The 218,548-nt window shown below is 39.9% G+C and overlaps 4 protein-coding genes and 3 long non-coding RNA genes across 16 annotated transcripts; 5 read left to right on the forward strand and 2 right to left on the reverse strand.

Annotated features, from left to right (window-relative positions):
* The first annotated feature begins 14,563 nt into the window (after positions 1 to 14,563).
* Positions 14,564 to 28,880, forward strand: LOC101741386 (peptidyl-prolyl cis-trans isomerase G). 2 transcript variants are annotated; one of them, XM_038011818.2, is made up of 18 exons: positions 14,564 to 14,936; positions 15,653 to 15,758; positions 18,526 to 18,613; positions 19,042 to 19,071; positions 20,982 to 21,121; positions 21,645 to 21,762; positions 21,849 to 21,989; positions 22,229 to 22,301; positions 23,412 to 23,519; positions 24,689 to 24,761; positions 25,118 to 25,201; positions 25,554 to 25,616; positions 25,699 to 25,810; positions 25,903 to 26,073; positions 26,625 to 26,846; positions 27,118 to 27,202; positions 27,281 to 27,374; positions 27,458 to 28,880. In XM_038011818.2, exons 1-18 carry the CDS (start codon positions 14,742 to 14,744, stop codon positions 27,544 to 27,546), a joined length of 1,992 nt encoding a protein of 663 aa, XP_037867746.1. In that variant the 5' UTR covers positions 14,564 to 14,741; the 3' UTR covers positions 27,547 to 28,880. The 2 variants fall into 2 exon arrangements, with proteins under 2 accessions (XP_037867746.1, XP_037867747.1); XM_038011819.2 differs by having other exon boundaries at positions 21,852 to 21,989.
* A 9,063-nt stretch (positions 28,881 to 37,943) lies between these two features.
* Positions 37,944 to 40,043, forward strand: LOC134198996 (uncharacterized). The gene is made up of 2 exons (XR_009973309.1): positions 37,944 to 38,663; positions 38,748 to 40,043. It is a non-coding gene; the product is annotated as an uncharacterized LOC134198996 (long non-coding RNA).
* LOC110386668 (uncharacterized) lies at positions 39,613 to 42,438 on the reverse strand. Of its 3 annotated transcripts, none has more exons than XR_005244803.2 (5): positions 42,213 to 42,438; positions 41,824 to 42,072; positions 41,482 to 41,668; positions 41,040 to 41,171; positions 39,613 to 40,962 (listed from the first exon to the last, which is right to left on the reverse strand). It is a non-coding gene; the product is annotated as an uncharacterized LOC110386668 (long non-coding RNA). The 3 variants fall into 3 exon arrangements; XR_005244804.2 differs by having other exon boundaries at positions 39,613 to 40,707; positions 42,213 to 42,406; XR_005244805.2 differs by having other exon boundaries at positions 39,613 to 40,834; positions 42,213 to 42,406.
* A 2,918-nt stretch (positions 42,439 to 45,356) lies between these two features.
* On the forward strand, positions 45,357 to 153,865 carry LOC101744081 (protogenin B). Of its 4 annotated transcripts, none has more exons than XM_038011828.2 (24): positions 45,357 to 45,517; positions 109,677 to 109,836; positions 111,072 to 111,196; positions 120,275 to 120,419; positions 120,898 to 120,969; positions 121,800 to 121,986; positions 122,851 to 122,991; positions 127,220 to 127,384; positions 127,626 to 127,698; positions 127,951 to 128,142; positions 128,599 to 128,684; positions 129,500 to 129,581; positions 129,954 to 130,124; positions 130,506 to 130,614; positions 134,996 to 135,154; positions 136,078 to 136,211; positions 136,962 to 137,128; positions 139,009 to 139,108; positions 139,912 to 140,060; positions 140,956 to 141,076; positions 141,269 to 141,365; positions 141,826 to 141,898; positions 143,860 to 143,952; positions 145,484 to 153,865. In XM_038011828.2, the coding sequence occupies exons 1-24, from the start codon at positions 45,460 to 45,462 to the stop codon at positions 145,724 to 145,726; spliced, it is 3,102 nt and encodes a 1,033-aa protein (XP_037867756.2). In that variant the 5' UTR covers positions 45,357 to 45,459; the 3' UTR covers positions 145,727 to 153,865. The 4 variants fall into 4 exon arrangements, with proteins under 4 accessions (XP_037867756.2, XP_037867757.2, XP_037867758.2 ...); XM_038011829.2 differs by having other exon boundaries at positions 141,826 to 141,883; XM_038011830.2 differs by lacking the exon at positions 134,996 to 135,154.
* LOC134199015 (uncharacterized) lies at positions 65,467 to 67,135 on the reverse strand. The gene is made up of 2 exons (XR_009973330.1): positions 66,740 to 67,135; positions 65,467 to 66,568 (listed from the first exon to the last, which is right to left on the reverse strand). It is a non-coding gene; the product is annotated as an uncharacterized LOC134199015 (long non-coding RNA).
* A 3,672-nt stretch (positions 153,866 to 157,537) lies between the features above and the next one.
* Positions 157,538 to 179,007, forward strand: LOC101743935 (probable RNA-directed DNA polymerase from transposon BS). Of its 3 annotated transcripts, none has more exons than XM_062668915.1 (11): positions 157,553 to 157,711; positions 159,382 to 159,543; positions 159,995 to 160,157; positions 160,916 to 161,037; positions 170,363 to 170,595; positions 171,566 to 171,666; positions 174,444 to 174,497; positions 175,410 to 175,557; positions 176,297 to 176,574; positions 177,400 to 177,527; positions 178,595 to 179,007. In XM_062668915.1, the coding sequence occupies exons 1-11, from the start codon at positions 157,600 to 157,602 to the stop codon at positions 178,606 to 178,608; spliced, it is 1,515 nt and encodes a 504-aa protein (XP_062524899.1). In that variant the 5' UTR covers positions 157,553 to 157,599; the 3' UTR covers positions 178,609 to 179,007. The 3 variants fall into 3 exon arrangements, with proteins under 3 accessions (XP_062524898.1, XP_062524899.1, XP_037867726.2); XM_038011798.2 differs by having other exon boundaries at positions 178,923 to 179,007; XM_062668914.1 differs by lacking the exons at positions 174,444 to 174,497; positions 175,410 to 175,557; positions 176,297 to 176,574; positions 177,400 to 177,527; positions 178,595 to 179,007 and having other exon boundaries at positions 157,538 to 157,711; positions 171,566 to 174,437.
* A 5,845-nt stretch (positions 179,008 to 184,852) lies between these two features.
* LOC101741156 (synaptic vesicle 2-related protein) lies at positions 184,853 to 215,746 on the forward strand. 2 transcript variants are annotated; one of them, XM_021348278.3, is made up of 10 exons: positions 184,853 to 184,999; positions 201,427 to 201,588; positions 201,673 to 201,835; positions 203,468 to 203,589; positions 205,524 to 205,759; positions 207,478 to 207,632; positions 208,599 to 208,737; positions 210,124 to 210,401; positions 212,566 to 212,693; positions 215,551 to 215,746. In XM_021348278.3, the coding sequence occupies exons 1-10, from the start codon at positions 184,978 to 184,980 to the stop codon at positions 215,610 to 215,612; spliced, it is 1,467 nt and encodes a 488-aa protein (XP_021203953.1). In that variant the 5' UTR covers positions 184,853 to 184,977; the 3' UTR covers positions 215,613 to 215,746. The 2 variants fall into 2 exon arrangements, with proteins under 2 accessions (XP_021203953.1, XP_004926607.1); XM_004926550.4 differs by lacking the exon at positions 184,853 to 184,999 and adding an exon at positions 191,607 to 192,541.
* The last annotated feature ends 2,802 nt before the right edge of the window (positions 215,747 to 218,548 follow it).

The raw sequence follows: 218,548 nt of genomic DNA on the forward strand, positions 1-218,548 counted from the left end.
AAGTCTTAATGTTTGGTCGTCTTATTGTATACGTTTAAATAAAAAAAATACCCTAAACTGAAAAAATAAAGCAACTGCAAATCATAACCATACTCACACCAAAAAGTTCCCAAACAAGAGATGTATCTAACTGTTGTTAAGATTTTAATTAAATTTAATATATCCCTATTTAGCACTGGCAAAAAAATCTAAGAACATCGCCAGAATATCACAAAATAATATCAAAAAAGATAGAAAAACTGCAACTGCTTGACAGACAAGAGGAATATGCCAGGCTCGTATTTTTTTAAACTACCTAATCACCAGTAAATTTTCTTGAAATATACTGCAAAACTTAAACTGAATAAGTGGTGAGCAAGCTCACAAGACTGAGAGGCGTTGCTGGAATCCTACCAAATGCCAGGCGATAATTGTTGGTAGCCATCGAAATATGAGTAAGATCAGTAATTTTAAGCTGCCGCCTGTTGTTTTCAATGACATAATCATCCCCTTTAGCCGAAACGTGAAAAATCTTGGATTACACATTGACACTACACTTGGTTGGAGAGCGCAAATAACATCCATTAGTCAAAAAGTCATTAGGACCTTGCGATCTCTCTATCGGCTAAAAAATATGCTACCATCGAATGTAAAGGCCATGCTTGTGCAGACTTTAATTTTCCCTATGGTAGACTACGGTGATGTGTGCTACTATGACCTGAATGCAGATCTCCTCAACAAACTAGACCGCCTTCTCAATTGCATTCGATTCGTTTTCAATCTTAAAAAATATGACCATGTGTCCGCGCACCGAACTCGTCTGAAATGGTTACCGATCCGTCAGCGTAGAGAGGAGAGAGCGCTTACTACCTTGTTTTCTCTTTTGGACTCTGCCTCCTCACCCTCTTACTTAAAATCGCATTTTAGATACTTGAACGCAAGCCATGAGAAAATTCTACGTTCTTCACATAATCGTCTCTTACAATGTCCTATCCATCGCTCAGATTTTTTACATTCTTCTTTCTTTGTACAGTCCATAATATTATGGAATTCGCTTCCTAAAGAAATCAGGATGATCAGCAATCGCTTTACTTTTAAACTCAAAGTTCGCGAACACATCCACAAAAAACTGGAAGAATCATCTCCAAACTAGTTTATTTCATTTTTCAATTATTATTATTATATTATATATATATTTACTTTTAGCCACTCTTAACTATAATACTAAATTGTGTATTTTCATGTGTATTTATATATTATTACTTTACATCTATATTATTGTTTGTAATTATGTGTATGTATGTATTTTACTATTTTATACATAGGTATATTGAATTGTAGTATGTGTATTCTATAATACTGAGATGTTATTTTAAGGAAGATTTTTGTTTTGAGTTTGTTCTTTTTTTTTGTTTTGTTGTTGTTGTTTGTTATTCTTTTGTCAATGCACCTACCATGCATTATCTCTGCACCACCCTATGGTCGACTGGAAGAGAATGCCCATGGCATTAAGTCCGCCTGTGTACAAGTTTTGTTTTGTGCATAAAGTATAAATAAATAAAAATAAATAAATAATATCCAGGGCCGGATTTAAACTTAATGCCGCTCCTGGACATAAGAAAAAAATCCACCCCAATACTGGAATATTACTTAAACTTATATTTTATATATTATGTTACGGAAATGTGCACATTTGGCAAAAAGTTAGGTATATGTGAACTGAATATAATGTATATGTACATTTCCCGGCAAATGTGTACTCTTGCCTTCACGTTTTGATAAATGTATACTCATAACTTCATATTTTAAGAAAAGTTGGAACACAAATAAATTAATAATGTTGTTGCAGTAAAAAATATTTATTTAAATAAACATAATACAAAAGGCTATAGTAACGAAAATTATTTTAATTAAAAAAATGTAAATGACAAACAAAACATACTTTTTTTTGCATATTATATAATATGTCGTAGGTTAGGTTAGAATGTATATTTTTTTTATAGTTGTGCGTATTCTTTTATCTATTCTAGCACTTGCGATTTCGTATTTTGTATGCCGCATGGCACATTCACCAAAACGGCATGGTCATTGTGAATTCAATGTACATTTCCCTTCTTCGAAATTGAAAATGTGTACATTATATATAGTAAGGAATACCCTACTAAAAAGATATAAAACCAGCGTGTAGCTCCGTCACCCGCGCATTTGTCGGTTGACATTCGTCGAGAGAACATCGTTCAAAGACTAAGTATTAATTTAGGGAACACGAATTTTATAATAATGTTGAGGGTACAGTGCCTATAAATTAGCAACGCCTTTGCTCGAAACATTCCATCTGGCGCTCTTCGCCGATGACACCGCCATCTACTACTCGTGTAGGAAGAAGGCGTTGCTTCATCGACGACTTCAGACCGCAGCTACCACCATGGGACAGTGGTTCCGGAAGTGGCGCATCGACATCAACCCCACGAAAAGCACAGCGGTGCTCTTCAAAAGGGGTCGCCCTCCGAACACCATGCTGAGCATCCCTCTCCCAACTAGGCGCGTCAACACCTCCGCTTCCGCCATTCGCCCAATCACGATGTTCGACCAGCCCATACCGTGGGCCCCGAAGGTCAAATATTTAGGCGTCACCCTCGACAGTAGGATGACATTACGCCCTCACATCAAGACGGTACGCGACCGTGCCGCCTTCGTTCTAGGACGTCTCTACCCGATGTTATGCAAGCGAAGTAAAATGTCCCTTAAAAATAAGGTGACACTCTACAGAACTTGCATACGCCCCGTCATGACCTATGCAAGTGTAGTGTTCGCTCACGCGGCCCGCACTCACTTAAAATCCTTTCAAATTATTCAATCCCGTTTTTGCAGGATAGTCGTCGGAGCCCCGTGGTTCGTCAGGAACGTCGACCTCCACGACGACCTGGACTTCGTGTTAGCAACGTCATCAGGTTTGAGCCCCGTGAGCTCACCTACAAACGTTAGGGTTACGCTGAAATAGCCTCGCAAGGCTCTCAGCTTAGGTAGGAAAAAAAAAATATCGAAACATTCATTCGATCGGCGGCGTTCGTGAGAGAAGGTAGTCATGAACATGGTGTGCGTGAGTCATTGTTTTAAGTCTCTGTAAATGTGTGCTAATTGTTATTTTTTTTAAATGGTTTTTCTTCTGAATCCTAAATATATATGTTGGAGTATTTCCACTTTCGGGTAGCGACATGGTCAGCGGGTGGTCTTCGTAAGTCAATAAAACCAGAAATGTAAACTCAGAGCGTATATTACGCAGGAGCGTTCTGTCTGATACGGTGACTCGCTCGCTTCTGAGCTAAGTTTTTTTTTTTTTTTTTTTTTTTTCCCTACCTAAGCTGATAGCCTTGAGAGGCTATGTCAGCGTAACCCTAACTTTAGTAGGTGAGCTCACGGGGCTCAAACCTGACGATGTTGCTAACACGAACCCTAGCAAGAGTCGTGCTTCGCAGAATCTACCACCGGATCGGAAACGCGACCCACTGAGAAGATCCGGCGAGAAACTCAGTGGGCTGTGTCTGAGAGTTAGTTTACTCGTCGAGCCCTTCGTCGCAAGCGACGGGTTCGACGAGAACGGTGACCAGTGCTTGAAGTACCTAAAAGCACCGTTAGTGGATCGGGAGGATCCGAAATGACGTGTTTTGGGCGACGTCGACTGCTTTCCATTCTGTCCGCAGGATCGGGAATGTAGTTACCGGCGGCCACGATGAGAGGGTTCTCGTGTCGTGCCGCTTTATCGAAGTGGCGCATGGACGCCGACTGCAGATACTTACTGATGGACTCTAAGTCCAGGTCGTCATGGAGGTCGACATTCCTGACGAACCACGGGGCTCCGACGGCTATCCTGCAAAAACGGGATTGGATTATTTGAAATGAGCTAAGGATTTTTTTTTTTTTTTTTTTTTTTTTTTTCCTACCTAAGCTGAGAGCCTTGAGAGGCTATGTCAGCGTAACCCTAACTTTTGTAGGTGAGCTCACGGGGCTCAAACCTGATGACGTTGCTAACACGAACCCTAGCAAGAGTCGTGCTTCGCAGAATCTACCACCGGATCGGAAACGCGACCCACTGAGAAGATCCGGCGAGAAACTCAGTGGGCTGTGTCTGGGAGTTAATTTACTCGTCGAGCCCTTCGTCGCAAGCGACGGGTTCGACGAGAACGGTGACCGGACTAAGGATTGTACAGCAGTTCTTTTTATAGTCAGCAAGTGTGCCGGCAACTCCCGCCATCAAAGGGTGCCGCTGCGGTATGTGATCCAAGCCGCCCGCCGCGAACGTTGAAGTGCACCGGCGACCCGCACCATCAAAGGGTGCCGCTGCAGTGTGTGTTCCAAGCCGACCGCCACGAACGTTGCAAGTGTACCGGTGACCGGAGCCGTCAAAGGGTGCCGGTGCGCTCTGTGATCCAAGCCGCCTGCCGTCGACCGTTGCAAGTGTGCCGGCGGCGCTCGCTGACAAAGGGTGCGGATGCTCTTTGTGATCTAAGCCGCGCGCCGACACGGCCATTCTGCAATTGACGCGTCTCTGCGGCATTAGTCCTGTAATGATAAATTACTTGAATCTTGGTAGTGGTACTTAAGTTGGGTATCGACACCATCTGGCCTTGGTGGCGGAATGGCGGCAAAGGCTTCTGCGCCCTACCGCCGGCCTCGCAACCGTCGAGGCGATACGGCCAGTACTCGACGACTGGCTCGGGAGAAGGCACGGATCCCTGTCGTTTAGGGTAACACAGGTGCTGTCGGGGCACGGTTGCTTCGGCAAGTACCTGTGCCGCATAGACAGGGAGCCGGACGCTCGGTGCCACCACTGCGTCCACTGCGGGGAGGACACGGCGGAACACACGCTCGCCGAGTGTGTAGCTTGGGAGGAGCAGCGCCGTGTCCTCACAAATGAAGTAGGAAGCGATCTGTCGCTGCCGGCCGTAGTGCGGAGGATGGTCGGCAGCGCAGAGTCGTGGGACGCGGTGGTGTCCTTCTGCGAGGACGTGATGTCGCAGAAGGAAACTGCAGAACGGGAGAGGGAGATCTCGACTCCCTTCCCCGGCCGCAGAAGGCGCACCGGGCGTAGGACAAGGGCGGACAACGCCCTTTTCCGCCCCCCATGAATGGGTCCAGGGGCGAGGGACTTGGGAAAGCCCTCGCCCCCTATTCGATGGAACTGAGACGGAGGCGCGTGCGGGTGTCGGCGCGTGCCTCTGAGGCGATGCACGGAGTAGCTGAACGCCTCACTACCCCGTGCAGGAGACGAGGCTTGGACAGACCGGGCCAGCACTGGTGTGGGGCTGCGGAAGAATCTGGATTCCCGCGGCCCTGCGTGCACGTGTGGGTGGACACCGGGGTGGTTTTAGCCGGTAGGAGTCCGGCACGCCCCTCCGCTTTTCCCCAGGCGGAGGTAGTCCATGAGGATTTCCCCCCGAAAAAAAGGGTATCGACACCATACATTGTAACAACTAAGCTTGCACGCTAGTGTTCAAAGTATGGCCTCAACACCATTGATAATTTTGCAACAACCAAGCCTCCACGCTGGTGTTCAAACTTAGGCCTACACGGCATCAATAACCAAGCCCAAGTGCTGGTGTTCAGACTTAGGCCTACACGCCATTACTCATATTGCAACAACCAAGCCTACACGCTGGTGTTCAAACTCTGGCCTACACGCCATCAACAACCAAGCCTCCACGCTGGTGTTCAAACTTAGGCCTACACGCCATTACTCATATTGCAACATCCAGGCCTACACACTGATGTTTAAAGTCTAGCCTACACGGCATCAACAACCAAGCCCAAGCGCTGGTGTTCAGACTTAGGCCTACACGCCATTACTCATATTGCAACAACCAAGCCTACACGCTGGTGTTCAAACTCTGGCTTACATGTCATCATTAATATTGGAACAACCAAGCCTCTTCGCTGGTGTTCAAAGTTAGGCACACAAAGAGAAGCCTCATTCCAAAAATTGTATCTCATTGATCTCTTCTAATGGAAATTCATACGCCGACACGGCAATCTCATTCTGTTTTCCATAGTTTGGAGCTGCTTGTAATTTTCATGGGCTACTTTTGGGTCCACGTTCTGTGATTTTCTTGACCTCGTATCGGTCATTAGGAAGGACCTTCTTTATCTCGTAACCCCCGAACTTTTTGACTTACTTTGGTTCCCAACCGGAAGGGTTAAATCGTATTGACCCTAGTCAATTCCTTTCATTTTTGCTTTAATGCTATCAAATTTAGCTTTAGTTTTCTCTGCCCGTTCGGTCATCCTTTCAGACACTATTTTACGGAAAATTTAGGATTAACTCTCATTTTCTTCATCAATAATTGAAATTAGCTCCATTCCATAGGTGCTTTCCCAGTTGCTTTGGACAGGTACTGTACAGTTAATAGCAAGTTGTGTTCCCAGTGATCCTGCTGAATATTACTAATGACAGTGAGTCCATCTTTAACGACGCGGAAAATTCTTTTGGCTTGCCTTAGGGGCTATTTCAGCGTAACCCTAACGTTTGTAGGTGAGCTCACGGGGCTCAAACCTGATGACGTTGCTAACACGAACCCTAGCAAGAGCCGTGCTTCGCAGAATCTACCACCGGATCGGAAACGCGACCCACTGAGAAGATCCGGCGAGAAACTCAGTGGGCTGTGTCTGAGAGTTAATTTACTCGTCGAGCCCTTCGTCGCAAGCGACGGGTTCGACGAGAACGGTGACCGGTGCTTGAAGTACCTAAAAGCACCGTTAGTGGATCGGGAGGATCCGAGATGACGTGCTGAGCTCGAGAGACAACAACGAAGCGTTTTTATAGCAAGGTATCGTGGTGGGACGATGTTGTTTACGATTCTTATTTTGCACGTGTTGTTTTCGATGACTGCTTGCACGTGTTTTTTGTCGTCCCATCTTTATTAGTCATGAACTAATGGCTTATAAAAACACGCGCCTATATATAAAGCTGAAGAGTTTGTTTGAATGCGCTAATCGCAGGAACTACTAGTCCGATTTGAAAAATTCTTTCAGTGTTAGATAACCCATTTATCGCGGAAGGCTACGTAACACCACGCCAAGATCAATACAAGCGGAGCACCAATAAAGAATGTTTCAAAATCAGGGTTTTTTTCCCTTTTGACAGGTTGCGCTGCGTGCGCTGCAGAAACGATCAAAGTTTCGCTAAAATAATGTATGAGAGAATTGTTCCCCTTTAAAATATCTAAAAAAAAGTCCGGGACAGCGTATGTCTATATGTTAAGGTTGGCTCACTATACCGTTTTTTATGCTTACCAAATTTGTTCTAAAATAAAGCATTATTTGCGAACTATTACACGCGAACGAAGTCGCGGGCAAAAGCTAGTAGTTTATATATTTTATTTTTCAAAATTAAAATAACTAATTTATTGCGGAAACTTTATCTTATGTCAAAAACCTACAAAAATTTTTTTTTTTTTCTTCTAACAATTATAAATTTGGACTGAGGGTGACTTATAATTATATTACACAAAAAAAAACTAATTAAATTTCTTGAATTACAGAAAATAGAAAAATCGTTTATTAATTTATTTTCCAAGGAAATAAATTGATTAAATCATTTAAAGTAATTATTCATTTTTACCAAAAGTGCTAAAATTATAATTCAAAAATAATGGATGAATTGATTTTCTTGAATTATCATTATCATTAAAAAGAAAATTAATAATTATTAGAATAATTTAATTATATTGAGCAATCTTGATAAGAGTTAAAAAAATGTTTACATTCAAAATTTTGCCGTCCTAAAAAATTTGCAGCTGTGGACACTTGCCCCAGCTGCCCCTAGTGTAAATCCACCACTGCTAATATCTGCTTAATATATATAGTATTAGTGTGACCATCAATACTGTGATATACAAAATATAATATTATAGACAATTGGCGGGAAGGCAAGGTGCAAAGTTGTGTGAAATGTTTTTGTAATAAGAGAAAACCTTTAATGAATATAAGGTTTTAATAAGCTAAAATTAGAGATCACACGCGTTTCGATTATTTTTAGTGTTTTTCCCGTTTTTTCTGTGTTTTTAAGAATTGTGTTGCCCTATTTTTGTTGGTGGTGGATTAGTTTAAGTTTCATTTAACTGGTAAGTGTATTTTTTATGTCAATGTCGTCCTCGGTGGGCGAAAATGTCCCGCCGGACAGAGGGAGGTCTTCTTTAGATTCAGAGATGGACGATCTTTCTCTAATACTTAATTCTCCTGTAAAAGCTTCACAAAAACGCCCTGCGGAAGACGTATTAAGCGTCCCAGAAAAAAGATCAGCTCCACATTTACCGGCAGCTGCCTCTAATCAACATACCTACACCCGGCCAGGTTTTGATAACAATTCAGTTCTTAATTACTCTGAAACTGACTCTGGCCCTTTTGTTGTCCATGTATCTCGTTCAGATGGTGACTTTGCCCCAGTTTCGAACCACACCCGTACCCTTAAAATTGCTCAAATTATTTACAATGGTAAGATCTCAGGGATAGATGAAATTAAAAACATGGGTAGAAATAGGGCTGCTATTATTTTTAAAACATATAACGAAGCGAATTCATTTTTAACAAACCCATTACTTTCATCTAACAAATTGTCAGCAATTATTCCACGCTTTCAAGTTACCAGGATGGGTGTCGTGAGACAAATTCCTGTAGAGTGGTCTCTTGAGGACCTAGTCTCATGGATTGAGTGTCGGTCTGTTTCAACCACCGTCATTAAAGCCAGAAGAATGAATAAGAAAAAGAAAATAGATGGAAAAACAGTATGGGAACCGACGGGTACAGTTGTCCTCTCTTTTCTTGGGCAAGTTCTTCCTAAACATGTATATTGTTGCAGCGTTTCCCTCCCTGTAAACATATATACTCTTCCCACTATTCAGTGTTTAAAGTGTTGTCGTTTTGGGCACATTCGTGATCAATGTCGATCGCAAGCCCGCTGCTCTCGATGCGCAGGCCCCCATGAAGGTAATTCTTGTAGTGTTTCAGAAAATAACATAACCTGCTTGTTCTGCTCTGGTTGTCATCCCGCCTCTGACCCGAAATGCCCCGAACATGCCCGTCAAAGATCAATTAAGATGGTTATGTCTGAAGAAAATATTAGTTATATTGAGGCAGCTCGCAGATTTCCTTCAGTCCGCACCTCCTATGCCGATGTTGCCAATTCTTCTCTTCCCCAAAAACCTATCTTCCTGAGCCGATCAGCTCCATCTTCGAATACCCTCCCGTCTTCCTCCCCCTCATCTTCTCGTCATACTCCGTCAACTTCATACAAAAAAACTGTTTTTATTGAAAAATCGTCTAAACCAATACTTTCCAAGGCTTATGATCGTCATGCTCACAATGATATTATTAGCCCTCCTAACTCTTGTTTACCCAATGGTTGTGCTCTTAGCACTCCCACCCCCTGTGCCCCTGCTACAAATGATAATCTCGCGGAATTAATGTCAATGCTGCTTCTAAATATTTTATCAAAATTCAATGATATACTACCGAACAACGTCTTGATTCAGATTCACGCTTTAATCTCTAGTCTCGTCAACTCTCAACCAAAGCATAATGACGAAGGTCCTACAATGGAACTGTCGTAGTATCAGAAATAAAAAACAAGAAATAATTTATCTATCTAATCAATATAACCCTGTCCTCTTTGCTGTTGCGGAGTCATGGTTGAGACCGGATACTCTGCTTAGGGTGCCCGGGTTCTCGTGTCTCCGCGATGACAGAGACGACGGCTGGGCAGGAACTGCTATCTTGGTCAGAAGAAATATATCTTTTTCTCGCATTACCCTTCCTCCTCATTCCTCAGCAATTAACATTGTGGCAGTTCGCTGCTTTAACATCACAGTGGTCTCAGTGTACATCCCTCACCCTAACAGTAACCTTATTCTAGAATTTTCGACACTCTTAACCTCTCTTCCATGTCCTCTCTTAGTCTTAGGAGATTTTAATATACGCCATACAATGTGGGGTTCTGAGTTATGTGACTCAAATTCCTCATTATTTCTTGATAAACTTGATGAATTAAATTTGTGTCTACTTAATGATGGAACTCCCACCCGTAGAGTATCCCCATCCCAAAGTCCAAGTGCCCCAGACCTGTCCTTGTCCTCTCCCTCTTTAGTTAACTCGATTTCTTGGTCTGTTCTGTCCAACTCCCATGGCAGTGATCATCTTCCAATATTACTAACTCTAGCCGATTCTTCCATCCCATCTTCAATTCCATATGAACCCCTTTTGAAATTCAGATTTAACAAGGCCGACTGGCAAAAGTATTCATCTTTAGTTCAAAATAATCTTGAATCTCTTCCTGATGCAAATGATGAAAATACTCTATTTTTGTACCTAGAATTTTGTTCCATTTTATCCTCCGCTGCCGAACTAACCATTCCCTTAAAGAATTCAGCTTCAAATAAAATTCCCTCACCAGCATGGTGGGATGCTGAATGCTCCCAAATAGTCCAAAAACGCAAGGAGGCTGAGTCTGAATTTTCTAAAATTCTCTCTTTAGAGAATTTCCTAGAATTTCAGAAAATTTCGGCCATCTCTAAAAGATTTTTGCGACAAAAGAAATCTCTTGCTTGGCGTAATTTTTGCGAGTCTCTCTCCCCAAGAACTCCTGCCTCCTTGATATGGAAAAAAATAAAAGCATTTCGTAAATCACAATCTGATAATAATATTAATTCTAATTCCTTGTCTTGGCTTCCTGATTTTATCTCCAAACTCTGCCCACCCTTTGTGCCTTTTAAACCTTGTCCCTTAATTCCCTCCTCCGCCTCTAATGACCCCATGAATTCCAGCTTCTCATTTGCAGAACTATGCTGTGTTCTTGACAACCTCCGAGATTCAGCCCCAGGTATAGATGGCTTCCCGTACTCTTTTATAAAAAAATTATCTGACTCTTCTAAAAAAATCTTTCTAAACCTTTTAAATCATATATTTCTCTCCAGTTCTATTCCAGCCTCATGGAAAACTCAATTGATAATCCCAATTCTAAAACCAGGCAAGGATCCAGCTCAATCTTGTTCATATAGACCTATTGCTCTCTCGAGTGTGCTAGCTAAAATTATGGAACATTTGATAAAAAATCGTCTAGAATGGATAGTTGAAAACAGGTCTATTCTCCCTAATAGTCAGTTTGGCTTTAGACGAGGTTACGGAACATTGGACAGCCTGAGCCTCCTCACTTCAGATATTCGTGTTGCATTCTCTCAAAATCGTCATGTTATAGCAGTTTTTCTAGATATTTCCTCTGCATACGACAATGTCGACCTTCATTTACTTAGACAAAAACTTATTAACCTGAATATGCCTCCTAGAATTGTGAATTTTATCTTCAATTTGTTTTATGACAGATCTATTATAGTTCGCATCTTAGGTGAAAATTCTTCTCATCGAACCTGGAAAGGTCTACCTCAGGGTTCTGTTCTCAGTCCTCTGCTTTATAATATTTACACTGCTATTTTAGATACTACTGTGAACCGTTTTTGCCGTATCCTCCAATATGCTGACGATATTGCCCTCTATACCATATCTAATTCTTTCTCACAAGCTTGTAATTGTCTAAATTCTGCTTTGTTTAACCTGAATTCTTGGTTGAATGATCACTGCTTATCCCTGTCCATCCCTAAATGTTCTGCGGTTGCTTTCTCCCGTAAGAGAGTTATCCCTGAAATAAATATTGAAATTTGTAACCAATCTATTCCAGTCTTGAGTAAAGTTAAGTTTTTGGGCATTCTCTTGGATTCTAAACTCTCCGGTGTTCACCATTTAAACTATATCTGCAATAAAGTTGAGAAGAGCATCAATGTTCTACGCGCACTCTCCGGTGTTAAGTGGGGTTCACATCCTTACAGCCAGAAGCTTCTTTATAATGCTTTAATTAGAAGTCACTTTGACTATGGTTGCTTTGTTTTGGAGCCTTGTAATAAAATGGCACTTACAAAACTAAATCGTATTCAATCAAAATGCCTCAGAATCATCTCTGGCGCCATGAAATCTTCCCCTATAAATGCCCTACAAGTTGAATGTTTTGAACCTCCTTTAGCCTTGCGTAGACAGTTTCTAGCTGATAGATTTTTCTACAAAGTAATTTCTCTCTCAAACCACCCCCTTTTAGCTCTACTTTCCCAACTTGCTCAACTGACCGAAACCTCTAGATACTGGCGTCATAAATCTGTACCTCCTCTTGTCAACTCGTATAAGAAACTGCAAAATTTAGCTTCTCCAATTTTTCAATATGATAAATTCCCCCTCTTTCTTTTCTCTTTTGACTGTCTTTTATTTCGTCCCACTACCTTCTTGAATATTGGGATCCATAAAGACTCCCCAGTAGCAAATTTACAATTTCAGAACATAGTACAACTACAATGGCCTAATCATTATCACCTATTCACTGATGCATCTAAACTATCCCAAAATGGTCCTGTAGGTGCTGCGGTATGGATCCCCAAGTTTAAAATCTCCCTAAAATACAAACTCCCTCAGACTTCCTCTGTGTACTCTGGTGAAGCTGTTGCTCTTTTAGAAGCAGCTCTTTTTATTAAAACCCGCGGTCTAAGTAAATCGGTAATTTTTTCGGACTCCTTAAGTTGTCTTCAAGACATAACTAAATTTCCATCGCATTCAAAAGTCAATTTTGAAATTATATTAAAAATTAAAGAAACTCTTTTTCAATGTCACTGCTCCGGACTTGATGTCACTCTCGTCTGGATCCCAAGTCATAGCGGAATTTGTGGGAATGAGCTTGCTGACTCCTGTGCCAAGGAGGCTGTTGTTATGGGCTGTAACAAGTATAACAAAATTTTTACTCGAGATTTACATTCTCTGGCAAAATCTGATATGCTTCAATCTTGGAATGAAAGCTGGCAGATTTCTCGTCAGTCAGTAGGTAAGCATTATGGTAACTTGCAACCGACCCTGCCCTCTAAGCCTTGGTTTTCCTCCCACTGCCATCTTCCTAAAAAAATTGTCTCAGCTATAATCCGTCTTAGACTTGGCCATGTTTGCTCCCCTGTTTTTCTTGCCAAAATTAGAGTCCGTGACCATTCTCTTTGTGAGTGTGGATTAGATGAGGGTACCCTGGATCACATTTTCTTCGACTGCCCCAATATCGTATCCCCTCTTTATGATATCCTTCCCAATGACATTCCCCGACCTATTAATATTAATTGTTTATTAACTTTAGTCTATTCTAAACATGTAAATATTCTGTGTAAATTTTTATCTGCTAATAATATTTATCTCTAAAGTAGTTAGTCTAACATATATTTGTTTGTGCTGTTCTTAAAACCACAGATTCGCGTATGGAAAAACCGACCAAATTTACTTGTATTTAGATTTAGTAATTTTTTCCCTCTCTAAGCACCTGTTATTTTTGTAAATACTTTGACATTGGCAAAATCAATGCCAAAGGCGTTGGAGCCAAATTATCTAAAAGAAGAAGAAGAAGAAGCTAAAATTAACAGTAATATTTGTTTTGGTTGCATTAGATACATTGACAAATAACCATACTTCAGTGCTAATAACTAATAAAACAGATTGACAATGACATCAACTTAAGACTGATAATTTCAAGTAAAATGTTTACATCAGTTTATTTTTTTAATTTAGTGTTTCTTAGGGTTTAAATATATAAGAACCGTGGTTTATTTGTTGTTTAGTGTCAGTGAAAGTGCACAAATGTGGGAAAATGAAAAAATATTGAATAATTTTGCCGAGACTTTATTTTTTAAAGAGAATTCATTTTATTTTTTAGTCCCATTTCATATTACTTCATGTAATTTAAAGCCATTTTTTATAATATTAATCAACTTCATTTCATTTCACTTCGTACTCTCATTTGCAGACTTAATGACTACATTAATCAAATTAATTATCAATCAAATTACTTTTTGATAGGTGGATTAGCGGCAATAGCAATTAATTAAAACGTAAATAAGAAACATTGTGTTTTCTTGTATAAGAGAAAATGTATTTCAGAATGACACCGCACATCAAAAGTAAAAGAACTTAATTCAAATTCAAATGCAGTGCATCATAGACAATTATACGTGGACAGCATCACGACCTTCCAACACTTTTCAATCTAATTTCTAAAATCTATTACACATTCTAATAAATGTGTAATAACGGTGGTTTATTAACCGTTTAATATCTGTGAAAGTGCACAAATGTGGGAAAATGAAACAAAGTCGGTGGATGTAACTTCTCGGGATCCTCCAAAAAGTCCACTGAAAAAATCTCAGTAAATGATCACTATTTTACTGAGATTATATTTCATCCCATATCATCTCATTTCATTTAATTTCATCCCAGTTAATTAAAGCCTTAAATTAATCATCTTCATTTCATTTCACTCCATATTATCATTTTTCATATAAAGAAGAATATATATTAAAATAAGACATGAATTAAAGGTCTTAGTTACCAGGTCATAAAATCTCTTAAAAAAATACACATAGTTAGGTATTAGCATGGAGCATGGAGTTAATAAGTACCTACGCATGGAGTAAGTACCTAACTCTATGGGTATTAGCTATAATATTTTGTCTGTGGTGCAATATACCATCATAGAGTGTATAATCTATGATCATAGATTAAACACTCAATGTGCCATAAGCCATTGGTTAAATTTAATGCAACATACATACGTTTAATCAATTCGGCATTGTTTATAGTGTTCATACAATTAATTTTCATAAAATTAACTTTCTGTGAATTTGTGAAGACCTTTAAAGTGGATTTTAATCATGACGGTAGACGGTGAGGATAAGAAACCGAGAGATCGTGTGTTCATGGATATTTCGATCGGCGGTATGCCATCCGGTCGAATAGTGTTCGAGCTGTTCAATGAGGTGGCTCCGAAGACCGCGGAGAACTTCCGGGCTTTATGCACTGGAGAGATGGGCATTGGAAAAAATACTGGCAAACCACTCACTTATAAGGTGACCGAAAACTACACTATTGTTTTTCTAATATTGATTATTGTAATGTTTTAACTCAATCTAAGAGGTAATTCTAGGTAGAACATTCATGCAAATTTACAGGAGTTAGATAACGGTGACCTATAGCGACTTGAATAATTAAAAAGAAGTGTTGCAAAATGATATGTACATAGCGGCTGAGTCTAGATTAAAAACATACAATTTGTATGAAAGTCTCAAGTATATCAGGTGTCATGGAACAGTTCCTATAAAGCATGACAGGTGGAAATGCTGGTCGTTTCTCACACAGTAATATTACAATAATCACAAAAGTAATTATTAACGTTTCAATAAAAAATACTAATAACTAAATCAATTAGATAAAAACTTATCCTTAATTTTATGTTGATTTAGTAGATTATTTCTTCTTATGCTATGTTAAAAATTGTCACACTGTAGTGTGAAGAAAATTGTAGAACACCTGCAAGTGGCAAGAACTAAAGGGAGGAGGTTAAGGAGCTTGCTAGACCATTTACACTGATTTAAATTTTTTATCTGTGAGCTTCTAAGAGAGCTTGAAAAAAGTAAAGTCACTGAACTGTTTTCAGTCTATATTGATTGCAGTGTTCTTGTAAATTTGATTCTGCTATTTATCAGCAGCATTCCGCATATTTATTGTATTCTAAATTACTGTTATTTAGTTGAATTTAGCAATCAAAATTAATATTGTTCTTCAGGGCATGGTGTTTCATAGAGTAGTCAAAGACTTCATGATACAAGGAGGAGATTTCACAAATGCCAATGGAACTGGAGGAGAGTCTATTTACGGTGGTACTTTTGAAGGTAACTCAACTTTATTAATCCATGTAAAACCAGATCACATCATCATCATCATCATCAACAGCCCACAGTCATCCACTGCTGGACATAGGCCTCTCCCAATCCACACTAGGAGTGGGTGATATAAATCGTATATAGATTCAATATCTATATATCGCAGCAATATCGTTGAATCCGATATCGCCCCGCACGAAATCTATATATCGATATCAGCCGATACACGATATTGCTCGATGTGATGCGCATCGCCATATCGGACCGATTCGTGAATCGAAATCTATAAAACGATATCAGCCGATACACGATATTGCTCGATGTGATGCGCATCGGCATATCGTACCGATTCGTGAATATCAGCAATATTCGTTTGGTTCGTATCGAATCGGCCAGAGTGAGTGAGCGGACGATATCCCTATCGTGCGCTCACTCACATATGATGAATGAAACAGAAACAGGCATTATCCATACAATTATAAACCTTATATTTAAGTCCATACGTCTGTAGATTATTCTTAGAGTATCAGCAGGATACAATTTAGGAAAAAAGTTTCAACTTTCGACCCTAATTAGAATGCAGTATAGCCTATTTGCACCGTTGAATTTAATTTCACGCGCTTTGACCTTGAACTAAAATTTTTGGACAAGTGTTTATAAATACTTAAAAGTTTTTTGTATTTGATTTTTAAAGTACACATTTTTCTATTTTTAGTTAAATCCAAATAATTGAGTTTATTTGTTGTGTTTGTATTAAACTTTTGAAAGTTTAGAAACTTTTATTTTAACATAAACTTAGTAAATAATAAAATTTCTGAATTAATTTTGTAGTGTATGATGTATAAATATTATCAAATGAACTTCTAAATACGTCTCCGATATTTTCTCGAGACTTCATCTAGGCAATACTCACGTTAGGTACCTTAGGCGCGAACGAAATCGCGAATGTTACCTAAAATATATGTATTTAGTATTATGAAATATTCTACCTAATCTACACTCTTTTGGTATATTTTGTAATTTTAAATTAAGACACAAAATACTAAAAACTGAAAATAATGTAGCCGGTCCTAAGCCTGGTAAAAGCATGAAGGAAAGTTTTTTTGATATTTTTATTTTCATGTTCTTTTTATTACTTTAAAATCATATTATTATTATAAATTGATATCAGAAAACCAACCGTATAACGTTGACTTGAATCTATATCTACTACAATACTATATCATCGTATCGTTTCAAATCTCAAATATCATGAATCGAGAAAATCTACTAGCATCCATCAATATATAGATTCAGAAAATATATAGATTCAATATCCGATATTGATCCTCGATATATAGATACGATTCGATACGCGGCAAAACCGATATTACCCATTCCTAATCCACACCACTGAGCACACCCTGCTTTAATTTTTTTTAATTGTTTGAAAAACATTTTTTTCTTGAAACTATTTAAATGAATAGCTATTAAACCTCTGGACTGCTAACAATAACTGTGCCAAATTTCATCACAATTAGCAACAGTTTAGAAATGCATAGAGGACAAACTGACTCAGTGGTGCAGTGGTTAAAATCTGACTGATGAGTTGAGGGTAATGGGTTTGATTTGCACATAGGGCAAATTTGCAAATAGGCAAACATTTGTGTGATGAACAGGTTTGTTTGCTCTTTGTGTAGGTGTTTATTATCTATATGTTAAAATTGTTGGATAATTTTTATAAGTCCAACATTTCAACAAGTTACGAAATGTTTATTACTGTTTTCTGGAAAATTAATGAACAAATTACCCTATTGTTCTACTATAAATATGAATTACTTTTGTCCCACAACACATTTTGGCTCGTGCAGTCGAACGGGGCAGAGCTCTCTGTTGCTATAGTTGTGCACCTCAAATGTAATAAATAAAATTCATTGAAAAATTGAGTCTTAATTACTGTCACTGTCACAAGACATGATAATGATGATGTCATCATTTTAAAAACGTCATAATACCAGCTTAATCCGTCATATTATATTTAAACATATATAAATATCTTATGTCAATCTCTGGTATCCTAAACACAGGGAATCCTATTATTCGGCTGGATGACTGCATTATTTGTTCCCAGTAATTATTATATTATTATTATATGAACATACATTTAAATACTCATTTCAATTTACATAGATAAATGCTGCACAGTAAATGAATTCAAGGCCTAGCTAGTTTTAAGCTTTGCAGCAGAAATAGGCAGATAGTATGGTATAGTTGGGAAATAACATTGACATCATGATATCAGTGGGTTTTGGAAACCGTCTAATACCAATGTCATGCAGTCATGTGCTCATTGTTACTTAACGAAAAGTAAAAAAGATAAACCATAAAAATACATAAAAAATGGGTTGCATGTAATGTAGAGCTTTGAGATTTCTTAACAAATATAGATAGATGTATGGGATATCAAACAATTTCTTTTTTGGCAGGACAGTTATGTTCTTAGATTTAATATAAACATTGTAAAGTTTTTAATTAAAATATTTTTCTCAAATAATAATATAAATAAATTTAAAAGAAATAAATCTTCATATCACCATGGGTCGAAATAAATTAATAAAATTTGATAATTTGTTCTATATGTTAAGAAAAATTCAAAACAAACTTCCAGGAGGAAGTCTCAGTCAAAGGAAATTATACAAACTATATAATTCCCTTTGAGTAAGACTTAAATATTAACTACAGGAAAACTTAAAAACTTTGATTTAAAATTAATGGCAAAAAAATGTTTACATTTTAGATGAGACATTTGAGCTGAAACATGATAGGCCATTGTTATTGTCAATGGCAAACAGAGGAAAGGATACCAATGGGTCACAGTTTTTTATGTAAGTTGTGGAGAGGAGTGGGTAAGACAGTTACAAGCAACAAAATTAAATTCACAGTAAGAATGTAAACAAAAACTAATTTTTAAAACTATTAGTATTATTTATTACCTCAGTTATGTGATAGGTTGCAAGGGTGTTAATGAAAACAAAGGTCACACAGTTTGGCTGGGATTACAAATAATAATATATTTTGCACTTTTTTCATGTCAACATGCAGCAGTCATCACGATCATATAAATATTTGTATTACCTGCAAAGATAGCCGTCTGGCCCGTCTGGTGGGAAGTCGGCGCCGTCTCTCATGGACATCAGCAATGAAGGCTATAGACCGGTCAGGTGGCTCTCTGCGAGGAGTCTGCGCGGGCCAGCCAGCGGCGCCGCGGCGGTGGGGCGCCGCCGCCATTGTTGTTCTGTTCTGTGTGTTGTAGAACAACACAGCCGGCGCCGCATCTCGACAAGTGAGTATCCACAACCGACTCGCAGCTCTGTTGGTCTAGATCAGAGGTTGGCAACCTTTTGAGTCACAAGAGTCAAAAATTACAAATCTCAAAGGTTTTAAAGAGCCACAAAAAAATTTCTTGCCAACAATAAATAGTACTTGCATAAATAAATTTCATAAGAAAAATATATATTTATTCTTATATAAGTAGTGTTTTTTTACCACAAATTAGATTATATAAATGGCATTATTAGATAATCACTTATTATTTAAGCAAATAATAAAAACAAACATTTACTTACAACAATGGGCTAACAGATAGAAATAGTGCCCAATCCTCGTCAGTCGATTCAGAACAATTTTTAAACGTTATTTTTTGGTAAAATAAATAATATTTGCGTATGGAACTAAAGAGCCAGCTTCATATCCAAAGAGCCGCATGTGGTCCGAAGGCCGAGGTTGCCGACCCCTGGTGCAGATTGTTTCCGAATGGGGAGTTTTCCTAATGAAATATTGTTTTTTTTTTTGTCAACTTTCTTTTGTTGACTGTTGACATCCTCTTACAACACAATTAATTACTAAACTAATCAATTCTCCCCTTTTTTTCGAAAATTACTAATTCGTAGTCGGAACTCAGTTTCAACGCTTTCCATAGTCAGATTTAATCTTCACATTTTTTGTCGAGTTTTGGGAATACGGCAGAAATGGTGCAGCCGCAGGGGTCCACTGGAACCAGTTAAATTTTGAAAGTGATTGTAGGAATATACGACAAAGGGAAGATCTTCCACCGAGCGGATGATATTGCTCGGTAGACCGACGGTCCTAATGTTGTTGTTCGGAACTTGTATATATGCGCTTTATCTTGAAAATGTCGTAAGCGAGATTCAGGCATCTGTCAATTATCTTGCGTTGTATGATGGCTACCCGCCACATCACTCCCCTCCGAGACTAGAGGTCGTGTCATATATTTTAGTTATCGTTGTCCGTGCTGAGATTAGCTTGCAAGTGCCAGTGCTGCTCGAAGTTTGCGGTGAGTCGAAACTGAGCTTGAATGCTGCGTGATTGTCGCCAGTGCTGCTCGAAGTCTGCGGTGAGTCGAGACTGAGCTTGAATGCTGTGCGATGAGGCAGTGTAGGTGCGTGCCGTAGGGCCAGGAAGCGCGGTGAGTCGGCTGCGATGCTGGCTTGCTGTGGGACGACTGTCGATGACTTGCTTTTATCTGCGAGAATGCGGGGATTGTGGTAGCCGAAGTTCTTGATGCGCTGATGATGAATCACGTCGGGGTCACCAGTTGTAGAAATATACGACAAAGGGAAGATCTTCCACCGAGCGGATGATATTGCTCGGTAGACCGACGGTCCTAATGTTGTTGTTCGGAACTTGTATATATGCGCTTTATCTTGAAAATGTCGTAAGCGAGATTCAGGCATCTGTCAATTATCTTGCGTTGTATGATGGCTACCCGCCACAGTGATCTATGAGAAAAAAAAGGTTGGGAACCTCTGGTCTAGATTGACCAATATTTAAATCAACCGTTTAAGGAAATTTTATAAAAAAAATGGTTACAAAAATGTCCACTCGCATATTAATGTAAATCCAAATTCAATTAGAAGAGTTGGGTTCGTTGGCCGGTGCTCGCGCCCACACTACCATCGAAGTCTCAATTGTTGTGATCACTTCTCACTCCGTTACATATACCTGTGGCAAGCTATCAACTAAACCGCCACCGACAATAGCGCTCCTGTAAATTATACAAGGTATAAATTAGTAAGAAAAAATGTATTCAAAACTATGTACGTCGTTAATTGAAAGAATGCAAGCTGCCGCACAGAGTCGGTGGAGTTGCGGCTCTACGCAAGCTCTCTGCAAGCTCTCTGGGCTATGAAGTGTATCCGAGGACAAGACTAGTAAGAGAGCGTCGGTTGTCAGTGTGCACGTAGTGTTCGGGTCGGTGGTGGGGGGCGCGGCGCTGGTGCGGCAGCTGGAGGCGCTGTCCGTGGACCGCAACGCGCGCCCGCTGCAGGACGTGCTCGTCGTCAACTGCGGAGAGCTCGTCAAGATCAAGACCGGTACGTTCCGTCCTTGACCACTTACAGTACATCTTGGAGACTTCACTAATGTAATGTTCACGATTGACTTCCGTGGTGAAGGAATAAACATTGTGTAGTAAAAATCAAACTCACAAAATTATAATTAGCGTAATTACTGGTGGTAGGACTTCTTGTGTATCCGGGTAGGTTGCAGGATGGGGCAGCGGCTGTAAAAACTCAGACTTAAGGTCAGAGCTCATTAGAGTCGCCCGGCACTCACTCCGCACCGCCCCGCCTCGCGCGCGTAGCATTCTTTATGTGGACCTGTATGGGGACACCGCAGCGCCACCGCAGCGCCACAGGAGCGCCACCGGACTGCGCACTGCCTACGTCCGCATAAAATGAGCTCTGACCTTTAGAACTCATGCCTCAAAATGAGGGGCGGTATTAACTTGGTTGATGTTTATGGGCTCCGGTGACCACTTAACACCGGGTGAGTCGTGAGCTCGTCCATACAACTGAGCATTAAAAAATCATTCTATGTAAATATTCTTATCAACAGTAAAAAAGCGAAAACAAGAGATGGAAAAAGACGAGAGCGAAGCCGAGTCTGACCCGTCGCAGAAGAAAGATAAGAAGAAGAAAAAAGAAAAAAAGGAGAAAAAGAAAGAAAAAAAGAGGTATTATATTGTATTCAGGCGGCTATAACACAAGTACAAAGTGCGGCCGACGGCTCTGTACCATCTCGTGCGCCTTGTGACGTCAGCAGGGAGGAGCCCGGCCACCCGCTGGCGCTCAGCACGCCGCTCGACCCGCGCGAGATCCCCGCCGTGCCCCCGCACAGCTTCCTGCTGCGGCCCGAGGGCGCCACCCGCCGCGACCCCGCCCGCGACCCCGCTCGGGACAGGTGCCAGACAATTCACTTCACGCCACGTCATGTTCACATATTTTTTAAACTTAACTATAAAGCATAAATTAATTAGAATGAGAACAACTAACACATAAAAATACTTTTATTTAATTTCGTCTCTGTTTAAATTTTACAAAACTTGCACAATTTTATTGCGGAGGGGTGAGACCCCCCCCCCCCCCCCAAGTACAAATGTAGTGCAAGGAGGTCGCTTACTGACTTGTGTTGTGGTCCAGAGGCCGGTACCGCGAGAGGGACCGGAACGTGTACACCCGCAGCGGGAGGATCATCAAGGGGAGAGGAGTCTTTGTAAGTACGCTCCACCGGCTCCGCGCCCCCGCGGGCCCGCACCCGGGTGTGATGGGGGAGCAAGTATGAAATTGCCGTTCTACTGTAATAGGTACTTCGAATTGACACAGAACCTTCATGGTTTGATATTTCGAGTGCAACTTTTTTCAAACGGTACCTATGAGGTTCTTCTTTTAAAAAATGTGCAACATTCGATTATCGACTTTCAGTTGTTTGTTGTATTCAGCTCAGACAAGAAAGATACGATACTTCGAAAATTCGAGTGATTTTTGAATACGAGATCCGACGCGGAACTAACGCTGCAGAAACAGCTCGTTTCCTATTAGATGGCAGCAATGTATAGATAATTATAGTAGATATTTTATTTAAATAAATATGTTAAATGAAAAAAAAAAACCAATATAATTTTTTCTGTACAAATCTACAATTTCATACTTTAGCCCCTAATATTAAGTCCTTACATATCAAATTAGCGTTTTGTCGTACTGACCACTTTGATCTGAAACATCTCCCCTTTGTTTAAGAATTACAAATTCAAATTTATAAATTCATTTAGTTGCTACATATGAATTTTGAAAACAGTCATTTGTTTTTTCCTCATTATTTTTTCCTTTGGCGTCGCTTATTACCGCACCATGAACAACATGAAGTATCGGTATAGTTACGAGTACGCAGTGCTGCAGACACAGCTCGAAGGATGAATGATGTGTCCGGCGTTGGAGCCGCAAAAGAAGCGCGGTACATTTTTAGTTTCAACGTTTTCGTTCTGGAAATTTCGATATTCAGAACCAACCCCATAGACGGTCGGAGTCCAATGTGGAAAATGAAGAATTATGGATTATTGTGGAAGCAAATCCATCACAAAGCACTTCAGAGATAACTGCAGGCTTCGGGGTAAATGATAAAACTGTATTAATCCATTTGAAGCAAATGCCTACCTATGAGATGGCAAAAGTGCATAGATAACAACGGTACATATTTTGATTAATTAAATTTATTTTACAAAAAAAAATTGACTTTATATTCCTTCGGTACAAAACGCCAATTTCATATGTAAGGAGCTAATATAAGTGTAGCCCCCGGCGGCTCAGGACGCGGTCTCTGTTGCAGCGGTACCGCACGCCGTCCCGCTCCCGCTCCCGCTCCCGCTCGCGCTCGGGCACGCCGCCGCACTGGCGCCAGGCGCAGCGCCGCATCATCAAGCTGTCCGAGTTCGAGGTGAGCAGAGGCGTCCACACCACACTTAATAAACTTATTCAATTATGTATCTTATTAGCATTCGCAAGTCGTCGTGGCCTAAAGGATAACACGTCCGGTGCATTCGTGTTGAAGCGATGCACCGGTGTTCGAATCCCGCAGGCGGGTACCAATTTTTCTGATGAAATACGTACTCAGCAATAAATGTTTACAATTGACTTCCACTGTGAAGGAATAACATCATGTAATAAAAATCAAACCCGCTAAATTATAATTTGCGTAATTACTGGCGGTAGGACCTCTTGTGAGTCCGCACGGGTAGGTACCACAACCCTGCCTGTTTCTACCGTGAAGCAGTAATGCGTTTCTGTTTGAAGGGCGGGGCAGTCGCTGTAACTATACTGAGACCTTAGAACTTATATCTCGAGGTGGGTGGCGCATTTACGTTGTAGATGTCTATGGGCTCCGGTAACCACTTAACACCAGGTGGGCTGTGACCTCATCCAGTCATTTAAGCAATAAATAAATAAAAAACAATGTATAATACAAGTTCGAAGGAGACGTGAGCGTGCCTGTGATTTAAACTTTACTTAATATGGTAAATAAAAAATAAAAAAATTCATAAAATCGTATTCTGATTCATTATATTATCATTTTGTCTGTTTCAAGGTTGAAATATATATTTTTTGTAACTTCTGAAAGGCTATATAGACAATATTTGGTCAGACAATATTCAAATAAATCTCATTTACATGTTATACATATTTAGCTCTCGAAACCCCATTATAATGGAAATAAATAAAGATGCTGGATTGCTCTGCGGAATTGTTTGAGATGATCCCACCATCTCGTTTGTACCATCGCAGCGCCCGCCACCGGAGTAGAGTTCATCCATACTATTTAGAACCACTGCGTTTATCCACAGTGCGAGATCTTTTCTGCCACGTACCATCCGACTATGGAATGAGCTCCCCTCCACGGTGTTTCCCGAGCGCTATGACATGTCCTTCTTCAAACGAGGCTTGTGGAGAGTACTTAACAGTAGGCAGCGGTATGAGTGCGTAAATCAACCGCGACCATTCACGTCCACGTTACGCTCAGACTGGCAACGATGAGCGCTCGTGAGTCTACGTAATGTAACGCCACGTGCGCGTGCGCCGGCGCAATTAATGATTGCAATTGTGTGTCAGCGCGCCGAGGGGGAGCGAGCCCAGCGCGAGCAGCGCGCGGCGCGCCGGGAGCGGCCCGCCCGCGCCGACACCGGTGCGTGTTCACTCTGTTTATTTACAAATCATGCCTTTTATATAATCTATGCTTGACTTCAATTTCACAAGTCAGACGAGTCTTGTTACTTTAAATATTGACAGAGAAATAAAAATAACTTACCATCAAAACATGATCTCCTGCGGTCCCCTTTCTTGATGAACGCATCACGTGACCACCGCTGGAGACCGCTCGAGACGTAGACTTCAACCCTCATGATACACTCTCTAATCTAATGATTCTCTATCACATTATTTGTGTTGCCCATTTAATAGTTAATTAGTATAGTCGGTGTTCTCGTGTGGGACTCCTGGGACTGCACGACGCTAACTTTGTATTTAATGTTCGTGGCACAGAGGAGGGCGGCACCCCCGAGCGCCCCGCCCCCCACCCCGCGCCCCACCCCGCGCCCCACCCCGCGCCCAAGGGAGGAGCCGCCGGTCAGTTGCATATCATTCTACATTTCTTTCTACCCAACTAATTTGCTTTTGTTTATATATTAATAAATTATAGTCATTCGTATTTCAAAAAAGACAAACTAAATAAAATATATGAATACTGAAATTATTATAAGTAATTTATTTATTTAAGGATTACCAACAGGGTTTACATTAAGACATAAAATAACATTGACATGTATAGAACAATTGCTAACTGCAATTCTAATTAGAGGCAATCACAGCATGCATTACATTAATATATCGACAGAGATTTAACAATAATAATAATAAAAAAATATTGGAATTATTATATGGTAAAACAAATATAGTTAATTGAATGTGTCATGTGCAGACGCGAGCGGCGAGCGCGTGGACTACAACGCGCTGGACTTCGAAGCGGACACCGAGCACGACGGTCAGTGCCGCCGCCCCTACTCCGCGCCCCCCCGCTACCCCCCACCCACACAACATCTAATGTTACGATTTCTCGTGAGCAGATGAACATAACTTCCGGAAACGCAAAAATGAAGGCTCCCCGACGAGGACGTCCTCCCGGGCAGAGAAACTCGCCCTGGCGCTCGGAGTCAACCCCAAGCACGGGGAGGACAGGTCGGTAGCCCTTCTGTCACCTCAAGAACTATATATACCGGGATCTAGTGGGACGAGGGCAAGAAACAAAAAATAACATGAATGTTTTCCAGCCGCGACAGCTACCGCCCCCCGCGCGACGCCCGGCGCGACCTCCCCCCGCGCCTCCCCTCCGCCGTGACCCCCGCGCCCCCCGCCGCGCCCCCGGACCCCGCCGCGCCCTACGACCCCGTCACGCTGCTGCGCTACTCGCTGCACAGGGACAGGAAGGCAACCGACACCAGGTCATTATTTATCATAACTTTGTGACAGTATTTTGAAGCGGAGTACGGGAGGAACTGTGCTGCGACCTCGGCGCTCAGACAGCAGCTCTCGGCGCGGACCGAGCGTCGGACGAGAAGCCAGGGGAGTCGTTTAGTGGGGGACCTTTATCTGGGCAGTCTCAAGTACATCACGCGCCCCCCTCCGCTGTAATAATGTTCACGTCTTGTCGACGTGCCGCGGGCCTGAGATGCTGACGGGCATGTACCGGCGAGAGCTCCCACGGGAAGGTGGCCCCGCCCTGTCTATTTCTACCGCGAATTGATCATTGTTCGCTATTTGACGAGTGAGCCAGTCGCTACACCGGACAACGAGCCGTCCGGGACAGCGCACGCTACGGCAAAATCAACTTTAAATAAATAAATAATAAAATAAAGAAGTAAAGTTCTATTTTTGAGAGACCTTCAACGGTTTGTTTAAATTGAATCTATTACAATATGCTTGTGTTTTTTAAATCGAAAATTAAAATACGGTAGTTAATTTATTATTATTATAATAAAGTTACAATTTATAGGAAAGAAGAGCTCGAGCGAGCTGAGCGCCGCGACAAGGACGACAAAACTGACCGCCACAAGAGCGACAGAGACGACAAGCATCGCAAGCGTTCCGAGTCCAGGGGACGCGACCGCAGGCCGAGCGACGCGGACCGGCGCAGGACCCCCGACCGGGAACACAGGGGCCGGGGGGACAGGGACAGGGCGCGGGACCGGAGGCGGCGGTCGCGCTCCGACGACAGGTTCGGTACTACGAGTCAGGTTGCAAGCATCCCGCACAGCGACGGCAGCGCGCCGCCCGGGCCGGCCACAGCACCCAGTGCCGACTGCGCCGCACTGCTCTTATTCAAATATAAGCGACCTAAATCCTTATAGTTATTATCATTTACATTTAGCTTAGAGAACGACTGTCGTGGCGTGGCTTGTCGTGTCGCGGCGTGGCGTTACGTCGCCGGTCCTTCGTGCTACATTACGTACCTGTCACTTGACTGCTGATGACTCCGTATGTTTCAGGTCCAGCTCCCCCCGACAGCGCCATCGCAAGAGGTCCAGAGAGGCGCCCGGCTCCGACGCCGCCCGCCCGGACGACAAGCGGAAGGTGAGTACCGTCCCGGCGGGGGGGGACAGGGGGGCGGGGGCCGCAGTGCTGTCTCACGGTGACCGTTGCTCCCCGCAGGAGGACGAGCGGAACGAGGCGCGCAAGGAGCTCATGGAGATCGTCCGTCTCATCAAGTCTCGACAAAAGAACAGGGAGAACAAGGCGTCCGCAGGTACGGGCCCGCTCCTCCACGCTGGTATTCGTTAAATAAGTAGAATCTATAAACATTAACATATTAAATGTTTTGATTTCTAGTGAGTAAAGACAAGGAAGCCGGCGAGTCTTCCGGCTCGGAGCCCGAGGCGTCGCCCCGCGCCCCCGCCCGCGCCCCGCCCCGCGTGTAGCTGCACCAACACGTCACTCTACATAAATATGGCCGATGCAATATACAAAAGTTATATCAATGAGGCGCCAGATCCTAACACCAATTCAATAAATTCACTGACAAGTAATCGGTTAAACAAGGTTCCGTAACAAATGATCACGTTGCCGGAGCGCCGCCCGCCCGCGCCGCCGCGCAACCTCGCAACCTCATGTCGCGTCGCGTCGTGCCGCATCGTGCCGCGTGGTGCTGCGTCGTGCCGCGTCGTGCCGCGTGGTGCCGCATCGTGCCGCGTGGTGCCGCGTCGTGTCGCGTAATGCTGCGTCGTGCCGCATCGTGCCGCGTGGTGCTGCGTCGTGCCGCGTCGTGCCGCGTGGTGCCGCGAGATGCCGCGTCGTGCCGCGTGGTGCTGCGTCGTGCCGCGTCGTGCTGTCGCGTTAAATTTTAAAATATTTGTTGTTGTTATGACTCGTCGTTTCACAATTTTATCAATATACACTTTGTAACTTTACCCGATTTAATTACCACTTGGTAATTAAATCGTTTTTCCTCGTGCATTTCAATCGAAGTTTGCGTGCCAATTTATAAGTATAATTATTATTCACCTATTTGTTTAACATAAGCTCCTGCAACCCGGGTATACCATATTTTGGTTAAGTTAAAAATTGTGCATGATAGGTTGGAGTGCGCTGCGGTAAACTTCAGTTCAAATAATTTCCCCGTAAAACGAGTGACGTCATTGTATAAGACTCCAGTTCCTTCGAGAACATTGTTTGTTAATTAAATCATTTTATTAAGTAATTCGCGTTAAGAATGCTGTTAATGAAGTGCTGACCAATAAACTAAGAACAGCTTTCAATTTTGTTCATTTATCGGTAGGATTAAACTAAAATCGTGGTGGAACTCCGAGAGCACGCTTCCGTTTTTTTTAAATATCCATAATGAATTCAAAATAATGTATGTTTGTGTTGAATGTTTTATGACAATAGTTAAAGTTAGTTTGGTGACATTTAATACATAGTTCTGTGTGACCTTAGTGTGACTAATTATAGATACATGCATGTGTTAACTGAACTCACGCGACAGAAGTGAAACTTCTCTACGAAGGCCGAGCCCCGCGGCGCTCCACAACACACATTTGCGCGGCACACGATAGTAAAGCGGATGTCCCCCCCCCCCGTCTGTACGTGCAGTCGAGAAGTGTCACTTCACATAGTCCGCGGCGGCGGGGGGAATGTTCATGAAAGGTTGAACGGTTGCTCTGTGCTCAGTTTAACATTGGTGAGTGTCGAGTGTATCGGAGCGCCCTCCCGCGGAGCTCGCTGTCCTGTTCAATAAACTTGATGAACTCTGAAACGTGTTTAATTTATACTCGTGACCCCGGGCGACCCCGGCCGCGGGCTCGTCCTCTGCCTCGTGCTTATCCTTAAGCTACACTTTTAAAACGAAGACATCACATTGAAGTCAATAAATTACAGAAAGAAATCTCTTCATTCACAAGTAAGATTATAAATAAATTTGTAATTAGATTTTCCTCATAAGTTTTTAAGAAATTGCTGGGAATAATTACTGAGAGATCAATTATTTTTTGGTCGGAGGTGCTAAATGTGTGCTAGGATGCTATTGTTGCGTTTGAACCTGAGGAGATACTAAGGTCCACAGTCGCGTGTCCACTGACAAGTGAGTGCCGCGGCGGGCGGCGCGGGGCTCGTACCGTGAATGTCTTTTCTTTTTCCCTACCTACACTGATAGCCTTGAGAGGCTATTTCAGCTTCTCCTTGACGTATAGGTGAGCTCACAGGACTCAAACCGGAGTGTTACTAACACTGGGCCTAGCAAGAGCAGTGCTTCGCAGAATCTACCACCGGAGAGAATGTCGCTGTTGCATACTCCCATTAAAAGATCCACTTCCTTTTTTACATCGTCAATGTAAGTCGTCGTGGCCTAAAGCATAAGACGTCCGTCCGGTGCATTCGTATCGACCGATGCACCGGTGTTCGAATCCCGCAGGCGGGTACCAATTTTTCTAATGAAATACGTACTTAACAAAATGTCATCAATTAACTTCCACGGTGAAGGAATAACATCGTGTAATAAAAATCAAATCCGCAAAAATTGTAATTTGCGTAATTACTGGTGGTAGGTCCTCTTGTGAGTCCGCACGGGTATATACCACTACCCCGCCTATTTCTGCAAGCAGTAATGCGTTTCGGTTTGAAGGATGGGGCAGCCGTTGTAACTATACTGAAACCTTACAACCAGAGACGTCTTAAACTAGGCAGGGACCCTTGGGCACACAAGAATTTGAGGCCCTTTTGGAAAGTAAAAAAAGCGAATTATAATAACATTTTTTTACTGAGTACGAGGGCGGCACTGAAAATTTCGGGAATTAACGAAGTGACACAACATTACTATTTAAAAATGTATTTATTGCTTTTCGAAGTATTCTCCGAGAAATTTGACACATTTTTCCATACGATGGAACCAATCATTGAAAAAACCATTCCATTCGGAAGTTGGGGTCTCCAAAATGGCCGTTTTGTAGGCGTCGACAGCTTCTTCAGGTGATGAAAATCTCTGTCCACGCAATTTATTCTTTATTTTAGGGAAAGTATAGAAATCATTAGGGCTTAGGTCGGGGCTGTACGGCGGATGGTCTAATAATTCTATGTGTTCTTGCTCTAAAAACTCTTGTTCTGTGCGCGGTGTGAGAACTCGCATTGTCGTGATGGAGGATGATGCGGCGGTTGCAGTTCTCTTTACGGAGTTCAGAAACGACCTGTGGCAAACAAATGCTAGCATACCATTTTGCATTAACCGTTCTTTGACCCTCAAGAGGAATAGTCGTAACATGGCCGGTTTTGGAGACAAACGTGGCCACCATTTTTTTGCAACACTCCGTAAACGAACAATTTTTGTTAGCTTTAACTCATTTTCGAACACCCAAACTCGTGACTGGTTTTTTGTTTCGGGTTCGTACGCGTATATCCAGGATTCGTCACCTGATACAATGTTGTATACAGCATTTGAGGATCCTGCGTGGAATCTTTCGAGAGTTCTGACGCACCAAGTAACGCGAGCCGCTTTTTGCTCTTCACAGAGCGAACGCGATATCCATCGGGAAAACAACTTTTTTACACCTAATTGTTCATGCAAGATTATTTGTATTTGACTCATGCCAATGTCTAAAGTTGCCTGAATTTCGCAGTATGTCACATGTCGATCTTCCTTAATCAGCTTACACACAGCATCAACGTTTTCTTGGGTGACTGCAGTTTTTGGACGACCTTGACGGGGATCATCACTGAGCTTGACACGTCCACGTTGAAACTCAGCAAACCAGCGATAAATTGTGGTTTTGGATGGGGCTTCATCACCAAATGCAGAAATCATCCGGTCAACACACTGTTTTTGTGTTAAACCACTTCGAAAGTCATAATAAATCATCGCTCTTGAATTTTCTCGAGTCAATTCCATTTTCTCAACGACTAAACAAGTTTGACAAAACCTCGTGAGAAGACAGAGAATCTTTTTTTAAATAAATAAATGGTATTCGAGGTTTTAAACCAAGGAGTTTTCAATTAAAATGATTTTAATATGACAGGAACAGTGGAAATATTCCATTCCCGATACTTTTAATGCAGCCTATTATGACCATTTATTATAGGTAATCAAATACAGTATGATATAATATTATGTCATTAATGATATTAGAATGCTGCTGGTTTTTTGTCGATAACGGTTTCTTTTGGGATTTCTGTTGAGCAAAATCTTTTATTATAGGCATAGTATATGCCTTGTAAATACCTTCTGATTACTGATTTGTGAAAAAAGTGTAATGTACCTGACAAAAATGTTTTGAGAATAAACGTGTGACAGAAATTGTCGGTCTTTCGGGGCCCCCTGAGAATGGGGGCCCTGGGCACGGGCCCCGTGTGCCCTTATGGTAGAGACGGTATTGCTTACAACTTATATCTCAAGGTGGGTGGCGCATTTACGTTGTAGATGTTTTTTTTTTTCCTACCTAAGCTGATAGCCTTGAGAGGCTATATCAGCGTCGCCTTAACTAGTAGGTGAGCTCACGGGGCTCAAGCCTGATGACGTTGCTAACACGAACCCTAGCAAGAGCCGTGTTTCGCAGAATCTACCACCGGATCGGAAACGCGACCCACTGAGAAGATCCGGCGAGAAATTCAGTGGGCTGTGTCTGAGGGTTAATTTACTCGTCGAGCCCTTCGTCGTAAGCGACGGGTTCAACAAGAACGATGACTGGTGCTTGAGGTACCTAAAAGCACCGTTAATAGATCCGGAGGGTCGGGGACCCTTCGGTCCACAGGATCGGGTATGTAATTACCGGCGGCCACGAGAAGAGAGTTCTCATGTCGCGCCGCTTTATCGAAGTGCGTTGTAGATGTCTATGGGCTCCAGTAACCACTTAACACCAGGTGGGCTGTGAGCTCGTCCACCAACCTAAGCAATAAAAAAAAATAACATTCATTCATTTTAGGTATAGTCAAAATTCTCCAAGGTATCAAGGCTTGTATTTGTAAGTAATATTTATGATTATAAACTACATGCAATGTACAAGAGAATGTATGTATAGAAATATTTCCACCAAACTGATATGATACTACAACATATAAAGGACGACATAACGGCAGTTGAGTCCGACGAACATAGTTATGTTAGCGTCGCCGCACATGCACAAAACGCCGCCACCGGCATATTTCCCGCAATTTTCATACATTTTACATGTAGCCTTGGCGGCCACCGGCGCCAACCGTATTCGCCGAGTCCACAGACTCGTTCTACGATATAGATAATAAAAATACTCCAAATTTTACAATCCGTTTCTTAATGTTAGAGTGGGATCACCGTCGTCCCTGAGCGCTGTGAGGCACACAACGTTCCTATCGAAACCATTTAATATGAATAACAATAATTAAATTAATTACTATATCAAATACTAGCTTATAATTCGGGCGTCAAGAAAACTGATGAACAATATGATGTTGTTTTCTGTTGACGTCAGTGGTGTAGGGTGGGCAGCTTATGGTCTCCGGAACAGCTCGACGCGCCGACCATAGGGAATAATAATACACTGAAGCTGACCAGGTTCACTCAGAGAGGTCAAATCCAGGCACGATAAAATTAATTAAAAAGTCAAGCTCCAACAGCCTCTCAGAATTAAATAATCTGGATTAGTCGTTCGGAATGAGTAGGGTATATTTTATGGTACACACAGAGGGCACATACAGATGATACGTACAGTGTGTTCAACTAGCAATTGGCTATTGCATAATACACAATACATTTTTCCTACAATATATGTACTTACTACATTTTAAAACAGATTATATAGCAATAAAAACCTTCCGCATTTAGTAGGAAGCAATAATGCAATTTTGGAGGAAGCTAGCACGAGAAAGAGATATATAATTTTCCCTAAGTCTTGCTCCAGCACTCCAACAAAAGTGGAGGTCGCGCGAAGAATGGACGGATTAGGATACCGAATTAAAATAATAGTCAAAATACAGATTAGTGCTCAACATTTTTATCTTGAACAAATTTTCCTTTTTTAAGTTGCTGGTTACTTCAAACTTAGTAATTAGAAGTTTAGCTTGCCAATTTAGATGTAAATATAACTTTTTGTTGAAGTCAATATTGTATACTTATATTTTAATAGTAATTGCAAATTTCGATCCCTGAAGTCATGAGTGTCCTTCAATGTCTTCAGGGATTACATCCAGGTCTCTATTGTGGTTTCTTTGGTTTTCGCTATTTGTAGACAAAATAAAATACATCTACGTCGTAATCTCGCGTTTTTTACTGTCAATGTATTATTTCTGAGGCTTCGAATACTTAAAAGTCTTCTTGGTCACGATCGACTGAAGTGTTACAATCAATTAGGATACCTTCGGCCCACTTTTATCTCGAAACCTTAATAATAAACTTCTGGCTAAAGTTACAATGTAAGTTGTTCTTCGATTGGCCCAGGACCCACTTGCAAGCGTCATTTACTGTTTTGTGAAAACCGAGCATGCGTCCTGTAATATTTTGGGTTCTCCTGACACAGAAAATGGCTTCATGATTGACGAAGAAGCGAGTAAAACTGGAATAGGTGTATTGTCTCAACGAAGAAGAGATCACTGTGTAACAACAAGAGAGCTACTTGCTGCGGTAAAGTTATTGCAGAATTTTAGTAAATACAGAGGTAGTTGTTAGGACGAAGTTTTCATTTGAGGATTAAACATGTCGCGTTAAAGTAGCCTCTGCAATTTAAGTACCCGAAATATCAAGCAGCAAGATTGATAAGTGCTACAGGAATTCGATTTCGTTATTGAGCATCGCAGTGGAAGATCTCACACAGACCCACTGTCAAAAAGATCTTGCGTTGAGAACTGTGAGCACTGCGTTAGATTGAAGACTGTGCCCGTGCGGATGTAGGAGAACGGACCTTAGCGGTGAATGGAAGGGAGCCTTAAAGTAAGCTCAGAAAAATAATGCGGATATCAAACGAATCCTCGAGTGGCTTAAAACTAATGTACGTGAGCGATGTTGCAGCTGTGAGCTCAACTACAAAAGATTGAGCACAGTGCAACAGTTTGGTCATCCAAGAGGCAAACGTAGAAAAGGTACACTGAAATTGTACAAAGTACGGGGCAACTCCGTGGGAACGAATCGCACTGGGCGTCGCCGGCCCTTTAAACGGAAGTAAATATACTTTCAGTGTTCTTTTTAATACTGGGTTAAAACTTAATTTAAATATCATCACTCTCTCTGGAGAATAATGAATGCATAGGCATAGGCATGCTTTAAGCCCCGACACTTACACTGCCATAATAATAAACACAAAATAGTTCGACAAATTATGGCAAAATAAATAACAATAAAAGAAACAATTGTGTAAGTTTTGATTTCGATTAAAGATTGAAGTGTAAATTAACGAAGGGTGCAAAAGAAAACTTTTTGGCGCAATCGAAGCTTGTTGCCAAGTTTTCTCAGTTAAAATGACACACGGACGTCGGCAAATACACAAATTTAAATTTTTAGCGGCGCATGGGCATTTACGAAGATGTCGTTTATACTTTGTTTTCAAAGTTAATTATATATAATAATAAACTGAATTAAAGAAAAAAAAACCCGAATAACATTCAAGGTAATGTTTTACTGAAGGCTTAACTTACCCCGATTGACTGTATTGGGAGACATTTGAATATTGTGCTAACTACCAGCCAGTCTTCTTCTTCTTCTCGCATCGGTTTTCTCAATGCTGAGGGTTGTCACCACCTCCTCGCAACAAGAGTTTATTGTGAATCACTACGCCATTTGTTCCTATCTGCCGCCGAGTGTAGAGCATCGTGAACTGAGGTGTCGAGAATAGTGTGGATCAGTGTGCTTGGTGCGAGTTTCTTAGCGTTCTCCATAGCGTAAAAGTTAAGCCAATTTTGTATACAGTTGGAACAGCGCCCCTAGCGGCAAACGTACGCAAACGATCCCATTCCATACAAATATGAGCTAACTTTTACGATATCGAGAACGTTAAAAAACTCGCACTAAGCACACTGGTCAGTCTAACGTGTCGGGCCTCTACCTCGTGGTCTTTTTCCGTCCACTTTGCCAGTGACCATTAGCTTCTTCCAGTTGCCGTCATCGTTTCTGGCAATGTGGACAAAGTATTCCAGAACTCTACGTAAGCAGATGGTAGAAAGCTTCGTCTCTAGTTCTTGGAGGATCGATACGTTGGTGCGACGTGCTTTCAAGGGATTTCCTAGCATCTTTCACCAGCACCACATCTCAAATGCATCAATACGGTCGGGATCGGCTTTCTTCGGGGTCCAGGTCTTTGCGCCCTGAAGAAAGCCGATCTAACAGCCAGTAGCTAGCAATATTGAAAACAGCCATTTTTCCATTCAAATTATTTCTAGACTGTTACATTTCATTTAACACAGAACGAACTAACGGTATCTGGAGATCTGGCAGTTTGTTTAACTTGGGTTTTCATGTGGGTTGATTTCACAACAAGAGGATCCCGAGTGTTAGATAGGCGCTAACCATCTTCTGCTTTAAAGTTGGGAGGTTTTTATTTCATTACAATGGTCTGGCGCACCGTACGTCCAATTAATTTGTGATCTTTAGTACTTATATCTGTTATTTAGTAAAACCTTCTAGAACAGTTAGCGCCTCTGTCCAGAACGTATCGACAGACTGCAGACTCGTGCACCCGGTTGTTCTCATCATCCGCATTCTGTCCTCTGGCCTCTGTATGAGGGCCCACAGTTACAGTCCAGCTTGGAGACACCTGGATCCTGCAAAGGGATGCTGGACTCAACAGATCTTAGTTTCTTATGTGGTCTATAAAATGATAATATAGACGCACGTCTAAGATTCTGCCGTCCTTGTCTGTACCGCCCTTGGTGTACGGCCGGAACACAGGCCGTTCCGCTGTGGCTTGGTTTGGTTGGTGGTGACGACGACGTGGAAACTTCAGGTTGTTCACGATTAACACGTGCTTCACACGCTGAAGTTCACCTTGACTCTCATACAACTGAGACATAAATATGGATTATTATTATATGGATTATTATCTGAAATAAAGAATTAAAAAAAAAAACAAAAAAAAAAGCGCACGTTACAAGGTAGGTGGCAACATCCACGGTGTGAGCTCTATGGGTTCCGGTGACCACTTAGCAATAGGTTGTGACCTTGTTAACTTTTCTATGTAATAAAATAAACAACGCGCAAAGGAGCTAAGTTATCCTTAATTACATTCGCGACGACCGCGACAACGACCTCGCAGGCGGATCGTGTGATGATTGCCGCAGATTTAATGAAAACGACGGTGTCAAGCCACTCGGGCTTGCAACATGCCTTTCCGCCAGTGCTCAACATAGGAATTATCAGCCAGATAGGTATAATAAAGGGTAGATATTTGTTGACACTGGAGAAGCAGTAAGAATAGCTCGAGTAAGGCGAGGCGAGTACCTTATGATGTTAAGCTCGACTAATATTTACGTGTTATAAGTACCGCTGTCAACCGCGGCGTGGGCCCGCTGTCAGTACCGGCGCGTGCTTGGACAATCAAGTACCAGGAAACGTTTCGGCACAACAATGCAATATATAAAAGTCAAGTGTTGTTACAATGTCACATGTCTGTGCACGGCAGACGGTAAAAAATCCACTGAGTAGTATTACCCTACGAGAGCTCAGACAATGAGAACGGTTTAAAAATTCGACAATGATACAAAGTCATGCACGCACGTAAGGCCAATATCATAACAAAACGAGTCGCAGATAGCCGCGGCACCCGAGACGCGATCCCACGCACCGCGCCCACCGAGCTGCAACTCTGACACAACTTACTACGCACGGCCCCCTGATCACGTAAAAATTTGCGACAGCCACAATTTTGCAGATGTTGTGCAGACGCGTCGCGACCGATCGCAAAACGTCAAATTATTTCGTATCACGTACCGCGATTGTTCGCTTACCGCTTACTGCAGTTTTCTGTCATACAACTAGCGCCAGTCGCAATCGGGTAGCAATAATTGGCACTAAAAAGCCACATTACTTTTTTTTTTTGCTGAACAAACCGGCAAATGAATTTATAAAAGCGCGTTACATATAAACATTTCAAAATGTTTAAGTGGAATTCACGTTTGAAACGCCAAGTGAGAGCTGCTAATTCTGTTCTTTTCGATGAAGCCTTACTAAAAATAAGTGATCTAATAATAATTTTTGCTTTATTTTGAATAATAGCTATAAAAATGTAATTGTGTCATGTCAAACACTGATAACATTTTTTTTGTAATCGTTTGATAATTTGTAATCAAATAGTTGTTTACGTTACGAACCTATTTTAAAAAAGAATGGATCAAAATTATAGCCTAATTTATTGGAGTTTACTCCTTTAGAATCGATTTACATATATAGGCCCGGGGTATGAAAATTATGGGGACCAAAATCGTACTAGCATGTCACACGAAATGCGTTATGCGCCTGCGCCGGCAGTCCGCCACAAAGCCTCGTACTGATCGCGCGTTTCTCTCATTATTGTATTTTCATATATTTGTTAGTCGTTTGTTTTGTGTCTCGTTAATTTGTTAATAATCTGTAGTGTATCGTGTTGTCGTAATATAGAACTATTTCTCGTATTGTTTCGTTTAATTTTTTATATCCAGTAAACTCCAGTCGTGCGTCGGAGCGGACACACACACTTTTTTAATTTCATTATCAATTAAGTAAGTACATAAGCTCACAACCCATCTAGTGTTAAGTGGTATAGACCTCACAACGTGAATGCCGCCCCCACCTTTAGAAACGAGGTCTGAGTTTCAACTGTATACCAAAACGGCTGCCCCATTCTTCAAATTGCAACGCATTACTGCTTCGCGGTCGAAATGGGCGGAATGGTGGTCTTGCGGGTTAATCAAACGCCCTACCACCAACGATTTCTTAAAGAATATTTGCTAATTTGATTTTAAATAAAAGATGAATGAATCCTTAATCATGGAAGTCTTCCATGTATATATGTCAAATACGTGTTTCATTGGATTTATTGATATCTGCCTGCGGGAATCTAACACTGGTGCAGTCGCATCTTTATTAGAAAGTCGGCCGTCTCTACTGCACTGCTTAGGCCACGACGATTTCAAATTAAATAGTAAATTCTAGAATAAATGAGTTAGTTTTATGGTTTTATCAATAATAACGTGTACAACAGATCCATCTCACGCCGACATGAGGCCAACAACGCTAGAACAACCAGTCGATGATATTCTAGGCCTCGCCTAGAATATGCTGCTATTCTTTATCAAGTAATAGATAGTGGATTTGTTTGACTTGGCAAGAGTAGGCTTTGATTTGAATACCAGAAATATAGTGCACTCTTTCACAGCTTGAAGGGAAATAAAAGCTGTGCAGACTATTCAAAATAATGTTCACCCAAGGTCATGGGCAATATGACGTGAATAGGAAACTGCATGTCAGACATTAACTTAATGTTCTATATTATTTTTAAACAAATGAATCTAATATTTTAAGACAATAAATAAATATTTATTTTTATAATTAGCCCAGTTTTTCGTCGACGAAGCCATCTTAAGAGAAGCTTCATTGCAAATATCAGGCCGATATTTAGTAAGTTATTTTTATTCAATAACCAGGTACTCTTTGCACTCACTCACTGCAGTAAGAATGTTAATCAATCATTATATTATCTAGACTATAGGGGACAACAAACAAGAGTAGACACATCGTGAGCTGTAGTTGTAGAAAGAGGAGAAAATGGAAACTAAGGCGAACCACTGGCTCATGCAGCTTTCATTTGAGCAGAGGCTGCTCGTACGCAGGCAGAGGCTGCGCATCTTCCAGCTGAGATATATGTATCTCAGTTTAAAAAATTCAAGGAATTGACCAATATCGGCAAAAACCTTGTTTAAAATAATAAGATCAATTTTGTTTTAATTTTAGCTGAGTCCGTAATAGTTTATATTACCATAAAAATGAAATAGCGCTTGTTACAATAGTCAAGCAAATCCAAATATATGTTTTACTTTATGCTGGTACTACAGTAAATTTTATGACACTAATGAGTATATTTTACGCTAATAAAACTACTCTCAACTTAGCATTTCAAAATGACTATTTATTTTTTTATTGCTAAGATGGGTGGACGAGCTTACAGCCCACCTGGTGTTAAGTGGTTACTGGAGCCCATAGCCATCTACAACGTAAATGCGCCACCCACCTTGAGATATAAGTTCTAAGGTCTCAGTATAGTTACAACGGCTGCTCTACCCTTCAAAACGAAACGCATTACTGCTTCACGGTGCGGACTCACAAGTGGTCCTACCACCAGTAGAATTCCAGTATTTAGCTTCATCGTATATTTTGTATTCACAGTATTTGGCATGTTCTGCTTCTAGTTTATAGGGTTATAGAGCTATCACCTTGCTATCATCCTACTTACCTCAGCCCCAAGTTCAGTTATGTTTCTTTGAAGTTATCGGCAGTCGATATTATATTTCAATTGTGGCTTCAATTTCATGCGGCAAGAAGTTGGACATGTATTACAAACAAACTACGATTTCCTAATTTAAGAATTATTATTCAAATAAAACAAAATTACACAAAAAAAATAATTATCAAACTTATCTAACGGCCGTCTGGTGTAGTGGTAAGTGACATGGTCGCTACACAAGGGGGTCGCGGGTTCGAATCCCGCCAAGGGAAGATATTTGTATGATAAATATAAATGTATTTTCCAGGGTTATGGATATATATTAAATATGTGTATAATAAAAATCTTACATCTATTTCCGTTATCTGGTACCTGTAACACAAGTTCTTTACGAACTTACCACGGGACCAGTTAACGTGGCGTGATTGTTAGTAAATATTTATATTTATATTATTATTATTATCACAATGAACAAAAATCAGTGGTGGTTGATCCACATTTTGTCTAAATTATGAATTATGTTTTTCATTTTGTAAGTAATATTCATGTAAGTATCCAACAAAATCTAGAAGAATTATGAATTACTAGTCGATTTGTTATTCATTCTATTATATTATTAAAACAGCAGTATATACAATAATATATATAACATAAAGATAAAATGATACAGAACAAATTGAGCACGACAGATTAAAACATTGTCTTAATAAAACAACCTCACAATTTTGCTTTCAAATAGTTATGAATCCATCCTTTACCATAAAAACAAAAATTTTAAGGAAATATGTATATTTCCACTAAGCACAATTAAAAAATTATAGGCAGAAATAATTAGGCTATTCTTGCCCTCTCAGTTCACATAATTAAGAACAGCAGTTTTAAAAATATCTACATAAAATTACTAGAATACAGAGGTTGGACTAAATTTAATGTCTGTTCTCCACAATCCAATTGAACCACCCTTGAATGTTGACATGGTGCTAAGTGCTGTGTTTCCTCTTCTCTCCCAAAAAATACAATGTTATGAATTTGATAAGAAACATCAATTTCAGCATCTTCGTCAGAGAGTTGGGGCACTGGAAACCCATGTGTTTACCATGTTATGCAATACAAGCTAACAATTATGGTCTTGGCCATCATATGATGATCATAATGCAGTACTCTATGTACCAACAAGCATCTCCAACTGGCTTTCAATACTCACAATGGTCAACAGTGTTCCTGGTATGACAATAAACATTACTATAGTACTATATATTAACGGCCTTCGCAGTTTTAAATATACTTTTAGATTGAGTATTATTTTGTAGTCAGGTTACTGAGACAGAGCTCATGATGTTTTACTTGCCTAAAAACCAAACTTTTTCACTATTATGGTGCAGGTCCTGCATAGGCATATTCAGTTGTGTTAAGCCATACAAATGTATCATGAAATGTTACATCAATACTTAAAATGTTAAGATCACTATCACAGATCTGAAAAATTTAATTCTTTAGATAAGTACTATCAAATGTTTGTTATTGTGAATGATAGGCTTCAGCAAAATACTTACTATTTGCACATTCTTGAAATGATAATGCTTGCGGTTCTAAAACCTTTCTTCATATACAGAAGATCTGATAAGTGCAAATGAGTGCCATCTATACACCCCGAAACCCCAGGAAAGCCAAATTTATTGTAAAACCTATAATGAAAAGAAATTTATTTACTATTATATTATGTTTTCAATCACAAAATTATTATTGTTCAAATATCTATGTACTATAAAAATAAGACAAATTTTGAATTTAAAAAAAATTATGTAGGAAAGATTAATGGTGGCCTGAAGGCCTTTCCAGTTTCACCAGGACTTGACATTTCTCAGAACTCTGTTTAAAATATAGCTATAGTTATAAAGCTTCAAGAATATAACTGATCTATATGATTGACTCGTGGAAATTGTAAAATCAGTGGAACTCTTGTGCTCTATACTATAAGATAATTATTTAACTTACCCATTTATAATAACTTGTGACCCATTGTACTGTTTGCAGAAACTTTAAATGTTTCAATAAAACTGGAAGATTGTTTAATGCCATAGCCACTTCCCTAATGGCATTGGATTTACTACAGTTTAACTCAAAATGCAAAAAGCTCATTCCCACAGGTTTCTGGTATGAAATTTTGCAATGCTGTTAACACCTGTATAAACAAGTTATTTAAAACATTTAGTTAAGAATAAATCTGAAATCAAAAAAACAATGCTACTTTTGAAGACAAGATTTTGTGAATCTTTTATTTTCTTCATTATTTACACATATTAATATGTTAAATTGAATATATATATATATAAGTACCTTGCATTTTACTTTCTATTCTTGTTCGTCTTGATGATCTAGGTTATTAACGGCTTTAATTCAGAGCACAATTGTAAATATTGATGTTTCGAAATTCTGTAATGTGTTCTGAACAAACTTTCCGATAGATTAAAGGGTCAGGCTTAATCACGAAGACAGCGTCGCAAACGCACTGATTCGTATGTATCCGACCTAATTTCCTTAGACTCCAAACCCCTTTATTATTTGAGCTCTGTCCATAGTACATACCTAGAAGAAATATTAATTTGTAAAAAATAAACTTCATAACCTCAACATTATTAATGTACTTAAATTGCCCAGCGTGGTATTTAATGTTAATACTATGGAAAACACAAACACAAATAAAGATCTAAACCAATTACACTTACCTAAATCAAGTTAATTAATTTAATTTCACAAATTTTACACTTGCAGATAGTTAGCAACAATTCAGCACCAGATACAAAAGGTGTCGCAAATTTGACAAACGAAATTGCTAAATATCTGCTGTTGTGTGGCAGACAAAAGCATCCGTAATACCGACTTTAAGCCAGTTGTTGTTAGTTGTATGGAAAAGAATGCACTAGTTTCACAAATCGCTCTGCAGAGGCAGCACTAGTGATGGTCCGCGATCTGCTTTTTTGTTGTAAGTCCGTAATACGAAATGGACAGTTGACAGCAACATTTGCACAATATTTGTCTTCTGCATGGAGTTAATAAGTACCTACAACTGGAGTGCTGTCTGATGCCGAGAAATCGGTCTCGAAAGAGAATACTTTTTGGTCGCGGTGTCCTTGTCTAATGTGGTGACCATATAAAATTTATTTATAGGATAAAATTATACACATGCATCAGTTTTGAATTTACCTTAAGTAATTCTGTGTAACCCTATGTAAATACAAAACACGTGCTTGCAACGTTTTATTTATGTAAATTCAATTCTAAACATTGCTTCGTCGTCATGGTGCCTTTTTTCGACGGTTTTTTTTGGAAGTTGCTGCGTTGTCGAAAATCTAGCACTGAGTTTTATTACAAACATCATTACCTCAGTGCTATTACTTAAACTTCCTCAAACTCATGTTTAACGTCCGAATACTCAACCGCGACTTAAATATTATGTTGAACTTAATTACGCAATTCCTACTTTAGTGTACTGGCTAAGTGGGACGTGCAAATTAATATTTGACACACTGAGTGAGACACTGCAACACACATGGTCTGCGCGTATCGGGTGCTCTTTTCCTACATTCACATCTTCAATTGATTTAAAATTACTTGTATTTTTACTTCTGTGCTATTTTCATGACACGTGTATATTAAGTCTACTAGTTACATTTTAGGAAATAAAACACAATGGGTAATAAAATGAAATGAACTGAAATTCATTTATTTGTTATATGTAGACAATTAAATAACTCTTAAATGACAAGTCAATACACATAACACAATACACATAGTACTTGATCTCTATTTACAAAATATTGGTTATATTATTATTATTAAGTTCAGTAAATTTTCTGTAATCTTATAATATAACATATCCTCTATTTTATTTTTAAGTAAATTCTTTTTTTTCAACGAAATACATAATTTATTTTAATCAATATCTAAGTGGACCATGAGTATCATTAAAATTTCGCAATTTAAATTTCAATTCAATTAAAAATCGCCATTTTTCTCTAATAAATCTAAAATCGACTTTATATTTACAATCACTATTTCACGACTTTTAAGTTTTTGTTTCAATACCTTAACATCTTGTCGTAATTTTGCTTTTCTCGGGGTATTTTTTATTTCTTGCGTTTGAGTACTTGATTCTTCTTGTTTGACCTTTTTAAAGGACATTTTCCAGAAATTCCAACGTCATATTTACTAGAAGATCTTCCTCGTTCGCTTAACGTCAGGCAAATGATATACATGCTTGCGTGCGACGCTATTCAATACAATAAAAAAAGTTCAAGAAATACCACGTGATGGCTCTTATAATATGAAAAATACATTGCAAAATTATAGTTTTCACGATTGTTTTTTCAAATTTAGTATATGACATAGATTAAGTACAATTTACAAGACAAATGGTATTAAATATTATAATGAGAAAAAATATCTCACATTTTAAAAATATATGCTCACACTAGTAAAAATTTATCAATGAATCTGACATATGGAAGGATATTCCACAAACTGGAGAGGATTCTCGCTTAAAACCACTTATATTAAAAGTGTTCACCATGATTACACGGAAACTTTCACGATTTTCGAAAAAAAAAACAAGCCACAAGCTGTATCAGTGCCATTTTAACTTCGCACTACAAACGTAAATAGACGCCATTTTTCTTTTAATCCATTCATAGCTCTTTTTCGGTGATGCCAACAATTAATCTGGCTTCCCACCAAATTCAACATGAAAACCATCAGAAATCTACGTACCTACCATTAAATTTTCCATTAAACAGAGTTCTTATTAATATAGAAAAATATTTTTTTTGTTAATGAGCTTTATTAATATATGATGTTCTATTAAAAATCAATATATATCATATAATCAATACTTCTTATATAATTTATTTTAATAAATTGTCATCATCAGAAACTAAATTCACCATAACTTTGTACGTTTATGTTGAACCAATTTAATTTTTGACGTTGATGGAAATTCTAAATTGTCGCAATATTTTCTAGTTAAGTTTAAGTCACATCGTTTAAATAATATGTATTTAGATATATTATTGTCATAAAATGTTTAAAATCCTGTAAAGTGGATTGATTTTAACCTTTTTAATAATTTTCAACAACGCCCAAGCTACTAAAAAATCCACTAACCACTAAAAGCCATTTTTGATAACTAAGACGGGGGTCCAAATTCCGAGATTTTATGGAAAATCCTCTAAGCTAGCAACACTGCTTTTTGTTTGTAAAATGTGCGAGAGGGACACCACCACTTAATAATCATTCTCTTTTCAGACCGTTTTTCCTTACATCTTTTGCTATTTAAAAATAAACTTTAAGCCATAGAGATAAAGTATATTTTTAGTTTTTATGTCAAACGAAGTAAGCACTCCAGTTAGAATAGTAACTCTATGGTCTTCTGCTAATTGTCTGCGAAATACGTGATACAGCTGCGGGTCACAGCCGGCTGTGTAATTATTCATTCATTGATCGTTCTGTGCAACGTTCGCGCCCTGATCCTTAAGACTGAGATAGGAATAAGGAATACTTTATAATTATTTCAGGCTTTTATCAACATAGATAACCAACAGACTTCCATTAAGTTTGAATATGTATAAAATTCACTCATCACATTACAAGAGTCAAACTGAATTCTTCTAATTTAAAACTCAGTTAAGTTTCGAAACACGGTAACTGACAAAAAACTAGAATGTCGGTCGGTCGTAGGTCGCGGTGCATCTTGATTCCTGTTTGTGATGCAGCGCGCGTGCTTGTAAGCGGAAGTATAGTGGTATTATCGATTTGCTTATGACAGAAAATGCGTTGAATGGAGAAGGTGGTCGCGCGGGCGAGGCGGCGGGGCGGGGCGCGCTCGGCAGTGCGCCGGAGGAAGCGGGCTGCGTCACACGTCCTCTCGCAGCCCGCTAATCGAGATATTCCGAGTTTCGTGCAAATGCTAGTGTTTTTATGGCGGTCACATTATTGCGAGTGTTGGTGCTGGGTGTTATCGCGGCAGCGGCCGACGGTTTGTTGTTTTTCGTGTTTCGTAATGTGGTTCAGGCAGTCCACGTGCTCGGCCCGGGAGCTAGCCGTGTTTACAGTGCTCCACGCATGCGCCTGGCTTGTTTGCGCCGGCCACCGGGTCACCGGCCTAACCTAGCCTGTCCCCATACTCTATAGCTATGTTTTGGTCCTTCAAGTAAGTCTAGATGTAGAGCTAGAGAGGCACGCGAGGAGCGACGGCACGGCACGCACGGTAAGGTGATCGATCCTGTTTGGAAACTATGTTGTTTGTCCTTCGTAGCCGCGCTATGATTTGTGTTTACACACCGTCTCGTTAGCGTCGTCCTCTCGTAACATTCTTTGCTTGCTTACGATTTGCATACTGCGTATTTAGTTCACTAGATGTCTTGTTTCAAAACAAGAAAAAATAAATCTGTATGTTTCTAATATACGGTCAGTTGACCTTACCAATACAATCCAATTAGTTAGAACGAAGTTAGATCGAACTGCCTTGATTTCGAAGTTCGTTGTGCTTCGTAAGTTAAAAACAATATAATTGGTCCGTCACTGGCACGTCACTGGGTCAGGTATCCAACGATCCAATTACGAACTTCAACGGAGAACGTCGGACTTTTTTTATTTTCTCACAGTTTTGATCATAATCCGGTCTCCGAGGCGCCATGGGGCCCTCGCTTTGATATGAAACAAAACATCGTTATCGGTAAAGTTATTAGTTAACGCCGCACCGGTGGCTTGTATAGAGAGACGTTAATTAACGTGTAGCGATGTGTTGTACGTACGTACGCACGCACGTCGTGAGACCGCGTTACTCGGAAGATGCGTCCAAATATTATTGTTATCCCCATTACGAATATCACTAATTTATATAACATTCAGTAATTTTTTATTGCTACTTACTATAATTTTGTAGTTGCCTATCGTGTCTTAACTATTATTTGATTGATAAATAAATTACGCGCTTTTTAGTTAATCAGCTTAAAATTCATATAATTCGTGTTAATGCTTTTAGGAAAAGGCTTTGTTTCAAGTTAAGGTTTTAGAATTCGGTAACCAGAGCGTTGTGCGTTTATAATTGAAATATTTGACAAACATAAACTTACTACTTCCATCTCGAAGCGATATGACCTGTTTTATACTACAATTGAAAGTGAACCATTGAAATTTTACATAAACAAGAAATGTTTAGAAATATCATCTTATGAGTGTCCAATTAGAATCTTATTAGCCACAGATTCGATCACAAGCACGCATCACCTGATGTTATATTATTTATCACTTCCAATTATAGAGACGGCCGACAAGTAGCAAGTACAATTCATAGACAAATCTACAAATTACTTACACACATCGTTTACAGATTGTTCGCAGTGAGCAGTCATGAGCCACGAATTTTCTATTCGTTATTTTACTTACGATTAGTGCTCTGAACATTCAAACCATCCCTAAGAGTAAGTCATCGGTAAACGACATGGACAATTTGAGGCCACAAACGACTTTCGAAGATAAAATATCTTGGCTGTGACGTCATACCCATAACTCAAGCTTTCCTTATTGCTGTACGACTCTCAATGTTATCAGAGTAATGTGTTGCGGACGTGGAGCTTATATTTCATTAGTTGTATTGTTTATTCATACATATGAAATATGTATTAATAAGGGTAGTAGTTTCTCGGGTGTACGCAACTTAAACAACTTTTAAGGTTTCATTTCGTATTAATGTATTTATAACAATAATACATGTCGTACTGAAATAGAAGTAGATAACAGAAATAGCATTTGCGTTAAGGCGCAGCGCAGCTAGCTACAGTTGCACTAGTAACGTGCTCGTCATTGCCGTACACATAACAAGTACAACAGTTTCGTTCGCTGCGAAACAGCGGCTGTTCCGTGGTGCTGACCAGGGGCGTGTTTACTTTGTAGTACTAAGGACCCACCATGAGGTCATCTCGATGCTCTAGCCGGGTCACCACGGTCGTCCTCGTTGCTTGTTGTGTCTCATATCCTCTTCGCCACGTACTGTTCGGCTCTAGAACGAACTTTCCATCACCTCTTTCTCAGAAGGACATAGTATAAGTACAAAGAAAAAACCGGAAAAGAGTCTTAGTTAACTGCATCTCAACAACAACAGTCGTTGTCGTTGAATATCAGTGATCATCCACCGTCAGATGGGCCCAAGACCTGTCTGCCTTTGAGGTCGAAAACAGAAGCAGAATAAAGTAAGAATATTTATGTAGAGCCTAGTGATAGGAAGTAGAGTGTTAGAGTAGGTAGAGCAAGCCGGAATCGTACGCCCGTTTCTTTAGAATAGTTTCAACCCTCATTAATATCATGTAATATCTACTAAGTATAGAAAGACTTTAAGTTTTCTTATTTTAAAATGTTTTATGAAAACTGAGTGAACTTTGGTAATCTAAATAATTGGGTACTCTACAAAGCTCTATCTAAAAATGTAGCGATATTGTTTCTCTAATCCGTAAACTAGATAAAAGACGGAGGATTTGTCTTAATCTTGAAACTTTGTTTCAAATCGCCTTTGACAAAGTTAGTTTGACATTAACGCTGAGTTTGTATTATATTATTTACCTGACAGGAACAGAATTTTCTTTTCAGAATTCTTTCAGAATGAAATTCTTTTACATCAGATCAATTACACAATTAAGGTTTAAACTATTTCTTTAATACGAATTGTTTTGTTTCGAATTAAGATTTAGTTTAGAGAAATATCAAGATTGTAAAACTTGATACTAACATATGCGAGAAGGAAATATGTATAGTTAGGAACAACGGGCTCCAACATTCTGCCGGTGCCGTCAGCGTCAGCGGCACTGTACGATAGTAATGTTCCTGTTAAATTCCCACGATTTAAACTTAAATGTTTTAAGCTGTAATTAGTTCTAATGTATTTTAGGTACATACAGCCGTTTTTAGTAAAATATTTAATTTAATTTTTGATCTAAATTATCAAGTAGAGACCTCAAGTAACAAGGCAAAATCATCTCACGGATCTGCCTGTATTCTGGGGATTTTTTACATTGGGTGGATAAACCATCAGACGCTGCTCATCTTGAACCACGAGGGGAAGTCTGTCCTGATAGTAACACATAACAACCTCCCTACCTATGCTAATAGCCTTGAGAGACTACTTTAGCTTCTCCTAGACGTGTAGGTGAGCTCACGGGGCTCAAACCGGAGTGTTGCTAACATTGGCCCTAGCAGGAGCAGTGCATCGCAGAATCTACCACCGGATCGGAATCGCGACCCACTGAGAAGATCCGGCGAGAAACTCAGTGGGCTGTGTCTGTGGGTTAATAATAACACACGGCTCACTCAGTACCTAATATTCTAAAAGTTCTGCGAGTATTTAACCGGGAACTAGATTCCTTTTTGTGATGTTTTTATATCGGCAGCAATTAACATTGTCGGATTTTCATTTGATTGCACTAAAAGCCTAAAATTAGGTTATAGATGTCCTTGCAAATTGGCGCACAGTACTTTGAGACGTTAGTTGTGGGACGCGGAAGGAGAGCGCGCGGCGCGACCCGTCACTCCGGACGATTCTGGCGATTCTGGCATTTGTCGATTATATTTTTTAAAACGTAAATAAATTCGCCAACTTTATAGTTCTATGTTTCCGGTACTTCGAGCTGAAGACGAATTATTGATTCCCGCCATAAAATGGTCCAAATATTGAATTAACCGACAATTATCTATTTCTTTTACTTCAATAGTGTTTATTATCTTATTCGATTTATGTTTTTTAAGAAACTTTAAACATTTCTTTGAACTGACAATAATGTCGTATAATGTCAGATACAACAATGTTAATGGCTTTCTATTTATCGTCTCGGATGTGTCACATAATATGTAGGTACTACACTATCGCTTGATCGGAGATCGTTTTATTTTGTCGGATATGTGCATAACAGATTCCAAAGTCCAAAAAATACTGCGGGTCGTGCCACATCCGACCAAGTGCAGAAATTGTAGTTTGAACGCTTTGGATAAGAAATTTTGATCTAAAAAATGAACCCTGAAAATCGCCAGAAAACTTAAGTCAACAATGACGAATTAAATTCTACAGTGGGAATTAGCGCAACTTAACCTACCGCTGAGCTAGCACCAGCTTTCAACGTTAGCATCAAAACAATATTGGTATATTTGCGCCAAATTGGCAACGTAATTAAACTGGACAAGTGGATACCGCGCAAACTGAATGATGCCTGAGTGACGAACGCGTTATGTTGCTTAACGGACACAGAAACGAAGGGATTTTGAACCGTATAGTCACTTCCGATGAAAAACGCATTTTATTTAATAATCATAAACGGTCATCATGTTGGTTAGACCCCGGGCTCAGCGCCGCTCAGCACCTACACAATGCACGAAACGAAAACTTATCTCTAAAAAAGTAATGGTTACTGTTTAGTGGTCTAGTGCATCGCACGGGTCTTGCTCTGTTGAGCTCCTACTGACTACTCCTACTAAAGTTACATATCAAAGATAACGAAATATGTCATTTCTTTTGAAAGTTGTAACATCGCAACGGTGGCGCCTCTTGTAAAGGCTGACCCACCTCGAGATATGAGTTATAAGGTCTCCGTTTTAACATTACAACGGCTGCCCCGCCCTTCAAGCCGAAACGCAAGAGTGTTCCCAGAGCGAGAGGACAATATGTCTTACTTTAACAAGGCTCAAGGAGAGAATGACATAGAAGGAAGCAGTAGTCAGCAGTACGGCTCTGTTCAGCACCTGACGCTGTCCATGGGCGATGAAGACAGTATCACGTCAGTTGGCCCGCGAGTTCGCCTCCTCTCGGACACTCGAATCTTTGTTTGAAATTTATTGTAATGAATAATACATAAGGTGATGGCTGCGTTACGTCGTGAGCCCGTGCGCAGGCGTGGCCGCGCGGATTTCAATACAATAACAATTTACAAATACTATCTTGAGCGAATAATACGTTTAAGATACTATAATTGTTATTGTCATTTTAATTGCTGTAATTAACCTTTTAAATGAAATAATTAGCGGTTTTATTGCTATCAAAGTTCAAGAGCTTATCTAAAGTTCATAATGTGGCGCGGTACAATGTAGAATTAAATTTAATTCAATTACATGTTGTCCTTAATTACTTATAATAAATGTATGTGATAATCTACAATGAAATATTTTAAATTTACCGAAACACTTCACTACCAAAAATCGTACCTGAGTTATTTCGAAGAGCGTGCGTATATTTATTTACATTAATCTTTAAAATCTGAATTTTATCAATCAACAGCACCGTCCGTCGATGTTTCTATAAACCAGTTCGTACATTTTTCCCGCGTTCGTACGTCGACAGGGGCGTAATCAGGAACGCGTAAGAGAGGGCAGTTACCCCCCCTTTCTCAATTTAGCTGCTGCTACGCCAGAGTATCTTGCGTCCTCCTCTTACACTCAAATAGATACCTAGAGAAGTTAAAAACACTTGCGGCTTGATCTCGTATTTATCATACTTTATTATTTTTCAGACGTTCCGAATAGCTTTTCTTAATTATTAGCGGTTTGACAATTAATAAAATACTGAACTGTGTTCGCGAATTATTTACTAGTGTTTAGCAATTTATCCTTAAACGAAGAACTGTTAACAACATCTTAACGAAGTCAAAGTTCGAAGGCAGTCCGACACGACATGTCGGCTGTGAACATATTTCTCTATGCCAAGGGTTGCCGCATTTCTGTAGTTGACCTGATTGTTAGTAGTTATCACTACCCATGGAAATCATTAGTTCCAGGGCAGAATCTTTGCTGCTGTATTGGGACTTTAATATTTCACGGCGAGCGCAGCAAATGTAACAGCAAAATGGGCCTTGCGCAATGGACGCCTCAGACACTCAGACTCATAGTCGTATGCGTAGTTCATCGCCAAGAAACAAGATTTATGGAACATTTATTGATTGTTGGGCGTATTGTAAGTCTATACGGATGTGCACAACCCCCTCCCTCAGCTGCGAAGCAGAAATGCGTTTCGTCTTGAAGGGTCGGCACCGCCATTATACGTACTGTACAACTGACACTTACACTTCATGTTTCAAGATCGGTCGTGGAATACACATTGTGGTAGCCACTAAACATCAGGTAGACCGTGAACTCGTTTAACTGTATAGGTTATATTAAAAAAAAAAACCATTACGACCTTAGTACGTCCGTGGTTGTTGTAATTTCAGATCTAAGTATTCGCCGTTGTAACATACACTGTTATCGCGCCTAAAACAGATATGTTTTCATAATAAATCGTATTTTTAAACGGATAATAGTTTTAAAAAGGTTTTTTTACTTTTTGTTTTTCATATAGGAATTCCAAGGTTTCCTATAGAGCGAGTATCCGCGGTTTATCTACGTAATCACCACCCGATATAGTTGACAAATATTCTATAATCGCCAATAGATTTAAATGAAACAAGTCCTCTCAGTGCTCTTCAGATCGCCTGGCGGTGCTCAAAGTCAGTAGGAGTCGCACTCACAGACCGAAATCACTTTGCGGATCCACCATTAACTAATAATAACTTAATAACGGTGGATAAGTCAGCCGAATATAATTTTTAATTACTAACATGCTTCACGCACTCTCACCCTCACAAATGTATGTATGTATGTATAATAGTTACATAAATACATGTGTAGTAGAGGTATGTAGAGTCAACAGGAGTAAAGAGTTCGTTGAAGTCGAGAACAGCTTGGGATTGCACGTCGAGGAACGTTCCTGCTGTTATCAACTCAACTCGCTGGCTTGTACAGTTTCCCAGGTGTCGGTTGGCAGCCGCGGTTGCAGTTTGTAACCGTGCGATGGTTTGTTTACTTCTGACATTAGTTGAGAAAGAATCCTTCCGATTTTAGATCCTAAAATTAGCTACGAGATCACATGCGTTATGGATTTAGCGCGTAAACACCGTAATGTTGTTGTCTTTTTAAAACACAATTTAATTATTACAGATTAGTTTACAGCCCTCGTGATTGTTTATTGTTTACACACTTAAAGCTATTGTTAGGGGTTAGAATATGAATATACATTATACAGTCAACAACCCCAAACTGGTATTTTCTTCTCTGTGCTAAGTTCTGGAAACCTGTACGAGAGACAAGAACAAGTGGCTTGACAGTTGGAATGCTAAAAGTAACAAAGATACCAACCCTTACCGAGCATAGAACTGCGCTCTGTGGTCATTTGGCAATTTGACAATACTTAAGGACTTCGTACTTTATTTAATTCATCTCTGTCGATAAAGTAAAGCACATAACATTAATTTTATCTCAATTTAACTTCACGATCGTATACACACTAGAAAATAACTCAAAATGATTGCCGTTTGAAATAAACCCTACAAAGCACAAACACGAGGATTGAATTTTCAGATAATTTGGATAAATTTTCAATAAATAAGGTACAAGAGACGTTATCTCAGAAGGGACAATGAGAAACAACTCGAATAATACATTTTGAAGATCAAAGCACGAAATAAACAGCAAGAGCTTCGGGAATATCGGTCTGGAATAAGCAACGCTTATCGAGTCTTGGCCTCGCTTTATCGAGCATCTCGTGCTTTTCATACTCGACTCTACGGGTTGCCAATCTTTTAATGTAGGGGGGGGGACTAGGGGCTTAGGTAAACCACCTGAAATATATTTAACTCTTCTAGCGGATAACGTAAATAAGTTATCTTGCCCAGTAGTATCTGACTTTAAATATGTATTACAGCGTTCACCAAATTTGGAACATAATTATCTTAATGTCCTCTTTGAATTTTAGTCTCCAGAGATGTGAATCAAGGTGAGTTCATCATCAAGGCGAGAAAGGTTTCGGATGACTTTCCCGGCGCTTAAAATCGATGTCTTATACACAATTTTGTTCGCAATCATCTATAATCGTAAGGGCTGGATAAAGTACACAAAGAAACGGGTAGATCACGACTTTCTGGTGTTGGATAGTCTTCATTCAGTAGTGGAACACCATGGGCACATATAATTGTTGTGAACTTACAGTAGGTACGCGATATAAGTTTGGACGAACTCATTTGGCTCAAACTTGAGCCAGTTTATAGCCACAATCAGTGGTCTGAAATTTTCATTTTATGATGTACTTAATGAGTTTTCTCTGTCGGACACTCTGGCTTCGCTATTTACCTCCAATCCTTTTTATTGCGGTAGCAAACAGTTAGTGATAGTTGTGCTAGTGTGCTAGTGAGAGTGAAATTCCATTTTGATTCAGTAGTGACATTTCGGCACAACGCGCAGACCAAGTTCCAAAGTCGATTAGGTCTTTATCTAAAACTCTCATTTTAATTGTAAAACAGACAAAAAGGGGTTCCATTCCACATGATATATTTTGTAATAATGTTCGGGCAGATCTGAAGTACATAGATTATCTGGTTCATTTGACGCGATCACTGAAGCAAATCCGTGCTCTGTGAGGCGTAGCGGCCGCTATCGTTGTTGGCACTTGTAATGTCAGTACACTCCACTGTACTGTTTCATGTACATAGATGCTTCTTGTTTACCTAACATTGACTGAAGAGTATGCTCACGATATTTAGGAATGTTGTATGGTAAACTCGAACTAAAAATTTACCCGTATTTGGGTGAGTCAAAAATTGTGAATTAAAAAGAAGGTCAACATTCAATATGTATAACATGCCTCATAAAATCTAAGCTGAATGAGCTATTTGACAAATGATGCCTGGTACAGCGGACCAAATCAAACAACAGCAAAGACAGGAGCGTAGTTATTTCTAAAATATTTTCTTACTTTTTTCGAAGGAGGTATGTGCTTCTTCGAATCATCATCACAAAAAGTCATAGCGATTGGGAAACACCGTGAAGGATAGTTTATTCCAGAACCGGATGTCACGTGGTGACCATGATCTCCGGCTAACATTTGAGTCGGTAACATTTGAGTCGTCGGTCTGCCAGATCTTTCTTTCATCATCGAAAAATGGTTTTAGGCCGTGAGGATTAACTGATAGTTATTTGGGTTGCGGATGTTGTGATGATAAAAAGGAGAAAATGCTTCTTCTACAATAATAATTATTCAGAGCACTGGTTACGGAACGTACGCTATTGAACACTGAGACAGCGGAGTCGGAGGGTCTTTGACTTGAACCAGAAGTTCCAACTGTCCTAGCTATTTAATTTAGTATTTAGCTTAGGACGAGCACCAGAAAAACCATCGCAATAATGTTCTTCTAACGATAAAAAAGTTTTTCTCTAATGAACATGATTTTATATATGATTTCATTCTTACCTCATAGGGTGGTGTAATTCCCTCTAACACGTGTCGCGTGTTTGTTGCGGTACTACAGAGTAGAATGCTCCAAATATCAACACGTGCCCTTGACATTAACCCAAAGAGCAGGTAGGACGTTTCTTCGGGACCATCTTTTATGAACAAATCTATTGTGTATATGTTATCTGATTTGTGACAGACTATTATCGTCATAGTGTCTGCCGATTATGCAGGATGTCTTATCATAACGAATAAGCGTTTTTTTCCGAGGGAGTGCTACAATGATAGATCAAAACCGGTACAAATATTATACACTCTACATTACTTTACCCGTTGCTTGCGACGAAGGGCTCGATGAGTGAATTAGCCCATAGACATAGCCCACTGAGTTTCTCGCCAAGTCTTCTCAGTGGGTCGCGTTTCCGATCCTGTGGTAGATTCTGCGAAGCACTGCTCTTGCTAGGGCCAGTTTCAGCAACACTTCCGGTTTGAGCCCCGTGAGCTCACCTACACGTCAAGGAGAAGCTGAAATAGCCTCTCAAGGCTATCAATCAGCATAGGCAGGAAAAAAAAGTACATTACAATATTTTCCTAGCTAAATAGTCAAAAACAAAATCTTCAATAATTTCAGCCCGTCCTTCGGAGAACATTGTCAGTGTTCAATTGATAAGGACCACTCAGTGATGTAACAGAATCATCACCGGGTGCATTTATCGTATAAATTGCTGTAACTCAATAGTGTTCTGCAGCATTTTTAAGAAGACACCCTTTGTATTGAAAACTTATACCAATTCAACTTATTAATGTTCATCAAGTTGACAGAAGTTAAATTCCCAGGTGCGCTTTTATGAAATTTTAAAATGTAATTGTGTTAGCTCTCTATGTCAACGGGACAACTTTTTATTTAGATGCAAATAAAACCTTTGTATAAATTTTCATTGGATTGAGTTTAAAATAAGTAATTATGTTTAAATATTATGGGTCTTATATTATCTTACTCTCTTGTATTTTTGTCGAACATTTTTTATAGATACATGGTGATACCTTTCATTGTTTCCTATGTTAGGACCACGAGCACACCGAGAGAACCGCCTTTCCCACTGAAACGCCATGCTGTGGGACACTCAGTCACTTCGCTATAACAAGTTTTTGCTCACACGCGCATGACTCATACTTACGCTAAGAATTTAATTAAAAAATGCTAAAAGTTTGAGAATAATATTCAACTATAATTCTTAATAAATTACACTGGTCAACGCTAGTCTTACCACAAGATATCTGCTAGCTAATACCTCTTTAGACCCTACCCTCATTTGGTAAATAGGCAGTAGTTTTGTTTCGGTTGAACTCAGACTTATAATAGTACTCAATAAATAACATATATACAGAAATATATGCTACGACGACAAACGCAAAATCGGGAATAAATAGCATATTAATTAATTACATATTTTGGGTTTTATTTCAATTATCTGAATTTTAAGAATACTTAAATTGAGTTTGTGTGAATATACCAAGAAAGTTTAAAGACGACCCTAATTCATTTTGTTATGTTTATGGTGGAATTTACAAAAATTAAAGATGAGCTTTCACAAAAGTTGCATTTGAGAGCTATCTATCACCAGTATTTTGGCTTCACTGTGGCTCGTCAAGACTAATTGAGGATCCCTCATATTTGTTTTCAAATATTTATCTCTGGTAGAGTCCTCTGGGTTACGTCTTCTGCCATTGGTTTATTAATTTTTTTGATTAAGACGATGCATCACAATATAAGCGTATTTTTGTATCTAAGAGAAAATTTTCCTGAAGTAAGTGATGCGAAGGCAAAAGAGGGTCTTTTCGTTGGACCTCAAACTAGGAAGTTAATTAAAAATCCAGTGTTTGAACACAATAGAATGATCTCAAAAAACGAGCATGGATGTCTTTTTATAGTGTTGCTGCAAATTTTCTTGGTTACCATAAGAGTGGAAGCCACAAAAGTGGAGAGTTTGTTACCGAGCTATTATGGCTTATTAAGCATTGACTTGCAACATGTCACTGAAAATTCACTTTTTAGATACACACCTAGATTTTTACTTTGAGAATGATGAGCTTGGAGCTTGGAGAGACGTTCCATCGTGACATTGCAGAGGTGGCAAAGCGCTATAAGGGCTAAAAGAACCTAAAGTAAGGCCAAGTACTGCTGGACAGTGAAAAAGGAGCAACCAGGAGCTAAATATGCTAGAAAATCTTAAAACATAATTTATTCTTACTTTTTTCTTATCAGTTGGGTTTGTTTATATATTAAAACAAACCTTAACCAATAGATTTTTTTAATTACTTATTTTACTAACAGTCGGTCATTAAAGTAAGAAACGTAAGTGAAGCAGAAGCGCCACGACAAAGTTACAAATTTGTTGCCAAGTCTAATTAGTCGAAATTTAACTTAAATATTTTTGTCACACAGCGTTTTGCAAAGTCGATGCTCTAATCCTGCAAGCAGGTACCATTTATTCTATTTACGGCACCATCCTCTATTTACGACCCTCCCTATTTCTGCCGCGAAGCAGTAATGCGTCTCAGTTTGACTTAGACTCATGTCTCAAAGCGAGTCGAGACATTCACATAGTGAGCTCTATGGGCTCCGGTAAGCATTTAACACTGGGCGAGTCATGAGTTCGTTTATCCATCTATCCATAAAATAAAAAATGAAAATAACATAGAAGCTAAAAACCCATTACGCTTACCATTTACCTATATGACAAATTCCACATATTTTTTATTGCTCTATCTCCTCAAAACATGGGTAATACAATTTTGCCAAAATAAATTGAGATACTGCGTACTAGAGACCTGTTAAATGTATATTTAAGAAACGAACTATAAACGTTGCGGTTCGGGACTAATATAATTAATGTTTATATAAAAGTTTGACAATAGCTGTGAGGAATGTTTTAATGTTGTGGGTACAAAAAAATCGTGAGTCTCACGAAAACTAGGAGAACAAAATTTAACGAACTCACAGTTGAGTACTCAGTGAGTATCCGAACGTGTGGTATATTTATTTGAACATCTCACGACGAACCGTTCGTTGCGTAATTATTATTGTCGGTTAAGGCGAGATTTACCTATATCTGGTTAGGCAACACTGATTGATGAGCGCTGATATGTCCTTCTTGAACGAGGTTTGCGGAGAGTGCGTAGCGCTAGACAGCGGCCTAGCTCTGCCCCTGGGATTGCTGATGTCCATGAGCGACACATGTCCACAACCACTATGTTTGTATTCGAAGCTATGCGCGTCCACTTTCGTCCCCTTGCGTAATCGTCTTGAACTAGATTAGGTCGGCTCCGCTTATCCGTTTGGTTTGATTTAGTTCACGACCAGTCGCCAGTCTGGCGACAACTTGCCTTGTAATGCCAAGCTCAAACGAAGTGTAGATACTAATGCTATGGATTGCTACCATTGCCATCTGTATGGTTTCATCAACCTTCGGGCGGACTACATCCGCAGTTTGTTCTAATTGTGATTTTACTAATTCTTCAGTAAAGGTACCTTACACCGCACATTAGTTATATCTCAACACAATGCAGACTCAAAAATATAGAAAATAGAAGCCTTTTCTTTTTCGTTTTTTTTTCTTAACGTCGTCCACAAATTTATAAATTCGTTATGAAGTCGGCGAGACATAAATTACCCCCATCATACTTATCTCGACCTTGTATCTGATTATCTTCATCTATAAATAAGGACTCTTTACACAAATTACAGTGATAAATTCCCTTTTCAATTTTCAAGAGTCTATGAATGTGTGAGTCTAGTAAGCGTCCTTCATTTAAATTAAAAATCATGTTTCAGTCAGCCACAATCACGAAATTGTGTTCAGGAAAGCGTTCGAAATTGTTAAGTAAATGAAATAGCTGCGAAGCTAATCCGTTAATATGTTCTTTGATAAAAATATTCTATTTCTATTCAGTTTCATTTGAAGATGTCGATCAAGTTTCTAATGAGCTTTGTATTCTTGGCGCTGTGCCGTGTCTTCCCTTCGAACAAAATGAAGGTACTTATGGTAAGCATTCGCTGTTTGACTTGGAGGATTACGCGTGGCGATGCGATCTCCACTCCAAAGAAGAGCCGCGTCTCTGCGCGACGGAAATTCTAGTGCGGGCTCCGATTTCGGCGAGCCGTGCCCGAGGCGTGGTGTTGCCGCCTGGCGGACACCGCCTACGAGCGACGAGCAGTCGAAGTGATCCGCCCGGTCCTCTCGGACTAAGTGAATCGCGACCGAGAACGTCTCATCTTCCGGGTGACGCAGCTACTCACGGGATACGGCTGTTCCATTACTAGCACCTCGTCGCCCAGAGGGACCGGACGCCCGAGTGCTATGGCTGCAGTGGCTGCGACGAGGACGCAGCGGAGCACACGCTCGCGTACTACCGCTTTCGCAGATCATTGTCGCGGAGATAGGACCGGACCTGATCGACGAGTCAGGCACCTGCAAGAAGGCAGTCTGCTCTCGGTGATGGTCACGGGGTGATCTGCAGGAGTTTGAAGCTGCTCCGAAGGCTACCATCACTCTAGCGCGCTGGCACAAGAGTATGGGACGTCGCGTCGGCGGCTGCGGTCGCCGTTGTTGCAGGACATATCGTGGAAGAGCAACCCGCAGAAGGAAGGTCGACAGTATATCGCGTTACGACCCGGCAGGCTGGCTCGGACACAGCTGACGGACCGCCGTACCGTGAAGCAGTAATGCGTTTGAAGGGTGGGGCAGCCGTAGTACTCTAGAAGTTATATGTATTTAGAACTAACATCTCAAGGTACCTATGTGACGGGATTTACGTTGTAGATACTGTAAAAAAAAACAATTTCTATAAATACATGTTTGCGCGTACCTGGGCCCATTTTACTTACTTATTGTGGGTCACAAACAGGCATTAACGTGATTTAAAAATCAAACGACGGTTTGATTCCTTATCTTTTTGACACAGTCAGTGCGGTTTGCCTTCCGGTATTATCAGTATTACACAGTCAAATTACAACGCACTGAATTCATTGTTTTTCCTGTGTACCTATTAATACCTACTAATAATTAAATCTGGAGGATGTACATTGCGTACAGTTAAAATAACGAAATGAAGATCGTGCTGTGGCGTCTTTAACTATAAATCCATTAGAATTAAATGATACGCAGCTTAAAAAATGGCTGTACTGAAATTAATAGTTTGCTGTTATAACTGTACGCGTCAACAGTGGCTTTTTGATGAAAATATTGACTTATGTTCACAATTGGCCCCGGAAGGCGGTGTCGCGAACAGAGTCCTTCATGACGAAGATCATATCACGGTTACCTATACTCGTAGGAAGCATTGACAAGCATCCATTACAGTCAACAATACACTGTCAACTGGGTGTCAATCGAACTCTAAAGGTACGTGCGACCGTCACGTATGTACATACATAGCATTATTTATAAAGATATAATGCCGAAGCGTGCGCGGTCCAACAATAAATTAATATGTGCCCATTGTTTAGTCGTTTACTTGTCCATTCATCATACAATTTCCCACTCGGATCCGCCGAGGCAGCGGCTTGTATCGCAACTAGATGTGGCGTGCTTTACTCGTTCAAGGTCGACGGTAATGGAGCACAGCTTTTTGTAATACGGCCGTTTTGAGGTTAGTCACGGGGGCGGAAATCGATGTTCTAGAAGACAAGCAGCCGGATAGTTTAGGCAAGATGCCGGACTATTGCAAGTTCTCTTTGCCTACCACAAGTTCCGGTGTAATGTCTTTGCTGTTCTTTTTACTTCTTTAATAATTTTACTAGGCTTTCTCTAGGATGGGCTTAAGTTATTAGGTCTCCTTTGGAAGCGCTGAGGCTGCTGTTAGCAAATGCCATTCCTCCTGGTTGAGCCTTTGCTCGGCCTCCTGTCCTGGTGAAACTGGAAAAGCCATCGGGACACTAGTAATCCTTCCTATGATAATTTTTTTTAATTTTGAATAATTAATAAACATTCCAGAATAATATTCTACAAGTCTACAAAGTAATTTTGTATATGCTGAATTTTTATGCCAAGTTATCTCATAATTTGAATCTTAATGTAGGTAGGTACTATAAATCTCTTCAATGGCATTTGTGACACGCAAATCGTAAATCTAAAATAAAGAAGTATATGTAACTACATCTTTACACAATTTGCTTAAAAAAATCTGAACAGAAAAAAAATCTTGTTGATTTAACAACAGAAGCCTCTTGATAACAAACATATTATATCTATGACATTATATAAACACACAGGTACTTATATAATTGATTGTACAGTATAGACTTTTCCAATACCTACAAATCGATACTCCAACAAAAAATATACGTGATGCACATACGTGGGTTTTCTCCAACGTATTTGACGAATTATGTCAGCTCATCGCGCCAGAGAGCACTGACCGAGAAACATAGGTAACCTAGATATTTAGCTCTTGAAGGTTACGCGGGAATAATTGTGCAGTGTAATTACATACATTGACCGGATTTGTGGCAGTAAAAATAATATTTATTTGTGAAATTATGTTTTCATTTATGTTACAACAAAATAAGTTATTTATACCTAGAATAAAAACTTTCAAACAGCAAAAGTTACAAAACATTGAATGTTTTCTTCAGTTAAAAAAACAGGCAATGGGATCCACAAATTTGCTGTTTATGTATTTTCAAACATTAATCATAATTAAAGATATAAACGGTAGGGGCAGTAGTCGTAGTGAGTAGTGTAGCGTAGAGCGCGGCCGGCCGGCAGGCTCGCGCGGCGGGCCCCTGACCTTGCCGCGCCCCCCGCGGGCCCCGCGCGCGCCCCCCGCGGCCTCCGCGCGTACACCGCCTCGCGATTCACGTCTCACTCGAATCATTACGCTTTCTATAATTAGTATTTTTGTAGGCGTACAGCATCATAATATCGTAATTTTTTTCTCGCTACGTTGACGCTGACGGACAAGCGGTTTTACACGCAACCGTCGCTTATCCATCCCGGGAGATGAAAGTATTATGACGACGTCGCGACGTGATACCTACGCGCTGCGTAAACAGGGATACAGGGATGTTGCATGTCGGGGCGGCATCTAAGTTCGAAACTGAAGTTCGTTTGCCCATAAACATCACCAACGTAAATGTCACTTCTTCACAATCTTTGAGATATAAGTTCGAAGTCTTATCTTTACATTACAACTGCCCCACCCTTTAAACCGAAACGCGTTACTGCTTCACGGCAGAAATAGACAGGGTACCTACCCGTGCGGACTCACAGGATGTCCTACCACCAGTAATTACGCAATTTAAAAAAAAATCGCGATGATTTTTATTACACGATGTTATTCGTTTACCCGGATAATCATTCGTGAACATGAGTTAAATTCGTATTTTTATTAGAAAATCGGTACCTGTTTGCGGGATTCGAACACCGGCACAGTCGTATCGCTCGATACGAATGCACCGGACTTCTTATCCTCTAGGTCCGATGACAACGATCACATCAATTCAGACCCACCTACTTGATGTTATTACTTCTTGTCTTCTTCATTGCCTATGATACGATTGGAACATGAACCGTACGCAGTAACATACAGTCAAAGATTCATATAAAATAATACATTAGGAAATTCTAAATAGAAATTTAAAGCAGGTCTGATTGACTTCTGAATACAATTAAAGATAAGTTAGCTCCGCTTTCCACTTCACAGATATAAACTGTTGCAATATTGCAATATCCAAAGCTCTTCTGCTTAACTTCTTGTTTATTTATTAACGTGTAAGAGTCTGCGTCGCGCTCATATAAAATCAATTAGTTGACAAGGAAATTCTGAATATCGCATCAACTGCATTCAAATAGTTTGTTAAGGATATTCGTAGGTAAAATGCGAAGGAAGCAGAACGTTTTCGACCACAAGGAGAATTGAAACTTATTTGATGATGTAAGAAGGTCGGTTGTACGGTGCAGTCGTGTCAGCCGACCAGCGTGCTGGTGTCACTCCTGACCTGCGACAACCGGCCAGTGTGTGACTAACGAGTCGACGTACCAGACAAATGCAGACGTGCAATAATCTTTTAAGCTGTTTTAAGTCACAAAGAATACCGTTGCTGTCTGTCCTTATATAATGTAGGTCACTCTTATTACCCTCGTAGACGCGAACACGACTGGTGGTAAGGGGCTACCAATCATTGACCCTCGCAATGCCAATACCACTGCCAGTCGTAAACGGTAATGGTCACTGGTCTAACTGTCCACTCTGGACGAGGTAAAGACTTGGTGCCCCCGTGACCTCCACCAGGGACATAACGCCAACAAAGATCGTGACGTCCGAAGATAGTAGTGATGCTAGCGGGTAGTAGCTACCTTAGTTTCTTTTGTTAACTGAAAACGGCGTATTTAAATTAGTTTAATGCAAACCTCGTTCCAGTTTTGCTAGCGCATGGACTGAGCGCGCTCCAGATGACGATGCGGCCCAAATGTGTCATACAATGTGCACGCGGTGAACTGACAAGAGGTCCTACCACCAGTAATTACGCAAATTATAATTTTGCGGGTTTGATTTTTGTTACACGATGTTATTTCTTCACCGTGGAAGTCAATCGTGAATATTTGTTAAGTACGTATTTCACTAGAAAAGTCGGTACCCGCCTGCGGGATTCGAACACCGGTGCATCACTGGATATGAATGCACCGGACGTCTTATCCTTTAGGCCACGACGACTTCAACTGACTGGCTACCGTCACAAGCAATATATGTAAAAAGGATTACATTTGTTGTTGACATTTTGAGTGTCACTTCAATTATACGGGTAAACTATATGCTAAAATAGCAAACAAGTATTTTAGATCTCGGTACGGACTCAAAAGCTACAATAGATAAAGATTAAATTTACAATTCTTAAATGATTTTTTTAACAATGCACTGAAAAAGTGGTGCTTCGTGTTCAACCTCGAACCTGCAAACCTCTTTCACGAGGGACACGTATGATGCTGGTACAGGTATGGTACGATAATGTGTGAGTGTGGATATTGAATGAAACTCTTTTGTATTAAAAGCAGAAACATATTTGTTCCATAATATGTAGTATATTGTACTTGAAGTATATAGCGAGCTACTTATACTGGGAGGCGTACCTGTGGGAGCCTGACCTGCACAATCGAGCAAGTATTGGGTACTGAGCTGAGGGGAGTCACCCTCCTTGCAAGGACAAGCGATTCGGATATTTTTGGGGCCCTAATCTCGCTCAAGGACGAATTATTAATATCGAGAGATGTTGTTGGAATCATTTGGGTTTTCATATCAATTTTGTTACGTGATTTGAGACAAAATTATTGTTAAACTTGTTTTGTAGTTAAAATGTATTGTGTTTTTTGCGAAGCGTATACTGGAATTTGTATTAAAAACACAAGTAATGCAATACAATATTAAGGCCGACATTGAGAGCAGCGATGCTGAAACTTCAATCCTTTAAAGCTCGGCCGCACACTGTGTGGTGCTTCTATCGGGAAACGTTGCGCAACCGTTTTGCACTTGGCGTATCCCCCATACCCTTGCTAATTTAATTGAGTCTAAGTCGTTCATGTTCCAACAAAAACTAGGACAAACCCGTACTGCAAGGACCGGTTCATTGTTCTCCTCCTTCCGCTCAGACTACAATATCGACTCATAGTTTTGAATTTTTTAATAAACGGATGTCCATTTCTGAGCTCTCCAATCAACATTAAAAGTATATAGTGTTTAATTTAATATATTGGTCACAATCGAATCTTAAACTAGTAGAACAATTTAATGCCTCTACATGCAATTTCAGCTATAATAATTGAATGCTGTTGAATTCTGAACATGAATATTTTCGTTTTCATTAGATTTATCTAATATACAGGGTGTCCCGCAAAGCGTATGCTCATGTAAAAAACTCATGTAAAATTAAACTGCAAAACTTATTACAGCGAATATTATTCATTTCAGTTTTATTTGCAAAGGCAAAAGAATTGCTCTTACTAGGGTTTGTGTTAGCAGCGTCGTCAGGCTTGAGCCCCGTGAGCTCATCTACTGGTTAGGTTACGCTGACATATCATCTACTTGTTAGGTTACGGATCGTTTGGAACCTTTGGGTCTGCGGAGGGACTTCGGTTCCCTCTGTATTTTGTACCGAATGTTCCATGGGGAGTGCTCTGAGGAATTGTTCGAGATGATACCGGCGTCTCGTTTTTACCATCGCACCGCCCGTCACCGGAGTAGAGTTCATCCATACTACCTGGAGCCACTGCGGTCATCGACAGTGCGTTTCCAGAGGTCTTTTTTGCCACGTACCATCCGGCTATGGAATGAGCTCCCCTCCACGGTGTTTCCCGAGCGCTATGACATGTCCTTCTTTAAAAGAGGCTTGTGGAGAGTATTAAGCGATAGGCAGCGGCTTGGCTCTGCCCCTGGCATTGCTGAAGTCCATGGGCGACGGTAACCACTCACCATCAGGTGGGCCGTACGCTCGTCTGCCTACAAGGGCAATAAAAAATAAATAAATAAAACCTAGCCTCTTAAGGCTATCAGTGTAGTTGGAAAAAAACATCCCGCGACGTTTTGAGTTCTTCAAACTCTATTAGGCCACCACATTATAACGTTTGCTGTATTTCTTTAGATTTACGGAAGAAATCGGAAGTTGCTGGGATTTTTACAAAAAAATACATTGATTCATTTTTACAATTATTTTTACACTTTTTGTGTCAAACTTGATTTACGAACATAAATCTCTTTGAGACAAAAGTGATTCAAGTTATCACTTATGTAACCTCGACCTAGAATATACAGATTATTGATCATGTGCCAAAGAGGGCTTTATGAAAGCGATATCATAGTGACAGTGCCTATTTGGCGGAGAAAAATGTATGCAGTGTGCGTACTCAATTCGTACGATCAATATTAATACGATTACTTCCTGGTGTGAGCCCGCACGGGTAGGTACCATCGCTCTATCTATTTCTACGGAGAAGCAGTAATGCGTTTCGCTTTGAAGGATGGAGCAGAGGTTGTACCTACTGTAGAACTGAGACTCAGAACCCAATGTCTCAAGGTGGGAGGTGGCATTTACATTTTACATGTCTATGAGCTCCGTTTGCTATTTATCACTAGGTGGGCCATGACTTCGTCCCCCATCTAAGAAATAAAAAAAATCTCATCTTTTTATATGTGGCAAGCCTTATTTTTATTACGAATCATGCACTGTACCTTACGTAAAACATATTTCAAGGTCTGGCAGAAGAACAGTTGGTTAGTTGTGTTCACTCGTCGTTAAGTACTTATGTACTTAACCATTTACTTGGGAACGACCTTTTTCGTCGAATTTATTATTCTACTAGACCTCTACCTACAGTTTCCGGCTTGATATACCCTTGTGGGACACCCTGTATAAAGCCACTGTTTTATATATGACCTTTGATTTGAAGGAATCATTAAATTAGAGAAAAGGAAGTTATAAAATACCACTGAATCCCGGTCACGCTCGCTAGTTCTATGAAAAATAACGATTTCTTCAAACTACTCGTGCGCCACCTGTCGTGCTTCGTCCGTACTACGAGAGACACTTTCCCTGATGTACTACCATACCAAGTCATCATAATTTCATAAGGGCTTTTCGAAGGTTGTTTTTTCTTTTATAGTTTGAAACACGCAAAGTTCTCCGTATGCTCTTCCTCGTTCTGTCCACACGCTCCAGGACTGGGTAGACCCCTTCGGTATTTGTATTTGTTGGTCCAGATTGTGGCAGTCTAGATCGGCAGCCAATGCTTGTTCTATCTAGATTAAAAACATTTTAATTTAATGGAAAAAATGTAATTGTAACTGTATTATTATTCACTTATAGAGAACAGTTATGTATTGAATTGAACCAGTTTTACAACTTTTACTGCAGATGCAAGTGCACCTGCTTTTGAACCCTTGGAATGTGAGCTCCGACTTTGAACTTACCACTCTACATTTCAGTTAATGTGAACAAATGTGGATTCACTTATTCTTGGCAGGAGACATGTGCTTGAAGTCTCAATTTCTTTAATCCAAGTCCGAATGTAACAATACTCTTCGAAGTAGACTCGCACGCAACCTTGTAAGGATAAACACACATTCGATACTGCTGTGTCAAACGCTTCAATACACACGACGTATGTACATCTGTATACCAAACGTTTTGCGTTTATAATATTTGTTCAAGGATAAACCTGCGACACGGTTAAGAATTAACCTCGATTCACCTTTTTATCGATATGATAGTGATGTTTGTTATTGTTCTTATCGATAAATTTAATGGGAGCATTGTATTTTGGCAGTCAGCCAGCTCTCGCCTCTCCTTTCACTTTGGAAGCCCACTGCGTGCTCTCAATGCGAAAGATTCGAGATAGAATGTGTAAGTTTTCAGTTTTATAAAAAACGAAGATTCAGATAGTGAACATTCCCGACAGGATAACAGCAGGCAGGTCAACCTTTTAGCAAGCAGTCTATGACTGCAACTAAAATTAAGATTAGTTAGCCGTTATCAAAAACGGCTTACACTCGATTCAGTTTGAAGGACAATAATAATAGTGACGTGCAGTATATTTTTAAAAATCGATATATCTTTATCGATATTTCGCATTAGTTCTACTGTAGGTACAAAATTATCCTTCGTCATTTATATGTAAAATTATAATTTTTATTCAGATAATAAAAAATCAGGAATGTGACAAATTTTAAACAGCTAAGCGTGTTTTTAAATTCAGTAAATTAGTGTTATTTCTAAAAGCTGTAACTTATTAAACGCTAAACTTATTCTAACAGTTTCTGAATGGGCAGAGTTATGATTGAACTATATATAGAGTTAAATATAGTGAGCAAAATCTGAATGTATAATATATCGTGAGCATGGTTGGGAGTACCCACATTTGGTGTTAATTAGCCATAGTCGCTCCTAAATCGTCTTGAATCACAGTTCGGTTTCGCCTCGGGTCTCGCCAACAATGAAACTGCGCATCACAAATATCGTTTCATTATAAAGAACCTTGAGATTGAGTTCCTCAAGAAATTTAATTAATGACGATTCGTTATACCATACAACGCAAACGATAAGGTTTCTCTATTGGATTGTGTACTGTATTGTTACTATATTATGTAGCTATTTCAATTTAATACTTCGAATGCCAGGAACGCTGTTAACTTAGTCCGTACCATCGCCCACCTTCAAGTATTTTTTTAATTTATTGCCCTTGTAGGCAGACGAACATACGGCCCACCCGATGGTGAGTGGTTACCGTCGCCCATGGACATCAGCAATGCCATGGGCAGTGCCAAGCCTCTGCCGCCTCTTAAGTACTCTCCACAAGCCTCGTTTGAAGATGGACATCTCATGGCGCTCGGGAAACACCGTGGAGGGGAGCTCATTCCAAAGCCGAAGGGTACGTGGAAAAAAAGATCTCTGGAAATGCACTGTGGATGAACGCAGTGGTTCCAGGTAGTATGGGTGACCCTTTTAGTTAGTCACCGTACAGCAGCACGAACTGTGGCCGACTTCACTTTTTTCCTTGCTTCCTGTGCTTTTCGTGGGGTTGATGTAAACGCGCCACTTCCGGAACCACTGTCTCATGGTGGCTACTGCGATTTGGAATCGCCGATGCAATAGCGACTTTTCCTACGCGAGTAGTAGATAGCCGTGTCATCCGCGAAGAGTGCTAGATGGGTTACCGCAGACCGGGGCGACTTCATTAACAACACACTGCTGACAGGATCTTGCCGCGAACACTAGTTAACACGTAGCCGCGTCACGTGATATCATCTCGCATGGGGCCCTGCAAGATTCCATTCAACCTCAAATTGGATATATGGTTTGCAAAAATATATACGTAATATCGACAGCGGTCGTCCCATCACTAAAGGCCAGACGGTCTAACTGGTATTCGGTCATGGGGCCGGAATTATTTCGGAAATCTGGTTAGACTAGTCGCCCGAATGATTCTTTGTCCACCCATGAATGACACCGCCGAATGGCGTAATGTTTTTGTCGCTTCTGTGAGAACAGCCGCTGACACAACTCCGATCCGTTGACTCTTGTCCAACTCTCGTTTTGTAGGTCAGGTATCTATGTACCCCTCGTTTTTCATCATAATATCAATTCAGGTGAATTTGTTTGTGGTATATAAAAATAAAAGGGCATCTTTCATACGTACAATATGTAATTAAGTACATAGTGTTAATGAATAATAAAAGCAAAATAAGAAAATTGAAATGATAACGCTACATAATCTGTTCATTATCTATAACTGTTCTGAAATATGTATGTACATATTATAATAAAAGTAAGTTCTTAATTATGCCGTTAATTTTCAACGTCTAAATGAGACGTTTAAAATGGATGCGCATCGCATTTAGAGCGAGACGATATTTAATTATAAAATAGATTCCCGTAATTCTTGGTACGTGTGAAAAGTGATTGTTACAAAACATAATGTCTATTTTCACAAGATGTTTTTAAAAACTTTTATACACGATTTGTGTAGATTTTGGAAACCCGAAGCGCGTGGCGGCCCCGGTCGACGAACTCTGCGCCATAGAACAAATATAACAGATGTTGACTATCAAACCCTGTGACTCTCAGAAGACAATCTACAAAACAACAATAACACTTAGAATTCCTTGAAACTTATTAAGCGAGGACTTTCAGACCATAATAGAATTTTTACATCACGATTTAAAACATTTTGCCTTTTTGATGTGAATACCTTGAGTACGAAGAATTAAACATAGTTACCAGCCTGTTGGCAATATGTGGTAATTGTTAAGGTCATGTGTACATAGATGGGCAATGATTCTGTCTGAAGAAGACAGTTACTTTTTTCAGTGTGAACTCATAAAAAACAAAAAGAATCCGAAAATGTATAATAATTCTCACATTTGCGTCAATGTAATTTTTTTTTATTGTAAATGAACAAAAAAAAATGTTTTCTATCAAGTAGTATCTACTAAAAATAATTGTATTTTATAATGTTTAGTTAATGAAGTATACAAGTAACAAAATATGCAAATGGATTTAAAAATTACGTCTATCTAGATGGTTTAATTTATTAAAATGATGTTTATATAATTACGTTTTATGTTATTCATTTAATGATTATACGAGTCCAGTACGTCGGGAACTGAATGAAGCTGTACGCTGTACTCTGCGTGTGTTTAGTACGCAGCCACGTGCGGGAAGCGACACAACTGAAAAAATGTAGTTTATTAATTTAATTTAATCATTAAAGACTATACGCAATGAATTCCTGAGAATATGGAAGTGAGATATGATTTTTTTTAAAGTCATTTTCAGTACCTTGCAAATTTATTTTGGCGGTAGCCAGCAACTTATCAGTACCTATTGTTGCTCTAGTGATGGTGACAGTTGACTTGATGGTGAAACTTACCGAATATTATGATAAAAATATCGTGTGTCGAAAAAAATTTCTAGAATATTATATTGTGTAGAAAGCTGGTACTACTTTGAATATTTCAATGGTGCCCAGCTGCAGAGAGTACAGTGAGATCATCCAAATTAATCACATAAGGGATCATATATTCACTGCGGTTTAGTATATACGTAATAGTATAGTATAGTAACAAAAGTTGCCAGTCCCTGACTGATGCCGGTAAAGAATACGAAACGTTTGAAATTGCAAAATTAGCTTAAACAGGCTTTTGTTGTTGCCCTCGATCAGCGGCCGTAGTGCCCCACGAGTGTAGACGATTACGGATGATGTCGATACTATCAGGAGCTGTCCAGCTGAAAACTGTCATACAGTATCTTATTTCTACTTGGGTAAATATGAATTTAATTTGTGCTAAAACTCTACGAAAGGACGTTTCTGAGATGAGATATCTGGTAAAAAAAATCGGTGGCGAAAAACCTATGATGTATGCGTTTTCTTCTATCTAACATTACAATCGGGTCTATGGTTTTTAATCTATGTCCTTAAAACGACGGTCGTTAATGAAGTAATTTTTTTTTCTGGTGTCTTACGCACGAGTGTTAGATCGTATGACCTTGTATAAAGCAAGCTAGACGAATTTAGGCGTTGTGTGGCACGTAATCGTTTCAGTGTATTTTTAATTCGGTTGTCTTACGAGGCTCTCTAGGGTGTAGGGCCCGACTGTTCGCCGCTCGTACTCCCTCACCGACAAGCCGCTCGCTTACTTCATAGTGTTCTAATTGTTTAAATAACGATAGTGACTATGCCGCAGTGCTGCAGGTTACCAGTCATACGATGAACCACTTTTAAATTCATACTTTTCTAGTTAAATTTTCCCCTAATTCGTAGCTTGTAAAATGTGGGGTATGTTGAAAATCCGTGTTTTTGGAAGTTCATTACCGGATCGTCGCTAAAAATGGCCGACGGCATTCAGTCTGGTGTTTGGCGCTTACAGAGGTTACATCTTAGATATACGCACGTTCCTTGTCAGTAGCTCTATAATGAACGTCCTTCTAATCATCACGTCACCGATATCTTCCATCCTCCACGAGTGCACTAATTGGTCACTCCTCAACTTTCCTGTTTTATTAATGATGTTTAATTGGTAAAGTGCAAGTGCTGTTAATTAGTGAAGTAGGGCAGTCACCAGCGCGGCGCACTGCTGACGTCACGCGCTGCTCGATGACACGCGGTCGGTGTGAAGTGTTACTGACCGGCTGATATATAGATGTTTCCTAAATATTGCTTGTAACATGACGGTGCGATGTTAGCAGTGACTGAAGTATCTTACATAAATAAGCGCAACGGGCAGTCTTCAACGAGGAGAAGAAACAATATTTCTGTTAAAGTACTCGTAGATACGAACCCCCGGGGCCTCCGCTCAAAGAAAGAAAGAAAGAAATCATTTATTCGCCAAGCATAGCGAAAATTATGTAGGTATTACATAAGTTAAAAGCAGCGTGTATGCTTTGTCAGTATTTGACATGCGAATTTTAGTGCAGTGCAAGATATTATTATAATATTAAATAAATTACCATTCATATATGAATCTAACCTATAGTTTATTGTATAAAGTGTTAATTGCAGACAGACAGACAGACGTCAGATGTTCTTAGTGAAGTCTGAACAGCGCCCGACCTCGTCGGTTCGTTTGTGAATTCTGAAATATTCTAACATAATTATAATATAATTGTAAATGTTGACCGACCTTCAGTTCTTTTTGAATGATTTTAACTACTACGCAGTGAAAAAATATTTATGAATCTGATTCCAACGTGTCTCTCTCGGTGTTGACGTTAGGTGATCGTCCAAGCGCATGGAAGACCGCCTTATTAAATGTCAACTTCAGATTGTATTTGGAAAAGTGCCATCATTTCGAGCCGGTGTAGTTTGTTGCTTGGGGAGGAGCAGACACACGGAAAGGACGGATAAAAGGACGAATTGTATTAGAAATCTCTTTAATTATAAACCCATCAAGTTATAGTAGGAAAGGCTAGTCCGAAACTCAATATATTTACAGAGAACAATGTTTGAAAACAAGAAACTACCAGACTGTTGTCAACTTGTTAGCAAATATTAACACAAAATCGATCCGACTACGATTTACACAATACGACATTACGATACGATTAATTTGATTCAAGGTGGGTTGTGACATTTACGTTGTTGATGTCTTTCGGCTACGGTAACCACTTAACACCAGGTAGGCTGTGATCTCGTTCATATATATAAGCAATAAAAAAAAAAACTAATGCCCGTCTCCGACATGTACATATTTATTAAAGTATATTGTTTGTATGTAGTGTTTATTTTCGTTTTTATACCAAATTAAGAGATTATCGATTTTAGACTGTCATTATCAAGTTTAACATCACATCCACCACACATTAATTACACGGCAAACTTCAAACTAATAAAACTCAGTACAAAATTCGATAGCCTTAGAAAAAGTATCGTAACATATAAAGTAGTAATTGCTTGAACGTACGTATCCACAAATTCTCTCCGAAGCCAAAACTGTTACTGTATTTAATTAGATTCCTTGGAAACGTACAGCAATAGGGATCTCGTGTGAGAATCATTAGTTCCGCGTCGGTTCACTGCTAAGGGTTCGTGTGATGTGTTCTATCGCTAACCTCGACACGACTATTTAAATATCACGAACCTGTTTGAGTAATTCGCTACTCCTCGAACCAATACATCGGCCGGCTGAGTTTCTTACCGGATCTTCTCAGCGGGTTGCGATTTCAATCTGGCAGAAGACATATTCGTGAAGCAGCTGCATTTGAGCTGTTAGGTCTCATTCGGAGGCGCCACGACAGCTGTTAGTAGATACCACCCCTCCTGGCTGAACCCATGCTCTTTCACCTGTTCTAGTGAAATTAGAAAGCCTCCGGGCCACCAATAATCCTTCCTCCTAAAAACAAGGTAATTCGTTGACCATTTTCTTTTCGTTGAGATGGGAGCCCGAGATCTCTGTCCAACTGGTAATCTGCACTTATCGACACTGACAGGGTAACAACTCGTATGCGGCGCCCACCTTGAGACTTGTGGTGCAATAATTCAATTATTATAATCCTTCAAATAGGGACGCTTTATTGCTCTGCTCCAGAAATTACATAAACCTCATTATTACTACTTATTACATACTAAGCGTAATTAATTTTATTTCCATATCTCGCGCTCTTGTCGCGGCCGTCACTCATTATTTTAAAACCGATACCCATCGTTTGACAACCGTGTGCCACATGCACACAGACTAAAGGACATAAACTCTATGCAGATTCTTGTTTTTATTGGAAAATGTTTGCTCTCAGCCGTGGTAAAAGGACAGGCAAGTCCCTCCCACTTCCGCGCTCACTTCGAGAAGTTAGGCCCTCGGCTGATGGCGACGGCTGGCTCGTTGAGCCGGCTCTTGCCAAACGTTGGGGGGCCCGACGCAGTAGTACGTCGTCTCTACGTGGGGGTGGTGCGGTCCATGGCACTATATGGGGCCCCCGTGTGGTGCCGCGCCCTGACTCGCAGGAACATCGCGGCCCTGCGACGCCCGCAGCGTGCAATCGCGGTCAGGGCGATCCGTGGATACCGCACCGTCTCCTTCGAGGCGGCGTGCGTTCTCGCCGGGACGCCTCCCTGGGACCTGGAGGCGGAGGCGCTCGCCGCCGATTACGCGTGGCGATGTGACCTTCGCGACAGGGGGGAACCACGTCCCGGAGAAGGAGCGATTAGAGCGCGGAGGCTCCAATCTCGGCGGTCTGTGCTGGAGGCGTGGTCTCGCCGCTTGGCGAACCCGTCGGCCGGTCTCCGGACCGTCGAGGCGGTGCGCCCGGTCCTCGCGGAATGGGCGAACCGTGACCAAGGGCGTCTCACCTTCCGGTTGACGCAGATGCTTACCGGCCATGGGTGTTTTGGCCGGTACCTGCATCGCATCGCCCGGAGGGAACCGACGATGGAGTGTCACCACTGTGACTGCGACGAGGACACGGTCGAGCATACGCTCGCATATTGCCCCGCATGGCTGGAGCAACGCCGTGTCCTTGTCTCGCAAATAGGACCGGACTTATCGCTGCCGACCGTCGTGGCCACGATGCTCGGCAGCGATGAGTCCTGGAAGGCGATGCTCGACTTCTGCGAGTACACCATCTCGCAGAAGGAGGCGGCGGAACGAGAGAGGGAGAGCTCATCCCTCTCCGCACCTATCCGTCGCCGCCGAGCCGGGGGCCGGAGAAGGGCCTTTGCCCGACTCCGGCCCCTGTAGATGGCGGCTTCCCCCCGGTGAAGGTCAAGGGGCGACCTGAGGGGGAGAGGCCGCGCGGCGCGCTACCAGCACTCTAGCGCGCTGCCAAGGAGTTACGAAAGAGCGACCGGTTGGCGGTGTATCGCGTCCCGACCCGGCAGGCTGGTTCTGGTCCAGCGGGGTATTCCGGGACACCAGCGGCACTGTCTGGGCGGCCTGACGGGCTGCCGTACCGAGACGGCTGACGTTTCAGAGCCTTCGATTCGCCTCGAAGGCTCCGTCGGCTGGGCGTCCTTGGGGTGAGCCGCGCCGTCTGGTTGTAGTGTTGACCGCGGTAACCCCCCTACCTCATCCGGGTTCTGACCTCAGAGAGGATCGGACGTCGGGTGTAAGAGTGCAGGGGAGTCGTTTAGTGGGTGGGTCCTAAAATCCTTGGGCCCGCGATCTGCTCTCAACACCTGCAGATCGTTGAGTCTCACATACCCCGCGCGCCCCTTTTGCGCGGGGACCTCGTAGGAGGTTCGGCCCTCTACCCGAAAAAAAAAAAAAAAAAAGGCAAGTCCCTCCCAGCGCTTGTAGAAGCAGTCATCGCTTGTAGAAGTCCGTAGTGCGGGTTGATTGCTTCTGCCATCGTAATCCATCGTAATAAAGAAATCGACTGATAACGCCCCGAGGCCCCAATATTCAAGGTTTTTCACGAAACTACGTTTTATTTAAAGTATTCTGTATAATGCACGTCGCTATTTGACTATTCATTGTTATAATAGCGAATATAGGTCCCTAGAAGCGACTCACGAAGGGAAGTGCACACAGAAATGAATATTTTAAAGGAAGCGTGGGCGTGCACTGGGAATATCAAATTTATTTTGATTAGTTCCATTATCAACGACAAATAATGCAGTAGCATGGTGGAATATCTGGCGTTTCAGTGCAATTGAAACAGTCAGGAACATTTAGGAATAATCGCAGTTCAATTTTGATGGTGACCTCGTATGCACAGAAGATGAGGTAATATGAAAATGGTGTTTTGATAGAGGCGCCACCACGAAGTAACTGACCTCGAGAGCTCTCGCTATTAGTTATAAGGTTGTTAGGTTTCTTCTCCATCGAAACTACGACTTCATAAGCTCTAGATCCACCTGTATAGCCTTGATTTGTCTGTGAGTCGATGATGGTGTTCTATAATGCACTAGATGATGACCGAGCTTTGCTCGGTTTTTTTTTGATAACGCCATCTTGTTGTATCTTTAAAGCGGTTAGTTGCCCTCAATTAAGAAAAATAGTATTATTATTCGCCAATAGATGTCGGGAAGAGTTGATTATTGAAAACATGAATGAAACAACATTTTCTGGAAATAAATCGTAGCTAGATCGATTTATCGCCCCCGAAATCCCCCCTATACTAAATTTTATGAAAATCGTTGGAGCCGTTTCCGAGGTTCAGATTATATAAGTATATATTAATATACAAGAATTGCTCGTTTAAAGGTATAAGATATATTATCAAATGCTTATATGAGACGCGTACCGCTAAAACGTATGACCGCGTAGTCCACTGCTACAAATGACTACGAGAATACCACCAAGTATGACAATATCCTTCTCCTTGAGCTGTTGTGCTATTCTGCGTAGTAATGTGTTTGTGAAAGTCATAAAATTTCGCAAAAACATCTTGTGTACCCTATGTGCGTTAGACGCACCTGTCGGAATAATAAAAACACATATATTTCGCGTTTAGCATTTGAGACCATTTTTAGTAGGTTTAGTTATTTTTGCGTCATGCTCAAACGAACAAACAGATAGTCAAAAATGTTAAACCGGTCATTTGGGTTAGCTGTAGGTAGTACAAGTGATACATATGTAGGTACTCAGTATCGTGACGTAATCGTTTTTTGTAAGTGTCTTTAATGTGCAGACACACGTCTGGTACTGTTATATAACAGGACATATTCTTTGGATAGTTCGTGAATATTTGCGTGACACATGGCTTTTAGTGCCGTTGGGGTGTGGATCGATGGGGGAGGGTGGGTTGGTAGGGTTGGAAAGGGAGCTTTTGAGTCCAAGGGCTGAACGTGATTGATACTAAATGCTTTGTATGTTTTAGTTCCGCTTTATGGTTTGTTCAGATAGTAGAGACTGTTTAGAATTATGTTTTTCTCACACTGGTCTCCTTTTGTTTTGTTCCTACCTATGCTGGTAGCCTTGAGAGACTATTTTAGCTTTTCCTTGACGTATAGGTGAGCTCACAGAGCTCAAGCCGGGAGTGTTGCTATCATTGGCCCTAGCAAGGGTAGTACTTTGCAGAATCTACCACCGGATCTGAAACGTGACCCACTAAGAAGATCCGGCGAGAAACTCAGTGTGCTGTGTCTATGGGTTAATTTACTCGTCGAGCCCTTCATCGCAAGCGACGTGTTCGACGACGACTGTGACCGGTGCTTGAGGCACCTAAAAGCACTGTTAATAGATCCGGAGGGTCGGGGACCATTCGGTCCACAGGATCGGGTATGTAATTACCGGCGGCCACAACAAGAGGGTTTTCATGTCGTGTCAACATCTCAAAGTGGCGCAGTGATCTCTGAAAACGGCTCCGAGTGTGTACCCGTTACCGCCTACATGGCGTCAACCCTTTTGGATGCTATAAAGTCTCAGTTACGATGAATGAAAGACTCTCCCGTCCTACAAACCCATCATTGCTTCCTACTGAAGTAGGTCGACTAGCGACATCGGCTGGTGTGTTCTCAACGAAGTCCACATATAATAAATACCATCTATACGAGCAATTCATCCACCGACTGCGGGAAAATAGTTTTATTTTTTAGTTACAATAGATTATTCATCTCAGTACCTCAGTGCAATGAGTACAGTGGGGGTCAATGCCCTAGCGACGTACTTTCACTAGCCTATCTAGTTTTCTAGACTTAAAGCGTATTAATATTCTACAACAAGCAAGCCTTATTGGCGAGCCCTTACGATTCTATTTTGATTAAAATATTTGCTTTAAGATTATGTTAATGTTAATCGTGTAATTTTTCGGAAAAGTATTTTATTTGTTTATTTTATTTGTGATTTTTTTTATTTTTAATGAGAAATATTTTGTCCATTATTCAGTGTCTTGTCAGTCTTGGTTTGTGAATTATATCGTCTACACTTATTGTCAATGTAAATACTTCTTCACTTCAACAATATTGTGTGTCACACCCAGCATGCTTCTTGCGGTTCCTCTCAGGCAAGATCTCACCTTCACAAATAGGTTCCGAGTCGGCGTCGAGGTGTGACATCCACACGCGCGGCATAATGGGAACACTCATCGTTTAAACACTTTTTTCTTATCACTGTCAACGTTTTGCATTCGGGAAGTGTTTAATTTTACGTATCTCTTGAGGAGACCTAACTTTTCAAAAGGGACCATCGTCGTACACCGGCATACAAAAGTGGTACAAAAATAACTTATTTCTAAGTTTCAACACTACACTAAGATATATCTAAGAGGACAATAATAAAATCAAACTCAAGTACTAATTTGTGGTCACTCTAGGGTTCCCTTATTCGTCTTCGGTTCCATCATTAGATCACTTAGAGAGCATTGTGATTTTATTGTACTGTCTTTCAAAAAATTTCACACAATAGGGATGATTCGTGTTTGATTCTCAATCATTATTTTAGATATTACGGGATGTAGCTATCAAAATCAGTTCAATGTTTTAGATCAACAATATGTTTGATCCCGCACAAACTCAACATGATTTGGCTGAACTTAACTTCATTGATTCCATTTGGGGCCAAAACAAGCAACTGGTTAAATATAGATCATAAATTAATACACAACAATTAAATTAACGTCATGAGTGTTTTAAATGACAGAATGTTTATAAATAATGAATATTTCGCAAATAAAGTGATCGAGAGATCGTTTCAATTTAACTGTAATGTCTTGTGTCTATTATAAATTACGCAGAGCTGGATAATTGATCTGTGTACAGTACAGTGTACTTAATATATAATAATATAAACAGTCAAGTCAATAGTCGTGAGTAGGTTGGAGGCTTGGGACGCGGCGCAGGTGAAAGGCGCTATTAGTCGGCGTGCTAGGAATGTGAAACTGTTACTGGAATAAGCTGCGGTTCGATTCCCAGGCATCGGAAGGTAGCTGGACTAAATCGTGACTTTTCTAGATAACAGATCGCAAAGTTATTCAGGCCTGCACGACGTATCTCAGTTCATATGCTATAGATGGAGCATTAGATTATTTAATGGACAAATAGCTGGATTCGTGATTTGTACTCTTGTTTCAAAGAACCGTAGTTTTGGAACTGGGTGCAAAGGAGTTATACTATATATTCAACTCGCGTTACACTGTTATTAGCAATGCTAACAACACTTTTTAAAGGAATTAGTAGCTCTGTCGAGAAGCAGCTTAGCGTTCCGGTCACAAGGGCGGACTTAGCGTAATTCTAAAGAAATTTCGCCTTCATGTTGTCATGAACTGGTCTATGATATTTATTCAGTGGATTCCGATGGGCTCTCTCTCCTAGGCCCCTAACTCTACATGAACCGGCAGCTTGTTTGCCGGTCCACGTCTCCACAATTCAAAACGATTTTCCTGCGACCGTAGTGAAAAGTTATAAATAAAAAGTTGATACGTTTGCGGGCGCTAACTGCGTCTTGCCACTATAACTATGCTGCTATAAATATCAAATTTAAAATAAGAATCTGAATATCTAATAATAGATCGAAGCGATTCAACAAACTGTTCAAATATTTTTTAACGTCGAACAAAAGCTGCGAGCGTTATGACAAGCTGAGCGGTTTCCTTTAACTCGTAACTGCTGCTTTAGACGTACAACGAATTGTTTACGAACAGGCATGAACTCTGGACAAACTGGTTTCAATTATTTCAAAATTAAGAAGTATAAGAAAAAATTACTCAGGAATTATTATTACTCGAATGAACCCATATTTGTCGATGTATAGTTGTTATACGAAGACCTCGTGGTCTAAAGGATAGAGTAGCTGGGGCTCAAATCTCGCAGGTACCAATTTTTATGAAAACTGTTCTTAACTCGTGGTCACGAATTACTTCCACGATTAAGGAACAAAATAGTGTAATAAAAATATAGTCTGCACTAATCACAATGTGGGTAATTACAAGGTCTAGTTTAGTACATAAGTTCACATGAAGATAACGTTTTAAAAAAAAATTGATGGCTGGCCACTAGAATATTAAATCCTGATCGTTAGGCAGCGGCTGGGCTGTGTGTGGCCCTGGTATTGTTGACTCAGGAGCGTAGGTAAACACTTATCATCAGATGGTCGTGTGTTCGTCAGTCTACAATGACAAAAAAATGGTGTCCGTATTACTTTATTGTGAAAAATATTATTTGAATACTTTTTTTTTCTCCTTGCAGGCAGACGGGCATACGGCCCACTTGATGCTAAGTGGTTACCGTCGCTCATGGCCGGCAGCAATGCCAAGGGCAGAGTCAAGCTGCTGCCTACCTGTTAATACTCTCCACAAGCCTAGTTTGTGGATAGTCATTAATTATGTGAGATAATATGAAGGAAATTTTGAAGCTTAATCAAAATATTTAGTTTAGCCTAAATGAATGAACATACATTTGTTCAATAACTCGATCTTTTTCTATTTTCGCGATGACCGAGGGAGTTGGCTTATAGCCGACAAAATGTTTATGGGATATCAGATTTTAGTCGATCATCGGCTTAGGTGAGGTATGCTAATCAACTGTGTAAAAGGTACAAGAAAACATCGAAAGAGTTAATTGGAATACCTGTGTGGATAACGTAATAAAATCGTGTAATCTTCGATATATAATTTAATGGCCATGTCTGATCGATAACAACTCTGCGTGGAGAGCGGGTGGACTTACAAGCTCGTTACAGCTTTATTTGTAATGTTATGGTGGATCAGGACCGCCGATGATGTCCAAACACGACATCCTTATACGTGTGTATGATTAAAAATACTTACGGTTGGATACGATCACGGATAACAGCAGGATTCGAATTCTTCGTGGCCTAAAGGATAAGACGTTCAGTGCATTCGTATGTAGCGATGCACCGGTGTTCGAATCCCACAGGCAGGTACCAATATTTCCACTTAACTTACTCAACAAATGTGCACAATTGACTTCCACGGTGAAGGAATAACATCGTGTAATAAAAATGAAACCCGCAAAATTATAATTTATGTAATTGCTGTTGGCAGGACGTCTTGGTGAGTCCACACGGGTACGTACCACAGTCCTGCCTATTTTTGTCGTGAAGCAGTAATGCGTTTCCCTCAGTCTTGGTGCGGTCACCTTGCTGTAGATTGAGATGAGTTCATATTTAAGGGTTGTTTCTGTTAAAGTTGTAGGTTCTGTGGCTTAAGAGTTTTGGGTTGTTCCAGTTTCCTTCCCCAACGTACCTTGCATGGTGGTAGGTCAACGCTATACAAGCTTAGATCTTCGCCTGTCCATACTTCTTCATGGGTATACGAAAATCGTGAAACAGACTGATTTTAAAGTTGTGGTTGAGAATGAAATCATACGTAACTTTTTAAAGGATGCGATAGTCGTATCCCCAATGCAATCGAGACTTCAACCTAAAGCCTCAAGCTGAGCGTCAACATTAACATTGTGTTCAATGAAGTCCCGTAACGTCAAGTACGTCGTGTGGCAAAAGGCAATCGTTAAAGACACGTTTATTTGATATGAAGGACCCTAGAAATTTGAATTCCATCTTCGGACGATTTAACACGCGTCCCCTCGTTACCGAGAACATTATAATTTGCATATTAACGTTCGTTTAGTACTTATAGCACTACATAAAAACGTATTAAGCCATCCCCTTCGTTGTTTCGGAATGCGGGGGTGTGCTCTTGATAATTTGAACATAAACATTTGTTATGTTACGAGAAGGCTTCTAGAATAGAGACCGAACCACGTGGCTTACGTGGCTTAGGGTTAAATCAAGCACCACCATCGTTCCATCTATTTGTGCCGCAAAGCAATCATGCGTCCCGATTCAACAGTAAGAACAAATTGAGACTTCGTCCATCGCAGTGATTATTAGATACCAGAGGCGCACGCACGGTCGTGTAGGAGATACATACAACGAAGCAAAACGGCATCCTTGACGAAGGCCACAGGAACGCTCAGATCATTCGGCTAAACTATCAGGGGGAAATATTTACTTAGTATTCCAGTAAAATATTTATATTTAATTTAACGGTAGGCAGCGGCTTGGCTCTGCCTCTTTCATTACTGACGTCCATGAGCGACGGTAACCACTTACCATCAGGTGGGTCGTATGGTCGTCTGCCTGCTCAGACAATAAAAAAAATGTTTTAATTTCTTAAATTATATCAAATATCGGTTGGTTGTCGTGGCGGTGGAGGACCTTCACCTGTAGGTATAAAGTAACTTGAATTATTTTAAATCAGTGTTGTCAAATCTCCAAACCTTAAGGTACTCCAAGTGCGTCAGGTCTGCTCCGCAACCAACAACCTTACAAACAAGCCGACAGCTCATGAAGCACTCAGAATCATACAAAAAGCTCCGCTAGTTTTTTTCGTCAACAACAGGTATCCGTCCATTCATAAACAAAACGTTCGTTGTAAAAATATTAAATGTTTCCAATTAACTCACACAAATTATCAAACTATCCTGTTCTATCTAGTAAAACAATCATTCGATAAAAATAAAACTATTAGAAAACGCTGGGAAACTTTTTTGTGAGCTCACGGCGGCAACGTGCACGTGGCTTCACCTCCAGCCCTGCTCGAAGCTGGCGGCCATCAATTTGTGATATTAAATTAAATCAAATCAAATAAAAAAAGTTTTATTCAACATAAATGAAAGTACATACTTGTTGAACGTCAAAAGAACTACCGCCAATTCACAAAAACTAGCCTCCGTCCTGAGAAGAACTGGCTAGAAACTCAGCGGGCATCTCTTTTTTTTTTTAAATATCAGATTATTAAGTATCAGATGGACTATATTATGCTCATTTGCTTATCTACAACACAGAGGCATTCGATCATATAGACAAGTCATTGATAAAAAGCGCGCGAAAATAGTCTGAAGTGAATAATTTAGACTTGGGGCGATCACACTGCACTGGAGGCTCTCGCGTCACCCCGCTCCCCCCTGCCCCGGAAATACCTCCCCCTCTCCGACACCAAGCAAGCAACGGAAACATTCGCATGCCTACATTATTACACATTCTGTCGCTACAGCGGATCTCTGTTCATTAATCTTCACAAGTTGTTGTTTCGTTAATAATATCACAATCGGAGAATAAACACGATTTTGTATTAAAAGCTTGATTAACGTATGTTTTTTATTGCTTATTTATTTATTCATAACTTTATATACTTAGTACAGTTAGTTTATTTATTAGTTTAGTTTGTTTATTTAGTAGTTAGTTAGTTTATTTATTTATAACTTTATAAACGTAGACACTATAAAGGCGGACTTAATGCCATCGGCATTCTCTGACAGCCTACCTTAGGGGAGTGAAGAGATCGGGAACCACCCTACTCTGACCGAGTTTTGACCCCGGACGGAGATCGGACGTCGGGTGTAAGAGTGCAGGGGAGTCGTTTAGTGGGTGGGCCCTATCCTTGGGCCCGCGGTCTGCTTTCAACCCCTGCAGACCGTTAAGTCTCACATACCCCGCGCGCCCCATAGCGCGGGGACCTCGTAGGAGGTTCGGCCCCTGGCCCGAAAAAAAAAAAAAAAGGGGTGTGAAGAGATGAACCTTGGTAGGTGTAGTGTTATAGTGATATTAGGTACTTAAACATATATGTTATATGTGTGGACGAGCTCACAGCCCACCTGGTGTTAAGTGGTTGTTGGAGCCCATAGACATCTACAGCGTAAATGCCGCCACCCACCTAGAGATATTAGTTCTAAGGTCTCAGCATAGCTACAACGGCTGCCCCACCCTTCAAACTACCCTTCAAATAATGTGAAACATTGAATAAAATTGTTATTTCGGGTTTGTTCACAGTCTTCAGCGTTCATAATTTTCGTAACCTTATAATAGTTTTTAATTAATTTACTTTACGAAGAAACTTATTAAAAAAAATAGTATGAATATTTAAGTAACAATTTATTCAAACTAATATTCACAAGCTATCGGATTTTGCTCTCAGATTTCTCACATTATTTAATTGAATTCTTAGTATGTGAGTCATGCGCGTGTGAGCAAAAACTTGTTACAGTGAAGTGTATCAAAGTGTCCCACAGCATGGCGCCCTGCTAGGAGGACGGCTCCGTCGGTTGAGTAAACTAACCCATAGACACAGCCCACTGAGAAACTCAGCCCACTGAGAAACTCAGTTTCCGATCCGGTAGAAGATTAGTAGATTCTGCGAAGCACTGCTCTTGCTAGGGCCAGTGTTTGCAGGGCAGTGTTTACACCTCCAGGTTTGAGCCCCGAAAGCTCACCTATGCGCTAAGGTAACGCTTATATAACCTCTCAAAGCCTATCAGCATAGGTATATGGCAGAGTAATGATGTAGAAGTCCCGGGGGGTCATACTCCCTTTTTTTTTTTCCTACCTAAGCTGGTAGCCTGGAGCGGCTATTCCAGCGTAACCGTAACTAATAGGTGAGCTCACGGGGCTTAAACCTGACGACGATGTTAACACGAACCCTAGCAAGAGTCGTGCTTCGCAGAATCTACCACCGGATCGGAAACGCGACCCACTGAGAAGATCCGGCGAGAAACTCAGTGGGCTGTGTCTGAGAGTTAATTTACTCGTCGAGCCCTTCGTCGCAAGCGACGGGTTCGACGGGAACGGTGACCTGTGCTTGAAGTACCTAGAAGCACCGTTAGTGGATCGGGAGGATCCGAGATGACGTGTTTTGGGCGACGTCGACTGCTTTCCATTCTGTCCGCAGGATCGGGAATGTAGTTACCGGCGGCCACGATGAGAGGGTTCTCGTGTCGTGCCGCTTTATCGAAGTGGGTCATACTCCCACATCTTCTATAAAGCATCCGCACAGGCGATTGTCATAAGTGAGGTCCTTAGAGTATATAACACTTCTAGATTAGTCCTGGACACTTACCTAGGTCGTAGAAGTTGATGATTAACAAAAAAAGTCCTTTGTGTAATCTATAAGTGATCAATGCGTACGTGAAAAGAAAGCACATCACAAAGTAGCATTGATTGATGTCCCGTTGCTTATTATGGCGTTGACTAATGATCGCGGCTCGGCTCTGTTTGTGCGCAGTGTACAGCCCGCGCTGAGGTTGGAATTGATGAATTGGTTACCGCGTACACTGGACGGGGGGGTATTTCATCAAATCCACGATACGGTTTGTGGGTCATTAATTCGGGTGCCGCGTTCAATGTTTTGGTAGCATCCAACTCTTTAGTATATAATATATGAAGTCTAATATATTATGTTAACTCTGAAACTCTCGTCGTTATCGATGAGGACGGTGACTTGTGCTTGAAGAGCTTAAATGCATCGAGAGCAGGTCCGGGAGATCCGACAAGACATTTTTAGTGATGGCGGCTTTGCGTTATCCCGTCGTCTGGATCGGATATTTAATGTTGCACCACTTTTTAAAGTAGTCCGGTGCGATGGGGGGGGGGGAGGGGGTAAGCGCGCACGGGTTTGTCTCACGTTCCTTGTTTGTGCTGTAGAGCGTGCCTTACCATTCACGGGGAAATACAGACGTTTTTAAAATTAATTTAAGACATGTTTCAATTTAGGTCGTTGTTGTGCTGATGAAAGGACATTGCGTTGGTTAGAACCGCTATCATAAATATCGTTATAAATTGTTATCCTTATAGCAACGTATTTGCAACGGCAACCCTGCACCCGGGTCACCGAACCCAATGTAACGACCCCGCCCTTTGCTTCCCCTAACTGTCGGTCGTCACGCGAACTGATAAACGTAGCGTTTCAACGCAAAGCCTTAATGTCAGCTGGTAAATTGTTTTAACTGAATTTTTACGAAGTGCGGACTCACAGCTGGTCTTGACACGTTACCGGCGCACATAGACATCACGTGAACGTCACTGCTCACCTTGAGGTATGAGATCGAAGCCTCAATTACATCGCAATACTTCTGTCTACTTCACCTATAATCGGAAAGGGAAAATACCACGAAAACTCGCTTGTAAAAAGTCGTGTGCAAAGTTACTTATCGTTACATTGTAGATGTGTTTTATTTGTTTTAGAATCATACAAAAATCTAGACAATTTTATCTAATTTGATTCATAAATAAATATTGAATATTAAATGACGCAACTTTAAAAAAAGTTTCATCATGTTTATGTATATTTTAAAACATCGTCAAACATGAATTATGTAGTTGTATGAAAATTTTCAATTACTTCTTTGAGGTTGTTAAAGTATTCGTCTTATTTTGGTAAATAGCTGTGACAAAATTGTGCATAAGATTAATTTATTTGTGAACATGATGACAATAGTTTGTGTGGATCTCAAAAATGCGAGTATGAGGCACATCTAAACCGATATACATATGTCTCCTAGTTGGGGCTAGTATGAGGAGCCGCGCTCGGAGTAATGTTGGTAAACATCGAGACTGCAGACCTGTGAGGACACTAATGGAGTTCATTGTGAGGTTGGTTTTGATGTCAATTTTATACGAGATTCTATCTCGACTCCGATAAAAGAATAATGCTGATTATATCGAAGGCGGAACTACGGATTGCCCGTAAAGTCATAATGGCGGTTATAAAACGGAGATTCGCTGTAAAAGTACATCGGGCGGATTCCGAGGTCATCCCTCTACACGCACTTCGGTACTTCGAAACTGATCAATTCATTTATTAATCAAATACATAATTACTGTGGCCTCCGTCAACTGACTTGCCTAACGCATTCGAGTGCAAGTGCACACAAGTTACAAATATTGTTTAAAAATAATACGAATTTCATGTGTGCTCTCGGCATTGCTGATTATACATGGACGACAAACATTTCTTACTATCAAGTTGGCGGTCTGCTCGTCTGTCTACAATAAAAATAGAAGAGAACGCCCAGCGGCAGATATAGCGCAGACTAGCGCAGCCTATAGTCGTGGCGACGTCAAATGTAAAGAACTGTAATTAAAACATCGTTGTCTTGACCCGGTACTGTAACTCTATCCGGTATTCATAGGGTCACATCCAGTATTTGTTTAAAGAAATTGAGCTCCCAATAACTTTGTTTGTCCTACCTAAGCTAGCCTACAAAAGGCTATGCTAACAAGTAGGTGAGCTTACGGGGCTCAAATCTGACGACGTTGCTAACCCTAACCCTAGCAAGAGCAGTGCTTCGCTGAATCTACCGGTGGTTCGAAATCGCGACCCACTGAGAAGATCCGGCGAGAAATTTAGTGGGCTGTGTGGTGGATTAATTTGCTCGTCGAATCCTTCGTCGCAAGCGACGATGACGTCACTGCGCTATAAAACGCTCCCATTGTAGTTGCGTGACGAGAGTGAGACGACAATAGTAATAAAGGCTCTCATAACATAATCACATCATCATAGTTTCGGAATGGTAGATTGTTGTCAACGTATTGCAGTTCATTGTTACTGTAAGACTAGAAACTAAGCCAGATTGTCTTTTGAACCACCAACTGATTATATGCAATGTTAGAGATACCAAATAATTATCAGAGACCGGTCACTTGATTACACAGTGGTGGTAAGAATTTACTGGTGGTAGGACCTCTTGTGAGTCCGCGCGGCTAGGTACTACCGCCCTGCCTATTTCTGCCGTGAAGCAGTAATGCGTTTCGGTTTGAAGGGTGGGGCAGCCGTTGTAACTATACTGAGACCTTAGAACTTATATCTCAAGGTGCGTGGCGCATTTACGTTGTAGATGTCTATGTGCTCCAGTAACCACTTAAAACCAGGTGGGCTGTGAGCTCGTCCAACCATCTAAGCAATAAAAAAAAAAACGAAAAAAGGCAAGTATTCACGGATATTCAGAAATACCAACAATAGGTGCATTAGGTACCTACATTACAGTATGAATATGAGTGTGAGAGACTGCATTTAAAAAATATTGTTACTTGTAATATCCTGTTTTATCAACAGATGTCTCTTTTATTGCTTAGACAGCGAACGAGCTCACGGCCTGTCTAGTGTTAAGTTGTTACAGGATACCTTAGACAATAGAGTGTTTAGACCTTAGTCGATGGTAAAATAATTAAGACAATTATAATTTATTTAATTTTTATTCCCGATGCTTTTTCATGATACGAATAGATCGGTCGTGATTTCTTCCACATCACGACGAGTTCATTTCTGTGTTCACTTCAGTTAAATGTCTAGTTCTGACCATACGTTTCCATGGTGGCGAGCGAAATGGCCCAGTGGAATTTCATACTATTGTGCGGAGTAACGTGTGGATGAGTCTAAAAGGAAAGTCGTATCACGAATAATTATTTATTGTGACTATTATTCTAGCTATGGGAAAGCTAAAGCAGAAGTACGGATATTACCAGTTTGTAGATTTCTTGTCTCGTCTTGGTTAAAAAAGTATCATTTAAAACTAGCCATCAATCATTGATATGCTAGTTGCGTTCCAACTGGCGGAGGTTTCCCGTGAGGTATGCCGTGTGATCACCGTCAGAGGTGCATTCTCACGTTGCACCACATCGTCATAGGATATGCAGAATTGTTCAGAGAACTGGTCGGACCTAGGCCCGCCTAGAATACTGACTCGTAAATAAACTACATTATAAGAGAGGAACTTGGTGCGACTTCCGCTGTAAGAACAATGGACCGCGTGGTTTGAATTCTGCTTACATATTTGTACAGGGCTGGACTCAAGGTTCATTTAAATAATGTAATATGTGGTTGAAGTCACTACTGTCACGTGCATTTTGTGGTCGCAGGTTCGAGACTGAGCACTATGTACCTCATTTTCAATTTTCGACCTTGTGAGTCAAGGTCAACGATTATATCGTGTTGTATAGCGAATGCCGCCGTTCAAACTGAAACGCCTGATTGTTTAGCTGTAAAAATATGTAAGACGCGGCGAGGTCCCCGTATGACTTCACAATATACCCCAACACTTAAGATAATATTCAGATAACGCTGAAAGCTTTAAATAGTTTTTTGTTCATTGATTGTGAATACATATTGCTTACATCTTATCCGTGTTTTCCTGATCCGACCCTGTACAATGGTTTCGCATAAAGCTTACACCGCAATATGACTTAATGAGTTCCGATATCATTTCCAAGCGCATTCGGAAGATTTTGTATCATTTAAATGATTTAGTTTTGAATGTAACGATCGTTCCGTTTTACGAGGACTACGTGCGCTGTGTGGAATTTATTAAGAAGCCGTTTGCAAACAAAATTAGCCTTCGCCAAATGCATATTTAAGTACTTCGTTTTGAAATTTAAATCCGATCGTCACTTGTCAATTTCATATGTACTTCTCATGTGAACATGTGACATGTTTCAAGTTCCGGCCGTACATCAAGGGAGATACAGACAAGGACCGCAGCATCTTTAGACGTGCGCCTATACAATAATTTTATAGACATACACAAGAAACTAAGATCTGTTGAGTGCAGCATACCTCTGAATGATCCAGGTGTCTCCAAGCTGGACTGTGACTGTGGCCCTCGTACAGAGGCCAAATTAGGGCAAAATGCGGATGATGAGAACAACCGGGTGCACGAGTCTGCAGTCTGTCGACATGCTCTGGACAGAGGCGCCAACCGTTCTAGAAGATTTCACTAAATAACAGATATTCACTAAGATAACAAATTAATTGGACGTACGGTGCGCCAGACCATTGTAATGAAATAAAAACCTCCCAACTTTAAAGCAGAAGATGGTTGGCGCCTATCTAACACTCGGGATCCTCTTGTTGTGAAATCAACCCCATGAAAACCCAAGTCAAACAAACTGCCAGATCTCAAGATACCGTTAGTTCGTTCTGTGTTAAATGAAATGTAAAAGTCTAGAAATAATTTGTCGATAAACATAGATGGTAATTAGCACAATATTCAGATGTCGAAGAATAACACCTTAATCGCCCGTGTGACCACGGAAACTGTAAACTATTCGAAATTTTGCAAATGCTCATATAATAAACTCGTACATATAATGATGGCAAAAAAAAACGTGTGATTAAACCGTAAAAGCACTTTTAATTGCATCTACGACTCGCAAAAACCGAATAAACGAGTATGTACGCTTCGGTGCATGTCTCTCGTTGAAAAATGAAAAAGTAGTACATAGTTACTTCGTTAACCGAATCCACATCCTACTGATTTATTTTCCACAGCTTTAATTAATCTATGTAATATATGACGGCGCCAGGGATGGCTGAGCGGTAGTTCAGTCAACCCTCGTATTCGGTAGAACTCAGTTTATTACAATAAAAGTCAATAAAACCATTTGAATAATAATTATTGAAACTCTCAACAAATAATTTTCGCAATGACAGGGTAAACCGGTAGTTTCGTTTCAACTGACCGACTGACAGACTGATACTGACTGACTGAGACGACTCTTTTTTTTTTCTATCTAGGCTTGAGAGGTTATTTCAGCATAACCTTAACTAGTAGGTGAGCTCACGGGGCTCAAACCTGACTACGTTGCTAACACGAACCCTAGCAAGAGCCGTGCTTCACATCGGATCGGAAACGCGACCCACTGAGAAGATCCGGCGAGAAACTCAGTGGGCTGTGTCTGTGGGTTAATTTACTCGCCGAGCCCTTCGTCGCAAGCGACGGGTTCGACGAGAACGATGACCGGGCGAGGACTCTATCCACGTACCGCCATTTTATACTCTTGTCTACCCTACATCTTTGTGATATTTATCAAAACAACATTTTATCATTTAAAATCATAATCAAAACATCGTCTTAATATATTTATACATATATTTATAAGTATATATATTTACAAAATGAAACCAGAAACTCGCCTAATGCGTCCGCCTTCAGTCCCGGGCAGGTTTGGTTTCCAAGGTAATTATGTAGCATGCTAAATCTCATATGACAGTCGTATTTCTATTTTGAGGGACACCGCCGCGGTGCTCAAGGGTGGACCCTCACCAGTTCTGGTTTACGAAGCGTCAAGCTCCCGCCACTGCAGGATCGGTTGAAACGACAAGCAATTGTAAAAGTTACTAAGTTATTATGTTGTTTTGTTACAGATATTTCGGAATCAATTCAATTTTTCGAGAAAACCGTGTAAAAAGTTAATATTATATTTATTATGTCCGAGTGGTCGCAGACACGTCGTCATGAATTTTAAGTCTCGTATAATCCGCTCGATTGTGTTCAAAATAACAAAGAAATGTTCGCGCAATATTCCAAGATTATCCCATTCACGATGCTGTCAATGAGTGTAGTTTGGTTTTCAGATGTTCATAAAATATACGGACTGATCAAGACCTCACGAATTGGGAGAGAGCCGTTTCAAATAACGAAAGTAATGAAATTGTTCTAAGAATTTCGGGAGTTTTGGATATGAACAAGAGTGCTTTGTGCTGTGTTTTGGCTGTAGACTCCTAAGTTTCCGATTCATTAGTGGTTTATACCATATAATAACTATAAATTGAACATCCCCATATTAAGATGTCCCCTATATTATGTGTGCTGAAAACACATACAAGACATGACATAACAAATACACCCGGACCGATTGAAGAATCTTTTACTGAATCCGGTCGGGAACCCAACCCGTATTCCATTCTGTCGGAGAATCATTATGCATTTGAAAAACAAGGCGGTGATAGATGGACAGAGCTCACGGCCCTCCAAGTTGCAGGCAGTAACAGGTTCTGCCGATGTCACAATACAGATGTTTCCGATATTTGATCAGATATATTATTCTTTAAGCAAACATTGTAACAGTAAATCGTTTCTGAAAACAGCGTCGAATTTAGTTGAACAAAGATATAGCAACTATCAGCTCCTGAGGTTGTCAGGACAGTGCGCGCGGACATCTCGCTACAATGGAGGTGATGTCATAAGTTGTTTGTTATTTAGTTGTATGTTGTTAACTTAAAGCTTCTGAATTATTTGAGACGTCGAAAATTTAAAAAACGACGCGAATGTTCTCGTCCTTCCGGTGGAAAGTTTAATTGCAATAGATTAACTACCTTCGAACCGAAACGCGTTATTGTTTAACCGCAGAAATATCACCACACGATCGTTTTAGAATCTCTGGGCGGAGGGATTTCGGTTCGCTCTGTATTTTGTACAGTATGTTCCATGGGGAGTGCTCTGAGGAATTGTTCGAGATGATACCGGCATCTCGTTTTTACCATCGCACCGCCCGCCACCGGAGTAGAGTTCATCCATACTACCTAGAGCCACTACGTTCATCCACAGTGCGTTTCCAGAGGTATTTTTTGCCACGTATCATCCGACTATGGAATGAGTTCCCTCCACGGTGTTTCCCGAGCGCTATGACATGTCCTTCTTCAAACGAGGCTTGTGGAGAGTATTAAGTGGTAGGCAGCGGCTTGGCTCTGCCCCTGGCATTACTGAAGTCCATGGGCCACGGTAACCACTCACCATCAGATGGGCCGTGTGCTAGTCTGCCTACAAGGGCAATAAAAAAAAAATACGCCACCACTCTCAAGGTAAATATAAAATAGCAAATCACGCATAGATTGTCAACTACGGCGTATGAATGTTATTGAATTGCATAGAGTTCAGACAGCCTTGGTGGAGGTCGTTCACGCTGGCCGTACACGGCACGACACACGTACTGTACCGTCTCACGCGTAATGTGTGCACTACTTAATGCAAGAGGCTTGCGATGCATGCGCCCGGCCTGCCTATGAATTCTCATGTGATCACTCGCACCTTAAAATGGCGCTAGACTAATAAACAAGAGGTCTCCTACGAGCCCGGTCATCGTTCTCGTCGAACCCGTCGCTTGCGGCGAAGGGTTCGGCGAGTAAATTGCTAGGGTTAGTAACGTCGTCAGGTTTGAGCCCCGTGAGCTCACCTACTTTTTAGGGCTACGCTGACATAGGTTCTCAAGGCTATCAGCTTAGATAGAAAAAAAAGGTCTCCTACCGTCTGACGCAACACGTTGCAACGCGTTGTCTTATATGCTAGGTGCATGGTCGAATTCGCGTTGTGGATGTTGCTCCGGTGACCACTCAACACTAAAGGGGTCGTGAGTTAGTTCACATATACACAATAACGAACGTAATATTGTGCTGTTTTGAGGTTCCATGGCCAGGAGAATCTTAAAAATTGGATCTAGTCCACCTGTCTGTCAGCAGGCCTGTCGTAATTCAGAGAACCTGTGAGCTCGTCAGCTCATAAACGCTAAATAATGAAGTAAAAGTCGTAAGAGCTGTCGCCCAGAAGTATGTAGTTCGGGTCTCAGTGAACATATTCAACATAGAAAATGATTTCTGATGTAATTTCAAATATTTAACGGTGTTATGTTTGATCGCGGAAGTTATTCGTAGATATATTGTAGGTAAGTATTTCAATAGGTAAATTGGTTAAACAGCACAATCACATCTTCTGTATCTCATTCTTATTCCGCGACGAGTTCATGGAAATAATATAAATGTATGTATTAATAAATTGAAGAAATAGAATTGGCTTATAAGGTTCAGAACGCTTACATTTATGGGCGAGGTTTAGAGAAGCGTATAATTTGGACGATCCTCTTTAATAATGACATCATTGTAACAATAGTGCGCTCTCCATAATATAGCATCTCGTCTTAGGGTCGGTTACTGTACTTACTTACGTGTTGAATTTGCGTGTTCTATATTCACTTCCGCGAGAAGTGCTACAAGGTACTAAGGAACTAATCATAACAATTTCATTGGTAATGACATCATTAGCATTATTTTCTTATCAATCTATATCTACACCTATATATATATAAATGAATTGCTGTTCATTAGTCTCGCTAAAACTCGAAAACGGCTGGACCAATTTGGCTAATTTTGGTCTTGAATTAATTGTGGAAGTCCAGAGAAGGTTTAAAAGGTAGATAAATATGAAAATGCTCGGAATTAAATAAAAATAATAATTTTATTTTTCCTTTGATGTGTCCCCCGTCGGATGAATTCCTTTTGTTTGTTTTAAGTTTATTTTATACAAAACTTTTGGTCTTTTATTTATCGATTCAGGCACGAAGTCTGCCGGGTCAGCTAGTCATCAATAAAAAATCCTATGAAATTATTATGTTTTAGTTTCAAGATTATTTTTTAAAGATTTTTTTTTTTTTTATTGCTTAGATATGTGGACGAGCTCACAGCCCACCTGGTGTTAAGTGGTTACTGGAGCCCATAGACATCTACAACGTAAATGCGCCACACACCTTGAGATATAGTTCTAAGGTTTCAGTATAGTCACAACGGCTGCCCCACCCTTCAAACCGAAACGCATTACTGCTTCACGGCAGAAAGAGGCGGGGCGGTGGTACCTACCCGTGCGGACTCACAAGAGGTCCTACCACCAGTAATTACGCAAATTATAATTTTGCGGGTTTGATTTTTATTGCACGATGTTATTCCTTCACCGTGGAAGTCAATCGTGAACATTTGCTGAGTACGTATTTCATTAGAAAAATTGGTACCCGCCTGCGGGATTCGAACACCGGTGCATCGCTCGACACGAATGCACCGGGCGTCTTATCCTTTAGGCCACGACGACTTCATATTATTAAACAAACATTATTAAATTAAGGACAGTTTGGTAAGATTTATCAGTAATTTTAGCAGGGATGACGTCACACTGTACAGTGTACCTAACGCGTCGCGCCGTCAGCGTCATATGAAATATGCATTACGTTTGTCACATTGTAACGATTGTCAAGGGAGTCACGGATACTGTTCGTTCCCTGAAGGCGGCTGCGATTTATAATTTATGCATAGTTGTTTGCTTGCATTTTTCATTTGTGTTGAGCTGGGTTATCTCTAGTGCTTTTTATAAATCTGAGAGAACCAAGATGCAGTTCAACGTGTACCTACGTATTCTGACTTTGACGCCTTCAGCTCTAACACTAAGCAGGCTTAGGGACTCCGGTAACCGTACTCGTCGAATTCGACAAAGAGGTCGACGTGCCATAACCCATGCATCAACTCGCTGAGTTTCTCGCCGGATCTTCTCAGCGGGTCGCGATTCCCATCCGCTAGTAGATAATTCGCGGAGCAGTTGCTCTTGAGTTGTTAGGTCACCTTCGGAGGCGCTCGGGCAGCTGTTAGCAAATCCCACCCCTTCTGGCTGAGCCTTTGCTCGCCCACCTGTCCTGGTGAAACTGGAAAGGCCTCCGGGCCAACAGTAATCCTTCAATCATAAAAAAAACTGAGTGTCTCGATTCTCATCTGATTATAACAAATTGTTGACTATCTTTGCTTGTTCGCATGCTTTAGGTTTGCGCGTTGTAACACCGATCGAGTTGAAACTTTGTTTTGTAGCTTACAAGCACAATTACACGACTCATTTCATATTAGGTCAAAAACATCATATAAAAGACAGCACCATTGAAATTGGAACTAACCTTGGACGACGGCCACCTACTTTTTTGTCTTGGCTCACCAGGATAGTGAGTTGTCACCATCACTCATGAGCATTAGCAATATTAGTGGTAGACCCTCAACGTCGATCCGTCGCAGCGGTTCTAGATATTAGGGAGTGGTTCAAACCATAATTTACCTTGTTTATTTGCGTAACATTAACGCAAATCAATGACAGTATAGCATAGATAGGTAAGTAAAGCTACGGCAGTGTATTTGAGCGTATCGTTAGTAGCGGTGCGCGCGCGGAGTGACCAGTAATGCGGCCCATTAAATCGCGGGACGCGAACCCGATGCTCTTTTGATATGCTCAAACACAGGGTGCTGTTGTTGACAGGCGTCGGCAGAGAGGTCTCATTGTCTTCAACGTGTCACTGCAGTGCACAGCGAATAAATACAACTACAATGAAGCTAAATGACCGTTATTATTCGATACTGTCTTATAGTTGCCTTTTCACTGGAAGTTATTGTTGTTTTCGAACAAATCGTTCGACTGAATTCTAGACAAGTCATGGGGTATTTTTATATTCAAAACTATTTTATTACAAGTAGTTTATTCTAAGAGCGAAATTACTAATTATAGATGTTTGTAATTGCAATCTGTTTGGCTCTCTGAACCGAAGTAGATCTTGAGCTCTGAAACGAAGCTTTTTTCTTGTTTTTATTTTGGGATGATCTTAGGCAAAAGATTTCAATTGTTTTTGAAACTAATAAAAAAATCATCTCCTACATTTATTTAGACTACTGCTGGTAGGACGTATTGTGAGTCCGCACCACCACGGTAGGAGTAGGTACCACCGCTCTGCTTGCTTCTGCTGTTTCTGCAGTAATGCGTTCCGATTTGAAGGGTGGGGTTGGAGAGGATGTCTCAAAGTGGGCGGTGGCATTGACGTGTGGGCTCCGGAAACCACTTAATACCAGGTTGGCTGAAATTTCTCCCGCCCATCTAAGTAAAAAACAATACGTAACTAGGACAAGTACGTGAAGTAATATAGAATGATGTAAGCCACAAACCATGAACATGAGAACATCCAACGGAATGTAAAAGGCTCGTAATGTGTGCGAGCGAGCGGCAGCGCGGATGCATTATGAAGCAGGGCTGCCATCCTCTATATATCCCTTTCTATTCTCTTTCTGGTCACAGTTTTACGGATTGACGGCTTTTTTAAGTCAATCGTCCAAATAAATGAGAGGATTAGTCGATCAGGATGGGGATTAGGGGCAGCGAAAGTACAAGATAAGATACGGACGTTTGCCGGTAGCTATAAAATCTCAGTCTCATGGGTTAAGTAAGGTTTTTTTTGTTTTTATTGCTTAGATGGGTGAACGAGCTCACAGCCCACCTGGTGTTAAATGGTTACGGAAGCCCATAGATATCTACAACGTAAATGCGCCACCCACCTTGAGATATAAGTTCTAAGGTTTCAGTATAGTTACAACGGTTGTTCCACCCTTCAAACCGAAACGCATTACTGCTTCACGGCAGAAAATAGCCGGGGTGATGGTACCTACCCGTGCGGACTCATAAGAGGTCCTACCACCAGTAATTACGCAAATTATAATTTTGCGGGTTTGATTTTTATTACACGATGCTATTCCTTCACCGTGGAAGTCAATCGTGAACAGTTGATGAGTACGTATTTCATTAGAAAAATTGGTACCTGCCTGAGGTTCGAACACCGGTGCATCGCTCAACACGAATACACCGGACGTCTTATCCTTTAGGCCACGACGACTTCAAGGTGTACTATTATAGTTCCCCGCACACCGTCCACACGTCTCTGCTCACTATTATGCCGTCTCTGTTCTCGTCATTGGGTTTCGGATCTTCCTCTCTACCCGCGATGATCGTCTCACGACACGTTTTTGGGAAGTCCTTCATACTTCAGTGAGATCGAATATTTTTTACATAAGAATAACTCGCTTTAAAGATTCTCGTTGAATCCCCAGCCCTAGAGCTGAGCGGGACGCTAACCTACATTGCCGAGCAGCGCGCGGAATGCTGCACCCGTCCGGCTGCGAACAACTAACTATATGACTATTCTCTAGATAAATAACGGTGTTATTGTACCCGATCGCTGTAGAACGTTAGAGCTTCGACCTTTTAAGAATCAAACATTCGCATTATTTTCGTATCTTGCGAGACTTATGGTGCATATCTTAGGATCTTAAAGGAATTACTAGTGGTAGGACCTCTTGTGAGTCCGCGCGGGTAGGTACCACCACCCCGCCTATTTCTGCCGTGAAGCAGTAATGCGTTTTGGTTTGAAGGGTGGGGCAGCCGTTGTAACTATTCTAAGATCTTAGAACTTATATCTCAAGGTGGGTGGCGCATTTACGTTGTAGATATCTATGGGCTCCAGTAACCACTAAACACCAGGTGGGCTGTGAGCTCGTCCACACAACTAATCAATAAAAAAAGGAGGTTTCATTGAAATCTAAATTGCTGAACTCTCCTGGTGTCATATGGTCGCTGCTTGGATGCTACGTTATACCATCGTTACAGTGGCGGGAGTCAGTGGGACTGTCAATGAAATGAAGAATGGCTCCTATTGATTACTAAACATTCTAATTTTAGATTCAATATTGGACAAAAAAGAAGTAGTTCCATAAAAACGTTCAAAAATGATTCTTGAATTAACCCTGAAGCCCGACCTTGAGGGGCTGTCCTTATGTGGATCTCCCCACGTTCGTGTTGTGCAATCTCGCAACCTTTGTACCACCCTATTCAATGTCAGAACTAACCTACGTCTACTCGAATAGTCTAGATACTTGACATTAAAAAGAAAAATGACGACATAAATAGGATAATAAAATTAATGTTCAACAAACTTACCCAGATATCATTTAAGCGATTGTAATGTTTGCCAATTTCAGTGTCGGTTATTACTTTATTACTTATTGAGAAGAGAGTTTCTGCGCGAGCCAGAGGGAGAGAGCTTGGAAGACAAACAACATGCTCATGTTCCATTGTTATTTCAAGTCAATCTTTTATTACGAGATACATACATATAGAATAACTGTAATAAATAACAGAATAATTCTTCATCACGATTATAATTATAATTTGCGTAATTACTGGTGGTAGGACCTCTTGTGAGTCCGCACGGGTAGGTACTACCACCCTGCCCATTTCAGCCGTTAAGCAGTAATGCGTTTCGGTTCGAATGGTGGGGCGGTCGCTGTAACTATACTGAGACCCTAGAACTTATATCTCAAGTTGGGTGGCGAATTTACGTTGTAGAGATCTATGGGCTCCAGTAACCACTTAACACCAGATAGGCTGTGAGCTCGTCCACCCATCTAAGCAATAAATAAAAAAAAGAAACGGGTTTTCTTATTCTGTTATCTTTACAATTTACAGTAAATAAATAATAACACAAAGTATAGTCAAGTATCAAAATGAAACAATAAAATCAATTCCGTGTTTTCGCGATTCAATAATATACAAAGGAACTCTGTGAGTGGAGCATCGACCGTGCTGGGGAATGTTTTGACATTCTCTTTTGTCGATATTATTGCTGTAACATTTTCACGATATGTTTTAGACATAATGGAGACTGTAGTGAGAAATGGACAGGCTATATTATCAGAAGTTATATTTTCGAAACATGTTTACAGGGATGTTATTGGCAATTCATCTTTTGTAAGCAACTATCACGGTTGTCCGTTATCAAGATGTCACAGTTCGATTGAATTCGCATTTTTTCTATAGCTATAGTTGAAAGCGTATCTACGGGATGGAATGTTGACGAGTGCTTATTATTGGCGGCATGTAAGGGCGCTTAGGTCTCTTGCTCCTATGACTTTATAGGGAACATGTGCATCTATTGCTTCGAATGCTTAAACAAATATAAATGGTCTATCAAATGGCAGTGATTAATATTATAAAGTATCAAAACATATTATTGCGTCATGCTCAGCTTCCATTTGTTAGTTTCTTTCAGAAAATTTCGTAACAAGCACATATCGATAGCACGCTACGTAGCGCCATCTGTTGTTTCTTGTAGAACACACATTATGTAAGATACGGGACTTGTTCCACCCTCCTCCTCCCGTGTTGTTGTATCTTGGAGAACAAGCGCACAATTAATTAAATCTGAACAACGAAACTAGGATAAAGTGAACAGGTTTTCGCCGTCATATGACGATTTTAGTTTAGGATTCTAATAACGTGGGGTTTGTTCAGAACACAACAGACTTCTGCTGCGGGAGAACACTAGTTTTTGCGTTACAGTCCTCAAACGGTAAAGATGGAACCCTTATTATATCGGATGTCCTTGTGGCTCGTCGGCCTGTCCGACACTTAATACAGTATTTCTTAGGAACAGTTAGAAATATCAAGTTGAAATTGGTCCCAAATGTAAGGGTCTATGGCGGAAGGAAGTCATAATTGTCATAATATGGTGTTTATGGGTTTCGATAGCCATTTGATACCAGCCGCCCGCCTGAGCATTAAGAGGCTGTTTGCCGCTAGGTAATTGTCTTGTGAGACCGCACGGGTAAGTACCCAGATATTCGTTACGATGAGTGAGAGAGACAAAAATCTTAACTCGACCTGCGTAACGGCCTAGTGTAGACCCTCCAGCGGCCTTCTGTGTGCTTAGTGTGAGTTTTTTAACGTTCTCGATAACGTAAAAGTTAACCCAATTTTGTATGCAGTTGGAACAGCGCCCCTAGCGGCAAACGTACGCAAACGATCCCATTCCATACAAATATAAGTTAACTTTTACGCTATCGAGAACGTTAAAAAACTCGCACTAAGCACATTGGACACTTTAACAGTCAAAATAAAGATTTGCTATCACTTAAACAATTTTAAAATAGTAAATCAGAAAAATAATCAAAAAAGCTTGTAGCCACTTATCCAATATTTTAGCCAGTATTTCGTCCTATTGAACTTAAACAATATATTAAAATACTTTTTTTTTCTATTTTCTATTTGATTGTATCTATTATTTTACACGCAACAGTAAATTTAATACAGTTTTGTACGTACTACTCTATTAAAATCTGTACAAATTAATATAATAGAAATAGGTATAATAGGGAAACCTGAATACGTCATGTGAATATCTTGCTATCTCTCTTGACGCGAACACATTTATTGCGTTGAAGTCATCTCTTTTCTGTTATTTGAGTACTATCCACCGATCAAATTTAGAAAGTATACATTTATCAGTTACTTATTTCTGTACATATTAAAAAATTTCTGTCTGTTATAAATTTATTATCAAGAAGTCATTACCATTGTGAAAATATTCTGTAAAAAAATTCTGTTACTCTCCGTAATTACGGGCAACGAGTTTAGGGCGGAACAAATATCTGAAGAAACTCATCCGGTTTGATTAACGAATTTTATTAATCTAAATTTCCACTTTGCTTAGGCTTAGCTTTTTCATTTCACCGGTTCCTTGTTGTTTCTAAATGTAACGAAATTGTATCTAGCAATGGCGTCGAATACTTTTTGCTATCCATTTTTTATATAAAATTAATCATTGAGTTGAAATGATGTTTTGTTGTGTTTTTAACAAAAATAAGACGTTTTGATCAGGACCTCACCAAGATGGCACCGCAGTCACAGAACACTAGAATGCTGTTAAAATGTAAATATATCCAGCTGGTCTTTGTAAATTAACACATTTGCATTTATAATTTGTTATTAAAATAATTTATTAAAAATTAATAAATATAATTTTTAAGAATGTGCTATATGAAAATTTGAATTATAAGATTAGATTAGTTTTGTGAATGCACTAGAACTTTTAAATGATTGTTCAAAACATATCTAAAGAGATGGCTTCCCCAGCCAGGGGTGAGTTCTCGCAGCCATTTTCAGTATAGCTCTTGAGAATAAGCAAGGACCATAAGTGGTATTACAGATATTTAGTTTCAACAAAACTAGTCCATCGATTAGCAATTTTTTTGGAAACATTGGCGTTGTCCAAACAACTAGACAATGTTCAAACTGTAAAATCGAGTTCTTAGTTCTCTGCAACACAGACTCTGCAAAGCTTCAAATCACCGGGACTCATTATCGAATCCAAATAAGGTGGGTGGCGTATTTACGTTGTAGATGTCTATGGGCTCCAGTAACCACTTAACACCAGGTGGGCTGTGAGCTCGTCCACCCATCTAAGCAATAAAAAATAATCCAAATTACATACCGCTTCAACCCGATAAATTCGATTGGCTGAAAAGTACACCTCGGAGTCGAGTTATTAAATCTTTACAATTTAAGATATCCTACCCGCTACCATTTAGCAGCGTTCAACACGAAATTGTTCAATTCTAGACCTATTTATATCAAATCTTAGAATTCATGCATACATATTTAGATGCTATATATAATAATGAATGCAGCGCGCGGCATCTCCGAATGGTAAACGGTCGACGTGGCCCAAAGCACGTCATTACGGATCCTCCTGATCCAATAACGGTGCCTTTAGGCACCACAAGCACCAGTCGCCATCCTCGTCGAACCCGTCGCTTGCTACGAAGGGCTCGACGGGCGAATTAACCCATAGACACAACCCACTGAGTTTCTCGCCGGATCTTCCCAGTGGGTCGCGTTTCCGATCCAGCGGTAGATTCTGCGAAGCAATGCTCTGGCTAAGATCAGTGTTAACAACACTCTGGTTTGAGCCCCGTGAGCTCACCTACACACGATAGGGTGAAGCTGAATAGCCTCTCAAGGCTATCAGCATAGGTAGGGAAAAAAAGCGCGGCGCCACTCACGCTACGGAGGTTGATAGCTGCGGTAGCTACTAATTATTATTCTTGCATTTTCTTGTTATTTTCTCGTATAACGGAACCAAATCAGGGTTGGCCTCTTTGTTATGGGTAGCAGAAATGCATTTAGGTCAAGAACAAAGTTGATGTATCCTCGTACTCATTAGCACATCATCTTGATCTTAGAGGGCATACCTGTAAATAGTAATTAAAAGAATATTGTAGCGAGCCGGCCACTTATGTCATCGACTGACAAAGGACTAACTTCATTACTAGGAAAATAGATATTCATTAAAGAATACTTAATAAGATGTGAAAGTGAAATATTCCCAACCTAATTATCGGGCAAAATTAAGTCAAGGCTTTTATTTCTAGGTAATCATTTTGACGGTTAAAATTATAAGATACTTTCATCTGCAAATGAGACAGCTTCTCAATGAGGCGGGCGATTCTAAGCGTTCCTACTTACGGCTTTCCTACTCTTCAAATTGGACCATGTGGTTGTTTCGCGAGAGACATGGGCAGAATCGTATTGCTTACAACATAATTGATAGGTATTATTTATTGAAACAGGCACAAGTAGATAGGTTACTGGAAAAATACACTAAAACCGTATTAGTGCCGCTAGTGACGGATGATATAATATTAACACTTGATTTAACTGTTGGTAGTTTCCAGTATAATAGTGTTATAATGTCTATGGTTTCCTGTGACTATTTAACACCAGATCGGTCGTGAGCTAACTAATCTGTTCGTCAAAGTTTTGCACATTCACAGATGTAATATGTAGATCACAATATTCATAGACGTTATAGACGTTGAGACAAAGTTGTTTCGTATCTTCAAATTCAATAATTTTTTTAACATAGTTTTATACATTGAAATAAATATGTAGTATAGTATAGTAAGTTGTCGGTCCACCTGGTTGGAGGACGCCCCACGCTCCTGGTATCCATCCGTAGCCTGCATTCGAGGACTTTCCTCCCCCACCTGGCGTCGTTGGTTCGACAGACGTGACCGGCCCATTGCCACTTTAGCCTGATGACTTTTAGAGATATGTCGTCGAATTATTAGTGCGCACGGCGGGAAGATCGTTGGATTCGGAAGGCGGAGGACCGCATTCTGTGGAAGGCATTGGGGAAGGCCTATGTCCAGCAGTGGGCAGATAAAGGCTGATGATGATGATAATGATAATGATGATAATATAGCAGCTGTGCCTGATACGAATTCAACTCTAGTCATCTTGCAGGGCCTCTACAAGCGAGACGCTATGCATTGTGTTTTGAAAGACCTATCAAACTATCAACACCGACGGTCTGGTTCATATACGTCGAAATATGAGCTTTCATTCACAAAATGATGACTTAACTTAATGACAAAGTGAAAATAATGATTTCAAATAATTGTTTCATTCAAAGATAAAACTAAAAGTATTTTCTAGATGTTATTTCGATAATCTGCACTAATCATAAAATATTAAACATTTAGAATTGTTTCAGTTTATTAGATAAGTAATTAATTAAATAAATGTAATGAAATTTTTTAATCAATTGGTTTTATATAGTTAGTAGGTTTTGCCCGCAACTTCGTCCACGTGGAATAGTTAATTTGAGATAACACTAAATGTTACTGGCGACTTCATTTTCGTACAAGAATATAATTCGTGTGAATTTCGTAAGAATTTCGTGATATTGCTCGGTAGACCGACGGTTCCAATGTTGTTGTTCGGAACTTGTATATATTATGCAAGCTTATGTTGTATGATGACCACCGTTACAATGCTATATAGCCTATAAGCCTTCCTCAATAAATGGACTATCTAACACTGAAAGGGTTTTTCAAGTCGAAGAGTTTTTGAAGTCGTCGTGGCCTAAAGGATAAGACGTCCGGTGCATTCGTTGTTGCGATGCACCGGTGTTCGAATCCCGCGGGCGGGTACCAATTTTTCTAATGAAATACGTACTTCACAAATGTTCACGATTGACTTCCACGGCGAAGGAATAATATTGTGTAATAAAAATCAAACCCGCAAAATTATAATTTGCGTAATCTCTGGTGGTAGGACCTCTTGTGAGTCTCACAGGTAGATACCACCGCTCTGCCTATTTCTGCCATGAAGCAGTAATGCGTTTCGGTTTGAAGGGTGGGGTAGCCGTTGTAACTGTACTGAGACCTTAGAACTTATATCTCAAGGTGGGTGGCGCATTTACGTTATAGATGTCTATGGGCTCCAGTAACCACTTAACACCATACTAGGGGCAGGCTTAGGGACTCCGGTAACCGTACTTGTCGAACTCGACAAAGAGGTCGACGTGCAACCTAACCCATGCACCAGCCCGCTGAGTTTCTCGCCGGATCTTCTCAGCGGGTCGCGATTCAGATCCGGTAGTAGATTCATTCGCGAAACAATTGCTCTTGAGTTGTTAGGTCTCCTCGGAGGCGCTCGGGCAGTTGTTAGCAAATCCCACCCCTCTTGGCTGAGCCTTTGCTCGCCCACCTGTCCTGGTGAAACTGGAAAGGCCTTCGGGCCACCAGTAAACTTTCAATCATAAAAAAAAAAAAAAACTTAGCACCAGGTGGGCTGTGAGCTCGTCCACCCATCCAAGCAATAAAAAAAAAACCGACCAGTAGTTCCTGAGATTAGCGCGTTCAAACAAACAAACAAACTCTTTAGCTATATAATATTAGTATAGATTAATTTACGCGGCGCATGCCAGTAGAACTGTGAGTAGACGTTTTTTAATGGTTGTACTAATCTGAATGAAAAAAGAAACAATCTAATATTTAAATCTGGTTGGCACTATTCATGTTTCTGACATTTATTACCTACCATAATACAAGCCTCATAAACTTACTATGAATAGGGAAATCAAATATTTAATTAGTCAGGTTGTATCTGTTATATATCTAATACTATACAAAAGGAATGTAATATTTTCCTTAATTAAAGCTGGCGGTATTATTGAGGCAAAGAATAACTTGGCATAGCCAATCGTCATAAAAAAAATAATCCTACCTATGCTGATAGCCTTGAGAGGCTATTTCAGCGTAACCTTAGCTAGTAGTAGTAACAGGGCTCAAACCGGAGTGATACTAACACTGACCCTAGCAACGCAGTGTTTCGCAGAATCTACCGCCGGATCGGAAACGCGACCCACTGAGAAGATCCGGCGAGAAACTTAGTGGGCTGTGTCTATGGGTTAATTCGCTCGTCGAGCCCTTCGTAGCAAGCGACGGGTTCGACGAGGACGGTGACCGGTGCTTGTGGTGCCTAAAAGCACCGTTAATGGATCAGGAGGATCCGTAATGATGTGCTTTGGGCGACGTCGACGGTTTACCATTCGACTCGTTCGTCATAGTAATGCAGCAAAATTATCGGGCGTTTAATTTGAATGTTTTCAATGCATTTTGATTGGTGATCGCGAGCGAGCCCAATACGGATCTATGCGCTCGTTTGCCCATTTGTTTGTTATATTTTGGGGGAGCCGACAAAAAGAGGATCCTCCACAAGCGGATGTCACTACTGGTCAGCCGACAGGCGACAGACAAATTTATTTGAAAGCTTATTTTTTAAAGAGATCTGGATTTGGATTTATCTATTTCTATGTATATAGATTTTACACGAATTGCGCTCATATTCTAATATTTTAATGTTTTTTATTGATAAATTGTTAACGCTACTCCCTTTTAATTGAATACCGCAGATTGTTTATACCGACAACTTCATACATCTGTCTGTATCTTTTTTAATTACATAAATTTTAAGGTTCGTAAAACAGTACATAAAAAATTGGTTCATTGTGTTTTATTGTTCTGTTGGTTTTAATTGTTATAAATGTTTGTTATGTAAATCATAAAATAAAAATAACGTATTAATTATAAATCACAATTTACATGGATTTACATTTAGATTAAAATTAATCATATTAACATTTAACAACATAGACTGGTTTTAAAGTACATAGTTACTTCGTGATCAGAGTTGCTGGTCGCGACAAGGCTGGCACCGCCACGTTGCTTCACTTGTACGTGAAGAGTGTTACGAGTGGTCCCTTTGGCAGCCTGTTACTGGAATATTAACATTGCTAATAACGAGGACAACGTTTGCATTTATATTTTGATATGACCCGGAAAGTCATATTGGCAATAACGGATCGTTCGGAATCTGTTGCTCTAAGGAGAGATCTTAGTACTCTTTATTTTTGTATTTCACGGATAGTCTGAGGCATCTTCTCACGGCATTACCTGCGGTAACTATTTACTCCCGGGTGAGTAGTTGTCTTCTCCGTAGTTTTATCCAAAGCACCAAATAATGGCGTCCTCCAAATACATTAAAACAATTTGACTACTAAACGATGTAAATGTAATTTTTAGTAACAAATTCCCTGGTAGGTACATCCTGCCCTAAATACGAATCTCCTTTCTCAAGGTTTTCACATTATTATTTTAACTCGGAAGAGGAGCCTTTTGTTGCGTAAAATTTGCAGGAAATTCGTGTTTTGTTTAAAAACTTTGGGATGTTGTTTTTCGAACCTTTGACTGTTCTAGCGATTGTCAATTACAGCTGTTTTTACGTTTTATTTGTATTACTACTTTAATTTTACTTGTAGCGATGTTGCGAGTACCGTTTCCGTGCGCACGGACGACTAAGGTGTTAGTTATTTGCTCATCAACATTTTAATATTGTGCTAAATGACGTGAGCGTTTTCATAAATAAATATTTTAACGGATTTTAGGAGAATTGAGGTTAGTAATAGAATAAAGGCAGATGAAAATGAGATATATATTCTGTAATGTTATCATAATCTTTATTTTGGAACAGCTAGTGAGACGGCGCGGCGACCTAATTCTGGTTGCATTAGGCAAGACAAATCAAGAACTAGTGGCCCGCACTGCGCTTACTGTTGCCAATTGATCTGCTCTGAGGGGCAAGTTTAATAACTATCGGGAGAACGACTGAGAAACGCAGAGCAAGCACACATACAAACATTTATATTTTTAATACGCTTTTTTTTATTAGCTTCAAACGTATGTATGTTTGTAACAGAATCTTTGAACATGATTTTGACCCCTTCAAAATGCCGGATTAACTCGAAATTTGGTATACTTATTAAGGACCGATGACAATTCATTATTTAAAAAAAATTGAAAAAAAAAGGAGATTCAACAAAAAAATGAAAAATAAATAGTAGTTTAAAAAAAATTACACAATACGCTTTTATAGAAAAACCCACTAAAAAATATAAAATAAATTTTAATTAACTTGATTTAAAAATAGTGTAATTATTGTAAAAAAAAGCGTAGGGTGCATGATATCAGTAGTTATAAATATTTTATGAACAGTAATGAGTAAGAAGGGTTACTTTGATAATATTCTGATAACATAATTTTTTCTTACACTATTTTTAACTCAAATTTATTGAAATTCATTTTCTATTTTTTAGTTGGATTTTCTATAAAAGCGTATTGTGTAAGTTTTTTTATACTATTATTTATTTTGTTTATAAAGACTAGTGCCCGCTCATTGTACGATGTTTGACGACAGTCACTGGCGACTCAAGATGCTTATCGATTGCGTGTAGTATGTTTTTCTTATGTTTTCAAAGACACTGATTTGGCATGCAGGAGGAGTTTAGTTATGAAACAAAATAAATAAGTCGAGCTATAAATAAATAGGGGGAAAGATCGAATATAACTGTCTTGTTTTTGCCTATTATTAAAGATGAAGAAGTTCAAAAGTAAGCCTACGATTAATTTATTGTCACTCAATGAAATCAAGTCCGTCGCCATGTACCTTTGTGATTAAAGGATTACCTGTACTAACTTTATGACTTTGCAAAAGGCCTCGTGGTTCGTATTTTTTGGTTTAGTCAGGGTTCAACTCTCGAATCTGTATTCTGTAATTCTTGAATATATTCGTACTCTATCTAGTCTCATACCGGTATGTCAGCAAGTGAATATTCTAACTCTTAAATTAATCTATGGTCAGCAATAGACAAAGTCGGCTCTATCTATGACTCTTCAGGATATTATAGAATTGTTGGTAATCAGTGGTTCGACGAAGCTGCCGTCCGCCAGCGATGGTAACCACCCAACATTAGCTAGGTCGTATGCTCTTCGACCCAGGGAGCCGGCGGTCGTGTTGCTGACGGCTGCCGGTCCGGCGTTTGGGGGATGGCGGGATGGATGTAATATGCTCTGCGTAAACCCTGTCCCGCCGTCTCAATAGCTCCGACTAGGCTCCGGCTCGGTCCGGGCTAGGGCGCCGGCTGTGAGCGGCAGGAGGTTTTCGATGTGCGGGTGGTGATGCGGTGATTTTCTCCTGTAGAAAAAAAAAGGTCGTATGCTCGTTTACCTTCGTAGGTACCAACACGACTGGTCCGTCATTAAACTTACTGAACGGTGTCTCCCGGCTTGTCTGATGGCGCATGGCGCACGGCATAATTATAATATTATCGTTTGGAGAGAGGGAATCTGTATGTAATGTCAGATCTCGATCTCATGAGCGAGTTGCGTTGTGGAACATAATAACCAACTTTCATAAGGGATTTTTTATCCTGTTTTGCATATTCTAAGTCCTTTCCATTTCTACGTATATAATAAGGTAAGTAAGTCTCTCTCTTTTTTACTGGTGGTTGGACCTCTCATGAGTCCGCACCGGTAGGTACCGCCACGCCGCCTGTTTCTGCCGTGAAGCAATGCATTTCAGTTTGAAGGGTGGGACAGCTGTTGTAACTATACTGACACTGTAGAACTCACATCTCAAGGTAGGTGGCAGCATTTACGTTGTCTATAGGTTCCGGTAACCACTTAACACCAGGTGGGCTGTGAGCTCGCCCACCGATTTATCTCATAAAAAAAAGCGATGATGTTATTTGCTGTAACCCGAGACACGCGAAAGGTTTGCTATTCCTGAACTTCGTAAAAGGTTTGCGAGAGATTCGGAATTAATAATTTTCGTTTATAACTTTGGAATTGGATATAATTTTCATTCATGTTTTCGTAACTATTTATCTGACTAATTAGCTCAAGAAGCGCAGAAGTTGCTGCCGATTATATGAATGCGAAGGTGTGTGAAGATCGATGGATGTATATTAATCTTTCACGCAATACTACTGAACGGATTTTGATGAAACTTCACGTCATTTTTTCTTTTTTTGTCGTTGTAGGCAGACGAGCATACTGCTCATTTGATGGTGAGTGGTTACCGTCGTCCATGGGCTTCAGCAATGCCAGGGGCAGAGCCAAGCCGCTGCCTACCGCATAGCTTATATATCAGATTAGCACATAGGCTTACAACGTACGATGGGGGCGCGCAAATCGTTCTAACAGATCTAGGTATGTTTGTCCGTACAATTAGCGAGAGTCGCAACGTGACCGGGGCTCAATCGTTACCTTTATCAATATTATTTATTAAAATCCAAATTTATTTATAAATATATAAATTTAAACAAGTACATTATAATAGTATGCGTAAATAAGGCGGCAACAGGATTTTACAACCTTAATAATACTAATAGGTTATAATATTAACAATCGTGTGACCTGAACTGTGTACTGTATGTGTATACTTTTGTGTAAGTTGTGTGCGTACGGGTGCGTATGGGCGTGTGTGTTAAGGGGAAGATTAATTAAAACTAGTTTGAATTATGAATTTAAAAGTTTGTATGTTTGAATGTTGTTACTCGACCACGCGAAAATGGTGGGCTGGCATTGAATAAAATATCTTTCGATAGTTTGCAACCTGAATTAGCATACGATAATTATAACATAGCAAATGATTGATAAGACCCTGGGATCGCCGGGATTATTATAAATCACGCGAAGGTGTGTTCACTGGTTCGTGATTCCCCTGTCAACAGCTCGGGTAGTTGAACACATCTGAATCTCAATTTAATCAAGTGTATAATCGGAGAGCACGTTCATTACATAGCTTTAACGAGCCTCTCTTGTTTATAGATTTACCAGTGACATGGGCTCCCGCGCGCACGCTACTGCCGTGCGTGGTACCCGACGGAGAGACGCTGGTGGTGCGCGGCCCGCCACTACTCCTCGACTCCGATGACCAGAACCGTCTCAAGCCTTACGTTTGGATTAAGGATAACAAGGAGATTAAGCAGTAAGTAAACAAAATGCTGCGCTGTTAGCTCAAAGCTAGCTATCTACTCTACGTAGGGTATGTTATATATTTGAGACTTATATGTATCTAATTGTATGGTGTAACGGTTGTCCTTCTCATTAAGCCCGACCGCCGTTAGTCGTTCGGAACAGAAAGAGACAGGGAAATATACGACCCTCGCACTCTCTCTTTGTTCTGATAGATTGATAATAAATAATAGTTTAAAAAAACTATCAAAATACGCTTTTATAGAAAATCCAACTAAAAAATAGAAAATAATATTTTTTATATTTCAATTTTAATACAATTTTAATAAATTTGAATTAACAATAGTGTAAGTAAAATAATTTTCTTGTAAAAAAGCGTGGGGTGCTTTTCAGGATATCATTAACCCTTCTACTCATATCTGTTCGTAAAATATTTATAACTACCTACTGATACCATGCACCACACGCTTTTTTTACAATAAAATCATTTTTTCTTACACTATTTTTAATTCAAATTTATTAAAATTTACTTTCAATTTTTTAGTTGGATTTTCTGTAAAAGCGTATTTTGTTAGTTTTTTTAAACTATTATTTATTTTTAATTTTTTAGTTGAATTTCAATTTTTAACTAATTTTTTTATTTTATTTTTTTAATATTGAATTATCATTGGTCCTTAATAAGTATCGAGTATCAAATTTCGAGTTAATCCGACGTTTTGAAGGGGTTCAAAATCATGATCAAAGATTCCGTTACATAACATACATAGGTCTGAAGCTAATAAAAGCGTATTATTTTTTTTATTATTTTTTATTGCCCTTGTTGGCAGACGAGCATACGGCCCACCTGATGGTGAGTGGTTACCGTCGCTCATGGACAGCAGCAATGCCAGTGACAGAGCCAAGTCGCTGCCTAACGTTTAATACTCTCCACAAGCCTCGTTTGAAGAAGGACATGTCATAGCGCTCGGGAAACACTGTGGAGGGGAGTTCATTCCATAGCCGGATGTTACGTGGCAAAAAAGATCTCTAGAAACGCACTGTGGATGAACGTAGTGGCTCCAGGCAGTATGGATGAACTCTACTCCGGTGGCGGACGGTGCGATGGTAAAAATGAAACGTTGGTATCATCTCGAACAATCCCTCAGAGCACTCCATTAAAAATATTAATTCATTTAAAAATCCAATCAATTCCTTCTTGGAAAAAATAAGGAAACATAATGATATAGATTTATCATTATTTACGCGCAGGTCGTTAACGAACGTGACCCTAGAGGTACTGCAGAAGAAGGATGGCACCAGCGAGGGGGTCTACCAGTGCGGGGTGAGGCACCATGGCCTGGTGTTGGGCTACCCCATTATTCTCAAGTTTGCCTGTAAGTATTTGAAATCATTTTTATGTACTCTAATTAAGCGGCCAGACCCTGTCACGCCGCCCGCTAGTCAGATACTGTAGACAGACCAACCTGTTTTATTTGGATTGGTTCGTCAACTATGACTAGGTCCACGGCGAATATGGTTGAAAAATATGTACTTCATACAGTTCGCTAGTCAATGAGACATTGGAGAAAAAACAGAAAACTAATGTAAACATCAAAATTAATTCTGAACAAATATTGTCAGTCAACGTTTATGAACAAACACAACATCATTCCTCGTACGCGAGGAACTGCTACCTACTTCGTCTTGGCTTATTTTTCTCAGTTTCCGCGTACTAGTTATCAATCTCTTCAGATAACGACAATAATAACAGTATTTTTACCCTGAATAATAAGTCATTGGCAATGTAATTCAGCCAGAGAAGCCATTTATATCCGCCACGACTCGAGCTCCGCGGAGCCATAACTTTAGGGAGAATAACAACATAACTGTTTTATTTATGGTGACTCGGCGAAAATACATGGCGATCCATCTTCGATGATACAGTTAAGGGATTGGATGCCCTTGCTGGGTATTTTATATTTGCGTGCTGGAGGACGAAATGATCGATTATCTTGATATAGATTCGCAGTGTCGGAACATAGTACCGGGGATCTTGCCCTCTAGGAGCCTCTGCTGCTTCCACTTACAATTTAAAGTGAAAAGTTTCGAGATTATCGCGTTCAAATTTACAATCCTATACCCAAGATGTAGCCTGCGGTTTCTCTCTTTTAGTTCTAAATTTTGGTTTAAGTATAATTTTTTTATGAGGAAGGAAGAATAATATTGGTGTTAGGTCGTGTTGTAGGTATGGTGGATACGCTTATAGCTTGTCTATTTGTACCGCGAATTTGAAGATATACTCGTTACACAATGTAATGGAGACTCCAGTGAAGGTTACGGTAGACAGCGGCTTAGCTCTGTCCCTGGCATTGCTGAATTCCATGGGCGACGGTAACCACTCACCATGAGGTGGGCCGTATGTTCGTTTACCAGGGTAACAAATAAAAAAGGTGCACCTATTTCGCGGCCCACTCTCTTCACGTGGAATATAAAAGATCTTATTCTTAGATGGAAATATTATTATCTAACAGGCTCTTAATACTATCTCTTGTTTTAATGAGTCCCTTATATTGTTTGTTATTGGCGTTGTTATAAACACCGTTCTCACAGGTAGACTGAAGAACTTAGTTAAGATGTTAGGAGCTATCAAAACTGCTTACCTTCTTTCTATGTTTCTGGGTGTTATCTGGGACTCGATCACTCGACCTAACTACTTTTTATTTATTTATTGCTTAGATGGGTGGACGAGCTCACAACCCACCTGATGTTAAGTGGTTACTGGAACCCATAGACATACACAACGTAAATGCGCCACCCACCTTGAGATATAAGTTCTAAGGTCTCAAGTATAGTTACAACGGCTGCCCCGCCCTTCAAACCGAAACGCATTACTGCTTCACGGCAGAAATAGGCAGGGTGGTGGTACCCACCCGCGCGGACTCACAAGAGGTCCTACCACCAGTACTTTATGAACGTATGGTTTTTTAATATTTCAAAAACGGATTCTACTCTTTTATAACCGAAACCCATAATTCCGCTTCTAGACGGACGATTTTATTGCTAGGCTGTGGTTATTTTACGTACACTATGTCCAGAATATATGAGGCCGTCAGCGCAAAAGTGGTCTAACCTTATAATTCATATTCGTGCTTATGTGTTGGAAATTATTTAAAACATAACAAATTTTGATGCAACATCGACCTATCCCTAGTTTCATCCATAGATAACAGATGACATTGCAAACTTTATTTTAGCGTGTATTTTTTTGCCTACGAAGTATTGTAAAGGTAAATTCGAACCTCATGATCTCCATACTAACTGTGGTAAGCTTAGACCACTCTTGCACTGATGGCCTCATATATAGTTCAGAATACAACTGCAATCATGTCTGCTTCGGTAAACGTCCAGTATTGAACCTAGACTCGGTTCAATAGACACATAGGTGACATACATACGCACGCAAGGTAACAGCTCAATAAGATTGTCTTCTTTTATTTAGGCAGCGTTGATCTGGGATATCTTGTATTCAGAATATCAATAAACCTTATTCGCTAGTAAAATGATTTCCATTTGCGACGTTCTATTCAAATTGTGATGTGTTTTCGTGAAAATGTATTCTCTTGGCTTGTTTTTTGTTGAGGATGTACTCAGTGGATGAAAGCTTTACTCAGCAACAGATAAACAAACGGTAATTGTTGTTTATCTAACTCAGATGTTTCTGTATGTCCAGAGATGTCGTTTGGACCGACAATTTTTTTATTTTATTTTTTTTATTGCTTAGATAGGTGGACGAGCTCGCAGCCCACCTGGTGTTAAGGGGTTACTGGAGCCCATAGACATCTACAACGTAAATGCGCCACCCACCTCGAGATATAAGTTCTAAGGTCTCAGTATAGTTACAACGACTGCCCCACCCTTCGAACCGAAACGCATTACTGCTTCACGGCGGAAATAGGCGGGGTGGTGGTACCTACCCGTGCGGACTCACAAGAGGTCCTACCACCAGGCTGTGTAATCTATCAATGTGTCTTGTATATTTATATCACGTTATTGTAGCGAGAAACGATTTAATTATGATAAAACTCCCTACATTAGTATATGTAATGTTTTAAATATAATGATACGTTTTTAATATGAAATAGGAATTTTAGTTTTTTTCTTAGTTATTGTATACAGTGTTGGTTTACCATAATTATATAACCTAGTTTATAAAACTTTTAGACTATTACTAGAAATAAGTTCATAATCACAAAGCGTTTGTTGGTGAACACAAAAGTAAATAATGTAACAAATCACGCCGATTCTGCAACTGACTGAAGTGTTTTGTTGCACGCATCGAGTAATGAAAAACAATTATATTGGATATAGGAGAGGTAGAGAGGAGAGGTATAGAGGTTTAAATACCTTAAAGGTCGGAACTTATATCTGGAATATTTTGACCTTTCGTGAAACAGCCCTAAAATAATATTTACATTTGGTTCTGTGGATCATTTACATTAAGTTTTATGAACCTTAAAAATTGATTAAACAAAACATAATATTGTTTTTATTATTAATTAGGAATCCGCAGCGGCGCGGCGTTGTCTCAACCCATCTGCTTTTTTATTAGAAAAATACTGGAGCTTTTCTAAGGAAGGCCTTGCCTCTAATGTTGATTTATGTTGGAGAAAAATATTTTGACATGGAGCCAAGATTCACGAATCACTTCCCTTTGTGTATCCTTTGATACATCCATCAACTTTGACGAGTTAAACTTTTATATAACTTCGAATGCACATATTTGTCTCTGGGCACTTTGATTTAAACTTCCGCGGCTAGGCTAGCTGGCCTGGCTCAAGGTCTACTCGATGCTAGGCGATAGCTCAGTATTAGTAGCTTTCCATTTCATTCGTACTAAATTCTATCTTCATCCCTTCCTCTGTTAGTACGGATGCTAGTTCGTGTTGTGATCCTGCACGGATGCGAAGCCAACATGCCATTTGAATTGTTTTCTTCACTATCGGGATTTTGTCTGATTTAATATCTAAGAAATCGCTTTATTATTATTATCGCATTATATTGATTAACGTCACTTTAATAAAGGGTGTCTCGGCGCCAATTTTAAACTTTAAACATAAATATCTCGGCAACCAGCGGGGCTAGCGGGAGGAGAGCGGTAGCGTTCGAGAGGTGTAGTGCGGATTTTTTATTCGCCATGTCGCAGTGGTCTGGCGCTCATAAAAACAGCCCCAAAGTTAATGTATGGTGCGCAATATCGTCGGAAAATATCATCGAGCAATTTTTCTTCGAGAATGACCGAGATGTATCGGTTACAGTCACGAGCGAATGCTATATCGACATCATTGATACTTTTTTGTACCCCAGCTGAAAGAGAGGATGTTGACGAGTCAGGTGTATGGCTTGAGCAAGATGGTGGTAGGATCTCTTGTGAGTCCGCGTGGGTGGGTATCACCATCCTGCCTATTTCTGCCGTGAAGCAGTAATGCGTTTCTGTTTGAAGGGTAGGGCAGCCGTTGTAACTATACCTGAGACCTTAGAACTTATATCTCAAGGTGGGTGGCGCATTTACGTTGTGGATATCTATGGGCTCCAGTAACCACTTAACACCAGGTGGGCTGTGAGCTCGTCCACCCACCTAAGCAATAAAAAAAATAAAAAAAAATGGGGCCACAACCCACAGAGCTAGGGTCACCATGGACCCACTAAGAGCGTTGTTTCCGGGAAAAATCATAAGTCGCTTTGGAGACATATCGTGGCCACCTAGATCGTCCGATTTAGCCCCAGCTGACTTTTCTTATGGGGTATATATCAAAGCAAGGGTTTATGATAACCCTATAACAAATTTGGGGGATCTGAAGACGAAAATAGCGACAGAAGTGAGGGTCATTTCAGGTTCTGCGGCGCGTCTTTGAAAATTCGATAGTCCGCTTTGAAGAGTGCATTCGCCGTGATGGAAGACATCTTGACGGTGTTATATTTCGTAAATAGAATCCGTTTCCTGAAGTTAAAATATTATAAATACAATCTTCATTTTTTTATTAATATTCAAAGCTTAAAATCGGCGCTGATATACCCTTTATAATCAGCGAGTAATTTGATGATTTTGGATTGATGAAGATGGATTGAACTCTGTGAAATTAAGGTCTGTTCTCCAGACTAATTCATTTTATTATGTTAATGATTCATAAGTTAAAAATAATCATAATTTGCTAAGTCCCAGGTGATAATAAGAAATCTCCTACCTTGGTTATTTCCCTGTAGATTCGGTTTTGGAGTTGTTGTCATAAAATTTAAGAAGGGGGTTTAAAACAATTATAATAATAATAAGCCATTTATTTCTTGCTTTTACGAAGTTTAAAATAATAATAAATATATATGTATGTATTAGTATTTAGGATGTAAAAGAGAGTTTTGTAATGAAACAAGTTGTAGTGAAACAACTTTAGTTAGCAAGAACCCCGGATTGGGTAAAGGCCTCCTCCAAAGATGCCCAAGCGTCTCTATCCTGTGCTACGTCTATCCAGTTTGGGCCAGCTGTTCGACTAAGATCGTCTTCCCATCTGGTTAGTGGCCTCCCTCGACTTCTCTTGCCCGTTGGGCCGCTCCAAGATGTAACTTTCGCAGTCTATCTTTTTTCTGTATATCTCGCGACATGGCCAGCCCATTCCCATTTTAGTGTTAGTGCATAAGTTAGGGTGTCGGTCGTGTTAGTGGTTTTTTTTTATCTTAGTATGTCTTACCTTATCCATCTTCCTTATTTTGAGCATACTCCTATCGATCCCCCTTTTGACAGGTCCTGATTTTATTTGTGGCTTTAGAGGAGAACTTCCACGTCTGGCACCCATACGTCAGGCATGGTAAGAGACTTGAGTTCATAACTTTTGTTTTGATGTCTGTGGGTATATTACTTTTGAAAATTTCCTTTAGGTTCCAAAATTTTTTCCATGTCGATTGAACCCTTCTTTCCATTTCTAGTATGTCGCTGTTTTTGGCAAAACTTAACAACTTTCCCAAGTATATGTATTTCTCGACATATTCTAGTGGCTCTCCATTTATTATTATAGGATTTTTCCATCTGTTGTTGGTCATTATCTTGGTTTTAGTAAGGTTCATCTCGAGCCCCACCTTGATACTGGCTTGGTGTAGAGTCTCTATCATGTGTTGCATCTGGCCGGCCGCCTCTGACAGAAGTGCTAGGTCGTCTGCGAACCTAAGATGACTTGAAAACAATTATATTGAAATTAATTGATTTGAATTTGTGAAAGTATTAACACAAAATTCGACAAAATTCTAGAAAAATATAATTACATCAAAAGGTTTCGGTGCCATTATTTCACGGACGTGTTTAACAATCGAATAAATAATAAATTTTAAAAACAGTAATTTTAATGTTATGAGCATTTGTTCAATTTTAGGGCTCGACGAGTGAATTAACCCATAGACACAGCCCACTGAGTTTCTCGCCGGATCTTCTCAGTGGGTCGCGCTTTCGATCCGGTGGTAGATTCTGCGAAGCACTGCTTTTGCTAGGGTCAGTGTTAGCAACACTCCGGTTTGAGCCCCGTGAACTCACCTACTAGTTAAGGTTACGCTGAAATAGCCTCTCAAGGCTATCACCTTCTGTAGAAACAAAAAAAAAATACGCGTTCACCACAATCGCTCAGCAAATATTTCCAGGACTCGGCTTGGCGAAGGAGAAGTACCAAAAAAGGAGTTTATTCCAGAGCCCCGGTAATTTCTCAGAAAATAATATGCTAGCAGAACTGTGTGGTTCCAGTGAGTAGAGAGGTACTTGGCAGCTGTAGTGGGGTGCGGTGATCAATTAATGTACCTAAACAAGAGCACAATTTCCTTATTTCCTTAATTGGGATACTGAGAAAAAAAATCGTAGCAACTTTTGGCGAAAGAAGTAAAACGTTGTTTTCGCTTTAGGCTTAGTATAAAAGGCTGTCTTTTCTGTGGTGTGGAAATATTTGCGTAAAGCTTTCACCTCATTAGCGAGATCATTTTGCGTTTCGTTCGTGGTCCCTTGAACTTAATGACGAAAATACCGGAAGCGGAAATGAGGTTTTAGTAAAATGGACGCTTTTAACTAGTACTGATGGCTCGTTGTACAGATAATATGTATCTTAAGCCCCGTCTGTTTGTTGACTGCGCAGTAACCTGTCGAGTGATCATAATCTTTGCTGGTTATTTTCTGCAAATACTGAACCATGCTCACAGTCTTCCTCGCGGGCCGGTAGGTGAGCTCATGGGCGCATCTTGCGAGAGTTTGCTAACACTTGACCATCTGCCACCGGATTGGAATCGCATAGGTATACTGTATGGGTAATAGTATATCTGTTGGAAAAGCAGCGTAATCGTAGTAGTGTAAGTAGTTAGGATGGACTCTGACTGTGATTGTTGTCATGCCCAAATCGCGTTGCAGGCATACACCCTACATTCTAATTTAACATAATTTTATTTATAAATAATATTAATAATTAGTCCGCAAACATTGGTTCATAACTGATGAAGTTATCGCGTCGATTTAATTTGTTATTGTAGATGTCTATAGGTTTTTCTGGGTATCTGCATAAAAATAAAAATTATGGTATTGGCCTTGGCCAGCAGAGCATATGGCCTTTGCTCCGTAGACCCACGGTCTGCATGCTCTTATTTCCAATTGTGTGTGTGCGACCGTATTTTGAAAATGTCGTCAGCCCGATAAAGGTTTTTGTCGTATTCCTTCTATGCTGTGACAGCTACCCACCTAGAGAAATAGCCGAATAACAATCGTCTTACCTAGTATAGATGCGAGCTACATAGATGATAGATGTTTGCGTATAGGAAAACACGCTCGAGTACACAGAGAAAAAGAAACATATTGGAGCCATTTTTTTACTTTAGCTATAGCAATAAACAGCAAACAAGGTCGCTAAGAAATTTTCCGCCCTCCCCGCGCCGCCGCTTCCACCCCCGCCCCCCAGTTCTGTTATATTAAAAGAGAGTAAAGCACGAATGTGTAAGTTTTTCCCTTTTCATCCCTAAACACGCGTTATCCTCGTCTGTGGAACTTTTTGTATTTTCAGTGGTGCGTCACCAGGAATAAAAGATAGGGGGTATTATCACTTAATAAATACAACCAGATACAGCATCAGTTAACGAAGAACTTTGGGCACGTAACAGTGTCTTCAGACTTGATGACACGTGAGAATGTTTGTGTCTTGAGCTCGTGAATATTTTGTTTTAATAAATAAAAAAAACTACTACATTGTATGCCTCTGAAAGTTATATTTCTTAGAGCCCACGCTGGTACTGGCGTCCGGGCAAATTCTTAAGTAAAACATTGATTTGCATCGGTTTTAAAGGAGTATCATCCATAAACCCTATCCAAGCATGGTGGCAAATAAAGGCCGGAAGCTGTACTCTGTCGTATCTTGTGGGCACTGAACAGATGTCTTTCTATTAGAAGTGATATTCCCCCAGTAACTCCTGACTACGTTCAAACATCTCGCAAACTAATTTATTTCATATATACTACACGTTGTCTTTGTTATTCATTAATATACGAAAACAGATTTTCGGAAGCCTCGTATTTCCCTGATTTTTAGCAGGGTCTCCGTATTTGAATTTATTTATTTATTTATTTTGTGATTGTATAATATAAAATAATATTTCATTAGGTAGTATTATAACTAACCAATTATGAGTCAAAATCAACAGCTTACCATATTTTGAACAATGTTTTCGTGCAACGTTCCCTTTGATAGAAACACTGGTTTGCGGGCATGGTTGCAGCCATACTAGATGTACCACTGCTATGACCTCTAATTTACCCGTATTAGTACTATTCTAATGAGGCAGGACGCTGGAACCTTCTCATTGAGATCATAACACGCTTTACGGCTAGAAATCTTCATAAGAATTGAAGAAGCATGAATTCATAAGACTGTCGGAAGAGTCTGAAAAAACTAAAAGTTAGTTTCACGTATCTGGTGATGAAAATCTAAACTGACTCATCCATGGAAGTCATATGACCTTAGGGCATCGTCGTCTAGTGAGTGAGATGCACGTTTTATGTGCATCAAACGATTGTGTCGATCTACAACTACAAATACAACTTACAGGTTTCACGCGAAACTGGTATGAGCTACCGGAGCAGTAGCCATTAATAATACAAATGCTTTTTTTGACAATTGAAACTTTGAAGTTATATCTCTGGGCGGGGGCGGCATTTACGCTGCGGTTTACACGGACACTAGTAAACTGGCCGAGGGCTGGACTTCGCGCTATAATAAACGCTAAGCAAGTGCCAGTTTTCAGTTCAATGACCACACGTGAAGCGACAGTGTCGAGCGCCTGTTAACTAAGTACAAAATACTATCAGCAGTATGCGCGAATGTCTAAAATTGATCAACCAATGAACTCGAGCGGGCTGACCGCGGGCCCGCTGTACTAACGGATAGGTCTATACTGTTTCCTTGTTCCAGTCATCGAAAAGTACGTCTCTGTGGTTCCTGAGAACAGCACCGTGCGCGCCGGGCAGCCGTTTGTGCTCACGTGCAACATCAGCTCGGGTCCGTCTGCCAGTATCACGTGGCTGAAAGGAGAGGAAGTCATATCAGAGAACGACAGGTAAAAATAGCAATTGACCAAACTGTTAAACAAAAAAAATACGTTTTATCAATATTAAACATTGTATAATGAATAACTAAATTGCTTTCTTTAAACCTTTGATTTGGCTGATCCTATGAAATTCCTCAAGTTTGATCTAAATAGATCCAGCCGTTTCGGACTCTAGGGAGCATACATATAGGCGTGAATTCATACATATGTACATACTTCGACTTTGTGAATGTTAGGCATTCCTTGTAGCTATATCACGAACTATACGCCTAAACCCTTAGAACTAACAATGACAGTAAAATACCAACTTTGTATTCGGTCACATAACGTATAAACGTATGCAATGAACAAGCCCGCAAACCCACAAATATTCAGGTATAGACTTCAAAATTATCCGCTGAAATCCTTGAGCCAAGGCTAGTGCTTGATGTGAGCAGTGGATCGATATTCTGATGATGAGTTTGATACAGAATTTTCTATTGTTTAGATATTATTACATCGACAATAAGCATCAACTACTAATACTGAACGCGAAGGAACAAGATGCAGGCGTATATTGGTAAGAGTTTACAATACAATAGTTTCTCAGTAAGACATATTCAATTTACACAACAAAAAATTTTGTATTAATGAATCGCTAAGAAAAAGTTTCAAAATATTCAAATTGAGTCAGTTAATATGCAGAATAAAGAAGGACAATAAATAGTAAATACGAGTTAACAAACAAAAAAAAATCAAGATAAACGCACGGATAGATTATAATACTTTATGACCTAGGTGTCTACGGGCTTGTTTGTTCACTTTTGTACACAATAACTCAAAGAGAGACGAGAATTCAATCGACCTGCTGGTGAATGCTGGCTGGCGCTAAAGACCAGAGGCACTGCCTACTTTTAAACCATCAACCGTTTGGAACCTCTGGGTCTGCGGAGGGACTTCGGTTCCCTCTGTTTTCTGTACCGTATATTCCATGGGGAATGCTCTGACGAATTGCTTGAGATGATACCTTCATCTCCTTTTTATCATCGCACCTCCCGCTATCGGAGCAGAGTTCATCCATATTACCTGAAATCGCTGCGTTCATCGACAGTGCGTTTCCAGAGGTCTTTTTTGCCACGCACCATCCGGCTATGGAATGAGCTCCTCTCCAGGGTGTTTCCCGAGCGCTATGACATGTCCTTCTTCAAAAGAGGCTTGTGGAGAGTATTAAGCGGTAGGCAGCGGCTTGGCTCTGCCCTTGGCATTGCTGAAGTCCATGGGCGACGGTAACCACTCACCATCAGGTGGACCGTATGCTCGTCTACCTAAAAGGACAAAAAATTATTAAATTAATGTGTTACAAGTAACCTGTTACAGTGACAGTTCTGAAGGTACTCTTTTTCGGACCAGGTGTAAAGCAACCAACCCAGTGCTAAACAAGAGTAGAAACAGTAGTCCTGCTTTGGTACAGGTGGAGAGGGAGGAAGGTCAGACGGGGCTGGCCTTTCTTCCTCTGCAGCAAGACACCACTATCTACGTCTCGAAGGGGAGCAGAGTTGTACTCCCATGTCCAGTAGTGGGCTGGCCCAAGCCCGAGGTAAGTTCAAAGTATATGATCTGTATAAATAACTGGTTTTTTTTCAGATTTTCCAATAGCAGACAAATAGTTTAATAAGCAAAAGACTGAACAGTTGTAATGGAACAATCACTAGAACATACCACGGATTCGTGTACAATGAAATTTCAACTCGTTCTTCAAGTCTTTTACGAAAAATTCATGGTTGGCGGGATCTTGAAATTTTCAATTTTCGTAAATAAATTTTGGTCTTCTCTGTTCAGCGAATTTGTTCCAATTGTCTAAAATTTCATCTGGTTGTAATCAACCTGGTTAAGTTAAATTAAAACTTTTAATACAAAAAAAAATTATTATGCGGGTTTGATTTTTTTACACGATGCTACTCCTTCACCGTGGAAGTCAATCGTGAATATTTGTTAAGTACGTATTTCGTTGGAAAAAATGGTACCTGCGGGCGGGACTCGAACACCGATGCTTCGCTACATACGAATGCACCGGACGTCTTATCCTTTAGACCACGACGATTTATTTACTGGTGGTAGGACCTCTTGTGAGTTCGCGCGGGTAGGTACCACTGCCCTGCCTATTTCTGCCGTGAAGAAGTAATGCGTTTCGGTTTGAAGGGTGGGGACAGCCGTTGTAACTATACTTGAGACCTTAGAACTTATAGTGGATGTCTATGTGCTCAGGTAACCAATTAACACCAGGTGAGCCGTGAGCTCGGACACCCAACAAAGTAAAAAATAAGAATTAAAAAAATGTATGCTGGCTTCATGATTTTTCCAGTTACCTCCGTTCTCGTATCTGGGTTGGAGTTATCCAGGTGCACGGTTGACGGATAATGATGTCCTTAACCATATTGAAAGAATGTTTGGAATGTTACAGATTGTATGGAAGCTGACTCCATCGATCGGAAGAACCGCTGAGCAAGAGACTATAGACCAGGTGTTGGTACTGCCGAGCATGCAGGCGGATCTAGAGGGAGTCTTCTCGTGCTCAGTGGACGGGAATAATGATTTGGTTAAGGTAAGGCGCGTATATTAAACGAGTATTGCAAGGAGCTGCTCGCGTCGAGTTTGAAAAGAATATATAAATGTTTGGTTGAAATGGGAATTCAGCTACCCTCATATACACTCGTTTGACTTGGTTGTGAAAAACAGAGATGTTATTGTTTTACTTGTAATAATTGATATTTATCAGAACACATGGACCATCGTAGCTTAAAGGAAAAGAGGTCTGATGTACTCTTATAGAGCGATACGTCAATACCGGTGTTCAAATCCCGCAGGCCGGTACCAATGTGGCCAACATTATTCGGAAATAATCTTCCAGATTCTAGAAAATCAGTCACATGTTTCGGTTAAATAGAGCCGTAGTCTTTGTGTTTCGATGTGGGTGGTGGTGGCATTTATCTTGCGTTGCCTATGGAGCACTTTGTACCATGTGACCTCTGATCACAGATCGCAGATTGAGTGTAAACAGACCGGGTGCGGTAGTAGGTTAGGACGTTGTTAGATTGGTCCATTTCTATGTAGTATAAAGGGTGTGCTTACAGTGCTTATTTCCATAACCAATGGTTTTGCTGAAGATATATTGAAATAGAGAAGACATATTGAACGGCTTGTGGTGATTTAGTGCAAAATTGATAGTAGAATATTATTAAACTAGTAATTGTGCGTCTTTATAACTTAATATGCTTAGCATAATCGTAATTCTGTGCTTAAACGACGCAAGCTATAGAAGTTAGCGTCTTATTTATTACATTTTGGTGAGAGTCTGAGAGATTAAGCCATGTCACGTTATTGATCAGTGTCCTAAAGTTTTTTTTTTGTATAGGTGGACGATCTCACAGCCCACCTGGTGTTAAGTGGTTACTGGAGCCCGTAGACATCTACAACGTAAATTGCGCTATCCATCTTGAGATATAAGTTCTAAATTCTCAGTATAGTTGTAACGGCTGCCCCGCCCATTAAACCGAAACGCATTACTGCTTCACGGCAGAAATAGCCAGGGTGGTGGTGCCTACCTGCGCGAACTCACTAGAGGTCCTACCACCAGTAATTACACGAATTATAATTTTGGGGGTTTCATTTTTATTACACGATGTATTCTTTCATCATGGAAGTCAATCGTGAAAATTTGATAAGTATGTATTTCAGGACAAAAATTGGTACCCGCCTGCGGGATTCGAACACCCGTGCATCGCTAGATACGAATGCACCGGACGTCTTATTCTTTAGGCCACGACGACTATAGAAATAGTGTGATTGCATCTATGCTGTTGCTAGCTGGTCGTGATCACGGGACATGACTTGCACAATATCAGCGGTACACAGTCCCAAGCCTGCGGCGAGCTATGAATGCTGGACAACGGAACAATTGAGAATGTCTTATACATTCTATGGGCACTAATATAATTCGTGAAAAATACAAAATTTTCAGCCTCTTCAACTTGAAAGACTACTCGTAGTAATAAAATGACCATAAGCTTTTCATAAACATAATTTTTTTCCCATTCCTCTTCGCTGGTAGCCTAAGAGGCTATTCCGGCTGCGTGCGAACGGGTAGGTGAGTTCACGGGCTCAACGTGAGAGAATTTGATAACACTAGCCCTAGCAAGAGCAGTGCTTCGCAGAATCTACCACCGGATCGGATACACGACCCACTGAGAAGATCCGGTGAGAAACTCAGTGGGCTGTGTTTATTGGTTAGTTCGCGCGTCGGACTCTTGACGATGACCGGTTGTTGAGGGTCCTAAAAGCACCGAGAGTGAATCCGGGGGACCCGACAAGACAGGTTTCGGACAACGGCGGCTTTGCGTTGCCCCGTCACGATCTAATAAGTTAACTATAACCTGGGTGCTTGGTCGCCAACTTTTTATTTTTTTATGTTGCATAGATTATTGAACCAGCTCATGCTTCAACTGCTTTTAAGTGGTAACCGAAACCCTTAGGCATCCCTCAAATGTCACCAGCCATATTTATACTGGTGACGAAGTCTCAAATGTATTGTTTAACGGCGAGCCCTCTCTTCAAACCAGCGTAAACACTGAACTAATATCTTCGTCTTCTTCTTAGTCGGATACTCTCATCAAGTGGTCGTGGTTGTGCTGATGATGTGCACCCAGAGAGAGGCACATAAAAGTAAGATACCTTATGGCATACAAACCGACAAATCTCTTACTTTATACCGCAGCGCAGAGCGTGAAGCATAATTAGTATTTTGTTAATTAAAGCGAATGAGGTCGTGCCCATATTTACATAGAACTAACTAGTCGTACCCTTTGACCTTATACTATACGAACTTTTGAAAGGGCTATGGATTAATTAACACTTACTATCACGAATCATTTATGCCAGCGGATGTTATTTGCTATGCGGATTTTTGATATATATGCCGTAAATATATATATATATATTTCCATAAATAATGATAAATTAACTAGTCCGTCTACATTAATCTATGATGAAGCAAACCAAGCTGATGTCAACCGGGTACTCGACCCAGAGACAGAACAAAATAGACCACTGGCCATTTTGAGACATCAGAATCTCAATTGTATTGTACAATAATAATAACGGCTATTACCCAACCGCGCAAACCGCAAAATTGCTTTGTGTCGGAACAATGTGGCGCGGCGTGGTTAACGCATTCAATCAGCGAGTAGCACATTGTCTTCACATGAACACTGTCTCGATTCATGAGGTATGAACATTTACAGACACTAGAGGTCCCGCATTAGTCGAAATTCGACTATAATTAATTCAAATTGTAAGTTTGTACACTATTATGATTGTAATTTATACTTTTATAATCACAAATTTCGCCAAGGCTACACTATAAAAAAATATTAATAAAGACAAACAATATTTAATCTATTCTCAATTTGACCACAGACGTCAAGAACAAAAGTTTGACAATAAATAGTATGCATGCGTGTGTGCGTCAAATACATGGCATGTAGTGTGTGTCATGTTTTCTTTATTGATTTAATGTATATTTTATGCATTATATTAAAAAAAAATTAGCATTGTGCACTTCTTCTCTATATTCTGTATAAGAATGGAAAATTTCATACTCCTCCGTCCGCGCAATTTTCGTAAAAAGGGATACAAAGTTTTTGCTTCACGTATTAATATATAGATAATGTAGTGATTTACGGTAAGCAGTGGCCTGTCGATGCCCTAAGAGTTGCTGATGTCGTGGATGTGGATAACTATTTAATAGTAAAAAACGTAATACCTACATAAATACGTTGTTATACCGAAGAAATGCATGATATATATATTTAATTACATTATATATTTTAATTTACTGAAACAGCCATAAATATTTTTAGAAAGAGAGCGGTCCCGGTTTCCTTCTCAATGTTGAAATCGTTTGCTGGTCTTTAGTTTAGCGCGACAAACATTTTTTAATGTATTATGTTCTTTAAGGGCTTATTGAAGTACCTACTTCATACCTAATTATTCCATATCAACGAGTATGCTGTACAGTCGAATGTTTTGGAGCAATCCACAAATGTTGTAAAGAGCTTGTTGAACTCGTGTTCTATCTGACTGATGGTATGTGTGCGGTCAGTTGCGGCGTGATTTGATCCAAAGCCCACCTGAATGGTTGATATTTGTCAGTATTTTCTGTTATTTATGAGAACAGTTGTACGTGGATCATAAGCTAATAAGTCTGTGGTTAACTTTTGGGGAACGCGAGGAGCAAAGTTGTGCGAATTGTTTTATTTCATTAATTTAGTGTGTCTTAGTGCGTCTGTAGATTTAAAAGTATAGTGACGGTGGCTTATTAACTGTCCAATTTTTATAACGAAATACGTACCTACTTAATAAATGTTAACTAATGACTTTCACGGTGAACGAACAATATTATGTTAAAAAATTCAACTTGCAAATGTAATTTGCGCAATTACTGGTAGTAGGGTGTCTTGTACGCCCGCACGGGTAGGTACCATCACCCTGGCTATTTCTGCCGTGAAGCAGAAGCAGCGGTTGTACTGTAAAAATTGGGACCTAAGAACTCTTGTCTCAAATTGGGTGGCGGCATTAACGTTGTTAATGTCTATGGGCACCGGTGACCTTTTAACACCAAGTAGGCCGTGAGATTGTCCAGAATTCTTGACAATGCTTGCTATGCCGCAAAAACTGGAGCGGATGACCTAGAGATATTGTTACAAGTAATTAATTAGTCCTAACTTAATGTTGTTTGAAACAAAAAAAAAACTTAACAAATCCTATTTTTCCAGACCTACAATGTTACGATTACGGAGCCAGTGAACATCACGTTGCCTCCGGCTTCAAAGCAGGTGTACCGGGCCAGCACGGTGAGATTCAACTGCACCGCCACCGGGAAACCGGCCCCGATCATCACCTGGTACAAGGACGGGAAGCCTCTGGTTCTGGCCGGCAGGGTACGCTATTTCAGTTTGATTGTAGACCAGTACTGCCCATCCACTTTTACAAGTAGGGCACCCGTTTTATTAATGTGTGCCTCATGTTCCGAGTCGGGTGTTTGCATTCATATATGAAAACCCATAATTTGTTATCTTCTTAGTGTGTGTTAGCTAAGAAGACGATTACGAAAATATTTGAACGTAATATGTTTCACTTGTAACTCAGGACAAGCATTTATTGTGAACTTTATTTTTCTAGAAAGTTGTACTGACTTCGTTTGAAGGGAATCGTCGAGAGCTACTCATTAGGAGTGTTACATCTGATGATGCTGGTGAGTTGATAGCCGTATTGTACTTTTATATATATTATTTATGGAGTGGCTTTGCTCAGTGTAGTCAGAGGAATGAGACAAGACGGCGATCATTCAGACGAGCGCGCCCTTCTCGTTTTTTTTTTTAAATATTGAGTTCTCATCGGTCCTTAGTAAGTATACGTTTTGAAGGGGGTCAAAATCATGTTCAAAGATTCCGTTACATACTAACATACATACGTCTGAAGCTAATAAAAGCTTTGCAATACCCAGGAGTGTACCAGTGCTTCGCTAGGAACGCGCTGCAGGAGCGCGGCGCGTGGGCGCGGCTGGAGGTGGCGGGCGCGGGGGCGGAGGCGCCGCGCGGGGTGCGGTGTGCGGCGGCGGGGCCCGCGCGGGTGCGCGTGTACTGGGACCTGATGGACGCCGACGTTGTGGCCTACACCGTGCAGCGGAGCGTGTCGCGTGAGAACACTCTTTTTTTTATTCCTACCTATGCGGATAGCCTTCAGAGGATATTTCCTTGACATGTAGATAGATCAGTTCACGGGGCTCAAACCGAGAGTGTTGCTAACACTGGCCCTAGCAAGGGCAGTGCTTCGCTGCATCTATGGCCGGATCGGAAACGCGAGAATACCTACTTACTGAAACATCTCTTTTAAATAATACATTCATTTATCGGCACTATTTGTTGCTCGATTTCATTTACACTTGTACGACACGCCGCATGAGGCCTTGTAAATTAAGAGATGAATCGTACAGAAGTAAAGCTTCTAAATAAAACTATGCTATTAATATTGCGTAGAGGAGGTAGTTTGAGGTCTCAAGCAGCATTTTACCGTAAATTATTTTCTTTTAAACACATAATTGTCATGTTTTAGATGAAGACAGTTTGATCTAGATAGTTCTTATATTCCACAGAAGGTACCATGTACCCTGGAGTGCCGCGAACTACCAACGAAGAAATCATCACCGTAAATGAACCATTGACTCCTTACAAATTTCAGGTAAACAACATTACTTCCTTTATCTATATATCTACAATATATAAAATTCTCGTTATTATATAAAAATGAATTGCTGTTCGTTAGCCTCGTTAAAACTCGAAAACGGCTGGACCGATTTGGCTAATTTTGGTTTTGAATTATTTGTGAAAGTCCCGAGAAGGTTTAAAAGGTAGATAAATATGAAAATCTCGGAATTAAATAAAAATAACAATTTTATTTTTCCATTGATGTGTCCCCCGTCGGACGGATTTTTTTGTTTGTTTTAAGTTTATTTTATACAAAAGTTTAGATCTTTTATTTATCGATTGAGGCACTACGAAGTCTGCCGGGTCAACTAGTGTATATAGATAAGGATCGCATGTCTCGATCCATAGGTCTGGTGTGTTAACGAATCTTGCTGGTTTTTGACTGGAATCAATCTTTTAGTCGTGACTATATTCCGTATGCGTAAAATTATGTTTGAATAGTTTGCAGCGAGAGACGAGCAGGCAGTTATAGTATAGTATGTGATACCCAGGGCTTGAAACAGTATCTTAGTATCAAAGTTAGGTAGCATAGTATAATATAAACAAGCAGATTGGAGAAGTGTGTGTGAGAATGAATGGGAAAACATACGGGTGTATATACGGGTTTAAGCCGCTCACACTGTGCTTGCAGTCAGTAGGGAAATGGCTGTTGTATCACGAACGCACCGTTTTTGCCGTAGACCTTGTAGCCGCCGAATTTTTAGGTAAAATAAAGTAGTGAAAAGACAATACTCCACTTTACGTTTTTCTAAGGAAAAAAAATGTAGTTTGTTAATATTTTTCGTGCAGGTGACGGCTTATATTCTGACCAAAAACAATAAGACCATAGCGAGCGATCCCTCAGAAACTGTCACCTGTCAGGGGCAGGGAGGTAAGCATAATTATTTTATAATCATTATTAACTGGTCCAGAGGAATTTGAAATTGGTGTAATAATGTTTCGTGCGGTGTTCAGTATCAGAGTCGTTTGGAAAGAAAACTAAGTTGGTTTCTGTTCTAAGGTGTTCAAGTCCTCAACAGGGCGAACCGCTCCGTCACGACAGCACAAACACTATCGATAAACACAAGATTTGTTTTGTAGTTACTATCAGAATAAAAGAAACGTTAACAGATAGAAAGACGTGAAAACCAGAAAGATTAATCTAGTTTAATTTGCGACATCAGTATGAAGATATCTTGTAATGTTTGACTTCTCTTAATCCCCTAATCTTAGTTCGGTCAATATTTGAACTGCCCTCCCTCAGTGCCGATCAAGATAACGCGAGTGAACGACGAGAGGGTCGTGGTATCCTGGCACCAGTTTGCGGAGGAGCATCCCGGCGTGCTGCAGTGGACTCTGCAGTACAGGACCGAGGACGACAACCAGATACAGAACGTGACTTTTGATGGTTCAGTGCATCAGTACAGTTTTCAAGGTTACGATCGATTTCTGCTTGACACTGTGTCTGTAAATAAATGCAGCTTAATAGCAGATACCCAGACTACTCCACACTACATTCTTGTGTCGCCTCACACTGTGTGGACACGGTCTCAACACAATGACATCCAACTTCAGTATTATTCATAGGACGCACTATTCATTAGTTATCCATTTGTCATCGTTTTTCACTTTCCTCTCAACGATGGAAAAGTTTGGTAAAACGTCAAGAATTCTTCGAAAATCCCCCCAGTAACTGTCAAGTTTAGAACTGTTGAACCATTTCGGAAATTAGCCAGCACTAACGAGCAAAGGGAGTAAATAACAAGTACCTGACGCCGCACCACACTGCGTGAGTAATCGATATGTTTGACCATAGCATTACCGGGCACTGAGCTCCGTGTGCTGGGCTGGAAGGTCCTCGGGATACCGGAGAACTTGTCGGATGTGCCGTGGCAACGAGCGGATCTGGACCGCGTACCAGATGGGTAAGTAAGATCTGCATTACATAATTAATGTCCTTGGAAGGGTAGAAAGGAACTGCTGGTGGTTACATCTCATGTAAAATATAATTAACGTTTTATTTATTTATTGGTTAGATGGGTGGACGAGCTCACAGCCCACCTGGTGTTAAGGGGTTACTGGAGCCCATAGACAGCTACAACGTAAATGCGCCAGCCACCTTGAGATATAAGTTCTAAGGTCTCAGTATAGTTACAAATACTGTCCCACCCTTCAAGCCGAAACGCATAACCGCTTCACGGCAAAAATAGGCAGGGTGGTGGTACCTACCCGTGCGGACTCAAAAGGTCCTACTAGTATGGTAGGGCATGGCAAGGTGTCCCTGCTGGGGGGGATTATAAGCATAATGTAAATAACGCATCATACTTTCGCGATTCCGATCCGGTGGTAGGTTTTGTGAAGCACTGCTCTTTAAAGCACTGCTCTTGCTAGGACTAGATAGGAGCTCACCTCTCCGTCCGCGCGTAGTATATTTTTTTCTTAATCTTTTTTTTCTTGTTGATGTTTAATAGAATTATTTTAAGTTCAGCTAGTTACAAAACCATGTTTTTATTTTTTATTTCTATATTTTATACTATTATTTATTTAAATTGTAAAGTGTAGAAGTGGCTCGGGTCACAAAAGTTCGTCTACAATGTGGTCCGCGGGCCTACAGCAGCCTACAACATTGAGCAGTTTGGTTGAATAATTTTAGAGAAATTTTCAAAGCCTCTATTGATTCTGTAAAAAATCGAAATATTCAAGTTTGTCATTTGTCAAACCGGTGGTAGGACGTAGTCCGACTGGCTGGCGACCACCCTCCAACTAGAGTCCGCCGCCAAATAGCCTAGCTGTGTTCCGGCGTGTGGGTTGGAGAGCCAGTTCTATTCCTTCCCTTTCCCCTTCCTTGTTGGGGGTGAGTCTTGGTGATGCCTGGAACATGCGGAATAGAAGTGTGTGCGAGCTCGCGGGACGTGACTGGTTGACGGGGGTATAGGGAGACCCAGTGAAACGGTATTCGCCGCCGCCCGCCGGTCAGTAGGGGACCTGAACCCAGGTGTCTCTACTAAACTCCGCCCTGGGAAGCTGTCCCGCCAACCGGTGCAAAATCCTGTCCTGCGGTCGCCGTGCCGGAGTCGGAGACCGGAGTGGATCCCGGCGATCGTACGCAGGGTGGACTGGGGGCCCTTCCATGCCCTGCGTCAGTCTCTCACGCAACCCGTGGTTGAACATACACTGTGTTCCGCGCTTTATTCAGGTATTGCCTTGATTTCACCTCGAACGTCCTACCTCTCCTAATCCCACTCTACTAACAATATTAAAACTAATGACAATACGAAAAAGAAATAGGGTTTTATCGGCGACTCCCCATTCCACATTTAAAGTGGATTTCAGCAATGTTAGGGGCCTACATAGTAACCTTGACGCCGTACACCACCACCTTGAGACGGCGCAGCCTGACCTACTTTTTCTAACGGAGACGCAGATATCTGCTCCGGATGATACCTCGTATCTTGAATACCCCGGCTACGTATTGGAGCACAACTTCCTGCGTAAAGCCGGGGTGTGTGTATTTGTCCGGGCTGATGTCTGCTGTCGCCGTCTTCGTGGCCTCGAACAACGGGACCTGTCCCTCTTGTGGCTGCGCGTAGATCACGGGGGTTGTACCCGAATCTATGCGTGCTTGTACAGGTCCCACAGCAGTGATGCAGGTTCAGCTCTGATAGAGCATGTGCAAGAGGAGACTAACCGCGTGCTTGAGCAGTACCCTTCTGCGGAGGTGGTGGTTCTTGGAGACTTTAACGCTCACCACCAAGAGTGGTTGGGGTCCAGAACCACTAACCTCCCGGGTCGGGCTGCCTACGATTTCGCCTTGTCCTACGGCCTCACTCAGCTGGTGACACAGCCCACCCGTGTCCCAGATATTGAGGGGCACGAGCCCTCTCTGTTGGACCTTCTGCTGACCACCGATCCGGCCGGATACAGTGTGGTGGTCGACGCTCCACTTGGATCGTCTGATCACTGCCTTATCCGAGCTGAGATACCAATCTCTCGTCTTGGTCGTCGAACGACGACCGGGTATCGAAGAGTTTGGCGGTATATGTCAGCAGATTGGGATGGATTGCGTGAATTTTACGCATCCTACCCATGGGGGCGGCTCTGCTTTTCCTCTAGTGATCCTGACGTCTGTGTGGACCGACTTAAAAACGTGGTGCTTCGGGGGATGGAATTGTTTATTCCTTCTTCCAAGGTGCCCGTCGGGGGTCGCAGTGGACCCTGGTACAACAATGCCAGTCGGGACGCTGCACGCCTCAAGCGGTCCGCATACGTGGCATGGAATGATGCCAGGAGACGTCGGGATCCTAATACCTCAGAGGAAAGGCGGAAATTTAACGCCGCTTCTAGGTCCTATAAGAGGGCTATTGCTAAGGCGAAGTCAGAGCACGTTGCCAGAATTGGCGAGCGACTGAAGAGCTATCCCGCCGGGAGCCGTGCTTTCTGGTCGCTCGCTAAGGCTGCAGAAGGTAACTTCTGCAGGTCTAGTCTCCCATCACTACGCAAGTCCGATGACAGTCTGGCCCATAGTGCGAAAGAGAAGGCTGACCTTCTGGTCAAACTCTTCGCCTCAAACTCGACCGTGGATGACGGGGGTGCCACACCACCGTACATCCCCCGGTGTAATAGCTCCCTGCCTGAGATCTGCTTCACGCAGTGTGCAGTCAGGCGGGAGCTCGGACTCCTGGACGTCCATAAGTCGAGCGGGCCAGACGGCATCCCTGCAGTGGTTCTGAAAACGTGCGCCCCTGAGCTGACGCCTGCGCTAACGCGTTTGTATCGCCTCTCTTATTGCACTAACAGAGTTCCGTCTTCATGGAAGACTGCCCACGTCCACCCTATCCCCAAGAAGGGTGACCGGTCGGACCCATCGAGTTATAGGCCTATCGCGTTAACTTCCTTGCTTTCCAAGGTGATGGAGCGAATAATAAATATACAACTCCTGAAGTATCTGGAGGATCGCCAGCTGATCAGTGACCGACAGTACGGTTTCCGTCACGGTCGCTCAGCTGGCGATCTTCTTGTATACCTTACTCACAGGTGGGCTGAAGCCTTGGAGAGCAAGGGCGAGGCTCTTGCTGTGAGCCTTGATATCGCGAAGGCCTTCGACAGGGTCTGGCATAGGGCACTTCTATCGAAGTTACCATCTTACGGAATCCCCGAGGGTCTCTGCAAGTGGATCGCTAGCTTCTTGGATGGGCGGAGCATCACGGTCGTCGTAGACGGTGACTGCTCTGATACCATGACCATTAACGCTGGCGTTCCACAAGGTTCGGTGCTCTCCCCCATGCTTTTCATCCTGTATATCAATGACATGCTGTCTATTGATGGCATGCATTGCTATGCGGATGACAGCACGGGGGATGCGCGATATATCGGCCATCAGAGCCTCTCTCGGAGCATGGTGCAAGAGAGACGATCAAAACTTGTGTCTGAAGTGGAGAACTCTCTGGGGCGAGTCTCCGAATGGGGTGAATTGAACTTGGTTCAATTCAACCCGATAAAGACACAAGTTTGCGCGTTCACTGCGAAGAAGGACCCCTTTGTCATGGCGCCGCAATTCCAAGGAGTATCCCTGCAACCTTCCGAGAGTATCGGGATACTTGGGGTCGACATTTCGAGCGATGTCCAATTTCGGAGTCATTTGGAAGGCAAAGCCAAGTTGGCGTCCAAAATGCTGGGAGTCCTCAACAGAGCCAAGCGGTACTTCACGCCTGGACAAAGGCTTTTGCTTTATAAAGCACAAGTCCGGCCTCGCGTGGAGTACTGCTCCCATCTCTGGGCCGGGGCTCCCAAATACCAGCTTCTTCCATTTGACTCCATACAGAGGAGGGCCGTTCGGATTGTCGATAATCCCATTCTCACGGACCGTTTGGAGCCTCTGGGTCTGCGGAGGGACTTCGGTTCCCTCTGTATTTTGTACCGCATGTTCCATGGGGAATGCTCTGAGGAATTGTTCGAGATGATACCAACGTCTCGTTTTTACCATCGCACCGCCCGCCACCGGAGTAGAGTTCATCCATACTACCTGGAGCCACTGCGGTCATCCACAGTGCGTTTCCAGAGATCTTTTTTGCCACGTACCATCCGGCTATGGAATGAGCTCCCCTCCACGGTGTTTCCCGAGCGCTATGACATGTCCTTCTTCAAACGAGGCTTGTGGAGAGTATTAAGCGGTAGGCAGCGGCTGGGCTCTGCCCTTGGCATTGCTGAAGTCCATGGGCGACGGTAACCACTCACCATCAGGTGGGCCGTATGCTCGTCTGCCTACAAAGGCAATAAAAAAAAAATAAAAAAAATTGTGACCGCCAGGTACGTGACCGCGGTCCCGACGAACGTCCGCGTGACCTCCCTCGGGTCCCGCGACATGATCGTCACGTGGCGGTGCGACGAAGCTGAGAGCTCTTTGGACGTTTACACGTTTCTCGTGTGTGTCAAGGATATGGAAGGGAATGAGGACTGCATCGAAAGGTCAGGCCCATTAATGTTTGGTATTACGCACCTACAGAAAGGCACACGCAATTGTCGACAATAACAGTGTGCTTAGTGCGAGTTTTTTTACGTTCTCGATAGCGTCAAAGTTAAGCAGCAGTATAAAAAACAGCGCCCCTAGCGGTAAATGTAGGCAAACGTTCCAGCTCCATAAAAATTCGAGTTAACTTTTATGATATCGAGAGCGATAAAAAACTCGCACTAAGCCTAATGTAGGTACGCTGCTTCGGTTCAATCGTATGAACGACGCTTCGTGAACAAACAAACAAGTCATTTTACTTAATTAAGATCTCTATGTGAATATTTATGACATCACCCACCGTGTTACCAGTGTTAACACATCGTTACAACCAGAAACATTTAATAAAATTACTTTGTGTACTTTGCACTGGACCTTTTTTTATTGCTTCGATGGGTGGACGAGCTCACGGCCCACCTGGTGTTAAATGGTTACTGGAGCCCATAGACATCTACGACGGAAATGCGCCACCCACCTTGAGATAAGTTCTAAGGTCTCAAGTATAGTTACAACGGCTGCCCCACCCTTCAAACCGAAACGCATTACTGCTTCACGGCAGAAATAGACAGGGCGGTGGTATCTACCCGTGCGGACTCACAAGAGGTCCTACCACCAGTAATTACGCAAATTATAATATTGCGGGTTTGATTTTTATTAAACGATGCTATTCCTTCATGGAAGTCAATCGTGAACATTGGTTAAGTATGTATTTCATTAGTAAAATTGATACCCGCATGCGGGATTCGAACACCGGTGCATCGTTATATACGAATGCACCGGACGTCTTATCCTTTGGGCCACGACGACTTCAACCTTGTCGAAGAGTTTGCAGTTAACATTGGTAGCTGAAATGTACTGTTACCAAAATCTGTCGCACTGATAGTAAGAGCAACACGGCGACGGTGGACAACTTGGAGCCGAACAGCGAGTACGAGGTGCGCGTGCAGGCCCGGCTGCCGGGACAGCTGGTCGGCGGCGCCTTCAGCGACCCCGTGGACATCAGCACGCAGTCCGAAGGTCCTGACTCACGTATCCGCACGAGATTCTAATTCAATAATTATTTAAAATTGGATTTCATCTGATATCTATTGATATAGATATTGAACGCGCCAATCTCAAGAAATACTGGTCCGATATGAAGAATTATTTTAGTGTTAGATAGCCCATTTATCGAGGAAAGCTATAGGCTATAGAACATCACGCTAAGACCAACGCAAGCGAAGCACCAATAAAGAATGTTTCAAAATGTTTTTTTTTTCCTTTTGAGAGCTTCCGCTGCATGCGTAAAATTTTCGCTAAAATAATGTATGACAGAATTGTTCCCCTTTAAAAGATCTAAAAAAAAGTCCGCGACAGCATATGTCTATATGTTAAGGTTGACTCCCTATAACGTTTTTTATGCTAACCAAATTTTTTCTAAAATAATGCATTATTTGTGAAGATGTTTTTATAAAGATGATATTCTACGTAAATGAAGAGGCGGGTAAAATTTAGCGTTATGCCAAGGTAACTATTCCACACGGACGAAGTTGCGGGCAAAAGCTAGTCATTAATAAATGTCTTGCTTTGACAAGACCATGTCTTGACGATGGTCTAAGAGCCCATGATCCCAAGACCTTTGTTATTTTATAAAAATTTTGTAAGGGCGATCCTCATTTACAAAGACAAGTGGTTTCTGATGCAATAGTATCCCAAGATCGCGACGTATTGCACACTGGCAGAGCTCAGCTAGTACTTCCATACTGAAACCAAACCATTATTTCACAGGTATCGAGCGCTTCCAAGATTTGAACCATAAATACATAAATTCCACCACGATAAGGGTATCTTGGAGCAGCGGGTCGGAAAAAAAATTTCTTGTACAGTACTCCAACGACCTGGAGCTGCCCGTTGACCAATGGGCCAGCGTCGAGACTTCCGGGAATACGATACTGGTGAGTACAATCTAATATATAAAAGTCTCGTGTCACGGTGTGCGTGATTGAACTCCTCCGAAACCGCTCGACCGATTTTCGTGAATCTTAGCGTGCATATCGGCCAGGGTGGAGAATCGGACAACATCTTTTTTTCATCCCCCTAAATGTTAAGGGTGGTCCACCCCTAAATTTATTTTTGTTATTTTTTAGACAACATTTTTTGTTTTTATTTTTTTATGAAACAGCATACAAAAATGCATACAACCCTAAATTTTCATCCCTCTACGATCAACCCTTATTTTTTATTTGTTAATTAAAAACTTAAATATTTTTTTGCAAGAATTTTGTTTATTATTTTGTCATGACTTAGAATAAAAAAAATCATATTACTCTGAATTTTTCACCCTTCTACGATCAGCCCCTATTTTTTATTTGTTAATTATAAATTTTCATTTTTTTGGCAAGAGTTCTTAAATGCATTGGATATGCCAGTCATGCCACCACCATCATTTACAATTGAAGGTTGAATCTCCTATTATTCTGCTTCGTAACTTAAACCCACCACAGCTATGTAATGGCACACGATTAGTCATTAAAAAATCAATGAAAAACGTTATTGAAGCCATCATCTTGAACGGCAAGTTTCAAGGCGAAAATGTGTTGCTGCCACGACTCCCTGTGATTCTTACAGATGTGTCAATTGAATTGAAACGCACTCAATTCCCAATTAGTTTGGCATACGCTATAACGATCAATAAGTCACAAGGACAAACATTGTCTGTATGTGGCTTAGATTTGGAAACACCGTGCTTTTCCCACGGACAACTATATGTGGCATGTTCTCGCGTGGGAAAACCATCCAGTTTGTTTATGTTGGCTAAAGACGGACTAACTAAGAATATTGTACACTCTATTGCGCTGAGAGATTAATTTTTTTTTTCAACTGCCATGATTGATAGTAAAAATATGAATAATTATTTTTGATGCTTAGATAGCTATCAAAGATTGTAATTTAAAACATATTCGTTACTTTAATAAATATTTATTTATTAACCTAAATAAAACATACTTTTATTCTTTATAACGCTTTCGATTATAAATATATCCCCGCACACTTATACCTAGTAGATAGTTATTTTTATTGAACTAAAAAAATGTTTCCTAGAAATAACATACATGGCTAAATACCGTTTGCCGGGTCAGTTCGTTATTTTTATAAAATTAAAGACTAGTTTTTTTACAATAAGTGTGTCTTTTTGTATGTATATGTCTCACGGCGTGGAAAAATTATATTTAATTGGGGACAAGAAACAAGGGTCTGTTGTGCTGGTGGTAGGGTGTCTTGGGAGTCCGCAAGGGTTGAGACCACCGCTCTGCCGCACGCAGCAGTAAGGTGTTCCGGTGTGAAGGGTAGGGCAGTCGTTGTACTGTATGAACTTAAAACTCATGTCTTCAGATGGTTAGCGTGCTTTAGTAGATGTTGTCCCTCCTTGTCCGATGTAATAATTACTGTCGTATGGTGATAATTACTGCGGTGGTGGTCCCCCCCATTTATAATAATAATAATAATAATAATAATGTTTTTATTTCAAGTATCCATGACTCATATAAATTGTTAATAAGACTTAGACCTATGTTAGTAGTTATATTTACATCACAATGAATTACTGTGGTAACATCCCATGGGAGATGGCACCACAGCGACCCATGTATATACAGTCCAGCCTGCTTGCGATCATGCTCAGGATACTGTTGGAGCTGGCCCTCACTCTGTTTACCAGAGATGTACACCTCTTACGCATGGTAGCGTAAAAACAATCTATGTGCGCGTCTGCAAACATCCCTGACGCGCTACAAAAGATGACCAGGCCACCGAGTAATTTCTTGTTCTGATACAGCTAACAGGATTAAATCTCACGAAGGAGTTGCACGTGATGGTGACGGGCTACGAGCCAGAGGGCTTCAGGGAAATCACGACGATACCGAGTGAAGTCCCAGGTGAGATATTTTTTCGGTATTTTTTATATCCAATTTGATTATTTTGTACCAAGATGGTCTGTTGTACGAAAAATATAAGAAAAAAAACATAAACCAAAATAATACTAAACATAAATAAATAATAGCTTAAAAAAACTAACAAAATATGCTTTTATAAATAGGGGTGTTTTCAGGATATTATCAAAATAACCCTTCTACTCGTATCTGTTCATAAAATATTTATAACTACTGATACCATGCACCCCACGCTTTTTTACAATAAAATCATTTTTTCTTACACTATTTTTAATTCAAATTTAGTTGGATTTTCTAGGAAAGCGTATTTTGTTATTTTTTTTAAACTATTATTTATTTTTCATTTTTTAATTGAATTTCAATTTTTTCAAACTTTTTTAATGTTGATTTGTCATCGGTTCTTAATAAGTATACCAAATTTCGAGTTAATTCAACGTTTTGAAGGGGGTCAAAATAATGTTCAAAGATTCCGTTACATACTAACAGACTAATAAAAGCGTATTAAAAACGACCCTCTTGAATTAAAATGAAATTGGAATACACCAGACCAGTAGTAGAAAGGTCCTGGTAACGACAGGAGCGTCTGGTGCGTGTAGTGACCGGTCGTGTTTCAAATCAAATCATATCAAATAAAAAAAAAATTCAACATAAATGAAAGTACATACTTATTGAACGTCAATAGAACTACCGCCAATTCACAAGAACTAGCCTCCGTCCTGAGAAGAATTGGCAAGAAACTCAGCGGGCATGCCTTTTTTTTAATATATTTGATATAAGAGTTTGGTTAGTGGTGGAAGATCTGCACTACACCGTGGGCGAGCGCGGGGTGACGGTGCAGTGGAGGGGGCGGGGGCCGCGCGTGCTGCGCTACACGCAGAACCTCACGCATTCGCTGGACTCCTGGGTCGAGCTCACGGTGCCGCACAACTCCGTCACGGTGCGTGCCTCTCCCCCCACTCACTTATTGCCTCCACGTAAGGGTGGGGCAACGTTAAGAGCCCGTTCAAACATGGTCTCCGTTTTACTGGTCCGTTTTGTCGAATATGCTTTTTTAATCGATGTAGCATAGAGTTGTGTGAGCGACTTCACATATGGTACAGTATTCAGTGTACAGTAAATAAAAACGATCCGGTAAATTGACATTCCGTTTCGTCATCGAATGCTGGATGAACGGAATACGTATCCGTCATGTTTCCGTACAATCGGATAGAAACTGTGCGGGGGTGAGGGGGCCGGCGGGCGGTGCAGCTACACAAACAAGTTTGATCCTGGTAGAATAGCGGCGGAACATCGTATCCAGGAATGACGGATACGTTGAACGTTATAGGTACGGTGCCTGCGTGTGAACGAAGCATAATTTTTTGTCGTATCCGTTAAAACGGGTACCGTATACACGGAGACTATGTTTGAATGGGCTCTAACGTAACGTTTCAAGGGTGGGGGCAACCGTTGTAACTATACTGAGACCTTAGAACTTATATCTCAAGGTGGCTGGCGCATTTACGTTGTAGATGTCTATGGGCTGCAATAACCACTTAACACCAGGTGGGCTCTGAGATCGTACACACATCTAAGCGGAAGAAAAAAAACGTAATTGTAACGTTATTCTTTTGTCGTCGAAGTTGTTCGTAAACAAGTGCTTAGAAAACATTTCCTTAAAAGAAGTATGATAAAAATGTATTTTTACGACAACTGAAGTCGATCTTGAAGATTTAGTTGAAGTGAACGGCTTTTGGTCCTCATAAGCTTTGCATTGATAAATTTTCAATTAATGACGCTGTTGGATCCTCTTCAAAAAACCCCTAGGTATATAGATGAATTTTCCTCAACAGCTAACGGACTTAGACCCAAATGTAGAGACGTACTTAGTGGTTGCTGCCCCTGGAACGGACCAGAAATCAAAAGTTGTGACCATTCCGCCGCACCCGTCTGACTACTCCACACTCTACCTGGGTAATATATTGTTGTGAATTACATGTTTTGTGTTAATGATACTTGCCTACTTGCAAAAGACTTTGTTTTTTGGTTGAAAATTAGATCATACAACTTAAAAGAAGCTTTTAACGAAAATAAATTAGATTAAAGCTTGTTTCTATTCAATTGGTCAGTTACTGGTAATAGTCTAATTTAAACGGTACGTCCCAGGGCTGGGCATAGTGGGAGGCGTGCTGCTGCTTCTCGTGCTCGCGGTGGCTGCTATCTGCATCTGGAGGCACAGGAAGAGGTTCCTGACCCCTGACCGGTAATCCATTAACAATGTTATGCACTCATCTATGTGTACTAGTGGCCCCGCAGTAGTCGAAATTCGACTATAATTAGTTGAAATTGTAAGTTTGTATACTTCTATAATCACAAATATCGGCAAGACTACACTATGGAAAAATATTAATAAAGACAAACAATATTTAATGTATTCTCAATTTGACCACAGACGTCAAGAACAAAAGTTTGACAATAAATAGTATGTATGCGTGTGTGCGTCAAATACATGGTAGTGTGTGTAATGTTTTTTTTCATACTCCTCCGTCCGCGCAATTTTCGTAAAAAGGTATACAAAGCTTTCCTTCACGTATTAATATATAGATAAAGTTTCAAATTTAAATCTTTCAAGTAATGGAAATGCCCCCATAACGAAATATTAACTGATGAAATGTTTCTAGAACTTAGTGTTTCAACTACATTAATTGATGTTTGATTACCAGCCCTCGTCGAAGAAACGTTTCAACAACTGACGGCCAGGGCGAGAGCTGCGAGTTACAGGTATATGTACTTAATGTAAGTTTACGTGTACCTATTCCTTATATATCCGGCGTGGACCCTGCACCGCCGGGCGGCTCCCTGATGACGGAGCACTTTAACTGAATCAAACACAACTACAACAGATATTTGCGCAACAAGAGAGCAAAGCTGTTTTTTGTTTCGAGTGCTGATTTTGAGTCCCGGGCAAGCGAAGGCTTCTATGATAGAATCCTGAGCGTAGTGAGGGATTCAACAGCACGAGATGCAAAAAACTTTGCTCTCGTGTAGCACACATAACTTTTCACCTCAGCAGTGAGAACACATATTACTTAGGAGACATAGAAATGAACAGGAATATATTGAAATAGCTATTAAAAAAATAACATGTGTGCAATTCACACGTATTAGAAGTGAAACCTTCAAAAATTAAAATACAATTATCCTAAATGTCTAAGTATATTATTAGTAAAATTTTGTCATTAGTAAATAATTGTAAATCACCTTTTATGTATGAGGTAGCGCCCTCTGTGAATTGATACTTTATCTTCACGTATATCCTAAATTAAAATTCACTACAAGAGGTTTCATACACACGTTAGTATTAAAACATCTCACAGATGACGCTGTATTAAAAATAAAATACTTTATACGTATGTTTTAAAGTATGTAGAAACTGAGCATTCTGTCTCACTTTTTCTCTCGATCTTTCTCACTTGCTTGCTCCCTACTCTCACTCCATGGCTAGTTGCTTCATGCTACGTTCGCCCTGTCTTACTCTCTCTCAATCGGTCTCGATCGCTCTCTCTCTCTTTTTCGATACTTCCGTTGCATACCCGCGAGACGTTACATCTGTAAAAATTTTACCCTCATGCGCCTAAAGAAGTTTCACTTAAAAAAAAAACCTAATTTCTTTATCACAAATATCTTTAAATTTTAGGGTATTACGCGTTTCCGAACGTGTTTTCTTTGAGGTCGAATTCCAAAATCGAATTTCGAAGGGATTTGTTTTTTTTTCCTGCCTAAGCTGATATCCTTAAGAGGCTATATCAGCGTCGCCTTAACTAATAGGTGAGCTCACGGGGCTCGAACCTGATGACGTTGCTAACAGGAACCCTAGCAAGAGCCGTGCTTCGCAGAATCTACCACCGAATCGGAAACGCGACCCACTGAGAAGATCCGGCGAGAAACTCAGTGGGCTGTGTCTGAGGGTTAATTTACTCGTCGAGCCCTTCGTCGCAAGCGACGGGTTCGACGAGAACGGTGACCGGTGCTTGAGGTACCTAAAAGCACCGTTAGTGGATCGGGAGGATCCGAAATGACGTGTTTGGGACGACGTCGACTGCTTTCCATTCTGTCCGCAAGATCGGGAATGTAGTTACCGGCGGCCACGATGAGAGGGTTCTCGTGTCGTGCCGCTTTATCGAAGTGGAGGGATTTGTTTTTTTTACTCGCTTTCTTATATGCATGTGACAGAGACAGAGCACAGTAAAATTCGAATGTTTCCAATTTATGACTGAACAATGTCAATTCGTGGTACGGAAAATTAAAAAATTAAAAACCTACTTTGACCCACGCTCGATTCAAAATCGCGTTTAGTTCACTGTTGTCTAGCAGCGAAACCGGCATGTTTGAGCTGCTGAGGTGAAAATATATATTTTTATATATTACATTTTTATGTTTATTATTTTACAATGGAATTCGTGAATGACTTCCATAATGAGTGTTATGTAGTACGAGTATGATCTGAAAACTAACTTAAGCATAAAAGCAGATTGCAGCAGTTGGAGTTCCACTCGAGCTGGGGTGCCCTCCCCCTGGCCGCCCCACTGGTGGACACGGCTGGTCGTTTTCTCGAGGACACCTCCCGTGCCGTGTGTCGATTGCACCATTAACAATAATTATTATTTTCATTATTGACTCCCTATTATTTTAATGTGAAATGAATCTATTGTCGTGATATTAAAATTGAAATTAAAACTGCCAAGGCTTTATGACAGGATCGCGCAGTGAGGGAGCGGCTCGCCAACGGCGTCAAGGACGCCGGGGAGCCCCTGCTCAACGGCACCGTCCACATCACAGAGAACCCTTCGGTGACTACTTCACTCTTGTTATCTATTACTGGTGGTAGGACCTCTTGTAAGTCCGCGTGGGTAGGTACCACCACCCAGCCTATTTCTGTCGTGAAGCGTTTCGGTTTGAAGGGTGGGGCAACTTATATCTCAAGGTGGGTGGCGCATTTATGTCGTATATGTCTATTGGCTCCAGTAACCACTTAACACCAGGTGAGCTGTGAGCTCGTCCACCCATCTAAGCAATAAAAAAAAAGAGACGCGTAATTAGCTTGGTTCAATTCAAAACGATGGCTCTTTATTTATAAATAGGATTTATAATGTACTCAACTGTACTGTAGACTATCCAACATCCCAGAAAACTTACACGTCGAGGTACTTTTTTTTTACTGGATAAACGGGTGGCCAAACTCACAGCCCGCCCCGCCTATAGTGGTGACCAGAGCCACAGGTTGTATCGAGCAGCGCCGACTCTAAGCTTCCTCCGCGTCTCAGGAGACGGTTGAGCTCGCGCTCCTGTTATCTATTAATCGTTATTCTAATTACATTTTTTTTTATTGCTTAGATGGGTGGACGAGCTCACAGCCCACCTGGTGTTAAGTGGTTACTGGAGCCCATAGACATCTACAACGTAAATGCGCCACCCACCTTGAGATATAAGTTCTAAGGTCACAAGTATAGTTACAACGGCTGCCCTACCCTTCAAACCGAAACGCATTACTGCTTCACTGCAGAAATAGGCAGGGTGGTGGTACTTACCCGTGCGGACTCACAAGAGGTCCTACCACCAGTAAAAATAAGAATAATAAGACCAGTAAATTACATTACGCGCAATTTGTGCTTTTTTTCAATAACTCGCTTTTAATGGTGTCTTTAGAGACTAAAGCGAAAGCTTAAACGTTAGCTTTAATAGCCATTTACTATTATTACGTAATAGTACTTGTATTAGAACCTTCTATAAAAACAAAATTGTAAAGCGCTAACGGATAGACAAAGTTCCGTTTTGATATTTTATTCATTGACTGATTGTAATAAATAATTAATAGTTTAAAAAAACTAAAAAACACGCTTTAAATAAAATTCAACTAAAACATAGAAAAAGCGTGGGGTGCTTTTTAAGATATTAGGTATTGAAATAATAATTCTTCTACTCGTATCTGTCAGAAAAATATTTATAACTAATAACACCATGCACCCCACGCTTTTTTTACAATAATATATATATTTTTTTACACTATTTTCAATTTAAATTTATTAAAATTGATTTTCTATTTTTTAGTTGAATTTTATATAAAGCGTGTTTAGTAGTTTTTTTAAACTATTATTTATTTTTCATTTTTTAGATGAATTTCAATTCTTTTAATTTTTTTCTAATTTTTTTTAATAATGATTTGTCCTCGATAAATCTACAAAGTTTGAATGAAATCTGGCCGTTTAAAGTGGGTCAAAATTGCGTCTAGAGGAGTCAGTTACAAACATACAAACATACATACAAGTGATGCTAATATAAAGCGTGTAAAAATAGTTAAACTCAATAAAGTGTTCTGTACAGTCGAAGAGGCCGAACGGGCGCGCGCGCAGGGGAGAGCGCCGGTACGAGGTGGCGTTCGACTTGTCGCGGCACGAGGAGAGCGCGGCGCCGCCCCCCGACCCCCCGCCCCCCACGCACACCCCCTACGACCTGTCGCGCGGCTACAACAAGCTGCCCGACGACAACATGAACGAGCTCCCCCGCCCCGCACCCTCCTCCCCGGAAGACACCAAAGTGCAGCCCACCCTTCAGCCCAACGGCTGAGTGCCCCTGCCCCCTCCCCCGCGCGGAACTACACGAGGGGTAGGAGCACCCCCCCCCCCGGTCGCGTCCCTCCAGTTTGAGATTGACAGTTTTGTATAGGACAGGATCTGAAGCGTCGCCCCGGACGCTGGCGAGGATAGCTTGGCGTGTTTCGTTCCTATAGACTTTATTTTCGATAAGGCTGATATTTCGTAAACAATAGTACGGGTAAAAATAATTTAAGAGTTATTTAACTAAACTGTAATGAAAAATTGTCGGTCGTTGTAACGGACATGCCACGCGAAGTTATTCTCGCGACACGCGCGTGGGTCGGCGTGCGGCTGTGGCTGCGGACCAACACCGCATGCCTCATGCCGCACAAACACTTCACAGCATTTGTCTAAGCGTAGCCTCAGAACTGTTAAGCACCAAGAAATAAAGTACTAAAAAATAATAGTGGATACCATTAGTGCAAAGTAATCGTACAAAATATAGACCAAAATACAATCCGAACACAGATATAAATAAAAAATAAATTCATGAAATGTTAATAACATTCGGTAATATTTACGGACGTTGAAATAAAATAGATGTATATTTATTTTCAATACAAAATAACAGGTTAAAAAGCCACAGAAGCTATCTCACAATTGAAGTTGACATTCCACTCCAGACAATCACATCACAATAACATGAAAAACGCACACAAAATTTATTATAGTAACGAATAATTACAGTTAAAATAAAAATAACACCATTCTTATAGATTAACTTTAAAACCAGTAGGTAGAAATAAAAATAATATATATGTACATAATATATAAATCTGACATAATGTATAAATAAAAATAAAAATATTACAACGAACTATTCGATAATATTAAATTTAAAAAAATGTTTATACGCGTTATCCTTGATGTTATTGATGCGTTCAAAATATTAATGAGACTATAATAATTAATATAGCGCTAGGGCCGCGTTGTTTGAACTGCTGCTACTGTTTTCATGAATTCCATATCACAATTAGCAACTACCTCATTTTGTTTGTTGTAAGCTGCTCGCTGCACAGGCGACGCGCGCGGCGGACGTCGCCCGCGCCCCGCAGCCTATAGTACATTTATTTATTGTTAGCGACTTAAGGTTCTTTGATATTTTATCCTTAGATTAAACAAGTTAAGTTTCAACCCTGATGATTTGTTGACAATATTTATTAAATTAGTTTAAACTTCAAATTCAAACAGTTGTTTTTAAACATAATTTATTATTCAGAGCGCATCTAACTTTATTTATAGTTTTCCAATATTGCCCATTGCGATCCGTCTATAGCAAGCTGGAAATGTTATTTAGTTAGTCTGTACGTTAAGCAGCCACGTGCGTGCAAAGTTAGCACCGAAGCTGCACAGCATTACCGTTGGATTATCAACATAGACTTTCTGTTACAGAAATTATGTCCATTTATTTATTCCATAGTTCAAAGATGCATAGATTATTTTCTAATTGTTTATCTCTACAGAAGTTAACAATACAATTAAACATCACGTTTTGTTTTAATTCTATTCGATTGTCGTGTTTTACCTTTATCTAATGAAGCACCTCGGTACAATTACCTATATAAGTTATACACCCTTTTAATGGTTTGAAATGTAATCAATTTGGAACGTATAAAGTGTGAAAACGAAGATGTAGATATATAAGCTTATGATTTTTTTTATAAGTTTTGATTGTAAATATCTATTATAAAGTACAGAAATGAAATCATCATTTATTCGCCGACCGGGTTGGTGCTATAGGTTGTATATTTTCTTTTCGCGCTGAATCTACATATTATGTTGCAATTCTGATGGTTTGCGTCCGTCACTCTATCGCCACACACACCGGCGCGTACATTACATGCAGATCATTAATTTTAACGAGTTTTCCTCTTAACTCTGTGTATTTATTGAAAGCCGATACTATGTGTAAACATATTTATCAGTCACCAGCTTGACGGAGTGAATTCAAAAGCTATTTAAACTACTACTAATAATATCTACTACCTCTTAGAATCGTTCCGGTGAGGTTAGCATTCCACGTGCTACAACAGATTAATATAAATGTATTGCTGATTAATTAATTATATGGTTTCTCTCTCCTCTAAGTCGATGAAATTCAACTTTATGCGTCCGTGTAATAAATGATGATTTAATACTATAAAAAGGGAAAATGTACCTGATAATTGAATTACACTAAGCTAATTAGACTTAAGTGTAATTTTAGGGTTTCAGAAAATTCTAGATTTTTATCTTTGACCCTAGATTTTGTCACAGGGTGTAAATTTTGGTTCCGTATAACTTAATATTAGGATATCAGATGCAGTGATTTTTCAAGGTTTTATCTTTTACACTTTTTTTGTTGTTGATGATACAAATGTTATACAGTTCAATTTTTATCTTACAATAATTTCTTGGAAGTAGAATTCTGGTGATTTCTTTTGAAGTACAATAGTACCTACCAGAATTTCAGAAAAGTTTAAAACGCTAATAAGCAAACCTACCCAGTTCAAGGTAAGCAGCTATTACTACTACTGCATGTAGTAAGTAGCAACTTTTACTTTACTTTTTCCGAGCCTCTTACGTGATTTAATACCAATTTTTTTTTTATTATAATAATATAATCCGACCCTTAAATATTCCACCGGGCTTAATTTTGGACAGTAAAAAAATATCGGTCTGTGCTTAAAAAATGTATAAGAAAAAGCAATAAGAAATTTAATATAGTTCAAATCGGTATATTTGTGTTTAATAATTAATGTTAGTTTGTTAATGAAACGGTTTAAGGTTTAATATTGTCTTAGTTATCACTTTTAACTACATTTTAATGTAAGATTGAACTGTGTCGAGTACCTTATTAATAATTTAAACAATCACAAGTTCACTCGAGGTTGTGTTAAACAATATTACTAATATTCGCCTTAAACAACACAGATTTGTTAAAGTGGTCGTTTTCAATGTTATTTTACAAATTGAAACACATTGGATATAAGGAAATTGTCCTCGAAGAATGGTGGAAATGTTCATTCTTAATATTAGTAAGTTATCACTAATACGCATTCATTAAATACTTTTATTACTTATAGTTTTATGTGAACACAGAATGAGCGTAGCAGTATCGATACTAATCAGTCTTTATTTTGGTAACCACTAGTCTGACTTCGAACAGATTATCTACAAAACGAGTAGGAGAAGTACCTAATTAGAAAAAGAGAACAGACTCGCATACCTTGATCTTCTGAATAATACTAGTGAATAGAGAGAGAGAATATGCTTTATTGTACACAGTGAACAAGCAGATACATTTGTACAATAGCCGGTCTTCTCGCTAAAAGTGAAAAATCTCTTCCAGACAACCGTTTAATTTACAGAAATTCTGGAAAAAAATAAAGATATAACAGGTATGTTGCGGTGTACTATTGGCAATAAATACATTATTATACAAAATATATACATACAATAAATAGATATATACCGCTTATTTTGATTGAATACATGTATGAACAAAATTAATTGAAAAATAATAGTAATTAAACTAGATACGCCCTGCTGACTTCAAAGTTTCGTTCGCAATTCTACACGTGCCGTGTGCCGCGCGGGTACACTCAGGTCGCCTCCACTACCTTCTTCCTTCAAGCTCACTATTATTCAGTCGGGTATCCTGCCAGCCGCGCCAGACGGATGACCACATAGTGGCTGTGTTTCATAACAGTTTCATCTGCTGTTGAATACCAAGTGCCAACCTAACGAGGATTTCTTTCAACGTTGTCGCAATTCTATTAACGTCTTATAAAATTTCCAGAAACTAATTTATTTACCTGTTCATAAATAAGGTAAAAACATTTATGTCACTATCGATTCGGAATACATTCGGGAATCGTGGACACGATCTAATAGCACTGTTACGTGTTCTCAGGTTTACGTGGTATATCCGTTGTTTGGTTGTCTGATTACGGGTACTGACGTGCATTCGGAACTTGTAAGCCAATAAAAGAACAAGCGAGATTAAAGCATAACTTATTCATATATATATCGACGCTTGAAAGGCAAACGTGATTAAGCGACAATGAGTGAACTTTACAATATACTAATTTAAAGTTGAAATACCTGAAAAAAATTCTATTTTAACGAATCTAGCTGTAGGATTGAAATGATTTTAATAGACCTAGAAATATATTTTTTTGCGCATATTGTTATTGCCTATCATTTATGTACAAAGCAGTTATTGTCGTTTATTCACGTTTGCCTTTCAAGCGTCGATATGCATATATACATACATATGCATATTCTAAAAGTGCAGATATTCCTAATAATAAATTAATTTGGCGCGGTCGGTCAAATACAATTCAGTTAATAACATCAACTTTGACCATTCGAGTGGAAAATAAGCAATATAATACTTAAACCCGTACTCAGTCTGTCTGTATACTTAGAAAATGACGCAGTTTTATTAGTTTTTTTTTACGTAATCAGTGGGTTGGCTCGCGCGGTCATTGCAATGCCAATTCAAAACTAAGTAGCCACAAGTTGCAATTTTTATATTTTTCTTTTGTTACAATACACGTATTATCTTTATGACGTATTGTATTTTCACACTCGATACATTATATTTTTAATAATATTAGCATATAAAATATAGTATATAGCGTCATTAGCTTAAACAGTGCTTGAAACTGATCATTGTTGTGATCACAATTCATAGGTTTACAGCTTGGGTGTTTTTTTAAGTGAAGGTTTTTTTACATTCACTTTTAATATATAGTACAATTAAGCTACTAATATTACAAGAAGTAATAAATTGAACTTTGAACTTCTGATATCGTGCTTAAATCGATGACGTCACACAGTGCCTCCCACTAGCCAACAGTTTTATGATTTTGGGCACAATTTGCACAGCGCTGCAAACGCACTAATGTTGCAAACACAATTAGCGGGTATTTCATTCCACAGTTATATATTATTTATTTATACAGTAGAAAATAACACATTCCAATTGATGCAATAGTTTTTGTCCGCCGAAGTTTATTATTATTTATAGGCACAGTAACTATAGCAGTTAGATTGACACATTTTTTTATAATGCCTTTGATATGTCAACAAATCAACCAACAACACAACCCAAATAGTATCTACAAATTATTTGGCACAGTCCTGATTCAGCAGAATTAAATATGCTTCTCAACGGGGTCGCCTGTTACACTGGCTTCGTAATTATTATATTATATGTCGTTGTTAAAAATTACCAAACACTTGTTGATCACATAAAACTGATTATAGTTATATGTAGAAACGAAATGTTCAAAATTGTCAATTCAGTTGAATGTACAAAAACAATGTTAACCACGTGTCGTGACCACACGTCCCTGAATGATGTAAGTGGTCGTACATGTCATAAGTTTCACGCGATTACAACTGTAATACATATTATAGTTTTAGAACAACCAATAATCAACATACTAAAAAATACTTTTAAACGCGCACTAGAGTAACTTCAAAACGCGATTGCTGATTGTGGCTTGTGCGACTATTTATTTCAGCCATCGGTCTGTTATATGGTATAGTTATCTCGTGATAAATGTAATTACAAAGCAATAGAGTATTATATATTTAATTGTTGTAAATACAGTTTTAAAATGTTGTTCATACTGATTACTGTTTTCAATGTTGGCAATCTAGATCAAATAATATTTCGTATGTTAAGAAAATGACAAGTGTATTTATAATATTGTAACTGTTTCTAATATGTTTGGGGAATTTAATATTTAAAATACTTACCCTACATTAATTTTGGGATAGTAGGCAGTCGAATAATAGCTGTCAAAATTGCATTTGCTCAGGATGGTAATTTCTTTGTAAACAAAAACAAGATTCTGAAATAATTAAATATGTTTATGTAATAGTAAAAACAGCTGAGACCACTTCTTCTCCACTTCTTGGCTCTTAACATCTTCACAATAGGCATAATGTTTAGCATGTTATAATTATTTCAAATTGAATCAACCTAAAGAAATATATCATCCTATCTAATGCATTGAAATAAATAGGATTGAATTGACACAAGCTATTCCGAGTCGGCTCTTGTTCGAACTGTAAGAGATGTACTTATACTAAGTTCGTCCATTATTTTTGTTTAATAAATTAGTATTCACGTTATTCGTAGCGATGTTTATTTTCTTAAAATTTTTCACTTAAAATTATCGTTTATCAAACAATGTCATTATTACCTTTGGTTTGTTTTCTTTGATTTTAAAAAACTTTTGTTCCGATAGGAAGCTGTTTTTTATTGTAGAGTAGTTTAAAAAGTAATGAATTATACTTTCGAATGTTTAACATTTCGTAAACGGGGAATTATAATTGTAGTTATAACCTGACGCTGCAGAATTGTCCTGTGATTTTTGACGAAACCGACGAAATTTGACGAAACCGGACCGAATAGTTTAATTTTCTAACAATGACAGACGACAATAAAAATCGACATATTGTACAGGGTTTTTGAGGCATTTCCCGATCACCTGGGAAGTTGTTACTTTATCAATCGATTCAGCATGCCGTTAATTTTGAGAACATGCAAAAATATTTATATTAAATAGTAAAATCATCGGGCAAGCATTCGAAGCGTTGGAAAAGGGAATTTTACCCTGCCTTCGACCAAGAATCTTTGAAACGCTGCAGAAAACAATCTGGCAATTACTTTTTAGACTACTCAAAAGCAATTTGCGTCGAATTTGAATGAGTAATGTAATAAATAATGATGGGTGTGATGGCTCAATTTGAATGTAAGGTTAGCCACATCCGCGCTTTACATCTAGTGCAAGTCTAACTGATACATTTTATTGTTTATTCATGGCAACGCGTGGAGTTGTCAACAACGAAACGAAAAAACAATAGAATTGCTCAGTTTATTTATCGTATAAGGAATTGACGTTATAAGTGGGGATATGAACGTGAATTTAGAATTAAATATGTCATTAATGAAACATAGCGTTTTGGAGCCGAATTATTTATTAATTAAATGTTGCCATTTTTATCCTTTGATGAACTTATTGAGTTCGCTTTGAGAGCAACAATAATTGAAAACGGGATAATATCACTGACTGAATTCAGCCCTGGCTTCTCACGGCTACCAACGCCACGTGTTTAAGTCGATTGCGTTCCGGGCTGCGTGCACTTCGGAACATTCTAAGCGAGAGTAGCTCTAGTACAATAAAATATGCGATTTCTTGGAATTCAGTCAGATATATGCTTTCAAAATAAAATTATCTTATATAAATGAATGTTATGAACACCAATGTTAACATAATTATTAACTTCTAAAAGACTGTTTCCTTTGTCTTTTGAACACTCAATTTGGTGAAATTGTAAACTTTAATGAGGGCTTACATAACAAAAGCGAATGTTGCAGTCCTGTTTGTTTGTGGGCCACACTATATAGGTCGTTGGCTCCCGATATTATGTCGAACAGGTACAACATGCGCTACAACATGTTGGCTTATGTGTACTGAGAGAAATCAAACTGTTACTAATGTGAGTTTTCGTTATTGTTCTTTGAAACCAATCAAGCTATCTAGTTGTTTGCATTATATTAATTTTAGCGATTTTTCTTATGAGTCAATCTAGGAGCTAGAGATATGATACGTATTTTATTTAGAAAAATAACCTCAACTATAATGTCATAGTAAATTATTGTCATAACATAACGGATTGCTTTAAACTAGTTGGCTCCGTTATCCGTTCGAGACAGACCTTCGGTAGCGTCCCATACAAACGTATGGGTCCTCCAAGCTAACTCTTTAGATATATTATATAAAATGCTTTGAGAATCATTGACCTAAGCTATTGCATGCAAACATCTGATTGAAGCGTGTTCAAAAGACAAAACTAACTTCATATTCCCACGAAAAAAATTAGATTAAAAAAATGAATCTACCTCAACCTATTTTACCCATCACCGTTAGATAAGTGTTCTATTGAGTCTTTATAATTACTAATAAAAATGTAGTGTTTTTAAAAAAAAAGTAATTTCAATAATTCCGTTTTGATATGGTAATTATTGTTACCGATGATATTGAATGATATGTAATGTTGCGGTCTTGTCGAATTTGAAAATGATATTAAAAAAAGAAGAAAGAAAGAGTTATTTTATTTACTGTTTCATGTTCCAACGATTTTTGATGAGCTCTGCTCTCGATTTATGTGCTTACCACAGCCCATAGACGCAACATAAAGACCAACACCCACCCAGAAACAGCTGGTCCACCTTTCCAACTGTAATTTTACAACCTGTTTTTTTACTATTAATCCTACCACCCGTAACTGAAAACCATCACTGGGCAGTGGGTTCTAAATTATTTTAAGTTTTTTAAGATTATTATTTGTAAAAGTAACAATATACATGTGATTTTGAACTTGGGCTTAATGCGTTTTTTTGCCTATGAAAGTTTATTTGCACACGGCCCGTTACTTTTAAATGTTAATGGATCGGGAGGATCAGTAATTACGTTTGGACGATGTCGACTATTTACCATTCGGTCAACAGGATCGGGTATGTAATTCCCAGCGGCCACGACAAAAGGGTTCTCATGTCTTGCCGCCTTATCAAAGTGGCGCAATGATGTCGACTGTAGATAATTACTGACTGAGCCAAGCTCCAGGTCATCATGGAGATCCACGTTCCTTAGGAACCATGGTGCTCAGACGGCTATCCTGCAAAAACGGGAGTGAATAACTTGAAGGGGTTTCAAGTTGGTGTGGGCCGCGTGAGCGAACACTAAACTTGCTAGGTCATGGACGGGCCGTATGCAAGTTTTGTAGAGTGTCACCTTATTTCGAAGGGACAATTTGCTTCGCTTGCAATTCATAAGGTAGAGACGTCCTAATATGAAGGCGGCACGGTCGCGGGCCAGCTATATAATGTTATCAGACGCTCAACGGACGCACTGACTAACAAGCAGCAGCTCACCGCTAGTAGTATAAGTATATAAGTAGTATAGTAGTAGTATAAGTTTTATTTAAATAATTGTCCTGGAAATTACTATAGCTTAGAGATCCAGACTCGACTAAAATCACTGAATTTTATTGTAAAGTAATCTTCGTTGAATGTTTACCTATTCTAATTCCTTCTTCGAATGCAGGGATTTCAAATGTTAAGGCGCCATTGGTATGATAACATCTATAGATTGACGTAAGTGCTCTCTCTATTGGCAGATAGGTCCATGGAGGTTCTTTTCGACGCGAGTCGGAGAACAGAGCTTATGAGAACATACAGGCTCTTGGGACCGGATTCTTATCAGGCTAGATATTGTGTTAACGTTAATAACAGCTACCCTTCAAGCCTAAACGCTCCACTAGATCAACCCGCTCTCTCTCTCAGTTATTTAATTAATTTGACTATACGAAGTATTCGGTTTCATGCCAGTTTCTGTCTGAGCGATCTTACTCTAATTTTGAAATAAACAAAACTGTATTATCAAACTGCAACGAATATCCACGAATATTGTTTTCTTAGTTCATACCAAAAAACAGGCGTATTATTTAAACATAAGAGATAAAACGTACAAAAGTTTTCACGCTAAGTCATTGTTTATTATATATTTGCATAATTTGGGTCCCGCACAAGGAGCGACGCCATTGACTTGTCCAGTTCTGCCGCTAAGCGAGATTATTTACGTCATAGTCTGAGTTGTGAGATGGTCGTCATTCCGCCGGCATCAGGGCGGCTTTGTAGGGAGATATAGCTCTTAACGCCGAGTGGTTGTGAGGTGGCCTGCCAATTTATACTAAGAAAAAAGATAAAAATGCTTTAAGATTATACAATAAGTTTTAAAATTGCAGTAAATTAACGGTTTGCAAATTCACTCTATGTCAAACATGCCAATGCATCTGACTGCGACTACTACGAATATTTAAAGAATGGTCCAACAGGTCCGACCTTTCTCAATGACACGGGTGGCGTCTGTATGCCAGGGGGCCAGGGTAAACTTCAAATCACATAGTGAAGTCTGTACAACAAGCTTTTACGTAGTTTTATCGTCTAAAAGTACATTATATCTATGTATTGGGGTTAAAGTACGTTTTTTTATTATTTTTTTATTGCTTAGATTGGTGGACGAGCTCACAACCCAGCTGGTGTTAAGTGGTTACTGGAGCCCATAGACATCTACAAAGTAAATGCGCCACCCACCTTGAGATATAAGTTCTAAGGTCTCAAGTATAGTTACAACGGCTGCCCCACCCTTCAAACCGACACGCATTACTGCTTCACGGCAGAAATAGGCAGGGTGTTAGTACCTACCCGTGCCGACTCACAAGAGGTCCTAATACCAGTAAGCCCCTATTATATAAATAAACAGTGATTTTATATTCAATTCTCTCCTTACTATATTTCATGATATTATATTATCGTGATGTTTTTTCTTTGTATAGATAAACAAATATATGTTCCAATACTGGTAGCAGTAATTACGTACCTACCTGGTAAAGTAAATGGTTTCCTATAACCGGCTGTATATCTGCGTTATACGTGACTAAACACATACATTGTCGTCTCCACCACTATCAAATATTAAAAAGTAGTCAAGAATGGCAGTTTTGCATTGTATCTGTGTGTGCTATCGCAAACATTCATAACAGGTTTTTTATTAAGAGCGCTCGAACTTAAAAATAAAATAAAAAATACGTTTAAGTGATATGCCACAAATTTTTATTCTAATTTACGGCGTATTCGATGACATTACGTAGGGAATTTCAGTCAAATGGCTGCCACGACTCCGCTGTATGAGGTGTATTTTTTAATTATTATTATTATTATTTTCGTTTACTTCATATTTTGCATCCATATTACATTCATTAACATTTCATATAGTATACCAGAATTAAATAAATACAATAACAACAATTTCGGAATAGAACAGAAACAATAATAATTGTAATAAAACAAAAAATAAAAATGAGCATTAAAACTACGTTAACCTAAAGGCTGGTTCCAGAGTGCTCAACATGCATACGTCTCCAGTGTTGCATTAGGGGGCAGATTCATTCGCGAATCGAACAGCCCCAGGTAGCTGTTGCGACTGACTCGCACGCGGCGAATCAGGGATTCATCAGGGATCAGGGAATTTTTTTTTTATTTTTTCGAGCTCACAGCCCACCTGGTGTTAAGTGATTATTGGAGCCCATAGACATCTACAACGTACATGCGCCACCCACCTTGAGATATAAGTTCTAAGATCTCAGCAATGCCAGGAGCAGAGCCAACCCGCTGCCCCGTCTGGTGCATTCGTGTTGAGCGATGCACCGGTGTTCGAATCTCAGGCGGGTACCAATTTTTCTAATGAAATACGTACTCAACAAATGTTGAAGATTGATTTCCACGGTGAAGGAATGACATCGTGTAGTAAAAATGAAACCCGCCAAATTATAATTTGCGTAATTACTGGTGGTAGGACCTCTTGAGAGTCTGCGCGGGTAGGTACCACCACCCTGCTTATTTCTGCCGTGAAGCAGTAATGCGTTTCGGTTTGAAGGGTGGGGCAGCCGTTGTAACTATACCTGAGACCTTAGAACTTATGTCTCAAGGTGGGTGGCGTATTTACGTTGTAGATGTCTATGGGCTCGTGTCTGTGAGCGTGTTCAACCAACTAAGCAAAAAAAAAAATGTTACGATACTCAAAGCAGAATATCAAATACTTTTAATTAAAGTACCTAATCTTTGACTCCAATTAAGAGTCGAACCGACACCAACATTCACCAATCACTAAGCACGCGATACAATTGAAATGTACTAACATCAACACAATAAAGCCGTAGTTGTATTATTTCTAACGTGCTTAGAACGTGCTCTCAGTGTCAGTTTGTATTTGTCACAAAATGGTGCTTCAATCGGCTTACGATAACGAAGGTTTCCACAACAATGAACCTTGCGGTTATGATAATGAGGCCGCGAAGACTCATACATTTGATGAGGCTATAGAATTAGCAGGTGAGGAAATTCTTAAGCGTTTTTTTTATGTACAAAATTGACTACGGTTTTTTGATTATTGAGAAAACAGTCAGGCGTTCCGTAAAGATGCGTGAGTCAGTGGGTCTCTTGTGAGTCCGCACGGGTGGGTACCACCATCCTGCCTATTTCTGCCGTGAAGCAGTAATGCGTTTCGGTTTGAAGGGTGGGGCAGCCGTTGTAACTATACTGAGACCTTAGAACTTATATTTCAAAATGGGTACCGCATTTACGTTGTACATGTCTATGGGCCCCAGTAACCACTTAATAGCAGGTGGGCTATGAGCTCGTCCAACCAACTAAGAAATAAAAAATCCCAGTGAACTGGCCATTAATAAATAAATAAATAAATAAATAAATTGCCATCCCTCAATAGCTGTCCTTTAAAAATTAAAATCCGACGTTTTTCTGGCGCATGAGTTGAGATATTTTTGCTGATATAGGGTACCTTGACTCCGATGCGGAGACACCGTTAAAGAGATTCTTAGCCGATGTCATGCAAAAGGGCAACTAAGAGGACTTTGGACTCGAAGTCTAACTTAATTCTGTCCATGATGAGTGTGACTTCTCGACTGGCGGTACGGGCCAACTTACATAGTTATCAGCCCCCGTGCCTTGGCACCAACTTATGCACGAGTTATAGTTTGCGGTAGGCAGCGGCTTGGCTCTGCCTCTGGCATTGCTGAAGTATGGACTTGGGGCCATTGGGGGGACTTGCCATGGGGGCGACGGTAACCACTCACCATTAGGTGAACCGTATGCTCGTCAGCAATAAAAAAAAAGAAACAAGTTACATTTCGATGCTATGGAGAGATATCTGAGTAACGCTCAATAAGTATTTTTCATTCATATTATGAAACCTAAGAATTCCATCTAGATGAATAAACAAGTGCCACGGTCTACGGAAAATAAATTTGTGTGTGCTTAATTAATTAATTTATTTATTTATTGATTAGATGGTTGGACGCGTTCACATCCCACCTGGCGTTAACTGGTTACTGAAGCCCATAGACATCTACGACGTAAATGCCCCACCAATCTTGAGATATAAATTCTAAGGTCTCAGTATAGTTACAACGGCTGCGAAGAATAGATGAAACCGAAATGCATTACTGCTCCATGGCAGAAATAGGCAGGGTGGTGGTACTTACCCATGCGGACTCACAAGATGTCTTATCACCAGTTATTACGCAAATTTTACGGGTTTGATTTTTGCTACACGATGTTATTCCTTTACCCGGAAAATCATTCGTGAACTTGAGTTAAGTACGTATCTTCATTATAAAATCGGTACCTGTCTGCGGGATTCGAAGCGGTTCATCGCTAGCTACCGGACGACTTATCCTTTAGGCCACGACGACTAAACGACTTAAAACCAGAAAAAAGTTCGAGAAAAGTACCATAAGTACATTAACATATTCGTCAACTTATAGCAATGAAACAGTAAAATTTAAATGACTATCTGCAGCAAATTATATTATTTATTTTTAAATAATTTGGGAGGTCGCCGGTCGTTGCACTCTTGAATGTTGTCACAGAGACGTATTCTTTATAAGTACATGTATGTATTGAGGCATCACTGAATTTTCGAGGTCTTTTGTAAATAATATCAGTTACGAACTTAATTGGCTTCATCGCCTAATTATTTTCAGGTAATGGCCGCTACAACATAATTCTTCTAGCCACCATGAGTACGGCCATCATAGCCATGGGCTTGGACATGTTTGGCTTCTCCGTTATTGTTACAGGAGCCTCTTGCGACTTCCAGTTGGACCACGCTCAAAAGAGCATCCTTCTGTCCATGCCGTTTGGGGGTAAGCTATCAACACGGTTCATGGTAAATTTAAGAGTTACTATTAGTTACCGGAAATTAACTAAAATAATAAAGTCTGAACGTGGCATTTGAACAAACTCCGAAGTCATAAATTGAGAAATAGAAAATTGGCATAAGTCGGGTTTACAGGAGGAGAAATAACAAAGGACTTATGAAGTTTTATCTGAAATTTGACGAAAGAGAAGTCCTAAAGAAATGAATTGTACTGTGAAGTCTGTGTAGAATGGATAAATCACTCTTAAAGTCTGAATAAAATACATCTGGATTGGACAGAAGAAACGTTTTGCCCGGACAGAGCACCATAACAGTAGACACACCAAGGTCATACCATGGAGCCATGTTCACAGGCTCAGACACGAGGACTGCCTTGCGTGTCGCAGCCATAGACCTGGTTTCTTGTACATGTCAGTTAAATTGTATTTCTGTGTCAGGTTCGATCATCATGGCGTATCCATGGGGGTATATATCGGACACTCAGGGTCGAAGAAAAAGTTTGTTGATAGCCTTGTCGATCAGCTACGTAGTGTCTACCTTGAGTGCCTTCTCACCTCACTGGATAGTATTAGCTGTTTTACGTTTTATCAGCACCAGCTTGTGAGTATATTTATTTTGATATGTCCCTGTTCATTATTAGTATATTGTATAGATGGGCTCACAGCCTACTTAATGTTATGTGGTTATCGGAGCTCACACACATCAGAACAAGAATGTCGCAACTTAGGCTACCAGCGAATAGGTAAGGAATTAATTAATAACGGCTAGCTTGTACTAACTTCTATACCTGCCCGTTGCTGCCTAGTTGAAAATATCATCATAATACATTGCACGGACCTATGTCCTTTTTTTTTATTCTACCTAAGCTGATGGTCTAGAGAGATCATATCAGCGCAACATTAACTAGTAGGCGAGCTCCCGCGCTCAAACCTGACGACGTTGCTAACACGAACCCCTAGCGAAAGCCGTGCTTCGCAGAATCTACCGCCGTATCAGAAACGCGACCCACTGAGAAGGTCCGGCGAGAAACTCAGTGGGCTGTGTCTGTGGGTTAATTTGCTCGCCGAGCCATTCGTCGCAAGCGACGGGTTCGACGATAACGATGACCGGTGCTTGAGGTACCTAAAAGCACCGTTAGTGGATCGGGAGGATCCGAAATGACCTGTTTTGTACGACGTCGGCTGTTTACCATTTGGTCCGCAGGATCGGCTATGTAGTTTCCGGCGGCCACGATGAGAGGATTCTCATGTCGTGTCGCTTTATCGAAGTGGACCTATTTCCTACCAAACGTACTATCTTAAATTCACAGTACTCTACGAAACTTCACACATAAATACGACACGTGTTCTGTTCTACAGTTGTAGCTGTGCGCAGTCAGCAACGTATACGTTACTCGGTGAATCATGCTCGGTGAGAGTAAAGGGTGCTTTCTTACTGATCATGACAAGTGTTCTGAATTTTGGTTTCGCGACATATATGCGTAAGTACCATAACTATCGTGACGGTATTGTATGAGGTACCTATGTATGGGCTTAGCGTTGAATTTCGGAATCGAGTAAAGGGAATATGTGTGTGGTCAAATACTAACATTTAGGAGATATTGTTAGGAGCTGGGGTTCAGGATAAATAAAAAATCACGGATTTACTAATTAAAACTCTATTTAATTATCACGGCACTGAAAGTAGAATACAATATCACGATTAACTTCGTTCGCTTCACTTCAGGTGATCCGTTGAATATTTCGCTTCGAGTAGAACTGATTACTAACTGCCTTCATGTCCTCCTTGCAACGCTTGTATAGCCCGCATGACATGTGTACACTTTTCTAGATCATTTCCGATGCTACTAGTCGTTTCGATACCCGTTTTTCTCGACAACAGATAGCGTTACTTGTGTCGGCATAATAGTATGTACCTAGGCGGCACTGAAAATTTCGGGAATTAACGAAGTGACACAACATTACTATTTAAAAATGTATTTATTGCTTTTCGAAGTATTCTCCGCGAAATTTGACACATTTTTCCATACGATGGAACCAATCATTGAAGCAACCATTCCATTCGGAAGTTGGGGTCTCCAAAATGGCTGTTTTGTAGGCGTCCACAGCTTCTTCAGGTGATGAAAATCTCTGCCCACGCTATTTATTCTTTATTTTAGGGAAAGTATAGAAATCATTAGGGCTTAGGTCGGGGCTGTACGGCGGATGGTCTAATAATTCTATGTTTTCTTGCTCTAAAAACTCTTTTGTTCTGTGCGCGGTGTGAGAACTCGCATTGTCGTGATGGAGGATGATGCGGCGGTTGCAGTTATCTTTACGGAGTTCAGAAACGACCTGTGGCAAACAAATGCTAGCATACCATTCTGCATTAACCGTTCTTTGTCCCTCAAGAGGAATAGTCGTAACATGGCCGGTTTTGGAGACAAACGTGACCACCATTTTTTTTGCAACACTCCGTGAACGAACAATTTTTGTTTTTGTTGGCTTTAACTCATTTTCGAACACCCAAACTCGTGACTGGTTTTTTGTTTCGGGTTCGTACGCGTATATCCAGGATTCGTCACCTGATACAATATTGTATACAGCATTTGAGGATCCTGCGTGGAATCTTTCGAGAGTTCTGACGCACCAAGTAACGCGAGCCGCTTTTTGCTCTTCACAGAGCGAATGCGATATCCATCGGGAAAACAACTTTTTTACACCTAATTGTTCATGCAAGATTATTTGTATTTGACTCATGCCAATGTCTAAAGTTGCCTGAATTTCGCGGTATGTCACATGTCGATCTTCCTCAATCAGCTTACGCACAGCACCAACGTTTTTTTGGGTGACTGCAGTTTTTGGACGACCTTGACGGGGATCATCACTGAGCTTGACACGTCCACGTTGAAACTCAGCAAACCAGCGATAAATTGTGGTTTTGGATGGGGCTTCATCACCAAATGCAGAAATCATCCGGTCAACACACTGTTTTTGTGTTAAACCACTTCGAAAGTCATAATAAATCATCGCTCTTGAATTTTCTCGAGTCAATTCAATTTTCTCAACGACTAAACAAGTTTGACAAAACCTCGTGACAAGACCGACAATCTTTTTTTAAATAAATAAATGGTATTCGATTTTTAAAACCAAGGAGTTTTCAATTAAAAAGATATGTTCCTGTCATATTATAAAATATGACAGGAACAGTGGAAATATTCCATTCCCGATACTTCTAATGCAGCCCTCGTAGTTCGTGCAACAATGCCAGCGGCTGATAGTCTGTCACTAAATGCATTGTAAATGGTTTGTAACGGTATCTTCTTCTTTTTTGTCTCCACCTTATCCGACTACGTGGGGTCGGCACAGCTATTTTTTCTATTCTATTCTCTTCTATCAGCCGTCATCTCAACACTCGCTCCTCTCTCTCTCATCTCTATCATAATTCACACACTCCATCCATTTATTCTTCGTTCGACCTCTTCCCTCCCTACAAGTGCAAGACTACAATTTCCATCTCCTAGTCGCATGCGCTTTTCTACGCATCACATGTCCATACCACGCTAACCGTTCGCTCTTTAATTTGTCAATAACCGGGGCTACTTTCACAGTTCCTCTGATATACTCATTACTTATCTTGTCCATTTTTGTCACTCCACACATCCATCTCAACATTCGCATCTCTGTCGCATGCACTCCTCTTGCATGGTTTGATTTCAACATTCAGATCCATAGAGCACGACAGGTCTAATGATCGTTTTGTAAACTTTCCCCTTGGGTTTAAGGGGTATTCTACGATCATGGGCATGCTTTGGCAGAGACTTGGCGCCATTGGTTTGTAACGGTAACATTTACATTAAAAATAATGAATACCGCTTTCGTGTTTAGTAATAAAAAAAACTTCTTAAATAAATTAAAATGCCTTAAACTTTTCAAATTTTAACCATGAAATATATGTTAATCGATTTGCATACATAGCGATGTTTTGTAATTGTAATTGTTATCGCGTATGTGTCCAGGGTCATCGCAAACACAAATACATTTCTGTCTCTGTTTCATGGAAACTAAGAAAGAAACTAAAAATCATCCGCTCCGCTTTTGATGTTAATTTAAAAAAATGATTTCCTAAAGCTGTTTTCGCACGTGAATATTATTGTGTTGTATTATCTATTAGACCAGTGTCGATAATTTTTAAAACTAAAAAAAATAATAGTAGGATGAAACCCATTACAAAAGGAGGGGAATATTATAAAAATGAAAGGAAAAATAATTTACGGGCGATCTGAGGTCGGGAAGGGGTTGGGGGGGGTAGGTTTAGGGTAAAAAACAGTTTTTCTCGATTTCCGGCAAAACTAAAAGTCCTATGGAAAAAAGTCAAATGGCAAAGTTGTAGGTAATAAAAAGATCTAACACTTTTGTATTTACACTTTTTTCACATAACCTCAAAATTTATGTAAAAAATTAAAAAAAACAAGTTTTTGGTTTTTTACCTTTATCTTTTAAAAAAAAAAAACTTTTTTCACGAAATTTGCTGAAAACTTACCTTTTTATGTCTCAAATACGCTGTAATTTATTTGATTAGAAATATTTATTTTTTTCACCTTATTTTGAATTAATATCGAAAAAGGACCCTAATTTTCAATCGAAAATTCACTCGTCAAAATATCAGCTTTTTACAAAAAGTTAGTAAGTTTTCTGCTCGTTGAAATCTCTACTTTCCGATGGTGAAAAAAAAATATATGTTACTATAGTAAATCTTCTCAGAAAATGCAAAAAATCGAAAAAAAACTCGAATTCGAATATATTTTTTTAATTATTATATACCATTTTTTATTTTAAAATTTACACTTTAATTACTCGAAAAACATAAGATTAAATGTTACATTGATAGAAAAAAATTGCAAATCAAAATATAATACTATAATTAACAAACAAATAAGTTAATAAAATTCATATTTAATAAGACATTTACAATATTTGGAGAAAGTTGTCAAATCTTCTTTAAATTATATGCGTAGATGCCTATTTATAACTATTTTTAGATAACTTATATACCTGAGTGACCTACGAAAAATTTTAGCCCATCAAAAGGTATTTGAAATATATGAAATATACATAAAAGTCAGCCAAAAGTTAGTTATTAAAAAATAATAATCTCCTTAATTTTGCACAAACAAATTTAGTTACTCCCAGGAAAAAAAATATTTCTAAATACATAAACAATATATTAAAAATCTATAAAATATATATAAATATATATATAATATATATCGTAAATATATTTTTAATAACTAACTTTTGGCTGATTTTCATGTATATTTCATATGTTTCAAATATCTTTTGATGTGCTAAAATTTTTCGTAGGTCACTCAGGTATATAAGTTATCTAAAAATAGTTATAAATAGGCATCTACGCATATAATTTAAAGAAGATTCGACAACTTTCTCCAAATATTGTAGATGTCTTATTAAATATGAATTTTATTAACTTATTTGGTTGTTAATTATAGTAGTTTTAGCAACGGCTTAATAATTGAAATAAATAAAAAAATACAAAAGTGGGTAGGAACGATCGACACAGAATATTAAATCTAAGACAAGTGAACGCTGCGCGCGCTGCTAGCCAAAGTGATCCGAGGTGGCGTGATGTCCCCGCTGGTCGGTCGGTTGCCCCTCCAGATGACGTCACGAGTCCACGTGAGTGCTCGTCATCAATGGCTCCGCCCATCGACTTTGACTTAAGAGGAAGTCGCCTCTAATAGTAGTATATTTTGATTTGCAATTTTTTTTTATCAATGTAACTTATAATCTTATGTTTTTCGAGTAATTAAATGGTAAATTTTAAAATAAAAAATTGTATATAATAATTAAAAAAATATATTTGAATTCGAGTTTTTTTCGATTTTTTGCATTTTCTGAGAAGATTTACTATAGTAACATTTTTTTTTTTTTCAAAGTAGAGATTTCATCGAGTAGAAAACATACAAACTTTTTGAAAAAAGCTGATATTTTGACGGGTGAATTTTCGATTGAAAATTAGGGTCCTTTTTTGATATTAATTCAAAATAAGGTGAAAAAATAAATATTTCTAATCAAATAAATTACAGCGTATTTGAGACATAAAAAGGTAAGTTTTCAGCAAATTTGTTGAAAAAAGATTTTTTTTTGAAAAAGATAAAAATAAAAAACCAAATCTTGGTTTTTTTAATTTTTTACATAAATTTTGAGGTTATGTGAAAAAAGTGTAAATACAAAAGTTTTAGATCTTTTTATTACCTACAACTTTGCCATTTGACTTTTTTTCATAGGACTTTTAGTTTTGCCGGAAATCGAGAAAAACCGTTTTTTACCCTTAATCCCCCCCCCCATCCCCTTCCCGACCTCAGATCGCCCGTAAATTATTTTTCCTTCCATTTTTATAATATTGTCCTCCTTTTCTAATGGGTTTCATCCTACTATTATTTTCTTTCACTTTTCATTATTTTTAAAGGCTTCTACCCTGGTCTATATATATTAATACGTGAAGTAAAAACTTTGTACCCCTTTTTACGAAAATTGCGCGGACGGAGGAATATGAAATTTCCCACACTTATAGAGAATACAGAGGAGTGCAGAATGCTAATTTTTTTTTTAATTATGCATTAATAATACATTAAATCAATAAAAAAACATCACACACACTACCATGTATTTGACACACACACAAATATATATAAAGTCTTTTGAAGTCGTCGTGGCCTAAAGGATATGATGTCCGGTGCATTCGTATGTAGCGATGCACCGGTGTTCGAATCCCGCAGGCGGGTACCAATTTTTCTAATGAAATACGTATTCAACAAATGTTCACGATTGATTTACACGGTGAAGGAATAACTATATTACTGGTGGTAGGACCTCTTGTGAGTCCGCGCGGGTGGGTACCACCCTGCCTATTTCTGCCGTGAAGCAGTAATGCGTTTCGGTTTGAAGGGTGGGGCAGCCGTTGTAACTATACTGAGACCTTAGAACTTATATCTCAAGGTGGGTGGCGCATTTACGTTGTGGATGTCTATGGGCTCCAGTAACCACTTAACACCAGGTGGGCTATGAGCTCATCCACCCATCTTGATTATTGAACATTGTGTTGTTAAGGGGCTTCACTACCTTCTCAAGAATGGTATCTTGATATACTTGTGCCTATGTTTTGATACCTTTTTCACAAAAGTATGGCTCAGTCACTCCTTCATAGCTAATACCCCACCAAACCATCACTGAAGTCGGATAGTGCCCACGTTGCACTCTGTCGACTAATTGGGAAGCTTCCTTAGAGCTTTGAGCATAAATATGGTCATTTTGTTTGTTAAAATGTTGCTCAATTGTAAAAAATTTCTCATCCGTAAACAAAATTTTTCTATGACCTCCCTTTGCGTACCGCTTTAGTAGTTGTTTCGATTGTACCACCCTATTCTCTTTTAAATTATCAGTTAAGAAATGGTCAGTACGTCTCTTATAGGCTGCTAGTCCTAAGTCATCTTTTAAAATACGCGACATGGTTCTAGGTGCTATCTTCATCTCCCGAGATAAAATCTTTTGCTTTCGGACAGGATTTCTTCGAATTCTTTCCCTTACTGCTTTGACCACCTTTTTCGTACGAACACTACGTGGACGGCCAGATCTTTTTCTGTCACAAACGGAGGAGGTCTCATTGCACCTATTAATAGCCTGGTACAGAAACATTTTACTAATACCAAGCGTATGGAGAGTTTTAAAAATTGCATTTGGCTCCATACCTACTTTGTATAATGCAATCACAGCGATTCGGTTCTCTTTATCACCCCACTCCATTTTAATATCGCAAAATATTGTACAATGTATTGGCGCCAAAATGAGAAAACTCAATGAGCAATCGTATAAAAATGACAGATTCCAAATTCAAATGTAATATTTTGTTTATTTTTAATTGTAACCGTTTTTATGGCCAGACTAAGTATACAGGTATAATGATATCGCGCACTGAATATAAAATAAAATACTTAATTGCGTTTTATGTTATATGTATAATAAGACAACAACAATTTATGTGTAAAGAAGCAAAATTATTATTACGTTACATTGTGTATTTGTATGTATTACATATACCTAGTCAGGTCATAAATTCTGTCACATGTTTAATGTAAAATAATTGAAACAAATTTATTCATTATGTAACCATTCATATACCAAAATGAACTTAACAAAACATAGATTCTTATGACACTAAAGTTTATTCAAAATGACCTCCGTGCTTTGAATACAGGCCTTCAATCTGCGCGGCCAGTCGTCTATCGCAGCACGAACGAGGTCCATGTCAATATCGGCGGCTGCCTTAATCAAGGATGTCTTGAGTGACTCCAAATTGGGATGAGGCTTTGAGCACGCCTTTTCCTCCAAGTGTTGCCATATCTTGTAATTTAACGGATTCAAATCTGGACTGGAGGAGGGCCAGTCTTCGTGCCGGATGAAGTCGATTTCACGCGCCGCCAGCCAGTCTTGTGTGCTCCTCGCTCTATGAGCTGGCGCCGAATCTTGTTGGAATACCCAGTGCCTGTTATTGAACATGGTATGAGAAACAGGTTTCACAAGGTTCGTCAGGACTGTATTTTGAAACACAACTGCATTCTTTTTTACACCTTTCTCACAAAAATGTACCTCTGTTAAGCCCCAATAAGAAACTCCCAACCATACCATGAGCGAGGATGGAAAATGACCTCGTTGGACACGCGGAATACGGTTGCTCGCTTCTTCACTACTGTGTGCGTACATCTTATCATTTTGTTTGTTGTAGCTCTCTTCTACGGTAAAAATTTTTTCATCCGAAAAAAGAATTTCCCGATATTTTTTTCCCGTGTACCGCTTCAACAAAGCGCGGCATCTCTTCAGTCTCAGGTTCATTAGACGAGCATTCAAACGATGTACTGTTTTTCTTCGATATGCCCGAAGCCCTAAGTCTTCATTTAACCCCCTTTTCACAGTGGTTCTGCTTAACCCCATCTGAAAGGCCAACAGTTTCTGCTTACGTTTGGGATTTCTTTGAATTCGCGCCTCCACAGATTTTATCACTGCTGGAGTCCTAACAGACCGAGGGCGACCACTTCTTGACCTGTCATCTACACTAGAGTCTTCATTGTATCGTTTGATGGTACGATAAACGAATCCTTTGGTTATATTCAAAATTTTCAGTATGTTAAAAATTTGAATTGGCGCGTAACCGCAACGATGCAACGCAATAACTGCAACACGGTCTTCTTTAAGCGTCCACTCCATATTTAAAAATGAGTAAAATTCTAAAAGTATACATTTTTATTTTCATGAACAATTCGAAATTCGAATTCAATAAACTTTTTTGTGGCCAGCATTCTAAAAGAAAAGTTTTTACTGTGTGACAATACTTATGACCTGACTAGGTATGTATAAATATATGTATGTGTATAAATGTAAGGAATTTGTATATGTATATATGTATGTGTGTGTATGTGTATCTCTTTCTATATATGGTACACCGCGTGTAATTAGTTTCCAAACTATTCTTTTCCACCTGATGGTTATCTGGAAGAGATCGCTCTTACCGATAAGACCGCCAATTGTACTTTTTTGTATTTAATATTTCGCATTGTTTCTTTTGTTGGTGTGCAATAACGAATACTTTCTCTCTCTCTATATCTCTCTCACATTTAAAGCCCTTAATCTCTTTTAAAATTAATATTTTAAACAGTATTAATATATCACTAGATGATGACCGTTTTTTTTTTTTATAACGCCATCTTGTTGTGTCTTTAAAGCAGCTAGTTGCCCTCAATTAAGAAAAATAGTATTATTATTCGCCAATAGATGTCGGGAAGAGTTGATTATTGAAAACACGAATAAAACAACATTTTCTGAAAATAAATCGTAGCTAGATCGATTTATCACCACCGAAATCCCCTGTATACTAAATGTTATGAAAATCGTTAGAGCCGTTACCGAGATTCAAATTATATATATTAATAAATATACAAGAATTGCTCGTTTAAAGGTATAAGATACAAATCTGAACTTTCTTTTTTACTGAATGACAGACTTCACACTCCAAAACACTGAAAAAAAAAAACCTTTTTAAAAACTAGTCTTAAATAATAAAGATAATAAAGGTTTTTCTCTACACATATATAAAAATACAACTCGTGTAACTTTTTACTGGTGGTAGGACCTCTTGTGAGTCCGCGCGGGTGGGTACCACCACCCTGCCTATTTCTGCCGTGAAGCAGTAATGTATTTCGGTTTGAAGGGTGGGGTAGCCGTTGTAACTATACTGAGACCTTGGAACTTATATCTCAAGGTGGGTGGCGCATTTACGTTGTAGATGTCTATGGGTTCCAGTAACCACTTAACACCAGGTGGGCTGTGAGCTCGTCCACCCATATAAGCAATAAAAAAAACTTATCTAACATATATTTTGTTTACATGGCCCTAATACTACGGGTTATCGGCTGATGAGTTTGCTGTCCACCTGGTCTCAAATGGTTTCCGGAGCCCCTAGACAACAACGAGGATGCTATAGTAACTGATATAAATGACTGACTGAAAACTGAACACAGAATTTCAACCCTTCACTATTCACCCCTGAAACAGTTAAGATGGAGGGGTTCCCTTGTGCAGGCTGGTAGCACGCCTTACGACTACGAGTTAAGGTAGGATCTTGGATGATAAGAATCCGGGAGTAAGGTAGCAAAAGGTATGAAATCACAACAGCAGTGCGAGGATGAGGATTGATACATGTTATAAGTCGCGAGTTAATGTTGATTCTTTCTAAAATGTTTCTTATCCTTTCAGTGATAGCATACGGAATCCTAAATCAAAAATTCTCATATGACCTTGGTCTTCTGACTTTCATACCGTGGCGTCTTCTGACCATCGTACTGGCTTTGCCCCTCGGGATCAGCGCTATATCTCTGTTCTTTTTGTGCGAAAGCCCAAAGTTCCTCTTGAATAGTAACAAAGAGGGTCAGGCTTTGGAAGTGATCAAGAGAATTTGGGAGATTAATCGACAAGACGGTTTGTTTCCGGTGAGTATCGATATCTCCGCTTCATCACAGTAAATCCTTAATTCAGAATCCACGTACGATCTGTTTTAGGGGGACTTAATCAATTTTATGTTACTAGTACTGTAACTAGTATTCAATAGAAGTCTAATGGGTTTTGCTATAAATATTATCCAACTTCTAAAACCGGGACATATAATTACTTCGCAGCTGAAATAGGTGTAGAGCAGTGATTCTCAACCTTTTTTTGTTGCGGCACATATTTAACGATTTCAAAATTTGGCGGCACACAAAGAAAAAGATAAAAATTATTTACTTACTACCGAATCACATACACTTGCCAATTTTAACGAAAGAAAAGGTACAGTAACTACTATGCAACACCTTGTGAATCCCAACTATCACTAAATAAACACGTTTTGTACGCAGAAGTGGCAAGTGTGCGCCGACTTGAGACATATTCCTATTGCTATGCACGCCGCTTCATCATAATTTGGCACTAAGAAAAACCGCGTTGCAAAGCAAATAATAAAATAATTTATTTTTTGTGGATTTAAATATATATTCATGCTAAAAATATTTTTCTTTTTAAATGATATAATTTAATAATATTAACATTATTATATATTTGCAAAATTTGGCGGCAAACTTTTGAAATTTGGCGGCACACAAAAGTGCCGCGGCACAGTGGTTGAGAATCACTGGTGTAGAGTTATGGTACTCACTCGTACGGGCTCACAAGACGCCCTACCACCAGTTATTGTGCAAATTACAAACTTTGCTGGTTTGATTTTTACTATCATTTCTTCTGGATGCAAGCAGCGCAGGACTGATCATTGTGTCGAGGCTTGGGCAAGGCCTATGTGAAGCAGTGGGCGTCAATGCGATAGATAGATGTATAAAGATAGAAGGTAATTCGATCATGCCTAAAGGACGCATTTTATATGCTTTAGGCCCCGTCGAGTGTCTTTTAAGGGCTTATTGTTTTCTTCAGGTCAAGAAACTAGTGCTGAACGAGGAGGGCAACGTGAGTTCTAAGGATGTGCCGTTCCTAAGGTCCCTGTGGCAACAGACGGTACCGTTGTTCAAACCGCCTCTTCTATTTGCATCCGTTTATCTCCCCCCGGACAAGCCCCTTCTGAGCAGTGACATCGAGTCACTGTTCGGCATGGGAGACTCCGTCATCCTGGCAGGCGATTTAAATTGCCACCACACTAGGTGGAACTGCCACAGTTCAAACATAAATGGTAGGCGTCTCGACGCGTTTATAGACGACCTTACCTTTGAAGTAGTCGGTCCCCCAACTCCAACATGTTATCCGTATAACATCGCGCTCCGTCCGAGCACTATAGACCTGGCACTGCTGAGGAACGTAACTCTGCGCTTGCGTTCCATCGAAGCAATGTCAGAGCTCGACTCGGACCACCGACCTGTCGTTATGCAGCTCGGTCGCCCCCACAACCCAGTCACTGTTACGAGGACCATGGTGGATTGGAATAAGCTGGGCACGTGCCTAGCCGACACCGCTCCGCCAATCCTCCCTTACGGCCCGGATTCGAATCTATCCCCCGAGGACACCGTCGAATCCATAAACATCATTACCGATCACATATCTTCCGCGATCATTAGATCTTCTAAAGAAGTCGATGTGGAGGACAGCTTCCACCGCATCAGACTGTCCCCCGATCTTAGGAATCTCTTAAGAGTTAGGAACGCGGCAATCCGGGCCTACGATCGTCTTCCCACGCATTCAAACCGGATTCGGATGCGTCGTCTACAACGCGAAGTCCACTCCCGCTTAAGCGACGCGCGTAACGATAATTGGCATAGTTATTTAGAACAACTCGCGCCCTCCCACCAAGCATACTGGCGACTAGCTAGGACTCTCAAATCCGAAACTATAGCCACTATGCCTCCCCTCGTACGCCCTTCAGGCCAACCACCGGCATTCGATGACGATGACAAGGCTGAGCTGCTGGCCGATGCACTGCAAGAGCAGTGCACCACCAGCACTCAACACGCGGACCCCGAACACACCGAGTTAGTCGACAGGGAGGTCGAGCGCAGAGCTTCCCTGCCGCCCTCGGACGCGTTACCCCCCATTACCACCGACGAAGTTAGAGACGCGATCCACAACCTACAACCTAGGAAGGCACCCGGCTCCGACGGCATCCACAACCGCGCGCTTAAACTCTTGCCAGTCCAACTGATAGCAATGTTGGCTACAATTTTAAATGCCGCTATGACGCACTGCATCTTTCCCGCGGTGTGGAAAGAAGCGGACGTTATCGGTATACATAAGCCGGGCAAACCGACAAACGAAACTTCTAGTTACCGTCCGATTAGTCTCCTCTCGACGATAGGAAAAATTTACGAACGGCTCCTTAGGAAACGCCTCTGGAATTTTGTTACCGCGAACAAAATTCTCATAGACGAACAGTTCGGATTCCGCTCAAAACACTCGTGCGTACAACAAGTGCACCGCCTCACGGAGCACATTCTGATAGGACTAAATAGGCGTAAACAAATCCCGACCGGCGCCCTCTTCTTCGACATCGCGAAGGCGTTCGACAAAGTCTGGCACAACGGTTTAATTTATAAACTATACAACATGGGAGTGCCAGACAGACTCGTGCTCATCATACGAGACTTCTTGTCGAACCGTTCGTTTCGATATCGAGTAGAGGGAACTCGTTCTCGTCCCCGTCAACTGACTGCCGGAGTCCCGCAAGGCTCCGCGCTCTCCCCGTTATTATTTAGTTTGTATATCAATGATATACCCCGGTCTCCGGAGACCCATCTAGCGCTCTTCGCCGATGACACGGCTATCTACTACTCGTGTAGGAAGATGTCGCTGCTTCATCGGCGACTCCAGGTCGCAGTAGCCACCCTGGGACAGTGGTTCCGGAAGTGGCGAATAGACATCAACCCCACGAAAAGCGCAGCGGTGCTCTTCAAAAGGGGTCGCCCTCCGAACATCACTTCGAGCATCCCACTCCGTAGTAGGCGCGCAAACACCTCCGCCGTTAGTCCCATCACTCTCTTTGGCCAGCCCATTCCGTGGGTCTCGAAGGTCAAATATCTAGGCGTCACCCTCGACAGAGGGATGACATTCCGTCCCCATATAAAAACGGTACGCGACCGCGCCGCGTTTATTCTAGGACGACTCTATCCAATGCTTTGTAGTCGAAGCAAACTGTCCCTCCGCAATAAGGTAACTCTCTACAAAACTTGCATACGCCCCGTCATGACGTATGCAAGCGTAGTGTTCGCTCACGCAGCCCGCACCCACTTGAAATCCCTTCAGGTTATTCAATCACGATTCTGCAGGATAGCCGTCGGAGCGCCTTGGTTCCTTAGGAATGTGGATCTCCACGACGACCTGGAGCTCGACTCTCTTAGTAAGTATCTACAGTCGGCATCGCTGCGCCATTTTGAGAAGGCGGCACGACATGAGAACCCTCTCATCGTAGCCGCTGGAAATTACATACCCGACCCAGTAGACCGAATGGTAAACCGTCGACGTCGCCCAAAGCACGTCATTACGGATCCTCCTGATCCATTAACGGTGCTTTTAGGCACCACAAGCACCGGTCACCGTCCTCGTCGAACCCGTCGCTTGCGACGAAGGGCTCGACGAGCGAACTAACCCATAGACACAGCCCACTGAGTTTCTCGCCGGATCTTCTCAGTGGGTCGCGTTTCCGATCCGGTGGTAGATTCAGCGAAGCACTGCTCTTGCTAGGGTCAGTGTTAGCAACTCTCCGGTTGAGCCCCGCGAGCTCACCTACTAACGTTAGGATGAAGCTGAAATAGCCTCTCAAGGCTATCAGCATAGGTAGGGAAAAAAAAAAAAAAAAAAAAAAAAAAAATCTTCTATTTGGAACCATTAAGTTATTTTATTTAACAAGCATTATTTACAGTGTGTGAGTAACATTCATAGTTGGTTCTATTGAAATCAAGAGACAAAGGTACATTCCTCAATTGAAAGGTTAGACTGGATGTTAATGTAGGAATTAATACACCCACTGAGTTTCTCGCCGGATCTTCTCAGTGGGTCGCGATTCCGATCCCGTAGTAGGTTCAGCGAAGCACTGCTCTTGCTAGGGCTAGTGTTGGCAATTCTCTCAGGTTGAGCTCGTGAGCTCACCTAACAGTCCGCTCTAGGTTGGAATAGCCTATTAGGCTACCAACAATTATGAACGAAAAAAAAGGATCCATGCGACCACATGAGCTACTACTTGGACTACGAAACCATAGGCAGATAGACTACGACAACATTAGGGCATCTGTAGAATCCATCTTTACAGCTCAATTTTCAGCTCTATTATTCTTTCTACTGTTTTTCTTATTTTAAAGAACTTTGTGACACGGTCATCATTAGTCACATGCAGAACAGGGATTCGGACATGAGATCTCTATTTGTAATACGGGGGCCGATTTTAGTTGTTTTTTCGTGACCGAGGGATAATTTAACCGGCCGCAGGGATGGTAAATATTGCGGACGCTACTATATCACAAAACCTTATTTAGAAATTGTGTAACAGCTGAATATAAATAAATTTAAATTTAAAATTTTACCCATCTATATACTTAAGTTATTTTACTAGTGATAGGATGACTGAGTGAGCAGTAATTACGGTACGCAAGATGGGACAGCCGTTGTAACTGTTCCGAGACCTTATAACTCATATCTCAAGGTAGGTGGTGGCATTTACGTTGTAGATGTCTATGGGCATCTGTAACCACTTAACACCAGGTGGGCCGTAACATCATCCACCCACGTAAGCAATTAAAAAAAAAGATAACACTTGACCAATCTTTGTTATGAATTCCAGAAGCAACGCGTTCTACGTCTGGTACCCCTTCTTAGTTGACAGTATCATCGGGAACTTGGCTTCCCCGAATATCACTGGCCCAGCTGGGCTGTGCGAAATGATTAGTTTCATCAGTAGCAGCAGTGCAGCCGGTAGCGAAACTTCACAGGTATTCAGACAGTTTAGCTACGTATTTTTGATGTCTTGTTGGATGTCCGTTATTGAATGTAGGAAGGCATCGGACGTCAATAAGTAAAATGTAATGAAGCGTGTGTTTAAATGAACGTGTAAGATCAGAGGGCTCTCTCAAAGCTAATATCCACCTAGGCTCAAGGTCGCATGTTTTTGTGAGTAATAAGAATATCAGACTGCCTTGACGATTACTGAAAAAACTTGTTTCAGAGACTGCCGTTTTTGATAGCGATACTGATCCTAAAAAAAGAAGCTTAAGAGATTTTATGCTCCAAAAAAACAAGTGTTAGAGAAATCCTTTTTTTTTTTTGTTCATAAGCTCACAGGTATCCGTATGGACAATTAGCTATGCGTAGGAATTTAAATCTTTAGTTCAAAAAAACGCGTCACCACAATATAACCCCTGAATACTGACTATATATTTAAAATCTGAAATGTCTGGCACATCCTCTCTTGGTTTAGTTAAAAGTTAAAACAATTTAGTTGCATAGAGAACTAGAGAGTTTGGATAAAATTTATCTTGCTATTTCTCTACGTCTTAGGGGCAAGGGACACTGATAAGTATACCACGGGGCTCAGGATCCATTAACGGCTGGAGTCAGCAAGGATCTTCGTGTGCGTGTATTTTTTCATACAGAACTTTAGCATTTGTTACGTGAGAATATTCAAAACTCCATGAATCAAAAAGTCACGTTAAAAACTGTTTTGAATTTCAGATTGCATGTGTAACTGGGGTAGATTCAACGACCGTGCTGGGGGCGCTGGTCAGCGGTGTCTTCACCGTGGCCGTCAACTTGGCCATTTCAAAGTTGTCTTCTAGGAAGAAGACTTTGTCTATCAGTATATTCCTAATATCCGGCTTGGTGGGGGCCGCCACGACAACCGTCACCAATAATATTGTGGCGTTCATACTGTTCTTCGGCTTGGCATTCGTGGGTCTTGGAATTGGTGTAGTGTTTTCATATTATGTGGACTTGTATCCCACTTCTTACCGGTGAGTTAATTTTTTTTGGTTGACATATGAGTTCACGCGCTACTTCGTATAGGCACCGGAACCTGTAGATATTTTGGTGTGAATGTCGCTGTTTTCCCTAGCGCACTATGTCAAAGACTATAATTGCTATTTATTATCTATACAAATATATAAGTCTACAGTGGTTTTTACGGATGTTCCGTTATAACTACTGAACCGTGTATCCGATTGACTTGAAACTTGGTATCCATGTAGAAGATTCATGTACTTAATGGATCGGCTAATATTTATACGAGTGGTGGACTCCCTACACCAGTTGCGGGGGAGTTGATGATGAGAATCTTTGTGGGGATGAGAAATAATAATGTTAATTTTAAATGCCCAGCGAAGCGGACGGATCCAGCTAGTTGTTTTTTAAAGCAGTTTTCCCCGTCCTTCAAAGCTTAATGCACTACGCGTACGCGGGTTTCACATTATTCTTATATCGTGGAATTTGTTATGCAAATTACCACTTATTTTCTCAAATATTCAAGATAGTTTAATTAGGACATCGCCTGTGCAAACTCAGTGAGACACAACGACGTGAGGTAACCACAGAATGGATCGATTTGAGTTCCATGTGAATTATTCTAAGAGGAAACGACTTATGCGACAAACGCGCTTGTAATAAAACAATGTGTTATTACATCTTATTAGATATGATCCAAGTCTGAGTTGGTACCAACGTCTAGTTTGTTTCAGTTTCTTTAATTATTCTAGCTGAAGAGTAAGGTAGCTTTTAATTCAATGCAATTAAAATACTGATCTATGCTATGAAAGAACAGTCGACACTTTGCTGATTCACAGGGGCATGGCAGCCTGTCTTGGTGTGATGGTAGCCAGGCTGAGTGGCTTGGGAGGAATCAATCTCATCGGCGCCTATATCACAACGAATTGTGAGACAACGTTCTACGTGTGCAGTGCTTACATGCTAAGTATGTTTTGGGGTTAAATTCCTCGCTGTTGATCTTTTTAAAATTCTAGATAAGGAACAGATAAAGAATCGAAATTCATAGTCATCACCATCTGGATGTACCGATAGAGATATAAAGTCGAAGTTTTATTTGTATAATCTGGCTTTACCAAGTTCTGTGGTACCTACGACGTGTAAGCGGCTTAGCCCGGCTGCTTTAATAAGTCAATGACAAAAACGCGTAAGTCTCTCTGTCGGTTTCGTCTAATAATTTCATTTTAAAGTTCACACTGGTAGTAGACAGAGACAATCATTTACAGGTTTAATACGCATTCCTTATTGTCACCACACCACAACACCAGTCTTCCGTAAATTAAAATAAGTATAATTGAAAAAAAGAGAGATTAAACCATATCAGTACATAGTATTAATAATACTTGCAGGACTGCTACGAGTGGTACAATCAGCGAGGAAAAGTTATTTTTCTCTTACCTAAGCTAGTACCCTTTACCCCTGCCCCTGCTGGTTTCCAAACTTATTTTGTCTATTATCCACTTTGAGAATAAATTATTTTTTAGCGCCCCCATTTTTCCACCTACTTAAAACCACTATAGCGAGAGCTCAGTCGGTGTCTAAGAGTCCTCCTAGATGGAATTACAAATCGCCTCCCAGGCCTCTACACAACGCCCCATTTATTTTCTGGGTCTGCTACCACCCCTCTTTAGGCCTGCAGCACCCACAAGGGGGCGTTATTGCCCACTTTGGGAATTGCTGCTTTAAAGGCTATGTTAGCGTAACTAAGCGAGTAGGTGAGCTCACGGGGCTGTAATCTGAAGACGTTGCTAACGCTAGCCCTAGCAAGAGCAGTGCATCGCAGAATCTACCATCGGATCGGAAACGCAACCCACTGAGAAGATCCGACGAGAAATTCAGGGGGCTGTGTCTGTGGGTTATTCGTATCAGTGACGTCACTATATAGGGGCTCTAACGCCGCAGGGAGATACCATTTATTTAAAAGGAAACCGTATTGAATTAATGTTCACCAACTGCGTCCAGTATGAGTGATTAAATTTGAGTACATAATTGCAGGTGGCCGTTATTGACTCGAGCGGTTCTGTACCACAAGTCCAGTTCTTTATGAAGCGCATTAGGTCCGGTTTTGAGGGGATAGTTGCCCTTTTATCTGTTTATTTAAGATCCTAATGCCCCCACGTGGGGCAGAAGGCTTTAACAGTATTTTGCCATCGCGATCGGTCTTGAGCTGCGCGCTTTTCTTTGGACCAGGCTCGTCCGATTGTCTTCCTCTCCGCTACCACGGTGCCTTGCCAAGTCTGCTTGCGAGGGCCTACAGCAACTGCACCAAATAGAACGGCCTGTGCAGTTGTCCTTTTGAGTTTGTAAAATGAGTATTTCACAGGTGGCGCTTTGGTGTCTATGTCACTGCCGGCCGACCGAATTAAAAAATAAATTAGAACAAGACAAATAAAATTTTCAACTTTGAACAGTATTTCATTTTTCATTCCACTTTTTAATTTACAAGCTGGCCATGGCACAGGTGTAGGGTAAAGCCGAGATAGATGCCCCACTTTTTGAAATAGTCATGTAATTTTGAAAATATTAATTTTATACGAATAATTTCTATTAATGTAGTTAGCTCAATCCTTTATGTTTAATTAGTATATTTTTTTTTTAACCTATCAAATACAGATTTTGCAGAAATTCGTTTTTCGTAGAACCTTTTTTTGGAGGATAGATGCCTGCCTGTATGGATAGTTGCCCCACCAAGAAAATACTGAGTAGGATAGATGCCTGCAGTGCAGGATAGATGCCCTTTATACCGTGTAAACGAAAAAACCAAACCAAATATTAAGAAGTTCTATTCCTAACAGAGCAATTGTCTCCAAGAAACATGGGTCATAATAAAAAAAAAAATGTATTTTTTAAGTCTTTGAATGTTTATAAATAAAAGATAATTCTCATATCACACAAATGATCATAATGAAATTTTTAAAGCTTTAAGTAAGTGTAAGCTAAACTAAAAAATTTTTAGTTTCAACATGCATTATCCTATTTTTTTATTAAATTAAATTTTACAAATATTTATTCAACAAAAATATGAATTCTTAATTGCTTATAAAATATTCACATTAAGTGTCAATGTGTACATTGCAAAAGAATATTTTTTTTATATTAAATTAACACAATAAAGATATCTTTAAAGTTTAACTGGATAGTGCTTTAAATTTTCCACATCTTCTACATCATTTCTGAAAAACACGTTTCATGTAGCTAGTTCTGAAACATTAAACGTTGAATCCAGTCGGATTGCGACTTCGTATTTTTATAGTTTTCAAAACATTCATCTGCATTGAATATTTACATGCGTTTTAGGTTTATCCCTTAGATTTCTTTAGGGGCAAATCTATTGTTTTATTTCCTTTCATTTTATAGTTAAGTGGTTTGTCTTCATCTTCGCTGCTTGAACTGTAAATCATTTGTTTGTGTTTTATGTTTTCGTAGCATATTTCTGCTATATTCTGAAATGGCAGAGTATGGAAGGATAGATGCCTCTAAAGGCACCTATACCCCAAAAAATCAGGGCAACTATCCTTTGTGATAAGGATAGATGCCCAAATTTTTTGTAAATAAATTATAAACATAATAGCATTTATTGAAGTGAAACTTCTTTATCGGCGTTGGAAAAAAATTTACCGTCACATTTTTCGGTTACGCGTCACATTTTTCCGTTACGCGCCATCTTTTTCTTCACCATTCATTGTTGCCGTACACAAGTGAAGGTGCCTCTTTACTCGGTAACAATAATTATAAAATACCGATGATTTTAAGTGGAGATTTTAATGTAAATTTTGCATCGGAAAATTCTTTGAAGCTAGTTGAATTTCTGAAAGATAAATTGAATTTATCCATGAAAAACAGTCCTCAAACGTCAACAACAAGATCTGGCACTACAATTGATGGAGTTTTTACTCGGTCACTAAATTTCGTGGAATGTAAACCATATATTTCATATTTCAGTTACCATAAGCCATTAATTACAAAAATATATAATGACAATGACAATGATAGTAATAATTCTATTACAATTAATGAAATGCTGTAATAATCTTAGTAGCAAAAAGGTAAAGTGAAATAATTGTATTATTTGTATTCATGTCTATGATAATAAAATCCTTTTGTTTAAACTTTATCTAATTTAACTTTATTTAACCAATTTCTAGAAAGTTGCATGTAGATCATTTTTCGAAAAATAAGGCCATAAACAAGTTTCACTTCTTACGTGTGTACACTAGTACACGCACACATTTTTTTACACCTAGGTGCAGACTCAATGAACCAATATATTCACGTAGTAAAAAATATAATGGAATTTTACACTAATTATAAAGTTATACCACGTTAAATACTAACCTTTAAATCTTTGACGTGTTCGTGAAATTCCGCGTGGAGAAAATTACATGCACGAGGAAAACACTTCGTCACCACGCGATTGTCAAATGGTACATAAGGTATACGGTAACTGTGGTTCCTACTTATTAAATTATTTTTTTGTCATGAGTGCGGGAAGTTAGGTTTTTAGAACATGAGGCATCTATCCCGCTGCGGCATCTATCCAGGTTTTACCCTAGTACTAAGAAGATGAATGTGGTTCCTTTTGTTTGCCACAATATGTCTTCCTGCAGAACGGGCCTGTGGCGCACCTTGGGGGAGGCCTGTGCGTTAATGGTGATGATGGAGGAGTGGTGATCTCGTGTGTTAAATTTTCTTGTAATGTTATCTTTTTATTTTTCTAGTATCATACAATGAACCGCTCGTTTTACCGGTACTTGTAATTGTGTTAGCAATTAGTGTGAAATCAGTGTATATGCTACTTGTAATGTGCTGTGCTAATGTATAATGTGTACTTTTTTTTTTGCTTAGGTGGGTGGACTAACTCACGGCCCACCTGATGTTAAGTGGTTACCGGAGCCCATAGACATCTGCAACGTAAATGCCGTCACCTATATTGTTCTAAGATCTCAGTTTTTACAGTACAACGGCTGCCCCACCCTTCAAACCGACGCATTACTGCTTCACTTCAGAAATAGGCAGGGCGGTGGGACCTACCCGCGCGGACTCACATGACGTCCAGTAATTACGCAAATTATAATTTTGAGGGTTTGATTTGTGTTACACGATGTTATTCCTTTACCGTGGAAGTCAATCGTGAACATTTATTAAGTACGTATTAGAAAAATTGGTACCTGCTGGTGGGATTCGACCCTATACCTATATATACCTAGTCAGGTCATAAATTCTGTCACATGTTTAATGTAAAATAATTGAAACAAGTTTATTCATTATGTAACCATTCATATACCAAAATGAACTTAACAAAACATAGATTCTTATGACACTAAAGTTTATTCAAAATGACTTCCGTGGTTTGAATACAGGCCTTCAATCTGCGCGGCCAGTCGTCTATCGCAGCACGAACGAGGTCCATGTCAATATCGGCGGCTGCCTTAATCAAGGATGTCTTGAGTGACTCCAAATTGGGATGAGGCTTTGAGCACGCCTTTTCCTCCAAGTGTTGCCATATCTTGTAATCTAACGGATTCAAATCTGGACTGGAGGAGGGCCAGTCTTCGTGCCGGATGAAGTCGATTTCACGCGCCGCCAGCCAGTCTTGTGTGCTCTTCGCTCTATGAGCTGGCGCCGAATCTTGTTGAAATACCCAGTGCCTGTTATTGAACATGGTATGAGAAACAGGTTCCACAAGGTTCGTCAGGACTGTATTTTGATACACAACTGCATTCGTTTTTACACCTTTCTCACAAAAATGTACCTCTGTTAAGCCCCAATAAGGAACTCCCAATCATACCATGAGCGAGGATGGAAAATGACCTCGTTGGACACGCGGAATACGGTTGCTCGCTTCTTCACTACTGTGTGCGTACACCTTATCATTTTGTTTGTTGTAGCTCTCTTCTACGGTAAAAATTTTTTCATCCGAATAAAGAATTTCCCGATATTTTTTTCCCGCGTAGCGCTTCAACAAAGCGCGGCATCTCTTCAGTCTCAGGTCCATTAGACGAGCATTCAAACGATGTCCTGTTTTTCTTCGATATGCCCGAAGCCCTAAGTCTTCATTTAACACCCTTTTCACCGTGGGTCTGCTTAACCCCATCTGAAGGGCCAACAGTTTCTGCTTACGTTTGGGATTTCTTTGAATTCGCGCCTTCACAACTTTTATCACTGCTGGAGTCCTAACCATAGACCTATATAGTAGGGACACGACATATTGTTCTATACGTACAATTGCTTATATAAATAGCACCCATTTTGAAGGCACATACATAAACATATATCTATCTCGTTCTTACTCAGCAGTTTAACTCGCAGGAAAACAATATAACAGTATTTCAGTGCGTACATAAAATGAAACATGAATATACGTAAATATCTCCGTCTCCGTCTAATGAGGCCGAAAATCCGCCATGTTTAGCGCGCCAAATGTCATTGTCACGTCAGTTCGGCCGTCTGTTTTGGGTTGTACATTATTTATTGACTTTGATATCGATTTAATATGATTGATTATATAAAATTTCATAATTTATCATGCTTAAAACATACAAAAATAATAATTAAAACATATTTTATAGGATCTCAAGAAAGTCGATGCCCTAAAACTATTATCTATATGTATTTAAATTCATTATGGAGCCCTCATCCGAAAAATCCATTTTTCGGTCGGAATCTATTGATCATGACACTAATCATAAATACCACTTTAAAATATGTCATCAAAACATATTTAGACATTCTGTTTAGATATTTCGGGAAAAAGGCTACCGACAAAATCTCTTCGGAACTATTTAAATAAAATAGTTTTATTCCGCAGTGAGTAAAACACTATTGTAAATTTGTTAAATATTTAATAATTAAGTGATTTTAGAGAGGAAGTCACAAGGAATGACGTTTGTAATTAATGAATAAATGTTCTGTAGGTGTTTTTTTTTTCACGCAGTCCCTTGATAAGTTCAAAATTTGAATCACTCTCAAGCGAAAGTGATTCAAATGGTGCGGCGCACCTTCCTTGGGGTGCGCTGCGGTAGTATGTTACGGACTTTAGAGTCAGCAAAACAATTAAAATAGATTGTTATAGTCTAAGAAAAACACGTACTCAAAATACGATAACATTTAGCATGCTAGAAATGGGCTGATGGCTTTGAACTACGCCATATCTTTATGTTTTGCGACAAACGACAACTTTATAAAATCAGTGTAGCAACTTTTAAAAATTATCATATCGTTTACTTGGCAAATTCGAAGGACGAACTTGTCTTAGATTTCACCCATCTAAATCATATCATATTTGCACATAACAATATACCTACTTACTTCCCATTAAAGTATAAATTCTACAAATAAATAATACTCAACAATATTTAAAATAAAATGAGCCAAGAACGTTTATCGATAAAGCCTGATAACATTGAAATCTTTTGTACAGCACTAAAGCCGCCATGTTTTGTGGCCAGATGACGTCACAGTGGCACGAAATTTTGGTTGACGTTTCATTTCCATAGGTTTCCTACTTCATTGGTCCTAACAGACCGAGGGCGACCACTTCTTGACCTGTCATCTACACTAGAGTCTTCCTTGTATCGTTTGATGGTACGATAAACGAATCTTTTGGTTATATTCAAATTTTTCAGTATGTTAAAAATTTGAATTGGCGCGTAACCGCAACGATGCAACGCAATAACTGCAACACGGTCTTCTTTAAGCGTCCACTCCATATTTAAAAATGAGTAAAATTCTAAAAGTATACATTTTTATTTTCATGAACAATTCGAAATTCGAATTCAATAAACTTTTTTGTGGCCAGCATTCTAAAAGAAAAGTTTTTACTGTGTGACAATACTTATGACCTGACTAGTTATATACTTTTTGAAGTGAAACTTCCTTATCGGCGTTGGAAAAAAATTTACCGTCACATTTTTCGGTTACGCGTCACATTTTTCCGTTACGCGCCATCTTTTTTGTATTCATGTCTATGATAATAAAATCCTTTTGTTTAAACTTTATCTAATTTAACTTTTTTGTATTCATGTCTATGATAATAAAATCCTTTTGTTTAAACTTTATCTAATTTAACTTTATTTAACCAATTTCTAGAAAGTTGCATGTAGATCATTTTTCGAAAAATAAGGCCATAAAGAAGTTTCACTTCTTACGTGTGTACACTAGTACACGCACAAATTTTTTTTTTATTTGTATAATCTATAGTTTTTTTAAAAGTCATCTTTCATCACGTGAAATTCTTTAAATAACGTATGCATTTCTTATGTAGCAATACATTGAATCGCTTCAAAGCTGTGTCTTGACTTTCCACAATACTCACCTGACGACGTATTACAGTAAAGATGTCGCTGAGCGTGTGCTACAGGTGATATTTAAAGCAGGTCATGAGGTCGACTACAAAGCAAGGTATTTATTGTGTTAATTTACAGACGAGCTTTCTACCCGAAGGCTCAGCCTCATACCAGTCTTGAGGTTGATAATATGTCAAGCATAAAACGCACGACTGATCGGCTGAGTTGCAAACAGTCATGTTGCCCTACAATATTATAAATATCGTTGACTTACTATCGGAACGTATGACATTAATCGGGAACACTCGGAGTTACATTTCTAAAAACTAAAACTATTTGAGAGCAGTTTAGTATGTAAATACAAAATATATATTTAGTTTTAGTTATACTTTTAGATTGAATATTTTACATCCCGTGTACATGTTTAGATGATGCCTCGGTTATTGATTTCCTACTAGACGTGGCCGTCACACTCTCGTCTAGAATAGCCATTTAAAAACTCGTGTAGTGATTGCGTAAAAGAGTTGTGTTGTGTGTCTAAAATGGCTTTTAAATCTAATTAAATATTGTTTTAACATGGTTATACATTCAATGGATTTTTATTTATTTTGAGTCATGCGTTCCGTTTCTTGTGAATTATGTAGAATAGTTTTCGAGTTGATTGTTTAAGATTATTTCCGCGTACGATTTTTGCAATATAAATCTTTAGTTTACCCTGATTTTAGCAATAAAATCTACAAATTCAATAACGGAAACTAGGAAACAATGTTTATTTACAAAATTATGATTGGCATGTACAAATATAGAGTTCGTCTGGATTCATCATAACTAAAGATTAAATAACACCATTTCTGTTATTATGTTGCAGTTTTATTGTGAGTTTAGACTTTTTATGAAATGTCCGAAAATTTATAATTATTTGCATTTTTTGCTTTAAAATTTTAAGTGAGTCTACTCCGGGTCCCGGCTATGATATGAGTCTTCGTGTTATTATAAGTGGTAAAATGAGCCCATGGACACCTCGACATGTTAGACCAGACAGGGATATTCAATTTGCGTGCGTGTCATCTGGATTAAACACATTTTTAAACTACTAGCTGACTCGGCAGACTTCGTAATGCCTCAATCGATAAATAAAATATGTAAACTTTTGTATAAAATAAACTTAAAACAAACAAAAGGAATCCGTCCGACCGAAACCTTACTTAATTCCGAGCATTTTCATATTTATCTACCTTTTAAACCTTCTCTGGATTTCTGCAAATAATTCAAGACCAAAATTAGCCAAATCGGTCCAGCCATTCTCGAGTTTTAGCGAGACTAACGATCAGCAATTCATTTTTATATATACAGATATATTATTATAGATTATAGATATAGATAATATGTAAATGTGGGTATGTGATATGACTATGTGATTGTACTTCCAACATCGCAATATTATGTAATAAATAAACATGATTTGTTGAAGTGGTAAAAAATACCAAAACAACTATAATTAAGTTTATCGACAACATGATTAAATGTCCGGTTTTTACATTTATGAAGACAATAATAACATATTAAACAAATGGTGCATCTCAAACAATGTAAACGGTAAGGTTCGATGCTGATGTCACGTGCTTCGTTCCGTGAAAATTACGTGTGCAATTGATGTCCGGGTTGACTGCTGCCGGTGGAGTTAGGTCTCGTGTCTCCCAGTTTATGTTCTGGAGCGGCTCTTTGCCTGAAAACCTAGGAGGTATCTTGGCGGGACGACGCGGGTTTTTATACGGAAATAGTAATAAAAAATTTGATTAAACACCGTATCTATATATTCATCAACAATACCAGGGTATACGTTAATACCGGCCCTAATCTCTATTGAAAAATGGCAAAATGGCAAAATTACTGGTGGTAGGACCTCTTGAGAGTCCGCACGGGTAGGTACCACCGCCCTGCCTATTTCTGCCGTGAAGCAGTAATGCGTTTCGGTTTGAAGGGTGGGGCAGCTGTTGTAACTATACTTGAGACCTTAAAACTTATATCTCAAGGTGGGTGGCGCATTTATGTCATAGATGTCTATGGGCTCCAGTAACCACTTAACACCAGGTGGGCTGTGAGGTCGTCCACACATCTAAGCAATAAAAAATAAAAAAACCTATCACTAAATAAGTTCCCGTTCACCTGAGGCTAAGAGCCTACAGGAGTTCATAATTATGAAAGTTTAAATGTCAAAAAGATTAAGTGGAAGTAATAATTCTATTGTATTGAGGGTCTTTCAACAAGAACGCACAGCTACTTCGAGGTGTAATAAGGCAGAATGAGGGTAGTGTCTACTTTTTTTTCCTACCTATGCTGATAGCCTTGAGAGGCTATTTCAGCTTCTTCTTGACGTGTAAGTGAGCTCACGGGACTCAAACTGGTAGTGTTGCTAATACTGGCCCTAGTAAGAGCAGTGCTTCGCAACATCTACCACCGGATTGGAAATGCTACCATTGAGAAGTTGCGGCGATAAATTCAGTGGGCTGTGTCTATGGGTTAATTTACTCACCGAGCCCTTCGTCGCAAGCGACGGGCTCGACGAGAACGATGACCGGACGTTGTTCTAGTACATAAACAACACTATTGCCACATTCAACCCGCTGCTCATCAAATGTAAAGTACTGTTTTTTTGCTAGAAATTTAATTTTGAACTACGAATTGACCTTTAATCATTAATTTGGGCATCAAGCAACGTCGCACAAAGTTTTCTTCCTTTTCAGGCTACGTCACACACGTTTTGTTCCGCACCACCCGGCCACGTAATATCACACCTGTTTCGCTATACAATTGAGAATGCAGAGTAACGAGCTTGTGTGTACAGTTGGTTGTTGATTATTATTATTGTATGTTTGTAGATTTCCGCTTTTGAGGACGGTATCTTACGTCCTTTCAATTGGGTGTTATGAAAGTGTCCACAACGTCACGACCTTGACGATCTTTTAGATGTGATTGAAAATCTCACTGCTGGCACCTTTGTTCTTCCAGGAATTCAATCAGCCGATGATTGTTGTTGAATTAGTTTTGTCGATGACCTCAGGGTGTGATTTCAGGGTAGCAATGTAATTGACCCAGTAGTCTGCAACTCCACCGCACTGCAACAAGATATGCGTTGAACTATCAATTGAAAAATGCTCTGAAAAACATACGCTATAGACATATAAGTGCATTAAAGACAAGAAGCTTACACGCCATCTGAATGATAATAATACCATAGACGCAACGTGAATAGCGCCGTCCTCATCAAAGTATTAGGTCGAATCTCAGTTGCGTTGGAAGAACCTTCCGCCTTTCAGAGCGAAATATATGTGGTTGAAACAGGTAGAGTTCATCGTACTTTAGTAGTGGGGGGGGGGGTCTTAGCAAATATCACATTCATGGTCGAAAATTCTAAAAAATGCCTCATGTAATTAATGGACGCCCTCTTGACCTTGCTGACGTTCGTGAGCGATAGTGGCCGCTCTACACCTGGACGGAGGTATGCTCGTCTGTCTGTTAAGGCAATAAGAATGGATTATTTGCAATATTATCGAAAATAATACTCTGGGCTAAGTTATAGGGTCCAGATACACTTTCCACTAGTTCTTAAGTACGAGTTGTAACGTGGACTGTGGACTGTTCTGTACTGTAACGTGATCTGTACTGTAATGTGGATTGTTCTGTAACGTGGTCTGTACTGTAACGTGGTCTGTATTGTAACGTGGTCTGTACTGTAACGTGGTTTGTACTGTAATGTAGATTGTTCTGTAACGTGGTCTGTACTGTAACGTGGTCTGTACTGTAATGTGGGCTGTACTGTAATGTAGATTGTTCTGTAACGTGGTCTGTACTGTAACGTGGTCTGTACTGTAATGTGGATTGTTCTGTAACGTGGTCTGTACTGTAACGTGGTCTGTAACGTAACGTGGTCTGTACTGTAACGTGGATTGTACTGTAACGTGGTCTGTACTGTAATGTGGACTGTACTGTAACGTGGACTGTACTGTAACGTGGTCTGTACTGTAATGTGCACTGTACTATAACGTAGATTTTGGGCGATATATGAATTCGGTCGAGCGGTCGGTTAATCTTTAAAAATATATTGCGAAAGAATTTGAATGCCTCATTAATATTTAACAGAAATGTAGACGTGATTAGTACATTAATATTGTGGTTGCTAATTGTTTCACCACTTACTGTTTGTTCGTAGGAAACCTGATGGTTACCGTGTTGCCTCTCTGACTGGAGTCCCCGTGGCGAGCGAGTGTCTGCGCGAATTCTGCTGCCCGAAATTACATGGATATGTACAGTACTGGTGGTAGGACCTCTTGTGAGTCCGCGCGGGTAGGTACCACCACCTTGCCTATTTCTGACGTGAAGCGGTAATGCGTTTCGGTCTGAAAGGTAGGGCAGCCGTTGTAACTATACTGAGATCTTAGAACTTATATCTCAAGGTGGGTGGCGCATTTACGTTGTAGACGTCTATGGGCTCCAGTAACGACTTAACACTAGGCGGGCTGTGAGCTCGTCCACTCATCTAAGAAAACAAAAAGTTTTTGACACCATCGCAGACGCGCTCAGTGTATTCAGGTGTTTGTCAGATTTTGGATTCAAACTCATTTGTTTCAGTCGCAGAAACTATATTATGGTTCAAAGAATGAGGTGACTTGAAGAATACAACTGGCGGCCGTAATGATTACGGTTCAATTAGTAATTGATTATATTAAATATCATTCACTTCTTTTTTATGTTTACAATAATATGTCGGTAAATAAACCGACCCAATCTTGAATTGAATAAGCTTGTTCGAAAGCGCTAGAGTACAGACAATTCATTTAATTAGAAAAGGTTATATTTTTTATTATTTAGTTAGGCATTTATATGAATTATTTTATTATTAAGTTAATTTTGTAAAGCCATCATTTAACAAAATAATTAGTTTCATAATAATGGTATTTTTTTTATATTTAATAGTAATTAAGTCAATCTTTCCTCTCTAAATCTATCAAACAAGCTGGGGCTATAATTAGCTGTAACATTCGCCTTGAAAAATTAAATCCTAAAATCTTATTAAAGTTATAACTAATTAAAATAATTGATACTAAAAATTATTATTTGAGGCGATAAAGGCAATAAGTTTTTATGTGTATGATAAAATATATTTAAAATGATTGAAAAGTTTAAACTTGTCTTCAATCTCTCCCTGTGAGAAGTTTCACCTCTACTTGATTTATTCACTGAAAATATTTCAGTCAGTACGAAAACTGTTTTATAATAATAATAATAATAATAATAAAAAATTATTGCTTACATGGGTGGATGAGCTTACAGCCCTCCTGGTGTTAAGTGGTTACTGGAGCCCATACATACACATCTACGACGTAAATGCGCCACCCACCTTGAGATGTTTATTATTATATTGATGTATTATTATACTGTATACTGAAAACTGTTGGTCACGTTATTATGTGATTATTATGTGATCACATTATTATGCATGTGATGTGAAGACACATTATTATGTGACCAACCTCATTCTGTTTCAACTGAAAAATAGTCATGCGTCTGTTGGAGGGATGTGATTAAGACTTCGACCGTTATTGTGTATGGTCTCCCGGAGCCATACAATAGGTACGTACCATACCGAGGGTCCCTTGTTGTCATTAGTCTCATTAGATACGAGACGATTTAGGTATAACCTAGAGGTATAATTTCTCTGCCGTGAAGCAGTAATGCGTTTCGGTTTGAAGGGTGGGGCAGCCGTTGTAACTATAGTTGAGACTTTAAAACTTATATCTCAACGTGGGTGGCGGCATTTTCGTTGTAGATGTCTATGAGCTCCAGAAACCACTTAACACCAGGTGGGCTGTGAGATCGTCCACCCAACAATGCAATAAAAAAAAACCTAACTCTGAATTCCCATGAATGTTCAGAGCGTAAGCTAATGAAAAACATACATTTATGTTGACCTTGACTAGTCACTTATGTGAACTGACAGTTCTCATTTCCTTCAAAGCGTTCAAACGGACGTCAATCTGCAATCTTTTGAGATGTTCGTGTAAATTATCTTTGCGATTTGAACTTTGTAGAGGCGGGTTGCACGAACACAAACTGAATATATTTAAACAGCGTTTATGAATCCACAGTTAAAAATCCAATACAACTTGACGTTGATAAGTTCGAGATTTACAATTTCAAAAAATAAATTGATAAATGGGTTTAACTACTACATAGTTTCGGCTGTAACAAAACTCATTACTGCAAGTTAAAGGCCTCTGCTCCCTTTGGAAGATGTAGTCTTATCTGCGCCCTAGGTTCATATACCATCGTGCTTCCAATATCTGCTGAAACCATGTGTCTGAGCTGCTTAACCATTCTGTAGTTATTCTTTTTAGAAGTTAAACATCAACCTCATATCTTAAGCTGGACGGCACCGTTAACATATAACATATAAAATTGTTCATTCCACTTTGTTTTCTCAGTCCTCTACTTTTTAAACAAGTTTATTTTTAATACACAGAACGCGTAAATCCAAACAGCTTAGTCAGCCGTCCGCTTATTACACGTACGACGTGATACTACATATATTTTTAAAAACTTTTTTTTTGGCAAACATTCGTATTACAAGGTGTTTTCCAAGACAATATAAACATATAATTTGCACGAAAAAAAATTCAAACATAACTTATAAAGCAGACTAGAGAGACTGACCATCTTGTATTTGACAAAATACATCATTCAGACGTGGATCGTAGTCATTATTAGCTTCATACACCGACAAGTGTTTAAATAGCCTATCGATTACCGTCTGTTTATTTTATTTTATTTTTTTATTGTCTAGATATGTGCACGAGCTCAGCCTAATAGGCTATTTCAACCTAACGCGGTGTTAAGTGGTTACTGGAGCCCATAGACATCTACAACGTAAATGCGCCATCCATCTTGAGATATAAGTTCTAAGGTCTCAGTATAGTTACAACGGCTGCCCCACCCTTTCAAACCGAAACGCATTACTGCTTCACGGCAGAAATAGGTGGGGTGGTGGTACCTACCCGTGCGGACACACAAGAGGTCCTACCACCAGTAACAAGTAGACAATTCCAGTGTTGTGGAATTGTCAAAATATAGTAGTGCCTTAAACACTTCTCCCCCCCCGCATTAACAAGCACGATCATTCAATATAAACCGGTGTTTAATTAACGAATGGAATCGTAATCGTAAATTTGATCCGCGATGTGTTACCCATATCACACCAATACACGGTTACAGTATATGTATTGCAGAGCGCGGCCGGCTAGTTCATCACATTCAGTGCTTCGCCATTCACGTTCATAAGACGCGACATGTGCACATCGAAATATCGTCAAACAATAACTCGACAATTTCAATAACTTAAAAAAAAACCGTGCTTATTGTTCTTGCAATTGTATTTTACAATTTAGTAAAATAATCTACATTCAATATAATTTCGTGCAATTTGAATTTAATGCAATTTAGTGCTTGTGTTTCTTCAGTGTTATAATGAGTGCCCAGGACAGATACAGATATAAGGGTGACGACGATGGCTTTGGACGGAAGAGTTCCACAGTGTGGACAGTCAGCAAGCCCAGTAATGATGAAAGGCATTACCCGTATAACGAAGCTATTAATTTGGCTGGTGAGTTTTCATCTTATTTTTTGATAACTTATATAAAAATAAAACTGTGGTTTGAAATTAAATTGGCGGTAAAAATCAAACATATTATGTAATAATAAATTATTTGTGTTTTATATTGATTTATCTAATTAATGTAGTAGAATATAATAAAAAATCAGTTGTCCTTTGTTTTGTAGACGCTTACAGGGTTGATATTGTGTTCAATAGCAGTTCTTGTTTCGTTCATGGATAGGTTGGTTGCATTGGTGTCGAGGTTTTGAATGATGCTCAATAGCGGAGACATTTGGTGGATCAGGTCAAGTTGGCGTCAAAAATGCTGGGAAACGCTCAACAGAGCGACGCGGTACTTCATGCCTAGACAAAGACTTTTGCTTAGACAGTGCTCTGAGGAATTGTTTGAAATGATCCCATCATCTCGGTTTTAATTCTTTTGACATCCTGCTTTGGAATAAACTTTCGTCTTCCGTGTTTCCTGAATGCTATGACATGTCTTCTTTAAATCAGATTTGCGGAGACTACTCAGCTGGTCCTGGTATTGTTAACGGCTATGGGCGTCGGTGACCACTCACCATCAGGTGGGCCGTACGCTCTCCGGATTGCAATGGCAACAAAAAAGGCACACGAATCTATGATGGCTGCTTGACGAACAATGTTTACCGCCAATAATTAGATAGTTTCGAACATCTTAAATTTTATTTTATCTATATCTAATCTATATTTTTTTCTCTAACAAATTGTTTTCAATTTTTCGCAATGGTTCTTTTAAAATATTTCAGCGTCAGCTTCCGCAGCTGCCTATTGAGGCGTGAAGTAAAACTCAATACTAACAGTTCGTTTTGGCGAAAATATATTGTTTAATTAATCAACAAATTAAGGAGCGGACGGTTAGCGTGGTATGGACATGTGATGCGTAGAGAGAAGATGCATGTGACTAGGAGATGTATGGAAATGGTAGTGCAAGGTAGAGAGGGAAGAGGTCGACCGAAGAAGACATGGATGGAGTGTATGAATGACGATATGAGAGAGAGAGGAGTGAGTGTTGAGATGACGGCTGATAGAAGAGAATGGAAGAGAAAAAATAGCTGTGCCGACCCCACCTAGTGGGATAAGGTGGAGAAAAAGGAGATATTATTTAATTAATCAAATCAACCTAAGTATTCTCAAAAAATTCGCTTCAATCTTACGCTAATAATATTCTTATTCGCATTCGCAACAGTTAGCCAGCTCGCGGTGTACGGAATACACGTCCGTTTGCATAATATACATCTGTGCTTTATGTAAATTTTCCTAGGCATTTGATTTGACACACAATATTGTTGCAATTGTAATGCGTACGCTTGTCCGTTAGTAATTTATTGCTCCGTTATGGATACGGCTGATTAAATGCAAACCGTCATTAAAAATACCATTATAGTTAAACTCATTTTATTGTATGTGTTTTCATTGTTATTTGCTGGTGGTAGGACCTCTTGTGAGTCCGCACGGGTAGGTACGCCCTGCCTATTTCTGCCGTGAAGCAATGACGCGTTTCGGTTTGAAGGGCGGGGCAGCCGATGTAACTATACTCAGACCTTAGAACTTATATCTCAAGGTGGAAGGCGCATTTACGTTGTAGATGTCTATGAGTTCCAGCAACCACTTAACACCAGGTGGACTGTGAAGCACGTCCACCCGTCTAAGCAATAAAAAAAAATTGCGGCCTTGGATTGGGCGATCGTAGACATAATACAGCATGAATATCGTCACCCACCTTGCAACATGAGATCGAAGTGTGCAACGACTGTCACTCTCTGTAAACCACTCACTCACCATCATATAAACTTAGATTTATTAAAGGTTTGCTTCGGCACAGATTCTTCTAAGAGATCATCCACTATTATTAATAATTATTAATAGTGGTTCCCTGCATTGGTGGTAGTTCCCTGCATAGTTCAGCACTTCGTTCATCAAACTATTACGAGAAAAGGAAAGAATTCGGAAAAGGTTCAAAAAATACAGAAACCCTAGATACGAAATTGAATACCATCTGCTCCGCTCTAGATGCCACGCAATGTACGATAAATGCTACTCAGATTATAGGAATAAAATCGAAGCCAATATCCCAAAGAACCCCAAGCTTTTCTGGAGCTTTGTTAAACATAAAAGAGGTGGTGACTCGTCCATACCTGCAACTATGAACTTGGAAGACCAGGTTGTAAAAACAGGCCCTGACATTGTGAATCTTTTTGCAGAACATTTTGCCTCAATTTACTTGCCCAGCTCAACACCTCCGGATAACTTTACGCTTGAATCTCAGTGCCACGGGTCCCCACAACGGATATTGTGTTCATTGGCTATCGAAGAAATTGAGGTGCTTAAAGCGATCAAAAAGATTGACTCTGCGAAGGGTGCTGGCCCGGATCTGATTCCGCCGGTATTTGTGAAAAGATGCGGTTCTGCGATAGCTCTGCCTCTGTCCTTAATGTGGAAAAAAAGCGCGCATTGTACCAGTCTTTAAAAAAGGGGAAAATTCTGACGTTAAAAACTATCGCCCTATTTCCATTCTGTCTTGCTTGTCTAAACTATTTGAATCGATTGTCTATCCTGTGATCTTTCGGCTTGTAGACGGCAGCATCTCGGATTCACAGCACGGTTTTAGACGTGGACGCTTAATCGTCACTAACTTGGTCCCTCAGGACTCAGGCAGGCAGGTTGACGCCATCTACACCGACTTTAGCAGTGCTTTTGATCGAGTTAACCATTCAATTCTTATGAGGAAATTATATTGATTCGGTGTGGATGGCCCACTTTTGAAATGGTTCGAGTCTTACTTGCAACAGAGACATCAGTCGGTGTCTGTAGATGGACTTAACTCGAAAACTTATTTTGCAAATACCGGTGTGCCCCAGGGATCGTATTTGGGACCCCTTCTTTTCAAAATCTTTATTAACGACATAGTCGATAGAGTAAGTCACTAAAAGGTGTCACTATTTGCCGATGACCTCAAGATATACAAAACCACAGTTTCTGTTGTCGACTCTCGCCAATTGCAAATTGACCTAGATGCGATCCTAACGACTTGTCATTGCCGAGTGTTGTGGCATCGATGCTCGGTGACGACGAGTCGTGGAAGGCGATGCTCGACTTCTATGAGTGCACCATCTCGCAGAAGGAGGCGGCGAGGCGCGTGAGAGACGCACAGGTCCGCCGCCATCGAGCGGGGGCCAGGGAGGCGGATTTCGCCCAAGCCCTGGCCCTCTAAGTGTTTCGGGTCTCCCTCACATGTCGGCCTGGGGACCGATGAAGGGGGCCTAAGAAGACGACGTGCAAGCTGCTCTGCACGCGTTTTATGCAAGAGCATCCGGCTGACGAAAGGCCGGCTATCCTCCGGCTACCCACGCTGGTTCTGATCCAGCGGGGTATTCCGTAGGATAGACCATTCTAACCGGCGCTATCTAGGCGGGCTTCGGATAGCCTGCCGACCGAGAAGACTGGTGGTCGTGGCGCCGACGACCGCCAGTCCAGCGTCCCGAGGGGGAGGGTGATGGGAGAGATGTGCTCCGCACTAAACGCTTCACTTTCCCCCCTTTGCCTTTTCATGAGTTCTGTCACATGCGAGGTTTGGATGCTGGTTGTTGAGCGACAGGAGGTTTTAGTCGGTTCAACTCCGACATGCCCTACCCTCCATCCCCAGTGGAGGGCGGAAGTCCGGTGATTTCCTCCTGACAAAAAAAATCCTACAATGGTGTCGCTGTAACAGTATTACACTCAACGCAAGTAAATGCTTTCACATTAAATTTACTAGAAAAAGAAAGCAACTTGCTACGGAATATAAGCTTGATGGTACAGCACTGGCAGAAGTTAACGAAATCCGAGATCTTGGCGTGATAGTTGACAGTCAACTTAAATTCACCTCGCACATTAACAAGTCTGTCACAAAAGCAGCTCAAATGCTGGGATTTTTGAAACGTAACTCGGGATATAAACATTAGCGCACCAAAATCTTGCTTTACCAAACCTTGGTGCGCAGTTGTCTTGAGTTCGCCAGTGTTGTATCGACATTTCTTCTTTTATTTTTACTTGTTGAATTTGAATTTCAATATGTTTTCGTTAAGTATCCTTTTTGTTTTTATTATTGTCTTCCATCTTCGAGCCGATGAATTGCCAATGTTATGTACGCCGTTATTGTCAATGTTATGTTTTAATTTCAATGTTAAATGTTTGTGATGTGGTAATACTTTTTTTAATAAATAAATAAATAAATAAAATAAATCGATAAATATTTTAAATTTCTGAGTAGCGATATATATGCGTACATTCCCAATCAGTTCTGCGAATTCTTCTCAATGTTGAAAGTACATTTAGAATCGGTGGTCGTTTTATGACGACATGAAAGTGCCTGATAAAGCCTACTTCGATTCGGGCTAGAAACAGGCAGGGTGGTAATAGACGTTAGTGTTGGCTCACGGCATGCTCTTTTATCTAGTACGCGAATATATTTTATTGTGGGTACTATGGACGAAACAATATACGTAGGTAGGTTGAGGAAGCCCAGAGACAAGGGTCTTTGTCTTCCCATAAATATACCACATAGGCCGTTACAAGTTCTTCTGTCGTCGATCATGATGGAAATCGCTCCAGATATGTATGTATACCAATGGTTCATGGCGAAAATCAATCGTGAGGCTATATAGACAAAAAATGCTTTGTAAAATTGGCATGGATCCTGGATGAGTACCGCCGGCGCCTTAGTTGACGGCATAGGCAAATATGGTTGACATAACGACGTCATTATGTTAAAATATATAAGCTATTCGCTAATATTTTGCATGCGTTTCTTGGTATATCTGGTGTTATCATCACGATAATTAATACCTTTAAAGGTTCTATTAGACTACTTGTCAAATAACTTTTCAATTCTGACAGAATACGCTGAAGTATATTTCGTTTAAATTAACAAGCAATTACAACATAATTCATTTCAAAGAACACTTAATGGAAAATGTGGCGGATAAATACACGTTATCTGTAATTGTAAATACCAAGAAGTTGTAATTTTAAAGACAAAAAAAAATCTTTATTTGGTTAATATTAATAAAATTATTCTCCGAGATATCCGAAACTGTTTGCTTTAATTGAAAAAATATTCAAACAATCCTTTTGTAGATAATTGATATTATGGCGCCTCTTACATTAGTCGCACTCAGCCGCGCGTCACTCAAAACATTGTGCTAAATAATTTCATAGGAAAATCTTCAAAAGTGATTATTTATTAGCTGAATCCTTCTTTAGCGTGTGTTTTTGTCTGCGTTCCCGTTGACACAGAATTGCTTTAACCTGAAGATTCTCTGATGTCTGAGGTGTACTGTATACATCGACGACTCATTTCGTTAATTAACTGGAAGCCCCTGTCGTATTGTTTATATTTAAACTAATTGAAACGTCGTTGCCCCGACGTCCGTTAAATGCTATAAATGGAAGAAGTAAACATCACGTTTGTCATATTTACAAAAGTTTAAGAGTGTGTGCAGATAAACCATTTTAAATTTTGCATACACGAAAAAACATTCATCTATTCACTCGATTGGTTTAGCAGCTTGAAGCAGCTTATGGTTAAATTTGTCATTGCAGTTTTACGCGTTCGGAATTCAGTTTGCTTAATATTTCCATTTATAAACTAATTAACATGCTTAACGCAACGATAACGTTGATTACAAGACGTAAAGCAATTACAAAATTCATTAAACTGAAAGGAAATATTATTTTTACATCCACTCATTAAAAAAATTGTAGGCAGCGGCTTGGCTCTGTCCCTGGCATTGCTGATGTCCATGAATGACAGTAACCACTCACCATCAGGTGGGCCTACAAGGGCAATAAAAAATCATGCATACACACTTCTTCTTCATGGTTCCAAGCCGGAAATACAAATACATACAATACATCCACACAATGGAGAGGTCTTGGGTATGTGGCCTCGTGAACATGTGAACATTCAATAGTTCCAGAGAACTGGCTATGCCATCACCAAGCGGTGTACTCCGTATCAATGACGTTTATTCCGAGGACTTAACATCATCATATTCTAACGGGTGGTCTAACCGCGGCCAACCCAAACTTTTTATACCCCTCATCCCATGTTTATACATCATACTAGCTTTTGTCCGCGACATCGTCCGCGTGGAATAGCTCACAAATAATGCTTTATTTTAGAACAAATTTGGTTAGCATAAAAACGTTATAGGGAGCCAACCTTAACATAGATTTTTAGATCTTTTAAAAGGGAACAATTCTGTCATACATTATTTTAGCGAAACTTTAACCGTTTCTGCAGCGCACGCAGCGGAAGCTCTCAAAAGGGAAAAAACCCCGATTATGGAACATTCTTTATTGGTGCTCCGTTTGTATTGGTCTTAGCGTGATGTTACATAGCCTATAGTCTTTCTCGATAAATGGGCTTTCTAACACTGAAATAATATTTCAAATCGGACCAGTAATTCCTGAGATTAGCGCATTCAAACAAACAAACTCTTCAGCTTTATAATATTAGTATAGATTAAAACAGAACGCAAAAATTTCTAGTGCATAAAGTAAAATCTATTTTGTAGCCAAGCTCAGAGACTTGTAGTGTTGTGAGATTCGAACTTTGTGGAGCGCCAGCGTTAATGCTTAAGCAGTAACTATCCAATAGCTAGTGATCTACTTGAAGGATCTCTGAATGACTCCAAGATTTTGGTTATTTCAAAGGACAAGGACAAGTGCCCTGTACAAGGACTATGCGACGTCAAGGTTCACGTGAAAACATTGACCTTGCTTTCGTCATGCCAATTGTGGTGCATTAGTTACGACTCACATCCAATCGATTGTTTTTAAATTGGTAGTAATGTTGACCCATTTTATTGTTTCGAGCGCGTCTAATAATGCGACTACAAACAAACTCTCAGTTGGATCTCACTCGGTTTGCTATTTATGCAAAATGAAGTGATCTAAAGGTATATATGGTTAAGGGAGTTGAGGTAAAAGATTCCGATGCATTTGACATAAGTGGTTGGGTGTACCATGTGTCAGCTCGATAAATTGTGTTATTGCTTGAATTCTTTTATTGTTTGTTTGGTTTGGGAGCAGCGCATAGGACGACCCTAACTCACTTTGTGCTAAATGATATAACAAATGTCAATGAAACTTTTCGCAACACAAAAACTCTCAACGTATGACTGCGGCGGCGTTCACGTTTAGAAGGTTATCATTCCCACATTAAAAAGATCACTGAGATCGTATCTTATATTAGTGATAATAAAATAACATTCAACTATTCCTGTACTCGAAAGGTTGAATGGATGCTTCTATTTACAATTTCACAGTTTAATGAACTTATAAAAATAGTCTGTTTCGTTTCACTCGCACTATCGGTCGCGTCGTCTCGCCGTGTCCTAATCATGACTTTTCAGTGACTTTCTTTGTTTTATTTTCTAACTGAAACTTACATTACGACATTAAAAATAAATTACATGTTTTATTTATGTTGCTCTGTTGATACTATTAGTGTGTGCGCATTGTCAATAAAAGTTATATAAAATTATAATTAAAGCAGATAAACAGCCTCCTTACACTGACCATACTATATACTAAGAGCTCTGGCTACCAGTGCTAATATATAGCATATTTTTTCGGTAAGATATAATTAGCAATGTTTACTAAACGTGGGCAAACGAAATCACATGATTTTAAATTGGTACTGAATGCCGTTGGCCGTTAATATGGCTGGCTCGGCCTTCAGACGGCCTCCCAGCAGGGGTGAATCGGATGATTAAAAAGTTACCCATTCAGTCTCAAGCTAGAGGTTCCTACTGTGTCATGTGTGCTGCAAGCACATGTATGAAGGTTACAAGTGAGTGCTCTCCGACACCGAATATTAAATCTCTGCCGTGAGCCTTGTACCGCTGGGTTACAAGTCGTGCGACAGTAAATATAAACTGTTCTTGACTCATACGTCACTATCTACGCTAAGCTCAAAGTTTGGTTTTGACGGTGTGATTGCGTACGTCGCATCTGTTACAACACACATCGGACTCGTGACGTAGTATCGTTTATTGTTACTCTTCTTACCGTTGCTGATACCGTTGTTGCCATACGAATAATATATTAGAAGAAGTGTCTTTCGTGAGAAGCTTTAGGTATTCAGGTGTCTTGATGCGGAGATTGAGTCCCTGGATCATCAATACATGGGCAGTCACTGTGGGCTGGAGTGTGCAAGATAATACAGCTCACTAAACAACCCTAGGGTTGTTTTTCCGCTAAGTTCTATTTTCGCCCCCACAGGACTCTGAAAAGGCAACTGAGTAGATAGCGCTGCCTTTGATCGGCGGCAATAGGAAAAAATGTACGTAAAAGGACTCGAATATTCGTTTAAGCATTGTTTAAATATTATTTCGCTTACGAAACGCAAAATCCGTAACTAAACAACTCAATAGTTATGCTAAAACGTATGCTACTTGCATCTATTACTATAGCAGTAAAGTTATGCTATGGAAACTACTAGATTATGAATAGTAAAAAATTAGATAACCATAATATTTAGGCGGACGTAATCGTAGATCCTGCAATCTTTTTCTGCCATTCCTTTGGTGAAGTGGACACGAGTAGTATGACGCACAGACAATAAGTTGCTTAATGAATTGAACTTTGTTGAAGACTACCTTATCTTTACCTTCCAGATGACTACGAAGCTGATCAATGCTGAATGCTCTAAATATATCTTATGAATCCCAATACCTGCGGAATATGGTGCGATATTAATTGAGATTAACGCGCGGTGGCATCTTTATATTAGTGAAAAAATCGTATAAACGACAAAAAACTCATATTTGACAACAAAGAGCTTAATCTATTTTTCCTTAACTATCCAGGTAACGGAAGGTACAGCATCGGTCTAATGGCAACGTTGAGTATGGCGGCTTTGGCCATGGCCATCGACATGTTCGGCTTCTCCGTCATCGTGACAGGAGCCACCTGTGACTTCCAGTTGGACCTGAGTCAGACCAACATTTTACTGTCTATGCCATTTGTCGGTAAGATCTTGTGATATCTTCATATGGAGAACTTGATAAGTTTTAAAACTATTTAATTTCTTAAATAATTTATCTGTCTTCCAGGTCCAATAGCAATGGCGTATCCATGGGGCTACATAGCGGATACCAAGGGTCGGAAAACCAGCCTGCTGATAGCCATGTGGGGTAGTTTTATCGTCTCCGTTGCCAGTGCCTTTGCCCCGAACTGGGTATTCATGGCTGTTATGAAGTTCATCAGTACAAGCTTGTAAGTTTTGAAGGTATATTGGCAACCCTTATAGAACATGCTGATCTGGTTAGCGGAGCATTCCAATGGCTGCGCGATGATTTTATATAAAAAATCAAGAAATATGTCCAGTACGACCACTGTAAATATCATGATTGATAGCAATAAGAGAGTTCAGTATCATTTCGGCTTTATCGTGTGTCATAGCAATCATGCCTTCTCATTAGAAAGGTGATATAATACTAGGGACCCTTTGATATCATGTTTCAAGGTAAGTTGTGCCAATAACGTTCTGATCTCAATGGATGCCTGTAGCCTCTTAATATCAGATACACTGTCAGCTCTTTTGCTATTTATAATAAAAATTGGCTTATTAATACATCGTTTGCCACACGGTGATGTTGAAGCGAAAATTTTCATATTTCAGTTTTAAGTTAATTCTTAAACATTGTGCCTAGATTCATTATTGCGAACAGTGAGTCACACATCGTTCGCTGAGGCAGCGAGCGTGATTGGTGAACATTTCTTCAGCACGTCTCAAGCTAACGATTCTGTTTCAAGGAACCGTTAAATGTCGGTCATTGTTTAGCGACGTACATTTTGTGGGCACTCAACGATAATCTCTAACAATTGACCGGTCGTTTAGATAACGCGAAATATTTAACAAATGGTCTGGCGTATGACTTAGTGAATGTAGCTCGGCACGTTGAGAGTTATTGAATATTTGATGTACAACACGTGATTACACGTGATTGCTAAGACAAAATTAGTGTAATGCAGGTTCATTTGATAAAAAATGTACAAGTAGTTGGAGAAGTAGTACCTATAAAGGGGATGAATGAAGAAACACGTTTTAGTTAAGAATATGATGGTCAAATATCTTCCAGTGTAGTCTATCTATCAAGAATTCAAGAATGCTCTTCGACAAAACTAAGCAGATGCTAATGAGATTACCGAAGGCGTGTCCGAAAATAGATAATGTTCTACGATGAACAGATTTAGTAGCTTAAAGAAATCAGAACGCCTCGGCCTTTTTGTTATGTTTTTTGTTTGAAGAAAAAATTATTATCATCATCATAACGCTCGGCAAGCACCACGTAAGCTATCGTGAGCACATTACATATTTGCATACATTGATACAGTAGTGCTGTCTATTTTTCTGTTTATTGTATTTTTGTGTTTGTCAATGAGTAGACGCTTATCAACTCTCAAAGTCGGGTATCCCACGGATATCTTAATAATATACCTTTGTTCACGATTGACTTCCACGGTGAAGGAATAACATCGGTAATAAAAATCAAACCCGCGTAAATTATAATTTGCGTAATCACTGGTGGTAGGACCTCTTGGGAGTCCGCACGGGTAGGTACCACCACCCCACCTATTTCCGCCGTGAAGCAGTAAGGCGTTTCGGTTCGAAGGGTGGGGGTAGCCGTTGTAACTATACTGAGACCTTAGAACTTGTATCTCGAGGTGGGTGGCGCATTTACGTTGTAGATGTCTATGGGCTCCAGTAACCACTTAACACCAGGTGGGCTGTGAGCTCGTCCATCCATCTAAGCAACAAAAAAAATAAAAAAATATGTATCCACGTGATCAAGAATCTCTATTTCACATTACTTGAATGTAATTAATATCCCTTTTTACCCTCAGCTGCAGTTGTGCTCAATCAGTGACGTATACACTCCTCGGTGAGAGCTCATCGGAAACATTTCGAGACTCATACATGCTCATCATGACAAGTGTGTTGGACTTCAGTTTAGCTGTTTACGTTGGTAAGTTAGAATATGTATGAATACGTATATGTCAGTGAAAACTATTTTTATTGTTGCAGATGGTCAGATCAACTCACAGTCCTTCTCGTTAAGTGTTTATTCGAGCTCTTAGATAAGACGTTGTGGCAGTATTGGGACGGCTGTACCCGCCGGTCGGACCAACAAGACTTCGTACCACAAGTGATTAAGGAAATTGTAATTTGTACATTATTACTGCTTCACGGCAGAGATAGGCAGGGTGATGGTGCCTAACCATACATACGGCCTGAGAAGACGTCCTACCACCAGTAATTACGCAAATTATAATTTTGCGGGTTTGATTTTTATTACACGATGTTATTCCTTCATCGTGGAAATAAATCGTGTACATTTGTTAAGTACGTATTTCATTGGAAAAATTGGTACCCGCCTGCGGGATTCGAACACCGGTGTATCGCTACATACGAATGCATCGGACGTCTCATCCTTTAGGCCACGATGACAACAAGCAAACATCCATTTATAAATAATGAAAAATACAAGGGCTACCCGATGAGTAGCGGACAGGGAAGCTTAAGCACTGGTCACAATTGGCAGATAGTGCATAATTAATGACATAGTTTATTTTGTATGCTAATTAGAAAGGTAAAATAGCCATGAAATAAAATTAGGTAAATACTTTGAAAGACTACCTATACAATCACACTTAATGTTTAAAATTTGTGTTTGTTGCATCGAACGTAATAAGCATGGAATAGATAGACAAAAATATATGTAATAATGTGCAGAAATATTTGTTCATATCTTTTCCTGGCACCATAAACAATAATAATATACATAGAATGGCTCGACTTGAATACATAGTTAGATATTATAGCATTGTTTTATTTGATGGTTCAAAAGAGTATTCAATACAATGTTGTGATAAGTAAATGATGTTTCGCTTTGTGGAAATCATTACATCCTGGTATGTAAGGTTAGTTAATAGAGCGTTTCGTTGTAATAATAAACAGCTATAAGTGTCTGTGGTTTAATGAGTGACATGTCCGTTGTACTCATATAGCGTAAAGCGACTACATTGCTGAGTAGAAAGACTGCTTTATAATAGTGCCGAAATTCCAAGGAATCTTCCTGCAATTTTCGGAGCGTATAGGAATTCTTGGGATCGATGTATTTAGACTTTTTCAGTATCGGAGTTATTTGGAAGGTACAAAGCGACGCAATGCTTCAAGCTAGAACTAAAGCTTTTGCATTACAAAGCCCAAGTCCTGCCTCGCGTGGAGTACTGCTCCCATCTCTGGGCCGGGGTTCCCAAGTACCAGCTACTTCCATTTAACTCGATACAGAAGAGGGCCGTTCGCATTGTTGATAATCTCGTTCTCACGGATCGTTTGGTATCTCGAGTTTTGAACTCGTGTATCTATCTAAACAATAAATAAATAATAGTTTAAAAAAACTAACAAAATACGCATTTTATAAAAAATCCAAGTAAAAAATAGAAAATAAATTTTTATAAATTTGAATTAAAAATAGCATGTAGTTATAAATATTTTATGAACAGATATGAGTAGAAGGGTTATTTTGATAATATCCTGAAAAGCACCCCACGCTTTTTTATAATATAATCATTTTTACTTACACTATTTCTAATTCAAATTTATTAAAATGTATATTCTATTTTTTAGTTGGATTTTCTATTAAAGCGTATTTTGTTACTTTTTTAAACTATTATTTATTTTACTTTTTTATTTGAATTTCAATTTTTCAATTTTTTAAATTTTTTATTTTATTTTGAATTTTCATCGGTCTTAAAGAGTATACCAAATTTCGAGTTAATCCGACGTTTTGCAGGGGGTCAAAATCATTTTCAAAGATTCCGTTACAAACACACATGACATACGTCTGAAGCTAATAAAAGCGTATTAAAAAATTAAACAATAAAATTTAATTTTCAGTTGCCGCCTATTTCATTCTAAATCTCCCATTCAGCTTGAACTTTGGCTTCATAACGTTTACGCCATGGCGTCTCTTGACTCTCGTCCTAGCGTTGCCTCTGGGCATCAGCGCTATGGGGATGCATTTCTTCTACGAAAGTCCCAAGTTCCTTGTCAACGCTGGCAGAACAGAGGAGGCAATTGAAGTCCTAAAGAACATTTGGTACAGGAATGGAGGCTACGGTGGCAAGTATGCTGTGAGTATTCATGAGTTTACTTGTTTAATCTAAAGGATACATACAATTGTATTTAGCTAATATGTTATTAGTTATACGAACTAATTATAAGTCGTCATTTATATGAGACTTATTCGTTTTGTCTTAAAAATACGTAAATGTCTAGATCAAATTTTATAGACAATTTTATGTTCTTTTTATTGCCTCTTTAGGCAGACGGGTATATGGCCCATCTGATGGTAAGTGGTTACCGTTGTTCATGGACGTAATAAATATCAGGGGCACGGCAAAGTCACTTCCCGTCGCGAGCAGTAGACACATCAGTAACTATACTGAGACCTTAGAACTTATATCTCAAGGTGGGTGGCGCATTTACGTTGTAGATGTCTATGGGCTCTAGTAACCACTTTAAACCAGGTGGGCTGTGAGCTCGTCCACCAAACAAAGCAATAAAAATAAATTTATGTGGACCAGCAACACCACAAAAACTATTCGAAACATCGCGTCGGTACAAAATTAAATTAAAATAACAAACTCGAGATGAAAGGATTAGTTCGAACATGTCTACTCATTGTTTTGTCTACTGATACTAGTATCTAGGTCGTATATAGAAAAAATTCAGAGACAGATATCTCGTTTTTTATCTACGAGTATTTTCATTGCCTCATATTTAGTTGTGTGGGGGCCCACAGCAGCCAGCACCTTCGTCTCTTGTTGTGGGTGTCGTACAAAGCGTTTAAACTTTATCCGTATAAATTGCGATCGCCAACTGGAATTAACTGGTGCTAGCGCATTTTGTGCCCGCACCTCTCAGGGTACCATCCTGTCTGCGACCAAACGTCCTGGACTGAAGGTTGGCGCAGCTGTTAAGCAATACGACTGAGATTTAGAGCTTGTGGTTTAGGCAGGTGCCTGTGATAATATTACCTACATCGGGCGTCTTATTCTTTAGGGCACGACGCTTGCAAATTTAATGCTAAAGTATTTTAAAGTTGCTTTTGATTATAATTGATTAATATATTAATAATAGCTTTGCACTTGCTACGCCCAATTAAAAAACAGGGCTCTAATTGTACAGCTGTTGTTTACGGAATGCTCATTACATTAATTGTTACGGTCATCTTGTTATTTATCCAATTACAGTTCGCAAAGATAATGTTTCATGTATAGAAATACTTAGAACAACATATCGTGGATAAACGTGGACTGTGGCTCTTTTTGGTGGCTTACCGGACCCCATAGACATTTACAACGTAAATGCCGCCACCCACCTTGAGACATGAGTTCTAATGGTCCCACTTTTAACAGTACAATGGCTGCCCCGGCCTTCAAACCGAAACGCATTACTGCTTCACGGCAGAAATAGGCAGGGTGGTGGTACCTACCTACTCCTACCACGAGTAAAGAGATATATCTTGCGCGACGGAATTTTTATTTTGAAGTTTATGAAGTTTATGTCCTGAAAGGTCCTGTTCATATATGAAAACTTTTATAAGACCACGCGTTGCACAATTTTTCTCCCCTTGCTTCTATCTTCGGCAGCGACCAACGACCTAAACTTAAAGAACCCCTGACGGAGGCTATTTCAGATTACTGTGCAGATTATTTCATGCATACCCACTTACGATCTGGGATCTAAACTGTTTTATGCACGTGCTTTTAAATCCAGTTCAGCGAGATCTTTTTAATAGTCTAAATGTAAATTGAAACGAAATAAAATCAAATATTTTTTTTTCCAGGTCAAAAAGATATTCTTAGAAGAAGAGGGAAATGAAAAACACAAAGATCAATCCTTACTCCAGTCTCTATGGGATCAGATAGTACCTATCTTCAAGCCTCCACTTTTGACGCGGAGTATACAATTGTATTTCCTGACCGCTGTTATTTATAGCACGTAAGAACTTACTCAGATTATACTTAATTTTATTAAACATAACGTTCACGTGTACGTAATGTGAGCTTTTGAAGATACTGCACTTTATACATTGCACCAGGCCGGTGTATAAAGTTCCTATTACATTTTTCTGTTAATCCAAACTGCTGACGTGAATAATGTCGATATCTTAATGTCGTTGGGGTATTTTGAGGTGTGTCAAGGATCCAGAACTACTCAGCGGATCCAGCCTGAGCCCGTCAGCTCCTATAAAGCAATAAAAATACAAGCTAATTTATTTAACCGCAGACATTCGTAACAATTGTAATTTTTTTTTTATTGCCCTTGTAGGCAGACGAGCATACGGCCCACCTGATGGTGAGTGGTTACCGTCGCCCATGGACTTCAGCAATGCCAGGGGCAGAGCCAAGCCGCTGCCTACCGCGTAATACTCTCCACAAGCCTCGTTTGAAGAAGGACATGTCTTATGCATTATAATACTTATCGTGTGTTGAGAACCGGGCTTAACTGTACCATTTGCTTGAAGTCTAGATAACACCTAGTTTATTTATTTATTTTTATTTATTTATTACACTTCATGTAAAATTTACATTGACGGACTTAATACCTAAGGCCTTCTCTACCAGTCAACCAAAGGTAGTGCAGAGTAAATAGTGGTAGGTGCAATGAAATTTATATAAAATTACATATACATACACAAAACACAAAGCGTAAATATATATATACATATATACACATATACATATACATACATAATACATAATAGTTTATGCAGTATTCAAAGGAATATGTGTATTAACAAATTCACTTAACAAATATCTACAAGTTAATAAATTCATGATGGTTCTCCGTGGTCTACATCGCTAAGGATCCCAAGAAAATCTTTAGGAGGTTATCACAGCGCTCGATAACCTGTATAAAAAGTCCATTTCGTTACAATATCCTTTACTCTGAGCTTAATTCCAGGAACAACAGCTACTTCATGTGGTTCCCATTCCTGGCTGAGAAATTCACATCAGGTCTCACTTCCAACACTACTGATGTGGAGCAAATCGATGGACTATGCAACACCATTGTCAGTGTGGCGGCAAATGTTACAGTGCATGTAAGTCTCGATTCTTCAAAACAGAGCAGATTAAAGACCCGACTATCATACTTATAGACATCACTTATTTTTGCGCGAAAACTTAGCAAAAAGATTTAAACAAAGCAGTACATATTTCGATGAGGTAAACTTAATTTAAGTTCAATTAAAAACATCAATTTTTTTTTTATTGCTTGCTGGTTGGACGAGCTCACAGCCCACCAGGTGTTAAGTGGTTACTAGGGCCCCTAGACATATACAACGTAAATGCATTTTGTGAATCTGCGCGGGTAGGTACCACTCTGCCCATTTCTGCCGTGAAGCAGTAATGCGTTTCTGTTTGAAGGGGGGGTAGCCGTTGTAACAATACTTGAGGCCTTAGAACTTATATCTCAAGGTGGGTGGCGAATTTACGTTGTAGATGTCTATGGGCTCCAGTAACGACTTAACACCAGGTAGGCTGTGAGCTCGTCCACCAATCTAAGTAATAAAAATATGCATTTTTGTGGCTTATGCACATTCTTAAGAAATGTCTTTGTATTTATCACAGCAAGCTCTTTTTATGCAATAGGTTAGGCATTTTGAGTAGACTAAATTATGTATAGACTGCGCAAAAACAGAATTATTTTACTAACGATTGTCGTATTCTATTCACATATTATAAATAACAATTTTTTTGGTCACATTAAGAAAAACCCACAAATCTATCAACATTTTAATAAGATTGCTTATAAAATAGCGCCAGGCGCATCAATAAATAAATAATATTAAGCACAATATGGCAAAATCAGGTAGGAGCCTGTCACAGACAATGGGCCAACAGTCAGAATGAGGAATTGAAGTCCTGATTCAAAGCTGGTTAGCTGCTGGTGGCAAGCCTTATTGTAATTCCTTGTCTACACCCTGTTTTTAATTTTTTTATAGCTTATATTTCTTTTTTTTTATTGCTTAGATGGATGGACGAGCTCACAGCCCACCTGATGTTAAGTGGTTACTGGAGCCCATAGACATCTACAACGTAAATGCGCCACCCACCTCGATATATAAGTTCTACGGTCTCAGTATAGTTACAACGGCTGCCCCGCCCTTCGAACCGAAACGCATTACTGCTTCACGGCAAAAATAGGCAGGGTGGTGGTACCTACCCGTGCGGACTAACAAGAGGTCCTACTGCCAGTGATTACGCAAATTATAATTTTGTGGGTTTGATTTTTATTACACGATATTATTCCTTCACCGTGGAAGTCAATCGTGAACATTTGTTGAGTACGTATTTCATTAGAAAAATTGGTACCCACCTGCGGGATTCGAACACCGGTGCATCGCTACATACGAATGCACGGACGTCTTATCCTTTAGGCCACGAGGACTTATTAATATTAAAGTGATTTAATTTTCTTATTCCAGGCGAAATGCTCAACAGCAATGGAGGTGAGTCTAGTCTGGGCCAGCCTAGCCGAGGGAGTCTCCTTTGTGATCGTGCTGTTGGCTATAACCAAGTTCGCCCGGAGGAAGAAACTGCTGCTCACCATTATTCTGGTGGTCTCCTGCTTCTCAGCCATCGGAGCTGTCACTGTGATGGAAAATATGATCAGTTTCATCCTGTTCTTCGGCTTACTGTTGAACGAGCTGTGCATAGGATTCATATTCTCATATTTTGTTGATTTGTATCCTACTTCTTATCGGTGAGCTTGTGTTTCTTTATTTAGTTTTGTGTGATTTCAAAAAACCTTTGTACCGTATGTTCCATGGGGAGTGCTCTGAGCAATTGTTCGAGATGATACCGGCATCTCGTTTTTACCATCGCACCGCCCGCCACCGGAGTAGAGTTCATCCATACTACCTGGAGCCACTGCGGTCATCCACAGTGCGTTTCCAGAGGTCTTTTTTGCCACATACCATCCGGCTATGGAATGAGCTCCCCTCCACGGTGTTTCCCGAGCGCTATGACATGTTCTTCTTCAAACGAGGCTTGTGGAGAGTATTAAGCGGTAGGCAGCGGCTTGGCTCTGCCCCTGGCATTGCTGAAGTCCATGGACGACGGTAACCACTCACCATCAGGTGGGCCGTATGCTCGTCTGCCTACAAGGGTAATAAAAAAAAAACCTATGTCTAGTAGGGTATAATATGAGTTCCCATGGTGAGCTGGGACAACCTTCATGTTACTGTAGTAAATCAGTCTTAAAGTTTGAAGTAGGATAGCCGTTATTGTGTTGCAGTGGTTATGATGGCAATGGGGATCTGTCGCTCAGTCCATGTTGGTGGTGCGGAGTTCCCATGTAGTGGAGTCAATTAGACAATAGACAATAAGAGTTACGAGTTACCATCCCAGCTGTAACTTTACATTAAAATTAAAGATAATACCATAGTATGCAGTTAATATAATGGCCTCCCGTTAGACCGCCCCAGACGGTGCCGCTGGTGTCCCGGAACACTCCGCTGGATTAGAACCAGCCTGCCGAGTGCAGATGCTTGAGGGAAAAGTTCAAGGAAATTATAATTCTAGCTTTGGCATCATTTAATATACTTACGTATTACTTTACCGAGATATCGAATACGTAAAACAAGCAAATCTTAAGCACACAGAGCAGCGGTCGGGGAACCGGGGTAAATTACCCCAAATGGGGTAAAATGAAATTTTGGGGGGTAAAAATGAAACTTTTGTGAGTAAAAAGTATATATTGAAGTGAAACTTCTTTAGAATCGTTGTGATTTCAAACTCGATGAAACGAAATGAAATGAAATGAAAAAATAATATTTTTTTCAAAACTATCACGGGGGCTGTAATATGAAAGATGCTGAAAAGAAGCGATTTCGGTTTTTTTGTTGTTCTTCGCCATGGGGTAATATCAACTTACACAAAAATATTTTGGGGTAATAATTAAAAAAGTTCCCCGACCGCTGACATTGAGCCTGTTACAATTAAATCCTACAAGACGTTTAATTTTTACCTACATAATAATATGTACTAGTTACATTTAATGATCTGCGCCACATCGTTTATTTTGTAATTTTCTATAAATATAGCATTGTAAATGTGTGTGAACTGAAAACCAGTAACGGTAATTAGAAATCAGACCAGTCCGCTGAGTTTGTTTTGCAGGTTCTTCTCAGGGCTGTGGCTTTTTGTTTCAATGATGGTAGAGATAACAGGCTTAGAGGCTTAGACATTCCAGAAATATGTTTTGATGTCGTTCAGTTGAAACAACTAATTGGAATTAGATTAAATTGTTGAGTAGATGTGACTTTGTTTATTTTTTACAATTGCTGTCGGAAACCGAAACATGAATAATATCGGAAAATTTACTTAATAACGGACGATGCATTTTCGATTCCACTTCGCAGACACGGTCGGAATGATCCTAATGAAGCTTTAGAATACAATGATCCATTTTATTTCCGCGATCCTAAAAGGAGTAATAAACACGTAGCTATTGCTTAGTTTGAACTCATGAAGTAATGGTTCATGGAACGCAATAATATGTACTATCACGTTATTAAGTTTAAAGTAAATTCTCAGTAATTTGCCTGGTCGAAGATCCTCCAGAAGTTCCTAGTCGCGAAAAATAGATGTATCTATTACTCCTACTTAAAATCTATTTAAAAATAAAGTTGATTAATAAATAGTAATATTTTATTTTGTAGTTTCTCAAGCTAATCTTAATGCTAATTGTAAATAGCTATAGTACGATTTCACTTTAAAAATTCAATTTAAAATGTGACACCAATGAAAAACCTACGGGGCTATGTGTTTTATTGCTTAAATTTATATTCACCATTTATTTCCGGACGTTGCGTTTTACATATTTGTGATGTATGTGAGTGATGTATGTGTTTTGTTTTTTCTAGTGGCATGGCGGCGTGTCTGGGGGTGATGGTGGCGAGGGCCAGCGCTCTGGGCGGAGTCAATATATTAGGAGCCTTCATGTTGTCACACTGCTCCATAACATTCTACGGTTGTGCCGCTATGCTGTTTTGTAAGTATTCTCAAGTGAAGTTTGTGTCCCGCGGACTTATTTAATTATGCACCTACTGATTTAGATATGTATTATTATGCCTAGGGATTCTTGCCGATTCTTTTCGGTAGTAGGACTGTGTTCTGTGAATTATGTATCTTAGCCAAAGAAATGAACGAATTTTTAATTAAAGACTTTTTAATTTCAATTTTATCCTTGAATATTTTGTTGTTTAACTACGGTGTAGTGTGTAGTGTTGGTAATAATGGGAGTGAGTATGAGATCTCCTGACCAACACAACGGTAGAGGCATCCGTGCTGTTAGGAAACGGACCCGTGACTAATAAATAGTATGATTTAATAACTAACTAAACTTATATTTTTATCTTGAAAATCTAATCTAACAGCTATAAATGTTTTTGTCGTCATTTAAATTCATTAGCGCCTTCAACGAGCTAGTGGAGACTTTATTTTTGCAATATTTCAATGGACAAAACAAAACCAGTTACGTTTCAATTGTTTCGCAAGTATGTAGGTATTATTATTAATGTAGAAGTTTTGCTAAATTAAAAATTAACGTCATTATTTTTTGCGACATGTTCATGGTTATATTATTAAGGTATTTTTAATCTCGGTACCTAATTAATTATTATATTATACTTGTACTTATACTTGTATTATTTGTTATTATTATTATACTTGTATTATTTAATTATGTATATATATTGTACTTAGATAATAAGATTTTTTTATTCGTTTATCAAATTAAAAATTTACAAACACGTAATATTTCGTTTGATATATTTTTTTATAGCTTAGATGGGTGGACGAGCTCGCAACCCACCTGATGTTAAGGGGTTACTGGAGCCCATAGACATCTACAACGTAAATGCGCCACCCACCTTGAGATATAAGTTCTAAGGTCTCAGTATAGTTACAACGGCTGTCCCGCCCTTCAAACCGAAACGCATCATTGCTTCACGGCAGAAATAGGCAAGGCGGTGGTACCTACCAGTCCGGACTCACAAGAGGTCCTACTATCAGTAATTACGCAAATAATAATTTTTCGGGTTTGATTTTTATTACACGATGTTATTTCTTCACCGTTGAAGTCAATCGTGAACATTTGTTAAGTACGTATTTCATTAGAAAAATTGGTACCCGCCATCGGTGCATCGCTAGATATAAATGCACCGGACGTTTTATTCATTAGGCCACGACGACTTGATATTTACAAATAGTCTGAGTTTTGAGTTAACAAGGTAGTTAATAGCACAGGGGTAGCTCGCTGGTATTAGAGACTGGAGTTACAAACCTCAGTAGTCTGTTACTACTGCACTGTTACTAATGTTACACGTGACCGAATCATCAGACAAATGTCAAACTATTTATTAACAATAACAAATCAAATAATTAATTCAAGGTTTTAACGAATTAAAACTGTCACAGTTTAAGGTATTGTTTAATTATGTGTGAACAACCAACAATTAACTTAAAGATAAGTAATTGAGGTAAACAAAATTAAACACTTGTCTATATCAACTGAAGGACTGACTTTTTTCTGGAAGCTTGGTAGTCTCTCCCACTCCACCCGCATACGTGCCCCCCAAAGACCCACAAGGGGTAACAAATGCGGATGTACGCGTTATAAGGTTTTATTTCTGACAACTGTTTTTACAGCTGGTTGAGTGTAGTTAGAGGACGAGTAGTCGATATACTAATGTTCTGAAGGTATTGACGCTTCTCAAACCGTTGCCATCACGTCTCCTTCGAGTCCGTAATGGGTATTTTCAATAATTTCTCGTCGGTATTGAAAGCAGCTGTATAAAATGCAGCATATTTTTGGCGACAAGCAAAACTTGGGCGTAGAATTAGAAGTTGGGAACGGTATTTCATTACGTTATTTAATAATTTCAGAAGCTTTATTATATACCTTAAGTTCAATTTTAAAATTTGATAATCTTAGTATATATAAATCACGGGTCACGTTGTTTGTCCGCGATGGACTCCTAAACTACTTAACCGATTTTAAATTAATTTGCACACCGTGTGCAGTTTGATCCAACTTGAAAGATAGGATGGTTTTATTTCAATTAATGGTCGCAATATTTATTAATTAACAATAAAATGATTTCTTATGTTAATTTTTGTTATTAACTGTAAGTTTCATAAGTCTAAAACAGATGGCGCCTTAAATCAGTTTTTACAGACAATTGTAATACTGTCTGACATTAATATCTCATAGATGGCGCTGTGTTAAAAATACCAACGTTTCACATAAGCTACAATTTAATGGCATAAATTCCTCCCGATCCACTAACGGTGCTTTTAGGTACTTCAAGCACCGGTCACCGTTTTCGTCGAACCCGTCGCTTGCGACGAAGGGCTCGACGAGTAAATTAACCCTCAGACACAGCCCACTGAGTTTCTCGCCGAATCTTCTCAGTGGGTCGCGTTTCCGATCCGGTGGTAGATTCTGCGAAGCACGGCTCTTGCTAGGGTTCGTGTTAGCAAAGTCATCAGGTTTGAGCCCCGTGAGCTCACCTACAAACGTTAGGGTTACGCTGAAATAGCCCCTAAAGCTATCAGCTTAGGTAGGAAAAAAAAAAAAGGCATAAACACCACGTGTTGCTGAGGCTAAAGTATAAGTGAAACTTATTTCTTAGTAAAGTGAAATCCAATTGTTCTTACTTTGTCAATTTTTGGTATTAGCATAGCCAGCCGCGTGTTATTTAGAAACAAAAACCTTAGCCACAGCAACGTGTGGCCGGGTCTGCTAGTTATATAATAAATCGTCGACCTTATTACGTCAATTGTAATGGAAATTCGTACTGTTCAGACGTAACTATTTCTATTGATTGTTTCTTTTCTTTTTTCAGGTGCCATTTTAGTCACCAGCATGCTGCCTCCAGACAAGAGAAAGAAAGAAATAGGGCTGTGAAGAGATTCAGTGGTAATTAATTATGTTGCGCGCTTTGAAGCTAGTCGGATCGACATTATTGTGTATACTACGTTAGGATAGTGATAATTAGATTAGTTTTAGTTACTAAAAGTTATTAAAGTATATTTTTTCTATTTAAATTGGTTTTATTTCATTAACAACCCAAGTATTCTCTGCTTAGCAGCGACTTATCATCTGACCGAGATAATTATAGTTTTCGAACAAAACTTTAACCAACTGAAGAGGATATTTGGATTGTTATAATTAAAAACTCGAATTAACGCCTTTTTAGCCTATGAGACTATTCCAGCTACGCTGTGACTGGTAGTTGAGCTTACGGGGCTCAACCTGAGAGACTGTACTAGCACTGGCCCTAGCAAAAGCAGTGCATTGCAGAATGTAACACCGGATCGGAATCGCGACCCACTGAGAACATCCGGCGAGAAACTCAATGGGTGGTTTCTATGGGTTAGTTTACATGCTGATCTCTTCACTCAAAACACCGAGAGTGGATCTGGGGGATCTGACAAGACATGTTTCCGGCGACGGCGCCTTCGCGTTGCCCTATCACCTTATTGTGTTGCTCCGCTTTGTCGAAGTAGCGTTCTGACAGTACCTTAAGGTACTTACGTATCGGTACTTAATTTAGATCCTCGTAAAGGCATTGTCGGCTTTGGGTGACTTGGAGAGAGTTTTTGTGTATGCTGGCCTCGTGAGCGAACACTACACTTGTATAGGCATGAAAGAGCGTAAGCAAGTTTTGTAGAGTGTCACCTTGTTACGAAGTGGTGTACTCGTATCGAGCGATGCTACTATGCCGATGTTCAAGGCACTTAATTTTTTTTCTAATGACAAAAAGTAAACGAAGTGCTAGAACAAAAAGACCTAGGAGAATCCGTTTATGGTATTTCGTGTCGGAGTCAAATGGAATATGGAGAAACTAATCTGTAAAAACGTGTGATGAACTCAGCTGTTTAAAATAGGAGCTCTACACCAGTGGAGCGTAGAGGGTTGTGCCATGAGAAAGTGGAGATGACGAGACCCTTGCAAACAGCTCTTTAGATCACACCGCGTGGAGCCTACCGTATAAAACACATTCGAAGTTGTATTTGCATTTCAATTGCTGCTTTTCAAACCGAAGGCATGACTACTTTGTAGCATAAGTGGACAACGCCGTGGCAGCAGCCGAATCAGGTAAAATTTTGGTAAACATAATAATTAAAACTAGTTTCTTCTTGTATTTGTTCTTATTAATTTTATCCTGTTTTGAAAAAAAAACGTGTCCGGACAAACAAGTCAGATCTGCGAATTTTCATACTTGGTATAAAAACAAAAAAAAAATGCTTCTGAGACACAAAAAATAAAATGGTCTTTAAAATTTATTACTGGAATTTTGCACGAGGTAGATGTACGTCCTCACGGTTCACCTAACCTAAGGTGTTTACCGGAGCAAAAAGACATCGCGGCGTGAATTCCTCCACCCACACTACCTTTTTTTCACTACTTTACCTTACTTTTTTTTGTTTATTACCCTTGTAGCGGGCTAGTGGCCCACTTGATGGTGAGTTACCGTCGCCCATGGACTTCAGCGATGTCAGGGGCAGAGCCAAGCCACTGTTTACCGTTGAGCACTTTCCACAAGTTTCGTTTGAAGAACGTCATGTCACAGTGCTCTTTTTTTCCTACCTACGCTGATGGCTTAGAGATACCATATCAGTGTCACAGGGCTAGTAGGTGAGCTCATGGGGCTCAAATCTGACGTTGTTGCTAACACGAACTCTAGCAAGAGCCGTGCTTCGTAGAATCTACCACCGAATCGTCGTGGCCTAAAGGATAAGACGTCCGGTGCATTCGTATATAGCGATGCACCGGTGTTCGAATCCCGCAGGCGGGTACCAATTTTTCTAATGAAATACGTACTTAACAATTGTTCACGATTGACTTCCACTGTGAAGGAATAACATCGTGTAATAAAAATCAAACCCGCAAAATTATAATTTGCGTAATCACTGGTGGTAGGACCTCTTGTGAGTCCGCACGGGTAGGTACCACCGCCCTGCCTATTTCTGCCGTGAAGCAGTAATGCGTTTCGGTTTGAAGGGTGGGGCAGCCATTGTAACTATACTGAGACCTTAGAGCTTATACCTCAAGGTATGTGGCGCATTTACGTCGTAGATGTCTATGGGTTCCAGTAACCACTTAACACCAGGTGGACTGTGAGCTCGTCCACACATCTAGGCAATAAATAAATAAATAAATAAATAAAAAAGAAGAATCGGAAACGCGATTCACTGAGAAGATCCGGCAAGAAACTCAGTGGGTTACTGTGTCTATGGGTTAATGTACTCGCGGAGCCCTTCGTCGCAAGCGACGGGTTCGACGAGAACGATGACCGGTGCTTGGGGTAGCTAAAATCACCGTTATTGGGTCGGGAGGATCCGAGATGACGTGTTTTTTTTGCGACGTCGACTGTGTACCATTCGGTCCACAGGATCAGCTATGTAGTAACCGGTCACAGTGCTCGGGAAACCCCGCGAGCGGAGCTCATTCCGAAGCCGGATGGTACGTTGCAAAAAAGGTCTGTGGAAACGCACTGTGAATGAACGCAGTGGCTCCAGGTAGTATGGATGAACTCTACTCTAGTGGCGGACGGTGCGATGGCAAAAACGAGATGATGGGATCATCCCAAACCATTCCTCAGAGCACTCCCCACTTACTTCACTCAATGAGGTCGAAATTTTAATGCTCTTGAATGATCGTAATATAAATAAAATAGTAATGTATGATTCTCTGGCTACAGAAAAAGCCAAGATGATGACTACCCGTGCAGACTTATAGTCCGCCGTATCAACAGGAATTATGAAAACACTATTATTTGTGGGTTTAATTTTATTATACCATCTTATCCCTTCATCGTGGAAGTCAATCGTGAGCAT

Source organism: Bombyx mori, chromosome 6 (genome assembly GCF_030269925.1).
Source record: "Bombyx mori chromosome 6, ASM3026992v2".
Lineage (NCBI taxonomy): Eukaryota > Metazoa > Arthropoda > Insecta > Lepidoptera > Bombycidae > Bombyx > Bombyx mori.

Excerpts from the sequence above, each read along its gene's own strand:
- LOC101741386 (XM_038011818.2), top strand. The coding sequence starts at position 14,742 with ATGACGGTAGACGGTGAGGATAAGAAACCGAGAGATCGTGTGTTCATG. Across the intron at positions 24,762-25,117 it reads GCCCGCCCGCGCCGACACCG|AGGAGGGCGGCACCCCCGAG; the intron begins GTGCGTGTTCAC and ends TTCGTGGCACAG. Across the intron at positions 26,074-26,624 it reads AGGAAGGCAACCGACACCAG|GAAAGAAGAGCTCGAGCGAG; the intron begins GTCATTATTTAT and ends TACAATTTATAG.
- LOC101744081 (XM_038011828.2), top strand. The coding sequence starts at position 45,460 with ATGGCGGTCACATTATTGCGAGTGTTGGTGCTGGGTGTTATCGCGGCA. Across the intron at positions 128,143-128,598 it reads CGTGCAGCGGAGCGTGTCGC|AAGGTACCATGTACCCTGGA; the intron begins GTGAGAACACTC and ends TATATTCCACAG. Across the intron at positions 130,125-130,505 it reads GCATCAGTACAGTTTTCAAG|CATTACCGGGCACTGAGCTC; the intron begins GTTACGATCGAT and ends GTTTGACCATAG.
- LOC101741156 (XM_004926550.4), top strand. The coding sequence starts at position 192,406 with ATGAGTGCCCAGGACAGATACAGATATAAGGGTGACGACGATGGCTTT. Across the intron at positions 201,836-203,467 it reads AAGTTCATCAGTACAAGCTT|CTGCAGTTGTGCTCAATCAG; the intron begins GTAAGTTTTGAA and ends TTTTACCCTCAG. Across the intron at positions 207,633-208,598 it reads ACCGCTGTTATTTATAGCAC|GAACAACAGCTACTTCATGT; the intron begins GTAAGAACTTAC and ends GCTTAATTCCAG.
- LOC101743935 (XM_062668914.1), top strand. The coding sequence starts at position 157,600 with ATGGTGCTTCAATCGGCTTACGATAACGAAGGTTTCCACAACAATGAA. Across the intron at positions 160,158-160,915 it reads CGTTTTATCAGCACCAGCTT|TTGTAGCTGTGCGCAGTCAG; the intron begins GTGAGTATATTT and ends TCTGTTCTACAG. Across the intron at positions 161,038-170,362 it reads TGGTTTCGCGACATATATGC|TGATAGCATACGGAATCCTA; the intron begins GTAAGTACCATA and ends TTATCCTTTCAG.